The sequence below is a fragment of the Lutjanus erythropterus genome, chromosome 9 (assembly GCF_056507025.1).
Source record: "Lutjanus erythropterus isolate fLutEry1 chromosome 9, fLutEry1.hap2, whole genome shotgun sequence".
NCBI classification, from domain to species: Eukaryota; Metazoa; Chordata; class Actinopteri; order Lutjaniformes; family Lutjanidae; genus Lutjanus; species Lutjanus erythropterus.
The window spans coordinates 16960463-17248820 of NC_139325.1; the positions used below are offsets into that span (position 1 = coordinate 16960463).

Here is a 288358-nt window from a genome sequence, read left to right on the forward strand (position 1 = left end):
GAAAAGGAAGGTTCTTTTTCACTTACGCACCATTATGGTACAATGTTGCCTACAGGCAACGAACCCCAAAAACTTCCAAAAATAAAAATAAAAATAAAATTTCTTCAGATTATGTTTATTTAGTCTATTTTGAGACATAAAAACACATTTCCCTCACTGGCATCATAATGTGTACCATAGAGGGATATGACCATACATGCATACATGCATACATATGACCACACATACATACATACATACATACATACATACATACATACTTATGACCATACATGCATACATATGACCATACATACATACATACATACATATGACCATGCATACATTCATATGACCATACATACATACACACACACATACATACATACATATGGTCATACATATGACCATACATACATACATACATACATACATATGACCATACATACATATGACCATGCATACATTCATATGACCATACATACATACACACATACATACATATGGTCATACATATGACCATACATACATACATACATACATACATACATACATACATACATATGAGCATGCATACATTCATATGACCATACATACATACACACATACATGCATATGGTCATACATATGACCATACATACATACATACATACATACATACATACATATGAGCATGCATACATACATACATGTGACCATACATACATACGTACATACATACATACATATGAGCATACATACATTTGAGCATATATACATACATACATATGACCATACATACATACATACATACATACATATGACCATACATACATAGATATGACCATGCATACATACATATGACCATACATACATACATACATACATACATATGACCATACATACATGCATACATACATACATACATACATATATATGACCATACATACATACATACATACATACATACATACATACATATATGTATAAATTCTTTTTATAATTCTTTTTAATTAAAAATTTAAAATGAATTGTGACTTCTTGATGTTATTGAATATATTTGCATATGTTTATGAAATAAACAATGTTCAAATTGGAAAAGGAAGGTTCTTTTTCACTTATGCACCATTATGGTACAATGTTGCCTACAGGCAACGAACCCCAAAAACTTCCAAAAATAAAAATAAAAATAAAATTTGTACATACATATGAGCATATATACATACATACATATGACCATACATACATACGTACATACATACATACATACATACATACATATGAGAATATATACATACATATGACCATGCATACATACATATGACCATACATACATACATACATATGACCATGCATACATACATATGACCATACATACATACATATGACCATGCATACATACATATGAGCATACATACATACATATGACCATACATACATACATACATACATACATATATATATATAAATTATTTTAATAATTCTTTTTAATTTAAAATTTAAAATGAATTGTGACTTCTTGATGTTATTGAATATTTTTGCATATGTTTATGAAATAAACAATGTTCAAATTGGAAAAGGAACGTTCTTTTTCACTTACGCACCATTATGGTACAATGTTGCCTACAGGCAACGAACCCCAAAAACTTCCAAAAATAAAAATAAAAATAAAATTTCTTCAGATTATGTTTATTTAGTCTATTTTGAGACATAAAAACACATTTCCTTCACTGGCATCATAATGTGTACCATAGAGGGATATGACCATACATACATACATACATACATACATATGACCGTACATACATACATACATACACATACATACATACATACATACATACATACATACGAGCATACATACATACATACATATGACCATACATACATACATACATACATACATATGAGCATACATACATACATATGAGCATAAATACATATGACCATGCATACATACATATGACCATACATACATATATATGACCATACATACATACATACATACGTACATACATACATATGAGAATACATACATACATATGACCATGCATACATACATATGAGCATACATACATATGACCATGCATACATACATATGACCATACATACATATATATGACCATACATACATACATACATACATATGACCATACATACATACATACATACATACATACATACATACATATTACCATACATGCATACATACATACATACATGTGACCATGCATACATACATACATATGTGCATACATACATACATACATACATACATACATACATATGACCATGAATACATACATACATACATACATACATACATACATACATACTTATGACCATACATGCATACATATGCCCATACATACATACATACATACACACATACATACATACATACATATGGTCATACATATAACCATACATACATACATACATACATACATACATATGAGCATTCATGCATACATACATACATACATACATACATACATACATATGAGCATGCATACATACATACATGTGACCATACATACATACATACATACATACATATATATGAGCATACATACATTTGAGCATATACACATACATACATATGACCATACATACATACATACATATGACCATACATACATACATATGACCATACATACATACATATGACCATAAATACATACATACATATGACCATACATACATACATACATACATACATACATATATATGACCATACATACATACATACATACATACATACATACATATATATATAAATTCTTTTTATAATTCTTTTTAATTAAAAATTTAAAATGAATTGTGACTTCTTGATGTTATTGAATATTTTTGCATATGTTTATGAAATAAACAATGTTCAAATTGGAAAAGGAACGTTCTTTTTCACTTATGTACCATTATGGTACAATGTTGCCTACAGGCAACGAACCCCAAAAACTTCCAAAAATAAAAATAAAAATAAAATTTCTACATACATATGAGCATATATACATACATACATATGACCATACATACATACATACATACATACATACATATGAGAATACATATATACATATGACCATGCATACATACATATGAGCATACATACATACATACATATGACCATGCATACATACATATGAGCATACATACATACATATATATATAAATTATTTTAATAATTCCTTTTAATTAAAAATTTAAAATGAATTGTGACTTCTTGATGTTATTGAATATTTTTGCATATGTTTATGAAATAAACAATGTTCAAATTGGAAAAGGAACGTTCTTTTTCACTTATGCACCATTATGGTACAATGTTGCCTACAGGCAACGAACCCCAAAAACTTCCCAAAATAAAAATAAAATTTCTTCAGATTATGTTTATTTAGTCTATTTTGAGACATAAAAACACATTTCCTTCACTGGCATCATAATGTGTACCATAGAGGGATATGACCATACATACATACATACATACATACATACATATGACCGTACATACATACATACACATACATACATACATACATACATACATACGAGCATACATACATACATACATATGACCATACATACATACATACATACATACATATGAGCATAAATACATACATACTTATGACCATACATACATACATGCATATGTACATACATACATACATATGTGAATACATACATACATATGACCATGCATACATATATATGAGCATACATACATACATATGACCATGCATACATACATATGAGCATACATACATACATATATATGACCATACATACATACATACATATATATGACCATACATACATACATACATACATACATACATACATATGACTATACATGCATACATACATATATACATGTGACCATGCATACATACATACATACATATGACCATACATACATACATACATACATATGAGCATACATACATACATACATACATACATACATACATACATATGACCATACATACATATGACCATGCATACATACATACATATGACCATACATACATACATACATACATACATACATACATACATACTTATGACCATACATGTATACATATGACCATACATACATACATACATACATACATACATACATACATACATATGACCATACATACATATGAACATGCATATATTCATATGACCATACATACATACACACATACATACATACATATGGTCATACATATGACCATGCATACATACATACATATATATGAGCATACATGCATACATACATACATACATACATACATACATATGACCATGCATACATACATACATGTGACCATACATACATACATACATACATACATACATACATATGAGCATACATACATATGAGCATATATACATACATATATATGACCATGCATACATACATATGAGCATACATACATAAATGTTGCCTGTAGGCAACATTGTACCATTTAGGAACAACCCATTGAAATAAATGTGTAAAGTATAAAACTTTAAACTACTTAAATCAACAAAGATAACCATTACCATAACCATTTGAAAAACAAAAACAACAAATTCCAGTGTTTGATCATCACTGCTTCATTTCAGTGCATGTTTTGTGTCAGTCCCCTGTGTCTTTCCTGACATGTGTTGCCATCACTTGTGGTGTTGCTGCTCAGTGCTTATGGAACTCCATGAAGCAGTTTTTTTCAGGAGTGAAGCACAGGCAGGTGACACATTTTGTGCACTGTGATTTCACTATACCCTTACATCCAGGGTATCTGCATCTGCCCTTTTTCTCCACCCAAATAGGCCAGTGGTCAGTGTTGTGTTTGCTATAGTGATTCCATAATGGTTCACTGTTGCAGGCAACATTGCAACTTTCCATGATGGCATGTTGTTGCCTCAGGGCAACAGCTGCATTTTAACAAGTATCCACTATTAAATTAGTAAATACGTTGCATGAAACTATCAAAACTTAAAGTTTACTCACCTATTAGTGTGAAGACATTTTTTTCCAGGTGGAAAAGGGACAAAAAATAACTTTTTGAGAGTCTTTTTTTTGCAGCAAGATAGCAGAGCTGTCTCCTTAGAAAAAGCCCGCCAAGAAGGGTTTCAAAATCGCTTCCTGGAGGTCATGTGACAACTTAAAGCATTGTTAATGGTTCCCTATGGTTTTACCTCTTTTTTAAAGTATCGCATCATTTAAAGGGATGCCTTGTGGAGATGTGACAGGGCAAAAATGGGTTTGTTGCCTGAGGGCAACATGGTACCATAGAGGGTTAAAGAGAAATTATATTAGCATTAGCAGATCCAATACCAGTATGTTAAAAAATATATGTTATTTTTTAACAGCTGTATACTACTAACCCTGTATGGAAGTCATAAAATTGCTATCATTGTTCTTTGACCTGGCTCAGATTAAAGTCTTTGTAAAACATGAACAATGAGAATGAATGCCATCCTGCAAGAAAGGGGAAATAGGATGGGTCCCGTAAGACTTGTGTACTTGCTGATACAAATATTAGCATTTTAGGCTGTATCTGAGGCATTTTCCAATACTGGCATTGGTATCAGAACAACCCTATTTTCAATGATGAATGTTATTTTTTTTTAATTATTATTATTATTAAATGATTTCTCAGTCTATATTAATAAAAAACAGTACACTAGAGACCATAAAGGTATCTTAATAAAGTTTGCATTACATGACATTTATTTGGCAGATTCTTTTCTCCAATAAGTGCAAGTGCTCTCAAGTGATTTTTGTAGTATTGATCAGGTACAAATTATGCACATGTGTTTATCCTTTTACCTACGCTATGTGACAGCTTTTCATGTTTTCAACTCTGTTCCATTAGGAAGTAGAGCAGATGAATATAGCGAGACACCCAGATGGGCATTTCAACAGTGCTGATAAAATTGCCATTTCATTCACTATTCTGGTTAGTGTGCACAGTGGACAAATCACTCTCCTGGAAACAGAGAGGTGATTTTGGTGCCAATCTTCTTGTCACACACTGGGTGACCAATGGGCCAAAATCCCCCAAAAGCAGTGCAATCATCTAATAGCAGTGGAGCTTTTCACTTAGAAACAGTGAAAACTGAGCCACAGCAGTGACACTAAACTACACAGGCTGATTATGGGCTTGACTTTGAATTACATGACTTCAGCTAAGTGGGGTGATTTACAGGAACTCTCCAAGCCAAAAAAATCAGCATTATAGCAGGAATGGGCAACAATAGATACCTGCAACAACACAGAGGTAGTGATGAAAATTGCCTTCAGGCTGCGCTGTAGGAGTGAATAACAGAGGAAGCATCTATTTCTTGTGTACATCAGTGGTAGGTAGACACACAGACACCCATGCATGTACTGTACACAAAAATACTGACATTGATTTGTGCACATGCACAAACACTCAGACACACACACACAACTCAATAGGTGGTCTGACAGAAGTGGTTTATTGTGCATGAATGCTCCTCAAATTTCACTGTGTTGCATCAGCCAGCCAACTGTGTTTTTGCTAAATTAGTTTGCCCTTGTTTCCTAGAACAAATGAAACAGCAGAGTATGCAGTGTAAATGACACTTAGATCTTGCATTTTAATTGAAACATAGCTGTGCAAAATGTATGTACATTATGTTTGAGGCAGTTTGATCCATTGTCATTTTACACTCACCTTTTTCTGTCTTGATCATTTCTCTTATATATTTGTAATAACATCAAAGGAGGGGATATTTTTTATACAAAACAAGTGCCCTCCAGGGCACCCTTCCAGTGGAGAAAATGTAATGCAGTGCCATATTTCTTTTTCTTTCTGGCACTGTCCCAGGCGGCGGCCCATCAAGAGCAGCACACTTCTGAGCTTCAACTTTTGTTTATTATTGTAATTTATTTTAGTTCTAGGTCCTCTGTTTAGTTCAGCTATTAGCTATAACCACCATAATTCATACTGAAATGTTTCTGAAAATTCTTCTTATTTCATTTGGGAGCTATGTGAGAGCCCACCATGGAGAGATGAGCTCCTCAGTTACAGCCAAGCTCCAGACACAACACCCCAGTGTCTTAATGGTGACCTCTGGAGACTTCAATCACATGTCCTCTTCCAACACCCTGACAAACTTCCCACAGTTTGTGTAGAATGCCCCACCAGGGACAATAAAACACTGGATTTACCGTATGCTAATGTAAAATAAGTATAAAGCACCATCTGTCTCCCACTTAGTAGGTCAGGTCACAGCCTGGTTCTCCTGCCACAATATGAGCACCTTGTCCAGCAACAACCTGCAACCAACAGGACAGCTGGGGGATGGATGCCAGCGGCACACACAGCATCACAAGATACACCAACTTTTGTGTGGAGAATATGATCAGCTCAGACTGTAACTTGTTCCCCAACAGTGATCCCTGGATCACCAGGGACATCGAGGCCCCACAGAATAAAAAAAGTGAGCCTTCAGGGCACAGGATAGAGAGAGCTTAGAGCTTAGATCAAGGAGGGCAAGGACATTTATAGGAGAAAGATGGAAGCCAGACTGCAGCAGAACATCAGGAAAGTGTGGAAAAGCATGAAGAGCATCTCTGGCTATGGGCCAGGGGTGTAAGTTAGCAGTAGATGGGCTGATGACACCCCACCAACACCACCAAACACACATCACCCACTTACACCATCTACCATACCCAACCATTCAACCATTATGACAGCTGATCTACAAAGACTCCACTCAGGAGAGGCTAGCCTTTAAAGCACAAGCACAGAAATGCTCAAGGTATTTGCTGTGTAGCTTTAGTCTTGCAGCACACATTCAACCTGAGTCTGAGACTGGAAAAGGTCCCTTCATTGTAAAAGACATCATTCCTGGTCCCTGTACCCAAGAAGGGGTACCCTGAAATCACCCCAAATAAATACAGACCCTTGAGAGTCTGATACTCACCCACCTCAGGTCCCTGATCAGACCAGCAGAACATCAAAGTGGAAAATGCTGTCATTTATCTGCTACATCAGGCTAAATCCCACCTGGACAAGTCTGTGAGCACAATGAGCATCATGATCTTTTATTACTCCAGTGCTTAACACCATATAACAGAGCACAAGGGCTAGAGACGCTAACTCACTGATAAAGAGGCCAGCTCAGTAATTGGAGGGAATGACAGAAAAGAAGATGCTGGCCAAGTTGATTAGAATCCCGTGCATCTCCTATCTCCTCAAAGATATGCTGGTTTAGAAGACGAGCATCCTCAGAAGAACAGTTCTACCCTCAGTGTGTTCCACTGAGCTTCACACAAGATCATTCCTGCCAGTGTCCACTCCAATCAATCTATCTTTGGGCAGCCCAACATGAGAGAAAATTGTTTGGAACTGTTTTATCGTAAATGCATCACAGCTTTCTGCATGCCTGTGCCCCATCACATGCAGCTGGTGCCCTTTTTATTTTTTTTTGCCCCTGCCCCTTAGACAGCTTCCATCCACCACTGTTGCTTATCACTGCTGGACAGACTGTGAGTTTACTGCAGTGGATTAAAACATCTGCTTTACACCTGCTTTGTAATCAAAAATAAGGACAATGCCAATTGCCACCAAAAAGTTGAAAAAAAAGCTCTAAATACTGACCATCATATAGCAGGTTACAGACGTACCGCTCTTGTATGTGATGGGATACGTGCAATGGATTTTTATATATTCCTTGAAGCAAATATCTTCCATCTGAAACAATTTTCTTATTCATTCAGTCACACTTTGTTCAATAAGTTCTGCATGACCTGCATGACAGGAGATCTGCATGACCGCAACGTATGAAAAATGTAATTCCTCTATGCCTGAAAATACACATAGCCTATGACATAAATATGTGTAGTTATGTGGTTAGAATTGTCAAAAAACACTTTCTGTAAAAGTCTGATTATGCAAATAAGGTGATGAGGCTTCCAAGCATTGTCAGTCTCTGACACGCACTTGGTTTGTTTAACTAATTAAATGATTAATCATTTCATTACTTATTCATTTATTTGCTCATATTTACCCATTTCATCAGTCATTCATTGAATCACATAATGTGATACAAAGACTTTAACAACATCATACATTAATTATATTTTTGAGGCATGATAAGTCAACAGTTCACGGTTATGACAAATGATTTTTTGTTGTATTATTAGTCTTCATATCTCACCATGGATTTGGCCATTTTTCAGTCTTATGCCCACAATTCAGGGGATAAAGTCTGTCTTCCTATTTTCGTGTTGACACAGAATCATATCTGCAGAAGACAGAGAGAAACATTAATACATTTGGCTGTGTTTTTAATGGTGCTGAAGCATAAAACAAGCCTCATTATGTTTTGCATAAGTAAACACAAGGGAAGTTCACACATTACATGTCTGTCATCTTTTATTCATATTCAGGTGTGTAAAAGCATTGAAAATGCTGCAACTGCATAAGAAAGGTATATATATACTTGTGTCACTAACATGTCAAGCAGCCAGATCACAAGTGAGCACTTCAAATCACCAAGCAGGAGAGCCAAGGCAGACAAATAAATTAAAATGTGATTGGCAACTGCAATATTCAAGATATATTTACTTTGTGGAGCAGTGTCAGTGGACCTGAGCAGCCTAAAGTCATTTGTTCTGAGGTCTTAAAACATTGGGCAAAAATCTATTCAAGAGTTTAAACCAGTACAAACCAGTCATATCAAATAAAACATAAACCCAAAATAACAAGCAAGTTTTCTGTGTATTGTGCCTCAAAAACAAGTGTTGTGTTTGTATCTATGTATTATATCAAAAAACCCTTGTTCTTGGGTGTAGGTGATAGCTGGCACTGTAAATGTTTCATCATTCATCCTGCCTTCTATCCCGATAAATAAAAAAATAAAGCATGTTTTCTTTTTCAATCTGAAAGAAAGCAAAAAAATTCGGCTGCTTGTGTGTGCATGCTGAGATACACGTATGCACAACATCCACACATGTGTGAATACTGCTGTCAGGCCTGGTTTTCTTCAGTGAAGTTACAGACTGTGTCTTTCATCATGGTAAAGAGAATGTGTGCAGGGCATAGTGACAGTTTCACATACACCAGCCACTGAATTAGGCCCAACCCTGCTGGTATTTTTAGCTATTGAAAACAGTTTTTTCAAACAGAATTTGTCTGATAGTTTGGGTGGTGCTGTTCTTGTATTGTCTTTAATCTTAACGTTCTTTCTTCTGCACATCGCTGGCTTGTTTTGTTCTAGTCTGGTCTTGTCTCCAATGCTTTGGTCTAGGTTGTTTATTTCTGTCACTTTCTATTCTATTCTATTCTATTCTATTCTATTCTATTCTATTCTATTCTGTTCTATTCTATTCTATTCTATTCTATAAAAGCACAAAGGAAAATATGTACTACATACTGTTACAGTTACATATACAGTGTCAGAATTCCACCTCAACCCCTTCACAGATATGTTTAACTCTTTGACAGTTTGTTTTCCGACAGAGTGGTGAATTTTCTGCTCTCTTGTATCACTTTTCTCCGTTCTGCTCTGCTGTGTTTGATTTCTTTGTGTTGTATGTTCTAATTTAAGATGTTATGCTCCTTTTCTTAATTTCATTGTTTTTGTTCCACCAGGCTTTCCTGTTACATGCTCTTAATATGACTCTTTAGTGCTTCTGCTGTATGAAATTTGTCTATTCTATTCTACTCTATTCTGTTCTGACCTTCCTGTTATTTGCTGCATTTTTAGTATCTTGGTATCAGGTGCAGTGAGTGACAGTTATTGGTCTGGTGTCAGTGGCTCAGGCGTTACCTCTCTTTAAGGCTGATCTCATTTCCTGCACACTTCCTCTGTGGGGTTAACGGCTGGCAGGCTCAAACACATCCTGGCTGAGGTACATATAGGAGGGAAAACAAAATAGGAGCCATTGCTGTCATGGGAGCAAACAAGTGGAAAATAATATGTGCACATATTAGTGACATTTCACAGCGTAATGTCCAATTAAGTAAAGTCAAATTAATTAAAGACATAACAGGTAGCATGCATTACAATGCACCTACGATGATAATATATTTTTTTTTAATACAATTTTCTTCAACAGTCTCACAGTTTAACAGTGATTTTTATTCTTGTTTCCCCCTTCTTTTTTTCTGTATGGAAGTGTATTGCTGCCACTCCGGAAAAACAAAATAGGACCAGTATGATCTTATAACATGAAACGTATCTTGTTATAACAAGGTATTTTTCATGTTATATCAAGGTATTTTCATGGAATAACAAGACACATACAATCATTATATGTTATAATAAGAAACTTTTCTTCTTATAACAACATACTATTTACCCTGTTATAACATGAAACATTTCATAGTACAATCTGATAACCTTTTGTTAGATCATAAAATGTTCTAACAAAAACATATATTTTTATGTTAAGAAACATTTCTTGTTAATTATATTATTATTTATATTGTTATAACATTATCACTTTTACACTGTAAATCATCATGTTATAACATTATTATCACATTATAACATGAAATGTTCTATGTTATAACAATAAATTGTACATTACATTATAATATTACATTTTTCATGGTATAACAACATAAAATATTTCTATAATAATTATATAAAAGTTTCCAGTTATAATGTGATAAGGCTGTATGTCATAATGATATGAAAATATCTTGTTAGAACATGAAAATATCATGTTACATACAAATAAATAATGTGAGAAACATTTTGTTATAAACAAACCTTTCATGTTATAACATGAATACTGATCTGTTTCTGTTTTTTTGGCGGTGGCAGCAAACCACTGCCATATTTCTGAGACCTAGTTAAGCAAAGTGCAGTGTTTTTTTTGTTTTGTTTGTTTGTTTTTGAAATTTTATTAAACCCTGCCTTTTACGCATCTCAGCAAAACCTGAGGCACAGACTCTGAAACTTGAAAAAAAAAGTGCATTTTGAGTCCTAGTTATTTGTAGAGTGCTAAAATTGATGTCATTAATTGAATGGCTTCCTCCAAAAAGTTGAAAAATAGGAACCAGAAAGCCTTATTTTGCAGGCACTGTCTAATGGCTTGAGAGACCCCATCTTAACTTTTCAGCCTGTGTCAAATTAGCCTGTTGGTGTGTGATATTTTGCACAACAAAGAGCCTGTGGCTGAAGTTAAAGCACCGAGGGAAATGGACAGTGAGGTGCAGAAAGTGGTGATGTTTTTCATAGCTACTTTTGAAAAGACAATCAACCATCACAAGCTGAAAAATAGAACTGTATCTTAAAATGACTATGTATGTCTCAGAGGACATGGTGATCTTTTTTTCTTTTACTAGAACATAAGTTAGAGGAAACACATTGTGGTAGTTGTGTGTGGTATTATTCTATAAGTTATAGTTTGCCCTACTTTAAGTTAGTTTATTATTAAGTACCATATGTCAGGGCCATGTTTACTACCTCAGTGCAACTGAGGAATCTACTTCACATTTACTACTTCACCAAATATCATTAATAAGTCAGAAACAATGAAACAAGGACAAGTTCTTTATAAGAACGCCCATATGGTGTGTTCACATTATAGGCTACATGCTGTTCAGCATGTCAGCTCTAGATGTTCCTATATTTTTCTCAAACCTGAATCTACATTTCAAACACAATTCATGATCCAAATAGCACTTTGCAGGAATATAGCCAGATGTTGGACAGAAGTGAAAGCAGAGGTGGTTGTGTTTTATGTTTGTTCCCTCTGAGGATATCTGTTGTCAGTGTTTGATAGAATGACTGTGAAGCCAGGCTTGACTGACAGAAAATGTGACAAACAGCTCTAGAAAATAATGAAATGAGTCTACCTGACATTTAGATCCATACCTTTTAATGCCAGTGAAATCAACTGAATCATAAATGATTTATTTAATACTTTATTTAAAAAAACAACTCCATATTCTTTGAATGAAATAGCATTCACAGGCATTGAAGTAAAAATCATTTCACCTGCCATTCAATTCTATGCAATTCAATATGTATAGGATCATTTTGACAAACTTTCAATCAACCCAATGTGTAATTCAAACATTTATGGTCACTTGTGAGGGCTATTAATGGAAAAATCAGCTCAAACCTCCTTCCTGTTTTGTAGACTTAAAGGTTATATATCATCAGCATGCTGCACACTGCAATATACCATTTGCACTGTAATGGTATGTCTCAGTGTCTTTGATTTTCCTGTCTGGCAGACTGACGGGGGGCCCAGTGCAGAGAGAAAGGAAGTGTGATAAACTGTCCATGGAAAACATAGGAGGCCCATGTCTGACCACTGTGGCTGGGGTTAGCAACCACAGACAAAGATGGAGGGAGGCAGATAGAGAGGCCTCAAAACTGTTCCCTGCAGGGGTAACTGGACTAAACAGCTCTGGTATCTGGTAGATTTCTACCTTTGCTGAAAATATGATTTCTGGTGTAAATAAAATGGAAATCCATGAATAAGTCCTTTTAGCAAAATGTTTGGCAACCATCTGATTGATGTATGTAATCTACATTTTGATTTTGACTTCATTGATACAAAATTTAGTATATAGTATCGTGGGACTAAGATGCACATTTCTATTACATTAGCATAAATTGGCCATAACTCAATAACCATTTTTTTTTCATTCATCATATCTTTAGGCCATGATTGGGAATAAGTCTACCATGGCATTTTGAGACCCTCTATTGGGGCTGCCACAAACACCTGAATCTTAAAAACCAGCGGGCAAAATTTCTCCAATTTTGGTTTGCATGTTCTAGGTTCAAGTATTAACTAAAATCTTAAGTGATTTGTGAAAGTGGACTATCACATATTCACTCCTGTAAATCCATCCTGCATTACCGAGTTCTGTCGAAAGTGGGAGCAAACGGCGGATGTGTGGAATTGGTCTCATTGCTTAATTAAACTAACTGAAGTGACTTTGCTCAGCTTTTTGAAGTCTGAAATCCACTTGTTGCTGCTTGCAGCTTTAGTTTTAGCCACATGATTTGCTTCCTTCTGTTGAGCACAAAAGGGCTTCAAACTGCAACACATACTAACATATTTGAGAATTTGTTAGCATGCTGATGTTCATAGTTATTTCAAAAGCTTGCCAGAGCTGCCGATGTCGCTGTAGACACATAGTCTTGTTTTTATTAACTTACTGTATATTCATACACCAAAACAATGACCATACCTGGAATTAAAAAAATTACAAAAGTGTTTTTAAAAAATGGAATTACTACACTATAGAAGGACAAATACACCTGGTAAGATGCTGAAAATGGTGAGTTCTGACATAAAATGTTATGTTTGATAAAATAATCAAATAAATAAGGTCTCTGTTGACTGTAATATCAAAAAAGGAAACCACATAATTGTAGACAACTTACTAGATGGTAAGTAAGATTCATCTATTATTACTGTTGATGGGTGGTTTCTATCATTACAGGTCAAACTGGACTTTTGAGGAAGAAGAAGAAGGCTATGAGTGAACCACATATATTGTAAAAGGAGGCCTAAGAATCCATTCATTTTATAATTTCAAACACCATTGTATCTACAATGCCACGCTTTTTCAAGAGCCAAATAGTCAGACATGGTTGGCAGAAGTAAGACACTTTAGATCTCAAGTCACCGCCATCATTATCACAGCACCCTGCAGCAAGCCACTCAACTCCAAGCTACTTACAGGGTTTTAAAGCACAGGTGTGGAAGAAAAAATAATTCTCTCCTTTTCTTGATGTTGCAAAAGAAGCAGTATTCTTTACACAACACCATTCCTACACTGCTGCTAGAGACTCATATAACAAGTGAAGTCCCATGCTTTCACCAGTCTGTTGAGTAACCATTAAAATTCTTTATTCAACATTATATTACCTAGATTTTTCACAGAACAATACAATATTCATTAATAATCTATGGTATGATGATAAAAGTGAGACGCTGTACATACAGTATATTGTCACATGAGAGCACTACAGTCTGAGAATATTTCTCCACAGAGCTTTGCATATTGTATGAGTACATGTCCTTAATGTTGTCTTTGTTCCCCTGTGACCAAATTGGGATCTTTACTTCTTAACGGATACAGTGCACATACATGAATATGTTATTGTACCAGACACTAGCGCTGTCAAAGCTGTGTAGTCCTTAGACGCATACATTGTTCTGACCACATGTTCTCTCACATCTGCATACATGAAACGCACTGGGAAACAAAAAGCATGTCCCAAATAAAGAAGATCACGTACAGTATTGCAGAACAAAATGTGAGCGACAAATAAACAGCACTTTCTCGTGCATCACTGAACATCATATATTGTTTTGAAAATAAGCAAAACTTTCCAGCAAGACTTGTCAGCGCATAATGATTTCCTAACTTCTTTACAGTCAGCGATACTCTGTGAAAAGTAACACTTGAAATTGCACATCCTAAACTTCTAAATTAGACTCCACAGGCACCAGGTGTTGCTAATATATTGACAGTTTAATACTTGAGCTGCAGTTAAAAAGATGACAGAGAAGATGAACAAACTTATATGTGACAAATATTTTAACTGTTAATTGTTCTCATAAGAACGTTCTCCCTTCTCTGTTCCAATGTTTTTTCTTCATCCAGCTGTTTTCCTCTTTATCTTCATTTTTCTTCATTTCCACACAGTTCTCTTTGCAGATCTGTATTATACACACACAAGAGAACATATACAAAGATGAATGAATGTTCATTACTGCAACATTTTTGAAAAATATCAAAGAATTAAAGTAGTACACACTTCAGGTGAAAACAACTGCAATTTCTCATTAAAATATTCAGAAAATTCATATATGTTACTATAGCTTCAGTGAGACAGTCACCAGTATTACATAAGATCATCATGTATTTGAGTATTCACTATGCATCACTGTTTCTCTGTAAACTTTCCCGGTGTCTTACTTTTTCTTACTTACAGTCAGCATTAAAATATGTATGCATGAGAACACTGTGATTGTTTGTCTCTATTGGTGCCTACAGACTACTAGATTTTATCAATCTTATAAGTTTATTGCAAGTCACACTGTGCAACACAGATCTAATAAATGTAATGTACAACATTAAGTTTGATGTTTGGATACTGTACAATGATCAGGCCTACTGACTCTACAGTCTGAGGCTACAATGCAAGTCACTATACAAGAAAACTTCATCAGAATGCATTAACCATCCATCCATCCATCAGTGGTAAACAATGAAGCTAAGCCTCCTAAAGAAGAGGATGTTGACCTGGTCCTGGTGAGAAAAAGAAAGAGAACAACTTGGGATGCCAAGACAACGTAACGTTAAATACTTTTTTAATGTGTGCTAAATATACTAAAGTAGCACACATAAATGTATGTCTACTGATACGTTTTTGTCCACCAAGACAAACTATGCTCCTATTGCTCAGTTAGCAAACGTAGCTCAAGGCAACAGTTACACTGTGAGATAGTTATCCAAAATTTCGTCTATCTTTGGTCACAAGGCCATGAGAATGTCTTTTGTACCGTTTTGGTGCCACAACCAAAGTTATCGCCACATTTCTTTCATGTCGGTCGTCTTTTGTCTGGGACAGCACAAACAATTAATCTGATGGAATACAACACAACCGTATTTACTGGAATTCAACCAAAAACTCTACAAGACTCTTGTGCTACTCTTTACACCCCATCTGAACAAGGTGGTTAAGCTGGCTGAACAACCAAACCTTAACTACCTGACTGTCATCTTTAACCCACTGCACTGTTGCTCAGGGACTGAAAGCCTTAGGCAGAGAACCAAGCTTTCCTGTAAGGGATCTGCAGATTAGTGAGTCAGTTTTAGGGTGACCAGATGAGAATGGGTGAACTTCAGGACATTGGAATTGGGGGTAAGACATGTCTTATCAGAAGGATTAAAATGTATAAAATATAGAGTAATATCAAATTACGACTGATAATTTGAGACTGATATGTAGCACAGTGTCCTGGCTGTGTTTACAAGACACATGATCTCTTACACACAGGTGACAGGTATGTTACAGTCATTTTAAACATCTTTTAGGTGGCTAAGATTGTCATTAAGCTGTAGCAGCCACATTTTTTAAATAGTTTTCATCACAGATTCTTCCTTAGTGGCGCCTGAATTATTTATGATAGCCTTGTCAGAACAATAGACAAGTGAAAACACAGCAATAATACTCTGATATATCTTGATATATAAATGTACATGGACATGATAGCCCACATATGTGATTGAATTTAGAGTCTTCTTTATTCTGCTGACAACTTGTTGCGGAAATCTCTCTCTGTTATTATTCGTGAAAAAATTGGCAGCATCGTAAAATACACAGTATATCAGTGCAGCAGTTTCAAGACTGTATCACCATCACAGGTTTTCTCAGCAGTTTTGCCCTCCGATGTCAAGTGGAGTCTCACAGCACACAGACAGCTCTCATTTTAGTCTGCTCATATGTTATGTTAACATTAATTTTAAAGACAGACAGGAAAGGAGTTTAGAATTTGGGAGAACGCTTTATAGTTCAGGACTGTCCTTAATTTTTCAGGTCATCTGTTTACCCCACTCAGTCTGAAGATCCCTCATGTTGTCTTCACTGTATAGGTGTGTATTACTAAAATTTAATTATTCTGCACATTTACTTGCAAAAGTGCACATTTGCTTGCAATGCATTTATGCTAAACAAAAGACTTTTACCATGATCTACTGACAGGAACTCTGAAAAAGATAATGACGCCTGCTATTCTAGGAAACTCAACATGGGACGATTATTCAGCATGTTGGAGAATGTAAGTTAAACCTAAGCTCTGAATATGAGTGTCTGTGTGAGATGAAAACGGCCTCATAAATCACTACTGTTTAATACTATATCATTAAACAGGAACTGACATATAAATCACTAGTAGACTATATTATCCTCAGGGGGTCTGCATGCTTTGCAGTGTCAGGCTGTCTGTCTCACAGTGTGTCAGTCTGGAAGACTTCACATCTGGATCACTGTTATTATGACAATCATAACATTTAACAGAGGATGGTATTTCAAGCACCATTATACAATATCCAAAACTGAAAGCCAGTGTCTTGTCACAGAGGCTGGATGTCCATATGTACAGTATATTTGTAGACCTGAGAATTAAGGAACAGCTATCACCAGTGGGTTACACATTTGTGTCTCACAAAATACTAATAATGAATAACTTAGAAACTTAATATAATCACAGACTAGCACCTTTCATTTCTCACTAGCATCTTTGACACATTTGCTATTTCTCTATGTCTGTATAAACAAAGTGTTTTTATATTAAATTACTTAAAGCTGGAACAAGGAATTTTGTTTATTTTAAAAGGATCTGTGGACAAAAGCATAGCATTTCCACTGCAATAATCACAAAGTATAACGCCAAAAATAAAACTACGTCCTGCTTCTTTTTAACTGGCTAATATAGTCTACTGATCACTGTTACTTCGCCGGGGGAAATGTAAACATACTGTTTCATCTGATTTCACCGAGAATCCAACCTGGTGGTGGGCATTGAGAATAAGAATAGCTTATAAAATAGATGGTCTTCTCGCTGATGATGTTGTTTGCTTTTGTATGTAATATAGAGGCATCAGCTTTAAATAGAGACAGTTTCATAACCAGTTCACCAAATTTGAAAAGACACTTTGAGGTAATTGTGTAATGATTCAAAACATATCAACATTACTCATCAAATAAACTTGATATTACATCAGTTGAACATGAGAAAAACATGAGGGAGGAAACAGGGGAGTTTTAAGTCTCACACAATGCATGCTGGGAAATCTGATAATATGTTAATCATGATTCCTTAGAAACTTACTGCAATGAGTTGAATTCTGTAGAGTGCATTGATTCAACTCAAGTCAAAGACTCAAAGTTGGAAGAACTTATATTTCTAAGTTATAAGGTTTTAATTTTAAGCTAATTAACTTGAATAAATAAAACATGTTTATGTATGTTAGGTTAATGAGAAAAACTTGATTCCACCAAATTCCTGTACAATTATATAAGCTACATAAAAACTACAGCCTCATCTGAAAAACACCCCAAACAGGCTCGTAAAAGAGGATGTGTTGTGGAAGTCAACAAACCAAAATAGAGACAGATATTATGAATTTATGCTTAGAACAGCAAATTAGACAAAATTACCCACCAGACTGTGTCTCTCATATGTCAGACAGTCAGACAGTCCAACTATATCAGTGTGTGTCATCTAACAGTGAACATTCCAGTCATGACTCACTGTGACACATCTGAACACTCACACACACACAAACGCACACACACAAACGCACACACACAGAGAGTAAACACACACAGCGACAAAGAACGATTGTTTAACTGCTAAAATTGATCAATAGCTTGTTTATTCTTGCCCAGATGAATATTTCATTGTAATTGTCTTATCAGATGTGTGATGTGATCCCCAGCTTTTAAGGAAATGTTCATGTGACACAACAATATGGCGGAGGGAATTTATTGTCCAGAATGAGCGTGCATGGTCATCTCAACAATACAGTCCTTGTCATCCTCCCTGTCCTCACGCGAGACCAACAATAGCCTTTGGTTTATATTGAAAACATGAACACATGGTTTCTTACTCACATGAGTCTAAACAAGCAAAAACAAAAGCACTCGCCAATCAACACAACAAACAAGTCAGCCCATACAATGCTGAAAAAAAAGAAGCATCGTGTTAGGAGAAAGAAGAGAAACTCTTAAACAAATTAAATTCCTTTCCCTCATTAGCTGTTGTCCTCAGCCTCCTAATTTCACTCCTTTATTCCACTCTTTCTTTTTCAGCTCATTTTGCTGCCTCACTTTCTTTCTCTCCCCCCCCTTCCTCCTCCTTCTCCTCCTCCCGCTTCCATTCTTTCTGTCAGTCTCTGTCTCTCCCTCCATGAGCAGACAGGCAGAGACAGGGAGACTGTTGTTGTGCTTGCAGTCTGACACTATCAGCTCATAAATCCCTGTCAACAGCTTGTATGTCTCCTCTCCTCTCTTCCCTCCCTCCTTCCCTCCCTCCCTCCCTCCTCTGCTGAAGGAGTGGAGGAACCCACTGACCTGCCAGGAAGAGGTTGACTGGCATAACCTCACAGACACACAAACACACACACACATACACACATTTAGGAAAAAGAAACGCACATAGAGGCATGCAAGATACATAGATACATAGATAGATAGATAGATAGATAGATAGATAGATAGATAGATAGATAGATAGATAGATAGATAGATAGATAGATACTCTCATTGGGCACTCTACAAAATTGAAATGCTGTGTTTGGATGGTCCCACCTCCCTCTGTCTCTTCCTCCCTCCCTGTCTTTCTTTCCCTCAGGCGATGTTTGCCAGCAGACAGTCGTCACTGACAAGTGCTTCCTGTGGTTGGGGGTAAACACCTGGGTAATGAGGCCACGCTGCACAACAGCCAAAAAAAAAAAAAAAAAACACCCCACCAAGGTTCACAGCCCTCACTCACTGCACTGCACGTGATCCGGGTATATACTGTAGACGCACAATCAGGTCATGCAGGCACATAGGGGCACATGCGTACACAGTCATGCACACAAATCCTGCAAACTCAAGCACAGACATGCATGCACATAAACACACACACACACAACCTCACATGCTTGGCTCAGACTGCTAAACAAGCAGTGAGCCAACCCAGCCATGTCAGCCAAAACTCAATACACAGACCGACTGCAGTGTTAAAGGCACGCTGTAGTGAGCTGAGGTGAGGGGGAACGAACCAGAGTCAAGCTCCTTCTATTCCTTCAGCGTCACTAATAGTTTATTCTCCAAACTTAGAAACAAACCCCGCTCCAAGTGTTGTCAGTGAGAAACTCGGTTTGAACAATTTGCAGTACGTCTAAAATCCTGACTGACTGCAGTGCAAAGTTGTGTTGCGGTGAAGTGGGAGAGCTACTGCAGTAGAGCTCAAGCTGTCAGTCTGACTGCACTGTCAGGAACGCTTTATGTCACTGGAGGAGTTTTTCTCTGTTGAATTGATAAGCCTTTAAAAGGGGGATCCACTGACCAGCCTCTTAGCCTTATGCACATGTCACATGAAGTTAAATGATGGCCCTAATGGTTCTGTCAAAAACGGCTAGTGTATCATAGCTGCAGTCTGAAGAGAAGTCGATGAGCAAGGTTGCAATTTATGCACATAATTAAACAAAACTCCTTATGCATGCATTGGCAGTATCAGTTCATTCTCTAGACTCAGGATATATTCACAATGAACTCAGTGTCCCCGGATATATTTTATAACTTATAAAAGTATTTTTATATGTTTGAAACAGCTAAGCTTACATTTTCTTTTCTTTGGTCTATGCTTGGCTAATACATTCCAGATCTATATGAACTTGACACACAAAGATGAAGCTGATATCAATCTTCTCATATGACTGTGGATTTGGCAGCATGCACACTTACTCTTCTTTTATTTTTTGTTTTCTTCTTCTTTTCTTCTTTCTCTCATTTTTATAGCATTTTTTAAAGATCTACTCCTCAAAGATTACAATTTAGGAGATTTATTTTGAGTCAAAATTGATTGTAATTTACCCAACAACTAAAACAATAGTACATTTTCATGCCTCTCGTGTTCTGTACAGTGTACGGTTATCCAAATAGACTTTGTCACAACAGAATTACATCTTTCTGCTCCACTGCCTCAAAATATTGTGTACATATCAAAGCCTCAAGAATGTTCTGTGTCAAAAGCACTAGAGTGCAAGTGATTCACTCAAGAATCATCTTATTGTGTTATCTCTGGACAATGCGGCGCAGCCTGCATCTCATGTGTCAGAGGAACAACAGGGAAGCCTGTGGTGAATCATCAGCCCTGCAAGAGAAGCGAAGCAACAAAGCCTTTGAGCACTTCTAGTTTTGGACAAGGACAAGGAAGCAAGGTTTTTGAGTTAAAGGGTTAGTTGGGATAATTTGAAGTGGTGTTTTTAAGTGTTAGCTTTGGCAAAAACAATGTATGTGTGTGTGTGTGTTCATGCACGCATATGGCAATATTTGACTCTAAATGTGTCTGTACCCATGTGTGTATGTGTGTGTGGCCCACACATGTCTTTATGTGCAAAGGAAATGGCTGACAGTGAAAAATGTGACCAATTCTAATTTTAATTGCCAATGAAAAAAGGGACTCAATATTTATGGGTTCTGTCCAGACGAACAGAGGAGGAGGGTTTTAGCATGAAAGCATATTCCTTATCACAATTAAAAAGTGCTTTAACATGACTGCAACCCTTTGAAGTTAGATTAGCAGTAATATTGGAGAGATCGGCTCTGGCTTCGAACAATGGAAACTGAATGGGAGGAAAAGAAATTATTTAACAGAGCCAAAGGTAATGCTTCCGTTTCGTTGTCTCTTTTTTCCTTGAATTAGCCTCATGCTATTTTTTGATAGATTTTCTTGTGTGGAACCACTAATTTTTTCTTTCATTTCAACATGAAATTACTTCACGTGTACATGAAAAAATATGCTTGGAGTCCAACCTAGGGACTTGATTGAAGGGACCAAAGAAGAAAAGAAAAAAAAAGTAATTTGACAACACAGTTTGAGATCCTTTTTAAAGCATTTGAAGCCTGGAGTGACAGAAAAAAGTCTTCACAGTTGTACATAAAGTGCAGCTGCTGAGGAACCATAATCTAAAAAAGTACTTGTGTACCAACACATACAAACACAGTGAAAGACATATACACACACACAAACAAACAGCTGTGGATCTGAGAGTCAAAATTCCCAGCATTACAGGAAAAAGTGTCATTCAGTCAGTCCTTACATAAGGACATACAAACCCATGGGAAGGCACAGGGCTGCAACTGAGAGCTGTGTAATTAGAGAGAAGAAGAGAATGAGAGAAGACTGAAAGAGAGAGAGAGCTTAACCCCAGGCACAGAAACAGGAAGACAGAGAGGGAAGGAGAGGTGACAAGGTTGAGAAAAATCCTCCCGTGTTAACCTGAGAGAGAAAAGAGAGAGGAACAAGGAGGGCAAAACAGCAAACAGCGAGCAGCTGCTGAGGATTTACATGCTGTAAATTATTCATGTAATCAGCTGTAGGAGCATGGAGACAGAGAGATGGAGACACAGACAATATGAGAAAATAAAAACCATCAGGGCTACAGAGAGAAGGAAAGATGGAAACAGTGAGATGTGCAAAGACAGACAGGTATTGTATACTGTAATAGACAACAAAGAGAGAATGTAACTCTCACCCTGACAGTCCTGTCTAGACCAGACGATCTTCCCCTCTGACTCTCTCTCTGCCACACCTGAAAGAAACAATAACTGTGTTGATTATTCTCTGGTTACATGCATGGCTTCAGATTACTGCCAACAGGTTATGAACAGCAGCTGAACGTGTACGACAGGATGAAGATTTATCTTCTTTCATCCGGTTGTCTGTTAGCTTTAGACATAATGCCAGGACTTTATTAGTCTTTTAAAGGTTCGTCTCCTTATATAACCCAGTACTATGATGCATAGTGTTTATCGGGCCTATGATGAAAAAAGGGTCACTGTGCCTTTAAAACAGTGTGTCTATTTGCACCTCGGTGAGAATAGGCCTATAGCAGTTGTTCCACCATAAATAGCAACCAATCCTCCATACTGTAGATTAGATGTTGTGGTGAATTATTGCATTAGGCACCAAAATTACTTCATTAGGTTTAGGAGACAAAACCATTTGGTTAGATTTAAGAAAATATCATGGCTTGTCTCCTCCATGGAGGTGTAAATAGCCGAGGTGGCTATTTATTTGTTGGCTATGGACACCTGGGTGCATGCCTTTGCCATAGTATGCTATATACACCAGGCTGTAAATAGCCACATTGGCTTTTCTACCCCAGGTACAGACAGACACATTGGCTATTCCATCTCAGGTGCAAACAGCCACTTTGCTCAGTTCACCCTATGGCAAGTAGCCACATTGGCTACTACACCCCAGGTGCAAATAGCTCTGACTTTTAAATGTTTCCTATTTTGGTCAAACACACATTGCGTGTCTTTGTGCTTCCTAATCTACTGTAGGTGCTCATGCAGTGGGTGGGGGAGTGTGAATGAGCAGACTGAGTGACAGCATTGACCTTAAAAACTTCAACCGTTGCCACCAAACTGCTGTGGTGTCACAGTGTTGCTGTTTTGGACCAAAATGTGTCACACTTTGACCAAACTGCAGTAAGAATATCAGTAAGCTATATGTGCACTAGCCTCCACAAACTGAAACAACAGAGTGAGCAATGAAATGCAGTGTCTGACTCCTCTATAAGGTATTTATACACTGTAGTTTTATATGCTGATTGCAAATACCCCTGCTGGCAATATTCTGAAAATTATCATGGGGGCTGAACTGTTACATAGTACAAACCCCAACAGCAAACATATATAATAGCAATACTATAAAGCTAGAGTGGACACTGTTTGGGTATTTGAGTTTTATTTTTAGTATTTAAGTTGATTAAATGCATGGCAAGAACATGGAGAGCCATATTAATATATTTTATCAAACCTTCTGCAGGATTAATCTTACAGCCTCGTTATAATATTTACTTTCCTGTTTAAACACAGTTATGTAAATTGAGCTGCTAGAGGTCTCTCTCACATTAAAACAGTAACAAAAGACACCTTGATTAAGTCATGAAGATGGGTGAGATCATGGGAGTTGTTGTCTTAATTGTTAAAAGACCATGAAAATCTATCTGATATGACTCACGCAGGAATCATGTTCATGGACAAGGTAATAATACAGTTTTATTTATGCTGTGTTTAAACATGTTCGCCAACTTCCTTCTACTTGCTTCCCCAGAAGTTATAGCAACTAGCACCTAGTGGGAAATCTATGCTTAATGTTAGGATATGGCTTCGGAGGCAGCCTTCTGACCATATTATGTGTTAATTTCATCCCTATTTATGCATAGTTTCCGAAAGCTTATGGGTATGGACGAAACAGACCAGTACCACTGGATGTCATGGGGGGCAGTGTAGCAGCGTACCCACTAGTTCAAGCAAGACATGACCACAGGACACAGCAAAGACATTTCAAAAATCCTGAAAGGGATGTTTTGTGTCACTTAGTCGGTGAAAAGAATTCTCCTTTAACATGTGGCAACGTATTCTCTGCCTGCTTTTACCTCTCTCTCAAGAGGTACATTACTTGACTGTCCAGAGTCCTCCAGTGTTGCTGTCTGTTTGTTGTCTGAAACTTTTGACTCATCCTCTTCTTCCGGGTAACTTTCAACCCTGAGAGGTGCCATCTAGTAGATGTATTTTAACATCCATGCCATCATGAAGGATGCATGATGGTATGTGAGAAGTGACAGGTATATCGCTTAAATGTATGTAATTTTGTATTTAAAGGGGTATAACTGAGTCTACACCTTGAATAATTTACATATTTCTCTGGGTTTGAACACTGCTGGACACATTTGGGATAATGTAAGTACATTATTCAACAAAATATATAACATAGGCCTGTTGTTTTTAGACATTTTAATGTGGAAATGCAACTTATTATTCATTTACAGTTGATAGAAAAATGAAAGGAGGCACTGATGATCATAAAATCCAACAATACCAGGCAATGAAACACACAGACACTGCTGAACAACAGCAGGTCTCAGGGTCGTCACAGAAGAACAGCACAATATAACACAATTTGCATGAATGTATAATCAGATAAAAAGCTGCATAGATATTTACACAATGCAATTCCAAGAAGCAAAATGTAGATTAATACATTCAGAAAATATTTTTTCATCCAGTATGATTGGATTATTTAGTGTCAGTCTGTCTCTTAAATTATGTCAGTACTTGTCTCACTCATAAACTATGGTGCACAGAATACATAAGAAATACCACGTAAAAATAACGACCCCGCTGCACTCATTGCACTCTTTCTGTGCTCAGTTATACACTCTGACGCCCAGGAGCTTTTTGAGAAGATGCTGATCCACAAATTCCCATGGGTTTGGTGGAGTGGACCAGAGCCAGTGGAAATTGCAAACAAACACTGGAGCTGCTGTGTCTGATGCGAGCAAAAAAACAACCTCAAAGCCCTCATTCTCACACATCACATCTGTGTGTGCGATTGTGCATGTGTTTGGGTGTACGTGGAGGAAAGTGAGAGAAAGTGAGAGAGATTGTGTGTGCGTGTGTGTGTTTGTGTGTGAGAGAGAGATTGCAAGGCGTAGAAGGCGTTTCAAAGGCATTACAGCATTAGATTTATGAGGGCATTCACAGAAACACTGGCAATTAAACAAAGATCCCAGCTCCTGTCAAAAGTTCATATTAGGTCTTATTGTGGTGACAGAGTGTGGGAGGGAGACAGAGAGAGTGTGTGAGAGGGGATGTAGGGTAAATACGGAGGTGAGACCCAAGGACAAGAGAAAAACAGAGAGATATACTGAGAAAAAGAGCAGGACAGCAGAGGATGCAAACAGAAAACGATTTCAAAATGGGGGGGTAAAGAAACCTCATGACAGGCCAAAGGCGAAAAAGGGCAACCAATCAACAATTCAAAGAGCAGCAGAGAGAAACAGCTACCAGCTCCCCCCTGCCCTCCCTCTGTCTCTCCACCCCATAGTTTCAGTGGCCAAGCCCACACCACATTATGGGTCCCTGGGTTTTTTATAATGGCTGGGTGTGTTCTGATCCCGCACTAAAGTCATCGGCAGTTAAATCCCATTCCTAATTAGTGGTGGGAACCAGAATGAAAAAGGGAACAAGAAGATTGGTTGAGGAACAATTAAACATCAGTGGGGGACGACAATATTTTCAAACAATATTTCACATCATGGTTTCTGATGGTGCCAGATAAGGGACATAACATGCAGTCATGACACTGCGGATTTCAACAAGTGACTGAGAATGTGTCACATTGCATCTCTCTCCTCTCCCACTCATGTATTGTACCATTCTCTACTTCATACCGCACAGCTGTAGCTAAAACTTCAGTAACACTTTAAATAAAACGCTGTGCACAAGTCATATCCAAGTAATGAGTCTTTATGAATCTTTATGTGTGCTGTCATTCAGTATCATTTGGTGAATTTTGTCATTTTTAATGCAAAGGTAACATCATTTGAGAGTCTTTGTCATTACAACTTGACATTAACCAAGACAACATAACTTGTTAATGTCTTTGTCATGACAATATGGCATTATGCACCTTAAAGAAACTGTTTAGCTTCATATTTTAACATTATATTATACTGTCATATGTGGTTGGTTTTGATACTGGTTGTCATGAGATCATTATAAGTGTCATAAATATTTTCCTTGACCTCAAGCAAAATGGTACATTTTAAACTTGTCATAAACATGTCATTAAGTTTTATTACACTGTCAAATGTTTTTGTAAAGGTGTCATAAATAATTTCCTGGACTTCAACAAATGTGGTACCATTTTGTCTTGTCATAAAAATGTCATTAAACATTATAGGGCCTGTTTGACAACAGAGTACAGTACCAAGGTGGAAAGATAGCGCTGAGCTAATTTACTTGTTGCTAAATAGGCTAATTGCTCTCTGCTGCCATCTGTAGCTGCGGTTAGCCAGTTATCTTGGTTATCTGTGGAGTTAACAACATACTTTGCTGACTTAGCCCCTGGGAGCCGGGAGCCGGGAGCCAAACCCAGCAAAAAATACTACCTTGGTACTGTACGCCCTCTCAAACTGGCCACAGGTGGTCTTGGAGGCTGTCTTTGCCATTAATAATAACAAGTTATATTGTGTTGGTTAACATTAAGTTTTTATAACAAAGATCATTTTGTCTTGGTCAATATCAAGTTGTTCTAACAAAGACATTTCAAACAATGTCAACTTTGCATTTAAACTAACATAACTGAACCAAGTGACAGACATAAAGACACATTCATGTTCATGACAGATCTCATTACATAGTTGTGAAAGTGTAATGGCAGTCTTATGCACACAGCTACAAACAAAGTGTTACCAAAACGTCATAAAATCTATCAAAGGAAATTCCACAATCTATTTTTTTATTGTTGATATTTTAGATACAATGAAGAATATTAATGGAAAGAATTAAACTGAATCTTAGCTTTATAACAGTGGTGAAGCTTGTTTTTCATAAGACTGTCTTGAGAAAGGTCTAAGGATACAAATGTTAACTATAAAATATGTGTGCAGAATTGTCTATTTTTAGCACTGACATTTTTGGTGAATTTTATTGCTTTGCTTGCACAGAACAGAATACTGTGGTGCGTGAGGCCACTTCAAACAGAATCTCCCATTCAAAACACATTGTTTCAATGACTAAATAAAGATTTTTTATCTGAATTACTGTAACAGACTGAGAGTGTTCAACTAACAGATGTATGTGGTGAACAAAACTTTAAAGTCTAAAAATAAAATGTGTTGAAAACATGATATACAATAGAACTATTATATGGTAACATTATGGGCTAAATGGCTTTTCTGTTGTTCAGACCACATTTCTGTAAAGTAAATCTACAGTTCTCTGCCGGTAAATGACACACACAGAACCATATGCACACACACCTGTCCCAGTGCTGATGTTAAGAATTTTAAGAATGACTGATTTGACTGTGTCAGTGATGATATATACAGTTATAATTGCACGTTTATCGTCTGGAATGCATGTGACTGAGACATCAGTCAGTGATGGGAATTTGACACAAAAAATCTTGAATTACAGCCTCGCGGCTATAGGCCTCTGCCAACCAGTCATTTACATCCATGTCTGTCCATGCTGACATAATAGTAATGACTTTGAAGGAATTTAATAAAAGGTATTAAGTGTATTCAGCACAATGGAAGTTATCACTATATATAGATTTGTATGAGAAACATGCTGTCTTCACAGATGAGTACAATGGACTGATAGAGAGCTTCAAGTTTTTTTCCAGAACATTATGATGTCACAATGAAGTTGACCTTTGACCTTTTGGATATTAATGGTCAATACCTGATCATTTTATCCTATTAGATATTTCCATGAAATTTTGTCATAATTAGCTCATAGATCATTAAATTATGGCCAAAACATGTGTATTGTAACATTACAGTTAATTTGACCGTTGATCACCAAAATCTGATCGGCTCATCCTTGAGTCCAAGTGGATGTTTGTGCCAGATGTGACAAAATTTCCTCCAGATGTTCCTAAGATGTTCCATTCCCAAGAATGGAACAGACACAAGATCACAATGACCTTGACCTCAGACCACAAAAATCTAATCAGTTCACATCTTTGAGTCCAAGTTGACGTATGGGCCGAGTTTGAACAAATCCTCAAGGTGTTCTTGAGATATCATGTTCATGGGAATGGGATGGATGGGCAACCCTGAAGCACTTCAGGAGTGGAGGAATACAAAAGTCAGAATTAAAGCTACAATGTCAATGGTGATCTCTAATGGTATTGATAAAGAAACAACATTTGTAATGATTATTTCCCGCGCATAAATGCCTTAGTATGTAGAAGGCTGAAATATAAATGCATACAGTTATTATCTTAAATGTGTTCAGAGAAAAAAAATGTTTTGGTGAGAGGAAAGCCAGACATGAACACTACATTACTGACTTACTGACTAACATTACTTGCGGTATCTGTACTGTATCTGTAAAACCCCGCTGTCCCTGAGTGCCGAGAGGCTTCTCCTTTTGTAAGATACAACCCAGACTCGCATATTCCTTTGCCAGTTATTTCTTCATGAACCACTCTCTAACTGTCTTCATACATTGGATTCTTAACAATTGTGGGCTGTGTCAACGATGACAAAAGAGGCTCACTAAACTCACTAAAAGGCAGCATATGTCTACTGTGGAAAATGTTGACCTTAAACATAATGAAAATGACTTCAAGATTCCCTGACTGTTGTTCGCAAGTCGCAACTGTAATGTTTTGTTGATTTAGAACTATGTTGTCTGACAGTACAGCCCTGTGCTTTACCATAAAGCATATGTTTCTCTGTACACGTGTGCAAGAGTTCATTGCCAGAAGCAGAAAGCTGCACATACTGTAAATCTCACATGACACATATCATAACATTTGAGCTTGTGAAATTATTAGTTCAAAGACTCTAAGATGTGGTGCAGTGACTCAGCAATCTATCATCAGTCTACTGCATACTGACTGTGAGAGTGAGCTAATGTTTTTCTTTGTGTTAATTGATCTAAGCTGCAAGCATGCGTTTAGATTTAAAATGACTGTGAGGCATCACAGTCTACTTATGGACCGCTGCTGATCCTGAGGTTGCTTGAAAAAGAAATAATATACAATATGTAACAATATATATATTAATAAAGTTTTGGTCACACTTTATTTTATGGTACCCAGACATAACAAGCCATACTTTGTATCAAATTAGAGGAAAATTACAAATAATATGTTGTTTATTAAATTCCTATTGGACTTTCTTAGAAGATAATTAAAGACAGATTACAACAGAACTGTACTGTAAACTAAAGTGTATTATTTCCCACTGTTAGAACCTTATTAGACTTTCTAAAAGATAATTAGGGACAAATTACTTCAGAACTATACTGTAAACCAAAGTGAAATCACATAATTGCTACTTCCCCATTTACAAAGAATATGTGAACCAGATAGCAAAGGCAAAAATTATAGAGGTAGAGGAATATTTTGTTTGGGTGACTGCACAGACTTACTGCAAAACTGTGGGCAATGTGATTTGACCAAAGAGGTAGGCATTGGCTTTAGCAACTCTGACATATGTATGGGACCAACCAAAAAGGGTGTGTCTCAAGTAGCAGATATGTGATTTCACTTTACAGTACTGTTCTGTTGTAATGTGTCCTGTACTGCCCACTAATTTTCTATCTATTTTCTATTTATTCCCCCAGCTCTTTCATTTCTCTCTCCTCTTGTCTTTTCCCAGTGCTCTCTCTGCCTAGGAGTTTTCTCTCCTTGAAAGTGATTTTTCTTGTCAACACAGTTTTTGCCAGTATTATATTAGAAGTCAGAGATGCTGACTCGCAGTATGATCGTGATGTCAACCCACTGGAATGCACCTCCGTCTCTGGAGGGGTGGAAGGGCGAGTTTGTATGTGATTGACAGCTGGTGAGTCAGGCCACTGAGAGTGGAATGTGTGCTGAAAGCCAGAAAGAAAAGAGCGAGGGGGAGATTATGACTGATTGACTGTACCTACTGAGCAATTAGAGTGAGATTAATTGGCTGGTTGTCACTTCATTGGACTGTTATTAGCCTAGGTTGCTCCTCTCTGGAAACCATTTAAATGTGAGCTAATTGACGTAATTGTTCTGAAGATGACAGAACTCCTGTGGTATTACAGAACACACTTCGCTTTTTCCTCTGTGGGTTAACAATGAACTAAATGGTAATTGACAAAATGTTGCAATTCAGAGAGAGGAGGCAGCAGCGAAAGAAAGACATGAAAGACAGCAGGGAGGGAGAAAGGCAAAAAGAAAAGTGAGTAAAAGCAAGAGAAAGAAACAATATCGTGTGTGTGGCTGCACATGTGTGTCAGTATGCGTGTGCATGTTCGAACAGCATGGAGTTGAGGTCATGGAAACTTAATCGCCTGTGTGTTTTGGCCTGTGGATTAGCCGGGACATGCCTCCACCACTCTGGCTGGAATGCTTCTTTATCTCACACACACACACACACACACACACGCACAAGGTCAGGCTTGGAAATTAGAGCCGTGTTTGAAATGACCTTGTGAGTGTACTTGTATAAACCAGCTAAAAAGTGTATAGGATTTATAAATGATCCATCCAAAGCACTAACACATTCACATCATCTTGTAGCTCAAGCTCATTGTGAATTTATGGTCTTACTAACTCATACACTTTAAATGTTGATACTGCTTCTAATATTTATCCGGATGGTACATATTTGATTATTTGTGTATAATTAATGCAATACTTACTATATTATTGTAAAAAAAAATACAAAAAAACCTTGAGCATATATTTTTAAAACTCCATATCTGTATATTTTTAACTTGCCTGATTGAACATTTACACTGTGCAACATGCATATCACTGTAGGAGATCAGCAGCCTCCAAAATGAGCTGTCACGGAGATTAGATGACATCAGTAGCATTCAGGATTTTGCCCGAGTTTATCATTCATTAAAAAGACATCAAATTATGTGACAAAGTCCTAGTGCACTATGTGTTTTTCAGAGATATGATATAAACCAATTAAGAATAGTGTCTTCTCTCACAAAATCTCAGAGATGATCAGCCCGATAAATGAACAGAAGAGCCATAGATGTATTCACTTACATCTACTGCTGAAAGAGGATTTTTCATAACTTCAAGTAAAGCAGCTTCTTTAGTCAGACTGTTTCCAGATTTTTGTTTAGATCCTAAGGATCAGAAGAAGAGGCTGGATGAGTGCACACGTTTCATATATTTTATCTTAGAGACTATAGGGATGCACCAATACCACTTTTTTCAACCAAGTACAAGCACTTACTTTACTGAGTACAGACACAAGTACCTAATAATTCCATTACAGTTCTTACTCTAAAAACATTTATTGTCATCAGCTGTCTTCACTTTCTTAATGTAACAAATTGTTGTTGCTATTTCCCACTGCTAGTTCCTTATTAAGCTTTGGAGTTTACTGTATACATTATATATCTCAGTGGGAAAAAATCCACAGCATTATTATGAATTCGCATAATTAAGTTTACTGTTACATATGATGTTACACACAATAATTATTTCATTATCATTTATAGCACTTTAACTGTTATTTTAATTATACATTTACATGTGTAGTAGTTAAGATGCTGTTTCATGTCTGCCTTGCCTAAGAGCTAATTACTACCTGCCATTGCTTAGGAGTGACAGGTATGAGTATGGTGCCATAGTGTTTACCTCGCTATGAACCCGACAGAGTGAAGTTGGGTGTACTGTACTGTTATGCTGTTTTGATGAAGATTAACAGGAGAACGTAGAAGACTATACCAAGTGAAGTTGTAGGCTGTGTGATACCTACAGCCAGGAGAACTGGAAAATACTAACAACCAAGAAAAGAGGGTTACAGACTGGTGACAGCTGTGTTTTTTCTCCTTCATCTTTGGATTAATTAGCCGAGGTACTCAACACCTTTGTGAGTTTGTTTCAGTTTTAGTTGGAAGGTTGGACAGTTTTATTTACACTTGCCAAAGAGAGACGCAGGCCAAAGCTTTTTTTTCCCCCAGCAGTTTAAGTTGGATCGTACTTTACAGCATGTCGCAGCAGTCATTAGTGGATGATGTTAAGAACAACAAGGCTCTCACTGATAACAACGGTGGAAACAGGAAAAAAAAGGTAAGCATCAGCACACTCCTTAAGTCTGAGTCATGTTGGTTCTTCAGATGTTTCATCAAATTGCTTGTGCTGAAGTGACTATTTTCGTAAAGTGGTATCAGTGTAGTTTTATGATTTATAATGTTGTTCTTGGTATCGATGCATCCCTTTTAGAAATCCAACAAATGTGCTAAAATATGGACTGATGCTATACTTCTACCAGTAGTTCCATTTTATATAAAAAAAATCTTCAAGATCAGTGGTTTTCAGCATTTTCAAGTCATGAACCCCCAGAAAAATCAGGTTAGTGTTCATGATGCACTATCACAAGACTGTACAGGACCTGCTGTATAATACATGATAGTAACCAAACTCACATTATATCACTGATACAGGCAGTGAAATGTAAAAACCACACTCCAGTCAAAAATACAGCCCTAATTTGTAAAGTTTGCTATTTTATGTTAGAACTGCAATTGCTGGTTTTTGTTAGTTTTTGTGTCTGTTCAGAACATGTTGGTTTGTGTTGGTAATTGTCATTTTTGTGAGTGGTTTATAATTTTAACCATTAGTGAGGTGGCTGTTAACATTTCTCGAGGCCAGCTGTATTGCATATGTTCGAGTACTAGTTCCTTCTGTTGAATGTGTTTAAGATGCTGATGTCACTGAGAACTGCTTCCTGACTCTCATTCCATGCTGTTTTCCACATTACCTTTAATTTTATTCTCCACTATCATGTGGTGACCCCCAGAACTTCTTGTGACCACCTTTGAGGTTGAGAACCGTTCTAGATCAGATCTGCATTCAGCACTGACAGTTACATATTTGCAAGACATGAAGTTTCCTAACTAACACAAAGAAAATAAAAATGTCTGAGTGGAGTTGAATATCACTTTAAGCTGAGTGTGTCATGTCTATAATTACATGACTCTAAATGTGCCACAAGATTACCAAATTAAATTATGTGCATAAATGTCATATGCGCAGTACCACAAACCCTACTTCATCTTTCCACATCTGGAAATATTTGAAAATTGAAATTATTGCAGCTAGTAGAATAAGCATACCCAGATGTTTTTAATTAAAGAGATGTAATGTTTTATCATGTAAAAAGTATACAGTTTGCATCTTTTAAAGAAATGAAAGAAGTGAAAACAAGTGTTTAGGGGACTTTAGATTACTGAACATGTTTCCTGTCAAGTACTGTACTGTACATTCTCTGAAAGGATCAGCTCCACCCACTGCCTGTAAAGAATTACAGTAGGTTACAGTTGAGCATATCTTTCCCTCAGTGAGCAGGAAATGGCTTATTTCTCCTGAGTAGACCCTGTCCCAGCTAGGGAAGTGGCTAACCACATGAAGCTAGTGCGATCCAGTCTGTTTGCACGCAGTAATTTGCACAGGTGAGAGAGGATGGGTTGCTGGGATGGAATACAGCAGAGCCTTGTTTAGTCCCACACCACTTGGGGAATGGAGGTCGTTTGGAAAAGTTATGAATTCATTTCATTCATCAATCCAAGATGAAGATTTGTTCAGGTTTTAAAGCACATATGTAAAACAAATACTAATATACAGTTTAAAAAATAGAGTTCAGCAGGGTTGTTTCAAGGTTGGAGCATTGCTGTAACATCAGCAAAGGATGGCAATTAAACAGTGTGGAATATGTATTTGATTCTAACTGAGCTGAATACATCTTATAACCACAGGACACAGTACGCTGCAGTCTAATGAAATGAGCTTTTGGAACCCATAGACTGTATAATAAATAGTGCCTAACTCAGGTAACTCCCGGCTAATCCAGAAATAGACAAAGAGGTGGAGTGTGGGTGGCCACATAAAGCAGCTACTGAGCAGCTAGCCATCTGTGAAAGCATCTCAAAGCTGGCACACCCTGAATTATGCATAACTTTAAGTATTACTATTATTTTCTACACAGCTTTAGTTATAGTTATATAAAAAATCAGTCCCCATGCAGTCACCATAAATGGAAAAATTAGCTGTATAGACTAACCAAAAACTTATTTAGTACCAGGCTGTAAATATGTTTATTTCTACTATGGGAATTAACTCACTTTCAAGGCCAGCCTCAAGTGGCCATTTAAAGAACTGCAGTTTTTGGCACTGGCTTCTTTTTTAGTCTTGAAGGTTGCTGCTTGTTGGAACCTCAGTTAAAGATTTAGGGTGATCTATTGGTAGAATATGGCAGAAACTGAATATAAAATTGGAGAGAGTGAGATGAGGTGTTTGCATTTTGCACACCCACTGCTAGATGCCACTGCATCCTACACACTGGTCCTTTAAACGTGACTTTTTATCAATACCTGAGAAAAAACACTGTTAAACCATTATCACATATTATCCTATGAGTGAAATAATAGAGGTGGCACAGTGGGTCGGTGATTAGCACGGTGTCTTCAAAGCAAAACTGTCATGGGTTTGATCCTGAGCAGGGTCAACTGGGGCTTTTTTGGAGTTTGCTTTTTTTTCATATGTTTGTGTAGCTTCAACCAGGCGTTCCAGTTTCCTGCAGTTCAAAGACATATCAGGTGAATTGGACTGGAAAGGAACTTCCCTATAGTATGCAGGGCTAGGCTCCAAATATATCTCAGCTGAATAAATCATAGTCACATTTTAGTGGAAAATAATCTGTTTTGCAAAGATTTGTCTGTTGGGCTATGGTTTAAAATGAAGGCTATTTCAGTCTAGTGTTAAACATTTTACTTTTGCACTGCTTTGCTTTCTTTTCTTGGCTTTGCTGTGGACAAGTGGTCAAGTGTGTTCATTAGGACTGCAAGTCTTGTGATAATGTCGTGGAGCTGTCGCTGGCAGGGCAAAGGAACACAAAAGTGCCAGCCTGACCTCGTCACATGGGCCTTGCAGCAACACAAAAAGACAAACAAACGCAGTTAAACACAGAAACACACACTTGTAAACACACTGACATCTCTGCTGCAGCTCCAAATGATTACCATATTTACTTTCAAGGAGCAACTTTTTCCAAAAGAAAGACACAAAGAGTTTCATGGTCTTGACATACACTCTTAGAAATAAAGGTGCTAGCTAGAACCATAAGGGGTTCTTCGGCTTGTCACCACAGGAGAACCATTTTTTGGTTCCTTGTAGGGGTTCTACCACAAGCCTTTTTTATATCCCAAGGGTTTCATCAATAACCCATCCAGGGGGTTTTACGGTCTTGAGTCCACTTGTGGGTTCTTCTGAGAACCCTTTAATATGAAGGATTTCATCTAGCAGCAACCTAGGAGGTTCTACCAGAGTTTTATCCTCAACCCAGTCAGATGCCACTTGCAAGAACCCTTTATATTATGCTGCAAAGATCCCTTGATGAAAGAGTTCTTCAAGAATTTAAAAAATCTGATCCTTCCAAAAAAGGTTCTTTGCATGAAAGGGGTTCTTAATGGAACCCTTAATCTTACAAAGAACCCTTGAGGAACCCTGTCTTCAACAAAGGGTTCTTCAGAAGCGAATGGTTCCAGGTAGAACCACAGCCCTTCAGGGCAATCCCTTGTGGAACCCTTACTTCTGAGAGTGTGTAGTAGCCTTTTTGAAAAGATTTTATTTTATCATATATATCTATGTATGACTTCTTTTTGCATTTTTGAAAAACGTGGTCAATCTACACTGATCTTTTTCGATTACATCCTTTATAGTGTCGTTGCAAACTCAGTTTCGTCATTATCACTTCTTTATTCTGCCTCCAATGACCTCCCTCCTACCATTCACTTTCCTGATTCCCATTATCCAAACTCACTGAGGGCTGTTACCTTATTTCTCTGTCAATCTTTCACTTTTCCTCTACCTTTCTCTCCCTCCTCAAGGTTGCACAAGAAGGTTACTTTATTCTGACTTTCTTTTATCTTCTGCATAACAACCTACCATCCATCCTTCCTCCTGTGGATTTGCCTCCGTTATGACGTTATTCAGACTTGTTTACAACTCTCCCTCCCTCTCTTCTCTTCCAATCTTTCATTCATCCATCATCATCGCTGATCGTCCATCACTGATACAGCCATTCCACCATCTTTATCATCCGTCTTTAGCAGCGCTTGTTGTTTATGTCTGCTTGACTCTCTGCCATGCTGTTTACTGACCGTCCTTGCTTTTTTGCAGTACTCTCCTTCAACTCTTTAGCCTGCCCTATTTATTATAACTTCTTCCATCCCCGTCTATCCATCCATCCATCTATCATTTCAGAGCAGACTTTCTGAAGTGCTCCATCTATAAAAATCACCACTTTTCTCTTTCTTTCCATCCCTCAATCCAGCCCTCTCACCTTTGCAGAAAGTTAGGCCCTATATTTACCACTACATCTTTCATCATCCCTCTCTTCCTCTGCATCACTCTCTCTGAGAGAAGTTATTTGAGGTTATTTGGGTTTATTTATACAAGATTTCTCATCTTATCCTCCCTCATTCCCTCCCGGTGCACTTCTCCATCTATTCCCTCCATCCATGACTCGACCCTATGGTGCACAAGTTGTTTCATTTGCAGACTGTATGCAGCTCCCTCTTTTTAAGATCACATACAGACAAACGATGTGGTCGATGCTTATTTCTCTCCTCAGATGAAAGGCTGACCACAACAAACCAGGCCAGACGTTCAGCACCACCCCACATGATGAGCGTACACACACAAACACACACACACACACACACTCGCAAAAACCCTGTCAGACGTCCATCTTGCACTTCAGAATTTATTTTTTTTCTGCTTGATTTATGCAGCAATCCCCTGTCAAATCCAGCTCGCACCCGTTCTTCTGACTGACCGGCTGCCCTCTTGTTTCTTTTCAAAGTGTAGAATTTCATAGACCTTGAGCAAAAATGGAAAAATGGGTGAGAGGGAGAGAGAAGAAACACAGCTGAGGTAATAACCTGATTTCGCCTCAGTTGGTTTTGATTTAAGAAAGGAAGAGTGTGTCAGAAAAAACAGCAGGCGCTCTCCTGTCTCGATTCCATGCCAGATTTTTTGAAGAGAGAAGAGCGCGAGAGAGGGACGGAGACATAGAATGAAAGGAGAGACAAACCAAACAAAGAGAGATAGAGATAGTGAATCATACCCCATGCCAGTAAAATGAAGTGAACTGACACAAAGAGACAGAGACAGAGATACCATTGAGAAAAAGAGCGGAGGGAGACAGGAGAAGGACGAGTGGGAGGGTATTACCAACAAATGAATTTTTAATAGCGTGGAGATCAGCCGTACCAGAAGCTCAAACAGAAATAAATATCTTGTCTCCATAATTTAAACCTCTTTTTTTTATCAAAATGTAGCAACAGTGTTTATTTTTTCCACCGGGATGATTCTTAACCAGTCAGCAAACATGACACCAGAGAGCAAGGGAGAGACCCTGACAACAAGACAGGCAGGGACAGAGAGGCTTATGGGTAAATACAGCGTTGCACGCCACTCACACCGTGCACACACAGCCAGTTGATTACCCCAGGTGTCTGTATTCACACATGAGGAGCAATTGAATATTAAACTCCTCCGAAAACATGTGTCAGCCCTCTCCCATCTGTCTGTCACCCCGCAACGGCCCGACAATAGCACGAGCACAATTAATGTAAAGCTGCGAGGATGTGCCAATTTACCCCCAATTTCCTGCTTACAGCGTCAGACTTTTCTTTCACATGTGTATTTTTTTAGCATAATATATGAGCCGTGCCATTTTCCTTGCCAAAAGCATCTCCATATCGTCGAGGATGTCCCAATTTGCCCATTTTGAGGCATGTCCCAATTTAGTGCTTAAAAAATTACAATTTTTAGCAGCCGCATTCAAATGTACATCTCAACATGAAAATGGGCTCTGTCAGCCCATTTTTCTGCTCACGTGACATTTTCTTGCAATTCATCTTTGTTTTAGGCTGCATGAAAAAAAATCTAAAAATAGTTCCAATTTGAGTAAAGACATTCCAGTTTACCAACAATGTTAAGGTTTATCGTTTCAACAAGGGGAAGGCTAGTGAGATGTCAGGGTGAGAAATATTTAATCTTCAACTTCATTCATTCATTTTCTTTCTGCATTCTGCCTAAAGATGAATTGGTCTATATGCGTTTTTTTTCTCACATAGACCCACATGTGTTTGGGTCAACTTTCCTATTTATGTAAGCTTGTCTATGTAGAAAACAAAACCAAATTTTAAAGATGGTTTAAAGATGTCGCTGGGGGACCTGTAATAACAACACATATATGGTCACATTTTAAAGTTGGGAAGAAATGAAAAGTCATATTGTCCAGCTAGGTCAGTAAAATACAAAAATCAATTTCTTTGTATTTTTATATCAAAATGATGCAAAATCCTTGTAGGCCAAAACACTCTAAAAGCTTGGATATATGGAGAGATACAGCATCTGGACAGTTCATCATGGTTTACAATAATTTAGCACAGTGACAGATCATGGAGGAGATGTGCATCTGTCTGACAGATACACAGACAGATATTCTAGTCTGCAGTGTATAAACCACAGAACTGTACAGAAACATTGGGATTTCTTATCAAAAGGTTTTATTTCAGTCAGCACTTCACACACATTTCCATCCTTCCCTCCTCTCTGCTGCCTCTCTCTTCTCCATCATAGTTATAATTAATGGCCGTGAGTAATTAAGTGTTTTAAACTACACAAACTGGACCACAAGTGGACATTACAAGTCCCTTCCTAGCTTCTATAGCTTACGCAGGATATACATAAATATGCAGAAGCAAACAGCACTCTGCTTGTCATTTCATTAGGCAATAAGTTAGCTAATGTTAGCAAAATGCAGTTAAGTAGCTTGTCAATCCTCATCAATTGTTGGCTATCCAGTCAGCTAGCATTCTGCTTGCATTGCATGCATGTAGCTTTTACAGGTCTCCCAGCAACATCTTTTAAGTATCTTCAAAACTTGGTTTTCTGCTCAACATAGAGAACCCTAGCAAATAGCATAGTCAGACATACAAGAAACATGAGAGGAGAAAGATATTCAAAATGCACACAAACCCTCAGGTGTGCAGCACAATTACAAACATCAATACTACATGAAGTACTAAATTATGAACACTGTTCTTCACTGCTATTCACTGGCATCATAACACATCACAGCACAAACCAACACAATAAATTCTTAACCTGTGGAATAAACTGTCATTATGCTTTCTATCAAAGTTGCTCAAATTATGCTGACTGCTTAAGAGTTATGTTCAGTGTGTTCATCTTTGTATAACCATATTATGCATCACTGACATGAAAACAAGGTCAGGAATTTCAAAGTGCAGCTTGAAAAATAACAATGTTGATTTCATTGCATTGTATCAGCAATCCTTCATTAATATGCAACAAATATTCACTAACTACAGTTATGTTATGTCAATCAAGTGCCAAATGTGCACTTATTTTTCCATTATAAGACATTCCTCATCACTGCCTCATAAATCTGTGTAGTATCCAGTATTTTGTATGATAATAATATTAGCATAGAATGATGCATACAGTGTATACAAAGAGACCAGAATAAAAAATGTAAATGGCTCTTTCAATGGGCTGATGGTAATTGCTTTCTGTGAGTCTGGTAGCTGTCAACAAGGCAACTACAAGCATAATTTAAAAAAAACAAAAAAAAACAAAAAACAAAACAGACATCAAATAAGTAATGATAGCCTTACAAGTCAGTGGAGTGTCAAGAAAAAAAAGTATTCAAAAGTCTAACATTTATAGTTTCCAAGAGTTCTATTTACCTAATTATTTTACCCGACGTTAAGTCTGTGTTATGCAATAATTACAGTGGTTGAAGTTGTTATTCACAAGTGTGCCTTTGGAAGCAGTAACTCAGTTTACAATCAAACTTCCTTTCCTTTGGAAATGGTGACATTGAATTGTGTAAAAATGTCATACAAGTGCACTAGTTGACAAATAGACAAACTTAAAGATAAGGCGAAGAAACCTTTTCACAGTTCCAAATATGCCTGCACAAGTTTTGGATATATTTTGTGAGCATCTGGTGAATTCATGTAACTTGCATTCAGCAGTGATTTTCTATTTGGGCAAAATGAGGTTGTAGTAGAGCCAAAAGCAGAATGATGCAGGTGTCATCTTTTTATGTCAGTGGTGGAATTCAAATAATCTCTGCATAAGACACATAGGGGTAAAAAGATCATTGCTCAGGTTTCTCTTTGTTAGTGTGACGTCTGTCAAGTTTCACATTTTAATTTTAAGGAAAGGGATTGATTTAAATTCCAATCAGCAGATTCAGAAAGCTTTTCCAGTTTGAAAGGCAAGTTCAATAGTGTGGTTTTAATAAGTAAAATGGATCAACAACCACTGAGGTTTAAGGGTTTGGTTGCTATACTCGCTTTCCCGGGGAGATGAAGTCATAATGCAGCACTCTGACCTTGTGCAAAACACTATTAATCCAACTTGATTTAATTAGCAGACATATTTATTTTTCTCTGTACTTACAACTTACTTACAATTTCTCCTATACTTTCCAACATAAAGAGGCAAAGTAATCAAAACAGCTGCAGGTTTCTGTTATGATACAGTAAGAGAAGAAAGAGACAAGAAGCAGAAAAGAATGACTCAAAGAAAAATACAATGTTGTTCTGTAAGACTGCCTTTGTTTACCCTTGTTTATACTTAAATCCATGATTTTATTGTTGCCTTCAGAAATGGTAAACAGCTCTCCTTTCCACTCCCTCTCTATATCCAATCATCTAACCATTTATCCAGCTTTCTTCACTCCTGCTCAAGGTCTTTGGGCCAGTTTTTTTTTTTTTTTTTTTTTCTGCCTGTCTGTTGGCTTTGTCTCTTCCCTGCTCTTTCTCTCTCCATCTTGGCCTTGTTAGGTAAGCATCAAATTATGTATGATTGGAGTTCCTTCATTTGTTTGTGTGTACATGTACAATATACAGTATAACTACATATTTGGTTTTGAAAGACCAATATCTAAGATTTAGTGACATCTAGCAGTGAGCTTGCAGATTGCAACCACCTCGTCTCACCCTCCACTGGTTGGTCTTAATGGAAAAACTTAATGGTGTTTCTTTTTTTTCTTTTTTTTTGGTTTGTTTTCTTGTTTAATGTCACAAATCTTTTACTAATGAATAATCTAATATATATAATATATAAATAAATATAAGTGGTTTGTCCACTCTGGGCTACTCTAGAAACATGGCGTGTCTGTGGTAAAATATATAAAGGTGACATAAAGGGCTAATTTTGCAGGTAACAAAACTCGTAATTTCAGGTGATTATGCTCTAATGAAAAATGAATATTATATTCTATTTCTGCTAAATTCTGTAAATAGATTCCTATAAATCTAACACAATTGACCTTTAAAGGAAAAGTGATGTGGAATGTTTGCCCAAATTGGAAATGTTTATGAGTTGTAGTGTCCATTAAACTTACTATTGATTAATTTTGCCTTTTTTATTCATTTATTTGATATCAGTTACTTAAAAATTCACATTTACTTGCAGGAGACATCAGACTCTAATCATGAACATTTTATCTTGGCATGTAATAAGGTAACTTTCCTTCTGCTCTTTTTGTTTGTTTTGTTTCAGTACAGATACATGGCAACACTTCCCAAGCCCTATAGCAACAACAGTAATAAAAGTAGTAAACGTAGTGGTAGTATCAGATGATGTAGTGGTGGCTATATTAGCAGCTGCAGTAGTTTTAATAGAAACAGAGGTAAGTTGCACAGTATTTTAAAACTTCTGTATAAATAGGAGCGGTATATACACATGCAAAGTGTGGGTGCCATTGCAGTAAATGCAGTAGATGAAATTTACAGTACAGTAGTAACACATTTAACAATATCATATAGGGGCAGTGGTATTCTTTCCTGCTCCTATTCTTATTGTATAGGGCACTTACAATGACTCAAATTAAAAGTCCCATTAATCCGACAGTGTAATCCCTCCATTGCAAGGAGTGGCCTATTCAGCCTGAGTGTGGATTAGAGAACACTGAGACCCTGTGTTGGTGGTCACTGGTGTATAACACCTCATAAAGATAATATGCAGTGTGTGTGTGGGTGCATGTGTGTTTCCTGCTGTGCTGGTGGTCAGCATTGTATAGCACCGAAAAGTGTGTGTGTGTGTGTGTGTGTGTGTGTGTGTGTGTGTGTGTGTGTGTGTGTGTGTGTGTGTGTTGGGGGGTATGTTGTACATGTGGATAATGTGCTTCTTTTCTTCCTTTGTGGTTACCTGGTGAAGGGGAAAATCCCTGTGAGGTGGTCTTCTTGCAATGTGGACTACAGAGAAGTAGGCCTGTAACAGAGGAAACAGTGAATTAATAAAATAAGCCCCCCCTGAGTCGAACACTATTTCAAGTCAGAGGGCTCAGAAATGTGATGGAGGGCAGGGTTTTAATGGATAAAGTAAAGGAGGGACCAAAGATAAGATGCCAACATTTGCAAGTGTTTTAACCCTAACCCATCCATCCAGAGTTTTTCTAGATTAAGTAAAGCTTGATGCATGCTGACCACTAGTGGACAAGGGATGTGACCTATGTTTGAAATATGCTGAAAAAAATGCCCTCTTGGATGCCCCTGTGGTAGATAAAACATGTCCTCTAGGGTGGCCCAGTGTCTAAGACATGATGGTAAAATGCCCTTTGGGGTGCCATTCCAGTGGACAAAACATAATAAAATGCTCTCTATGGTGCCCACATGGTAGATAATCATGATAAAGTTACTTCCAAGGTGACCCAGTGTCTAAAACAACATGGTAAGGTACCCTCTAGGGTGCACTTCCAGTAGCCAGAACATGATGGAGTGTCCTCTAAGTTATCTTTTCAGTGGACAAAACATGATAAAGTGCCCTTTAGGGTAGCCCAATGTCTAAGAAAAAATGATAAGGCGCCCTTGGGGGTGCCTTTCCAGTGGACAAAACATGATAATGTGCCCTTTAGAGTGGCCCAGTGTCCAAGACAACATGATAAGGTGCCCTTCCAGTAGAGAAGATGTGATGCAGTGCATTTGGGCTGTCCTACATTAAATGGCATTTATGTGCCTCTAAATGGTTAAATAAATAATAGTTCCCTGTGTGTTATTATCACATTGGTGTAGTAGTTGTTATACTTTTATTCACATAATAATTTGTTTTTATTATAACCAGGGATTAGTAATATTTCACCATGACTGATTCATGACTTTTGGCATGCTGGTGCCATTCTTATTTTTTTGCCTCTGCCCCTCAGATGGCCTGAGTCTGCTACTGATGCTGACCATATGTTATCTTTTACTGAATAAGACAATATATTTCACATTTTCATCAGGTTCATAAGATTCTTGTCAAAATGGTATTTTTCATTCTAAAAAACATCAGCCTGTTTCTTTTAAAAGAACTCAGTTTACAGGAGACTTTTTTGTGTATCACCCTCCGTCAATCTCTTTCCAGCATCTCATTATGTAGGCCACACTGTGTCCTTTATTTGTATGTACAGTATCTCTAAGTATCTATAAAATCCTAATTCCATGCCCCACAGTGAAAAAGAGAGCAAATGCACCTCTTGACCCCACCGCATCTCATTCCCTGAGATCATTCGTTAAACACAAATTGGAGCTGGTGGGCAAAAACGCAGATGGCAAACGGGAAACCGAAACAGTAATAATAATAAACATTTATATCCCTCTGCCGCTGAATGGGAAAATCTATATCGCGCAGCCTTCACACCATCACAGAAAGATATCGGTCAGAGATGCACGGCTGCACAGCTCTCACTGGAGTTTGGAATGAATGTATTCATCATGCACTGTTGTTGCATCTCAAATGGGGACAATCTTTAAAGGTGGTTCTAAACATAAAAACAGTTTCATTTGAAGCGATGATGCATGGTGTTTTGTCTGAGTGTGTGTGTGTGTATTTGTGTATTTGGGTGTGCATATAAGAGATATACAGTATGTATATATTCATGGGTAACTTTCATAGGCATGAAAATGAGGCCCACTTGTCTACCGTGGCAAACAAGCAGATATTACTCCATTTCAGATGCTTATAGCACAGTAAAGCTGAATGTTGATAGTTTATTATAAAACAGCCCCCAAGTCAAGTGTGTGTGTAACTGAACACTATGCATACTTATTAGTCTGTAGTGGTCTGATGATGAGAGGCTCTTTCTAAGCAGATAATAACAAGGACAACAATCTTATTATTCATCTCTTTGGTGAATGTAAAAATAAAAAAAAGTAAATTCTCATAAGGAGTTCTTCATGTTGATTTCATTTTATTAGATTATCATCATTTCATCAGACTAACATCTGTTTCAAACTTGAATTAAAGGGATAGTTCAGATTAATTGATGTAGGGTTGTATGAGGTTCTTATCAATAGTTATTACCTACAGTAAATGCCAGTTGGAACACCCCCAGTTTGTAAAGCTGACAGGAGTACCAGCACAGAAGCTAAGTAATAAAATAAGGTATTTTAGTGAGTTCAAAAAGATCCACCTAAAAAAATCAATATCAGTTTACATGTACGCTTTATTTAGAGTATTTTTACTGCTTTACCGTGCTGTGAGAAATTTTTTGTGTTGGGAAACAGTGTATATAGGCCAAACATTTCTCTCTCCAAAACAACCAAATTTCCATAGGCAAAATCAGTATTTTTACCTCCCAATGCACAGGAGTTGCTGGTGTACCACTGCCTTGGTCCATTTGTTTGTGTTATTGTGTGACTTTGGTGTTATGAAAGGATTGTTTGGGTTCACTGAAGTCACACATTAGCACAAGATATAAGATTGAGACAGTGGTAGAAAAGCAGTTCCTATGTTCTGCAAGGAAAAATTACTAACTTTGCTTATGGAGTTTGGTTGGTTTTGAGAAAGTGATATTTAGTTTATATAACAGCGTTTTTTTTTTATTAAAAAAGGCTGTCTAACTGCCAAGTAAAACAGTGAAACTATTCTAAATATAGAGTACACTTGAACTGATACTGATATTTTTAGGTGGACAATTCAAGTGCCTGAAATACACTTTGTTGCTGTCCCCTTCAACAGCAGTACATTGCTTAGCTTCCATGCTGATACTCCTCTCTGCTTCTCAAAACTGGAGGTTTGCTGACTAGCATCTACTGTAGGTAATACTCTGACTATTGATAAGTATCTCAGACAACCCTACATCAAATAATCAGAACTATCCCTTTCCCCTTGATAAGCAAAATGTCACAGTTTGCTGTTACCAAAGCCCCACTTGCTTGCTAAGTTGCTGCTGCATCCCAGAGATGCACTGCTCCAGGAATGGCATCAATATCTTCCCGTTAGGTCAGCACTTCTTGTGAATCTTGTGTCATTTTCTACTGTAGCCATTTATCCACTTATATGCAGGCCTGCTGGAATGTTTCCCCAGACCACCAAAGCAAACTATTTTCAGAAAAACCATTGCCTTATTAATGCAGGATAGATGTACCCTGGTCATGCTGTAAAAAGCACGGGTGGGCATGCACAAAGTGTCAGGTACAGTACAGAACAAAAATCTCCTTATCCAGTAACTCTTTGCTATTCATTATTATTTCACAGGGCAGCCGTCCCAAATACATAAGGCCCCTACCCTGCTCAGCCCAGTCTGCTAAGCTCCAACTCTGGGTTTGATGTTCCTCCAACATCCAACAGGCTATGATTATTTCATTCCTTTTTTAACATAACACATCAATTATTCAACCTTTGCTAGACCAGATTTGATTTTTTAGATTTAACAAAAATGACTCTGTGTGTGTGTGTGTGTGTGTGTGTGCGTGTGTGTGTGTGTGTGTGTGTGTGTGTGTGTGTGTGTGTGTGTGTGTGTGTGTGTGTGTGTGTGTGTGTGTGTGTGCGTCCGCCCATCCAAAGGGAGACTGAATATAAAATGTTCCACAAAGATAATACCTCATGCCTTAGATGATTGATGGATGGCGAAGGGGTGGAGTAGAAGAAGAAAAAAATGAAGTACTCTGGAATAAATGATGTCTTCATTAGCATAGGATGGCAAATACTCCTTTCACTTCACGATAAATTGCCTCCCATCCTCAAGGCAAACTGTCCACACAACAAGTGTAACAGTGACAGTGGTGTATTATCATACACTGACACAGATCCATTACCTCCAGATTTTGCAGTGATTTGCAGTAATTTCAAAAACCCATTGGATAGCAATAGTAAACTTTTACTCTATAAATCTGATGAAGTCCTAAAAGTTATAACTCAGTCCCTAAAGCATTTCATTGTTAAATTAATTAGCTCGCCATGCACAAGCCTCTCATTAATTCCTACCTTTACAAAAATGATTCCTTTATCCTTTGGCCTCATTTCGTCTCTCACTCCCCCTTTCTCCCTGTCTCTGCCTCCCCTGCCATTCCTCTCCTCTCCTCACATCCTCATCTCTGCTAATGAGCCCACTTAAATCTATGCCAAAACACAAACAGCAAGAGAAGGAGAAATAAGTACAGTGCTTACTGGAAGCTCTGTTTGTTAAAGGATTCATCATGTGAGCTGTTTTCAATAAATAATAAATGCAAACGCTGACTTTTGTCTGCAGACGAGACTTCGGGACATGAATTATGCATTGTTATTCCTGGATAGGGCGATGCAGGGACAGGGTGGCAGTGTGTGTGTGTGTGTGTGTGAGAGCGTGTGTGTACGTGAGGTGGATCCCTGGTACACACTGTGAACAGTTTCTGAGGCTTACAATCAAGGCGCTCATGTGGACACAACTCACTGTGATTACAACTCTTAAGACACTGTTTTGTGTGCAAATACATATGCCGTCCAACTGGAAGCTCATTTGGACTTTGTGCTCACACTTAACTAAGAAGGATCACAAACTGCCACCATTCAGTTTGTTTATCTGGTTGCACTTACAGCTAACTAACAAGATGCAACAACCTGCTCTTTGTATTGAATTAGACAAAAACTAGAAATAATGCGGTCTTTATTAGACAGAATCAGACCCATTATTGGACCCTTAATAGACTTTATTAGAGCATAATTAGGGACACATTACAGCAGAACACTGCTGTAAACTAACATTTTGCATTTTCCACTATTAGACTCTTATTAGAATTTATTAGAAGGTAATTAGAACTGTTCTGTAAACTAAACTGAAATCACATATCTGTGTCTTTGATCAAATCACATTAACTGCCTACAGTTTTGCAGTAAGTCTGTGCAGTCACCCCTTTAACTCTAGAATTTTGACGTTTTGTTAGTAGTTCTGGTTCACATATTGTTTTAAAAGTGTGTGAAATATGTGATTTCCCTTGAGTTTATAAAACAGCTCTGTTGTAATGTGTCCTTAATTGCAATTTAATAACTTTTAATAAGGGTCCAATGGTGGGAAACAATAGGCTTTAGTTTATAGTACAGCTCTGTTGTAATTTGTCTTCAAGTACCCTCTCATAAAGTGTAACAAGCATATAATTAATGGTGTAGTACTGATAAAGAACATATTATTTCTCAGTTTTGTTTATTTTGATACAAAGTACAGCTTGTTATGTCTTAGTAGTGTCCCATTAGGCATCTGATGTCTAAGTAGGGTATAACTACTGTGTAATAAAGAACATATTAACAATCTATTAAAAATAAAGTATGTCTCATGATTGGTCAGAATGCATGTGTGTGTTGTGACTCATTTGTCCTGTGAGCTGGAGGTGTGTGTGAGGTGGCCCTTATAGCACATTTGTGTTTACATTATTTTTCCATTTGATCTCTACTCTCTCCCTTCTCTCCTCTTTTTTCCTGCCGTTTCCTACTCTGTAATCATTACGACAACAAAGGAAGCTGTGTTCCCACTAGACAGTGGAAAGGTTCCACTAGCAATGCTAAAATGTATGTGGTTTTTGTGTGTGTCTGTGTGTGTGTGTGTGTGCATCTCATCTGTTGTCACCGGGGAACATGAGTGAAAAACTTGATTGAAAATCAGGAAAAAAGGGAATAATTACAAAGAGGAGAAAGGCACCCATCCACCCGCGACAGCAATCATCAGTGATCTCTGCTGTCATTTCACTCTGCAGTAAATAATTCATCAAAAGAAACAAAGGGGAAACAAATATGCAAATAAACCCCCGAAAAGGCCAGTAACATCGGCCTACCGCCACATGGGAAGAATAGTAGTGGATTATTATCATGGCAGGTTACGACTGTGATGAATCTGAATTCCTCTTGTTTCATCTACCTTGACAGTACTGAAGTCGCACATACACAGAGCAAAAAAAAAAAACCTGGAGGGATTTGAGGGTTTGATTGAGGAGGGAGGGATGGATTAAGGACAAGGGGAATGGAAGGATTGAGGGAGGGGGGAAGAAGAGGCGGGGAAGAGGGGTAGCCGACATTGGAGGGAAGAAGAAAGAGATTTGGGAGGGGAAGGGAGGAAAGGAGGGAGGGAAGCTTTTGAGGGTGTATTCGACAGTGCTGTGAAAGGTAGCCATCAAGGGCTTTGATGAAAAGTGCAGGCCTTCTAAAGCTTAGGAGTGACAGCATATGATTTGGTCAAAGCATGAAGCTTTTCAAAGGTAGACATTCTCACTCCCATTCATCTCTCTCGGGTTGAATATAACTTTTGGGCTGAGCTCTGGCAAAATTCCGAATTGGTTTGACAGATTGACTGCATGTGGTATTGTCCCCGCGACTTACGGACAGTAGGCTGGCTGGAAATGTAGACATCCTGAAATGAAGGGGAATTACATGTAATGTTTCAACGACCTGTCCCACATCAGCAGCTATGCAGAAAGCCACATTTTTTACTGAGGAAGTGACATAAGATGTGTAATTTTGTATGCCTAAAAGAAACCCCATTATCATTTCCTTGGTTCTTTAATAGTAGTGCTTAATAAAAGTTTAAGAGCTATGCATGGGATCATTTGAGTGTGTTTGATTGACACAGTCTAAAAACATGTCTGTTAAAACATTTAGCTGCCCTGACTTCTTCCAAAACCCCATCTTCTATTATGAGCAAGAAATACACTGAAATCTTAAGACATTTTACACATTACACTGTAAAAATAAACTATTGCTTTTAACTTGAAAAAGTTAGTCTCTGGGCTGCCTTAAAATTTTAAGCTGATTGTAGGTTGTGGTAATTATGTAATTCAAAACAAACAAACTTTTCTAGTCAAGTAAAGTTGATATTAAATCAAGTGTACTTCAGATTCATTCAATCAACATTCATCATGGTTCACAATGATTTCTGTATTGTGGAAACAAGCAACCATGACTTATCTCAAAGTATATTAAAGACACAGCAACTTTTTCTTTAAACTATAAAAAAGGAAGGGTCTCAGGAGAGTTTTAACTCACAAACCATGCATGCTGGCAAGTCTCCAAATATGTTGATCAAGTCCACAGACTTCCAAGTTAGAAACTCATGTTTATAAGTCCTGAGGAGTTCTGATATAAATACAAGAAAATACAAGTTCAAACTCTTTGACTAAATAAAAGCTGTAGATTAGCTGATTCCATTAAATTTTTGTATGATTCTTACAGTGTATGAAATCAGCTTTTTACATCCCTCATGCGACAAACCCGTATGGACATTATATGTATTTCCAACAATGGGTAACACCTTCACACATGGCCACCGCTGTGCCAACGGCCACATAGTTTTCTTGGAGTGGTGCTTGAGGCCTATTAGCAGTTTGGCTTGGTAACAGCAATATGGACAGGCTTTCCAAGCCAGCACTCGTTAAAACTGAGGGTTGAGGTTTACAGTCCCAGGTCAGCGGTAACAGGCAACTAGCCTGTCAGATGATACCACTGTGTCACTCTCGCACACACATACGCAAATACATTATGTCGGAAATAGCATGCAATTTAATACCTACGCACATAGATGGACAAACACACTCATGATGTTGCTCTTTACATGTAAAAGCATGCATGTGCACAAAATTGAACACGCATGCCTGTGAGGCTCTTGTCTGATAATGGTGTCTAGTTTGCTCTCTCTCACAGTTACACACACACACACACACACACACACACACACACACACACACACACACACAGATAATAGTGTCTAATTTAGGCCCTCATATCTGTAGAGTTCTCCAGAGGACTAGACCTCATCAGGAATATATTGGTGACCTACATACTACAGTAGGAACACACACACACCAGCACACACGCTTCTGTACTGGAGCACAGACATCTACAGTACTTAGAGGCATCTACAGCAGATGCATGCATGCAGACACAGGCACAGAAACATGCCTGCACACCCTTGGCAAAACTAAGCCCACACACTCAGACAAAGTACAGAGACTCAGACATGCAGGCATGTAAACATGTCTATATGCTGTATATGTGTCTGTGTCCACCCACTCTGCAAAACATATACAGACAAACTGTGCACAGAAAAAGATGCACTCCCACATCTTCTTTAAAGGTCAAAAGTGTCATTCTAAAGACTTCATGAAAACTGAACTGAAAGGAAAAAGATATTCTTAACTTATATTGAAAATCATAAAATGATGGACGGATGGAAAAGTTGTACTCATAATATTCAGCTCAGCTAGTGAAGCAGAGGTCAAAGGTCCATTATAGCCTGGTGCTTTATGTAAGACTGGTTGTGGGGGGTAAAACTAAAAAGTTTACAAGTCAACAAGATCAATTCAGAAATCTTCCATAAAATGAGATATCTGTCCATCATTTCTCAAAAAGAAATACACAGTATACTGTACTAAATCATACAATTACCATGATTTGTCACCCGTGATTAAGGAAGCATGCTAAATTGAAATACTGGTTTCTCTCTGAAGAAATCATTAATAGTCTTGTAGAAGGAGTAGATGTTTGTAAGAGTTAAATTGGCAGACAGTAAGACAGGCAGCCACTGAACTCCAACTCCAGAGTGTGTATTTTTTTACTTGACAGACAATTGACTGATGTCGCTTGTCATTGTCCAATTATAATGTTGCAGTACTAATTTCTGAATACCATGTTCTTATATATTTCACTTTAAATTAAAACAAAATACCCACTCCTAACATGATTACACTTAGAGTATTATCCAGAGTTCATCTCCTTTAGTTTCACAGTGTATTTGAGAGTTCAACAACAAACTTTTCCTAAAGCTGCTTCATTTAGGATTCCAAGTAGAGGCAACATACCTGAATGCTGTTTTTCGGTGGATATCCACTTTAAGCGGTCTCACTTTTCTGCTGTGGGCAGATCTGACAATAACATGATACAGTAACTGCAGCATGTGTCTGGTGTGGAGGACAGGAATCGCTGTATCTGTGCTGTATTATGCATTCTGTTGGCACCAGACAGACCTCCAGTCATCATTCATCATTCATGGGCATCGTCTGTCAGCTTCACAGTCTACTAAATGGCCGGGAGGACCTGACAGAGAGTGAGAGAGCGGAAGAGAAGATCTAAAATAAACATAGCAGAAGGCCTGACTCATATACAGTAACTATCACTGCTGCAAACACCTAGACAGAGTTAGTCAGAGACTCAAGTGAGAGATAAAGAGTCAGAGTAAGATGTGTTATGGCACAGAAGAGAATATAAAAGATGTGATTATAATTATTACTACAGCTTTCATATGGCTGCTAATATCTTTTATTGACCCTGTGTCATAATTAGAGCCAAACTATATTCAGTGACAGGTTAAAGGCAGTGGCGGCTGGTCAATAGAGGGCGCTAAGACACCACCCCACCTCTCCCTACATCCTAAAACTTCAGTGAAGAAGACTTCATTACTATAAAATATATACTATATATTTATTTAAATGAGCAACGACAATATTGTGTAGTCAGTCATTAAAATGTATCATTTGTACTAAAATGTGCTGTTGTACAAATGTTTTACGATGTCCAAAGTTATGGATAGGTCATGTGTTTCTGGCTTGGGGCGCAATGTTCTCATCCATTTACTGTCACTTTTAGTTGTACATGCGCAGTTCGATCCTCTCAATACAAGAGATAGGAGCTTGGTGGGCCGTACAGAATCTGCGCCCTCAGCATTCATCTAAACGCTGCTGGTTTGCATATCGTCAACCTCTGGGTGGCAGCGGTGAGCGACTGGCTTGATCTATCTCATAATTAATACAGCAGAGTGAGATGTGGAAGAGTTTAGCACATCAGCTTAAGTATGTAAACATAATCAGCTGTTATCAGTATGAAAAGTAAAAGTAACCACTGTGTAGTAAAATGCTCCCTGTCAGTAACTGGTAGCTGTACCTGTCAGGTAAATGTAGTGGAGTAAAAAAGTTAAGTACAACTATAAATTAATATAATATGAATGTAAATCGAAATTGGACTTAGTTAAAGTACTTGAGTAGATGTACTTAGTTACATTCCCCCACTGAAGATGAGAAGCTGAATGTGTGGTTTTGGTCTTTTACATACTTCTAAATAGTTGCTCTTTTATGCAGAAAAGTGTGTGACACACCTGAGAGTAGGTACTTTATATAAACCTGTCAAAGACATTTAACCACAGAGTCTCTGAGCCATTTACATCTCTCAGAGAGAATTTAGGGACAAAAAGTACATTTTAAGCCACGAGATAGCAATTTTAATTAATTAATTTATTCTTAAATGTTGTTATTTTCTAATAGGTTTTAGTGTGTCCATAATTTTCTTCCATTGTCTGAAGGTTTGTGGTATCAGATTTCTTTCATACTTATTGAGGTACTTTTTGCTTAGCTTGGTCTTTCAGCATAAATTGTAAAATAAAATTTGCACAATAGGATTGCACAAATAGGATTTGCACAAATTGAAGTACCTTAACTTACCTTAACTAAGCAAGCTCTGTTAGGTTATAAATCATGTTCATTCAAAAAACAAATACAGGCCCTTTTCGTATATCGAAATACACCGGTGCGATACCTTACAATGTTTGCCTGATTTTTGCCATTACCCTTTAAAGGGAAGTTTAGAGCCCCTGCTGTAATGTATCTGCCAACGGGTGGAGACATGACTGTCTGCTCAGCACCATGTTTGTATCTGGCTAAAAGAACCTGACTCATACACAGTAGTGGTGGCTGGCTACATTTAAAGCAGAAGGAACAGTGGCTGGACCACAAGTGGTGCAGAAATAGGCCTTTGAACCAGCATGGAAACACATTAAGTATTTTCACGTTTATGGGTGGTGAGAGGGACTTGGGCTCAATGGCAAAGAAGACCTGACTCACACATCATGGTGTCTTTACTTAGCACCACAGATAAAACATAATGGTAGCTTTTGGAGCTGGTGTTGGACCACAACTGTTGGAGTACTCATTCAGTGAAAATACGTTTAAAACAGACACACTTTCCCACCCATAATAAGTGGCATTAGGTTCTGTTTGGCTTAATGTCTGTCAATTGAGACCAACCAGGGACAGCATGACTGAGATAAAGAAATGATTTAATGTTTATGAACAGATATTATCCTCTTTATCCGACTTATCACACATAAAGCATCTTCCAGAAATGTTTCACAAAACTTCTGTTTCTCTGTTTATGTGAACTGGAGCTGGTTGATCCTCCATCAGTCACAGAATGCGCCTGGAAGGCAGCACCATTCTGATTGTGTAATTATCTACTGCCATAGTAAATCAGACTCTAATTACAGGCAGATTTGGAGCACAAATTGAATGAAATCTGAGCTGTGCTTTCATTTACGTAAATCTGGCCCTTAGAAGCAGGAGAGTTAAAAGTTTGAACTCAGGAAGTTAATTTAGATGTTTATTGAATGTCCCGATAAGACTGACACAGGGTAGCTACTTACTGCCCTCAAGCAGAACAAAATGAATCTACTTTAGTATATTGTAGGCTAAAACATAAAAGCTCATCTGCTAAAAGCAGCAAGGCTTCACCTCATACAGACACAGTGCAGGACTGCAGAAACTAAGTGCACAAGAGCAGGGGTAGAAAAGTTGACACAGCAGTCTGCAAGTTCTACTTATGCCACAACATCACAGGATGGGGAAAGAAAACACATGTACAGTATTTCCTATGCACATTCCAAAAACAATAAGAATAAAATATGACCAGAGTTGTGAAAAAGTTACTCAAGGCTTCACAACCTTGCTAGAAAATGAAAAGCATCCTTTTCTATTGGGGGAACACAGAAGCGTGGCAGGGCAGAAACTTAGTTTGTCTGCTGCTGCCTCTAGGCAATACAGAAAGAAGACAGATCATCTGTGAACCCGAACTTACTGTGGCTGCTGGAATATCTAAAGCCAAACAGATTTATATTAAAATCATTTCAAGTTAGGCCATGAATCATGGAAAAAGTGATTGTTTTTTTTAAAGGATCAGTACATTTTACCAATTAGTGGCAACATGACCTGACTTTTCCTCATACACCGCCATCAATGTCTTGACAAATAGGATAACTGGTCATGGAAACATCATCAAGTCACATTTTTAATTTGTTATATTTGATTGGTCTTTGGTTTGTGACTAAAGATCTGCAAAGCTAATATAGCCACATATATACTCGCTTTTAACTGTGCATTCACATACTCATCCATATGCATCATGGCTGCTGTGTGTATCCTGCATCTGATAGGAGCAATGGCTGTACAGAACCTCAGAAATCAACACACACATACACAAAGGCATGATTAAAAACAAGTCTATCTCCTGCCCAACAGTTCCACCATCCTCAGCTTCACTTTGTGTTTATTTGCCAATTACCTAATGTTTTCACAGTAACAGCCGAAATTAAGATGATAAACATTATCACCATTACCACTAAATATAAGCATGCTAGCATTGCCATTGTAAGCATGTTAGCATGCAGACATTAGCACTTGGCTTGTGTCTAGGTAGGCCTAGAGACCTAGAGATGCCTGACTGTAAATTCTTAGTCATGTTTCTGTTTCCATGTCCATTTCAAGCTAAACAATTTCTACCAATTTGAAATATAACATAACTCTTTATTCACTATTCTTCCTTCATATTTACTGTAATTTTATCCAGTTTGGTACATACATAAACTTGCCTGAATGCACATCAGTAAAGATGCCATTTTAGCCAAAAAAAAAAAATGTTTCTCTTCCTGTTTGTGAACTAGTTGCTACTTGCTACCAAACTACCAGTTTGCAGGGGACAAACATGGACTCATGATGAAGTGAGAAATGTCTGCATCATTAAACTATTTAATGTCTGCTGAGGTTCATATCCATGGTCTGCTGATATTTGCTCCAGATCAACACCAACATGAACAGAACCACTCCATGATGTACAATACCCAGACTGAAAAGCATTTATTGTTCTTTTACCCATCGACTGCAGTTAATTTTTTTTGTACCATCATTGTATTTTGTTATACCCACTGCCTTTCTCTTGCTTTATCTACTATTTCCTCCTGTGAATTGCTCAGCAGCACAAATGTTGCCTGTCACGCCAATGAGGCAAGTTTAAATTGAAAACAGTGAGAGTGGGGGAATGCACTAACACAGTGATATGTCTGGATTGCATGATGTTATTATCATGAAATGAGACAGAAAGCGAAGAAGGCAAATTTAAATGGACAGAGAAGGTATGAGAGACTGACAGACAGACACGGAGCAAAACGAGGCAGAGCGGAGAAGACAAGATTTTATAATCATACATTCAGTGTGCGCTACCAAAGAGCTGAGCCACTGTTATGTAAACCAGAATGAAACATTCATGAGCAAACCATCGTCTCACTCTCAACCTACTGGAATAGTGCATGAATGACCCATATGGTGGATTGGCTACTATCTGAAACTCATCTATAGCAAACGGGAACACTTTGAAAGGTTCAGTGCAGTAGGCAGTTATCAAACCCAGAGAGAGTGACAGATGTGTGGGAGGGCAGGAAAAAGGGACATCCTTTATTGGCTTGAATGGAAAGGATCATATGTTGCCAGAGCAACTAAGGTTATATTCAAACCTTAAGGAACAAGATAGAGATGGGGGGTGTTGGGGGTGAAGGGGGAGGATGAAGGACAGAAAGGAGGAGGAGGAGGAGGAGGAGGAGGAGGGTGAATAAGGAGAAAAGGAGGAACGGGAAGAGAGACAGGGATTAGGCAATAAAAAGACAGATGAGATCAAGAGACAGCTCTGACACGCTCAGGCAGCACATGCTTTCTGTGAGCCTGGGAGCAGCTGAGCTAACCACACACACACACACACACACACACTGAGACATACACACACACATATGCACAAGCGTTGTGATGTGGTTAGCTGTGACTTGGTGTATATATGAGATGTTTAGAACAGGGCTGTACTGTAGGAAGTTGTGCCAGATCCCCAACACCACACCCCACCATGATGAGGAGAAGGGGACTTAGTGGGCTTTGGACTTCTGTTGTGGTTTCTTGAATTCTCTGCCTTCTTTCTCTTTTTTTCTGCCTCTGACTCTCACTCTATCTCTGTCCTTGCTCTCTGTCTGTTTCTCGGTCCAACGCTCTGTTTCCCTTCGGCTGTTTCTCTGCATTTTCTCCTCTCTATATCCATCGATCTTTCTCTCATCCTTAACCCATCCATCTCTCACTTTCTCAGAGGTAATACACAGCCATGAATAACATTTGCAGTGATCCAGCAGCATGATATCTGCATGTAACCCAATAGGCAGTGCAAATATCTCCAGCCCAATAATACTGAAAAGGAGGAGGAGATACCAAGACCCTTTTTTTGGAACACAGAAAACCCACAGGCTAGCCAAATATTTATATGTCTCATCTATTTAAATTAGTTATATCATTATACTGAAACTTGCCACCTTTCTCAATGAATGGCTATCTCCTTTCTTGCTGTTACAGTAATGTTTACTTACTTCTTCATTACTTCATCTACAGTTTAACAGAAAGTTTGCATTGATTTTGTCAGTCAGGATACTTCTTAACACATCTTTTGCTTGTGCATATTTGTTATGGCTAGGTTCAATCTAGTGGATTATGTGTATGTACTTTCCATAATCCTTCTCATCTTCTGTCCATTTTTTTATCTTAGCAAACTTAAGGAGTTTTATGCAACTGGGCAGAGATCTGTGCCACAAATGGTTAAAGGACCCGATCTTTTGGGTATGAGTAGGCCTAAGTGTTGTAACATGAACACAGGAGGAGTTTAGATTATGACTGTAATAAGTATAGGAACCTCCTGCCAGATAAACCACGCTGCTCTGTGATCATAAGGTGGTGGGCTTCGTTGAGGTTTAGGCCTTCTGTTGTGGTCGCTTTGTACTTTGGTGCTATTCTTTTTTTTTCCGGGATTATCATGACAGTCACTCAGCATTTCTCCATCAGTCAACCTCTGTTTCTCTCTCTTACCCCAGTCCCTTTTTTTCTTTTTTTCTTTCTTCTACAGAGTGTGATTTCAATATCCCTTAATGACTTGAATATGATATGTACAATAACCAGAGCTACACATTGTCCTTTGATTTTCTCCAAAGAACAGCTGTTCTTATAGCTTCTTCCCTCCTCATCCTCTGTACTTATATAAACTTTACTTTGTCAGTGATCGAAAAAAAGAGCTGTGATTCTATAGTCTTCCAAAAGGGTTCTTCCTGAAGAGCTGAAGTTCTACCCAGAACCAGTCCTTTTTGTCAATGATTTTGTCAAGGGTTCTTTGTATCACAACCCCCTGGATGGGTTCAAGATGAAACCCTTGAAAATTTAAAAAGGTTCTCGGGGTGGGTTCTTGTTATCACCCATAAACAATGGGAAGGTTCTGGATACAGACCCCAGAGAGAGTTGTGGGTGGAACCATCACATCATAGAGGCCATCATAAAGGCCTTTTTGACCAACATGGAACCACCCTTTACCGGTTCAAGTACCTCATTTTGAACCATTCAGAGCATTTCTACCGAAAATGAATTGGTTTGGAATCTGAATACTTCCTCAGTTGGAACTAAAGAATAGAAGGTTTTCCTAGGGAACCAAAACTGGTGTGTCATATTCTACAGGTTGCTGGGCATTGTTCAGCGGTCTTTGTTGATGACATCCTTGATTTCAATAGTTCCACTTTGGTAGAAATGCCTGCTTGTTCATTAGATAGCACCAGTTCCAAGACTTTTTTAATGGAACTTTTTCAAGAACCAAAAGTAATTTGGTGGAAAAATGCCATATGGCAGTTGTAGTGAGACCTTTCACAGGTTCTTCTAGGGATAACCCTTTACATTGGGTGCCACTAGTAAAAGTGCAACCTTTATTAAAAAAAAAAAAAAAGGTTCTACCAAGAACCAAAAAGGGTTCTCCTATGGGGACAAGCTGAAGAATAGTTCTAGGATGGATTTTTATTTCTAATACTGTAATTTACAAGAAACTTTAACTTCTGTGTTACTAGCTACACACACTAGCTCAAGACTATGAGTGCATACACCCACATGTTCTATACAGTGACACACACATGCATGCCACCACACCACACACACAGATACAGAGAGAGCCCTGGTAGCACTTATACACACATGGAACCTGACAATCAGATTTTCTGTCTATATAAACACACACTCACACTCTTACCATCCACCCCTGCAGCCTTGCTTCCCCAGTTTCCTAAACCTCAAACACCCACACAGTGCCTCTTGATTCAATTAAACCACAGTCGATTCTAGATTGTGACATATACCCCATGGAGGAAAGTGGGAGATGTGTGTGTGTGTGTCTGAGTTTTTTGTGTGAATCAGAAAACTTCATGACCTCCTTCGCCATGGCCCTTGCTGCTCATTGCAGTAATGGATGGGGAATGTATTAGGATGGAACCCCTAATACATTCCATGCCAACCTGTCTTCCACCGCTGCTCTCTGCATGTCTTTCACCCCATCTTCTGCTTTTTTTTTTGTTCTTTCTCTCCCTCCCTGTCTGTCTGTCTACCCGTCTCACTCTCAATCTCTCTTCCCTAATGAGACAGGGACTGTCCTCCCTGTGGGGAAAGAGGTCACTGCCCCTGACACACACACACACACACACACAGAGACACACACACAGATAAACATACAGACAAAGACTGCACACATGCATACACATGCAGATAGGACACATGCAGACATGCAGACATCCATGCAGATAAAATGACAAACCCCCACCACTGCTGCCCCATACACACCACACACACAGACATGTACACACACTGACCCAGAAATCCCATCTCTATTATGCAGAACATCAGTTAGCTGATGGTGGAGCTGATTATGCAGCTACCCTCCGCTAGCCCACAACTCCCTGTTGGATATCTGCCTTTAGAACCCCAATCCCAAATGTCTTTTTAGCATTTCAATAGAGAATTATATATTCCTAAACAGTAGGACTTGCATACATATAGCTTTTCACAACTTTCTCATCTCATCATGTCACAGTCTGAGCCTCTTTCAAAAAACACAAATTTAGGGAAGCATTTCACACTAAAAACATCCAAAAGTAAAATTTTAGATGTCACAGTGATGTAAAGATTACAGAGGTTCCCTGTCATGTCTTGTATATTCTATAAACCATGTATAAGTGAGTGCAGACATATTATTTTCAGAATGATAATAAGTAATGATGAGTAATAATAGTGCTGTTTTTCAGCTCACTGATTAAAAGATTAAAATAGATCCTTAATCACCCACACTTAACAGCTCTAGTGCTCTATGCGAACACTTCACTATGTTCAGTAGCAGCAGGTGACTGGCATCTTAAAAGCGAGAAAACAGAGGTTGTAGCAGTTCAAAACACAAAGTAATGTTGATTTATCCCACAAAAAAATGTTACTGCAGTGATGATTTGAATCATACATACACCTTTTAGTAGGTCTGTCAGCTGCTGTGTGAGCTGTGTGCTCAAGAGCACCGCTGTAAGAAACATCAGATCACTGAATTTATATTTGAGTTCGTCTGTGCCGCATGTCAGAGTAGCTGTGGCTCAGCAGGGTTGTCCTATTGGACAAGACACTGAACTGATGGTCAGTAAATGATGGACTTTTAGTAAATAAGTATTATATAAATGTAATCAATTTACATGACAATAATGCTGCAAGTAAAGCTATAAGTTAGCCTTTGCAGTATAGGTGCGAGAATCTGAATCAGTTTAGTCCAGGATTTTGCATATTTTCTTGATCAATTTAGCAAATTTTGGTGGAGCATTTTGTTCCTTATTGCAGTGACAAAGCAACATTTACAACCAAATGGTCACATCCTTTAACAGGTGAGCAAGCTTGGAAGCCGGGCCAACCTTGATAAACTTCTTTCTTTCCTGTAGTTTGATATGCTATGTGCTAGGCTTGTGTATGTTGAAAAGATGTTGTGTATGTTGTTTTTTGTTTTTCAATTTTCACTATCCACTTGTAAACAAATAAAATATCAGTTAGCATGGCAAATCAGAGGGAAAAAATGCCTGATGTCATATGGATGAGTTTATAGTTTCAGAATGAAAAACCTGACAGCCAGTCTTCTCACACTGTGTACTGCATTTATCCTAAACCTTAAATCCCTGGTACAATGTGAACGAGTCAGCAGCAGCAACACAGAAACTAACTTCAGATCACTCTACAAATACCTTGGCTTGACTGGGTCCCAGAGGGCCAGCTTTATAGATTGGTGCAGTGTAGGGGTGAGGAGTGGTGGTGACCCCAACAAAGATTGCTTGCTAAGCAAATAAGCAAAGTAATCTGGCTGCGTGTGCAGGCATATGTGTGTCCATACGTGCATGCAAGTGTGTGTACATGTCCCATATGCTTGTGTATTTGTCTGCATATGTCTGCAAATGTGTGTGTGTTCGCCTGCTTGCTCATGAGGAGCTAAGAGTGTGGTCCCTCTTGCATGTTCATTGATAATGCCATGCATTGCCATTCTGCATGTTTTAGCTTGGTAATTGAAAGGCCATCTGTGGTCTACTGGGGAGGTTTAGTAAAGGGTAAACTACGAGGCTCATTATTTTAGGAGAAGGAAGCCCTCAGAGGCCAAAACATATTAGTTTGTGTCCAGTTTAACCTTCAGAAAACTCAATTACAGTGTGTAAGGTGTATGTATGTGCACTATTCATGCATGTTCTTTTAGGACTTTGTGCAGTCTTGAAAACATGTTCTCAAACTGCAGTAATAAAACACAGTCAGGCTGACCTGTAGTTCTGGGGAGACAAAACCAGCTGCTACTTTGTCAAACAGAAAAAGAGGCCAAAACTTTGTCCAACAGCACACAGAACAAAGCAAACTGATCACACATGGTGAGGGTGTATGTGCTTATTGGCCTTTGTATGTCTGCTGGGTCTATAAACATGGAAACAGACATGACCTGCATGTCTCAGCAGTTTCCTGTGTAAGGCGAGCTTCGTCTGTGTGTGTGTCCCTATGGTTCTCCTGTCACTCCTCAGGCCTGCAGAGCGACACTCTCCACTCTATTAGTGTGTCTCCACGTCTGTGCACCAGCACATGTATGTCTGTCTTTACATGTATGTGTGTTTCCATCTGTCTCCTGTCACTAGCAGTCCTCTCTGCACCATTAGGACCTGTTAAGATCAGGGGTCATTCCTCCAGAGGTCACAGTTCACCCTTCAAAAGGTGAAAAGTCACTAGGGTCAGGTCTGGTGTGAGGTGACATTGAACAAGCACACAGCTGAAGCCTTGACAATCAACACCTTTGGGAACATAGAAAACATCCCACATGGGCGGCCTACAGTATATTCAATATAAAGACATACCACAGTTCTCTTTTATAGGTAAAGTGACATGGGAAAGTGCCCTGAGGGATAAGTGGTTACAGAACAAAAGCCCTAAAGAGTGATATAAAAATGAATGAATGACTTACAGTTGCCATTATGTGATTAAATCCCCTTCTGTGAGTGATTTTAATGTTTCTGACCTTGGTAACTCCTGCTGGTAGGATCAAAAAAGACACTGTGGCAGACAGCAATGTCTGCACAACGCTCTCCACTCAAAGATCCAACCCAGGTACACTGACATGCAAGTAATAAAACCAACATATAACCAGGCGCTACTTTGCTACTTTGTCTGCAGATCTCCATCAGGCAATGGCGATGAAGCACCTGCTGCAATGTCACCAATACTGCCAGCAGAGATAGTGAACCTGAACACTCCAATATGGTGACCTCACGGACACATGCGACAACACACGGCAGCGGCCAATTCCATCAAGATGGCAGGAATTTACTCATCTCATATCATGCCTATCTTTGGTGGATCATAACATATCAGGTATGGACATTTACAGATGATCAGGTTTAAGAGGAAACAAAATCGTTCTATGGATATCAGTTTTTGAGCCACAATGAATCCCAAAATGTGGCCGGCAACAGACTAAGTAAGCCTTGTTTTAGCCTTGTTTTATAGAGGTTGTTCAAGGTTTTTAAAAATTGTAACAATGAAAGGTCCTTAAGAATACAGTCATAAATGTGCACAAAAAATTAGGTTGATGGGTCCCTGGGTATTTGAGATTAGACAAGCTCTAGTCTTGTTGGTGACTCACACACTTCTACAAACCAAAGCTCAGGCTAATCTGATTTTTTTTTTTTTTTTCACATACACGTTGGATTAGCCACCAAATAATGGTTAAAATATGTTGTAGCTGTGGAGTAAGTTGTATACTATAGAAGGATATTTTAAGAACAGTAAACTAAGTAAGGAGGAATAAGGGAGAAGAGCCTGAGAGATGACTCATATAGAAACATCTTATGTCAGTCTGCATTAAAAAGAAGACTTGAAAGGGGAGGAAGTCCAAGTTCACCCTGGAATTAAGGATAGGGTCTGTTTGGGTCACACGCAGACATCCGTTAACATCACACACAAACACACCCGCATCCTTGCACACAAACACACATGCATGCACAGACACACACACACACACACACACTGCCCAAACAAATGTCTCACCCAAGCACAAAGTCAAACCATTCACCCAGCCCCGGCAGTTAAAAACAAAGTTTCCCCCTCCAGCTAAACTCAAGTCTGACCATAATTGAGTCTGCGCTTTCAAGTGAGTTTATTGAATTCCACTTCACTGCTGTATTTTTTATTGTTTTTATTTTGTTTCCTATGCTGCTGCATTTGGTTTTATTGTGTGTGTTTTAATGTTTGATACCTTGGGAAGACTGGTGAAAAAAATGTCATTATTTTGAAGGATCTTGTGATGATATTTACTGCTATCACTGCTGGGACATCTGCAATGATAAGACATGGTCGTGGCAATGCAACCACAAGGCTTAGATATGTGTAATTACTGCATTCAAATCTGGTCAAAGCAAAAACATAATGTTAACCATTTTTAACTACCCATCCATAACCACAATATGGGAAGGCACCATGTGGTCTGTCCCACAACTAAATTTGTGTCTGCATTGTTGCTTCATCATCAGTGGCTATGGCTGCATAACTAGGGGTCACGGAGTTTGTGATCACACTGAAAAGAATGTGATGATGAACTGAGATAAGAATTAATTGACAGTCATTAATGTGCTATTAAAAAGACAATTATGTCTCCCTCCCTTACATATAAATTGCACATAAATATTTTACATAGCACAAATGGTATATAGGCATACAACATGACAAACCAGATAAGTGCCACTGCCCAGTATGCATGGACGCACAAATAAATACACAAAGCAGCCATAATGAGAGCTAATATAAGGCTCTGGGTAGATGTTATCACAAAAGAACAAAGTAATGTTATCCAGCAGGGAAAGAGTCCAGAGCTACTCCTGCTGCTTTTTCTTCTCCTTTATTGTATCAGCAAGAAAGGAACCTCTGTTGCCAAGGTGATACTTTGTATAATTCGGGGTCACATTATTGAATGAACAAAAGCCCAGTGCATGCAGTAATCAATAAACAGTAATGTTATTGGAAGTGATCGTCAAAAACATTTCAGTAACTCTTCATTCTTATTTTCCCAGATTGAGAATGGATGGATCACTATGAGTCACTCTCTCCTTCCCGTGCTTCTCTCTGTGTTCTTTGCCCAGGTAAACTTAACAACGTAAAGGAAAAATATGTAATATATTATCCTGTCATAAAACTATTCAAACTGCAGTACTAATTTTTAAACTCCATGGATTTATAATATCTCTCCTTTAATTGATAAAATGGACACGGACACAGACAGGTAGGGGATAACTGTGGAGATATAGACTGTATTAAAGCAGAATTTCAGCTGCTTGCACCTAGCTTGTGTGTTAATCTCTGAGACATGTTTGATCAATTTCTCAAACATTCCTTGACAGTCCAGTCATGTTTTTCTATCCTGAACTATTCACATTAGTGAATTCGCTAAACTCTGAATTTACTCCCAGCCCACACAAACAAAAACCCCTTAAACCCCAGGGTTTGTGTGGGTGTGGGTGTGCATATGTATGAGTGTGTGTCCAGCTTCTCTCCAGTTGAACAGGATGTGGGAGGTCAAAGAGGAGGGTCAAAGGTCAAAGCCTGACTAAATAATTACCAGATACTCTTTGGCTACAACACACACATACACACACACACACACACACACACACACACACACACACACACAAACACAATCAAAGACACAGCTTCAAGACTATATGGGTTGTTATTTTTGAAATGTCTGGACACTGTCTTCCTCTGTGACCCCCTCAGCTTGTGCTCACACCCTTACCTATACACAAACACACACTTGAATGTGCTCTCTTTCCCTCCCTGTCTCAGTCTCTCTCTCTCTCTCTCACACACACACACACATACACACACACACCCTCACACTCACACATACAATGTCCTAGCCTGAGAGCTTGTCCCACTGACAGGCTATCAGTCAGGAAACAGAGGGGAGAAAAGGAGACGAGAGCAAGAGAGAGAGGCACGGTGGCTAGATTTAGCCTGTCAGTCACAAAAGGTCAAGGGTCACGCTGAAAGCCCACTGACATGTATGCATGCACACGTGCACAAATGCACATGTGCACTCACACACACATACATTGTGTTCATCAAAACAAGGTCAACAGTGGAGGGCAGACAGCTGGCTAGGTTTACAGAGAGAAAGAGAGGGAGCAGACAGCTGGGTAGTTTTACTAGCGTCTGCCCTTTAAATAGAGACTGGAAGAAAGTTTAAAGAGGGCACAAGTGAATGTTTATAGTGGGGCAAAAAGGTGCAAGCACTTATTTCAATTGTTCTGAATGGACTTAATATCAATAACACGCCTTCAAGAATTCATGAGCATACTGTAATGTGATCAGCGAAAAAAGTGGGATGCAATAATGTAATTGGATCAGATTAAAAAAAAAAAATCTTGATATTTAGCCACAGGCATTGCACAGACTGTAAAAATAATGGAATTAGGAAAGAATTCAGTGCAATCAACTAACATTTTCTCATTAACTAACATAAATAAACAAGTTTTATTTAATCAAGTTAATAAAACTTAAAAAGTCTGGTATTTATTTTCAGAACAGTTCAAAACTTAGAAACATGAGCTCTTCTAACTTTCAGTCTTAACTTGATATTATGTGTTGTCTGAGCGTACTGTACAGATTTCAATCAACTTACTAATTTAAGTGTCTAAACACTTGCTGTGTTTCTCACAGGTTATTTATTAATTATGAAAAAACCTGTGAGCTATGATGAAAGTTATTTTTGAAGCCAGTCCCTGCCAGCTTGTACTTAACAATTTTAAGCTTTTAGTCTGAAAGAATATACCTTTCGAATGTAAAAGAAAATCAGAGTTGTGTAATATTCATCAGTGTGACTGATTGACTGTTGGTTCAACTTAAAATTTTGAGTCATTACAAAATTACCTGCACTTGTCTTCTCAAATTCAGTCAACTTAAAATTTAAAGCAGCCCAGACACTAAAGTTTTAAGTGAAAACAAATAGTTCATTTTTACAGTGTAGCTTGGCCCTTTTTGGGGGGCATCCTTTGTAAACTGTTAAAACAGAGGAAGGAAGCAGGTAAAACAAAAACACTCCCTGTGCCAAATCCTCTGTTTTTTCACTCTATGTCACTGTGGCACACCTTCTAATCATCCAGATCAGTCTAGACCGGGACACGCCAATTCACCTCCTGTCTCTGGACTAAAAAATCTCATGTCCTTTTTAAGTCCACACCCGGGTAATTAGTGCCATAATGAGAAGACATTGGCAAAGAGATGTGGGCAAAAAATACACACACAAACTCAGACTAATGGGTATATCTGCACACTTAATCACACAACCTGCAAAAGCACAAACAATGTCATGCAGTCAGACAGGTAAGGTTATACACACAGACATGCACTTCCCCGAGACTCTCGCTAACCATATGGCCTACCGGTCAGGCATTTTGTGCTCACAAGCTCTCGCCAAGACAAATTAGACCTTTATTGTCTCTGACTAGTGGGGAGTGTGAGTGAGAGGGCAGAGATGAAAGAGCAGAGATCAGATCAGGTTGAGAGAGAGGATGAAGGATTTTGTAGTAGTTTGTGATGGTAATTAAGGTATCAGTGGTTTATTCTCAAAATAGACTTCTGATATCATTAGGATCAAAATATTTTAACTGTTAAAGTGATTTTCACAACTTTGCCATCAGACATCCTTTTCTTAAAGGAAGCTGCTATTATATTAGCCTAATATCACTCTCTCTAAACCAACCAAACTCCAAATTCCAAAATGAGTTATTTCACATCACAGAACATGGGAGTTGCTGGTCCACCACCACTTTGATTGGTTAGTTTGTTTGTTTATTGTGTGACTTCAGTGTCTTAAAAGAATAATTTGGATTCAGTAAGTCACATAATAACAAAAACAAACCCAACAAATTGTGGCAGCCGTAGACCAGTAACCGTTCTGTGATGTAAAATTGCTCCTTTCTCCTATTGCTCCTATGGAGTTTCGTTGATTTAGAGAGAGCGATAATTTGGCTCGAAGAATGGCGGTTTCTCATCATAAAGGCTGTCTGATGGCAAAGATGAGTGTTCAAAATATTCTAAGCACACTTAAACTGATGCTGTTTTTTTAGGTGAATTTTTAAAGTGGCTAAAATATGTTTTGTTGCTGACCCTGTCCATAACAGTTCATTACTTAGCTTCTGTGCTGGTTCTTTTTTCTGTTTCTGCAAACAGCCAATCAGCTTTTTACTGCGGCTGATTATCGATAAGTACCTCATACAGCCCCACATCAAATGATCCAAACCATCCTTTAAACTCTTGACATGTGATTACTATGTTTAAGGTTTAGGAAATCTTTGAGACTGTGATAGGTCTGCACCGCTCTTTGTATGTGCACTGTGCAGCACTGTTGACATTGTTTCCTTTCATTTTCATTAAGTACCGTTTGAGTCTCTGTAGGTGGTGCTTATTGCATTATCTGTTCAGAGAAGTGCTGCGGTTCCCTGATCTTTATCTGCTGACACAGAGATGCCAGAAAGGACCTACTTGACACGAAATGATTTGGTTGAATCACTACTGTGGAATATAAATCTTCAACTGAGAGTAGCAAAATGTATTTGTATGAAAATGTTCTGTGTGCCACTTTTCAATTGTTTTGATATTTTTTCATGGAGCACCACCTTCACCTGCAGGGACCCCACGTGGGGCCCCATACCCCAAGGATGGAGGAGTCTGAATAATGTGACCATTCAGCACAACACAAGAAGCACAGGCCAGACAGGACAACATGGGTGGTCAAGGTAGAGCGGCCAGGTGGGGTGAAAAGGAGGACCGGAGGAAAGAAGAATGGAGTGGAGCATGTGGTCAACACAGCGAGAAACCCAGTGGTCATTTCACCCATGGACACACACATACACACACCAATTGATAGACTTACTGATAAAATGAAAGATGCATGGTTACCCAAACATGGAGACAAACAGCGAGACAGGCTAGAAGCCAGATGAACAGATAGGGATGCATGCAAGACTACAGTCGCACTCACACACACACACACACACACACACACACACATACACACAGACAAACTGGTCAACCTGGCCAGACAGGCTGAGTTTGCTTTGCCTCTGGGGATGATCAAGGGTAAGCTGAGATACACAGTGATTTGTCTTATTAATGTTGCCCTGTCTAGGTCATAAAATCTGCTTCTTTCTCGCAACTCATGTAAGAGTAATGCTTTCCTTGTGAATTTATATTATCATCTCATCTCCCAACCCACCATTGATCATTTGTTGAAAGGTGAATAATAAGTGAAGGTTTGTGTGTTTAAAAATTCAACAAAACATTAAGTCCACACGTTTGAGCAAATATAGGTGCAGCGTAGGTATGCAGTGAATACGGAGGTAATGCTAGGGTTAATATTTCATTTGCAAGATCACTTTTAGCTTTCATAAGGCTGTGTCGAGCACACCACAAAAACCATCCATCTAACAAGTAATTTCATCTCACATTCAGCCTTCTAGTCTGTGTGGGACTGTTTTCAATGCTGCACCTGTCCACAACACAGTTTCTAATAAAACTCGGCCCCATCCCACAGGACAAATGAGACACATACAGAGCCTTATGGATGTTTTTAATCAAAAGAAATGCAAATACAGTTTCTCGGATGTTTACTAAGCAACCTTTAGAGAACTTATTAGATGCCTTTTGGGTTAAAGAAAATGCATTTGGGACTAAATGTTGATGAAATCATTTTGTATCATGTTTTTGTTTTTAGCTCATGTTGTTTGCGAATGGCAATAAATACAAATCAGATGTCTGACCATCTGTGTCATTGTTGCTGTTATCAGATTTAAACCATCTATACACAACACCTAAAGTATTCAGCTAATCAGATTTGGATGCATACAGTTTATGTAAGGCAATGCGTGGTTAGGCTCATCACTAACATAACAGTAGCAATATGAATTTGTTAAGGACACATCCCTAGAAGGGTCTTAAAAAAACATGCAACATATTCAAAGACAACAACATAAAACTATGTAATACATTATGGTGACCTTACAAAACTGTAGTATGACATAAACATGTACATATAAATTTACATACAAATATACATAGCATACACATGTATTGTATATCCTCTTGCAGCCATCTAATTTCTACCAAAGGGCTGAAATAATAGCACATCATAGTTTGGAGTGCATTTTCCCCTTAAATTTTAAAGAATATACATTTAAAAAGTTAAACAAAATTTAGGTTTGGTTGTGTATGTTACTCTAGATGAATAGTTCTGGGGGCAAATAAACACAAGTGGTCCAGCATACAAATCATGTGAGGCGAAAATTGGCTTTGCTTTCTCTCTTGACACACCTTTAAACCCCATAATCATCAGCTAATTTTAATCTGTATGTACAACTTGTGAAGTGAAGAAGTATTCCATTAAAAACACTTCACTTAAAATGGCCTTGATTATGTGTATGGATTTTTTCATCCACTGTGTGTGTATTCATGGATCCATGTCTCCAAATGCAGACATCATCAAATACTGCTTCTTACATTCTTTCTGCCTTGACTGTTTACTAAATATCTACAATGACTGCTAGTGTACTTATAAGAGTTTATCCATCCTCAAAGTCTTTCTCATCCTGCAAATTCCAACCACACTCCAGTTATGAGATGTTTCCCACGTATCACATGCTTTCTGCACAGCTGCGCCACCTAAAATGAAACTAAAGCACCAGGAAATGGAGAGCTATACAGTGGCTACTAGGTAGAGCTCTGTTATCTGTTCATGTTCATCTGAGCCAGACTATAACAGCACATTATTACGATGTGGTGTGACAATCCAATCTGATGGCAGTAAAAAAATACTCCACCCAGCCACACTGGGAGTGGAAAGATTTCATGCAAACGCCTTCTCTCTTGCTAAATCAGGCGAGGGGGAAACGACGCGTTGCACAATGGCTCTGTTGTATTATTAGCCCCCTCAGAGGAAGCTACAATTGTCGGATCAGACTCCAAAAAAAAAGAGTAAAGTAAGTCTGGGAAAATATCAGCTTCCTGCTCAGGACTTCAGGGTTTAGCCTGAGTAAGTGTCCGCCTTTCTGCCTCTCTCACTGCTTCACACACTTCTGACCCTGTTTCCCTCTGCCTCTCTTTCACTCCACAGTTATTTGGCTGGCTCCTTGTTTACTCAGATCAAACTTGTCAGGGAAAGCCAAGTAAGTTTAAACAAACACACATGCACACACTCACGCACAGACAGACACACATAGGATCAAAATTAGCTGGCACTGAGGCACCACAAAACATTGCTGCTACAACACCAACTGCACCAGTATCTGACTCTCATATGGTACACCAGAGATTATTGCTGTAATTTATGCTGACATAAATAAATCATTCAAATCTGTGTGTGTGTGTGTGTGTGTGTGTGTGCACAGGGGAGATGAGAGAGGATGGCAGGGAGGCTGAGAATGAGTGATAGTGAAATGAGAGAGACACAATATTTCATTTATGATCATTATTACTTGCTCTAATGGTCAGATTTGGTTTTCCCAGGAGCTCTTCTCGGCCTCCAACGCTCAGTGGGAGCAACAAGCTCTCACAAATGAGAGAGAGATGGAGAGAAAGAGGGGGAGGAAATACCAGGACATCTCCCTCTAACTTATCTGGTCGGTAGCCAGTCTGTATCTCCCCGGGGCAGCGCACACTGTCTGTCTGACCTCGACTGAACTCAACTCGACTGCAACAGTAGTCTCACTGCTGATGATGTGGAGCTGAAAGAGACGGGTTTCAAGAGAGCTAAAAAGAGCAACAGAGAGGCAGAGATGTGGGGGAGCAGGAGAAATGAGCTCCCTTTACATGTTCTTGACGAAGAGGCAAAACACAAGTCACCGCCTTCATTAAACTGCTGCACATCCATTTGCTAGAATGTTGAAATAAGGCGCCACATGAAAAAAAAAATCTGTAATTTCTTGATGAAGAATACATTTTATCAGAATCACCATTAGATAGCTGTGAAACAGACACATTGCAACTAAGCGCATGCTCATTGACAAGCTGCTCATTGAAACATATGATTACATGACATTTTGGGAATATGATTATTCGCTTTCTTGCCGAGAGTTAGATGAGAAGATTGATACTGTTCTGGTACTTGTGAAGCTACAGCCAGCAGCATAGAGAGAGCTGCAGGGAGGACATATTTTTTTGCAGCCCAGTCCAGAATCTAGCATCACTCTGGTTTCCTCCACAAAAAGCCACTGGGATTTTTCCAGTGGATGTTGGATTATTGCAGGAAATAAACTCGGTAGCAAACAAAAGTTTGTGACATTTTGTTCAGCAAAATAATCAATATGATTTTTGAAGTTCAGGCATCTAAACTGATTTAAAAAACAACTTTGAAACAAGGCAACTAATATGCTCATTTCTGGGTTCTAAGAGTGCTGCAGGAAGGTCATTCCTGCAGCACTCTATTAGCTTAGCTTAGCGTAAAGACCGGAAGCAAAGGGGAATCATTAGCTAGTCTCTATTTAAAGTAACATAATCCATCTACCAGCACCTCTAAAGTTCACTAATTACATGCTGTATCTCATGTGTTCAACCTATACTGTTCCCCGTCTTTATGCTAAATTAAATAAACTAGCTGCTGCAGGGTTGCCAGGTCTGTGTGACCAAACCAACCAAATGTCAGGGAAAAACCAGCAAAAAAAAAGTGAGTGTTTCCAAAAATTTAGGCCATGTTTTGTATATTTATGATTGAGGTATAATGAAATAAATAGTGTTCCATCATTTCGTATCAATTTTTATTGTAGCAAACTGAGGTAATTATTATGCACAGACTAAGTTATGATTTACAGCTATCTACTTCTGATAGCTTTTTTCATCTGTAACTGAATTTATTTGTGAATGCTCACCCCTCCCATCACTACAAGTTGTATACCTTTGACAACAGATTTTTCCTAATAAAGCCAATAAGGATAATGTCACTTGAACCTGAATTTGGAAGAGACAGACGCAGGGGTGGAGAGGCAATGAGAGAGAAATGCATGAGGAAATTGAAGGAAACAGAAAGAGTTGATATCCACAGTCAGGGAATGAAAAAAACGAGGACGGAGTGATGGAAGGGCAGGGAGAGAGGGAGGGAAGAACAGGAGAGAAGACATGAAAGGCGAGGCAAGGAAAGGGAGAGTGGGTGTTAATACGAGGAAGACATAGTAAGGGAAATGATGGAGTTGGCACCAGGGAGCAAAGGTAGCGAACACGAGTGATGAGTTTGGAGGAAGAGTTCAGCAAAGGCCTTGGATCCAATCAAAAGACTGTTTTGATTCTGTTTTTCATTTCACCTAAAATAATGTTTGAATAGTCACGTGCTTATAGCTAAGCACCAACCTTGGTCTTTGAATGGCTACTCGTTTTGAGCAAAACACTTCTCTGTGGCCCCAGATGAACTGTGCAAGCTCAGTGCAGCTGTAGCTTGGGGAGCGAACCAACCATTGCGGGATTAGCTAACCTTGTTTCACTCTGGCAGCCCGTGAAGTTTCCAGGCTTCTGGAAATGTGGTTTAGAGACACCTGATTGTTTAACATTGCTTGAGATATTTGACCCCATGGGAAACTGAACAGAAGCAGTTTTGGTTGTGAGATTATTTAGTAAGTGAACCCTGCATCAGTGAGTTAATCACATTATTTATGAACTGACTGATTAATGTTATGTGTACATTGCTAGTTTAATATTAAATGCTGGTGGGTTAAAGGACCAGTGTGTAGGATTTAGTGGCATCTAGCAGTGAATTTGCAGATTGCAAACATTTTGTCTCTTCCTCCTGCTCTAGACATTTTGTTAAACTCCAGATGCCGTGAAAACACTAAAAGACATATGAAACACATCAGTGAAGAATGGCAACCTGCATGGAAAAGAACTTGTGTCCTCTTTAGATATAAAGCATTGGCATATATAAAGAATTTCACATCATGATTGACAGCTGATTCGCTGGAATTTTAATTTCAAGGTAATTACACACTAATGAAAACATACTTAGAAATATTATATCCCATATCCCATATAGCCATATTCTGCCAATAAATCCCCACAGATATTACACTCTGAACCCTTAAGCCATGACAAGTGAACTCAAAACCAAAGGTTATATATCTAATCATATATACTTTTATTGGTTAAAATCAATATTTCTTACCAACAGGGGTAACAGGGTACAGTGTTTTATTTTATTTGCATCATTTGGATCCTTTTGAGATACAAATTTTCTAAAAAAAAAAAATGTTTATAAAACTTTTAGATTTTTATTTTAAAAAGCTGACTTTGGCAGCTCATTGTTGATTTTGTGGTCTCCTTTAAAGCTTTAAAATAATGCCATGGGACACTGATGGAAGAGTACAGGCAACAACCATCATAAATATAGAATACACTACTGCAACAAATCATATCTTAAATTTCAGCTTGGTCCACAATAATTCTCATAAGATATAAAATATTGATTAGGATCGATATAGAGTGTGAGTAGTACAAAAAAAAAAAAAGAAACAGAAAAACAGTGAGTTCTACAAACTGTAAGAGGTCTCAGCGGTGGCAAGAACAGTGTTTACAAGAAGTGAGCAAGAAGCAAGCATGCAAAAACAACCTGCATGCACATACAGTACTGTATGGTCACGCTTCATTACAAGCATATACGGACAAGTGCACATGGTCACATCAAACGCACACACTGAAACAAGCATATGGGTTAAATTCCTCCGAGACAAACTTATTTTTCAGAGGCAAACCAGAAATACTCAACAGCAGCTAAGTGTGCACCTTTCCTGACAACACAGAAACACATAACTTTCAGAGACACAAAGTTTCTCAAAAAAAACACTAACTTGTAAATACACATCGAACGAATACATAACAAAACCTGCGTGTATCCTCTCTGCACAAGCTCATACATATATGCATAAAGGTTCTCACATGCACACATGTGCAGTGCGGCTGTCTGCCTCCCACATGCAGGGTTTGTGACGCATAGGAAAAGTCATTAGACCCATACTTCCTCTCCCAACAGAAGAGAAAGAAGAAAAGACCGTCTTACATGAAACACACCGGAAATGTGTGGGTGAGTGTCTGTATGTATGTGTGTCTGTGTCTGTGTATGTGACTGTTTTGTGTGTGTGTGTGTGTGTGTGTTGTGTGCACGTGTCCCCTGGTCTGACGTTCTGCCCTGAGGGCTGGTGACCAATGTCTTGTAATTGCCTGCCTCTGATTGCTTTCATTGAGTAGACTACAGCTACAATTAAAGCCAATTAAAACAGCTTTAACAGCTAAGGGGTTGGCTTGCTCAGCAGACAAAATTGATCTTGTGAGTTCAGCATTTGTCCAAAGTCTTTCCCCCTAATTTCCCAAATTTAGACTCAACCAAATTATATAAAACTGGAGAGCACCTGCTATAATGATGTAATGTCTGATTCTTTTTGGAATAATCATCATTTGAAAATGTGCAGCAGAGATGGATGAAAATTGTTCATATTATTTGGAATCTTATTTGCTTACTTTAATACACTGCAAAAAAAAAAAAAAATTAAAAAGACAACTCAAAATTTCAAGGTGACGTGCAATAGATTTTAGAGTTTTGAGCCTAACTCAAACCCTCAAGATTTGAAATAGACTAAATAAATATTTGTTAACCTGTAATCTTTAGTTGAGATAACTTACTTTTTTCCTTTGGGTAAACTCTTTGAGTTTAAGAGTCTTCCAAAAACAGTGTTTTAAAAATTGATCACAGTGAGCTGTGAACCTTGTTTTGTCATTTTCTGGGTGCCTGACAATGACATGGTTTTAATTGAAAACATTAAAATATTAATCATTATTCACTTTTACTTTAATTAGTTTACTCAACATTTTTTAAAATACTTTTTTGGGGGGTTCTAAAAAGATTTCAATTTATCTAAAGATGAAAAGTACATTTTCTCAATAAAAGGCTAATAGTTGGTAAAACTTTTTCAAAACTTAAGAATTTGAGTTGGGCTCAAAACTCAAAAAATCTTTGCAGTACATTCTGAGTTTTCTCAACTTTTCGTTTTTACAGTGTCAGCGTCTCTGATTCACCTTAAAATATTGACAGATGCTGATCTTTGAGAAAAAAAAAACACTACGTTACATAGCTGTGATATTTTTTGAGTGTATACTGGGTCTTGCTGGGTGTGTTTTTTGAACAAGAAAACAAAATGTAAAACATCTGAACCCTTATCTGTTTTCAACTGTAGATTTTTGAGTTTCACAAGTTTCATTTCTCCCTACACAAAGGTACAAACAGTTAGAGCTTCTGCTTTTTAATGGAACTCATGGTTCTAATTGTGTAACTAATCACTTGACACTGGTGTGTGTGTTTCTTATGTCTTCCCATACAGGAGTTAGAATTTTGCATAACACCCACACCAGAAATTACTTGTGTTTCTAACACTGCGTGGGTGCATGCTTATCTGCATCCTCAGTCAACATCATCAGTCTGTGGTTCTGTATGTTGAAATCAGCCCATTCTCTTCAATCTGCATACAAATTACACAACTTTAGAGTTTGAAATCGCATGCAGTGCATTGGCCCAAGTCCAGATTTGCTTCTTGGTGATTCACCAATCTTTCCAATTAAAACAATGTCAGGTGACATTAAGAGGGAGAATGTGTGCACATTGAGGAGATGGGAGATGGGTCTACTTTTCAGCTGTCATGTATTAGCTACAGTAGATGCTGATCAGCACACCCCGAGACTCCACAGGCAAAATCATTCATCTTTTTAAGACACCAAAGTCATACAATAATACTGTGCTGGTGCCCCTCTCTGCTTCTCCTACCTGGTGATATGGTGACTGACATCTACTGTAGCTAATACACAGACTGACAGACTGTAAGTACTGCATACAACTCCACATCAAATAATCCAAACTATCCCTGTACATAAAATAATGTAACGTAACGTAACATATTTATTTTAAACCCAACAATTTTGTTGCCTGACCCTAACCATACTGCGACCATTTCACAATGTGCATGTGTTTATTTTTATTTCCATGGTGACGAGGGTCACCTAATAATGATTCTCTCCACAGAAGTTAATGGGAAGCATTGGTCGCCTGCATGCAAAATTGGATTTGGGCGATCACTGCAAAACGCTGAAAGTGTAAAGTCATTATTTCTATGCAGATTTAAGAGATGGGGCTATTAAAGCAAATGGTTTACTATAACACTTTGTGAAAATATGCTTGACAAAGAGTCAAGAAGGACAGAGTGAATTTAAAGAGAAACAGGAGTTCATAGAAATCCAAAACAACAAAGACAGGAAGTGAGAAAAAGATAGAGAGAGCCAGAGGATGAATCCTGGGGTTTGGACATCTGCTGAAGCTTCAGGAAACTCAATCACTTCATGGCTGAAGGTTGAAGTCTTACCTGTTTGCACTAAATCATGCCAGCACACAGCACACACACGCACACACATGCACACACACACATATACACACACACATACACCGGTGAAGGACAGCTTTTCTGACTTCCATGGATAAAAATACCCCCCCCACGCCACCCCACTCACACACACACACACACACACACACACACACACACACACACACACAGATTAATTTGGACACTGCGTCTCATCTCTGCCTACCTCTGCCATGAACATCTGTCACCTCAGCAGGATCCAAACTGCTAATAAACATGCAAACGCATGCTCGCACGCATATACACACACACAATCTCTATTTCTCTCCCTCGTTCTACCACACACGCACACCTCCTTCAGTCAAAATAAAGGGCTAAATTTGGCCCAGTCTCCATGTGTTACTGGTTCAGTGTTTTATCACTGTCTGTCTGCATACACACCTGCACCCACAGCCAGCACAGCAGAGCTAGGATGTCCTCATCTCTGGTTTATTTACTTGTTTTTTCACCTTTGGGAGAGATATTTGTGTTCATAAATTCATATGAATCCTTATGCAATGATAAACTGTATTATGTTGTAAGAACACAGACACCTGTTTCCCTTAAGATTCCCTGGGGTAGAACTTTCTTCACTGTTAACGCAAACAGTCTCTCAGGTGCTGTTTATTGGCATGTGCAAAAGGAAAAAAGGTCTGCTCGTGCAGAGTTCACCTCTGAATATTCCACACAGAAGTGGAAATCCCCCCCCCCCACACACACACACAGCAGACATTAAAACATGCAGGTGTTACTACAGTAAGTGTAATCTTTAACTTTTGAGCTTCAGGGTGAACATTTAGAAATGCGCTGCGTGTTCAAACAGGTGGTTTTAGTGTTTTTAAGTTATAATCATTCAAATTAGTTTGAAGGAAATGTGTGCGTGTGCCTTTGCAGCTTGTTGCTTTTTTATTGGTCTTTATTATTCTTTGATAAATCCATGTATAGGCCTACAAAAATTATTTGTCAAAATTGCATGACAACCATGTGTTCCACATCCCTGTGAAATGATATTTTAAATAAGTGCTACATCCGGAAACTGATATACTTTCTGTTTGAAGAGGATACTGTGGTGGAACATAATGAGGTGAAAGGTCATTTCAAAGGTTAAACCAATGAAAAATGCCACCAAAGTTTGACATAAAATTCTAAGCGTAAACCTTTAAAAATGCCTAACACCTTCAACATTAACTTTTTATGAGAAAACAATCAATATTTGTAGAACATTTTTTCTTTTTTTTTTTAGGCTGCTCTCAAACTATGGTAAATGTTTAGCCCTTGTCACTTTCACAGTTAAACTTGGGTTTGTGGGTTTATGAAAGTAATAGGTCAACATTTCCTGTTTCTAACTGTAAACAACCTACACAAAATGGTCTGGCAGTATCATTTCGAACTTTTTGACAACAGTTCAAGCTAAAATGTCAGTGTCAGCTGTGGGAAAACTGCACACAGTTGTGCACATGGTGAAGTGGAGGGAGATAGAAGTAAAACTGCAACTGCAGTATAAGCTCTGTTGAAATCTTTCCTATGTCAGTTTGAATAGTTCCAGTTGGCTTATTGGCTTAAGTGTGGCTTATAAATTATATATCAATACTTCTAGGCTAATTTGCTATGTACAATATATATCACAATACAGATTTGCTCTAAAATTATACACCGTGAAGTCCCAAATAGTGCAAACATATGATGATCTTGTAGAATATGATGCATTGCTGTCAAATAAACTACGCAACAGATGGGATTGGGCGTTACGGACAAAATCAAATCAGAAATCAAATAATAGAACAGCTACAACAGTCTGGCGAGTTCAGAAAATTACATCACTTTACTTAAATGGATCCTCCCCCAATGTCTAGTCTCATATCACAATCATGATATAATATTGATATATTGTCCTGTTCTATCTTCCAGTTTAGTATATACAGTAGCTCTCTGGCTTGCAATGTATTTACACATGTACTTTACTCATTATTTCTCATGCTCAGGTCCGGCGAAAAAAAGTTCTTACATTTAATTAAACTCATGTTGTTTATTATCAGGCATTTCTCTAAAACTGCTAAATTACATGTATATTCATAATTTCTGCATGTTTTTATGCATTTAATATTACAATCTAATTACATCATAAATACAGGGAGCAGAGTAGCTCTAATTTAAAAGGTTATTAGTGTATATTGCCAGTAAAAAAAACACATTAGCTTAGTGCCTTACCTTGGCAATCCAATTTCCCCTGTACACTTCCATTGTAGAGGTCTGAAGCCGGTGAGGATTCCTCCAGTGTTAATTAAACCGTCTGTCTTGGAGAGAATTAAGGTCGTGATCTCCCAGACCTCACCACTCCCACACTCCCTGAGAAGAAAAGAGAGAAGAAAAGAGACTTAATGAAGGAATAAAAGGATGAAATGACTTAATGAACCGCCCAACGAGGCCTGCGGCCGTTTAATAAGGGCTTATTAAAGCTTAATTAGAGCAATAATCCAGCTTGTTTGGAGTCATTCAGTGTTGACTTGTGGCTGATTGTGTTTTTATGGCAACTGGATAAACAAGGAACATTGTCATTCCACAGGAAGGAAGACAAGTTCACCAGTGTGTGTGTGTGTGTGTGTGTGTGTGTGTGTGTGTGTGTGTGTGTGTGTGTGTGTGTGTGTGTGTGTGTGGTGCCAGAAATAGGGTTTTTCAAAAATGATGAGATCCTGCATTCATCATCTGGTCACATGTTAGAAGGTAGCAGATTTATTTATCATTATACAAGCAGTGTTGTATAGTGGAAGTAAAATAGTTCCTTTGTTCTAATTATAAATAACATAATTAAAGGTATATACAGTAGATTGTTTAATCAGTGTGAGACAAATTCTCACAATGTGAGGGAAGAAGCTGCTCTGTCTGATGGTACTGTATGTTATGTTATGGTATGTTGAAGTTTGATTTACTTTAACCATCCGATTTTAAACATTTTCCCATCTCCTCCTGAAGAATAAAACAACTAAACACAAAGAAGACCTCAGCTAAAAGACTTCACCCAGTAGACTGCCAGGCAACATGAAAAGAATATCAGGATGTTACTCCTTTATAATCACCATCATTTTGATTAGTAACTGTTACTGAATTACATAGTATTTGCCATAACTTACATTTATAATTTATAATTTAATTACATGTAACAAGTTATATGTAAGTAGTAATTCTACACAGCTTACAGTGTCCTATTGGACATTTGTGTGAAAAATTTGTCATAATTAGTGTTTGAATTCTTGAGTTATGGCCAAAAATGTTTTGTGATGTCACAGTGACCTTTGACCACCAAAATTCAATCAATTAATTCTTGAGTCAAAGTGGTCATTTGTGTCAAGTTTGAATGAACTCCCTAAAGGTGTTCTTGAGATATCACACTCACAAGAATAGGACGACCTGAAACCATAATGCCTCGGGCCTCATATGTTGCTGGCATGGAGCCATAAAAAGAAGGGTTTTTCAAAGTTTTTCAAGGTCCTTCAACTCACATCCAAAAATGTGCCCAAAAAAATAGGCTGATCGATCAAGTAGTATGCAAGATTAGCTGCGGACAAGCACAAGTGATCACATGATCCCCTCAAGGCTTAGCCCCGGTGAACATAATGTTGCGCTGTGGACATCAAGACAGCCCCGTTTGTCAGTACTTAATGGTCATATTTCCTGCTTAAAGGCAACCTCCAGCTTTGTCAAATATGAAACGTTCATATCCCTGTTTGAGAGCTGGAGCTCAAAGCACTAGACATGCTGCTTATAGTAACATAAGGTACATGCAGTAAGATAGAGCCTTTATGTTTCTACTTATTATGTAGGGACTCAATGATTTACTGACTAATTATATAACACTGTGACTATACTGTGAGATCATGTTTTTGGATCTGAAGCTTTTTTATGGGCCGTGGCAAATGAGTCACGTGGTTTGTATAACCCTAATGATTCAGCTGGCAGACTCTTTTCCTCATTGATTCAAGCACAATACACAATGTTTCCTCTACAGACATCCGAGTGACTCACGTGAGTCAAAGACTAAGCTTCATTGTGCCTAAGGACACATCCAGTGTGAGTGTAAGGTATACAGAGCATTTGAGGCTTGAGATTTTCATTATTCAGACAGTGATGCCTTCACCCCTCAGAGGACTGACTCAACCTTACAGCATGTTGTATCCTACCTGTGTGTGAATGCCAAACTGCTCTCATTACTACAGTTCTCTACTCTGTCTCTCTGAGTGATTCATTTTATATCAGTAATTCCAATTGGTGATGCCCACAGGCCCTTGTATGAGGTTAGCCATATCCAGTGGTCACAACAATGAAAAGAGTCACTCATCCTTTCTCCTGATCATGTGAGAACCCATCAGAAGATCTACCAAATAAGTCCTGAGCCAAACAGTTTGTTCAGGAAATGCTGATTTGAATTAATTTTATAAGAAATGTAGTCACCATGTGCTGTAAATGCCTGTCAAAGATGCACTCTATGTAAATGTAAAATCTAGATGGCTCTTTTCGAGTGGAGGGGATCTTTAACAACTATGGTAGCCTATACTATGGGCTGGTGTAGCCAATTAAATAGTAGGCCAGGAACACAATGAGTGCAATAAAGTTTATCATCTTCATCAGTAGACCTTGATGATCAGGCCTTGTAAATCAAGAAGCATGTATTTTCTTAAACATACACACATTCAGTCTGTGAATGCAATCAGCATTATCCAGAACTAAAGTGCTAGTAGTATTAACACCATAATTAAAGTCAATCATGCCTCTCATTAAACCCTAATATCTTTTTAAAATAACTGGTTTTGAAGAGGAAAAGAGAAGTAATAGCCACTTTGTTCTCTTGGTGTGAGTATCTAGTGGTCATTAATGGAACTGCAGAAAAATGACTCACATACATGAACAAAAATCACATGTTCAGTATATATACTGTACATATGACTCAGACTAGAGGTATGTTTTGTATGTTCTGTAAAAACCAATAAGAGTGACGGCATAGAGAGACACTGTGTTAGCAATATGCATGTGTGGCCTACACACTCACACACTCCACACTGACACATTAACTTATGCATATTGCAAAAGCTTGATTTAAGAAAGATGACATCACCTAGCTGGCAGCTCTCTGTGAAAACTCACCGCTTTGCTATAGTTATGTATGTGTGCATGCATGAGTGTGTCTCTGGCATTTTGGGCATGTGGCATTTTTTCTGTGGTACATCATCTCCCACAAATACACACATGCATGCTTTCTCTCTCTTTAGGAAACCGCTGACAGCTAACAAACACGCACCTTTCTCGCACTGTGGTCATCATTTCCCACCATGCTGTCACTTTCAGGGTGCTAATCCACCCAAGGAGTTTTACACACAACTATTTAAATCAGTTACCCCAGCCGGTACAATTTAATCCATTTTGCCTGTAGCACTTTTGGTTTTAGTTTAACATAGCTGAATGATTCCCTCAAGCACTTATGGTAGATGAATCCCTGCTTCCAAGTTTCACTAATTTGCTTCATAGAATCAAAACCATTTGGAGGGTGGAGGAGGCTTAGTACTCTGTGTCTAGATCCAAACATGATGGGTTTTAGGTTTTTAACACTCCAATGTGGTTATGCTTTCAGCCTTGTCATTTCAACTTTTTTAGATCAGCTTCAAGTCAGAATCTTGAGTTTACCCAGAATTTTGAGATTACAAAAACTCAGAATTCTGAGTTTAAAGTAAGAATTCTGAGAAAGAAGTCTAGATTCTGAGATTAAAGTCAGAATTTTCAGATTAAAGATCAGAATACCCAGAATTCTGTGTTTAAAGTTGAAATTCAGGGAATAAAATCAGAATCTGATCTTAATAAACTCTGAGGAGAATTCTGAGAAAAAAGACAGAGTTTTATGTTTAATGTCAAAACCATTTGGAGGGTGAAGGAGGCTCAGTACACTTTGTCTAGATCTAAACATGATTGATTGTAGGTTTTTAACCATCAATGTGGTTATTATTTTTCAAATTCCTTTAACCTTTTCATTTCCCCATTTTTATATCAGTTTCAAGTTTTACACTGTGCTCTCAATGTCTGGGAATTATGTCATTTAGCCAGAGGACAGACTGAAGTCACACTCCAGAGGGTTATTAACCGATTTTAGACATTACAGTGCAGATATGCTTGGAACATCGCACAAAGATGTGTGACAGCATTTCATGAGGAAGGTTTGAACCCTTACAGTCACAGTTCACGGACCATGTCTCTGGCAAGTCTGGAGCTCTGCTGAAACACTTCAATCCCCTCCATTTATTTCCAGAACGCCAAACAGCTGACGATCCCTGCAGAGCGGCCAACAATTTCCATTGTTGTCATATATTCCCCCCCCTCTTCCAGACATATGTCAATTTTATGTCAGAGGATTAGGGATGCCAGTTATCGTTCAGCAGCATGAGAATGATGTCAACTTTCCTACAAGGCCTTCTTCTGTGAGATGTAGACAGCAAAGCAGCTGACAATTCCTGCAAAGATGCCAACACATCACATCATTTACAAAACTACTTCCCTGCTCTTCAGCTCTGTCAGTTGAGCCCTGGAGAGTTACAGAGGGAGGAAAAAAAAGAATGATGTCATGTTTCCAGCAGGGTTTTAAATCTCTGAGTTAATATGCTAGTGCGCTGAGCTCTGGAAGATGATGATGATGATGGTGATGGTGGTTAGAGCGGTGGTGATGATGATGGTGCTGGTCAGTGCAGTGGTCACAGTGGTGATGACAATGATGATGTAATCTTCCTTAAAGCTTTTTTCCCTTTTAGTTTAACAGCATGAGCAGTTCACCACTTCTCTCTGCTGCAGAGAAAGAATCAGCGCTGATATCACTTCAGCTGATTTACCTCTTTTAATCAAAAAACCCTTGTTGAGTGGAGGAGGCACTACTACTCCTAATGTCCTCAGTAATGTCTCTATTAATATTAATATCATTAATGTACCATAAATTGGAGCGGAAATTAAGTTTACTTTGAATTATAACTTGATGTGTGAGTCTTACAATGAAAATCATATCCAGTTATCAAAACTCTAATATTTTTTTACGCCCACTCAAATTTTAAAACTATGGTAATATGAATGGGGAAACATTTAGTAAATTGATAATGCAATTAGGTCCCACATGATATACTGACATACAACATATTATTACAATATTGAGCTTTTTTTTCTAACAATTTTTAGCTCTGGGTAATCAACATAATATTAGCTAAGGGTCCATTCAGATAGCATCTAAAAATGAGTGGAAAATGTTAGCCATGTCACCTTAATCTTGTTATCCAAGGTGCTTGGAAGGTTTTGCTTCTGTTGCCCCTGCCATTACTAAGCAATCAGCTCTGCAGGACACGAAAGAGCAAGTGATTATACTTGTTCATGGATACCTGGGAATGCACACTGGTTAGCTGGCTAACTAGCTAGCTAACTAACTGCTAACTGTTGCAACTAGTAACCAGCATGTGTTTTGAAAAAAAATATGTATCGTATATAATATATGTATATTCTTCCTTCTTTTGGTGTCACAATAGCAATAACGTGACAAGACATAAAGTCCGGGTAAACTGGGTGTTGTGATGTCCTTGGATGGAAAGAGTGAAGCAAGTCCTGTGGAGGTGATTGATTAATTTTTGTCCCGTGACCTAGGGTGCACTTGCTGCATTAAAAAAGAGAGATTTTGCCCATCTCTAGCTGCCACGGTGATGTCTGAAAAAGCAGGTCTATCACGATAAATTCACGTCAAAACCACATTGCTATCGGTTTTGAGTATCCATTTAAAATAATGAATGTGCACATGCAAAAGACGCAACATCTGAACGGCCCCTAATATTGTACTAGGAATAAGTATGATTCCTCCTGCAAAATTACATCATGGGATAACACATAAAGAATAGACCCTTTTAGGGATATTAATCTACTTGCAGGTTATTGCATTGTCTGACAATCTTTACATCATCAGCTGAAACATGCCTCTTGTGACATTCCTTTCTGTCATGATTTACGATGTGGTATCAGTATATGCCACATTATGTCATCTATTCACTTTTTGATTTTTAGAAGGAATTACTAAAAGCTGAGCAAGGACATACATTACCATCCCAGAAACTTCAACAACTAAAATTATTAGGCTGAATAGTCATTACTGGTGTCTTATTTCTCTTTTTTTCCTAAAAAGAACATGCATCTTTCTGAGGTGTCTTAAGTGTAGGCTCCAGTTCTGAAGAGGCTGTCCATGCTCTAGTGCTCTACTCAGCACTGATGAGACACTGTGCTCATTGCTTGTACTCTCGTCAAAAGCAATTACTTCAACATGCTCAAGTTTCAAATGTGAGTGAATAACTGTGTATCATCATGAAGCCCTGCTTCAGACAAACTGCAGCCATCATTGTTTCCATTGCTTTCAGTCTTTCTTAACTTCCACTTATTTTCAAAGATTCCCTGCTATTTTCCAGTTCCACCCCTGTGTGTTAGTTCTAAATTGTAAATTATGTCACTCTGCCACTGGGCTTCATGCTCATTATGGTTAAACTGATAACATGTAGAGAAGCTTTAACTGTTAAAACATTTCAGCTCTAAACAGCTGACTAAGACAGAGCTTTTAAATGGCTAGCACATGCAAAAATCAATTTGAAGCAAAAAAAAAAAAAAAAAAAAAATCAATGTCTTTGGTCACGTCATACTAAAACACATCAATACAGGTCAGAATGTCAACATTACTTTCAGATTACAAAGGATGCCACTGTTGCAAGCCTGGGACATTCAAAGCTCCTACTGGATCTCAAATCTAAAACACAGTCTGATTCAGACATTGGAGTTATCACCCCTGTTTTGCCCTCTAACAGGTCAAACGACCAAATGCTGTTTAGTTTTGTACCTTTCAAAATGGTGCAAAGAAAAGCCAAAACTGAGGCTCAAACATTAACAGTTAACAGGCATCTTTATCTTTGTTTGTTTCCACTGCTTTCAGTTGTTTTCAGTCTCTCCCCATTTCCGACATTTTCCCAGTTACACCCTTGTGTGTTAAACTATATCTAGTTTTACACAGGGCATGATGTCATCCTGCCTGCGGGGCTTTCCCACATTCATGGCTCAGCTGATAACACATGTGGTGGAGACCTGTTAAAACACATGGGTGTGTAGCAGTTTTAAACTCCTAACCCGTATCAACCTATCCCTGAGAAACGGAGTGAGGAGGGGGGTTTGGCAACGAAAACAGGTCCATTTTTCCCCCACCAGCAACCATCAGCTTTAGAGCTCATCTAGGCTGTGATTACCTTGGCTGAATACAGTAACCCAGCCCATGTTGTTGCAGGCAGGCTACAGCTGTGCCTCACTCCATAAAACCTCCAAAAAATCATTTCATAGTTGTTCCTTTTACCTGACTGATTTACAGGCTTGAGTAAATCTGCAGGAGTGCAGCGCCTTTTAAATGGTCAAACAGAGTCAACAGAGCTGTCGAATTCCACATACTTTGGTGCCTGAGAGTTATTTGACATCAGTGTAGGTTGCGGTTGCACACTTGGTCCACACTGCTGTACAAACCAAACACCACTCAACCAACAGCCCAGTGAGAAATCAGATGCTTTCACTCAGTTAATCCCTGCTATGAGTCAGGGTAACTAAAGCAGACTCTACATACATACAGGGGATGATTGTGGGATAACATCTGACTCACCAAACTGGTCTTTTGTGGTTCTGCAGCACACTAGTAGCCTATTCTTATTCTGTGTCCAACACTGCACAACTAAACAGAGTTAACAGAAAATTTAGTTTCATGCAGCTGTTTAAAAAAAAACAAAAAACATAAAAGCTAATGCAGAGTATAGCTGTCTGTTGGGGGAGGGAAGAAATGAACTCAACTCCCACTGGGACACTCACAGGATAAGCTCAGCTGATATGGACCCTCGAGAGGAAGTTGGACTTGTTTATGAAGGAAATGACATCACTGGGCTTGGATCAGACAATGACCTCATGCTGACAAGATAATGGCTGAGAGAGAGTGAGAGGAAGAGACAGGGAGAGAGAGATGTTTACTTTGGTTGCAGGAGTCAAAGATGAGAGGTGAACAAGTGCACTGTGGTTATTTTAAACCTCAAAGTCAAGTACGTAAAATCCCAGTCCAGTGTATTTTTGTATTTTTTATATTTTACATTCATTTTCTGACAATATTGATTAACCACACTGTTCACCAAATATCTATTGACAATTAACTTAAAGGACAAATCTGTAATGTATTTACTGTAATAAATAATAAAATTGAAACACTCGCTACTCTAACATCATAACATAGCCCTTGTATCCCCATTTGAAATTTCTATTCTAGGCTGGCCAGCACATTCCACAGAGTTCAAATTAATGCTGAATATTGGCTGAATAAGTTACTGTCTCTGTATGAGTTGTAACAAATCATTGGTAATCTCTTAGAAGGAGTAGATGTTTATAACAGTTAAATTGAGTAATATGTTTTTTCTTGTTTTTTTAAGATTATTTTTTGGGCTTTTTGCCTTTATTGTTATAGGAAAGCTGAAGATATGACAGGAAAGGGAGTAGAGGGGGTGACACACAGCAAACAGACTGCAGGTGGGAATTGAACCAGCGGCTGCAGAGGACTAACAGCCTCAATACATGGGGTGCATACCCTACCAACTGAGCTATAGGGGTGAACCCAAATTGAGTAATATGTTGATGGAATCTAACAGGCAGTAAGGCAGACAGTCACTGAACTCCAACTCCAGAGAGTGCATTTTCAGTTCAGTTGGCTTTTGTTTTCAGGATAACGGGAATAGCTTTACATTTACAGGCACCTGAGAGTTATAAAGCGCTGATTCACTCACAGTGGATGACTCATTGTTTTATCTTATTGTCAACTTACGATTATGTGCACGTCCTGCACTCCTGCAGAGCTCCTGCAGAATTTCCCCAAATACAGGGAGGAGGGGGCAGGAAGAAAGAACTTTAATAGGATTTCAATCTATTTAATGTACAGTCTATGGCTCCAACTTGCTATCTGGACTGCTGTGCTAATTTTTGCCTGTTCAGTTGCTACATATTGGTCCTTTAATGTGATAATGTCAGATTAATGTTCTGCTTCCTATAATTTGGTTTTAAAGATATATTCAGTATAAAAATGTAGACCATATTTCCTGACACAGGAAGAATATGAGGTTGAAATGGTTGTACCAGGACAGAAAATGAGCTGTTTTCTCAACAAATATTCTACATTACAAGCATTACTGCGACAGGTGGTAAAGATTTATTAGCACAGTTGGATACTGTATGTGTGTCAAAGCCTTAGATCTCTGATTTTCCTTGTGAACTGAATCAAGATAATGAGCACCAGCAATCGGAAGACGAAAATATAGTCTATTCAAATTCCAGAGCTTGAATAAGATCTGGTGAGGAATTTCAATGAATCCTTATGCAGAACATTTAATTTTCTTGGACAACCTCGACTCCGGAGGGATTCGGATAAACAAGATTTTCTGGTAAGTAAGAATTATTAAAAGATAAGCAACCTATTTCTGTTTCTGTATTGTACAAGTCTTTTTTTTTTCTTTTAACTTCACTGTTCCAAGCCTATTGACTCACACAGGGGACCATTACAACTTTCCAAAACAACATTCTGTTGCTCTGCACTTTCTATAAACTGCTCTGTGACGACCTCTAATTGTCCTGGGGATTGGGACAGCGTGATTGAAAATAAAAATCCTTCACGCCAAAAAAATTACTGGAGGGGGTTTGGAGGAGCTGTTGGACCTCCCAAGAGCAGAGCTGGACTACAGCCCAAAAACAAAGCTCGCTGCTGGGTTGAGGATCTTAGAATATGCCCTGGATTATGGAGCCAGAGAGCCAGTACATGCCCGGGGACAGTGGTGGAAAACTAATACTGATTTTGGCTAAAAAAGGGATACTGGCTTGTGTGAGAGACAGTTTGTTCAGTGTTGTTAGGATAATGACAGTATTCAGGGGATAAAAATAATGGAATTTAACAGGGGGAGTTTGCTGTTGGCCAACAGTTAGTTTATAGTGCAGACAGCTGTTTTCCCTGCATTTATCCATGAGTGGTAGGCTATCATAATTAGAAATGATCACCACTGCTAAAAAAGAAAAAGAGTGCAACAGTTCATTTTCTGCCAGAATAGCCTCAGTGTTTGTAAATCAGAAATTTAAATGTGTGGCTCAGAAACTGGCATTGTGATCAGAAGTTACAATAAAGAACCAGTGATGTGCAAAAATAATGTGTAATGCACAACAACTTTAAGCAGGTTTAGAAAACACACTTGAAGTGAAATATGAGGATATGCATTCAAATAATCAGAAAAATCTGAATTTTCATCAAAAGAAGCAAAGAGCTAAACATAATTACACTGAATGGTCACAACTGCCGAGGATTCCACGACTCCTTCATTAATTATAGTTAGGATATACAAACTACATCACAGTCCTGACAGTCGTAGGAAAACAAAAGACATTACTCAACTGGACTGTTGGCAAGTAGCAAAAGAGACAAAAAATGTTCACTTACAGAAAAGCACATAAAGGCACATTCTGCTGCTCAAGTCAGAAGTTGGTACTTATGTGTATATGTATGTACAAACCTGTGTCCTAAAAGTAGGTTACATACAACTTATTTGTAACAGATAACACATTTTGGTGGGTAGCACCATACAGATTGCATTTTTTTTTAACATAATGAGGAAATGTTCTGTACTAATGACTCATATCTGGCTAGTTGCTAAATGACACTAAGCATACTGTATAATGCTTGCAGACAATGTATTGGCTAGCTTTTATATGGTTATCTTTCAGCACTCACAGATCTTGGTTAGGATTAAGATCATGGTTTTTGGTTAAATGGAAACAAACTTTGCAGTGACTCGAGGAGAGTATATATTTATATTTATTCTTGCACAAAGCAGTAAGTAATAATAAGAAATAAGAAATATTAATGAGAAGAAAATCCTACATGAAATTCATGAATTGTGCTACGTCTGTTCTAAGTCACTGAGTATGTTGATGAAGCGCATGAGATCTTAAATTGGATGCACATGCCAGGAAGTACCTCCATAATCTATATGTGGCTAGTGCACTTAGGCGCATGTGCAAACCACAAGCCAGCAAGCTAACAAGCCACTTACTCTCGGGGGTGCAGCAGGTGCAGCCAAGTTGCGTGCTTACGTGTGATCCAGTGCACCCATAAATTTTGGTTTTACCCAGAACAAACAGGAAGTAGAAAACTATTGGTGAATGCCAAAAGTTCTAAATTATTTGCACGCACAATAGAGATAAAGTCTGTGTTTACAAAGCAAAGATTCATGCATGTGTTTACTTTATTGGGATTCAATAAAACCACAAATTTTGAATTACCTTCACCAAAGTGCATTTGTTGCCCAAACCTAACCACTGTCATGATTCAGGAAGTAAACCCTCATCTCTGGTGTCAAAGTCTTGTACTTTGCATGCTGTCTACCTCAACAGCCACAACCGAATGTTCGACTATTTCTAATTAATATAATGTGGTTGGGAAAACACATTTGTTTAAATGCAGTTTCTACAAGACAGAGTTGGTGTGATCATATTTGAATAGGTTTGCAAATTCAACAACAAATGTGCACATTTACAAAAAGCTTTTTGCACAGCTGCTGGATTTACAGATTAGTGCAGTAAAAAGAAAAGTTACCACCACTGTCAGGTAGCTTTGTAGATAGTATTTTCTCTGATATTTTAAATCTTGATAATGAGGAAGGGTTCACAGAGCTATAGGTTTTACCAAACATTTAACACTTTTGATGCGGTATTTTTATGAGAGATGGTAGGAAATCGTGTGCACATACCTTTATATTTGGTTTATAGGATTTCATCACAGTGAAACAAACACTACAATCATATGCACAAGCAAATAACAGAAAGGCTGAGGCACGTCTGAAGTTGTGGATCCACCAAAAAAGTAAATTACAGAACTTAATCATATGCACTGCACATGACAGACAAATGATCATAATATGAGCCTGTCTAAGGGTGTGGTTTTTTTTTTCTTAGTTACATACACAAATGTTTCATCCAATATATTTCACACAAATATAATGTATTTGTAATGAAAACAATCTCAAAGGCCTGTCAAGGATTATCTCTCCAGGTCTTACGACAAAGAAGTAGAGAGAGTTCATTTACACAAACAGAATGGTCCCATCTGGCCTGATTAACATACTACATTGCTAATGCTAACTTTTAATGGTGTGATCATCTCGCACGCTCATTTTCACTGCATTCTTAATGCAAAATTAGCATATTAGAACAGCATATTGTCTCATTCTCTAGCCCAGGGGCCCAATGCAAGGTGGTGTCAGATTCCATTTTTGTCTTCAGCTGCAGCCTGAACAGTGAATAGTAGTGTTCATTTAGACAGAAAAAAGATCATGTAAAAGCATGTGTCCTTGGACAATAATGTAATTTGATTCTAACAGAAATGTCAAAGTCAATCAAACCATTGATGCATTGCAGAGATGTTTTCTCTTCACAGTGCATCCATGATAAACACAACAGCCGTCATTAGTCTCTATCCAGGTGAGGTAATTTAATTCCCTGTGTTCCCTTCTGTTAAACGTGTCCAGTCGTATCAACATGCATTTTGAGTAAATTAAAATTGCATCAATTTTGCTCTCCCAAGCATTTTTTAATTCAGCAGAACCATTTAATTTTTTTCCTCTTTCACTACCAGAGAACTTTCCAGGAAAAGTATGATGTGAGATTTGAAATCTAATCATTGAAATGCATGCAGCACAGACTGCAGTCACACTGATCCGCCCCCTACACACCCACCCGCCCCTCTGTACACACACACACACACACACACACACTGAAACACTGTCCTCTGCAGAATCTGTCGCACTAATAAGTCACAGCATCTCTTCATGCAAGGAAGAGGAAACATAAAATAAAAATGCAAACGCCGGCAACAGCCTTTTAATGTTGCTATAAATCAAGAAGGACCATCAAAGGTAGCTGGTAGCTGTAGCGGAATAACTCCCTCTGTTAGCACACACACTCTCTCATACACACACACACACAGATAGATAGATAGATAGATAGATAGATAGATAGATAGATAGATAGATAGATAGATAGATAGATAGATAGATATGGGTTCTTTTTTGATAGATATTTTAATATTTGCAGCTTCAGATAGATTTTTTTTTTCTTTTTATTAAGGTTGCTGACCCCGGGTATAACTGTATGTACTGTATATGTTGTTCTAGGTGGAACCCACTAAAAAGGTTCACACTATATATTATTTCCAACTGTTTATGTACGAGGAATATCCATAATGCATTTTACTTGTGTTCTGCCAAGGTGATATTTTTTGTGCCTCATCTGGAGCACTTTTTTGTGCTGTATCTGTTGAATATAATGTGGTTCTCTGTAGAACCATTAGAAGAGGGTTATTTCTGAAAACTAAAACAAAAAAGACCCCCTCAGGAGGTTCTCAGAAGAACGCCCTGGGTGGGTTCTTCTTAGCACCCTTAGAGGGCAGAAAGGTTCTGGTTAGAACCACCAAAAAGGGTTGTGGGTGGAACTGTTCCTCTCATTGGTGGTTCTGGGTGAAACCTTTCACAGATGGTTTTGTGTATAACCATTTACGTTGAATTCTAGGTAGAATCCAGGTGGGACATTTATCAAAGGTTTTATCGGGAACCAAAGTGGTTCTCCCATTGGGAAGAGCCAACAGGCCCTACAAGGTTCTAGTTAACACCTTTATTTTTATGCATGAGTGTATGCATAATATGTTCGACCTACACTCATATCAAATAATTACTAGTTAGTGGATACATTTTATATGTGCAGTATATACTATGTTACCTCAGCTATCGTTGCTCACAGTTCTTTGATAGTCGCTCTGTGCATGGATAAGAGCTTTAATGAGTGTTTATGACCCTCAGTCACACATGCACACAGGCCTCAGACCACCACTAGAGCTGATAATAACTCTGGCTATCTGAGGTAGGGAGAGGCTTTCTTTTCAGCCTAGAAAAAGAGTTGGGGAGAGAGTGGGGGAGAACAAGATAGGAGAGCAGAAGACAGGTGGGGATAAGGAGGGAGAAAGGAGGGGGGAGCCAGCATATTTCACCTCCATTCACCTGCTGACATGGCCTCTCAAAGAAACCTTTCATTAGACCTTCAGAACAGTCAGCTTAGTCTGTCCAATGCCGTCAATTTAGCTGTCATATTACACTGGCTCACTTTCTGTTCTTTCATCTGGGGGATTTTTCATCTCATGATTTTCATATGGGAGGATTGGCAAAAGAGGTGCATGTGCTGAAAGCCTCAGAAGTCGAATCATCTAATACATCAGTTAAGTGATTTAAGGTCTGCATGGTTAACCTGCGCACACCTGAATCCACCCGAGCAGAAAAAGTGCTTAAGGAAGTAACACCTTGAAAGAGAGTCTTTCAGTGATTCATCACTTTAAAAAGCTGTCTTTGCATTACTTAAGCTTTTATCATTCAGGCATATTTAATCTAATATAATCTGATACTCTTGGCACAACAGATTTAAACACATCTGCAGCTGACAGTGTTTCCTTAACTGTGTTCCAGGGCTTAAAATAGGCTGTGACCCATATTTTATTCACATATTCTTAGCACTTTTTTCAGGATTGAAAAAGAGCCAAACAGACATGGTTCATTACAGTTTTTCAGACTTTTTTTGGATTCGGGTGGGGCTAGGCACCATCTTTATTGGCTAAGTTGAGCTTTGCTGCAGATATGTGTGGTTCACATATGGGATCTCAATGGGTCCTTTCAGAAGGTGATAATTTAGTCTGCCAACACCTCTTCTAAATCATTAACTTAAGGGAAAGTAAGCCAAGCCAGCTTATTTTTTCACATAGTTGTGCAGTGGGAGGAATGCTCAAAGCACACACATACGCGCACACACACATAGGGAATACTCTCAAAGCTCTCACCTTAAAATAGAGCACATCAATAACATTCTAATGTTGATGTAAGACTTGAGAGGATTGGCTGGTTTCTCTTTCCACAGAACAAGCTCAAACTACCCTCCTGTCTCTCACAAAAAGTGTTTTAGGCCACCCACAGATCATATAGAGTCTCTCTATATACTCAACAGCTAATGAGTGGTGTCAGCAACTCCTCATACCATCCTGCTGTATCACTCATGCACTCTGTACTTCCCACTTGTACTCTGTCTGGTTATGCTGACCTTCAGAGATTATATAACAAAACTACCTATGTACACATCTACTCTCAGGGTTTGCGACACACCTAATAAAGGTCCAGTCTGCAAGATTTATGGACATTTATTGGCAGAGTATGGCAGAAATGGAATATAATATTCATTTGAATGTTTTCATTAGTGTATAATCACTTGAAAATAAGAATCATTGTGTTTTCCTGCATACTCCCTAAATCTACAGAGGGTGCAGGTGCTCTGCCATAGATGCTGCATGTTCAATGTTGCACCGCCATGTTTCTACAGTAGCCCAGAATGGCCAAATCAAACCCTGGTTCTAAATATGTCCTATCAAATGTTTCTTCACTAGCTTCTTCTACACTCTCGGAAGAGGAAAACAAAACATTTTGTATGCAAGTTCACCACTAGATGCCTCTAAATCCTATACTCGGATCCTTTAAAAATATTCATATTTAAGCTTTTTTTTCTTTATCTTAACCTTTTAGGCAATTTTCTAGGAGCTGTGACCAATTTCAAGCCAGAATTCCAGAACAAAGCAGGCACAACACACAAAGAAAATGTGAGTAAATAGTGATGGGGACACAGCACATTCACCATTTGCACTCACATAACCAACTCACACAACTGCACTGTTCAGGCCTGGTGCTACTTTCAATGTGTCAGTGCGTACTTGAACAAGATTTATTTCTTTACAGTATCAGTAGAGCCAGTAAAATACATGGGCTTGGCAAAAAATGTGGTATTCATAGCATAAAAAGATATTTTGGACCCATGAACAGTGATGTTAACCAGAAGGGCTATGGCTATGTACTGACACTCCCACACAGACAGACACACCAGGAAGCCTCTCGTAATAGAAATGTTAGCTGAGCTACATCAAACTCCAGCAGACTTCCTGTATTTCCAGCAGAGAAACGTAGATTCTGACAGTCACTGCTTGTGGCTGTTTAGCTCTGACTAACTTTACATCACAGCCATGCTACACTGAATGGTGAACGGTGACTCTTCTTTATCCCATGACCTCTCACGTGTAGATACCCTTTAAGCTCACTTGGGCAAGTTTATGTTACTGACCCTTAGTGCAACAGCAACATTTCAAGTTAGAGCAACTACAAACAGTTCCAGTATAAACATCAGGTCAAGAGTCTTACCTCAAGTGCATGCATGCATGTAAACAGCAGATTGAAGCTGATAAGTATGACTGTCAAATTAAGTTGATAACCCAGAGACATCATAAAACTTTTCAGCCCCACCCCCACTACACTTCTGAGATTTGGTCATGTTTTGTTCAAATGTCAAATCTTTTTAATCCAGCAACTGAGTGAATGGTGAATGCATTGTCATTCCAACAAACAGACAAAAGCATATGTAGCAAGACTGCTAGCAAAGGTTATTTATTGCAGAGTTACTGTACCTTGAAGGTCTGAACACAAGAAATCAACATTAAAAATAAGGTAGAAGGTCTATTTATTCATTACTGTACAACATACAGTTGTACGAAATTAAAAGATTAAGATTTAGTTCCCTTTTTGCTACTCAGAAAAAATGTTTTAACTCAATTTACAGAGTGGCTAACTTTAGCAGAGCTAGCAGCAGCTTGCTCTGCTGGCAGGTTAATGTCTGTGTCTGTGCCTAATATGGTCACGGTTGAGAGGCTGCATAACACCTTAGAGGCAACAGTTAACTTAGATTGTACATGAATAAAATATTGATAGTTTAACCGACTAGTATTTCTGGTGCTGACTAGCAAGGATGGCAACATGTAATCATCTAGTCGACTAAATGCATGTCATGAATGGTAGAACCAACTCAACAAATATTAAGAAACACAAATGTAAGATCAAGAGTGTATCAGTGATACTACAAGTCTTCTTAGTTGCTGATTGAAGTCAGCATTTGGTCCACTTTTGACTCTTCTGAGTGGACTTTCAACTCAGCATCGTTCTGTTGCATTATCATTAGGGCTGTCAAATTTAACACATTAATAGGGTGTTAACGCAAATTCCTTTTAACGCCACTAATTTATATAACATGCGATTAAGGCACGTTCTGTTATATTGGCCTGACCAATAATCTGAATCAGAAGCGAGCTTCCCCCATCACCTGACAACATAAACAGGCCTATCTGTTTAGGCAACTGGCTCAATGTAAAGAAATAGAAGTATATGAGGAGGGAGATGAGTGACCAATAAAAAACTTAATTGATCATAAATCCTGATGTTACTGTACACTTCTGTGGTTTAAACACTACAGATTAAAATATCTGTCTCTGTAAAAGCCGAACAGACAGACGTTCTTCTCCTCGACAAAAAGTTTGTCACTGTGCTGCATTATTATTGAAGACTCTTTCTCTCCTCTTCATCTCCTCAGTGTGTGTCAGTGTTCAGTTTGCTGTCTGCTGTGGTCTAAAACATCCTCACTGATGTAAATGACCCTGCTGCCTTAATACAAACACATGAATATCATGCACTCTTTCATCATTAGACTGAGCTGAATAAAGGTGAGGATTTTTCTCCTCAGAGGACAATGTTTTATTAAAGAAATAAACTATTATTAACAATAATAATACTAAATAAATAAATGCACATAAATAGCAACCTTTTCCTAAAATACTGCTGGTTCTGTGGTGTTGAAATTAGACTTGCACCGATTAATCGGCAATGCTCGGAATCGGGCCGGTTTTCACGTGACTGGCCTTGACCGGTGACCGGCCGGTCAGCGTCACAAATCCGGTTCTGAGCCCGTCATTGTCACACACATGTTCTGCACGATGGTCACGTCATGCGCGCAGCAGACAAACTGACCATGACGTCAACACAGTGCTGATAACAGCTACACACTCAGACACACGTCTACTTGAAGCTGGTGTCAGCGACAGATTCCAAGAACAGGATAAAGAGAAGACAGACAGTCTACAACGAGACAGAGCAGCTGACAATGTCGCAAAACAGTGGTAAACTCTCTCGCACTTCATGCTAATGCTAGCAAGCTAGCAGCAGACTGCTGTTCACAGAGGGACAGTTAAAATCTCACCTCCTGTTCTGGCTGAAGAATAAACAACCTGTGTTGATGCGTCTCCTCAAACATTTTCTCATCCAGACTCCTTTAACTTCTGTGTTTGTTTTTCTCACGGCAAAGTTTTACTTCAAACTGCTGCACCGCGTTAGTCTCCGGTTTGTTTACATCCGCTTCCACAAAAGATCACGTGAAATCGCGTCCCACGAAATCCCGCGAGATGATCTCGCGGGATTTCGTTCACCCAATTCATAATCTTAATATAAAATTATAATAAGGCCTGGTTGTAACCTGGATTATTTTGGAGAAAGTATTAAATGAATATTTAATAGTCAGTGTCTTATTATGAACATATTTACAAGAAAAGTTGCAAAAATGTTTGTGAATGCTGTCAATTACAGTTCTTAGAAAGACTGAAAATCGGAACCGGCCAAAATCGGAATCGGTAGGTCAGACCCCTCAAAAATCAGGCCGGAATCGGCCAAGAAAATTGAAATCGGTGCAAGTCTAGTTGCAGTGCCCCATAGAAGCTACAATTGACTTTTCTGTTGAAGCTTTTAGTGTGTTTTGGCCTTAATGTTAAATTGAGCAGGTCAATATGCTCATCTGTGCCTGATGGATTGATGGGTTGGTCATGTTATGATTTGAGCATATTTGTTTATGCCAAATGCAGTGCTTTTGAGGGTTTCTGGACAATGTTTGTCATTGTTTTTGGTTAATGTATTTTATTTAATAAAGTTACATTTGAAGAACACGTTAAACACTTGAAAAATATCCCTTTAAGGTACATTTTGAAAAAGTAAAAACAATGTCTGATTAATTTGCAATTAATCGCAATTAACTACAGACAGTCATGTGAGTAATCACAATTAAATATTTGAATCTATTGACAGCACTAATTATTATTATTAATTATCATTCAGTCATAAGCTTGAATAAATAACACCATACTTAAGGTCAGAGCAAGAGAGCAAAATCAAAAGTCAATCCCAGTAATTTATTAGCCATGCAAAGATAATGTTGTTGAGCAGCCAAAGGCAGTGAAGGATTATATTGTGCCATCCTGCTGTTCTGTAGCTAAGCGTGACCTCTCACCTCAATAAAAACAGGATATAACTACCAGGATCAATAATGCATCATATTATAACTCTTACAACACATTCAAACATGAGACTTCTTTGAAAGGAGCCTTACTAATGATCTTCATGTCCACACCACATTTACTAGACTTGCATTCATTTGAATTTGTATCAGCATTGTATTTTTCTGCCAAAGACACTTACAGTGAACTGCTTGGCACAATTCACAATAGATCGTCCACTTTTTGAACATCAGGTTCCAGAAGAGAGTTTCCCATTCACTCCATTTACATATCAGGAAAAAAACTTATATAAAGAATTTTAAGACTGCAACCAAATCAGTTAACTTACAATTACCAAGATGAATCATAACCATAAAATATTTAATTTAGAGAAAAAAAGATTGGAAAATAGGAAACAAAAGCAAAGATACAAGACTGTGTGTGTTATTATTTTAAGAGTGAAGGAACTACTCGACCACTGCTAATGATACTGCTTGTAATCTTAATCAGAATATTTTTTTTTCTATTATTATTATTGAAACATCAGTGTTTAACTCTATTACAAAAAATATTCAATCATGTCAATGTTTACTGATTAGACAAATCTGAATACTATGATCCTATCAAGTGAAATCAACCCCATCTGGGCCATTAAGGGTCACAGTGTGGCCAGAAACCTAAAGACGCTTATAGACTTCAGCCATAGAGATGCAGATAGACAAACAAAAAATGACGCACCGGCAAACACACACATGCAGACCCACACACACAAAAACACACAGTCTGGCCACCCAGGATGAGAGAGAGAGATGGAAACTTTAACTGTGTTTATAACCTAACTCTGGATTATAGGGTAGACTGAGAGCGAGAGAGGGGGGAGGTTCAGTCGCTCAGCTGTAAATAATTAAAACGCAGTCCTCCCCTATTTGCTGTCTTCCTCTCTCTCTCTCTTCCCCTCCTACACACACACACACACACACACACACACACACACACAACCTCTATTATCTTTATGATAACTTCCCTTCCTGATATATATTAGTTGTCGATTTTACACAGAACAAGCACAGCAGGCCCGTCTTGTTAAAACACAAGGTGTGTGTGCTTGTGTCTGCAAGGCGGTTACTAAGCTGTCAGTTAGAAAGGAATGTCTCCTACATTCTTGGAAATAAGTGTTCCAAAAAGGTTCTTCCTGAAGTACTGAGGTTCTACCCAGAACCATTTGCTTCTGAAGAACCCTTTTTTGAAGAAATTTTAGTCCAGGGCTCTTTGTAAGTCTAATGGTTGCATTAACCTTTTTCATCCAAAAAACACTTGGTAATTGTAATTGTTGAAATGATGGATGATGACCCTTTGCCTCATCTGTTTATTACAACAACTTCTTATTTGTCCAAGTGTGTATGGCACTTTGACACAGACAAAGCACTCATATAAATATCCTCCTCTCTAACAGTAACTCAAACTGTTTGCAAATACTTTGATTTTACAGTCGAATCACCAAATCAAACAAATTAAAGCTTTGACGTCCTGACGTGGTAATTTACAGCTCAGCCCTTTGAAAGTAAAGTAAGTCCATATGACTATTTTATTATTTGAAAATCTTTTTGATAGCTCGAACAGAATGAATTTTCACACACAGCTGTTGCCTTTAAAAAGTCCTTGTCTTTTCCCGGTCCAAAACTCCGGTATAAAGTTTGAATCACTCTGTCAGTTGTCAAAAGTGGCTTGGGAGGCTAAAAATGGAGAAATTTCCAACCAAAGTTACGTGCAACACAATACTAGTAAATCTTGCCCAAAGTTCCAAAGTCACAGACATGGGGCAGGGTGAGTGACACACACGCCCGGATTGGAGGTCAGTAACCTTACCCCACAAAATCTGTTTTGGCTGCAACAAAAATCATTTTGATGAAAAGTTTGGAAGCCACTGTGCGGAAAAGTCAGCTGCAAACCATTTACTGTGGAGGCTGCAGACTAGCTGCCAAGTCTTAAACGGCATGTCTTATTGGCAGAGCTGACACACAGCTGAAAGCCTTACAGATGAAAGACTTATACTGTACAAGGCCTGAGGCTCATAAAAGCATTTATAGTGTGAACAAGGCCAGGCAGAAAAGACTATTCTCAGAATGTAATCTATTACATATAACAGATTACTTGCTTTAGCCTATTGTCAGAGAAGGTGAACAGTGACTATTTTTCTAAACTATGGTGTTGGACCCCAAAAACCACTCAAATGATTCTCCACATGACAAATACTGACATGTTTTAATGAGCCCGAGGACCATGATGAGGGGAACAGAAGTGATGCAGATGTGGTGCAGTGATTCCACTTGAAAAGAAACAGATCAGATATTTTACTTATACTTCTAAAGGATTAGTTCAGATTATTTGATGGGAGGTTGTATAAGACGCCGTCAGATAGCCTTTTCTGACAGGAAATCACTGTTACATAATACAAATATCACTGTCTCCGAACCAACCAAACACCAAGTCATTTTACCTCACAGTGTTACTGTGTGACTTTGGTGAATCCAAACTATTCTACAGCACTGAAAATAGCTTTTCTTGCTGACCCCATCTGCAGTAGTACATTGCTTAGCTTCAGTGCAAGTACTCCTCTCTGCTTCTCCAAACTGGGGGCATGCTAATGAGCATCTACTGAAGGTCATACACTAACTATTGATAAGTAGCTCATACAACCCCACATCAAATAGTATTCCTTTAATGTTTCACACAGCAGCGATGTATCAGTTTATATGCATGTACGTGCATCATACGCACAGCATGTACAGTGTGAATTAAGACTATTAACCTGCTGATGAATGTTTTAATATTTTGAATGTAGTATCTCTTGGCTGTTTGTTTTAGAAGATTTTGTAATGTTTTTAGAGGCAGAAACCAAACTCCAACCAAACCAACATAAACCACACACACCTCTCCCAAACACCTAGCAATTACACACACACATACACACACACTCTCTCTCTCTCTCTCTCTCTCTCTCTCTCTCTCTCTCTCTCTCTCACACACACACACACACACACACACACACACACAAACACACTCACTTACAGACACATGTACACACCATTGCCGTTTCCTGAGCAGCCTGCCAAGCAACGCAGGTCCTGAGCCAAGGATTTGCACTGCTAGGGGTTAAGGGTTCAGTGCATGTCAGATGTGCAGTTGACTAGAAACATTAAAATACACTCACACACACAAATACACACAAAGTCCACAATAGATGTCCTTTTGACCCCAAAAGGGCCAAACTGTCATGAACTCTCAAAACTTTAAAGACTTCAGCATCGTGGACTCTGACATAGAAGAAAACTATCATTTATATCCATCTATCTTTTACAACTTTGTATTCATATTCTTTCTTCTTCTGATTTTTCCTCACCTGATGTTCAGATATGTCTTTTATGTATTCCTTGTTTCTCTCTTTTGTGAACTGTTGCTGGTTTCCTCACTCTCACTTTACACTCTCTTCTCTTTGTGTTTAAATCTGCTTCATTCACTTCCTGTCATTTCCTTTTCCCCCTATTCTTTTAATTACACCCTGTTCTTTTCCTCTCCTTTCTCCCATCTCTCTTTTTCGCACCTCATATTGATTTTCTGTTGCAGTTCTGTGTATAATCCAGCATTCTTGTGGCATCTGAAGTTCCCAACTGGGAAAATTCATGCAAATCCCCCCTCAAGTCAGAACAACAATTTACTATATTTGCAGAAACACAGCAGATGGAAGTAAACTTTTGAATAATCATTTTTTATTAATTCACATATTGCATTTTTTCCCTGACCAGTCATTTATAATATGATATTAAGTTGCAACCTTGGGTTGCTGCCCACATAGAGAAACCTAGATTAGTTAGATAACTAATTTATTAGCATGAACTCTGATAAGAAGTCAGGTAAACCATATTTTAGTGGTTTTAGGGAATGTACTGGTGCAGCAACAAGCAAGGCAAGGGAATGTACTGGTGCAGCAACAGCAAGGCAAGTCTTCACTGGGGCACTATTCTCAGACAACCCATCACTCAGATAGTACAATAAGTACGACAATGACAATCCTACTCTACCCTACCGAGCCCTTTGTAGTGTCCATGTTGTTTCCACATTATGACTTAAATGCTTATCAGTGAAGTTGGAAGAATGACTTCTCAAAATGGAACCATCCAGGGAGCATGTGAATGCAGCATTAAACATGATGTCTGTGTAGTGTAGTCCGGATAATGGGAGTGACATTGCTATCAAGAAGAAAAAAGGAAAACACAATGGGAACCTACATGACAACAGACATGGACACTGTCCCTTTCAGTGCTCAGGGTCAGGCCTCCGTCCTCTCTGTATCACCACTCCAACAGGTATGTTACATGCTTTCACTCCTAACAACAGTGAACACAGTAACATATGGCTGCAGGAAAAGCACTGCTATAACTAGCAACATCAACAGCAGCTCTGTTCCATTTAGGTGTGCCAGAAAACATTGATTACCCTGGAACACACCTAGATTTACAGCAGCAATTATTAATGGTATCGGATACACCTGTGATTGACAAGTTACACTGTCTGAGGTAAGAAAGGCAGTGTAAGAGAAACTTACAGCAGATAAATTAGTAAACCTCAAATAGATAGACTCCCAAATGCTCCAAATGTCCCATCAGACAACAAGAAGAATGAAGTCAATATCTGTAGACAGCTGAGTTTGAATGCAGAATCCATACACCACAGCTCCTGCTGGAGTCACTGTTACTCCCCCAGCCAAACATCTTCAGAGCAGCTAGTTCAAGGCGTGGATATATGGATTACTTACTTCAAAGCTCTATTTGCACTACCTGTAAACAAATTACACTGAGACCAGAGAAAACCAGCACAAATTAAAGGAGCTTCAAAACATACACATTAACAGACCTCGTGATAGATTTCCCTACCACACAACTAGAGCTGAGAGCTAAAAGTTTAAGACTTAGCTATTTTGAAATATTTGGGGGAAATAAAGCCTGAACAAATGCAGGCAAAATATACCTCACTAATATACATCATTTAAAAGGTGCAGTATGCAGTTCCAGAGAAAAACAATTGATTGTTGAGTCTCATTCTGAGGTTGTCAAATACCAATGCTCTCTTCTAGCTCCTAAACCAAATTATTTGATGACCTGTGAGACTCAACAATCAATTGAGGTTCTTCACAGCAGCCATTTTGACATGAAATAGTAGGGAAAATTTGTGTTAGCAACTATACTAGTTCTGTTCCATTCAGGTTAAACAGAGTCACAAACAATATTTCATGATTACCATAAAAAAGGTCTGTTGTCTTGGCCAAGGTCTCCCTTCATGAACTAGATTTTCTAAAGCCTTAAAACAGCGCCAAGAAGAGGTACAGACGTCTAGTTTTCTTTCAGACCACCTGAATACATTACGCTTAAAGGTTATTATGAAATTTTTGCCCAGTGGCACTAAAATAAATAATAAATATTCTTCAGTTGCTATTACCCAAGAAGGATCTGCTCAGTCACTTTTGGGGTCTCATTGTAATAAAATGCAAATAACAGAAATATGCATATAGTATCAAAGTATCAAGTCAAGTAAACAATAAGGAAACAGGCAGGAAAAAATGGAACAATACCTGATCATTGTGACTGACCATAAACTGAAGAAAAACTTGATATAGACTGATAGAAACCCAAATTATGATCTTTCAAAAAAAAAAAAAAGAACCAGATTTCTTGAAAACAAATACTATTTCACAAATACCCAAATTAAACACACAAAAAAATTATACTTAACTTGGCCTGACGATATCTGCATCAGGAAATTTCCATCTAGCAATAAAAGCACTCAAAGTAAAAGCATTCAGAAACAGGCAATAAAATTTTGGGAACATCTAAATTCAAGTCCAAAAGACACACTACCTCTTCAAAGCACTAAAAACACAAGAGTTAAACCCTGAAAAAAAGTCCCCTCAGTAAGCTAATGATGAAGTCAACAAACCAGGCTCCCATCAACATTGATTCAAAACAACACAACAGAATAAAACAAATTATGAATAAATTACAAGATTTTTATTTGGAACATTGGAGAACAAACCCCAAAGTAGACTAAATTGTTATTTAATTCTAAACAGGGAATATAAATTGGCTAAATATGTCCACACTGACAGAGGCAATAAAAAACAGAGACTGGTCCTCACCAAATACAGGCTGAGTGACCAGAAACAGGACAACACAGACAGACATGGCTGCCCAGAGAGGAGTGTGTATGTGGTCACTGCTCAAAAGGACAAATAGAAACAGAGGTGCACTTACTACTCCTCCTCTGTGAGAAATTCTCTTCACTAAGAGACTTCTACCATGGAGAAATAACCAAGATTAAACCTGACTTTGAAATATTAACCCCTGAAGAGAAACTGGCTGTTCTCCTGGGTGAAGGGACAACGGCTCCTCAGGCAGCTAAATATGTATCTGCCTGTCACAGCCTGAGGGACTCACAACCAGTATGAGTTTAAACTGTAATATACTGCAGTATATTGTCTGTATATAGAACTCGCATACATGATAATGGCACCTATGCGTTTGTATATTTGTATATGTATCTAATGGAATTTTGTATAAACTGCTTTGGTAACAACATATTTTTATTCATGTCCATGAAGCTATTTGATTTGAAGGTAGTGGTAGACCAGCAATTCATGTTCTCTAAATTAAAATTATTGTTTTTGCCATAGGAGTCTGGAGGCTTTGGAGTGAGCAATATGTGGCTTAATAACGGCGGTTTCACATCAGAAAAGGCTGTCTGGCAGTAAGGTAAAGCCATGAAAATATTCTAAACATTGCGTATGCCTAAACTAATATAAATCTTTTTAGGTAGGGCTTTTTAGGTGGTTAAATGTTGCAGATTCTGTTTTTTGCTGTCTACACCAGTACTTCCGCTGCTTCTCCAAACTGGGGGGACCGCCATCTACTGTAGGTACTACATGTCCCATACATAAATACCTCATACAACCCCAATTCAAATAATCAAAACCCATCCCTTTAACCGCTCACTCGTACTGTAGTTTACTTGTTCTTCAGGAACTACTTTACTTTAGTTTACACCCTTGCAAATGTATTGCTTACGTATTTATTCTTGCTCTCTTTCACTAAAGAGAAGAAGGAAGGATGAAGCCAGAGGAGGGAAAGATGACAGGGGACATGGAGGAAGAGAGTGTTAGAGGAAAGCATCTTGCCAAAGCATCATCTTGAGAGGGAAAGATGGACAGACAGAGAGAGAGAGAGAGAGAGAGAGAGAGAGCATAACCCAGTGGTCGAGGTTGGCATGGGGCAGCCAACTGTGTCAAATGAACGACCTTCCTGAGACCTCTCAAATCAACCTGGCCAGGTTTGTCTTGCTGCCAGCCAGCTCACTACTTCTCTATACCTCTCCCTCCCTCCCTCCCTCTAGTTTCCTTCTCCATCTCTCTATCATCTCCTCCCCCTCCACCTTCACTCATCCTATCCATCTATCTGTATCCACACCCCCTTTCCTTTCCTCCCTTCACTCTTCCCATAAGTCTAACCTTTGCAATGTCAAGTCCTTACTTTTTCATTAAGCTTACACAATAGAGCCCGTGCCCATTTTTAGTCTTTGTCAGCCACAACAGTAATGATTACAATCTCAATCTTCTAAATGTCCTCATGCAGGAAATACTCAATTTCATTTATAACCTTTAATTTCACTCTCAATTGCCATAACCTTTCATTTTGTCCACAACAAAAGGACTGTTATGTTCATACTGCCCTGACAAGGATTTATAAGAGGCCTTATCATCACAAATAATGGAAATGCTTCATTTTGCACTTTAACTGCATTTCATGTTCAAGTGATAATAATTATGATTAAAAGCACTTTTGATAACCAGGTTATTCACAGTGATGTTAAAAGAAAATACATAGACAACTGGTAGATTTAAGTTAAGTTTGAGGTGTAGAGTCCATTAATGTAACATTACCTCACAACCACCTACTGTACACAGTATTCACAACTGCTGTACTCTCTACCTATTTTTTAAATATAATGTCTTTTAATGGCAAAACAATTATTGTTTTCTTAAAAACTCCAATCAAAAATATATATTTCTTCTCTGGACTATTTTTTGGTGTAGATTGTGAGTTGCTGACTTTTGGAGATATTGGTCATAGAAATGTCTGCCTTCTCTCTAATATGATGGGAACATAATGGGCTTGTGGTGCTCCAGACATATTTTAAGTTTTTGAAAAAGAAAAACATTCCAAAAAAATTATCAAACAATAATTTGGGGGACCCCCTGCAGTAACTGGGGTCCTGAATCCCTGTTGAAGATCTAGATGGAGAAAATGGTCTACAGGCCAGGGAATACACTATCCCACTTTAAATGAACATTTCACTGGTATTTATTCAAAGCAACTTGACCCAACTCCCAATCTAATTTGTATATTATGATGCTGGGCAGCTCTGCATTTGCAGGGATGCAGGATGCTGTTTTAATAGTGATATTAAAATAAGATAAACTAAACTAAACTAGCCCTATAACTAAAGACCAAAGGTTCAAAACTGTCAAGAGCTGAGTGTCATTGAAGAAATCTCTGAATTTTATATTGTTAGCTGAGTCACTAAAGTGCAAATACAATTTGTCAAAGAAAAGAAAATTATATAAAAGATGCAATTCACTTCAGGTTTTATGTGATCAAAATAGAGTCTTGGTTCTCCTTTTTTTGTATTTTGGACAACTGCTCTCAGTCAACAGTGCTGAGTCTAGTACATACGCTCATTGTGCGACTATGTGAAGTGTGTTTCAGGTTGTTACTTTCTCAGTAAGAGGTGTTTAAAGTGTGACCAAATGAATCATTATAACTGTCTGCGACACCTCTCACCACGTCTGGCCAAAACAAAGCCTCTTTCTGCGCGCCCCTTATCTCTGCTATAGCTACCCTTATCTCACAAATGGGCCCCATACAGATACACAATCATCATATACGTCAATGGCACCGAGGTGGACAAACACACACAATGCACACATATCACACACATTAATAGAACTGGACTTGATCTTTTTCCATTTGCGGTGAAAGACACAACGCATTAAAAAAAAGGGGGGGTGCTTTTTCGACGATGAAATGAAAGCCTTGCGTTGCAGCGATCTGTCAAAGCAAGCAAAGGTTCAACGGTAGGTCAGACTAGTGGGGGATTTTTTCACTGTTACCTCTCAAATTACATAGAAGAGAGGAATATAAGGAGAGGAAGGGGGTGACAGCTGAGGCATAGAGAGAAAGATGGATATATTCAGAGAGACAAAGAGAATACAACTTCAAAAACTTCCATATTTTTGCACCCAGTGCACATTTTTGGCTGGGAAATATGTTGACCTTTGCCAAATTTTAAGGGAAATGGGCAAAAAACAAAAAAAAGTGCATGATATTGTAAAAAAATAAATGGTTGTCATTCTACAACCCCAACTCCATAAAGATGGGACATTGTGACTTGTATTCAACAGTACAAATAATGTATTTGATGTAATTAACTTTATTGATTTTGTAAATACATACTCATTCTGAATTTGAGGCCTGCAACCCATTTCAAAAAAGTTGGGACAAGGGCAACAAAAGATAGTGAAAGTTTTGGCATTTCCACGAGACGATGCCAAGACACATTCTGCACGTGTTACAACAGTGTGGCTTCATAGTAAAAGAGTGTGGGTATTAGACTGACCTGCCTGCAGTCCAGACCTGTCTCCCATTGAAAATGTCTGGGGCATTATGAAGAACAAAATAGAGCAACAGAAACTCTGCACTGTTGAGCACCCGAAGTCGAATATAAAGCAAGAACAAGCACTTTCAGAACTTCAACAATTAGTGTCCCCAGTTCCCACACATTGAGTGTTGTTTAAAAAAATGGTGATGTAACACAGTGATGAATATGCCCCTGTCCCAACTTTTTTTGAAAGGTGTTACCATTATCATTCAATTCAGAATGAGTACATGTACTGTGTTAAAGTGAATATAGGCTGAAAAGTTTTTGCAAATCATTGCATTTTGTTATATGTACATTTTACACAACTTTTATGGAATTGGGGTTGTAAGAGACTGATTGGTTGTGGTCATTCTAATACAGGGTTCGTGTAATAAGAAGTTCAGTCAGACTTAGAGGGAGGCAGAAATGAAGCAAAGAAGAGAGATATAGCAGGTGGATGGAAGGCCAGTAGGGCAGTACCAACATCAAGGCAATATCTAGCTGTACAATTCTGTCTCTCTTTCTCCATCGTATCTTTCCATGGCTCTCTCATTCCCCTCCCTCATCCTGTTACTCTCTAATGCCTTGTCCTCTTCAACTGGATCTTGCTTTCTTTCCCACTTCTCCTGTTTCAAACACACACGAGCTACAGAGTCAGTTCAATCACCAGCTGAAAATGACCGCAGGCACCGAGACAGAAGAGAAAGGCATTGTGCGAGTGTGTGTGCGTGAGGAAGGCGGGGGGGGTACAGAAAGGTAATGAGACAGAGAAAGAGAGGTGGGGAGGGTGGTGGCGTGTGTGACAGACGCAGAGGAGAGCGAATGAGGAAAGGTGACAGACGGAGAGGGGGACTCCTTCATCCAATGAAAGTTGGGGTTAAAAAGTCGAAGGCATCATAAGCATCAAAGGGAGACTACGGAGGCCATTCTTTCAGCTGTCTATTCTGTCTTCTCCTTTCAAATACAAGGCTATAGTGTGAGACTGAAATACGGCTCACACTTATACAATAAAGATATTTCTTTTGTATGTATTGAGCAATGCTGCCACAGAGCTGGAACATTTCTAATACTGTAATCTGAAAAATCCTTTCAATAATCATCCATGAAATTATGGGGCTTCAAATGGATTGTTACGATGTGCTGTAACCACCTCAAGAACTCTACACACCGCTACGGAAATAATTCCTGTTATAAAACTGCTTGCTGTGTGCACTTTTTTAATATTATATGATGCTTTTTAAGTAATCAACAAAAACACACCAGTAACGGGAAAATTCAGACATGCAGTAAAAATAAAATGACAGAGAAAAAAGAATGCAAATAGCTAAAGTAAAATGATAGTAAAAGGCTGGCAGCTGTACAGAGTGCTTTGCATTAGAGCTCAGACAAAGACCATGGGACAGAATGCACTCATTAGAATGCAGATCCCTGATAGGCACAGATGGTGAAGCACCTACTGCAACGCCACCACAACTGCTGCAACCAGCGGAGGTTTGCAAAGTTCCTCAAACATTAACATGACCTCCACATATGTTGTCCCAAGCTGAAACAAGATTTTAAACTGAAGCAGTTGTTGAACAATGGTCATACAAAAGAGTCAGAGCAGTCAAAAAATAGAATTGCTGCCACATAGTTGTATGCCTCTACCAATCAGTGTTGTAATTTACATAAATGTCTGTCCAGACTCATATAATGTATGTAGTGAAGACTTTGAAAGAATTTAATAAAACGTGCTAAGTGTATTTTTTGGCAAAATGTAAGTTCCCACTATACGTGTATCCAGTGGATAATTTCCAGTAAGAAACACGGTGTCTTCACTTACAGACTATTTTTACAGAGGAGCACAGAGATCTGATAAATATTTCTCAGAATTAGTGTATGACTTCTTGAGTTATGGCCAAAAAGGAGTTTATTGAGGTCACTGTGACCTTGACCTTTGACCTTTGACCACCAATCTCTAGTGAATTCATCTTTGAGTCCAAGTGGACATTTGTGTCAAGTTTAAAGAAAATCCTTCAAGGTTTCTTGAGATATTGTATTCACAAGAATGAAATGACCTGACCACACTCTTGCTGGTGCGGAACCATTAAAAACAAAATTTCAAGGTTTTTCAAAAATTGTGAATCATAGATGTCCTTCAGCATAAAGTCATGAAGGTGGACAAAACACTGAACTGTCCAGTAGTATTTGAGCTTAGCTGCAATTGCAATGATAGCTGGTCTAGGTAAGCAAGAAATGGGTCCCAAATAGCTGAAAATGTGTTAATTGAATTGTTTATACTGAACCTGAGATTTTTTCGATGTATATGACCGAAATCATATCAGGCAACCATCTCTGGAAGGTAGAAGGAGAGGATGATTTACAAAAATGAGTCTTTTGGCAACAGTCATCCAGTATCAGGGACTGCTGGGTGGCTGTAGTTGTCTGAACTTTGACTGACCGATGCAGGTTTAGAAACAAACAAACACACAGATATACACCACATTAGCCATGATTTTAAAATGAACGTGCCCACCCAAAAGTTACCACTTGCATGTTGCTTAGCAACCACCACCTGTTTAGCCACTGTTCAAGGACTTTGCTGAAAGGAAAAATAGCAGTCAAATTTTAAGAATTAAAAAGAATACTTTGTGTCTTGCACAGTTTTGTCCTTTGTTATTGCACCAATGTATTACAGCAATGAGCCATGTAGGGTTGTGCTTCATATTTTTTAGAGCAGCTAAGATCTATTGTTATGCTCCAATAACCAATAAAATGCTTATTATTTAATTTACTATTCAGAAAAATATGAAATCTAAGAACGCTTTCAGCATGGTGGTACAAGTCAAAGTAGGAGAAAACAGTAAAAGATATGTCACCACAGCTTTAAAACATTACCACAGGGAAAATACAGAGGAAACTGTTTCCCATTTTACCTTTCACTTCTCACCATATAACATCTGACAAAGCTGAACTGCCATAAAAAAATAATCTAGAGGGAAATAAAAGATAAGTGTGCCGGAGCACCATGAAAATGAATACATCTCTCTCTGCACTGTTACTCTGGGAGAATGAGTCAGTGTAGGGAAGTGGCACATTTAGGAGTTATAAACAACTTGCATAGAGATCACAGAGATTACACGGAGAAAACCAGAACAGCAGAGGGGAGAAATCACAGAGCAACAACTAGTAAAAAAAGATGAGAAAGAGAGAAAAACAAGAAGATCTGCCTCAAAACAGACAAGTGGAGAAGCAGAATAACAAGAGGAGCCAGGAGGAGAAGGTAACTCTGACTCTGAGAGAAGAAAGGAGATGCAAAAGACTCACAGAGGGGAGAGCCAAAGTGACTGAAACAGAAATGAATTATGATGAACTGAGAATGAGGACTGCTTGTTTGTGTATGTTTCCTCACGGCAATGAAATTACAGCTGTTTATTTCTCCCTGTACTTTTGGAAGATCTACAGAAAAAAAATGAAAGCACTGTCAAGTCCTGTTTATTACAGTATTTTACAAACCATCAAGATCACAAATCACATTTTTAGTCAGACTCAGACATAAAAAAAAAAAAAAAAAAAAAAACGTTCCTGTGGTGCCAAACATACTGAATTTTTCCTTTTACTATCATTGTAAGTCACAGGACATCCAAACAGCTGCACTTGGCTGTGACTACTAGTGTACCACTGGACCTGCCATTTCCCTCTGTTATTGCTAGATCATCCTCTGACTCATCTCCTGTTATCACAGGCTCAGAGCACACAGGGGGGAGGAGACAAAGCGGTCACATCGCATCAATAGAGATCTAGATCTACATTAAAAAGAGGGTGTTATGATTAGTGTGACTTGCATATTTAAGAAGAACAACCACTCTGGGGCCCTGTAAGAAAGACATATGAGAGATGTTGAGTGGGAAGGAGGAGGAGGAGGATGGGAAAGGATGTGTGACCCAGTGGGGAGAAGTCCATGAGGGGAGTCTCTGAGCGTAGGTTAGTCTTCGGGGAGGAAAACCAAAGAAAACATTTGGACCCAGAGGTACAAATCATGACTCATGTAGGCTCATCTGTTTGTGTGTTTTTCTACATATTATGTATCTTAATAAAGAATCCACCAGCCACTCATTTTAACTGACCCTAAGTATGTTGTGCAAAGCAATCATGTTTCTGTTCAATTTTTCCCACAAATCATGTTTCAGTCAAGTAATGGAATGTGTTCTTTTTTTGCATTTTCTGTCAAGCTTATTTAATTAATGTAGCACTTTAAAAAGCAAACAGGTTTTGTAGCAAAGCACTTCACTAAGACAGATGTACAATACCAGTCAAAAGCTTTTTCTTTTTTTTTTCATAAGAAGTGGTTTAGATATACAAACAGTGTGCAAAGTTGTCATCAAAGCAAAAGGTAGCTACATTGAAGAATCTAAAATATCAAAGCGAAACACTTTTGCATACTTGTAGGTTGACAGGTGCACCGGAGAAGACCATGGGTTGACAATAAAAAGCAAAAAGACTCACACAGTCTTCTGCTCTTGCAGTACAACATTTAATAACAACAATTTAATTAAATGTTTGATTGCAAGCACAGAAGACTGTGCAAGAGTCTTTTATATTTTAGATTCTTAAAAAGAAAAACACATTATGCCTTGTTTCCAGCATTAATCTACAGTGTAGACTAATAGAATAATAGCAGAATAATAAAAATAAAGATAAAACATTGAGTGAGAAGACATGTCCAAACATTTGACTGGGATTGTATATGTAGGTGAGGCTGCAAGGTTTCTCAAACCTTATTAATAATCAGGCAGTTATTAGCTATTAGTTTTGAGCTATTAGTAAGTGGAAAATGGTAGCCTGAAAGATGTTGAGATAATGGGAATTAGTAGTCCAGCCTGAACGATATTAGAGCATGAATGATCCTGTCCAGAACAGAGGGTGATTTTGAAGAATGCTCTGAGTTGGTAGAAGTTAGACCTAACAACACCATCAAATATAACACCCAGGTTTGTAGCATGTAATTTGATGTAAACGGAAATGTGACTGAGGTTGGCAGTAACAGTGGTATGATATGAGGGACCAAACAGAAGGATCTCTGTCTTATCCTTATTTAACTGAAGAAAATTGTGAACCAACCAGTCTTTAATACCCTGGACACAGTTTTGTCATTCTGATCATGGGAACTGAGGGTGAGGTAGCACTGGGTATCATCTGCGTCTATGCATCTGCATCTTCTGTTATGAGTTTGGATGATTCTTCCCAGTGGGAGAATGTAAAGGCAGAACAGAAGTGGACCTAAAACTGAACCCTGCAGAACCCCTCATGATATGTTTACAGGTGTGGAGGATGAGCAGCCAACTGAAGCAGTGAATTGTCTGTTTGAAAAGCAAGAGTGAAACCAATCAAGGGCGGATCCGAAAATGCCGACCCAGCATGTTAAGCAATCAAACACAATCATGTGTCTGCCAAGCCACGCTGGCTTTCACTCATGCTGTTTTCAAACATTGCCACTGCTGAAAATATAATGTGTTGCTTTCTGTACACAAACTTTTTTTTGTCTGGGAGGGACCTTTCTTCATGTGATCTGCCATAATCAACTGGTGAAGTAGCAAAACTAATGCAATTTATGTAGATTAAAATTGCTCTAATCTCATGAACATTATTATGATTATGCCTACAGTACCTCAGATTTAGAGTGGGTTCTATGATTAATTTCTTTGCTCTGTACTCGACTGTCTTTTTGCAAAATAAAGATTTCTAGAAACACAAGAACACAATCATACTGTAACACACATACAAACATGTGGAGCCTTTCTGTTAATTATAAAAAACACTTTCATTGTCACTTACAACAAGCACCTCCCTTGGAAAAAAAAAAAAACAAGTAAAAATCAGAAATGAGGAGAGGTGAGAGAGAATCTCCCTTGTGAGATTTGCAGACTGTTATTTTCACTGAGATTTGTTCTGTTGTGTTTCTCCAATAGGCTGTTGAGTGCTGTAGCAGGGGGATAGTCACGCTAGAGCTGCTTTGTATGAATAACATTTCATGTGCAATAATCTGTGTCTTTCTTGTCACAAAATTACACACACACACACACCAACACAGATGAGGAATGGTCTCAACCATGGCCACAATCACACATTCTGTCTTTGTGTATATCGCCTCTCACACACACACACACACACACACACACACACACACACACACACACACACACACACACACACAGACAGACACACATGACCCTGAAGTGCACACAAATTAAAGAACATTGGTTCACCATAGGAAGTTCCCAAGCCAAAACACATGTAATAATCTGTGGCAATTCCTATAAATAAATGTCTGTTTTTTAACTGTCTTTGCATTTATTGCTTTCTTCTTCTGCTGTCTTGCACAAGAGAGTTTTGCTCTGCCAGGAAATGTATTAAAGTGACATTCTCTGACATTCTAATTGAAATAAATTTGAGTTTTATAACTTTTGTCAGATGATATACCTCTTTCTGTCTCACCACGCTCTGCTGTCCCACTGTTTGTGTCATTCTGTCTGCGCTATGAAATGAATAGATGAACACTCATCCTCAAGTCTGTCAGAATCTATATTAAAGTAAGAACTTGTGACATTCTGATATAAATAAATCTCAGTTTAGTATCTCTGTATTGCTGAGAGATTGCAGGTGATAATCACTTCACATGCGTTTTACTTAATGGATGTTTTTCAAATTTAAGTGCTTCTTTAAACTGACAGAGGCACATGATGAGAGGAGGAAATAGTCACAGAGAGAGCAAGAGATGGAGGTGAGCTAAAGCAGAAAAGAGAGAAATGGAAACAGAATCAGAGAATAAGATCGCTTCACAGACAGAGAAAGGAAAGAAATAACTGAGTGATTTGACAGAAAGCCAGTTTCATTCAACCTATCTCATTGCCAGTGTGTTTCATTAAAGAGATAGTTCAGATTATATGGTGTGGGGTTGTATGAGGTACTTATAAGTGTATTACCTAAATGCCAGTCAGAACACACCTGGACAAGCAGAGAGGAATACCAGTATGGTAGCTGGCAAAGAACTGCTACAGGTAATGTCTGCAACAAAAAGAATTTTAGCCACTTCAAAAATGTCCACCTGAAAAAATGAATATCACTGTAAGTGCATGCTATATTTAGAATATTTTCACTGCTTCCTGACAGGAAACCCCCCTTGTTATACAAGCCAAATATTTCTCTCGCCAAACCAACCAAACTCCTTGGGCAAAATTAGTAATTTTACCCCCAGAACACAGGAGTTGCTGTGTTTTAAAACTATAGTTTGGATTTACCAGAGTCACACACAAACAAACTAACTGATCAAGGCAGCATTAGACCAGCAGTGCTAGTTTCGCCTATGGAGTTAAGTTGGTTCAGAAAGGGCAATGTTTCGCTTATGAAACAGTGGTTTCCCATCCAAAAAAAGCTGTCTGACAGGGAGATAAAATGAAAACATCCAAAATATAGTGTACACTTAAATGGCTTGAACACCTTTTTCTTGCTGACTCTGTACACAGCAGAACATTGCTTAGCTTCTGTGCTGGTGCTCCTCTCTGCTTCTCTAAACTGGGCGTGTGTTGACCACCATCTACTGTAGCTAATACACTGAGCATCGATAAGTACCTCATACAACCCCAACTAAAATAATCTGGACTATTCCACTTATATATTATATATAAAGCAAACCCAAGGCTATGATTGGACAAGTTTTTCTTTCTCACCTCATTGCATACATGCATACATTGCACAATAACAAAAGTGCTAAACTAAGCTGTAAGGTATGATATCTGAATTATGGTGCTTTGCTGGTCAAAGTTCTCACTGCACTTCTCATGCTTCAGTATGTCACTGTCAAGTCCTTAATTATAGTTTAACAATCAGTCACTTTTTCAAGCCGTAAAAGAAAAAGTTATTATGAATATCTAATTTGAGTCTTTTGGCCCAGTGAGAAATGTTGACAAGTTGCTTTCCACTTACCAAAAAATAAAAGATGTTAATATGAAAATGAATTACCATTTTCTACATTCAATTAAAAACTTGCTCATACTCATTTAGCGTTACCTCCTGTGTATCTGCATGAATAATGAGATTTCTCACTTGCTCTTTAATGTAGTGGCACATTTCGTCAACAACAGAACAACAGGCTGTCAAAGTGTCACTTCCCTTTCTTAGGGACTTATAATATGCACAAAGGATCAGTTTTAGCAAGTAATAAGTGAAAAATTAAAACAGATAAATACAAATAAATGTCACTGTAGAGCTCCAACTTAATTAAGAACACTTAAGAGTCCCGATGTCTCTCTGTGAGACAGTTCAACTGAGCATGTGTGTGAGTGTGCTGCAGTGATTTTCCTGTACTCCAATTAACCATCATAGCTGGAAAAAGGTAATTACAAAGCTAAGTGGGAGACTTTAAGTCATGCTGAGACACATAACGTAGACACACACAAATTTGTGCAAACAAACACACATACACTGCCTTGAACTCAAAATGATACATGAACACAAGGGCTTGTCAACCCATACGAAGGAGGATCAAAATAGCAATAGACACACTGTGACAATTAAATGTAATTTTCTTGAATTATGCACATAAATTCTATATTGGCATATATGGCAGGGTAGTCAGTTAATAGAGTGATATGATAATAATCAATCGTTGGCATGCTTAATAAAAAAGAGAACAGAGATGTTGAGAAGAATGACGTCTTTAATAAAAATTTAATTTCAGTGAGATAAAACACTGCTAGGAACTAAGTTTGTATGATGGATTTAAAGTTACAGTAAAAGAATCAGAATCCAGCAAAGCAGACGCTGTAAGTATATGAAGGACAGTGAATGAAAAGGGCTAAAAAGCAACACAAAATATCTGAGAGCATAGAAGTCAAAGGAGGAGAGAATGTAGTAAAAGTCTGCTTATACACCTGCTAATCCATTATAATGTGTAAATATGAGTAAAGGCATTATCACATGAGAACATTAAATTGATTGTGAAACATAGTCAAGTGATTTTTACTCTCAAACCAAGACTACACACGCACACCCTGTTGGTGCGTCAATACAGATCATGATCACAACATCAGCCGAGACATGCCTGTACCACAAACAACACACACACGCAAACACTAAATCACATTCACAATGATACCATCACTGTTTTGAAAGTGCTTCACACGTTGTCTACCTGATTAGCAGGTTGTTCAACCTCACAGTCTCGCCAGTTCATACAGCTGTGCTGTGACATACTTGTAACACCAGTTTTTCCTAACTTGTTAACACAAAATCCTGGTCAACTGGTGCCACGTGTGTGTGTTCCCGTGTGCGTGTGCGTGTGCGTGTGTGTGGGCATGAACCGAATCCCGGTACAAGATCAAGTGACAAGACGAACTGCATAACCCCTACATGTTCAGACTTGTCTGGAATGATACAGAAATGAGTGAGGTTGATCAGTAATCTATTTACTGGAATTACACACTTTAGAAACTACCGAGGAGCACAATTAAAGGATGAAACTAAATACTTAAAAACTTTATTTAAAAGTTAAGTATGTGGGCCAGCAGAATATGGCAGAAATTAAATATAATATTAATATAAATATGTTTTCATTAGTTTCTTATCCTTGAAAATAAGAATTGTGTTTCTGTTACCTTAGATTGAGCTGTTTATGTCTACAGAGTTGCATTGCACTACATTGTGTAGTGTTCTTTACATTATGTACCTTAAAACTTCATAATTTTTTTGTTTCTCACAGGAGACAAACCCGACCATCCAGGGTGAAAGTGCTGTGTTTGAGGCATCCATCCATCCAACTTCTTCTATACACACAGACTTCCTTGCTCTTTATACTACATTGAAAGCCCATTGCTTCTCATACAGTCATTAATGGGAACTTTGTGCATCTGAGTGAGACGCTGAGGGGGCGTGAAAAAACACCACTTGGAGGGGCGGTGTGATACAAGGTGTTTGCGATCTGCAAACTCACCGCTAGATGCCACAAAATCCTGCACACTGGTCCTTTAAGTCCTCCCTCTCTCTGTTAGAAGTAATGTCAGAATTTGTAACCAGGGCACTGATGACCAATGAGGTGATAAGGGTGTCCAGAATGTTTCCCAAGAGCCACATAAAACCTTTCATCCACACATATGGAGCTATTTACATGGAACAGGTGGTGGGGCAGTGAAGACGGAAGAGTCTGACACACAGACACACACACACACGTGCACGCTGTCTCGTTATCTCGGCTCTCAGTTAATTTATGGTCTTAGATCAAACATTAGACAATGATACACCTGACACTCAACCACATATCATAGAAGGAAAGAACAAAATGGATGAAGACTGACTAACAGCTGTCTTGTAATTTACAGTCCTGTCATCACGGCAGATTATACAAAACAATAAGGCACGAGGCCTCGTCTGACGACCACATACCGCATGATGTTACCACACAGCGCAGGTGCAGTCATGAAAAAAGGCAGAAGACGGAGTTTCTCACAGCTGTTGGTTTATGACTTATAATTATTGTCATAACCGTAACTGTCATGCAACACCACACAGCCTCATTGGTGTGCATGTGCTCACCACACTGTCAGTGAGCTGCATGTTCTGTTTTGTATTTTGTTTTGTTGAGTTAATTCGTGGCTCTCATTTGGTGAGTCATGATCCTCCTTTGTCACGTCAGCCCTGAAAAGAAATGAGCAGGCAGAAAAAATGATTGATAGCTGGATGGATGGATTGATGCATAGAGAGATAAATGCATGGATGGACATGTTTGTCTTCATATATTCAAGTTTCCTTCTTTTTCTTTCTTCCTTTCTTTCTTTCTTTCTTTCTCACTTCCTGCCTCTCGGTCAGCTTTTCATTTTAACACCTTTAAAATCAATACAAATCTAACCAAATGCAAAAACAACCACGCCATGAATGCATATTTCAACAATGTCATTTCCCTCTTATTTACGCCACTCTGAAGCTGCTGCCGCCACAGGAATGACAACCCTTGTTGGGATTCTGTCCCATCAAGCCAGCAGATTTGAATGCTAAACCCATTAGCCAAGCATCACTCACAGTCAGAGCTGGCGATGATAAATAACCCAACCAGAGAAATCTGATTAGGAGAGACGGAGGCAGGGGATCTGAGGGAATGAGTAACAGCAATGTCGCCGTTATCGGGCCTCAGTCAGATTGGAAATCACACACCGAGAAAACATGAAATGTTCATCTGCAATGGGTTGTGTCGGCTGTTTTCCTAAAACATGGGTTGAGACCCAAAATTGGGTCTTTGGTGGGTTGCAATTAAATGAAAGCTGAACTTTGCTTGCATGTTGTTCTGACATGCCAAAGTCACTGATCTACACAACAAACAGGCTGCTTAATTGGTATATTTTAAATTGCAAGAAACTGGGAGATTCTGGGTGGCACTGTTGCCTTAAGGGTGAGGCTGTGGTTGAGTGAATCATTCGCATTCACCTGGCAGTCAACCATGGACAGTCTGATACTCAAATACACTGTTTGTGTACTGCCTTTAACTCTGGCTCCGTTTACTGTTTCATCTTGCTCTGGATGATAAGCAGTAAAACTGGAGAAAAATGGTAAATAATGCATCATATTTTATTAATGTCTCCTTTATGGCAAATAGTTGGCTGACCTTTGAGGAAAAAAAGGCCTGTGTATTTATTTTTGGAATTACACAGTTGGTTTACAACAGATTTCTTTCTATCTATCTATCTATCTATCTATCTATCTATCTATCTATCTATCTATCTATCTATCTATCTATCTATCTATAACAGCCTACAACACTCACTCCAGTGACCAAATTTACTGCAACAAACACGGAAAGCACTCAGACTACCTTTGAATTATTTACTCATGCAGTTTTGCCTGATGCTTAAGATAACATAATTTGTTTTCATGTAACTAACTGTGCTCTTCATCGTACCTCCTCTGGTTTTCATAGCAGACAATCACGCTTCACTGGACATACGAGGACTGGCATCAGGTGTGGTTTGACTCCACACACCTCACTGACAAACTCTCACCAGGGATGACCTGGTGACCAAAAAAAAAAAAAACACATACAGTTTATGAGATGTTTTCCATTTTGCTTAATCTTAAGCAATAGCATAGGCTATCCTAAAACTATAATACTCAACAGCCCAAAGAGTTACTGGTCGCTGTAATTGTTCTTTTATACTGTTCCTGGCTATGATGATGTGATTCCTTCCCAACATAATGCCAACATATTGTTTTGAATAAAAAAGTTTGACATCTTGGGAAATACACTTACTCACTTTTTTACTAAGAGTAAGATAATAGAATAAATACTACTGTCATGTCTGTGTGTTCAGTATAGGGCCTAAAAGCGGGGAAACCGTTAATCTGTCTTTGCTTAAGGTTAAAAATACACCTACAGCACCTCTCCACCTCACTAAAGCATTATTTTGTGGTTTCACAGGGAATATGCTCAGCTTCTTTACCTTCTTGAGCTTGGCAAACTCACAGTGACAAAAAAACTCTACTAGAACTCTACCTAAAGAGTTACAGCATATAACTAGGCCACTAGTCTAATTAGGGTGCATACAAATTAATCAGCATGTTTGAATCCAGTTTGTAGCCATCATTTCAGATAAGTATTGTACACTGTCTTATTTTCTTGTATCTCTCTGCTGCACTTCAAAAAGCAGTTATATCTTGAGCATGACAAGTGCTATTGGTTTGTCTTTGGTCTGTTTTTTAGAACCATATTTCCAAGCACTTTCACACTAAAAAGGTCAATGTGGACTCAGCATGCAACATCTCAATGAGCCAATCGATCCAAACCCCTTAACCCGGTCTCTCAGGTCAGATATATACATTTACATTCATTGTAATAACCCTTAAGGTCAAACTGAATTCAATTACATAATTTATCACAACATGGCGATTAAATCCATAGATCCATGGTCAAGGTGATTCTGTGCAAATGAAGGTGTTGTAATCTTTTTAATATCATAACTGAATTTCAGGCCTATATAATGAATGGCCACTGGCTCAAAACACTGTTTTGTTTTATTCATTTAAAACCAAATGGCAGAGCAGGGGTGTTTTAATCAGCAGTGTCTTTGCAGTAAAGAGCAAGGCTAGACAATACATTTGATTGCATATCATCGTTAGCAAGATTTTTCCCCCGCAGCCCAGGGCACACAAGCACAACACAACATCAAACCATCAGTCCTGGTTAATTATTAAGAGCAAATTCAATTTACCCTCAACCAGTTCACTGAAAAGCCCATATACCTTCTAATAGCCAGTCACGTATAGGTTGCATAAGCATTCCCTGTGACAAACAATTATACAAACATACACACATGCACACTCACATCGATTGACCTTTCCCGCTGAGTGTTATTAATACATGCAGGACGTATTGGGAAAGGTTAACGAGCAGTAAGGCCAGCGCCACTTACATAGAATACAAACAAGAAAAGTAAGAAGCTTAACCGTACACAGGTGACAGAGAGGGTCCTGTGACTTTTATACCTTTGATAGATATTTATATTCATGTAAATGCAATCGGTGCATAGTACATGCACTGAAAAGATTGACCTTGATAGTTGTAATAAGTGATAACAAAAGGGGTTAATGGTTTGGAGAAGACATGACCAGCATTTATTCTAAGTTCACCATTAGTGTGAACGGGTGGCCACGGGGGTCATGGATCATACTGTTATCTTGCAGTAATAATATCTCCATGCAGTGTTGTTTACATAAACTGTTGTGATCATACACATGTCCAAGACAGCCCCCCCTACTGAAAATATGTGTTAAAACACTTCAACAGTTCAACCTTGTCATCATGTGACCATGTGTAGAACACTCATGAGTAAATAAGTGATGATATATTCAGTATATCTTCTGTACAGCAGTGGGTTTGGTGACAGATGTGAATGGCCTCTGTGATCTTTCTTTGGCCTTCCACTGACTGCTCAAAAAGTTAGTGAGTGAGTTAGCTGGTAACAGAGATAGAATTATTTGTTTCTGTATCTGTTCAATCAACAAAATTATCTGTCGCAGTCAGGGGTGGTTAATACTGGAAGTCATGTTAAATCGGGAAAATGTTGTATTTTTGAACCTGATATTCATTGTCAATGCAATTGTGCCTCCAAAGCATCAAGATGATTTCATAACATGCATGTAATTAATTATTGAACATATTTCCACATCTTCTAACTGTACTTTTCATCTCTCTCTTTTTTCTTTCTCTCTCTCTCTCTCTCTCTCGCTATTTTTGACTAAACTAAGTTTTATAAACTGAACGCCACCATCCACCCTTTAACTTGGGTACATTTAACAATCAGAAACAAAAAGAAAGCTTTATGCATTGGAATACTGCATTGTACACAGCAAATAAGAATTCTTTACAGTAAAGATATAAAAAATATCCGTCAGTTTGAAAGAAATAGTCTTAAAATGAAATTATGACGGTGTTAATGTTACCGTATTATTCCATCACATGTTTTTGCTTTACTGAATAAGGTATTTGTATTCGGGTGCATCCCTACTTTCCTTGTTCAGATCTATGATTATGTTTTTATAACAAGCGATTCCTTGTGGCCATTGCAAATAATGACTGTTCACTGCAAAGTAAAGGTAGAAGTACTGCAATGTTTTTAAAGAGTAACTTAATCCCTGGCTGAAAAAAAAGATGTTTTACTCTAGTTTAAAGTTTCAAGCCTGGTTCTTCTCTGACCACACCCAGCACTATGATGATGGCTGTGCTTGGGTGTGGTCAGAAATGTGCTGTAATGTCATGGGGTCCTGGAGTTCAACAACCAGAGGTCAGCAAAAGCAAGATTTTCAAGGGGTGTTAAGTTACTCTTAAAAACAGTTTGCGGTGGATGGCTTGACACACAATCTAACTTTTGCTTCTTTCCCTAAACTTAACCAAGGAGTTTCAGTTACCTGAACCAAACCTTAACCACAGAGGTGGCAGATCAGAAAACACCCATATGAACTGATTGTTCGCATAAGAGCAGTCATGTGGGTAGCCATTTGAGGACACAGTCAGTCACGGTGGACCCCCCATACACCTCAGAGACAGGATAATAAAAATCACAATAATCTCATAAACCCAACGGTTACTTTAATGTCAGCTGGCACAGAACTTGCGTGCATAGCTAACAGCTACAGCATGTGTCATCTAGGAAACATCACAGGGAAAAATCATGCACAGTTGCACAGAAAATACACAATATACATCAGAAATGATCTGAGGCTGCTCTCTCTTCCCTGTCCAGAAAAATGTCCAGTCACTCAGTACATACATCCCCAGTGACCTGAAATATATTATCTCGTCTTCCTTCCCACACCACAGAGCTCCCATACATGGCTCAAAGCTTTTAATAGTCTTGGAATGACTTAAAAACATGTGGAGTCACAAAAATAAATGTAAGTCGCAAATGACTTGGAACATCTCAACGCCCCCCTCACTTTCTCCCCCCTCCCTCCCTCCCTCTCTTTCTAACTGGGTCAGTGTGATGATGGTGTCAGTGTCTGGACTCAGCAGCAGCATATTTGCATCAGTCATCCCAACTAGACCGTGAAGAGAAGGATTTCCCTGTTCAGCTGTGCCAGTGAGTCAGTGAAATATACCCTCATAAAACCCCGCTGGACTGAAAAGAGGCCTGGGGAAAACTTGGATCCATTTAATGGGCTCAACTTCAGGCGCTTTGCTTTTGGCAATGCAGATACAATGTAAGTGGAAAGTAACATCCCAGAAGACCAATACTTCACAAAATGATGCTTATATAAAACATGCAGACATGATTCTTATATTTTATAGATGTGTTTTTGAAGGATGGCTCTAGACATTAAGCCTCTGCTGTCGTGAAAGATCACAGTAGTCATATTAATATCCTATATCTATATATACTGTATCATACTAAATCTGCACTGGTTCAAAAATCTGATCAGCTCATGAAGTCTTATCAAACCGACCTTTCCTAAGTCCCACCCCTGTGTGCTCAGTGCTCCAGTAGCAGCTGAGCAAGCCTGGTACCCAGCAAAATCTCTGTCAGCTTCTCCTTCTGTGTTTACTGTATGCATTTTTTTTTCTCAAGATAGCACCCTACTCTGCCTCTGATTGGATTAGCCTGATTTTCTTACCCTGATCTTACCCAATCTCACTCCTCATGCCTTCTATCTAGTCAAACGTAATGACGGTACATAAAAATGGACGATACATCTGAACTTTCTCCAATTATAGAGAAATGAAGCCAAAATATCCAAGATATGCGCGCTTCCATCTTGCGCTAGTGACGTCACTTGGAGCCAGAGTTTGCACAGTGGCATGTCTTGTAGTACGGTGCAGCCACAGATAGGCCTACCTGGAGAGGTGTAGATTAGCTAGCTAGCTTTCTGTAAATATTAGTTAACTTAAGATATGACTGTACTATTTGGTTTTCTTTTCAACATAGACAAGCCATATCTGTCAAGCATCTATTCTCAATTACTCCACTGTTATTTCCATATTCACAATTAATTTAAGAAAAGTCATTAAACACAATTTTTCGCTAAAAAGAGGAGACTACATACTACTGGTTTAATTTGTAATGTTTGCTTTCATTTTATTTTATGCCCAAAATCATGAGAGCAAGGTTGCTTTCCTCAAATGCATGATAAAAATTTTCCTAGCATGAAATGAAGAGCGGCAGGGAAAACCTTCAGGGCTGTGAGCTGCATCAACACTTATGATGGTATGCTCTTAATTCTGCTGAGACACCAAAGACAGCCCTCTGGTGTGCTTTAAGGTTGGAGAAAAACTCAGTGGTGCAGCCAAAGATATGCAACCAAATTCAACCTCTAATTAGGCCTGCTCATCCAAATTTAGAAGGCTGTGGTACAAAAAATTTCCATGATATAAGCAGCCTCGGGACATCCTTGAACATTTGGCTGCGATTGCAACTCTGGGGCTTAATTAATTGAACGGTCAGGTTTTTTCAGGTCATATCAAAATAGCTTGGGATAGTATTACAAAATTGTGATGAGGCTGAAAGGTGGTTAATTAAAGACACAGTGAGACCTGAACATAACTCATTTTCTGCATATCCAGTTACAGGCAGCCATCTTGGCTCCTTGTCTCACCTCTCTGACAGCGAGGTCATGCAACATCTTGAATAAAACACAAGTTTGTTCGTTCTTGTAGTGTGCTTGAGGGAAATTTTTATTTATTTATTCATTCATTTATTTATGATTTATTTGTTAAGGACAGATACAGTACACATAGACAAAAACAGCTGATGCATGTGTCATAGTGTTTATAGCAACAACTATCTCTTGAAGGGTTCTTATGAAAATAAGAGATTGAAACAGTGAGGTAAAAAGAAGGTAACCTGCATACAACAAGATATTATGATGCTAATTAAAAGCTGAGTACAGCAAGACACATTAAAGCACACAGTTGAAGTCATTACATTTACATTTGCAGTACATTTCAAATGATCAGGTAGTGGGCTCCAAGACTGCTTCTTTCACAGAGAAAGCTGTCTGAGCAAAAGATGTTTTACAGAGTGGAACTTCTGCAGTTGCCACTTGAGGCTTCTCTGGTGGATCTACTGCAGCTGTGTAACTTCTTGACGTACTGCAAGAAGCTGAGAGGCAAGTCCATTTAACAATTTAATGAAAAAATCAATGAAAATCAATGAAGTTTGTGAAGCTTAAAGGCACAATATGTAAATTTTGCTGCTGGGGGTCTCCCACAATAAGACAATAACAAAAGACATAGTTTGGTGACGTTGTGAAGTGGCATTGGATGATAGTATTTTTACCTTCACTTTTCAACAACCACCCTGACCAATGAAAATCTGTCTGACATCACTCAAAAATCATGTTCACTCTGCTTAGTTTTAATAAGGATTTACTGATTTTAAACCTAGTTTTGCTAAATCTGATTAGAATTAGTCTTAGATTAAATTAATCTTTGTTGATGCAACCCAGTCTTAGTTTTTAATGTCAAACAGGAGGCATGAAGCCAGGCTGATGCTTCTTGCATCACAGGTTTTGCCAGATACATAGATGGACTTGCGTCAGCGTTCATCTGCACACATACATGCTTTTGACAAAACACAGTGTTTCCACTGAAATTTTGTTTATTTTCATTTGTTATGATCCTTTTGTCATTTCTGCTTTTCTGGAATGTGAACAAAAGATAAGGGATGGGTGCAACCATTAAGACAGAGATAAAAGTTACTCTGACTCATCACCTCGACCGACACTACCTTCACACCCCCTTCTTTTTCACTGTACCAACCTCTCTCTCCCTCCCACTCACTCTGAGATCTTTGATTATAACTTCCTCAAGTTTGAAATTGATGTGTTTTCTATCTTTTTTTTTTTTTTTTTAGCTGGGCTTGGGTCAGCTGAGAGTCAGCCAACTGGGCCTTGATCCTAAGGCTCACTCTCAGGTAAACTTTCAACTATAAAAGACCCCTATTGCTACTTTCAACTTCATCTCCCTGCTCTCCACCTCCTCCTCCTCACTGACGCAATGTGCTTTGTTGATAAACCTACCTTAAGAGTTCACTGGTCTGTCAGATGATTTTTCTCACCTCCTTATGCTATTTGAGTAATAGGGATAAGTGTTATGGTGTGTATGAATTTGTGTGTTTTGGAGTGTATCCAAAGATGTCCACGTACCTCTGCAGCTGGCAGATGAGATACCAGATCTCAATGCAAACTCTCTCTAGGGTCTTTCTAATGTGGATGTGAATGCATTATTTTGCACACAGACAGTGTCGATAACGCACCAATTTAAGAAAACCACACCTATTCTGTCATAATCACATCCTCAGACTCAAGTTGGTGTTCAGAACAAACTGAGAAACACACAGTCGGAACTGCAGTGGTCTCACTCAAACACACACACACACACACAGAGAACCAGACACACGCACAGACGCAGACACACAAACACATTTGATCAGTGGTACCGCTCGCTGTGCAAAAAGGACAGTTCTTCTGCCAAGGCAACATGCTGTTGGCGAACGCTGTGAGAGGCTGTCGTAGAGTCTTCTGCTCACTTAGCACTTCACATACAGTCTGTCATACTCTGTGTTACTCACTCAGCAAAAGCATGAAGTGTGCGCAAGTGTTTGGTGTGACGGTCCAAAAAACACAGTCCTGGATAACCTGGAAAGAAAGTAAAAGAAACAGAAGAATTGATTGGAAGTTTTGAGGCCAAGTTGGTTTTTGAATGAGCTCAGACCGAAGCCAGCGGGAGAGAGAGTCACCTCAAGAGGATGCTTGATAACTAATGAAGGACCCCCGCAGGTAACACAACTTTTAAAGAGATAGTTTGGATTATTTGATGTAGGGTTGTATGAGGTACTAATCTATAGTCAGTGGATTACCTATAGTAGGTGCTGGTTGGTTTGCCCTCAGTTAGGAGAAGCAGAGATGAGTACCAGCACGGAAGCTAAGCAATAAACATCTTTTGAGGGGATTAAAAACAAAAGCTATTTTCACCACCTAAAAAAAATATCTATCAATATCTAAAAATATCTATCAGTTAAAGTGCATGCTATATTTAGAATATCTTCTCTGGTTTAATTTGCCATCAGACAGCCTTTTCTAACAGGAAACCAGCATTATACTGTATAAGTCAAATATCACTGTTTCCAAATCTATCAAATTCCATAGGTGAAATTGGTTCTTCATAACTCACAGAACACAGGAGTTTGCGGTTCTGCCACTTCCTTCATCTGTTAGTTTGTTTGTGTAGGTGTTCAGAAGAGTCAGACAATAATATGAGCAAATTAACAGATCGAGGCAGCAGGAAAGCAGCAACTCCTGTGTTCTGTGACATGAAACTACTCATTTCACCTTATATATAATATAATATAATATAGCTGACCCTGTCCACAGCAGTTCATTGCTTAGCTTCCATGATGGTACTCCTCTCTGCTTCTCCAAATGGGGCTATGCTGACCTCCATCTACTGCAGGTAATAACTGGCTATTGAAATGGACTTCAAATAATCTGAACTATCCCTTTAAGCTGCATGTATTTCATCCTGACTTGCCAAGTGGATGCATGTTGTATAGTGTTAACCACAAGGGGGCCACTAAAATAGTGTGAACACCCACCACATTTAACTGTAGCTCACACTTAGCATAGTGTTTAGATTAAAAAAAAAAACTACATGTAAAAGAAACACACAGAAAACTCACTCACATATGCTCAGACATCCTTCACTTCCTTTCTCCCCTGCTTCCATGTTGATTGTGCTGACACAAATACACCCCTCACCCACTGTCACCCTCACATATGCACACACACACACACATCAAACATCACTTCTCCTGGCATGCACACAAAGAGACAAATACTCTCTCCCTACCCCTCACTCTCTCTGTCAGCCACCTTCCATATGAGAGAAACGCCTGATGTTGGCTAACTAGAGCCAACTACTGAGAGTTGTTAGTTTGGTGCCTGCATTACAAATGACATGCGCTGAGTGTGTGTGAGCGTGAAAGTCAGAGAATTTGAGAGAAAGAGTGAGAGCATTTTGGCACTTACTAAGGCTAATCTTTAACTTTAGTCCAATTATCCCATCTCTCCTGCTCATACACACACAAACACACACCATCAAAGCCCCTGCCCATTTTCAAGCATGCAGGAGTGCCAAGAGTCAAGGGCAAAATACACAAACACAATACACACAGTGTGACATCAGTTTCACTGCAGGCACTGTGATAGCACCTCACACTGCTCAGCACTGCTCTGCCAAAGCCTCTCTCAGGTATCTCTCTCAGGCTTAAGGTGGGTGATGACAGCAGGTGTTTGTGTGTGCAGTCACTATTAACACGGTGTTAATGCTTTTACACATTCATATTTCACCTTTAATCAGATCGTAATTCACAAGCAGCACCCTGCCCATGAATGAACACAGCGCTGATTTAGGGATATTGATATCCATGTTATTGTGTTGCATACGTATCAATTATAGTTGTGATTCCCAGATAAGCAAGGTAGAATTGTGTTTTCGTTGCCTTTTTTCACTTATCACATGCTTAACAGATATTGAAATACACTGTAAAAAATCAGAAATGAATTTAGTGGAATCAACCAACCTTTTTCTCATTAACTTATAAATATGCAAGTCTTATTTATTCAAGTTAATTCGACTTAAAATTTCTGGTATTTATGTTCAGAACACTTTATAACTCATAAATATAACTTCTTCTAATGTGAAGTTTTTTGAGTTGAAATGATAAGTTGAATGGATGTACAGTACAGAGTTCAATCCACTCATTAAATTAAGAGTCTAAAAAGAAGAAAGATGATCAGCACATTAGCAGATGTCCCAGTTCTCCCAGTGTTTAAGAGTCTCTAAAACACTTTAAGATGAGTCATGGTTGCTTGTTTTCACAAAAATGAAAACACTCTGAACCATGGCGAAGGTTAGGACTGAATTCAGCCGCCTTTAAGCTTAAGATTTTACAAATTCACTAAGAGAAGTTGGACCAAAGTAGCTCCAAGAGGAGCAGCTGAAGCTTAAGTTCTTTTTGTGAAATGAAGAACACTCAAACTTAAAAACTGTGAAAGGAAAGCAAATTTGTTTGTAATGTTCATCAGACTGTTAATGTCTCCTCAACTTGTCTTTTTTAAGCAAGCCAACCTACAATTTTAAAGCAGGCCAAGCACAAACTTTTTTAAGTGAAAACAAATGTTTGGGGGTTTTTTTGTTTGTTTGTTTGTTTGATTTTTTTAAGGTGTAGTCTGAAATAATATGTTACACACATAAAATCATTTTCAACAAACACAATGAGAAGTGACAGAAAACACAAATCCCCCCGAGGGCAGCTTAGACTGGAGATTAAGTGCTTATGAGCTTTCATGGAAATTTGTTTGCAGAAAAGTCAAAATCTTTCCATAACACAGTGACTCAGTCAATCCTCTGTCCTGTTTTCTCCGGATGACCAATGGACGGGATTCCACACAAACAGACACACAGATCAACTGTCGTGAAACAATTAAAAAGAGTCCTGTCACTTCCTACCCCCCAGCACACTGTCAGTCAGGTTTACACACTAACATAAGCACACAAACAGAAACCTGTGACAAAAAGAAACACTGATCCTCATTATCATTATCACATCAACAACCAACTACAGTCTTTGTAATCTATCACTTTTAATTACTATATTTCTATTCCACATGGCCTGTGTGCAGGGCTATACCCTGGATTTAACCTGAGGTCAGGAGCCTTACTTCTTAACTAATTTAACTGCTATTAAATCCTGTTTTCTGTGAATCAAAAACTGAGATAATGGTCTAAATCATGTGTGTGTTGGCTATTTTCGTCTCCACTGCAAAAAATCTCAATGTTATTAAATAATGTATTTCTTAGTTGAGCTGTGCAACCAAATATTTCTTGAAAAAAGCAAAAACCTACCCATGCATAAATAAGCCTTCTTCCTCTTTCTTGTAGAAATCAACTTTTTGCTAGAATTTTCAAATTCCCTTTAACTCCTTTTTCATTATCTGCCTCTCAGACAAACCACACAAATCAGCTGATATAATGGATAGAGCATGTGGACCTCATATTTTACTCTCCATGGATGAATTGTGATTTAGTGTGTCTGTCCCTGTTGGTAAGTGCCAGCTTGTTTGTAACCCACAGTGTCCATGTGCTCATGTCCATGTGTGTAATGTATCTGCCTGTGCATCTGTGTCAGTGTATGTCTGTTTATTTATTTACATGTGCTCTGCTACCGTTTGAAAATCAAGACTATAGAAACAAGAGTGAAAGAAAGACAGACAAAACCAATTCAACAGAAAATCCTTGTAACAAATGTTTGTACATATGTACTATTCTCTCAATTACTTTAGTTTCTAAATGAAATTATATAATTAAAGGACAGCTTTAGGACCATACGTTACCCTCAAGTCAAAGTTGAATAAAGGGTAAATACATATGGAAACATGTACATAAAAAATCTGCTAGCATCCCAGATGTGATTAATGAAGTGAGAGTCTCAGTCGACTCCCCTGACCTGCACCAAGGCCGTATAGGACCAGAGCTGCCGAGCCCTCAGGCGGTGCGCATGTTTGTGTGTGTTAATGGCTGAGTGAGAGAAAGAGGTGTGTTTGTGCATGTGTGTTGCAGAGTCTGTTTTTTTATGTGTTTATGCATATGCATACATTCATACTGTGTGTGTGTGTGTGTGTGTGTGTGTGTGTGTGTGTGTGTGTGTGTGTGTGTGTGTGTAAACGTGTTTGTGTGTCTCAAAGTGTGTCTGTGTGTGCACTCAAAGCAACATGCCCTGAGGCTGTGACAGACGGACTCTAAACCACGTTACCCACACACCCCACTGCCTCGCTTAATAGTGCATGAGATAAGAACATTTGGACTTCAGAATGCCCTCACCACCACCACCACCAAGCCCTCCTCCATGGGAAATTGAGTTTTATGGCCCCCCAGTTTGTGACAATAGCTCCAATGGTTTGGATCGCTGAGGGGAAATTCCATGTCAACATTTGGAGATGTCCTGGATGGGTTGACTAGGAAACCTAATATAAACACAGACACACTCAGTAGCTCAACAGTACAGTGGGTGAAACTACACACTTTGAGCACTCAGAAGAAACCACATACTGTATGTGTACACACATGCTGCAAGCACAGACATGTAAATAAACAGACATACACTGACGCAGATGCACAGGCAGATACATTACACACATGGACATGAGAACATGGACACTGAGTGTTACAAACAAGCTGGCGCATATAAACAGGGACAGACACACTAAATCACAATTCATCCATGGAGAGCAAAATATGAGGTCCACCTGATCTATCCATTGTATCAGCTGATTTGTGTGATCTGTCTGACAGATAGATCATGGAAAAGGAGTTAAAGGGATAGTTCAGGTTGTCTGAAGTGGGACTGTATGAGGTATTTATCGATAGTCTGCGTATTACTTACAGTTGAAGCCGGTTGGCACAACCCCAGTTTGGAGAAGCAGCAGGAGTACCAACATGGAAGCGAAGCAATATACTGCTGGGGAAAGGGTTAGCAACTAAACTTATTTTAGCCACTTAAAAAAAAAGGTTCACCTAAAAAACCAATATCAGTTTAAGTGTACATTTTATTTAGAATATTTTCACTATGTTACTTTGCCTTTTCTGACAGTAAACCACCTTTATGCAAGCCAAATATCACTCGCTCCAAACTGGAGGAGGAGAGCTCAGTCATTTTTACCTCGTAGAATATGAGGGTTGCTGGTCTATCACTGCCTCCATCTTTTGGTTAGTTTGTGTTATTGTGTGACTTCAGTGAAGCTGAGCTATCCTGAACTATCCACTGAAGTCAACACACAGTGGCAAACCACCATCTCCTGTGTTGTGCAAGGTATTAATTTCGCCTATGGAGTCAGGTTTGTTTGGATATTCAGCTTGTGTAACAGGTTGTCTGATGGGGAAGTATGGTGAAAATGTCCTAAATATATTGTACACTTAAAATGATATTGATTTTTTTTTTTTAGTTCAACATTTTTTGATACCTTGTTGATGACCCTGCATTCCAGTAGTTAGCTTCCATGCTGGTGCCCCTCTCTGCTTCTCTTAAGTAGTGGTGTGCCAACTGGCATCTACTGTAGGTGATACACTGACTAGTGATAAGTATCTCATACAACAGCACATCAAAAAAAAAGCCAAATGTGAAAGTAGAAAAGCTGAGCAGTAAGAATATTTTACTGCAAACAGTGTTAATATCACAGCTGGACAATTTCTTGTGTACAGAGTCAGGTGAAAGTCAGCAAGCTGCAACTTTGCAAATTCTGTGCTTCAAATGACAATTGTACACCAGCTACACAACAATTATAGCTAAAGCCTTCCCATCTCTGGAATCCTGGTTTAATCTTCCTCTGGCACACTGGTGCACTGTGGTAACCCAAGGAATGAGCAAAGTAATCCAAAGCGCACTCAAAAAGTAATACATCATCATCCTGCCAATGCAAGTCAGAGGTAATCTGAGAAGTGAAACCTTCTGAAGCAGAAAACTCTCACAGAGATCAGATGAACACATGTGACTCTGCAAGACAGTGACTCAGTCAGTCAGGAGGAGACAGAAGCAGTGCACACCTGCAAGAAGAAGGCCTGATCAACGAACCATTGTTGACATTGAGGCGTCTAGCAAATAGAAACAGAAAGAGAGAGAAACAGGCATTTAAAAAAAATATATATCACTGGTTTGGAGACACTCAAACATACTTATGCTCAGATGCAGTAATGCAGACAGAGAGAGGTGGAGAGTGGGAGGAAGAGGCAGACAGAGCAATACAGCCAGAAACGTACCGAGGGAGAGAAATAGAAACAGACACGCAGCCAGCCAGAGAGGCAGCCAGAGATCAAGAGAAATAGTGAGGAAGAGAGAAAAAGACAGATAGGCATCCCAACTGTGACAGGCGGACTACATTGGCGCAAGGAAACTTAAAGTGCAAATACTGAAAGACAGTGATGCATACCAGCATGAAACAGAGAGACAGAGAGAGGCAGCGAGGAAGAAAGTCAAAGTGTAACTAGAGGGGGAGAGAAAAAGAGAAAAAGTGACAGAAGAAGAGTGTATGAGTGAGAGTTTGAGATGATGAGAGAGACGTACACACAGAGAGTGCATAACTCAGCAGGGATTCTTACATGCTCGTCTAAAAGGGCACAGTCCAACAGAAAGAAATACTCCACATGACAAGGACAACTTGTCTTCCCCCCCACACACACTCTCTTTAGTTTGTGTTCTGGGACTGTGAAACAGGCTGTAAACTGGCCTGTCAGCCGGCCAGATTAGCAGCCATCCACACTGTAAAAGATGACTGCAGCAAACCATCGACTTGGTGGGATTAAAAGAGTTTTTACAAGGACATTACGAACAGGGTTGGGTACCAAACACTGTGCCAACCAAATTACATTGGTATTAACAAGCAAATGTCAAATCAATCGGTGCCAAATTAAGGTACCTGGGAACAGGGTCTAAATTAACACCTACCAAGCGCAAAATATGGGTAGGTTTTTTATTTGGCATGTAAATTTCAGGAGCCACCCAACACTTTGGCGGGTAGAGTTAGGTACCGAACTGTATTTTTAATGGTACTGATCAAATCTCATCAGTACTACAGAGTACCAGCTAAAGATAAATCAATCTGTTCTAAATTTCAATACCTGGGAGTGTATCTGCATGACAGAGAATCACAGAACATAGAGGAAAAAGAGAAAGAGAGTGGTGTTCCAGTGAGCAAACCAAAAGTGACATTTGGGCTTATTTTTGACAACTGAAATTAAATATTTTTTATGACAGAGAGAGTCAACTACCAAGAAAGGAACTGCTGAGTACCTGTATCAGTATTGTATCTGTACCACATCAGTTTAACTTTGAACGGTCCTCAACCCTAATTATAAAGGGACTGATCTAACTTTAGCTGACAGAGTATGTCCCAGATTGTACTCTTTTTTTGAAAAAATAATAACGGTGTGGTATTTTCATCAAATGAGATGTTTTTTGCTTTCAGAGGGTCTGAAAATATTTTTAGATCCTTTGGAAGCTCCTGGGACAGATGAGTCAGCATGAAATGACAGCATATTATCAGTCGACCAGACTAAAGGTATCCGAGTTCCTCTGAGACAAGAATAATACAGACCCTTGTCTAAAAAGTCTGGAGTTACCCTTTCAAGTGAATGCAAATTGGTGCCTGAAGTTTTGAGGAGTAATGTTAACATTTGCGGCTGGCAAGGCTGCTGTCATTGTCAAATTTGCATTTTCTGTCTAGCATCATTTCTGTCAGTGTGGAGCCGAGTGAACTGGCGGTGAACTGAAGAGGAGGCTGGCTCGGTGCTCTCGCTGTCTATTGTGGCACAGCGGCGTCTCACTGTGCATGTGTGTGATAGAGAAAATCAGACGGAAAAATTAAGTCAGAGAAAGAGATAAAGAGGCAGAGAGGAGGGGAAGGCAAGGGGGAAAAGAAAGATGGAATAAATTAGAGGGGAGGGGGCAAATGGATAGTAAGAAAGGGAGGGAGAGAGTGTCGGAGAGAAAGTGTAAACACCTATTTGCGAGCGCCCTTGTGTCTGCTTGCTTTCATACTGAATATCTGTGTGTCTGAGTGGCCGCAGCTCACTGTGTCAGCATTACCGCACACAGCTGAGGACACCAGAGAGCTTACTAAGTAGCTGGTAAAGCAGCCTCTTTCTATCTGCATACAAACACGCACACACAAGCAGCAGGAAAAAGAGAGGCTCACAAATGAACCGAGAATCACTGATGCACATTAAACACTTGCACACTCACATACTATATGCATACTGTCGAGGCTGGAAGTGGATTATCTACCCAACCCAACTGAAAGGTAGCCTGACTGGTGCACAGGGATTAACTTTGCATGTGCAAGAATATTCAAATTAATCTGAATTTAATTTTAGCCAGAACGAGGCCAGCCAGGTTCTTCTAGGCTGCCTGAGGAGGTGATGTGAAGGCAGGTAATTTGGAATAAAAGTAAATGAGACATATTAATGGACAATTAAGTTGCATGTGAACATCCTTAATTCCCTCTAGGCCAATTAAGGTGTTTGCATAGAGCCACTTTAATTTGGGAAGAGAGCAAATTAGTCCTGTGAACTAGTTATTAGTCAGAATGTAAAATAGTTCTAGAAAACCAGCTACACAGTTACACAAGGAGTGTCCAAGTAAATTAGTTTGATTAGTTATAATAAGCTTGGGAAGTAATCAATTACATGTAATGGGATTACCTATTTAGGATACAAAAAAAGTCTAAAGTGAATTCATAGTTAATCTTACAGCTGCCAATCCATTATCATGAAAAAGTGCTTTAACTGGATGGACATTTAACAATTATTTTGTCTTTCAGTCAGAAAAGGGGTACAACATTATGCCTTCCAGCTACAAAAAATACTGTCATCATCTAAGGACTCAACATTTAATTAAAGAAATATTTACACATAAGACTAACCACTAACATTAGCTACACTGACCGACTGCTAATGACAGCTACACAGAAGCTGGTGACCAGGATGGTGTGTGGGTATAAACACAACCCCCAGATTATTTACTTTAAATTTGAGCATTAAGTATGAATAGCATCTTAACAAAGTACATATGAATGTGCATAATTACTGCTATTAATCTAAACATGCATTATGACATAATGAAGTACAGAAAAGCTGGACAACATATTAATAAGCCCTACAACAAACATCAAGTTACATTACTTTAATATTGTGATACTTGAGTTACGTTACTAAGTACCCTTTTTTAATTACTAATTGTATCAGAATACATTTTTTCTAAATCCTGGTTATGATTAAGACAACAGTACAGGGATTGTTTCATTTTTTGATGGTTAACTGACAGTTTTCTGGTTTCCATGTACGGACAGCATGCTGACAGATTACAGAGTCACTTGTAAGTCTAGCCTTTGACAGCTATCTGAAAGCTAACACTGCCTGTCCGTCAGAGGCTAATGCATAATTGAAAGCATGAATCATGCTTACTCAGCTCGTTTCTCGGCTGAAGATGAAGCCTTGACCTTGTCGGAAAAGAAATTTGTGTCCACTGTGATTCAGCACTGGATGGTTAGTCTTAATAAAAGCAGTGGCTTAATGTTGAGGTGTTGTGAACATCGCCTTAGGCTGTACCTAACACTGTGTGGGCTGTGTGTGTGTGTTTCAGTGCCTAAGACTGTCACGCACACATACACACACACACACACACAAGCACATACACAGTTTGAGTCAGATTCTAATTTTATTCAGCAAGGACATTTACAAGTACCATGAATCTGACCTTGTGAACTGGCGCTGGCAACACAGCATAGTACAGAATAGCTAACGGCTGACGCGTAGTAATTAGATGCATAATAATAAGAGCAGGGCATGACTTGGCCTTATTCAGCCACATTCCCACCAGAGATTACGCATTGACCTCATATGAAAAGACCTGAAAAGAAATATGTCAGCCTTTATTCTCCACCAGATCTTTTATATTGTCTATAAAACCTTAGCTTTAAACTGCAATCTGGATTTTTTTGACCTGGGACAAACTCACATTAACAGGGGATTACTGCAGGTGAAAATAATGATTTAGGTAGCTTTTCGCATGCTAAAGCTGATATATTTATTTAAATATATACACCCATTATTTTGAAGTGCTTTCAAATTAAATTCAACCTCCTACTTAACTGTTGTGTTCTGTGCCATGTTTTACGAGAAATTGGGCCTGTTTCCAGCAGTGTTCAGCATACAGCCTGTATCCAGCGTGGGACTACTACTACATTATTGAGAGCAGGGCATTTACTTGGGCTTATTCAGCCCATTTCCCGGCACTCAGATTATGCCTCGCACTGGACTGGAAAATCGTGTCAATTCAGATACTCTTGTGGGAAGGCTTTCATAGTCTGAGGCATAATCTGCCTCCAGGAAGCCCAACTTTTTACATTTACCATCACGGGGCTGTAAATGGCACATCATGCACAAAGATTCCCGGACATGACTGATCTCTGATTCAGAGTATATATATATTTTTTATTTTTTTTTTAAGTCAGGCGATCACTGATAAATTTTGAGTCATCTTACAATATGACATTACGCCATCATGCAGCTTCATAATTAATATTGTATCAGCAAAATATGCATCTGGGAGGAGAGTGACATTTGGAAATGAATGGATGAATAGATGAAGAGATAGAAAGACAGGAACAGACATGTCTGTGGGCACATGCATACATAAGTTTTTCTGTGATTTACTTGAGTCTTGGTTCATGTTCTCATATTTGAAGCCACTTTCACTAAACTTTCCAAACTTTTCATAACAACAGCATTGGCCTATTGTACTGAAGTATCTGTAAAAATCCACACAGAACATAAAACTTGTCTAAACAGCCGCTGCCTAGACACTGTCAGTGTGTATATCAAGAAAATTAATTTGACAGGAAAGACAAACAATTGCATTACTATAGTTACAGACTGGGATCTTTAAGCAGTGCAGCTGTCTACATGTCATGGGTGTCCCAATAACCACAATTTTGAAATGCCACAATATTGACAAGCCACCTGCAGGTGTCTTCAAACTTAGAAGCTGTAAGTTTTGTCATGTGTTTTACTGTTTATTTCATAGGTTGACGTGTTGAACTTGGCATTAGAATGCTAAGCAGCTGGGGCGATGTTGGACTAATGCTGTAATATTGAGGGACATTCAAGAGAAACTGTGTAGACGGTAAACCTCATTTGAATGCAACTAAATAACAAAAGTCACCTTTTGGTGGAAGTTTATAGCTTTGTTGTTGTACAGAAGCTGGTCCTGCTCTGTGATCCTCTCAGGTGTGTGTTTGTGTTGCTGCTGTAAGTAAATTTACTTGATAGACGTGCCTTGAAGGCAACAGTATAGCTGTGCATGAAAAGGAAATTGTCAAACTGCAGGAATTAATTTGCTTGGTGACATGGTGTAGCAATGACTAACATGCAGCACCTAGCCTACTCAGACTACAAAGCTGTCCGTGGGGCAGTGAGGTGAGATCCTCAGATGACGTTTCTACACCAAATTACTTCGTTTATTGTAAATGAAGTAAAGATTGGCGCTAATACTGCATACTTCTCTGTTGAGCCAACCTAAATAACCACAGGGGAAATTCTGTCACCGCAACAATCCTACTATATGTGATCTATTATTTCTCCAACAGATACAGATACAGGAAGGAGCCAGAGGATGGTTAAAAAAAAATCTAATCTTTCTGAATGCAGCGTTGTTTGTGTGCATACACAAAAGAAGAGAGGTGTGTGTTCTACCCACAAAGGCAGAGACTGGGACAGTTTAAAGTCTGATATCTCAGCTAGTGTTACAGAACATAATCTGATATATCAAATCATATCCAGCTAAGCTCAAAGATATCTCCATCAAAACAGATCTGATTCAGCACTAGTCAACCAAAGCACACTGTCCTGACAAGGTGTTACAAAGCAAAAAAAAAAAAAAAAAAAAAAAGACGATATGACACAAGATAATATTTTGGATTAGCCTGTTCAACTATCACTGCCCCAGTCATAGCTAGGATATAGCACACAGCATCACATAAATACGCACAACGATATTATTTTAGGTATTCAAGTCAAAAGCTTCCTGTTTAATACTGATATGTCAACTCACTATAATCTGACAGCTATATCTGAACAAGATTGCAGCTCATCGCAATACCTCCATGAAAATATCTTACAAATAGCCACATTATCATGGATTAACATTGTAGGACAGTATAATATCAGCTTTAAACACCTGTTTTATATTTAGTTTCATATCCAGATTTTCCAAGTAGAGCACAAGCTGTTTGAGGGAAAGGGAATTCACTATTCTTGATATCATTAAATAAGTAAGGATAAAAAATATGGGATTGTATCATCTAAAAGAGGGAGGGAAAACAGAAACAAACTCTAAAGTGACACTTTCAGGGCAGCAGGATTGGAGTCTGTGCTCATTTATTGCACTCCCCTATGGTTTTACATCACTGTAGATTCTCAGTCAATCTCCAGCGCTTTTATCCCTTTATGAAATATTTGCTATTTTGCTGTGATCTTTTTTTTTTGTTGTTTTGCAAAGCAAATATTTTTAAATAATTACTGTCAAAATATTACACATTCTCAGAGAATCAGAGGATGCCAGTTTCAGACAGAACTGGAGGCTTTCATTTTCCTTTCAGTTTACAGGCTACTATGGCAGAAGCTTTACTTTGTGCTCAACTGGGTTGTGACTGACAGTTAAGGCAGGTTACTATCTATAATATGGAGACGCATTACTTTCTGGATAACTCTGTAGGAGGAAATGTGGAAAGAAAACACATGTATTTGTTTACAAGTAGACAGAGAAGGTAGGCATCTCGCACTGAATTTTCTTATCACAGCTTTTTTCCCAAAATTAAGAACTTTGAATTTCAATATGAAATACTGCATAAACATAAAGTATAAAAGTCTGATTTTGAAAGTAAAATTTAACTACCTGCTATCAGATGTGAACTACAGTTGCTACCATGCAACTGCTACAACACTTCCTAAACTCATAGTAAAGGTCATCCATATCTGTCCCCACCCACTATAATGGTCCAAGAAACAAGTCACAACTATCAGTAACAACACAGTCCTAAGGGTGCCGTTTATGTATGTGGTGGGCATGCCACCACAGCATGGATTTCAGCCAGACACAGACCCTATGTGATACTAAGGTAAGATAACAGTCAAGGAGCTATCATCAACTACGCCACCTCCCACACACCTGCATCCTGTCCTGCTCCACTGGAGAAGAAATGGGTTGAGCTACAGATTTTAATATGAGCCAGGAGAGGGTCAACCAGACACAATAAACCAAGAGACACGGGCAGCGATCCTAATCCTCCCACTTTGGGAGGCTTAGCCATAGACTGTATATTAATTACTGGACGGAGCTTCTGGGTTTAAAAAGTGAAGCCAATGCTGAAGTGCCTGCATTCTCTTCTAATGGCCAGCAGGGGGTGACTCCACTGGTTGCAAAAAGAAGTCTGATTGTATGCACCCTTATGGCAAAATTACCTTGCTTCTCATGTGATTTATGCCCTCAGTAAACAGTTCCCTAATGAGTTTATAGTCTCCAATGTCAAGTCTTCTTCTATACAACATGATGTTAATTTTGTAAATTGTGGTCCCATTTAGAGCAACATAGACAATAAAGCAGGGTATGCCTTAGGGTGTTGTTATCATGTGACTGATAAGTCATTCTCACTGCAACTGCAACACACAGGGCTCACAAATCTCAGAACATATAACAATATTCTGTTACTGCATTGCATATTTCTTGCTTAAAATGTTTTCAGAAACATATTTTAGTGCACTGTTTAGTTCTAATACAAGAGAATTTGTGACTAGGCAGGCTGCCATTGCTGAACAGATAAGCCAAAACCAAGGACCACCTAAATTAAGGTATGTCACCCACCAGCCCCGCACTTTTGTTGATACTGCACATGCTCTGGTTGCAAAAAAAACCCCAAAAAAACAAGATGGCAACCCCCATAATGCCAAACTCAAGTCTTGACATCATGGTTGGTTCACACTCAGGCTTAGCATTATTGTAGTGTGTGCTCAAACATTTTGTTCTTGGTACAGAGGGATAAGTGTGTATGGAGAAAAGCAGTGACACAGCTAGGTGATGTACTCTCACATAAGACTGAGCATACAGCTCAGCGGACAGCTCTGCCATTCACTAATCATGGGCCTTCACCTCTAAATTGATGGTTAAGTCAGGTCTCCATCATCTGCAACTTTGCTCTCTATAGTACTGAAGGCTAGCTTCTGTTCACCCATTGTGATCTGACCCAGCTACGGATCACTTAGCTTGAGACAGATGTCATTTCAATTAGGCTGCACAATGCAGTACGTGACTGGGAGGCTTTTCCTTTGCTCAGACACAACATAAACCTTTTCCACAACTAACTGGATCAACGCACCACTCACTGGGTCTTGCTTCTTGTTTGCATACTGGTAAACACGGCAGATGACTAAACAAGACTAAACAAATAGAAACAGATGCAGCTGAAATATTCAGTGATTGGTCTTGTATATATCTGAGCTGGCTCAATCGATTATCAAACGGATACTTGTGGAATTATGGTAATATGTAAAAAATTGAGCTTGTGATGTGTCGTCTGCAAGGCCAGCAAAAAGCTGTCGGGGGTGCAGGAACAGGCATAACCATGCTCTAATTTGATGTTGTGGACCATTTGTCACACACTGACCAAACTGCTATTTGGCAAAGGATTTATGGAAATAATTTACAGAGACTGTTGAAAGTGATGGTAACTGGGGTGTGGCAGAAAGTTTAGTGCTTCTGCCATAAAAAGCTCAATTTTTTAAAACAACTGCTTAAACCTCTATTAAGAGTTTGCAAAAAGAATAAGCGTGGACAAAGATACCCAATACACATGAAGAAAACAAACTAAAAAATAAAAAATAAAGGACATCACAATAATCGACTGGCTGTGAATGGAAAAAAAATCCCAAAACAGAAATAAATGCATACAACAAAATCTGTCACCAAAATGATTTGCTGAGTGTTTATCAGTATTAAACCACAGTAAATCACAGTATTAAAGCTTCAATACTGATATCACTTAACTGCACTGTGCCATCAGTATGCAAGCTAGTGTTCATCCTCTAATGACACATGGGCGTGTGTGTGTTTGTGTCTATAAAATCACTGCCTCTTAATCTCCTAACTACCAGACAATAACAGATTTGTCTGTGATAAAATCCTGGTCTTTACACGTGTGTCTGTCTGTCTACCAGGCAAGACTATCTTCATGTGTGTGTTTGTGTGTAATGGCTCTGTGTGATTGTGAGTTCCCATGTGGGTATTCCTGATGCATGGATATTCATATGTGTGTGTGTGTGTGTGTGTGTGTGTGTGTGTGTGTGTGTGTGTGTGTGTGTGTGTGTGTGTGTGTGTGTGTGTGTGTGTGTGTGTGTGTGAGGAACAGATTTAGCTTTGATAAAACCCCAGTCTTTAGAAGGATTATCAGTCCGTCCCCAGACAGCAACATGCTGTGCATTTATGGAGGTAATAAGTTGACCTGTAATAGACAGACAGACAACTGGCTAAAGCTGTTATTGGAAATTGTGTCCCTATATCTATACCTGGGCTTGGACGAAGGAGGAGCAGAAAGCAATATCTGCAAGGGCAGTTAGACCTGCTGTGCAGCACACCATGTGAGCTCTCATCCAGTGAATTTTGATTTGGCGCTCACCTTTATGTGTTTTCCGACTGATTTGTCATACTATTGTCTGCACTTCAGTTCTGACTTCTCTAGGGTCCCACAGGGCGAATGTGCAGCAGGCGGAAAAGTATAAGCACACAATACGGCACAAAACAAGACATTAACATTTAAACCCAAATGTAAAATAACTAAATACCAATCTACATCACAAAGCCCAGCCCTCACTTTCTCTCAGAGATATAAATGATTGCTTTTCTGCACTAAAAGCAGTAAAGCAATACAATGTTTTTAGTTTGATTTCAGTCATCGCACCATTATTTAACATTACCCACCAGCTATTTCACATTGCATGATTTGGGTATTTCAAACTAGGACAAAATCCCTCAAAAAGGTCATTTGATGGTGGATGCAGGCTGAATGTTTTTCAGGTCAAAGCAGTAAAATAAATGTGTACAGCTATTATTTGCCAAAGCAAACCTTGTGTTGCCCATGAGCTCATAGCTTATTCAGATGTTACCTGTCTGGGAAAAGCCTCTCAGTTACCAGTCTTATTGACTGTATAGAATAAAGTGCTGCATTAGTTCTAAACTAATAAGTTAGCACAACTGTCCCCAAACTTAAAAAGGCCGCAGCCCATGAAATCTGAAAATCTTCTGTTGCCAACCGAAATCTTTAATCCCAACAACACATCAACACATGAAACTTAGACCCTACATTTCCTTATATGTTTCTCATGTCATAAACAGAACAATTCTTTGTGATTGTGGGAATATGACAATGCAGTGAAAATTGATTATCCATCCACATACACATAGCGATTTCTACACTTGCATATCTTTCCATTTTAACTTTTGTCCCAGCAATGATGAGCTATTCCATAAGCTATAATTCCATGTCACCAAATATAAAATAGGTTAGATAAATGAAGAATATGTCATTTTATTCCATTGGCTTTGTTTTATTAGATCTGATTACCTTTTTTAACTGCACGTTTAATTATAATTATTTTATGGTCACTCTTTGTTACAAAACAGAAAATTAAAAATGTTTTAATTTCCTCACACAGCTCACCTGCCATACTTTAACTGCCACCAGGGGGCCACGGCCCACACTTTAGGAATCTCGGAGTTAGCATGATGGCACTTCTGGTTCCCTCATCTCAAAGTCAGTGGGTTTCTTGAATAGGTTTTTAATCATTTGCTTGAAAAGCTTAAAAGAATTTTTACATTTTCTTCTCCAACATTAATAATGTCAGTGCATACCCCACTCATGAATTTTGAAGCTTTCACGTGTCTTAAAAAAAGATGGTTGCAAACAAGTGGCTAAATGACACTATAGTGGTCGCTGCAGACATTAAAGGTCATCACTCCAAACAATAGTGGTTGTCTTTGTGATGCTCAGTCATGCAACCATGGTGCGGTCCATTTATAGCTAGCTTAATGTTAGCTTTTCACTTCTGGTGACTGCATTTACGCCCCAAAAATCAAAAAAGTTGTGTCCAGTGTTGTGAAGATAATCTTGCTGTACAAAACGTGCAAGTATCATACACTTTTACTCCCCATCAAGTTTATTTTCTGTACTAAAATCCAATTGGCTTTTTGTGAAGGGAACCAGGGTGATGCTAACTTTCAGACTGGCCTGCAAAAATACATAATCCCTGCAGCTCTCTGTCAGGAAGCTCTGGAGGGCTACGTTTCCCATCATGTTTCAGTCATAGTCAAAAGACAAAAGATACACATATATCGATATATATAGAGAGAGAGCATATAGAGAGCTTGCCATCGGTCTAATTCTTGGCCCTCTCATCTCTCTCTGTCTTGTTTGCCTCCTTCCCTCTCATTCAGTCTAACTTCCCCTCTCTTGCTTTCTCTCCCTCCTCTCCTTCTAGCCCATCATTTACCCCCATGTCTGTTTTCCTTGCTTCATCTCCCTATGTTCTCTCTCTATCTCCCCCTCCCCTCCTTCAAAACGCTCTGCCTTGTGCGCAGTCATAAAGAAATAATTTATTCCTGTCCCCCAGTGCGGGTATGTATTAGCGTGCCAGCAGAGCACGTTAACTTATCTTGCGGCTACAGGCACTGAGTGGTAAAACTAAGCTCTGATAGTTTGCAACAGGATGACCACAGAATGCCTGTAGCTCTGAGAATTAGGACTGTCGTCACAATTAGTAATGGTGGGCCTAATGTTTTACTGCACTGTAATTTACCATACTTTACGCACAGTGTAGTGGCCTGTATGACTCATTGATATGCACAAAGGGAACATCAACCCAAATTCAGCTAGTAGAGGGAAATTAAACAACATTTTTATTACAGCCACTTTTGAGTACTTGCTCATATTATCAATTTAGTCTCTTTTTTGTCGAGGCACATAGTACATAACACATACAAAATCTGTTTGAACGGCTGTTCCACTTTGAAGATCCAGCTCGAAATTTATTTGTCCATCTGTCAGCGTTTGTATCGGAGCATCAAACATTACATTTCAGAGTGCAAAAATAGTATGAATTCAATAAAGCGCAGTATAAACATGCACAAGAGAGGGTCAACAGTCTTTCATGTGCAAGTATCAAATGCTGCAAAAACAGATTGGACCTAAACTGGTATTTGTTGTAATTTATTGTTTGATGAACCAGAAAATGTACCTAATGTATGCATACATGTATTATAATGATTTGTATGAGGGACTACAAGCTGTAATGCCCCAAGTCTACATGCAATGAATAGTAAAACTAGACCTGATAGCTTTCCTGAGGCTGACAACAGGGTGTCTGAGAGAATTAGGCTTATAGTAGTGATTAGTTACTCCAGGCCTGATGTTGTATTCTAGTCTGCATGACATCAGACCAGCTCATGGACATGCCAAGCATAACAGAAATACATATACATAACTTGAAAAGAATAATGCAGACTAAAATATGTTGACATCTGCTTCAGTGCAGATCCAACAAATCCCCCTAAACTTTTGAAAAACATGAAATTTTCCATCCAAATAAAGTAGTTTGAAATAAATTATGTAGTTAAAAATATATATTTAACAGAAGCTGACTCCACTTTTATAAATGCAACACACACAACACTCTGTGTAGTGCTGTAAAACTGTATGCACAGTCAATACGTGTATGTCACATACACTTCACCACAGGTTAGTTACTGATGTTACTGAGTAAATGACGTGTGCCAATTGTGCCTTTAGATGGAAGTGAATAAGAAAAGAGTGAAGGTCTAAAGTTTTTAAAAAATACAGCCCTACATTTAGTTAAACAGTCTGTCCATGTGAAAGACCACCAGCAGCAGAGGGTATTTAATGTTAAAGTTGTAAACAGCATAAAGAATATGGAAGTGAGGCCAAAACCAACTTTTTTTTTCTAGTCCTCTCATTTCACAGTAAAAGGTCACGTTTAACCACCAACAGCTATCAAAATGGAGACCATTTCACTCTCCATGGCAAAATTTCACCACTGCCTTCTCTCTAAGTTGTTGGGGGATCTGCTCCTTTGGACATGTGTAGGACTGCTCCAACACACGACCGTCCTTTGTGGTCCTAATCAGACTTCACCAAAAACAGAATGAAGCAGTTTATATTAGTCTAATAGCAAATACAGATGGGTGAGAGATTATGGTGACACAGATTTACTTGCATATGCTGCAGAGGAGGAGATGGTGTGAAACCAGTGCCCATTTTAATGAGCATTCCAGCTTAGAGGGATATTGAGACTCGAGAGCTGGAAGATGCCACAGATTGCTGGGCTAATGTTGTCCCATGTAACTCAGTGGATTAGTTTTAGAAGCTCCAACTCCCACTGGGACGCCTACACAAAAAAATGCATTCTCTAATAATGCGTCCACCAAATGCCAAATGTTATGAAAACTGCACTGTACTTGATAATAGCCTTACAGATAAGCAATGTAATTAAGCTACACACAGCGGAGCATACTGCATTGTAGCAGAAACCATGCCTGTGCAATGCCTGTTAAGAGCTCAGAGCACAGCCTGACACAATGATTAGTTATGCTAAACCTGATGTTTCTGTTTTACTCACAAGTTCATTAACTGAGTACTGGACTGAATCTGCACACTTGTAATCCACTGTATCATAGGTACATGGTAGGGCATACACATTTACATGTATAACAGTAGAGTAAAAAGGGTGAAATTCAGTGAGATGCTTAAGTAGAAATTAAACTTCCAATGAAACAACTAGCAGTGTGCATATTGCTTAAATGTTTCCTTAAAGACAAGCAGCTTGAGAGGGACTTGTAGGCCAGTTTGATGACAGGGAAGACAGTACTGAGGTGGTTTCCTTGCTGGGTTTGGCTCCTGGCACCCTGGAGCCAAGCTAACAGCTAGCATTTAGCTAAGCTACTTTAGCAACAAGTAAATCTATCTTTCCATCAGGAAACTCCATAAAGGACCTCGGTACTATATTATCCATCGGTCTCTGAGGCTGTTTGTGTCAGTGACTGGCTGCATTCACTGGGATGCTGATGAGCCCAGTTACTTTGCCATCTAATGGCAGCCAACAGTCACGATTACCTAGTTTAGCAACAAGTAAGCTGCTAAAGCAAGCTGTTATCTGTCTATCACAAAACTCTTTGGGTTGGGTAGAAAGAGGACATCAGAGGGAAAACCATCAAATAGTTTCTTCATAAAATATGATCCAGTTTCATTAAAGTCAGTGAATAAAGTTATAAAGTTGTGCTTTTGTACAGTGAGGCCAGGCCCCCAGAAACACTGTAGTTTGCTCCAGTGAACAGATGTATTTGTCTTCTATCCTCTGCTGCATCATAAGCAAGAAAGTGTTTGACTGGATGCAAATTTAGTGTATGCCCCAGAGTGCAGGATAAGTTATTAACAGTTTCAAATTGTTTTCTAGAAAAAGACAAACACATTAAAAATACAAGACAATATCTACAAAATGACTTTTTCTGTTATCGTTGCCAGATACTGGCTTATATGTAACATATAGATCAATACATGTGTGATAAAAAAAAAAACTTAAACATCAACTTTGACTTCATGGGAACTTTAAGCTACACATAGTGGAGCATGTTGTACAGACATCACATACTAGACTGAATCTGCACACTTGTAATTCATAGTATCATAGATAAATAGTAGGGCGTACACAATTAAATGTACAACAATGGTGCCAAAGGGGTGAAATTCAAGAGTTGCCCAAGCAGGAATTAAGGTAAGGATCTGGTCTGTCTGGTGAATGGTCAACAGATCCACTCCATACAATCTCCTTCCACATTTCAACAACTGAGCAGCCCCTCTCCCTGTCTTGCGGCCCCTGTGCCTACTTACTGTAGATAGATGCATGACTCATCAGCACCCATATTCTAACACTGACCTATATCTGTCCCACCTGCGTGTCACAGTGTCGACTGACCCACATTCCCACTGATCCAGTCACTTACAGGCTGTGACGTGAGCCTGTTTCACAAGAGCAGTAGGAGGTGGCTAAATGCCCTTTTCTCTGCATGGGTCTTACAGCTCAACTGGTAACAAGCAGGGCTGCAACTAACAGCTATCTTCATTATTGATTAATCTGTCGATCATTTTCTCAATTAATTGATTAGTTGTCCATAAAATGTCAGAAAATTGTGAGAAATGTTGATCACTGTTTCCCAAAGCCCAAGGTGACATCCTAAAATCTTTTGTTTTGTCCACAACCCAAAGATATTCAGTTTACAGAAAAAGAAGACAAAATAAACTAAAATGACTGAAATGATTGATTGATTATTAAAATAGTTGTGCCAGCTTTATAACAAGTGCAGGTAAATTTCACTGAAGCTGACATAGATATGTTTTGGAGCTGAATTAAGGTAATCATTAAGGTAATCTTAATAATTTATTTATCTCATTTAGCTTATAAAAACTATCAATTAATTTACTGTCACATTATAAAAAGACCATCTCTATCAGTTGGTGGAGTTTTCCGTTTCAATCATTTATCTTCATTAATCTGGATGCTGTTTCCTCACATTCTTATTTAAAACAAATTTTCCAAGGGCTTCTGTATTTTTGGCTAATCATTAATGTAAACAGAAAATGTTGCTTGCATATGCTTACAAGCTCTTTCTGAGCGGACATGGTAGATTAACATCAGAGCACACAGCCAAGAGCAACAGCTCTGTATTTCAGCCTCTCTCTCTCCCGCTCTCTCCTGCTCTCTCTCTCTGCAGCAGAGAAGCGCGTGGTGAAAATGTGATGCTGCAGGACCATGTGGGCTGCCATGCACACAGGCTGGAGGTGGAGCTTGGATGCTGTAAAGTACCACCGCACTCTCTCATTGGCTCTCAATGACATCACTGATAAGGAGTCTTGTGCTCTCTCCCTCCCTCACACTCACATATAGGATAAGCACAGGTTAAGAGTATGCATGCATCTGTCATGACTTTTTTTTCAGATTTAAACAGGCTCGCATAAATTAACTGCTGTATAAAAACAGGCAAAATAAACATGCAGTTTTTTTCATTTTTATAGCTCCCTCTCTCCTGTTCTGTCCCCTCTGTGAACTCAAAGATTTGAGGAAACATTCTGGCTGGGGTCCACTAAACAAGCAGCGACCGGATCAGATGGCAATTCATGCAACCGCTGTAAAACTGTACATCAAACAACAACATCACAGAACATTTAAAAAGCAAATGTAACACACAGGAACTGATTGTGAACAAATGAAGTGGGCAAACAGACTGCAGTGGATAAGCCAAGTCTGCAGAAACAGAAACTTTGCATATGACACAGTGAAGCTGCATATAATGTCTGATCAGTCTAGAAAATTAATGCAAACTTGTCATTAAATAAAAGATAATGGTTTATGAACTAGGTCTTCAACAGGGGTTCTGCAACCTGTCGGGGGGCCTAAGAGTTACTGCAGGGGGTCTGCCAGATTATTGTTTGATAATATTTTGAGAATCTTTCATGTTTTGTTGTTGTTGTTGTTTTGTTTGTTGCTGTTAAATTAAATGTCTAAAATTACACATCAATATGACTTCAACATATTTTAGGCAAAAATAATCTGGCGTGTTCAGAAAAAAAGGGGGAAAAAAACACTGACTAAAGGCAATCCATGATTCCTTGTGCAGTCATGTGAGTCCCCTAACCTGCTAAATAATTATGCAGCACCTATCCCAGTATATATTATATATATATACTGAAACATATTGGCTAATTAGCTGTATTATTATTCCAAGTGTACAGACATTCTTGTGAGCCACAATGTAACTTCTCAAGCAAGACACTCTGAAATACCCGGCACCTCAAAAACTGCCAGTGAAAGTGCAGAGGGTGAGGCTAACACCCATATCATTTACCAACCTACAACTGCTGCTGATTTACTGTAGCAGCTACGAGTCAGCATGAACAAGAAGACCCCAAAATATTTGATGCAATATATGTAGTCAGAGGTCCCTGCTCCGTCACTATCAGCTAAGGGGCGCATGGCCTAAAAAACTATGAAGATCCCTGGTTTGTGACACTGAGGTGTACACCAGTTTAGCTTATCAATGAAATTAGATCAATCATTAATTGTCAATATTCAGTTATTTATCATTTAATTATTATAGTGGACATGCGCAGTGAATACACTGGTGGTCATGAAGTGCCAAAACCTTCGAAAACTGTGCAAGCTCACGAGGCGCTTTTGGCACTTTATTGGCCGAGTATGTCTCTAGCTGTGTTTTCAAGTTCATGGCAAGTGAGAAAAGTCGACCCTGTGAGTCCTGCGTCAAGGAGCACAATTAAAACAAAAAAACAGGCTGTAAATCCCACTTTCTGAATCTATCTTTCTGAATTTAACATTAAAAAAAACACCTGTCATCCAAACTGCTTATGCATACTGTGACTGATATGATAAACTCAAAATAATTTGAGAATGTTCCAGAGTAGAGATGTCACAATATACCGGAATTAACGATAAGAGTAATATTGTAAAAATGAAATACTGATATTATGTTAATAATACACAAATTATAATATTGTGTAAATGATCCATTGCCTCTTAAACATATTGTATGCTCTTAAACTCTTTCTGTTTCTTTTGTTTACCAGTTTACTGGTTGCCTTTTCACTATCCATTAAGTGTAACTGCTCTTTTTGTATGATTTTGTACAGTTCTGGTTACAGACTCTTTCTCCACTTCTGTACATTTACCAAAAGACTGACAAAACATACAATAAACAAAGTTAAAGATGAATTTGAGTGATAGTATTTTTTTTTTCTCAAATTTTCTATAGATATATGAAAATATTGTTATTGTGAAAATCTGATGCCTACTACAGAACACTGATTTTTTTTTTTAAGTTGTGGCTAAAATAAACTTCTATCAAGTTTATCTTGATTTTTGCATGTACTTGTCCCACATAATGTTTGGCAAGTGGGCCATAAATAACCACATTAAAGTTTTACAGAATAAGGGCAACACATCATCTGCCAAAATTCAACTGATACTGAGAAATAAATGGGGTGTTGTTTGTGTGTGCTGAGGGATGGGGGTTGTGGTGGGGTGTCAGCTGGACAAGGGGTTGGACAAGTGTCACATCCCAGCGCAAAGCAATATCACCTACCCATGAGGCGGAGGGCCGAGGAGGATCATAGCTGCAGAATCCTGCTCTCCCAGTGACTCTAGGCTGGGACGTGCCTTATGAAGAGATCACACTACATATTTTTATAATCCTCCAAGTGTCTCCAGGAGTTTTAGATTTCCAAGTGTGCCTGAAACGCATCCCGCCTGGCACTGCTGCTGCTGCTGCTGCTGAAGTTTAAATCCTTCTGAGATGAGTCTTCACCTTCTCCAAGAGAAAACTGCAGTCTCTTAATCCTCCTCTGTGTCTCAAAAGCCGCTTGATAGGTGACTCAGTACATCTTCCGTGTGATTTCCACATATTTTTATTTCCTTCACCTCCCACAGGAGAAAACGCTTTGCTGGTTAATCTGGTGTTAAAATCCACCTAAGGACAGATCCCACAGGAATCAAGAAAAAAAAGATTGAAAGGATATGTTATATCAGTGCAACAAATTTATTATCGCTTCGAAATTGTTAAATAAAAGAAGAAAAAATATAACATTATATGGTAAATTAGATCTAACTAACTAACAATTTAGGCGTTAATATGTTAGGCTGTGAAAAAGTTGGTTTAAGTTGTAAATTAGTTGGAAAAGTTGGAAAAATTAACTTATCCAAAACCAAATGTTTTACAGAAACCAAATCCCATTTTGTTTCATATAACAAGTCAATCTGAGAGTAAAATTCTCGTCTATGTTGCCTAATAAAAAGTTTCAGGGTAGGGCCACTGTACGATGGAATGCAGCAAATTCAAACAAGTTGTTTGGCCACACCTTTACATCATGAAGAAAGTTTGTAAAAATCCTGTAAACTACATTTGTTATATTTTAGACACCTAATATAAATCAAAGTGAAACTCTCTCATAAATCTCAAGTTATTAACTATTTGTCTACACATGATTCGGTGGCTTTTCTATATTTAAAATAAAAAGGGAAATAAAGCTTATTAAAGACTTGGAGATCAAACAACTATATTGAAAATATTTTTAATTCCGTCAAAATCATTTTACGCGCTAAGAAAAGTTGTTTCCTTGTGGATTTGCGCTCCTTTCTGCTGCTTTTCTTTGTATGGACTGAGAACAAAGGAGCCTTTACTGTAACAAAGAAGCTGCAGCGACTTATACCTGTTGCTCTGTTTCCAATAAACTATCACAAGTTTCTTAGGAATTTTCGAGACTTAACTCTTTTGTGCGCATCTTTTTGCCTCCAAACACGATTCCTTATTCGTGCAACAAGTTGAATTCAGCGTCACTATTTTGTTTCTTAGAGACTTTACACCTGATTGCATTGTTCTGAATTCCCACAGTGCACTGGCAACTTCGCAACACCACGAACACCATCATCAAACTACTGCAGGAGGAAAAAACTATTAACAAAGTCTTTATCAACTAAAACATGTCACTTTGTCTGTTTTCCAGCGTGCGTAAAAAGCTCCTTTCCTCCGCAAACTTCTGACAGGCAGTTGCTTTGTCTTGTGCGTCGCAACATCCCCAAGAGACAAAAAAATCGGCAGCAGCACAAACTCCATCTCACCTCCACTAAGGCTCATTGACAATTAATTCTAAAGTCTCACATGTGGAGCATTATTACGCGTTATGAAGATGCGTGCCTGAGCATCCCCGCAAGTTGTCTCCTCAAAGCGCCCCGCATCAGACAAAGGAAAAGGGGACCGCTCCTCTCGCTCTCTCTCCCCTCGCTGCCTGTGTTTCTCTATGTCTCTCTGCCTCTCTCTCCTGCTTTGTGCTCAAGTTTGAGCGCTGACGCACCAACTATACAGCAGCAACTTTTCACTGGAAATAAATTCCAAAATCGCTCCGGGGGTGCAGGCAAAGGCAGCAGACAAACTCACCTGTGTGCGCTGTGCTCTGTGCGCGTCGCCGTGCGTCGCGGAAAAAGTTTGAGAGGGCACATCCAGCTTTGTGTTGTGGAGTCCCCCTTTGTCTACACGTGTGATAGATGGATGGGGCTCCTTTTGGCCGCGCCTAGTTCATTTCGCTCTCGAAAGAGTCCCGCCCTCTCAAAGTCAAACAACTATGCTCACAAAACAGTATATAGACGGACTGGAGATGTGTCTGATTACTGACAGGGAGCAGAGCGCGGTGGTTAATTGTTTGGTTTAAGACTGGTTTCATTTATTTATTTATTTAAGCTCACAAACTTCACTTAATCAGCTGATTTAGTTTTCCTTAATCAATTAATGCATTGTCTGTAGTGAAATATTAATTTATCTTATTCTAATTCATTTTATTTTATTAATTATTTGAACATTTTATCCTTGTTTACTCACTCAAGCTTCTTTGTTTGCCCGCACTGGCACCTTGCAGGATTTCCCCTTTCAGAAACTGTTCCTTCTTCTCCTTCTCTTTTATTCTATTGGCCAGTGAAAGTAACACTGACAAACGGAACACTTTATCCCGTCATTCTTTCTCTTCCCTTTCTTTTCTTTTCTTGTCTTTTTCTCAGTGTTTGTGTGCACATCATGGACTGGCTGATTTAAAAAAAAAAAAAAAAAAAAAAAAAAAAACTTTCCTGGACGCAGCGCCTGGAGACTACCATTGTGTCTGGACAGCAGCAGCAGGGGAACAAAGGAGGAGACAAAAGAAAAAAGGTCTCATTGTTTTGTAATGCACAGAGTAGCAGTAAATATAAATAATGACAAAGAGCAGCACGGCTGCTGCAACAAGGTGAAACCTCTGAAACTGGAAAGCAACATTTGGACTTTATAGGCCTGAGAGGTTTAGAAAAAAAAATCATCTTCCTGAACCTCAGCTTAGACCCTTTTATGTTTTTACATGTAACAGGAATATTTTGGTAATGAACACAGTATCATTATTTAATTACATAATTGTATTCCCTTAATTTGATTATATATATAAAGTCACTATTTTCATGCATGCAGATTTAGCCATTTTATAAACTAGACCTACACAGTTTTAATTATCTGTCCAATCAGATTATTATTAACACCTGATGCTAATTGCACACACCTGCTGCTAATTAACATAAATTTGATCACATCCTAAAATTTGGTTAAACTGAGGACAACAGGTAAGGATCTTTGAGTTTTATATGAAAAGGTAAGACAGAATGTCGGTCGGATTTTTGTACACAGGTGATCAAACTACATTCATATGCATCAGTGGTTTTTAAAGGGACAGTTCACCCCAAAATTAAAAAATAAGGTTGTTAAGTGTAGTTCAGTAAAATAGTTCCTACATGAAAATGCTCACAACAAGCTCTGTGATGAGCCTAATGTATAAAACAGATGTGCAAACAATTTTGATCTTAAGTTTGACTTATGCAGAAAACCAAGTATAATTAGTTAAAAGGATTAGGGTATAAAAGTTTACTTTGACATGAAAATGATCTTATCTATAAGCAAAGTCTTGACTTCACTTCAGTGATTTTCCTTCTGGTTTTGTAGAGGTATTGCAGTTTGGGATGTGGTGAACCACCAAATAATACATTGTCATGCTTCAGCCTCCTCTACCATCACCATAATCTTATCTTCAAAAAAGTTGTTCCATGGCCTTTCCTGACTAATGAAAAAACAACAATTGTAAGGCAGGTGCCATCAATTTTAAGTTATTTTTAGATTTATAGATCACATGTACATAAATTATAAATGGGCATATTGGATTTGCTTAAAGGTAGAATCTATAGGGTTTGTCCAGGCTGTTTGTAAATGCAACAGAGAGACAGTTGATTGCTGAGTCTCATTCCAAGGGCGTCAAATACTGACATTTTGGGTTGCTAAAGCATCCCAGCCACAGAAAAATAATGAGAAATACAGGCAGCAGCAGGATCTCTACAGATACAGCCACCAGCACACACTCCAGGTGGGTCTAAAGTCATAATTGAAAGGGTTTCTGAGTCTATACATTGTTGTTTCTTTAGGAAAATGTTGCATATTATGCCTTTAAGCAAGTTTTTTTATGCTCATTATATTTTATGATTTACATAAGTCAGAAATGATATAACTAAGTTCAAGTATAAAGCTAAGAATATTTTTATATAAATGTGGTACTCATGATTTTGGCAAAGAGACATTGCTGAGTTTTTGAGTCTGTCAAATGTATTTTTTGGCAGTCTGAGCAACAAGCCAAGTAGTATCTAGTTCCATTACAGAAGAAGGCAGATATCTCCATGACCGATATCTCCAGAACTCAGTGACTCATATCAAATCAATATAGATGGATGAATAACACTAAGGTAAAAGGGAAAATTACTTTTTTATATATATATAATGTTTTTTGGCTGAACTGTCCCTTTAAGCAAAAGCACTATGCATGACCTTTTAGTGAGATCATTTCTAGCCTTAGTAACACATGATGATATTTTGTGTGCATGTGTGTTTTGGGAGGGGAGGCAGTAACAGGAGGGATTAAAGTAGAGTAGACAAGAGAGACAAGCTGAAGTAGAGAAGGAGTCATAACTGTGTCTCCCCACTGCCAGTTGTCCATCTACCTTGTTGTCCTGACTGTTATATTTTCATGCCCCAGAGAAATAAATTAATCAGACATCCAGTAGACATGCATAATATGCAAATCCCTGCAGTGACAGTCATTAGACAACACAAAAATGCAGTCTATGTGGCCCTGCCTGTTATACTGCACTTGGCTCCAACAGACAGACAGGTAGTTCTTTCATCTGTTGGCAGACAGGACAGGACATACCTCTCTCACCCACAAGTACCTGTGTCCCGGAAAAAAAAAAAAAAAGACAAACAATCAGAATCTGTGAGCTTATGGGAACATCTCAGATGCACAGAGACAAGAAAACTAAAGTCAGCAGATACCACAACCATTGTATCCCCCATTCACATGCCAGGCCGGTGGAAATAAATCATAAAAAATGCTACTGCTCACAGGGAAACCTGTGCAAATTGAAAACACAGAAACTCATGGTGTTAGTACAAATGGAAAGAAAGTTTTTTTTAATGAATACAAGAGAATAGAGCAGAGAAATAGTCAAATCCCAAACACCACCACTGACTGCACCATCCACCCCCTGTGGGCTGAGTTACACACACAGACAGGCAGACATGGAGATACAGTCATACCTCTCTCACCCCCCTCCGGCAGAGCTCTTATCCTCCCTGCTGTGGTTTTACTGGGCCACTGACTCCAGCAGTCAGCCTGTTCTGCTCCGCTCTGCTCTGCCCTGGCTGCTGCCTGCGTATCTCCCACTGAGGAGTCAGCTGAGCTCAGGCATGAGACTGCACACTGAACAGGCTACATACAGCTTAGAGGAGCTTAACGCACACACAGAGAAGTGCCAGAGCTGTTGGGGAAATTTGCAAGATTATGCCACACACTGACGATATTATCTCCTCACATGATATGTGTTTATCATCAGGGTGTTAAGACAGAAAGTAATATATACTGTTGGTGTTATAAAATGCAGCTGAAAAGAGAACAGTGTAGAAATTCAGTGTAAAGTCAGTAGTTACACACAGCCAATTAAGCTCTGATAAAATGGATATGCCATGGAGTAATGATGCAAAGGCTTAGTTATAGCAGCTTCATAAAATCAGTTATGGATTACTGCACTGGTGCACAGCCACTGTATTCCCTCTGCAGCTGCAAACATGGTAGCACTGCTCTTTATTGCGTGTAGCTACTTAAAGGGATAGTTTGGATTTTTTAAGTGTGCTTGTATGAGGCACTTATCCATAGTCAATGTAACACCTACAGCAGATGTCAGTCAGAATGCTCCTACTTTAGAGAAGCAGCAGGAGAACCAGTAGGGGAAGTTAAGCAAAGTACTGCAGTGGACCAAGTCAGCATGAAACCACATTTTAGCCACTTAAAATAATCAATAGCAGTTTACGTGTATATATTTTAATTATTTTCACTGCTTTACCTTGCCATCAGACAGCCTTTTTCAATGGGAAACCTCCATTATATAAGCCAAATATCACTCTTTCTTCAAACCAACCAAACTCCACTGGAAAAACAGTAACTTTACCACTCAGAACAACTGCCTTGATCTGTTAGGTTGGTGGCATTATTGAGTAACTTTGATGAATCCGAAGTAAACCTTTGAAACACCGGAATAAAAACAAAACAACAACAACAACAACAACAACAACAACAACAACAACAAAACAATCAAAATAACTAATCAAGGCAGTGGGAAACAAGCAGTTTAAAATTACTGTTATTGCCAAAGGAGTCTGGTGTCTTTGGAGAGACTGATATTTGTCTTATATAATGGCGGTTTCCCATCTGAAAAGACTGTCGGACAGCAAGGTAAAACAGTGCAAATATCCTAAGGATAACATACATTTAAACTTATATGGATTTTTTTAAAATGCATTTTGTAGCATTCCATTCCTCCACTTCTTACACCAATACTCCTGCTGCTTCTCTAAATTGAGGGCATGTCATCATCTGCTGTAGATAAGACACTGACTATGGATACGCACCTCATTCAATCCCACTGTAAAAGATCCAAACTACCCCTTAATGTTGAAAGTATTGTATAAAATACAGACAGCTACATGTCTTGTCTATTTTGTGTCTTGCATCTTTATCTCCTCTCTTGTCATCTTATTACTGTGAATCAGAACTCCTGACATCACAGCTAATTCCCATACACAATGATGAATAAAGTCAACCTGATTTTGACATTACAGTTTTTGAAATATATACTAAACGTCTTGCTACTTACCTACTCATTACACACAGACAATTAAACTAATTTGACATGCACAAGAGCGCTCATTTAAATGATAGTGAAGAGGCATAACTGTTAACAAAATAATGCACAGTCTGAAATGACTTGCTACATACATTACACAGTAAAGTAGAAATAATTAAAAAATCATAAAAGTACATGCTATCTTACAGTAATTGTGCATCCAATTATAACATTAAAAAATGCATAGCACTGTGAGCTGAAACAAGCACTGGTGTTTGTTTATAGCCTAGCATACATAATGGCTCCACATAGTCATAGTAATTTCATACAACATATTAAGCTATTATGCAACAGAAGAGAATAGTGCTTAAGTATTGCTTCAAGGAAGCAGCACACAACACATACAAGGTTCATACTGCATGCTGACGATTCCTCGAAAGTATCAAAACTAAGGATGTGACATTGTTAAATTTGGAAGACAACTAAGGAACAATGATTTTTAAAGGAGATATTTGTTGATGTGTGAGGCAGACATTCAGTGTCTGGTCTTCCTGCAGGGATGCCCATGTCATGTGCTTTAATTTTATGCATAGCATTTCAGCCACACGCACCCACACACATACGCACACAGACGTGCACATGCCGTAGACAGACAGACATGCTTGTCAGCGATGCTGGAGGGCCCTTGGCTGACTGCTGCTAAACCAGCCCTTCCCCCCACAATAAGGGTCTGTCTGGGAGAGGGGGAAGGGAAATCATGACTGTCTGAACACCAGACAGCCAGCATACAGCAGCACACACAACAGGCTAGAAGAGAACAGAATAAAAATAAAACAGAACATCAGCTCGCCCAAGAAGATTTAGCTTTTGAACTGATAATTGTGTATTCTCCAAGAAACATTATTACAGCTATCTCTTATCATTCAGCCAATTAAGGTGACCCCAGTATGTGCGCAGCTTTTATTAACGATGTAGATGAACAACATTTTATTCTTCAGCAGGAATAAATTTTAGGCAATTAGACAAACCTAAGCAGGCTTCTTAATTGGCTACTCAAGAAACACATTAGTAATGAAACAGTGTAGTTAGTCATGGGATGGTAGTAATAAAACTGCTCACCTCCATCACTTCATAGCCAATGTGATAATAAGACTTCTAGGTGAATGGATACACTACCTGCACAATATGTTAATAGCAGCCCCCTGCTGTGAGCTTCATCTGGTCAGCATAGGTTTTCTTTTCATGTTTTTGGCTTTAGATGAGTATATGAGGATTATACAGGGGGTGATGTTACAAAGGATGCAGGCAGTATATATTTATTTCATCAGCAGACATTCTCTCCTGCACCATCTTTGTAATAGGGATTGTTTTGTAAAATATCAAAGGGGAAAAATCTATCAGCCCATGCATCCATGGTTATTCATAATGATGTTATATGCTTGTAAAGATTCGTGTGAACTTAAAAATGAATAATTTGGTGATTTGTTGGGACTTCTGAATATACACATATCCAAAACAAAAGTGCTTCAGGGCTGTTGGGATAACAATCTGTAAATAAATTTTAAGCAGGTTTAACTTGAAAACAACAAGTGCTCCCACTGCAATAAAAGAGTGAATCAACTGAACTTATTTTATATAATTAGTCTAAATTTGTCTAATGATCATGTTTTTTTAAAATTAATTTTTCATGAGTTGAATCAACTCACAGCAGTGCATTTATTCCAATACTTCCAAGTCAGAACAACTCATAAATTCTGAAGTCATCTGAAGATAAAAGCTAGAAAATTTGAGTTGAATTACCTTGAGAATAAAAGAAAATACATATTTAATTTAAGTTGGTAAGTTGATTCCACTAAATTTCTGTATAGTGATTTACAATTTATTTGCTTTTTCATATGGTAACACAAAGGTTTTACCTTATGCATAATTCATTTGATTCTTAACCCTTTAAGCCACAAATCAATATTGCATAGCTGTTTAAACAGATATGTTTAGCTTTTCATGTGGATTCTTCCTGATGTGAAACACTGTGACACACAGGTTAAAGAATCACATCAGAATCACATCATTGCAGCTGTGCAGACCCAGTTATTTATAAGCTATGTTATGTCATATGGCCATATAATCATCCGCGTGGGACGAGCAGGTCTCAGACACTCCCCTGCTAAGATACAGTTTGAATGCATGATGTAGACTTAAGCCTTATGGAGGCTTAACATAAAAAAACATATCAAATATGTGTCACTATAGGGTTAGAATAATCTTATTGATTTGCTCTGTCTGAGTCTATATAAATGCATCTATCTCTTGGCTCCACAGTGGCGATGTAAGCTTCCAAAAGGCTTTACAGATTCAAGTCCATCCCAAGTGCATTGACAGGAGGGAGTGTGCTAAGACTCTTTTAAAGTCAGTCCTGTCTATTGTAGGGTAACTGGGAATTTTTCATAGCTCAGTGAAGAGCTTTTCTAAAAGCTTGGTATACCATCTGTGGGCCATTTACACTGAACTTAGAAGACTTGTGGTGCACTAAAGTCTTATGTGCAGACACGGGCAATACTCTCTTACTGTGACACTTTGACAAACAAGTCTCTTTCCCATACTGTAGATGAAAATGTTAACTTATTATAAACTGAACAAATCTACTTTAGAAAACATGACCTTTTCATTTCCGTTTCCCTCTAAAGAAGTAGGTGGTTATTTGAGTGGATTTACCAAAAGCAAGTCATTTCTCTGCCCATTTTTGTAGTTAATCACTTTTGGGAACCTATCCATATGATGTTTGCTATCAACTGTCATTTTGTTTGTACCCAGCTGTGTTGTCATAAAAAAAAAGGGGACAGCTACAAAAAAAAGCAGGTGCAGTCATGAGCTGAGTAAATAGTTTTGATGGGCCTCTGTGTTCTTGCTTTGAATTCTTACTTTCCTTTCATATCATTTTGGAAAGCAGTGTCAAAAGATCAATAACATGCTAATCAATGCATAAAGTTGGTAATGATAATTAGGAGTAGATATTAGCCATTTTGTTCTAAAACAGTGCACACAAACCACAGGTATGAAAGGGAGATAAAAAGTTAAAGAATCATGAAAAGAGTTGTAGTTTCAGTTCCAGCTGATATTTATTTCCTTCCTTGAAAAAGTTCTGTACACAAGTTTATATCAACAATCTGACAGGCAGTGAATGGACACAATTTAGCTGGCATGAGTTTCACCCCCCTTTCTCTGAGTCCCAAAAAAAGGGTGGTTCCTTTGTTTATGGCATGATTAGAGACAATAAATGATAATTCTACACAGCATATTGCACAGGATGGATGAAAAATAAAGTCAATATATTTAAAAATGCTTTCATATATATATAAAAAAAAGTCCTGAACTGACCACCTTAAATGTAAGTAAGGATGTGTAAAAGATAGCAGTTCTAGACAGTGCCTGTCCTCGATAGCAACAACGTACATAAACACACAATCTTTTTGCTTTATGATACAGTCAAATATACAAAGATCGAGTTCACGTTTCATCGTTTTTCCTCATTTTTTCATTTTTTCTGAAAAACACAACAGCTAATAACCTGAATCTGAAATACAAATGCTATTCACCATGCCATAAAGATACTAAAACAATTATTAGCTAATAGTTAGCCGACAAGTAGAAAAGATTATATATTCAAATACAATGAGAAACGCAGTACAAGTAGGTGTTGCGGAACTCAAGTCGGAAATTTGAATATGCTTGATGTTATCATCCTGTTTGTTTGCTTGTTGTATTAATAGCCTGTTCAATCCAGTGGTTGATTGGCAAATTTGACATCAATTAATGAAAACATCAAGAAATAAGTCAAATTTAAAGCTACAATCTCCTCATGTGTTGTCATAGGCAAGATGTCTGACTGACGGGAAATGCAAAAAGCAAGTGGCTGCTGAAGCTAGTGAAGCTGTTAAACCCACATGGTCCACAGGAGTAGCCTCCAGAAATAATGCATTGTTGTGTCTTTAAGGAGCCTGCAGACTGGCACTGTAAACGTAGAAGGTAGGCTGATACAAAGGCTGGTGCTGCTTTCAAGTGCTGTCGGAAAAATCGTAATTGCATCCTTTTAACTGCATGTTAGGTATCTCATGCCTGTACTGACAATATGAGACGTTCACGGATTGGACATCAAAGAAGTCTTGTCAGTATTTGCTGGTAAAAGGCAAAGAAAGTTTGCCAGATTAGTAAGTTAAAACATCAATTACACACCTGATTCACATTATCTCCTCTGCTCCGTCATTTACGTAAAAAGTAGCTTGGTGCCTTTAATGTCTAACATTAAACAAGAGGCACCACAGTGATAGAAGGTCTGTTTTGCTGGCTGTCCTTACAAAAGCTTTTGAACAGGCAATAAAAAAAAACATTGTACGAGCTTACCATGAGCACTTGAAGGCAGCATAAAAGCCAGCCTGCCGGGGTACTAAAAATTAGGAAATCCAATACAGCTGTATTAGTAGGCTACACACACCGATTGTTGACTTCCCCCATTTTCTATATAGATTTGTACAAAAATACACTGAGAAAATAATCAAACTGTTTCCTCTCTTTTAAGTGTCCAAAAAGTGTGTACATTTAAATATAAAATGAAATCAAAAGTTGTGTGTTTTTAAAACTCTAGCCCTTCGCCTGAGAAGGAAATGTGACAGACACAGACATACTGACAAACAACCGTGTAAGAAAAAAACAAAAACAGGACTAGATCATGTATACAAGAAATAAAAAAATGATCAAGTCAAAAATGCTTGGCCCAGTATATAAATACAACATCCCATATAAAATGGCATCTGAATAAATGTACAAAACAAAGCTCAGAGGATGAAAAAAATCGGTGAGGATTTCTCTATAGCTATCATCTGAAATTAAAGAATTTTGGTCCTGAATAGAAGAAGAACACGTGTATAAAGTTCAGCACAGATTTGAAGTTGCGTTTGAATCCTGAAGTTTGAAAAATTACAACAGCTGGTGATTATTTCAAAATGTCCTTTTTTTTCTTTAAAGAGAAGAACCGAAAGCGAGCGCCACCTATCCATTTAAATAACCCTAATACTAGTTTTAAACTGCTCGACAGTCTCACAGAAAAATCTCAGCACAAGATAGGAACAAAGTAGGCTATCATGCTTAACATGTTTTTTGCTTTTGAGAAAAATATTCGACTTTTAAAAAAACATCAACCCACCTCGGTTTCATTTAAAAATCCCTCTCGGTGACACACCACAATAAAAATGTCGCACGACAGTCCTATTTCTGTACCTTTTTAGTGGTGAAGTTCACTTGGCGATTGGTAAAAAGTTGTGAAATGTCCCTTTTTTTAAAATCGGCGACAACATTGATTAAGTGAACGGCGGACCGCGTAACGTGCAAATCAATCACAGTTAAGTTGTTCAGTTCAAAAACAGTTCAGGACTGAGGAAACTCAGTCAGTCTCTCCTTCTTCTCTGGTTTGCACTCCACCTCTCCACCTCTGTGGGTGAACCAGTCCCTAGTCCAAGCATCCGAAGAAAAGTACAAAAAGCAAAGTTATTCGCTTTAAAGTTTAGCTTTCCAAGGATTTGCTCTTGCCTATATGGACGAGAAGGGACTGGGAATACTTTCAGTGGGGTTTTAGCCTACTAGTCTCAAACTATTACGCCCACTGCCTGCACCAGGAACTCCTGATTCTGTTTGTGGTCATATTTTTGCTCGCAGGACAATACCTGTCGTGTTTATGTTGCTGCATTTGTCTCTTGCCTCTCGTTCACTCAGTACGTGAACACCAGGTTGGAGATGGTGGACTCCAGCCAGTCCCCGGAGATCATCTCGCTGACTTCGGGCGTGCAGTAGTCGGGGAACTCGAAGTGGGAGCCCCCGGAGCCTGACTCAAAGTTCAAATCCAAGTCCCTGTCCAGCACCGAGGAGCCGAAGCTGCCCAAGGACATGCTATCGAAGCTGGGGCTCGGGTTAATGTCGAGCAAGTCGTCTTCGAACTCTTCATCCTCCGAGGAGGAAGAAGAGGAGGACGAGTGAGATGAGGCGGAGGAGTGCGAGCCGGAGGGGGTCGGCGAGGAAGCCCGCCGACTGCTGTATGTGTGGCCGCCGTGGCGCTCCGAGGAGCCGCCCAAGCTGCCGCTGCTACCCGGGGAGTCAGCTCCCTCTTCCCTACCGCTAGCCGCGTCCTCGTACAGGCTGAGCGGGTCGCTGGAGTCCGCCGAGCTGCTCAGCGTCGGGCTGGCTGGGACTACCACGGAGGAGGTCGGGCTGACGCTCAAGCTGGCCCCGAAGACGTACACCCGCTTGGGCTTCTTGCCATCCGGTATGTGCTTGGCTGCTGAGGAGACGGATTTGGACTTGTAGAGGGAGTTGTGGTGGTGCTCTGATGGGTGCTCAGAGGCAAACGGTGATGCTTTGGTGCTACTGCTGCTGCTCCCGAAAAGTGATTTGTGGGGTTTGCTGCTGCTGGGTGATTTGGATCCATTCTTCCTCGAAGATGAAGATGTCTTAGTGCTGGTGTTGTTCGAGCTACTGTTGAGTTTTTCCGCCTTTTCTCCGCTTCCCGGCTTGGAGGCGCTTGATTTTACCTTCTTCCTCGGCCGGTACTTGTAGTCGGGATAGTCCGCCATGTGCTTGAGCCTGAGCCGCTCCGCCTCTCTGATGAACGGGATCTTGTCGCTGTCTCTGAGCAGCTTCCATCGCTTGCCCAGCCGCTTGGAGATCTCCGCGTTGTGCATGTCCGGAGACTGCTCCATGATCTTCCTCCTCTCGATCTGCGACCACACCATGAATGCGTTCATGGGTCTCTTGATGTGGCCGCTGGGAGTTTTACACCACGCCGGGTTGTCTCCCAGCTTGTCCCCGGCGGTGGAGGAAGCCGTGGAGCCCGGGGACAACGGTGAGGCGGCCGGGTCCAGGTCCATGCACGCCCCGGAGTCGGAGCTCGAATCCCCGGCGAAGAAGGACAGCGCCTCGGCGGTGCTCTCTGTGTGGCTCATTTTCTGCACCATGCTGCCCGCTTGTACACACAGAGGGAGAGCTGGTGTGCTGGCTCTGTCTCTCCCCCTCTCTGCTGAGTCCTCCGGTTCACTTTGAAGCAAACTTAGCTCTTTTCTCCACCTCTTCGCAGTTGAAGCAGAGTAAAAAATCGCAAGAAATAGTTCACTCCTGAGATGTGCAGTAACAGTTCAGTCCAGTGTAGCCTTTAAAAGGCTGGGTGCGTAGAAAAAAAAGTTTAATTTCCAGTTTCTGTGTGTGTTGAAACAGCACAGATAGCACAGCCCACTCTCCACTCTGTTATCTGTCTCTCTCAGTCTCTTCCTTCTGTGTTATAAAATCAATTCAGCCGTGTGCTGCTGACTGAACATGCAGCTGCAGAGCGCAGACTGAGTGCCACACTGTGCACCCGGGCTCTTACAAAGGGCTCCCAAGTACAGTGTGTAAGGTAAGTGCTTTTCTCTGTATCAGCTCTGTCCCCTCTCGTAGAAACAAAAGCCATGCATGCAGACAAGCAGGGGAAGAAGGGAAAAAAAGCAAAACTAGTAAAGCGAGTTACACTGTCCGCCTTCCATCTGCAGACCTGCAGTCGAGTTTCAAGCAGCCCTCCAGTCCCGGCCCCCCTTGCTCGCATTTATCCCTTCTCGCAGATACAACGGCGATAAAAATCCACCAATCGCGCGCTGTCGCTACCCTGCCTCTGCGCCAAACTCACGCCCCCCTGTGCGCTGATTGGCCAAAAATGGAATCTAATAATAATCAGCGCGTGCAATGAGGAGCCTCGTGTCTGACCTCATTCCAGAATACAACAAGAAACTTGAATTTTTTTAAAGAGACACTGGCTTATGTTATGGGACCCTTTTTCTCCTCTCTCACCACCAGCCCATGTGTGTACCATTAACATATAGCTATTTAGACTTTACCATATGGAAACTTTAACCCTACGTACAGTTTGTACCACTCAGTTGCCTGGGTAATAGTGAATAAAAGAAACACGCTCTGTAATATTAACCCAATTCTCTGCCTCTCGTAAGATCTGAGCTGCTGTTATGAATGGTGCGCACCTACGACACTGAAGATGGAGAATCTAAAGCCAGAACGCAATGCAGCTGATTACCTAATGTTTACAAGGTACAGAAGATGTTGTGGAGAGCAAATCTAGGCTGAAGCAAAATGTTGTGTCTGCTGTTTATGTTAAAAAGTAATCACTAACAGAAAACAGGAGACTTTGTACGGCTTTATACAACTGATAACTGTGTTTAATTGTTGTTTGCCTACAGGTGGTGGCTGACCGATGTCTTCCTTGTTAAACAAGACCATGTTTAACAGTTGAACCTCTTTTCCCGAGCGCTTCACAAACAGGGAAATGTCTCTTGGACACATCATGATCGTTAAGCTGGTGTGAGAAAAGACTCCCAGCCAACCAAGCTGTACATGCTCTCTCTCTCTCTCTCTCTCTCTCTCTCTCTTTCTCTCTCTCTCTCTCTCTCTGAGGCGGGGTTGGGCGGTCTTTTGTCACACAACACACACTCACACACACACATCTCCGGCGCACCAGACAGAGAAAAGCGAGGGAGGAAAAGAATCAGGCGGAGGTGTGTGCAAACTGCCAGCGCGAGCACACATCACATATCTGCACACCTCTAAACCCTTATACTGACATGGAGTGCAGTTTTCAGTGGAGTGACACAAACAAGACCGGATGACAAAAAAAACACTGCGCTTTTACGCACACGGCATCCCTTTTACGCATGGAAGAAATCATACATAATTATATAAGTTTGATACAAAACAAGAAAAAGTCTGATGGCCAGAATTAACAATACGATCATATGTATGACGCATTGCTTCATTTTTGGGCACATCATATAAAAAACAAAACAAAAGAAACAAAACTGCAATCATGTTAAAATGAAAAGTCGACTTGAAACTGAGTTATCATTATCATTGCCAATACAAATCTTACGTTATTTTCACCTTTTTGCTTTTGGTAATAATGAGGCACATATAAATAATAAATGCCAGTCGTTACCGTGTTCTTTTCCTCCGAAAACAAAATAATGAGTGGTTTATTTCACTTTTAAATCAGTAACGAGTCAGGAATATGAAAGGTGGACTGAGGAGGGATTCAAGCCGACACACAGAGGAGGTACAGTCTGCAGGCCGGTGATGGATGGTCGCTAGATGGCGTCGCAGAGCCGGAGAGAGGACTCAGCTCGGCTCTCAGTTGTTGAGAATTTAGGGAGGGTAACAGAGATCAGACCGAGCATTCAGAGCAGTTACCAGGGGTGAATTACATAATGTCTCTGTGCGATAGGGAGGCATCCGAGCGATGCTGCTGTGCAGTGTGTGTGTGTGTGTGTGTGTGTGTGCGTGTGTGTTAGAGTATGAATGCCATGGCTGTGTAGCAGTCAGTGAAATAAAGGAAAATTAGAGCACATTGGAGTTGGTCAAATCAGTTCAGTTTGAGATCAGTCACAACTATAATGATTTCAGCTTCCAACAGAGCACATTCACAGGAAAATGCCATCAAAATATGAAATGAATCAGAAATGAAAATTAAAGTAGGGCTCTGTGTACTGTATGTGTAATACAGAGAAAGAGAGAGAGATGGTCAGATTTATTGTATTTAAATGAAAGGAGAGTCAGAGGTGACTTGGATCACCACAGGGAAATTAGTATGAAAGTATCGTCACCAACGTTACTGGATGCATTTCACTGGGTACAATTATATTCAATATGGCCTCATATCTGCCGTGCATCCAAGTAAAGCAATGGGTAATTGGGCTCCAATTTGTGTGTTCATGGAGCAGAACTGCAATGGAAATAAGAATGTTAACTCATAAACTCACACCACTCCTCAATGCCATTTTAATAAGGAAGTGCAGGAAAACGTTATAGCATATAAGTAGATACTATAGAAGTGGCTATGCCTCGATGGAACAGGGCTTAACCCCCCAGGCAAGAGTCCTTAAAATTGTAGCTTCAAATGCTTGGTTAGACGGGGACATTGCAAGACCTTTTGCATTTTTCTCAGTAGCAAAAAGACTATTTGGACCAGACAAACCAAATCTTTATATATTACTCTTATAACAGATTGTTCATGATATCTGTTTAAAAAGAAGAAATCAGATGTTGCAACTGACCCTAATCCTGGGGACAACTGAACACAATCAGGGGACAGTTGCAACATATTAAAAATACATAAAATTTGAGTCAGTGTGTTGACAGATGTTGCAGTTGCTATTCAGTCTCTATTTTTCAGTGTGAGACAAAATACCGTTGTGTGCTCTGTTTTGATATGGCAGCTTAGCTTGGGTTTGGTGGCAACTGCAATGACAGAACATCATATGCTAACTAGACACATTGACCTTGACACATGCTAAACATGTCACTTAGAAGTAAACAAAACTATGATTCAAACCACTTAAGTTTTTATCGAATCATAAAAAAGGTCAGGCCAGTGTGACAAAAATGCAACTCATGGCAAAAAACCTTCAGAATTGAAAAAAAATATTTCAGTCGGCAAAGATCAATTTGTTCATTATGTATAAACCTACAAATACATACATACTGGTATGCTCCGATACCCGATTCTGGTATCGTAGCATACTTGTATTGGGTATCGGTCCAATACTGTCCTGTCACTGTAAGAAGTGTAATGGCATTATTAAGTTCTCGTATCAGTACTCGTTATCAGCAGTTACCCAAATGCAAGTACTCACCTGAAAAAAGTGGTGTTGGAGTTTTTTAACAAGACATCATATTTAACGAGGTAAGATCAAACAACGAAACACAAAACACAGAAACAAGATTGTTTTTTCAGATGCTGCAGCAGGAGGATCATCACTCTGTCACTATGACCACACACACACACACACACACACACACTCAGTCCCTGTTCATTTAAATCACTCTAAAATGTTCAAATATGGTACATCTTTTTCTTGTCTCCCCCTCTAACAAACTCTTGGGAACTCAGTGCACCTGGAGTGACAGCTGGCGGCCCTTTTAAGCCAACACCTTATTCAATACCTTGAGCAGGTGTCCTCTATTCTATTCTGTTCCATTCTACCTATTCTACTCTATTCTTTTCTACAACCCAAAGATAAATAAGACCTTTCCCCTAGTTTTGGCGTCATAGTTAACTTGAATACACACGTCTTTTTCTTGGCTGCCCACACTTCTCTGTCTCTCACTCTCTTTCTCTCTCCCTCTCCCTCAGTGTGTACACATTAGTATGCCACACACACACGCACAGGCGCACACACACATGACCTGAAAGGATAAGTAGTGCATTCAAACTTTCCTCTCGCTTTCTCTGTGTCTCTCTTTTACTGCCATTGTTCCAGTGAGGTGCAGCTGCCACGCGAGTTGGAGTGGGTCGCGTGCCAACCCTAATCTCAACAGGTGTTCTTTTGGGTGTCTCTTGCTCTGCCCCCCTCCTCCCCTTCTCCCTGTCTTTGTCTGTCCTCACTCTCTCTTTCTCACTCTCTCTGTCTCTGCTCTTTCCCCTCCCCCCCTGCACTTCACTTAGCTAAGTACTTTTCTTGCACTCTCTTGCTTTATAAGAATGACCGTAATTAAGTTAATTTCTGCCAAAGCATTTTGCACAAAGTTTAAATGTATCAAAATGTAAGAAAAGTCAAAACATTTTGTACATTCACTGACTGTAACACATACAAATAGTTAGTTCAAATAAATCATTTAAGAATATAAATGATAAGCGACATACATGGATGGATTATAAGACGTTGGACCCAAAGGCACAGATATGTAAAAAGCCCCATCATGTCTCAAAGGATCAAGACACACAGACTGGTGCTTTGCCTCTTTTTGTAGTCGCCTTACATCTCTTAGTTCTTTCGTGCCTTTTTGTGGTCATTTAGTGTTTACTTAGCCGTTAACACATCTTTCTGTAGTTTTATGTCTCTTTGTGGTCATTTTGTGTTGTTATTTAATTCTCTTTGTGGTTGTTTTTTTTTTCTCTTGTAGTTTTTTTTCTTTTTGTGGCTATATTTTGTCTTTTTGTCATCATTTTGCCCCTCTACGTGGTCGTTTTGTGGTTCTTTGTAGTCATTCCGTGTCTTTCTGTGGGTATATAGTGTCTTTATGGTGATTTTTGTCTTTTATGGACATTCTGCATCTCACTGTGGTTGCTTTGTATCTCTCTGAAGTTATGTTGTCTCTTTGTATCATTATGTGTCTCTGTAGTTATTTTGTGTATATATGCAGTTACTTTGTGTCTCTCCTTAGTTACTTTGTGTCTCTGTAGATATTTTGTGTCTATCTGTAGTTATTTTTTGTCTATTTGTGGTCCTTTTGTGTCTCTCTGTAGTTATTTTGTGTCTCTGTAGTTATTTTGTGTCTCTTTGTAGTTTATTTTTTGTCCATTTGTGGTCCTTTTGTGTCTCTCTGTAGTTATTTTGTGTCTCTTTGTAGTTATCTTGTGTCTCTGTAGTTATTTTGTGTCTCTTTGTAGTTATCTTGTGTCTCTGTAGTTATTTTGTGTCTCTTTGTAGTTATCTTGTGTCTCTGTAGTTATTTTGTGTCTCTCTGTAGTTATTTTGTGTCTCTCTGTAATTATCTTGTGTCTCTCTGTAGTTATTTTCTGTCTCTCTGTAGTTATCTTGTGTCTCTTTTTAGTTATTTTGTGTCTTATTTGTCTTTTGTGGACATTCTGTGTCTACTCATGGTTCTTTTGTGTCTCTCTGTAGCTGTTCCACATTTTGCAAGTTAAGCCTCAAGTGGCTCTTGACTCTTCAGGCCCCTGGGCTTGTGCCCAGCAGGTCTGTTCAGTGAATGAATGTAACAATAACAGTGAAGACTAACAGGAAAAGGACAGGCAAATTTTGAAGGAGCGTAGTACAGTTTCATGTGTTGTTCCACTGGTTCTCCCTCAGGCTGTGTCATGCTCCGACATCCTTTTCTGCTTCCAAGGCAAAGCCAGTTTTCCTTCTTGTAAATATTGGATTTTGTTTTGGTCTGAGACTTTGTCAAACTCTTAGTATGTGAGTTGCATTTTGGTAAAGAACTTGGTCTCTCTGTCTTTGTCCAGGCTGCAGTGTAGCAAGATATCTCGATCCCTCTCAGTATCTTCGCTACTCTCTCTGCCTGTACTTTTCTTCTCTCTTCTCCCTCTTCTCTCCATCTCTCAGCTCTCTCTCCCTCTCTCTGCAGTTTAGCTCAGTTTGTTTTATTGGCATGAATGTTAGATGAAGAGTGTTGCCCAAGCGCCCCCATCTCTCTTTCTTTTCTCTACCCATCTCCCTCTCAAGATAAATCCAATCTGAGGTCATCTGTTATTCAGAACACTGACACCATATGGTCAGCCACCCACTCAGAGTACATCCAGTCAGTTTCATGAAAACTTAAAATCTTCCCATATTATATATTGATGAAGCTGTATATTCACCGGCTGTCACAAACCATGCTTAGAGCTTAGCCTGCTAGAACTTTGAACCATAACTTGCTCATCCATTACATACATAAAGATTTTTTAAATATGCAAGATTTAAGAAGTTCATTGAACAAAAATGCTTTTAAAGTATAATGATATATTAAATGGGAGATGTTTGGCAAAGTAATCGACAACCTTAACAAAAGCCAACAGTTATTTTAACAATTACAATTCTGCTCTACCACCTCATGCTGCTCATCAAAGCCACAGGTTGCAATTAAAATGTGATGCTTCAGGCACTACCTTGGTCAGCCCCATTAGAAAGAAATAGACACACGCAGCAGTTGCCCCTGCTAACCCAGTGCTGTGGTGCTGAGAATACAAAGAGGACACTGGTGGGAATGGACTGTCAGGTGTCAGTGATCTAAAGAAGTGAGAAAAGTTCCACTTGTTTCAGGATTTCTCATAAAATTGAATGAACTCTGCATCTCCATGTCACCGTCTCCTGATTATTTTCACTGCATGAACGGCAGCCAGTTTAAAAAGCAAGACATACAGTAACTGATGAGCACATACAGTACATGCAGAAATCTGCACGCTTATTTTCCAGCAGCTTGATGATGGTTGCTGGAGAGTTAATCAAGATAACCAGTAGATCTGGTTTGTATAACCACACTTGATGGGCCACATGCCTGCCTCCTTCAGTGGATGTGAAGGGATTTAATCAGCAGAAAGGGAGAGCTTTCATATATGAAGGTTGTGGTGGATTAGAGATGCTGGTGAGAATCAAAAGTCTTTACTCCGACTGACTGCCATAATTGGAATTTTACATGAATAAATGGGGCTCATGTACAGTGGTGGCTATATGACTATAGTCAATAGTCAATATAGTCATTCCTTTAAAAAAAAGACTTTTTACTCATGCACACTACTTGTAACTCCACCCTGCTCGTGTGATTTTGGAGAGGTGTATGTGGATGCACCTCCACCAATGAAAAAAAAGCCACAAGTATATTGTACACAGTACAGTATTTACCAAGTGGAAGCAAAACTGACACCAAAATTGAATAACCCCATACTGCACCTCTTCCTCCACTGTGGTGAACAGCAAATCACCAAAACACTCTAATTCATAAAAACATTGTGGCCCCTCATGACAATAGAGCCATCAGTAAACTATTGTACAAACAATGAAGCTCTTTGATTTATTATATTTTTACTGTCATCAAAGTCAATGTTCACAACACAGTCTTTTACAACCCTATAACAGGCAGATGGCTGGTTACTGTATATATGAAATGTATTTATTCAGTCGTATTTCTAAAGCTTTGTTTGAACAGGTGTTTTCAAGCACAGATACAGACAAAGATGTAGACATAAATACACACACAAGAACACACACACACACTCTCAGTAGTCAAAGTCTTATCTTATCCAGAAAGAGCAGCTGCAAAGTATGACCCTAGCTTAGCTGTTAATGATTGGTGGTGGTGGTGGTGGTGGTGGTGGTGTGTGTGTGTGTGTGTGTGTGTGTGTGTGTGTGTGTGTGTGTGTGTGTGTGTGTGTGTGTGTGTGTGTACTTATTTTACCCCTGCAATCTCTCTCCTTTCTCAACTGACAGGAGCTCATTATTAGTGGTCTAGCTTTGATTTGTGAAGTTCAGCAAGGTGAATTTGAACATCTGTCGCATTTCAAGGTTGCTTCTGTAGGGGAGAGCAAATAGAGGCAGGGCCAAACTACCAAGTTAGTGATTAAGCAGAATACACACACACATACACACACATTCAGCCCGTAAATGTGTGAAAAACCAACATGTAAGATCACTGCATCTAAAATATATTTCTTATGAGGTCATATGACATGAGTTGAACTTTTGAGAGAATATGTGCAAGGGCACTGCAGAATATATAATGATTATATTCTTCTCAAAGTCTGTAAGAAGTTTTAGCATCACTGTGCCTGTACATTATTAAATTGTTAATTAGTTTGTATTTCTTACAGCATCATTTTATTGCCAAAAAATGTATTTGTTGCATAGCAACAATGTCACATCACTTCAGAGCCACATGTAACTTTGTAAATATATTATATTTCTGTCTCTATATAAAGAGATTCATTTTCCCCTGTAAAAAATCCTACAGGAATTTAGTGGACTCAACTAATCTTTTCTCATTAACTTGCTCTAAATATACAAGCTTTATTTAGTCAAGTTAATTAAACTTAATAATTTCTAGGATTTATTTTCAGAACACTGCAGAACCCACAAACCTGAGTACTAGTCTTTTGATTTGAAATGTTTTTTTTGTTTTTATAGTTTGAAGAAAACATATATCATGAAAACTTGCTGTTTGTCTTTAAGACAAGTCATATTTTGTCTGTTTTCACAATAATGAAAACATTGCCACCCATGATGAATGTTAGTATTGAATTAGTTGATTACAATTAATAAAAATGTGATAAATGTTAAAGATTATAAATGTTTCTCAGTATGAACAAAGAGTTGTTGGTTCAACTTAATATCTTCAACTTACAGGACATGTTTTCTCATCTACAACTGAATTAATATCAAGGTTCTTTGACTGGAAAAGTGCATTTCTTTTGACTCATTACAACATTACTTCAACTTCTACCTCAGATTCAGTCAACTTTAAATTTTAAGGCATCTGAGCACTAACTTTTTAAAGTTAAAACAAATCTCTTTTTATTTTATTTTTACAGGTTAGTTTCATTAAAATTGCTAAACATTATCAGCTTTATTATAATGTATTTGTCATTTATTACAGCAATAAACCCTGATTCTGATTCTGATTCTAATTCTGATTCTGATCCCAGTACTGATTCTGATTCAAATACTGTCTCTAATTACAATTCTGATTCCAATTTTGATTCTCATTCTCATTCTGACTCTGATTCTGATTCTAAATCCAATTCTTCTGGTATTCTATTGGATGGAGAGGTTTTCAGCACAATTACCTCTAATTATTTTAGGTTTTCTCAATTACAGTATCATGTAATTTAATGTATGAATAACTAAGAATTCTGTTATTAAAGGTTTGATCCTAAAAGAATGACACAAGGACATAATGAGCAGGCTGTTACAGGGTGTAAAAGGCTCAGGCTGCTTACACAGGTATAACACTCTTGCTGTCATTCTGAGAGTTAACAGCACTATTCGCTTCATGTGGCACATGCATATTAAAGTACTTATGACATTTGGCATCTGACCTTCATGTGGAAAGTGACACAGTGTGAGACACCATGCTCTCTGTCATTGCAGGAGGTGACTGGTCACCGAAGAGACTACTTCAATCTGCCATGCAAGTTGGGAGAGTGGCTTCAGTCAGAGATGAATGTGTGAGCAGTGGGGTTTGTGTTTCTGTGCCTGGATGTGTGTGTGTGTGTGCATACTGCTGCATTTATGTATTTGCATTATTATACCTGAGTTCATCTGCACATTTTTGTGTTTGTATGTGTGTGCGTGGGCAGATGTGTCAAGTCTGCATGTTTGTGCATGCTCATCTGCGTATTTACATATATATGTGTGTGAGTGTAGGTGTGTGGTGTGTGTGTGTGCGTGCATGTGTGTGTGCATGTGTGTGTGTGTGTGTGTGTGTGTGTGTCCAGTCAGAGGTGACCAGTTGTCACCAAGCACTGACAGAAACCAGGTATCAGAGAGACGTGGTGTCACCTTGTCTCCTCCAACCTTTACTCCTGGGTGCCTGTGTGTGGCTGACAGTGTGTGTGTGTGTGTGTGTGTGTGTGTGTGTGTGTGTGTGTGTGTGTGTGTGTGTGTGTGTGTGTGTGTGTGTGTCATACCTCTCTTGAGACACCTCCTCAACCACCTCAGGCAGACTGCATGGATGACACACATGGAAAGTCCCAGGAGTGAACCTTGGGTGATGAGGCGGCAGCATGTGTGTGTGGTTCACATCTCTTGAGATTCACTACACACACACACACACACACACACACACACACACACACACACACACACACACACACACACACACACACACACACACACACAGAGAGATGGTTTTGACATAACGAAAGTTGAGCTCTGCTCTTTCAGGGGCTTGATGGTGCAGTCAGTCAATATCAGGGTCAGGGTCAAAGGAAAAGATGTGGGGGGAAGAAAGAAAGAAAGAACACAGAAGACACAAGGAAAGAAAGGATATAAAAGATTGTAAGTTGAAAACAACTTTTTGGATTTTTGGATGAAACCTTTGATCCTCAGTCGCTGTTATGACCACTAAGTGCAGTTTAGATTGCTCAGGATCAGACAAATACAGAACAGCACAAACATATTTTCATTTTGGTGAGACAGAAAAGCACTCAAAACTCCATGAACACAGTTTGTCCAGTTAGCACCATCCAACAAACTGAATAACGCTGTAAATGTTAGTGTGTTAGTGTTGCAAAGCTCAACCATCATTATACTATAGTTGACATTTTAGCAACACTGTTCATTGTACTATACACACTGTCAAAGATACAAAGTAGATTTGGGACCAAGCTTATTGCTGGATGCCAATAATCTTGGAAAATGGTCCTTTAATTTCATTTTTTTTTTCATTTAAATTCATTTCATTAATAATATGATTTAATTATTAAAGGACCATTGTGTAGGATTTAGTGCAAATATTTGATCTCACCCTGCCCTTATGAACCTATGATGGCAGCAAAACTCAAAACACGAAAGGATATATCTCGATCCAGTGGGCCTCATGCATGAATGTTTTCTTATTTTTCTCTTATACTTGTTCTTACACAAAGCATTCAGAGGAAAATAAGAAAATTCTATGTGAGATTCATGAAACATGCTGACAAACAAAATCTATTCTTACCCATCCCAGTACATTGATGAATCATGATCTTAAACTGGATGTGCGTGCCAGGGAATTTGCTATTAGCTGAAAAATCTTCAAGCAGACTTAAGTGCCACTTGCAAAATCAATACAAATCAACAAGCCACTGACATTAAACAGGTAATGTTAAACTCCGAAAAAAAGAAGCAAACAAAGGAAAAGAAAAGGAAATTCCTTCGAGTGGCAGCAAAAAGTAAAAGTAACTTTTCAGCAGACATAGATGAGCATGGTTTGTCTCTTTAATTTGATTTGAAAATTAAATTTTATCTTTAATTTAGCTTTGGAGTTATTTCTCAGTGAAAGTCACTGTCAGAAGCATTGCTCGGAACTTTTAGCACCATTTAGGACGATGGTAAGAAAAGATACTTTGTGAACACAGCCCCTTGGCTGAATGCATGTACAAGATAAGAAAGTGTTTCCTGTTGTTGTGATTTACTAATTAGAGCTGTGTATCTCTTGTAAATACTGTGCAATAAATCTAAAAAGAAGTCTGGCAGATTTCAGATGATTTTAATTGAATATAAAAGTTAATATTATTCCTAACTTGTAGGCAGGGTTTGCAAAAGTTTTTATGTTATTTCCCATAGTCTAAATGAACAGTTTTGAGAAATTAGACCACATTATATTAAAAATGGTCAATGCATTTCATCTTTCACTTTTGGAGTTCGCCTTTGGATGTCTGTAACAAGGATGGATATTATTTCTATTCTCTGTCTTCCAACATATTAGAAACATATTGGATGTAATCTATCCTCCATCCAGCAAAGTGACAAAGTGCTTTCTCACCAATTACTAACTGCCATCTCCCTCTTCACACCTGGCAGGCAGAGGATGCGGCTGACAGTGTGTGTGTGTGTGTGTGTGTGTGTGTGTGTGTGTGTGTGTGTGTGTGTGTGTGTGCGCGCGCGCATGTGTGTGCGTGTGTGTGATGGAGAGAGAAAGGGAGAGGGGGGGAAAGAGAGCCATACAGACAGATGAAGTCAGAGCAAGAGAGGTTTTAAAGAGGTTGTCAATTGTGTTTACGTTTCCTCAGTCTTCATCAGGTGAGTGACATATCTGTGTTGTAGTTAACCCTCAATGTCCAGGTTGTTCTCTTTTTCATTCTCCAGAACCATTATGCTCCACCTTGGACATGATATTATTTACTCATATAGCTGCAATCTATACATATCTCATTTGCTTCTCCATAGAACTGTGGGGATTAGATACAAAGCCACGAAGCACTTCTGTACACGTGTAATTTATGATCACAACCTGAATTTTTCTTGGGATACAAACATGATCATAAAAGTTCCAGTCATAAAAATGAATAGGCACTGTATGTCTAAAAGCCTGGAGTGCTTGAAAACCCATGGAGAATCATATCCTCTGTGTATTTTCACTATATTAGTCTGAAAGCTGAAGGCCATGTGTTACCAGTGGGTGGACCGAGCCTTATAGTGTGTTGGCAATACAAGCTCAACAATCACCAGCTGTTTAGACCAGTGAAGCATCATCCATCTGTCTGCTTATTTTTTGAAAAAACACTTGAACACACACAGATGTATACTCTACATGTGCTTACATTGTCAGTACATTTGACACACATATTATCTCATAAATCCTTACATATGCTAATACAATATAAATCACTTGTAATCACAACACAATTTGTAACAGCCTTTATATGACATTCCACTTTAGAAGATCCTCTCCCATATTACCTATGTTTCTTTTGATGAAAACATTACTCTCAGTACAAAAGATGGCAGATGCTCTTGTGCCAGTGTGTTTAAGTTTTCTATGTGTGGGGTAAAGGGTGTTTGGACAGGGTTGTATTTTAAGTGCATGTGCATATTTGAGGGAGTGCAGTTGGGCAATGTTGTCCCACAAATAAACCTTAACGTCTTCTGAGCCTCCCAGCTCAGCCAGGCTTCTCTTTCACTGAAGAAAACCCTGAGGCTGGTCACAGCAAACGCAAGCCTTAAGGCACAGAGCGCCACCTTTATCAGACAGGATCTCAGCAGACTGGTTTATGAAAACAAGTTTACAGAGAAACAAGGAAATTAGTGAGAAAAATTTGACAGAGTGCAGAAGGAAAGTCAAAGAACTAGAGACATCTTGTGATGGGATCACACCAGCCGTGACACCCATCAACATGATGGCATTCGTGAGTGCGCAGTAGTCATTCTACTATTACATGAGTGCTCAATACTCATGGGTCGGACAACACACACTCTCTGACTTCATTTTGATGTCAACTACACAACTGCTAAGTTTTGTGACTGCATCTTGTATGGTTGTGACCCTATCGCACTGACAAAATCTGACAGACAGACAACCTGCCAAAGTACTGAAAATCACCTCAGTGGCAGTCGTTGAATATGATCCAGGTGTGAATGTTTGTAACTGTCCTTTCATACCCCACTACTTCCGGCGTCCGTTCATTTGACAACAATTCAGTATCAATTCAGAAAAATTCAGCCTAAAAGCTGCTTTAAAAGATTCTGACACTGAACAAGAGGACAGAATAAGACTTAAAAAGCAGATCACCTGCCTGGAGAGAGGACAATGATAGGGAGACAGCAGCCTTTGGCAAAGACCTTAAAGAGGTCAAGGTCAAGTGCGCCACCAAAGGTAAAGGAAGAGGAAGACAGGTGGTAAAAAAAGATGAGCCAACTTGAGCAGATAGCGAAAGAATTGGAGACAGAGATCAGCAAGGTCTCGCACAAAGGTGCATCTGTGGACCTTGTCCATGCCGACCGTGAAGCAGGAAGAGCTTAATCATAGCAAGAAGCAGTGGAGCGATTCTGGAGAAACATAGTTGAGTCTCATTCCCGGGTCATAAAATACTGACACTTTGCTTTAAAGGCCTAATTGTTAAGTCTCATTGTTCTGTTGAGGGGCTTTGTCCAAGTTAACAACCTATAGTGCGTCTGTCTGCTACCGGGGAAGAGACTCAAATGTCACCTATCTCCAGAATCTCTTTCTTCACCTTTAAGATTGCTTTAGAACTAGCATTTGGACGTGGAATAAAAATAGATTCAGGAGGTTGCTATAAAAAAAAAAAAAAAAAAAGACAAGGAAGGGCTTCTGGCTTTGGAGCAGATGTAGGAATAAAAAATGTGACATTAAGATAGAGGATAAAGCTATACACTGCTATACACAAATAAATTGCACAACAGTACAACAAATATAAAGATGATAAATAATTGTATTATTAAAAAATTAGGTTATCTCAAAAATATAAAACATTGTTCTAGAGTAAAATTGTATATATTTGATATTATATATTATTTTCTCTTTCATTACTGTACACAAACATCAGTGGACATTACGTGAGGAAAGGAAAAAACTAATATCTTCCCTGCTCCTCGATTATTGTTATGGACAGTAATTGAGCCAAATTACTAAAGGGTGTTACAGTTGCACTAAACAAGGACCTTTGGAAAAATCATACAACTTTTATCATCAAATGAGGTCATGTTTTCAGTGCCATTTGTTGGTCCGTTTGTCAGCAAGATTACAGAAAAACTACGGGCCTGATTTTCATGAGAGTTTGCATGGCTTTTACCAAGAAAGAACTCATTACATTTTGGAGTGGATCCGAATCATAGAGGGAATACACAATTTTTATTTTCACTTTTGTTAACATCGTGCAGTAGGGCATTTGGCCTTGGTGGAGGTCTGCACTCTCTAAATACACTTCTACTTTAATATTGAATTATTCAAACAGTTGCAAATGGCTCAAATGAACTCATGTTGGTGCCAATGAGTGAGCATCTATCAAGTTAGCAAAATCCTTTATTCTTCTTCCATTGCCAACACATGGTGAAAATGGAATCCAACTGGAAATACAACTCATTGTGCTAAAAACTCAAATTCAGCCATTCCCAAACTTAGGAATGCCAAGGCCCAATTTGAAATCTGAAAATCTTTTGGGCCCACCTGAACCTTTAATCACAACTGTGATCAACACGAAAGACTAATTGTACTAATGACAAGATATTAGATACATTCTGGTGTTAATGTAATAGGTCACCAGTGGTTTAACACCTGTTAACTAGGTCAGATAAATGAAAAATAAGACATAATTTAAAGTCCATGGCTTTGTTTTATTAGTTCTGATTACCTTTTCAAATGAATTATAAATATTTTATAATATTTTAAGACATTTCAAATTTATAAAATTTAAATATTCTATTTGCCTTCAATCAAGGTGCTCTGAGAACGGGACTTCAATTATCAGAGGACCCAATGAATGCCCTGAAAAAGTAGATAATTGGGGCTGTAACTAAATCACATCCAAATGGGCTAGAGTCTTGTTCTGTTACAGCTTAAACCAGTCCTACCACCTAGAGCTGTTGGAAAGGCATATGTTAGCATTCTCAACTCAGAAAAGTTGAGGAACAGAGTGGCAGAGGAGGAGAGAGGAAGGGGATGATAACAGGCTTTTCCTCTACGATAGGCGTGTGGCTTCATCCTCTGTGTCTTTCTTTCTGGCCACCTCTCCATGCTGGACACTTCAGGATCCTGTCACTTCACGCACAGACAGACATTGTTGTGTTCCTTCCAGAAAGTTTTTCAGAGGCACTATGTACTTCAATACACTGAGATACAGAACATGACCATTATGTGCCTTCAACCTTTTAAAACAAGGTTTTTGAAAAATCACATAATCACACCAATATGATGCAGTATCAAATGTTCCTCTTGGTTCTCTGATGGAAACTCTGATCTGTTGTCTTTTCCTATTTCACAACCACAGTCGACAAAAGAAACACAGTGAGCACGACCAGGATTTCATCATTGATTTCTAGTTGAAAACGAGGTGATATTTGGTTTTAACATCTAAGAGCTTTTTCATCTTTTAGTCAACCAGTGAAAATTTAGTTACAACATCAACATGTCACAACACAAATTTATTTAATCTTTCTGATAATTAGACCAGCTGCAGATTGAAAGAGAGACCATATTAATTAGTAAGGTGGTACTTCTCCAAAGTCATATTTCAGTTGTAGGTGAGATGTGGGCTTAAAGAAAACATAATTTCTTCTCCTTTAATGATTCATATGAATGAATAAATATTAAGTATATAGGCTATGCACTGCCAACAAGAAGTTTCCAGGACAATGTAATGTGAGAAGTTCTTATGGTAAAATAAAGAAATTTCTCTTCTCTTCATGCTGAAATGTGCAAGTACTTAGCCATATTAGTTACAACTTTGACTATTACAGGATATATGCATCAGGATGTAATACAAAGAGCGACAAAGCCATTCAAGTGTTCAGGGAGATGAGGTGGATGAGAGGACTTTCAGCCAGACATTTAGCTTTGAGTCCTGTGTGTGACAATTTTTGCCCCTGGCTTTCAACTGAGAAATTTGGATGTGGTTTCTTAGTGATGATCCAAAGTGACAAGAAGGGTATTATTTGCACATTGTAGATGATGAAAGATTGCTGTGGCAGATCTGAGAAATATCTGAATGTGAACGTTCAATCAGCATCTTTAAATATTCTGTGAAAAAACTTCTCGATGGAAAAAGGCTCACTGGGAAATTACAATGTGCTGTGCTGAGTTATACATGCATACGCTTGCCCTCAGTAAGTCAGTTTCAAATGCTTCCATTACTCACGCTATATGTTTATGTGTTCACCTATAGAATAATTAAGTGGTTATGAGTGAACAAGAATAAGGAAACATCTGCTGAAATAGAGCAACATCTGTTTCTGAGATAAGCTACTGTCAAAGCAGGTAAACACGGGTCTATAGGATGAGATGCACTATGAACACGTGGTCTTCTCTATAGAATAAACACTTCAGGTTGTCGTACAATCACTTCAGTCATGAATTTGAACATTTAAGACACAGGAAGTTCATGTGGGCTTAAATATCTCAGGACAGTGCAGAGATTTTACATTTGGAAGACACTCAAAAGACATGATCCTTAATGGCTGAGATTAGTATTTGTGTCTATATTTGCACGTGTGTGTGTGTGTGTGTGTGTGTGTGGTGCATGTCTGTATGGTCTTTGAGTTGACTGTCATGTGCACACCCACTCATACACCCACCCACCATGTAGCAAACACATACAGCTATTTGTTACGACAAAAGACTGCGGGTGACAGTGAGTAATAGTTGATTGATGGCCTCAGCTGATTGTGCTGTACTACAACACTGCAGCCAGCCAACACACACACACACACACATACACACACACACACACACACACACACACACTTTCTGCCAGTCTGCCACCACAGAGTTAGCAACAGTCTGCGTTTTGCCTCCCTCACTTCTCCAAACCAGTCGCTCTGCACTGCGGCAGGCAGGGGAAGCAGACACACACTCACATACACACACTCTTCCTCTGCTCCACTCCCATATTTTTTGGAAGGGAAGAGACGAGGAGCGAGCAAAAGCAAGACAGCACGGCGTTTTTCGTATTATTCATATTTTTGAACGGAGAGCCGCTGTAAAAATCCTGCAGTCGTTTCAGGGATTTCTTTCTTGCCTTGCGCTGAAAGTTGTTTCAAAGCGATTCGGAGTATCGTCATCACAAAAGGAATATGCACAACTGCCAGCCAATAAAGAGACACACAAAAAGTGGCAAGAAGAAGAAGGAATTTGGACCTATGTGGTGGATTTTTGGAAGCGGGCGAACATGCAACGTTCCAGGGGTCTTTTTTTGGATGGGAGTGATGCCAAAGGTTCTGCTCTTCTTTGAAAACACTCTTGCAGCAGCTGACCCTTTGAGCTCTGGCTATGCTCAGTCCCCACCTTCATGCTACTGCTGATAAAACGATGGAAATCTCCCACTCTCATTCCAGGATATAGATGCAGCCGGGCCTTGTGATTGTGCAGATTCTGCAACTCTCCATATGCAATATAAATCATATCCAGTCCAGCGGAATCCAACCAGGCGAGCTGTCCAGCAACCGGCACCCAGCCCAGAGAAATCGCAAGCCCCAGTGGAGGAGAAAGAGAGGAGAGGCAGAGAACGATGAAATGAATGAATGACTGGTGAGGGAGAGACAGAGAGAGGAGAGCTTCCAGACAGGGTGACCTACATTCAACACTGTCTGGAGTCAGAGACGGAGTGGGAGAAAGGGAGGGAGAGAAAGAGAGGATGCAGACAGAGCGCCAGCAGAAACAGAAAGCGAGAGGATGAGATAGCAGGAAAGAAAGAGGAAAAGGAGAGAGGGAGGCACAGAAACAAAGAGAAAGCTGATCCTCAGCAGAGATCATCTATTTCTGACTCTGTCCATCCTGCCTTTTCCCTTTTGTACAGTCACTCATGCACCTTTCCTCTTCCCATATCCCCTTTCTCCTTCTACCTGCTGTTCTGCTGCTTTCTCTCCATCTCTCACCATAAATCAACCATTGTCTGAGGTGTCTGGGGGAATGAAGCCGCCTGTGGTGCAACCCTAGTCTGCATGTGGCACACAAACAGGCAGACAAACAATCGTTTAGGACAGTCACTTTTCACACTTTTGTTGTTTTGGCTCTTGTTCCTCATCCTCTTCTGCAAGCTCCTCCTTTGTCTCTTAATCTCTCATCCTCCTCCCTTTCTGTCTCTCTGCATCCCCTCTTCTCCTCCTCTGTTAGCGTTTATCTATTTCGGGGTAGCTCTAACAGTATTTTTATGGTGGATTACTTTGTCTAGCTCCATGCTGTTATCTAGCATCACTGGAGGGGAAGAACAGCACCAAAGCAGGAGCAGAAGCAGCAGCTCTATCTGTTTATCTGACTGCCTGTGACCATGACTGGTGAGCTATAGGCGTCATATCTATCTGATTGCCTTTTGGAAGGAAAGCTGTCTGTCTGAAAGCTGCTGGCTTATTAGCTGCTTCTCACAGCTTTCTGTAGCTAAATGTAAAATTGTCCATCTGGTTGTATTGGTTTTATGTCCTACTGCAAGGTTAAAACTATTTTTGCAGATGCAAACTAGCCCAAATATTAGGATTATAATTGCCCACAGTGTTCATTCTTTCTCTTCCATCTTGTTTTTTCACTCCTCTTTCTCACGATTGCCTTCTCCCCACTCCACCCATTCCCTCCACTTGCATGTCATTCCTCAGGGATCAGTGTTAAGGACATGAGAGGGGATTGCAGTTGAAGGAGAGGAAATGACATGGGTAATGGAAGAGGACACACAGGCACCTGTCAGGGAAAATCAAGGGTGAACAGGGGGAGGACGTGAATTATTCATGACACAGAATTACACTGCTTTCACCTTCCTGATCACAATCCCATGTTTCCTTCAAATCTTAAAGAAGGACCATTTCTGTGTTTGTAACAACCCTTATTTCTGACTTTAAGCAGGATTCACAGTAAGAAATGTTATTTTCAATCTGAGCTGTTACTACCAGTTTAATAATTAAACTTGCTTCCTCAAAAAAATAATTGTTTTCCGAGGGTGACATGGTGCTAGTAATTTGATAGATATTCTTACCACTACCTCCTGAAAACTCCTTCTGTCCCAATCTTATACAACCTAGCAGAGGTGTGGACTCAAGTCATATGATTTTGACTCAAGTTTACCCAGCTGACCCGACTTGACAAAATCAAAAAAGACTTACAACTCAACTTTAACACCAGTGACCTGTAGCTTCAATTGGACTTGAGCATTTCGACTTGAAAATTCTTAATATCGTCCCCGAAGACCAAAGATTAAAAAGTAGGCCTAGGTTATTTAAAAAATGTGGGTCATGTCTAAAGGGCAACTCTAGATTTGGAAACTCTCATGGGATTTATAAGCATTGTTTTTTCATTGCGCACATTGTACAAACTAATTATGTTTTATAATGTGACGTTGCTGTGGTTAAGATCTTGACAGAAAACACTTGGTTATGATAAGGGAAAGATCATGTTTTGAGTTAAAATGATCACCCTATCAAGATTTTTCGTGGGTCTCAGGTTCCATTCTAGAGACGACCAGAAATGTGCCATGAATCAATTCATTTCCTGAATCAACTAAGGTTAACTCTTTTCACTCTCAAGTTGACAGTTAACTCTCCAGATCCACTTTGTTTGCATCCAATCAAGTTACAAGAAACTGAGTTCCAGCTGTACAAAAATTATGAGGTAGTCAACAAAAAATGAATTTCAGTATGCAAAATTTGTTAGTCAAAAATTACAGATGGAGACGCAACAGCTTTCAACTCCGTACACCAGTTGAAGTTGCACAAAGAACGGTATTTTAAAGGTCTGTTGTTAAAATGGCAATACAGTCGTTGAAGAAGGCATTATGATTTGTTTAGGATTCAAAACCGTGAAGTTTAGAACTTGGGACTTGACTTTGGACATGTCAGTCTAAAACTGTGACTTGACTCTGCCTCTTGCCTGACCTTCGGCTTAAGGACAAGGATTTCACTTACTTGTGAAATGGAAAACAATGACTTGGTCCCACCCATGCCGCACAGTCTCACAGCAGTTTGTGAAAAGTCACATTTATCAATTAGATTTGTGTTCATGCACAAGAATTTCCCTTTTTTTTGTGATACTCAGCACAACTTTCAAACTAATCTATTATCTTTTGTCATTCTCATTTCATAATAATAAATATTATGTAATAATATGTATATGTATATATAATTATATTATATATATAATATGTAATATGTAATAATAATATGTTTTAATATTTACTTACTTACAACAGCAATGTAAACTGTTGTTGATAAAGTTGTAATTTTCTTCCAATTTAAGGCAAAAAGTTCTGTCAACACTCGCAAATTATTCTGTGGTACTGACACAATTTGAATACATTTAAATTTGTTATACATGATGTCGTCTCTACACCATACAGACTTAAAAAAAACTGAATGTGTTCAGGGGACAGTGGAAGAACAATATGACGTGATGAAGGCTGGAGTACCAGTAAGAACTTTAATCTACTTTCACCCCTCTTTATACTATGTTTGTCTTTTTTACTTTGAAATTCATATTGACAATTTGTGTCCATGTCCACAAATCTACAGATTACACTTTGAGACTATTTTATAAACTGCAGTGATACTGGTCTGTGTTATAACTGGTTTATTATAAATAGAATGATTTAATACACGTCTGCAAAAAAGTTTTATATCCATCAGCACAGGTAAGTATTCCCTTCTGCACTTTGTGGTCAGGACACTGTGCCCTGCCTCCACATCTCTGATGTAACATCTACAACATGTACAAAAATAATGTGATTTTTTTTTTTTTTAATAGAGTGCTATTTCCTTTTTCTGTAGCACTGTGGTCGCCTAAACCATCACTAACTTTTCTTCCGCTAACTGTAACCATGACAGATACTCACTCGCCTCGGTTGACAAGCTTGTTTAGGCCACTGTGCTCTTTCTATATCAACATAATAAGGTTGACCTTTACTTTAACATGCACCCAGTGAACAAGTAGCATCCCCCACTTTCCATACAGCCGTCTTCCACCATCAGATGGCAGGTCCATTATTTGTAAATGGCAACTACACAGCACATCACTACACCCTTGCCACTTACAGTGAATCTCATCTGTTAGTGTGTATGGTGTTTGCTGTCTTTCTGTGTCAAAATTCTCCACTATTGTACGTACTTACATCTCCCTCTGTTCTTCTCACTTTTATCTTGTGTCCTGGCTCGTAAATGTCTCTAAAATCATGGGTAAATTGAAGAAAACCTTCATGACTGCTACATTATATAGTGCATTATCTGTGGTTGGGCTTCTTCTCATTGTAAAGACTACATGGCTGACAATGCCAGCTGTCGATTACAGTCTAAAACTCCCAAATTGGAGATTCTCTGCAGGACTTTGTAGAAGATGGCGAATGCACTCTGCTTTGCCCCTCTTGAGTAAATGGCATCTATTTGTGCAATAGTGTGAGTGAGGTGCTGTAGCGCTGTTTTGTTGCCTTTTTTTTAGTATACTCAGCTTATAGCTCTACATGGTTCCAAATCACTTTCTATATGACATTTTCTCAGTGAATAGCGGTTGCCATTTTTACCTACCCCCTTTTCAAAATGTGGTTTTAATTTAAAAGAGATGTATGGTTGTTGATCTTAACGCTTTATTTCTATTTTCATATTCCATATTCCATATTTTGAAAAGCTGACATTTTCAAATGATAAGGTGTTCATGCTCCATACAGTATGTTGGAATTTTTTTTGTATTTTCACTTACTGTATCTTTGGAGGGAATAATTTAAGCCTCAAAAGATAGTAAACAATCTTCCAAAACAAATAGACGGTAATGGTCAAGGCATTCAAAGTGGAATCTCTTGTAGCTGTTGTGTCGTATCTTACTAATCAAACTGTCTGTTGCCCTTTTCTTTTTAGTGTGGCTCCTTGTTGGATCCATCAAGCACATTCAAAGATGGATGCATAACAACGCCTCCAAGATGAAAGGTGACTGAAACTTAAATGCATGAATGTTATGTGGCTTAACACATGCCATTTACCCGTTTTAACAGTATCAGAGTATGTTAGATGTGTGTAAGGTCAATACACCACATTTCTATTCACTTGAGCCTTAAAGAGGCTATATACATGCAGTAAAAAAAATCATACAGGAAATTGGTTGAATAAACTAATCTTTTCTCATTAACTTAACATAAATATACACGTTTTATTGATTTATTGATGACAAGTTAATTAAACTTAAAATGTCTAATATTCAATCGATTTAGATTTGACTTAAAATAATAAGTTGAATGAACATACCCTACATAGTTCAATCAACAGATTAAATTAACTTTCTAAAGATACCTGGGCATATTAGCAGACTTCCCAGCATGCCTTGTGTGAGAGCCTGACCCTTCTTTTTTATAGTTTGAAGAAAACATGTGAGTATTATATAATATATATATAATATATGTTTTCTGAGTTATGATTTTTTGAAGTTTTTTTGTTTGATTGTTTGTTTGTTTGAACCATTACAAAATAACTTGTTTTTTTCCTGTTCAGTCAAATTAAAATTCTAAGGCACCCTCCTCACATTTTTTTTAAGTTAAAACAACAAACGCAGCACATCGTAAAATATTCAAAGCTAAAGTCCAGAGAGTCATAAATTTAATCTCTGTTTTGTTGTCAGTGAAAAAACTGACATAAGGAGTCTTGTCGTCTTTGTGTGTGATAAAGTCACACTTTTTCTGGGTTTTTGGGACTAACTGGCACCCTGGGGATATAACTTCGGCACAATGATGTTCATGACTCAAAACAGCAGCGAACTGACTGTTGAACATTATACCAATAAAGCAACAGTTTTCTTCTCTTTCATAAGTCACGTCTTTCACATTAGGCTGCATTTCCACACTGTGTTTGATACGGCTCTATTCTCAGTAGGTGGTCAAGTGCTGTATTAAATCCTCATCATATTCTTTTCCGTCTCAGTCATCTGCTCGTAATATACCAAACTTCCCTCTTAATTCATTCTTCCTACTCAGACGTGTGAGAGGAGATTGTTTTATTATGTGAGACGTTAGACAGTGACAAGGCTCTTCACACTAAATTAGAGGAGTTATTCTTAAACAATTTAGAATAACGAGAAAGTGGGATTTTTTTCATCAGTTGTTCACAGATCTCCTTCTGCTGTCTTCTGATTCTTAATCATATTTGTGAAAGGCCTACATCTGTTGTGTGATGGGGGAATGCTGTGATGGATTATTACCACAATGCAGTCACTTTGGTCCTCAGCTATGAAGTAACATCATATTAAACTGGGGAATAGAAATAATATTCACTTAAGTTTGGTGCTGAGGTCTTGTCACTTCATTTCCTCCTTTGTTCAGTGACTTGAGAGCACATGAAAGAAATCTCCCATCTTATGTATGAGGCAGTTTAGATTTTAATGCAATTTATCTTCAATTAAAAACCAATACATTCAATGAGACAAGCGCTGAATCACAATGCACCAGGTAAGTGTTTGTTTGCACTATTTTACAGATAACCAAGTGTATCTGGTTGTAATCTTCTCTTTGCCATTTAATTTGATCAATTTGTAACATTTTGTGATGGATCAATGAGAGGAACTGTACCAAGTATCTGTCTCCAGAATCAATTAAAAATGATTTGACGACGTGCTGATTTTGTTGGTGATGTTTTTGTCTCTGCTGCACATAAAGAATAAAAGTATGATAGTGAAACATTTAGCATGTTCTGACAAAATTAAAAATCTTTACAAGTATGTATCATGAATGCTGTAATTATGAAATTTCTGAAAGCATCACTTTTTTTGATTTATTCTTTTTTATGTCAGTGTTGATTTTCAAAATAAAACATCTTTTTTAATTAAATATATTTGAAAGTAAGATAATGCAAAAGCAGATTTGTATCAAACTATTTGGACATGATACAGACATATTAGAGTAAAATTGTCACTTGAAAGTTTTATATTATACAGACATGAAGCGCTCTTTGTTATTGTTTCTGCAGCCGTCTCTCTATTCCACAAGGTGAGAGACAGGTTTCATGTGACAGACAGGTCAAACCAGCTTCAAACCACTGACTCAACTCAGTGACTCACACACATTATGTTGTGTCAACAGATCAAGAGATAGCACATTTGGACTCAAATGGAAAAATATGCACGCAGACACATACACACACAGTGGAGTGTAAACAATGTCAACCGTGTGAGACACATAACAGATCCGTTTGTTCACTGAAGTTCAGTTTAACTGATCTAACGGCTGCATTCATTTGTACAGGAACATTTAAACTGCTTTCTGCTTTGAAACGTGAACGTTCAGGTGAGAATGTATAAGTAGGACAATGACCTTATAATCTCACCATTCATTGTTTTATTTAAGCATTTTGGCCAAATACAGACAAATACTAGAATAGGAATAAATATTTGCAGTAACCTGATCTATTAACATAAACATAAACAGTTTAAAGGGATAGTTCTGATTATTTGATGTAGGCTGTATGAGGTACTTACTGATAGTGTTACCTAGTAGATGCCAGTCGGCACGAACCCAATTAGGAGAAGCAGAGAGGAGTACCAGCTCGGAAGCTGAGCGTTGTGCTGCTACCTAAGAAAATCTATATCAGTTAAGTGTACGCTATATTTAGAATATTTTCATTGCCATTTTACAGGGGAAATATCGCTCTCTCCAAACCAAGCAAAGTTTATAGTAGAAATCAGTAATTGTGCTGCACAGAACACAGGAGTTGCTGGTCTATCGCTGCCTCGCTCTTTTAATTTGTGTTATTGTGTGACTTTGGTAAATCCCATTTTAAACACTAAATTCACACAATAACACAAACAAATTAACAGATCGAGGCAGTGGTAGTCCATCAGCTCCCATATTCTGCGCCATAAAACTACAGATTTCTCCTGTGGAGTTTGGTTGGTGAAATGAACGCTGTAATTCGACAGCACTGGGTTAAGATTCATATTTTGATCCTTTTGCAGTTGCCAAGTTTGTTAGTGTATATGCTTATCTGTGTATGGGTGTGAATGCATGAGTGGTACGTGAACATGCAGGTAGGTAAGAGGCTGATGAAACTATTCATTTTTCTCTCCGGGGATGTGTGTCTGTGTTTGCCTGTAAACATGCCAAGTCTGAGTCTGTGTTCTTTTAATGCTTCTTATTAGCAGAATGAGTGTGGATATAGCTGCACACTGACACATTGTGCACTGGGGCCACTGGCAAAGAATCAACAAGCAAACAGCACGCAGACACTCAGGATAACATGCCTTAATGATATGGAATCTGACTTAAAGACAGATATGCACACGAAGGGAGCATACAGTCAGGTTACCATGCCCATGGCATATTCCTGTGAGGAGGCTGTGTAGTATGTCTGTTGACAGATGAGATGGGATACAAATCTGCATGCTTGTGAGTACTTTGCAGCACAGCACAAACAGATTAAAACCACACAAACAGCCTGAAAAACAACACGATCATGTACGCGAGCATTTGGCAGGTTCACCGAGTTCAGCCTCTGTGGCAAGTTTCATCTTAACTACACTCACAAGGTGCGGAGGGTTGTTCTTTCTCACATACAGCAGGGTTTTACCTCATGAACACACATGCACACAATGAGAACGTCAATATATACAGTACACACTGACTTTCATGGGAAAACACACATTTACACACACACACACACACACATATGCACACGAGCACACACCTCTCCCAGACAGTCCCATATGGACTCATTAGGGGCCAGTCTATCGCCACCTGTGCACTGAAAGGCCCAACGGACCGGCTTTGACACTGACAACGGACAGGAGCTGCGCAGGGAATTCGCGCGCACACGCACACACACATACACACACAAAGAAACACACGCAGGTGTAGACTATCATGCACCCAAGTGGACACATACAAGACAGATACACACCCATTCTTGGAGGCAGGCAGGGACAGCTAAGGGATACTATGTGCAGTAGCTTGAGACTAACAATAGAGAGAGTAACTTGACCATACTGACTTTGTACTTGTGTGTTTTAATTTCTATGAAGACACACACCAGCTATTGACAGAGAAATCTGCATATATCATTTTTGTAACACAATGAATTCAGAGAAACAATAGAGTGAAAAGAAATAAATTGATTAATATTTGAAATATGCCTAATATCAAAATATGAAAACTAACTTTTGCACCTGTGTCCCACTTACTTACATTTATATGGAGGGACATTCAAATTTTCAAAATCTGATTTGCAAAATGAAGACACAGGCTGTGTGTGGAAAACAATTTAAGACTCTCAAATTCAGCCAAACAGGGCTGAAGGGGACATCTGAAGGAGTATGAGCCTGTACAAAGTTTGGCAAACACTACCAAACACACACACACACTCACTGTTTTCATTCAAACACTAAGGTTGTAGTTTATCATACGCACAGCTAACATCCTACAGCACATACTGTAGGAAAACAAAAACAGACACTAGCAAATTACCTCACATGATTTATTATGACTGCACCTAAATATCCACTGACTCATCAAAAAACATTATCAAGTACAAATACAACACATGATAATGCAAAATCACTGATGAATAAAATTTCAGCCTAAGCTAAGTTCAACTCAACTACTAGCCTCCTCATACAGTCTGCATTGCTAACATGCTTCTTGGCTAAATGGTTAATCTCAGCCCTAAAACTCAACTCAACTCACTCAACTCAAACCACCAGAACACTTCATGCCTGTCACAAAATAAGCTTGTTCAATCTAAACACTTGGCAATAACAGTAATGATAACAAATCTCACTCAGAAAGCATACACTGTCACTCTTATCATACTTAAAAATACTAACAACAGGGAGCATTACATTCTATAACATATAGGGTTATAGAATAATAGTATCTTTTCACTTTAATTTATTTTAATTATTTTTATTGTAATTTTTTAATAGCTTTGCTAAAGTTGAAGCAAAAAATAATTTATGAAATTGCAATATAAAATAATCACCATAAAAACACACACACAAAAAAAACAACAACAACGCTGTACTGTAGTGCAAGGGTTCTAGTCCTCCGTCTTTCCAACCCTGACACTCCTGGGTAAGCTTTCCACTGAAATGACATACAATCACCTGTATTTGAAATGATTGTTATTTTATTTTCAAAAATTCTGCTAGCATTATGCTTCAATAGTTTGTGAGTGTGAATGAGAAAGGAGTTCATGGATTTTGGAAAATGTGGTTATGAATGCATTTTGTGTGGAAAGCAATGGAGAATGGTTCACAGTGAGGTCCATGTAGACTTCTGTTTCACTGACTGTGTGGAGAGTTTTGACAAGGTGGCTTCAATTTAGACAGATGCATGTTAGCAACTGAAAAAACTGTAATGCCTCAAGTCAAGTTAATGGCTGGAAGGAACTTGAAAACCCTTATGTTCACCTTTGTGCATCCTTTGTTAGTCTTTGGTTACTTGAATATATATTTTTAAACCTTTTTCTACTTTTTTAAAAATGCAAATTAGACATTTAGACAATTAAACAAAACTGCATTATGCTTAAAATTCTATCTGTGACTGCTCCAAGTCATGTAAGTAAAGATACAAGAGAGATGACAGTTGGGAAGATAATGATAGGAGAGTAAGATAAGAAGGAAGAGAATAGAACAAAAGCATCGTATGATGATAAAATGATAAAGAACAGCAGGGTGGATACATACAGAATTTTAACAAAGGAGAAAAAGAGAACATTCTGTTTCAGTCCTTTTTCTTTGGTTCACTGCTGTTCTTGTCATTACAGGAGGGGTAGCAGGCAATCAGTTGTGTCAGTGATCCCCCAGGATTCCTAGCTCTGGGAAAACCGTAATCCTGACTATCATATATGTGAAACAAGTGGCTGACTCTGTGTGTGTATGTGCGTAAGCCTTGACAGTCACAGTCTTAAGACTTCGTTCCAGGGTACATGATTGACCTGCACAGAGGGTAAAGGTTTGTGTGTGTGTGTGTGTGTGCACACTCCAGAAGTTCTACACAATCACACCTCTTGAAGGCAGAGGAGGCTGTGCATGTGTGTGACTAGTCCCATCGGCACGCTATCTAGCGTCAAAGGAATTCCCAGGGTGCCTCTTGATCTACCTGCATTAAGGTGTGTGTGTGTGTGTGTGTGTGTGTGTGTGTGTGTGTGTGTGTGTGCGTGTGTGTGTGTGTGTGTGTGTGGAAGAGAGAGAGAGAGAATTAAGGTGTGTGAGGGTAAATGTGTGTGTGTATTGCATATCAGAAGAGACAGGCCCTCTGTGGAAACAGATGGTCTTGTTACCTCAGTGTGCTGCTTATTAAGCTGATTGCTGAATTATAGCTGAGAGGACACAAATCCTAAATTGTATTTGGAATTAGGATTTGTTCTATTTTCATCATAATACTTTTTGTTTGTAGAGTATTTAGTACTCCAGTAGCCATGTTTTAGTAGCTACCACATGTACATGTTGTAGAGTGGAAACTTTATAGTGATCATGTATGTCCAGGTAAAATTTATCACTAAGTGGGTGCTTATCATACATACGTAGTCCAGATAGTATGGTAATTGGAAGTGTAGGCAGGATTTGTGCTATTTTTGAATGTATAGCCAGTTTACATATGCTGTTTTCATTCACAGAATACGCAAAACCAGATTCATGTCAAAGATGTTTGGTTAGCATACTAACCAGCTGGCCCAGGCCCACTTTGTACATCAAAAGGTGATAGTGAGTCACTGTCCTGAGACCAACAGTACCGAGGTGGTTTTCTTTCCAGGCTTGGCTCCTGCTGGGGCTGACCCTGCCGTAACCCCTGCTCAAGCCTCCGGAGGTGGTCGCTGACTGATGCCTGACCTCCCTCTCGTTCCTCTCCTGCCTCACGCTTCTCCTGAACCCACCGTGTCTCTGTCACCCCCAGAGTCAGAGCTCTGGTCAGAGCTGTTTGTTGACTCACAACTTTGACACATATCACTGTGCTCTGGATTTAAAAAATGTTGTTTCCATATTCGTACAATCTACCCAGTGGGAAGGAGGCGTTGGTGGGTGTCCAGAGAAAGATCTCTTGACTGAGGCAGGGATTCTCATCTTCTTTAAATATAAGAAGTGTGTAACTTTTATAATACTTAAACCAGCTTCATACAGTATAGTAGAAGGCTGCAAATGTGGTTGAAAGCATTAAAAAAAAGCTAGTATTGTTTTTTACCATTTTACCATCACTTTTTTTTACCTCTAAAATATTTTGTCACACAGAAAATAGCTGTTTACTCTGTGATACAAAAAATGTCAAAGCTGCTGGTATCTGGTTGGATTTTAAACACTCCTTTTTTCTGTTCTAATTGACTTTTATGTCTTGTGAACAATACTTCTGCCCGGTAACAGCAACATGGAAGAGACACTGATTGTGACTATTTTCAGCTTCCCAGGTCTATTAAACCCCTTGGAAAGACTAAAGGTTATGCAGACAAATGATTACATCCATTAGTTGATGGTAAGCTTAGAAATACATTTTTTTTTGTTTCAGATTTTATTTCCAGTTTGGTTTCAATTAAGGCTTCCTGATTATCACGTGTCAGGTGGCTCATTAAAATACTGCAGCAGTGAAATACATATGGTTTGTCAGACCTCCACCTCTCTGGGTCTGCACATCACCAATCAGAATGGAGTGACCCTTCAACCAAGTCGCTCACAGCGTGAACACAAGAGTTACGTGTTGTTAATGACCTGTCAAGGTCATGTTCTACTTTGAGCCATTTCTCCATATTTCCAGCCTTCTCAGGGGGGTCATAACATTCATACTTCATCACAGTAGGTCACAGTCACACTGCTCCCCTCTGTATTACACAGGGTTACACCTTCCTATCACTGTCAAGGTAAAAACTTTAACCATTCACATATGCATATGGATGTGTGTTCACACACACACACATAACCTAATAATAGGCTAACCTTTATGCTGGATCAGTTACTGATGTCTCGGGATATTTCATCATGTTGAAGCAAGGTGAAAGATCTCGTTCTCTCATCTCCAACTTTTCTCCCTCTTTTTTTTGCTTCAGCTCTGTCTATGTCTTTCTACCCCTTCTGCCCCCCCCCCAAACTGGCCTTTATCTGTGAACTTTGCTTGACCCTCTGCCGCTAATCTGCCATGCTCTAGGGATAGCTGGCGTCAAAATGAAGGGCTTTAATAGAGTCTGGGAGCTGAGGGCTAAAGTAACACAGAGAGTAAAGGGAATAAGAGATGGCTTCTCGTAGCATGGCTAATGCCAGGCTCCGTGAAATACTCTGAAAGGGCTCTGCCATGTTTCATCGACTTGTCTCAAGGTGACAGAGACCTCGTCATTTTCATCACAAGGGCATAATTAACTCGATTTCACTCGTACAGCTGTTCTCATTCATTGTCTTTTCTAATGCTGCTCATCACTTTGTTCTGGTTGTAAAAAAGTCAAGTGTATTAGAACTATAATTTAAGAATACAAAATGTACTAAAATAGATAATTGCAGATAATTCTGCAATACTTAGAGTGGTATTTCAGTGTACCTACAAGCATACTTTATTGTAAATGTATTGCAAATTGTACATTTGTGTACTAAGTATACTAAGTTGCAAATATTTGTAGTGGTAGTTTACTTTTGAAAAGTATTGTTTTTAAGCTGTTTGTATGGTTTATTAAAGTCTACTTTGATTTCAGTTCAATAGAAATGGAGTTAAGTATTGTTACAAAAGCACACTTTAATATAAGTTTACTTAAAGCTGTACTTCAGTGTACTGCACAAACAAGGTATTCTTTAATTTTATTAATCAAGCACGTATTTTAGTATATATACAGTAGAAGTACACTAAATACACTTAAAATTGTGTTGTTGTTGTTGTTGTTTTACAATTTCTAACTAAAATACACATGGTGAAAAAAACAGTTATTCCAAAATAGCAAACTTCATGTTAGCTCATTGTTAACATACAATAAGTACATTGATGATTAGTCTGAGTGCAAATACACTCAAATATGCCAAAACTTAATATACTTAGCATATTTATTTTTCATCATGGTTGTTACTTGTAGTGGACTCCTTTCTTCTGTTCCTCTCCTTGTGTCTCTCTATCCTTAATGCAGAGCCATGTAGAATTTATTAAAATAGTATTGGAAAATGCAAAAATCAACACATTTACGATGGTTGGCGTCTTGTCCGTACTCATGGGATTTTGGGTGGCACCTGAGCCAATAAAGTCCATACTAAACGGAGCCAGCGGACTGGAAGCAACGCACTTCACACCATGTTTGTATTTTCACGCATCAAAATCAATTTAAACCCAGTACTTTCACACTTGGCTATCTGGCGCATTTTCCTGGTTGTGCAGCGGCTGTTTTCAATAATCAGCGGGGTTCCACTCAAACTTCCGCAACTTTGCCACAGACATCTTTCCACCTCAGGGGGAAAAACACATTCGGAAGGTAAGACTTTTCAGCAGAAAAGGCTGTGATCTCTCCTCTTCCTTACACACTGTATGCCACCTCCTTCCCTCTGCTCCTTTGATTACACCCCTACTATGAGAGGGAGCAGGAGAGATGGGTTGGAGAAAGAGAGAATAGGGACAAAGAGAAGAGATGGAAATTAAAGCAGACATTCACTGAGGGACTCAGGGGGTGGGTAGCGGGGGTGATTGACTCTTAGTTAACCCTAAGGCAGGATACCCACATTTTGTCCAGTGCCATTCCAATGGACAAAATGTGATAAAGTGCCCTCTAGAGTTCCCTTCAGTGGACAAAATATGGTACAATTCCCTTCTAAGATGCCTTTCCTGTGGTACAAGCACCGCCCTCTCTTCTCTTCAGCCCTCCGTTCCACTGGACAAAACGTGATAAAGGGCCAATTAAAGTGTCCTTCCAGCGGGAAGAACGTGGTTAAGTGCCCTCTAGGCTTCCCTTCCAGGAGACAAAATGTGATAAAGTGCTCTCTAAGGTGTCCCTACAGTGGACAAAATGTGAGAAAGTGCCATCTAGAGTGCCCTTCCAGTGGATACAATGTTAATAGTTTCCTGTTTTTCATTACCAGTGTGTAGTAGTTGTTGTACTTTAAGTCACATAATAAAACAGTTTTAGGGATTGAGCCCATCACAAACACCTGGTGTCCTTTTTAATTTTTTCGCCCTTGCCCCTCAGACAGCCTGAGTCTGCCTCTGCAGACATAGACAGGGAGAGAAGTTCTCAAAGAAAGAATCTATTACTGCCTCAAATTATTTGTTGGATCAAAGTACACTATAATGATATGAAAACTCACTTCAATCACAGGCCTTTCAAAACCCCTCTCTTTTCCAATTGAAAATCATGTTTAGTGATAAATATGTAATCATAAAGTTGGTTAAATTGGATATATTATTTCAGAGGTTTTTCTCCCACATCTATTGGCATGCTACCTTGGACTTCTAAATCATTATATTCATCACAAATACTATTAACTGCACTTCTGAGTGTCACAGGGTCTGGAAATTTGCCCTCTATTGAGTTAAATTTTCATTTCAGAATATTATAAGGAAGCATAAATCAGTCAATAGACAAGACCTGGAACAAATTAAATCAGCTTCCTTTTCACAGATGATTAAAGTATTACTTATTCTAACTCAACAAAAAATTTTTTATCTGATTTAGCATACTTTCACCTTTTGAACTGCAGAATATTTACACCAAAAAAAAACAGATATCTGTTTCTTTGAAAGGTGTAGATGTTTGAAAAACCCTGGTGAAACTCTTCTTCCCTTTCAGCTCTGTTTGATAGATGCTAAGCTTTTCATTTTTCCTTCCATTTTCATCCAGCACTGCCTTCCACTTTAACACATTATATTGTGTTTGTTTTGTGTTACTTGTATGTGACCCCTAACATCATATTGTTGCTATCCTTGAACTCAAAGTCTGCCTTCAATGGGTCCAGTTAAAAAGATCCATTTGTAACATGCTGTTGGTTATCAATGTTTATGTTTTGTTACTGACCTTTTGCTTTTACTGTATGTTTCTGTGCTTCAGTGTTATTATGCTTATATTGTACAAGTTCTCAGCAGCAATAACTTGTACTGTATACTGTGTGTCAAGGAGAGAGCAGTGAAATAGAGACAAGTCTAAACACACAAACTATGCACCTCAAAGATATTTTTTCAGTGGCAGAATACATTGAGAAGCCACCATTCATTAACCTCAGTATATTTTTGTTTATATCTATTTTGAATTGATTTTCAATTATCTACCCTATTTCATTTGACCATCTGTATGCATGAGTTGATCTGAATATTAAAGAGTATGACAGACACACAAACATCAATCGACAGCATCATCTCATTTATGCAAAATGTTAGATACAGATACGGTATCTGTGTAGGGAGCAGTACCACTGGGAGTCATGGGGGGCAGTAGCAGTGTAGCCAATGGCTCAAACAAAACACGACCACAGCAAATGACATTAGTCATCGTGTGGTTAATGAAAAGAATTCTCTGTCCACACGTCGTGATGGCCACACAGACTGCTACCATCCAGAACACTCCCTCTGTTTTTGCCTCTTTTTCAGGAGGTAAATTGGCTGACTTTTGACTTTTCTTCTTTGGGCTAACTTCATTAGTCGTGCCCTCTAGTGCAGCGGTTATCAACTGTTTCACATTGTATAACATATGAAAAGCTACCAAACTCATGCCATATCACTGGTACAGGTAAAAACAATTCAGCTGTCAAACCCCTCATTTCCCATCATGCTTGGTGCACTGTGTAGTTTGTTAGGTTTGATATTTTATGTTACAAAGTTCAAATCTTAGATTTTGTGAGTGTGTTGGTCTGTTTAAGACGTGGTGGTTGATGCAGATAATGTCTACATTTTGCATATTTTTAAATGTTTGTCCCTTATGTTTAATGCTTGCCACAATATGCTCTTTTATTTAAGTCTTCACAATCACAATCATCTCTCAACCCCCAGAAATTATATAGTGACCCCCTTGGGGCTCCCAACCCCCTGCTTTAGAACCAGTGTCTAGGGATGTATTGTTTAACATCCATGCCAACATAAAGTACACATGGAAGTATGTGGGCATTGACAGTTACATCATTAGAAAAGGATGTATCATTTTTTTGCATGTAATGGGGGCATTAATGAGCCTTTATGAGACTAACAACTCTAAGTTCTTTATTAAAAGCAACAAAATATGTTTTCTCAAAAATACTGTACCACTAATTCTAATTTTGTAAGAGGTGTGGCCATCTTTGGCGAGTCCTGATTTCATTGCAATTCCTGCTTGCATTGCTGCTTAGTGCGTGAGGCAGGTTTCACATCAGTAATTTCAATTAATCTGGGCAAAAAGGGCAAATTAATGCTGCTTAAATCTGTGATGATGGGATGCTACTCAGGCCCTCCAATTTAGGGTTGCACGGTCATGTAGACATTTGTTATTTTTCATGAAAATAATCTTTCTTTGCAAGATTATTTATCAAAAGGAGGTTTGAAGGGGAAAGGGCCTGCCTTAATAAAAAAAAAGACATGATGATAAATATGTACACAGAAGCACAGACCCTAGATATGACTCCAAGTGGTCATAAATCATTGGTTTACATGTGTTTTTAAAGTGCTGGTTGTAACGTCATGGAAAGTCTAAATGTTAGTGTAAAGCTGGTGCACTCCTTTAAACATTCATGCAAATACAATCTGGAAAGCTTTGTACAGTCTAATTTGCAGCTGAAAAGCTTTTAATTGCACATATCAACAAGGTGCTTGTGTGCCCCTGTGTACGTGTGTACGTACATGTGTGTAATGTCCTGGTGCACTGCCAGTGACTCAGTCATTAGCATCCTGCCTACGCACACACACCAGCAGCCAATACCAAACACACATCCAAATGCACACACACACACACACATGCACCAGCAGCCAACACCCCAACACACACCCCTCATGCCCCCTCCACTGAACACACACATTGTTACTCCCGTTTACACACATCGTGCAAACACACACACACACATAACATCCCATTCAATTTCACACATGTCAGGGGAGACTCCCAACCAGGCAGTCATATTAAACCAGCTCATTATTTATGCAAGGAGAGAGATTGCCAGTCCCCGATTCACCTCATAAAATGTTAATATATTCATCGGGAAATTGTAGTCTTTTAATCTGCCCCACCAGAAAAACACTTATCTGCCACTACAGCACCGTGTTTTACAGTAGCTCCCTCTCTTCTCAGACTCATTTTCCCTCTATATCTCTCTGTTTTTTCCCTCTACACTTCTTTTTCTTATTCCCTATCTCCATCCAAGAAGAAGCTGGTGGAGATCATGTTTGACATTTGGGATGCTAATTCCTATTGTCTTCTTCTTGGGTTTTAATCACCAAAATGTTAAATGCAGTGCAAGATCTGCTTAGCTAGACTTAGGTTATCACAGCTCCAGACTACAATTTTCTCAAAAATGTTTAGCAACTAAGGTATGTTTATGAGACACCAGTATTTCAGGAATATTTTTTGTTTCAGCCAGGGGGAAAAGTGGTCTGTCTTTATTATGAGAATTGTAGGGCTGGGAATATTGTGTCACTCTTTTTCTCTTTATGAGTCTTGAGAGAAAATAAAGGATACATGTTTAAATAAAATTTGATTTTTTTTAACCAACTAATATTATTACATAAATGCAAACATTGGACCTATGGCAAGTGATATATTTTCCGCTGTATATACTGTACTGTATTACTTACAGTAATATTGTCTTTTGTTTATTTATCTTAAAAAGGTAAGTTAATTATTCTAGATAATTTAAGTTCAAGCCAAACCATTGTATATCTTGATAAAATCAACATATTATTGTTAAATTATCCTCCATGTTCTTTCTTTTCCCTCCCCATTTCTTTCTTTCCATGGCTGGCAGACAAAAATATCTCCACTCCTCCAGTTTTATTAAAAAAAAAACATTTCTATCACCTAAAATGAAGCAGTGCTAGCTAGCTGAAAATTACCTCGGTTGCTATGCGACGGCAGCATCCGTGCAAAGCCCTGTCATTTCCCAAGCCAAACTAATATCCCATAATAACCTCAAATAAGCCCTCTGCTTGTGTGTGTGTGTGTGTGTGTGTGCATCTGAGTCTGTGTGTGAGAGAGAGAAAATGAAAGATAGTGTCTGTCTGTCTGTCCGCATGAATGTTGCCCTTGTGTGTAGTTGTGAATGCACATGTGTGCATTATGCATGTCTGTGGACTGAGCTGTGGACTGTCTGTCTGTCTGTGTCTGTTTTGAGGAGGCAGTCATTCCAAAGAAAAGCAAAAGGAAGGACCATTTTCACATAAATTTATAAATTTAATTGGTCACAAGCATTAACAATAAGTCTCTTATGATGATATACAATCAATCAATTAAAATTTTGGACCAGATGCCAATAAGACCTTGACATTTCCATGTTCTTAAGAAATTAAGTATGATGAAGGTATAGTAAGAAGGATTTTTCCAAGCTGTTCATAAACGCATTAGAATGTCAAATAGCAAAGTTTTTGGTTGGTGAAACATTCAAAACAGCAAAACAATGAGAAAAAAAATCAGGAAATACAGGCAGAGAGCAGCATCACAGTAGATACAGACACCACCACACACTTTAGTAGGTCATAAATGATGACTGAAAGGGATATGTTATGAGACCACACATTTTTTAAGGACAATGTTGCAGATTACAGCTGGATAGTTTCTGTCTTGTATTGTTATGCCTCTATTTTCTTAGTGTACATATCAATTGTGAGTGTGTAGTTGGTATTTCTTATGGGTTTTATGTATTTTAAAGGCCTATCTAAGGGCAGGTATTACAAGCCTAGGCTATAAATGAAACTTCTCATTATAAAAATAATCATGAAATAAATACATTTATGTGAAAATGGTCAATACTCAATATGATTAATCCATAAAGTTTTTTACACAATAACTTCAATGTGAAAATAGAGTACATGAAGTTATTTGCTTCTCAAAGTGAATATGAATGTGTGCACAATTTTAAAGTCATTATTAGTGGGAAAAGTGTCTCAGTCTCAGTAATTGAACTGAAACCTTGCTTTTGTCCAAGTGCAGCATGATGTCTTGCTTTGAGGAAAAGAGCAATACAGGACAGACAGAAACTAATACACCAATCAACAATAAATATAACAGTTTGACTTTTGTGTCAACTAATCTGGGAGATGCTAATGTCACAGAGCATGGAGACATCTTGACACCAGTGTGGGCAGGCCATCAGTAGCTGCAGCCCTGTAGCCTCACTGAGATTTATCACAAAGTGTTGAGTGTGATGACAAGTTGTTGCATGTGTGCCATTTGCAGGATGATAGCTGATGCTAGTGCCATCCACACTACAGAATGAAGCGGTGAAATGAACTTAGGATGAAGGTCATTTCAAACTCCCCAGAGATATTAGAAAACTTAACAGGGGAATGAAAGACAGCTTCACCTTTCCCCTTAAAGCCACTACCTCAGTGCCTTTAAACAAACCATCTGATTGTCCGTTTAAAGAAGAAATATGCAATATATTCACTGAAGTAAGTCATAAAAATTGCCATGATATGTCAACAGAGATTAAGGAATCATCAACAATGAGTTGAAATACCAGTTTTTCAGCCAACAACACTAAAACCATTATGTTTTCATTTCAGTGTGGAATGTCAGGGTTTTTTTTTCACATGTTTATAATGGTTAAATCGAGGAACATGTTAATGGAGTCTGGCAGTCATTAAGGCAGGCAGTCTCTAAACTCCAGAGGGTGTATTTTTGGCATTTCTTAGTGCAGAAGGGGTTTTATTATTGGGATAATGGGCTTAGATTTATATTGACAGACAGCTGACAGTTCAGTCAGACAACCCATGTTTAAGAATGTTTATTGCAGCAGCAGAACATAGTTAGAGTTTGGCGTCCAGGCCCCGACCTCATTACTCCTCACAGATTATGTTTACAGAGAGGTACTGAGGAGTGATGAACAAATATCTTGGACCCCCTGACGGAGGCTGCAGGTGGATGCTGGGGTGGTGGCGGGGTTCAGTGAACAGGCAGTGACGCTGAGGCAAGGCAGGCAGAGGGAGAGATGGGAGGTTTTAGTGGTTTGAATAGACCACCACATTGGAAGGGTGCGTTTGGTATGCTCTGCAGCGTGTGATGTGTCACTTGTGACTGCAGTGCAGCTCGGGTTGTACATTTATTAACAGCTGATCAACTTACAGTAGGATTCATCGTCTCTTGCCACTGCACCGCGCTCATCTTGCACTTAAGCAGCCAACATGATGTCCAAATTTACCGAGACTGTTTTGAGAGGTGTTGCTTAAATGTGTGCATGTTTTGTCATGATGTTTTGTTATTTTGCATTATATTGAATGGCTTCTCTGTCATGAAACCTCCCTTTAAACATACACACAATGCTTGCGCACATTTTTTACTTCATCAGTCACTTTAAGGAATTTATGTGGAAGCAAGGCATTCAAAAGCAGAAGTATTTTGAAAAGCGTTTGCACCATAATGTGCATTTTTCTTGTTCCACATGTTATGTCCTGCCCGGGCCAAACATATTGACTTTTATGTGTGAAATCACATTTAAACACATGGCCATGACAGATAGGCATATAAACCTGTTCCATCTTCCCTGCAGAAATAAATGAACCCAAAGAACAGGTCAAAGACATGTTCGGGTTTACAAAAACCTTTATTTCTTCATCCTGCATGCACAGAGTTAGTTAATACTATATTTGTCCACTGCATATTTGAATCCTATATTTCTCCTTAAGTGAGAAAAGAGGGGAAAGGGTGCACTGCAATGTTTCTGGTGTAGCTTCTTTCAAAGACATTGTTTGACCCTAAAACTGTTACACAGAACATTTTCAAATGGAAAGGATGCCTTTTGATATTCTCTTTTATCTGCAATATGATTAAAACATGTAAAATTACTTCATACTGGGAGAAATGCATTCAAAGACTGCTTTGGCAACACTACTTCCAAGGGCAGAGTTCACTTTCACATAAAGAAAAGAAGGAGAAGGTACAGCTGAGAAAGAAAATGCATTATCATTTAAGGATTTGATCTTAACCTAGTCATATCTATACTTAAAATAACAAGTGGCCTCAGTAACATATCAAAGTTTCTTTTTCTCCTTACATTCTGTGTGCCACAGGAGTTTTTTCTATCCAGAGTTTATTAGTATTTTAACATTCCCTGTTTTTACAGATTTAGTAAAAGCTTACCCCCATAAATAACATTGTGTTTTTTTCCCCTCTCCAGGAGGTCAACCATAACTGTATTCTGATGATGGTACAATTAAAATAAAGATCCAACTATGATTGTAACACAGTGCAAATCTGGACAAATGTTTCAGCTCACTTTTTTCACCAGTGACGATTTTGAGCTAGATGCTTCAAATTATCTCAACATCATAGTGCCAAGGAGTCACTGATATTTGCCTTCACCCACACTACTGCCTGCTGGAAAATTTGTGACTTTAACTATCAGAAACCTCCCTGTAAATTCTAGTCCCCATGCTGTTGAACTTGAAGCTGCAATAGGCGACGTGAATGTACAAAATGCAGAGACATGTCTGCATTGGCCACCCCTGAAATCTGATTGGCCACCCTAACTGCCACCCCATGATCATAAAATATGATTGGCTACCTGAGAGAGTCAGGTAGACTTCTTTTAATTTTTTATAAGGTTCATTTAATTTTCTTTTTTTGCAACATAGGGTTGAATAATGAGATGTTGGTTATAGTTTCCTTTATGCTACTCACAAAAACAAAAAACATACAAAAACAAACAAAAAAGCTAACAAGCAAATAAATAACAAATCATAAAACTAAAATTATTTTTCATGGCAGAATTTATGAGTCTCATAACCTGAGGAGAGACATGCAATGAAGATGCAATTTCTATCATTTTGAGGACTCAAAGAATAAAGTATGGAAGTTTTATATTATATTTGGATTGTGCTACTCTGTTGTGATTGGTAGGACCTTCCATCTTACTCTGTTCGAGCAAACCCCACCCACCAAATGACTCAGTAAACATGCACACACTTTGCTGGGCTTGAGGCAGACCACCAGTTTTTTTCAACCATTGTAACTAACTAGAAAACTAACTGTTCTAACCTAGTTATGTCTGATTCAGAGGTAGGAAAGACACCAAGACATAGAACCCTTATGTCCCTTGTATGTGTGCTGATACATAAGTTAATTCTCGCAGAGCTCTGACCTGAAAAATTATTAGAAAATGCACTTGTTCAACGACGTCTGATGTATCTGAAATAAGTACACAAGACTCAAAACTTTCAAACACAAGGTTGTGATCGCAGCTGTTGGAACATGAACTTTCTTCAGGGAAGAAAATATTTGACTTAACATAACATTATGTTGCAGTTAAAGAGCCATTTCCTTTCCACAATATATTTGTCAAGGTCATTTTATTCTCATGACATGCAGTGGAGGACACATTTCACATTCAACTACTGACAATTCAAGACATCAAACAGTGAATATAGCAATTCAATAAGACTCTACTTTGATTGTAACAAGGTCACTGCATATCAGAACTAAATCTGTAAATATTATCACCATTTAAGCTACAAGTTTCAAGTTTAATTCAAATTAAATTACATATAACAGTGAATGTTTTCAAAGTCTGCCCACCCTAATGTTTGTTTTCTATAGTTAAAGACTGCAACATTGATTAAACTGGTATAATAACTCAAAAATAAGTGGGAAATGTCCTTGAAGAAAGTCAATATTTTAACAAATCGTAAGTGAGTACCTTGCCATTGAAGGTCTTACAAGACATTTAAAAAATGCACAAAACCATACTGGAATATGTTAGCCTGCCTTTGCCAAGATGTTCGATCCAAGTGTTTTCAGAGGCAACAATAACATCAAGCCAACAAGAATGACTGGATTGTACAGGTAAGGGTCTTTTCCTGCCTTTTTCTGTTTGAATCAAACCATGCACAATTCACATCAAAATAAACCTAAAAAAAAAAATGCACTGGCTTTCAAAGCTCCCAGTGATTTCTGTCCAAATTGCACTTTGAGTACAAACTTCAGTCTAAACTTTCTTCAAAGAAACAACGTTGGCCCTGACAGCATGTAACAGCCTGACCTTCTGTACTTTCCAAATATCAAAAGACTCATTTCAACACCCATTCATTCACTTTCACACATTAATATAACACATTCCCTGGTACAATAGGCCAACATACAAACACACGCAGATGGCAGGCGCTGGGACTAATCCAATGTGTGTGTGTGTGTGCGTGTGTGTGGCTGTGAGTGTGTGTGTGACTGTGGCTGTAGGAGGTTGACAGGCAGTGTGTCTGTGATTGTATGTCCAGTCCAATTCTGTCTCTGCCTGCCTGTGGAAGGAGACTTAATAGGCAAGCAGTTACATAAAAAGTATATGTGTGGGGGTGTATGTTTTAAACAGGGCAACACATGCAAACATGTGTATTTATGTGTTTAAGTGTAAGAACGTCTGTGTGCAAAGGCAGAGACAGATACAGAAACAGGCTTGACTCAGTTACTCAGTATTTCTGGCACGCTGATAAAGCTCTTGAAGCCATCAGAGTGAATAATATCCAACAGACCGGGGAGGCCTGCTTAGATTCTCCAGCCAGCCCTCTCTGGTTTGATAAGATTGTGTTAGCCACCACCTCACACCGCCTCAGACTTCAAACAGTTACATATTGCCCTGGAAATTGTCGCGGGGAGCGCGTCAGGCAGATAAATTCATTTCTGATCATACATCTAGCTCAATTTATTTATAGCATGGCCAGCCAGGCGGGCAGGAAGCGAGGATGAAGGAGGGTAGGAGGGACAGCTGGAGTGAAATAAGAGAGATGGAGAGATGGAAAGTGAGATGTATGATGGAAAGAAGAGTAGTTTTACACATGAAAGCTCTCCACTCTCCTTTCCAATCCCAGTTTTCCTCCTGGTCGTTCCACACTCTCTCACTCACCCCCCTTCATCATCTCAAGTTATAGCTGAGCACCATGTGCACTCACAGACATTATGGTCACAGCAACATGTTAAATAATGGGTTATTCAATGGTCTTTTTGTTTCTTTGAGTTTGCATGTGAGGTGACAAATCCAAGTGCTAACACTTAAAATAAAAAGCTATAGTTTACTTTATGGTACCATTTGCCACACGTGTGTTTTTGCTGCTCTTTGTGTTGTTTCAGCGTTATCAGCCAGATGAGTCTAACAGGTTGATCACACTGCTCAACACATCTGGCCTCTCTCCCCCAGTGGAGGCCCTTTTCTAGGAGAAGATTATGTTGCTCTTTCTCCTTTCAGACTCTGTTAGAGGTGGGAAAAAAAAGATTGAGCGAGAACATAATACCCTCTTTCCACTGTATAACATGGCTCAACTCGACTCTCCTTGTTCTTTTTCAGTTTTCTATTGTCAAAAGTTGTGGATAGAACCCAGTGCTCAGTCGAGGTTCCAAGTGAGTTGAGCTGACGCTAAAGATCACTGACTGTTCAGAGAACTGTTATGACCCAGCCAAGGGGCACATGAAAAATGAGACTCCACTCATCCCAACTCCTATAAGGACCACCAGCAACAAAGAATTAGCAGCCACTTTTAAGGGTCTGTCTAAATTTTTTAGCTTCAGGGTGAGCTAACATAAGAGCTAAAGTGAAGGAATCTGAATTAACCTAAGTTAACCTCTAACCTAACTCCTAATCAAAAAGGGTTAAACACAATGCAATATTTCCCGCTCCTATCAAACCTGGGCTATAACATCAGTGAGTCTTTCGATTACATTTCACCTGAAAACATACTGGCCAGCCGTCTGGCTGGAAATGGAAAGAGGCAAGTCCATGGGAGCTGGGAGAAGCCAGCCTTTTAAACCACAAGCTTGGAGGCTGGAACCAATCAGCTCCCTGAACAACCTTCACACTGTCACAGTCAGTGGCTCAATCCCAACTTCCCCCCTAAAGCCTGAAGCCCTGAACCGTCACAGACTTAGCTGACGTCACATGGTAGTGCCTGACTGGGAAAGGCTGAACAGGAAAGGAAAAAAATCTACACACCCAAAGAACTCCTGTTCAATCTGTTCCTGTTCAGATACTTTTTGTGATCCAGCACCCAACCTGGGTTCAGGGATGTGTGTGTCTTTTTCACATTGTTTTTCATGACTGGAAAGGCTGCAAGGGCCCTGAATTGTATTAAGAGGAATGGGACAGCCCTTTTAAAGTGACAAAAATGACAAAAATACATATGGAGAAGATAAAATAAAATTAATAAATGACAATAACATGCAAATAAAAAGGGGGCACACATACAGAAATCTGAAGATATTCCATCAGAGGTTTTAGGAAAAATGTTCTATGATGTTTCAAGAGCTTCTTTCTTTTGTTAAGGTATAATAAATTAAGTGATTTAAGTATAGAATTAAGTTCGAAGAGAAAAGGTGAGATCTGGGGTAGTGAGTTAGAAAATTGCTGTGTATGAATCAAAAACCTAGCAGATAGATTAATTAAATTGATCAGATATTCAAGAGCACTGTCATCTACAAACCCGGGAATGCGCTTCAAAGTCTGTGAGTCCCTGAAGGTGGACACTGGGATTGGGCCAATCAGCCAAACTCACCTGCAATCCACACAGGTACCACAACAGAGAGATATATCCACAGCACATGCACAGGAGAATAAACCGCATTCACAAATCCACAGAAAATGTTCATATGACCTTGGACCACTAGAATTGACAACAACCACAATTTTTTTTAATTCACTCAGTACAGATTTGTTTTAAATGGCAGCCTTCAAAACCATGCTGTAGCCAACTGATGAAGTACAGATGTTCTCTGCTTGGTTGCCAAAAAAGGGTGTCCTCAAATGGCAAATAAACCTCTTAGTATTTTTAGTCTCACTGTCTCAATCTAATACACAGTCATCAAAATATCTTACACTTAGACAAACAGCAGCTCCTGTGCCTCTCCAAGCCTCTCAGGCCACTCAATTCCATGTACTTACATTACTTTCATGGATTCATCGACTCTGTCTTTCATATTCTTGATATGACCATTGAAAAAGCCTTTTACAAATGGAAAGCCCTGTACTCCCTCCTTCTGTTTCTCAGCAGTGAATGCATGATGACATTTTTATGATCATTATTCTTCCACCTCCAGGCTGACTTCAGAGGTAATCAGCAAGGGGACAGTAGTTGAGCTGGAGATTGCATGCGCAGCGTGTGAGTGTATGTACTGTAAGTGAGAGGAGGAAGATAACATATCATGCCTTCATCCTGAGTTAAAAAACAGCTTGTTGAGCTGTGTGTTGCTTTAAACTTTATAGTGGTCCTTTATGTGCAGAGAAAGGTTTATTAAACTGGGACTTTGGGACTGAGAATGTGAAATGCAGATGTTTTCCTGGATTCCTGAATATCAGACAAGTCTGTCTTTAAGATGTGCAGCTTTTGTCTCACAGTGGTGATTGTATTTGCACAGGAATCAAGATTAGACAATTAGAAACTTAATTAAAAATGTGACACTGTACTACTGTAGTCCCTTGTAGGACACTGTCACTGAGAGACTTTGCTTTAAAGGTCAAGCTTCAGAGCGAAGAGTCAAGCACAGAAAAATATCTAAGATAATAAAAAGACATTAATTCTTGTTAACCAATGTTTTCTGTCAGCAATCACTATAATAAATAAAGATGTTCCAGTCCAAAGTCCATTGAGTCCAAAGTGATGACATTTCTTATCATAAGCATTATTTATATAGGGCTTATATCATAATCATAAGCACTATTTTTACACTGCCATGTCCTCAAATCTAAATGACAGGTCAATGTCTCAAAATGACATGACTGGTGTACAGGCCCCCCAGCAACAGGCTTACAGACCTTAGGTACATTACACAAGTCACGTGACGAAAGTTTGTCATGTGGTTAATACTGTGAAATAGTCACAGTTTGGCTTAACTGAGGCACCAAAGCTGCTTGGGAAAAGGAAATGCTCTGGGTTAAGATAAGTACGTCACGTTATGTTACGTTACGTTATGTTACGTTACGTTACGGTAATGCAAGTCACATGGCATAAGTGAAGTCACAACCACGATATATAACGTAGATCACTTAAGACGTAGGTCATGTGCGTTGTGTTACTTTAATTATTGCCCCCAGAGGTGAGCTTGCTGCTTAACAATAACTGTAAATATGGGTCATAATAAGCTGCTTGGACAGATGAAATATACAGCCATTTATTTGAAGAAGACGGGCTGTTTTTAAACTGGATTGGTGAAGAGCAAAATGCGCAGGAACCACACTCAATTTCTTGAAATGCTGTTTAAAAAAAGCACTTACAACATCTTATCTTAAAAATCTTTCATCAACAGTCAAGTTTATACAGACCAAAGGCAATGATAGGAGCACCAAAGAATCACTGATTTGCATGTGCAGTGTCTGTCAGGTGGAGCAATCAGTGACATTATGAATCATTTGTCTGGCATCTACTAAAGAGAATGGCCTAATCATTTATCAGCTCGTGTGATGAACCTTTGTCACTACAAGATCTGCAGCGAAGACAGCACTTGCGGCTGCAGAGTCACAGAGAGAGGATGAGTAGAGAGTGTGTGTCACAGTGACAGCTTCCACAACAGACACTGACAGTTACGTCTGTGCATTACAGCTACAAACTCTCCCTTCTTCAGTAGTGGTGGCACCTTGACCTTTTCAACGCTGGATGTTCTCACAGCAGTGCAGGTGACAGCACAAGTCAGGAGACAAGTCAGGCAAGCAGCACACTACACATTTAATGAAGGAATTAATGAACACTTTATTAAGGTGAGCTGTAGTACTGTAGTGCTGACAGCACATGAAACAATGACAAGGAGCACATTCTGACAAAAACGTAGCCATGTTTCTCATAGATATATACATGTAGATACTTCATTGGCCACTGTTGTTCATTGGAGCGATGCATCAATGTGGCTGCCATATTGTGCCTTTTAATGTATTGAACTCTCTGAGGAAGGAGATCTATCCTTAATTAACTCAATGAATCGTATCTCAATGAATTTTCAACCAATTCTCAAGCGGTTTTAGTTTGTTACAAATGTTAGACATGTATCTATGATACAAGATACTTGGTTAAATCAAAAAATGTGGGTCTTCCTACCAAAATATCTTGTAGCTCGTGTTAACACTTAATACTAACATTATTATGTGTTAATGAGACTATGTAAGTGTTAATAATGGCATCTTAAAAATATTTACTGTTTGCTTATAAGACATTTATAAGTACTTATAAGAAACTTGTTGACAGCTGACCGGTTAAGTAGGTTAATAAAAGCCTCATAAACATTGTTCACACTGTAGATCAGATTAGCCCCAAAAAGCTCAAATCTCATTTAAATGTATAAAAAGATACTGATATATAACTTTAATAGAAAACATATCTAGTTAGACACAGCATCTATTGATTACTATATATTAAATGTATGTTGTATGATAAACTCTTTTGACTTTGTTTTTGAACTTGTGTACACTATTAATAGCTAAATACAGTTAAAGGCCTAGTGTGTAAGATTTGGAATGAAGTATAACATTTAGAATTATGTTTTCAGCTGAAAATAAGAATCATTTTGTTTTCATTACCTTAGAATGAGGCCAAAGCTGTCATGTTGCACCACTATGTTTCTACAGTAGCCCAGAACAAACAAACCCAAACACTGCTTTCTAGATCACACGCTGATAGATGCCACTAAATCTTCCAAACTGGTCCTTTAATGCAGTGGTTTTCATACTTTTTGTTCCCAAAGCAAACCAAACGGCAAGCCAAAATCTTAAGGCAGACCTGTATTCATATCTGCACAAAATAGATTCTATAACCAACCAAACGAACAGAGGCAATGGATACTAGCCAATCAGGAGCAGAGTTGCTGGAGTGCAGGGGGGGGAAGTAAGGCTTCAATCAGTCAGGGCCTTTGATGTGCCACACTTTAATAATTCCCACCATCCAGTAACTGCATGAACAGCAAAAAACTGTGTGCAATTTGATGAAAGGTTTTTAGTGGATTTTTATTTATGGTGTAATCTGCCTCTGTATTTGGAAATGAGTGTGTGCAAAGTAGTGATATAGTAGGTTAAAAGTTCATTCATAACTTTATGTATCATTATATATTGCAATAATAATATGATTGTCACAAAATCCCAGGGCACACATGGACTTGCCTCACAGCACACCAGTGTGCCTTGGCACACCGTTTGGGAACTACTGCTTTAACCTATGCAGTAATAAACACAGGTTTAATATTACTGCCTTGTTAGTGTGGTAGTGTAGTTTATAAGATAATGAAAGACATATGAATGAATACATAACTGGAGTAGTGGAATAGATAAACTATCCAGAATGCACTCAGAGGGAACCTCCTCTAAGACTGCATTGGTTGTAGCACCAATTATAGGCTAAACAGCATCATATTTTGTAGGACATAAGTTGATATGAGCACATCATGTTAATTTAGTAACACTGGCACAGGTATAGTGATGAAGAATCCACAAGACATTCACATCCACATTCAAGAATTCAGATCCACACAGAAAAATGCCTCCAGGCCTCCCAATTTACTAGTTACAAGCAAAAGTGTATAGCTGGCTGGCACATACCAAAAAGCAACCCGTACTTTTATGACTTTATTGATACTGCTAATGAAGTTTTTGAGCAATCCTGCTAACTAACAGACAAATAAACAGGATTAGAGATGAAATAGTCTGTATCACATCTGGAATGGAACATATTTTCATTCAGTTTGCTGGTGGCTCACAGACTCCAAAATAAACCTGTGAATGAAACTCTTTTCTTGTCTGACTTTGTTTTTGATTTTTCTCTCTGTCACTGAGCTCAGTTTGATAGTTGCAATTCTTATTTTAGCTTTGTGTAAATGGCCATTTGATTCATAACATTTAGTCTTGTCTAAATCTAGTTTGTCAGCCAAGAGATTTGAGTCCTTAACCCTCACATAGTGTAAGTTAATCTGTTCTGGTCTCTCAGTGTACATATTTAAACAGCTGATTTAAACTTCACCATCAGACTGATGGTCATGTGGTTTGTCCTCAGCATTAAGGTGTCTCCCATACAGACAATACATGCACAGTGCCATGAGTTTGTCTAACGTGCTCTTGTGTCCTCTCTCTGGTGTTGTCCCTGTCACCATCCAGTATATGTGGTCCATTTAAGTGGGATGTCACAGATGAGTAACATAAGTATTGTGTAAATACTTAAAAAATGGACAGAGGTGGAGGGTGGAGGAGGAGGTAAAAGGGGGTGAAGAAGGCCTGCAGAGATTGTTAATCATTGTGTGTCAGTGGGAGATATGGGGGTGGGGAAGCAGGAAATGTGAGGCATAGCCTTTGTGATGTGGTTGTGGATGAGTAGGAAAGGCAGATGCCAAAAGACACTTTCTCCTGATTTGCCTTCTGTAGCCTCTGATGGGCTGAAATTGACTTTCATAAATGCCTATAATGCTAAGACATATAGATATCACATCATCTAACTGCACAATACTGCACTTGCCTCTCTCACTTAAAGAGAATAGTCATAAAAATTCAGACTACCAAGGATAATTAACCAAACCTCAATCTGTAAAAAAAAAAAAAACAAGTTCAGATGACCAAATATAAACCCCAGAATGTGTGAAAAGAAATCTAGTTTTTAAAATTCCAAAACTTGAAATTGCCTAAACTTTCAAAGAGGGGAATAAAACCACATAAATAAAGATTGATGGATTTCAGTGTTCAACATGAAATATGCAAAAGTGATTAAATTTTGCAATTTAGTTTTTGGTTAGCTAAAAAATTATGAGGCCAGTGTGACAACAAAACAGTAAAATGGTAACTTAGCTAATATAGTTACCTAATGGACAGATAGCGGTTGACATTATTTGAAAATTTGTCATGACAACTTGACACGATCAAGCTTAAAGAAACTGTCTACCTTTATGTTTGTCACTTATGTCATTGTCGGTGCATCTCTAACCTCAATTAAAAACCATTTGGATTAGTCATAAAGGTGGTATTAAATGTTATAAGGCCAGTCTGATGACAGAGTACAATACAAATGGGTATTTAGCTTACAGAGTTACCTAATCAACAGATAGCAGTTAGCTAGTTTACTTGTTGCTTCAGGAGATTTTGGCCACCTTTCTTCAGCGAGACCTTTGGGCTTTCACTTTTTTGTTTTGTCTGAGATTCCAAATATCACAGTAACCTAAGTCCAGTGCATTTTATCCCTCCTTAGAGCACAGCACACACTTAACGTATTCCTTGTTCAATCTTTTAAAGTATTTCCACACAAAGCTGGTGGTGGACATCATATTGTATTTGTCTAATTTAGATGGTAGAGGCACAAGTTACTGTATTAACTGCATTAACAGTCAGAAATGTCTGAATTCATACCACCTTAATTAATTAAAGTGCTCAGTGTGCTCAGCTGGTAACACAGAAGAACAACAAAAACTCTGGGGGGGGTCATAAAACCCAGTTCCCCCCTATAAATGACCCCTATGCATATAATCTGCCATCCTCCCTTTTTAAAAGGGGGAAAAGAAAACCAAATGTTGATAAATCTGAATTCAGTCATTTATTTCTTTCCTCCCTCTATATGATCCTTTCCACCTAATTTTCATCTTACGCCCATTTTATTCAGGAGAGATCCGATAAAAGAGCTACTGGATCACGGATCCTATGGGTATGAGATGCAGCCTTTAATCATACTCATGTTAAAGAGATTATCTACAGTAAGCAGTGTATATCTATCTCTCTGTTATCTAACATTAGCCCACTTAGCATGCTGATTCACACAAAAGGATCTGATTAATATGGAAAGTGACATCCATAATGCTGCACTGCGTTGCAAGCAGTGGAAATTTGCACTAAAACTAGCTCTCGGTACCTTCCTCATAAACCATATGGTAATAGGAGTTGATTGGGATTGATATGCTGGTGCAGCTTGTATACAGCCTAAAACCTGTCTAGTCTTATGTGATTCCATTTTTTAAAAAGGCCACGGAAATGGCACCAAAAGAAAACTTTACACCTGGATGTGGGCACGGCTGTGTCACATTTCGGCTGCCTTGTGGCCCTTGGAGCTGATTGCTCTCTAGTTAAGGTATGTGATTCCACCAGAAGCACTGCAGCACTTCTGGTGGATCTCTGCTCTGCTCCGAGAAAAGATTTTCAAAGTGAGGAGACAGATCTCCTGGCTCGAGATGTGAAAGCGCGGAAGTGCGCAATATATGGAGACAGCAGCATGTCTCCAAAACAGTTTCATGTGGACATGTGGTTTATTTTACATTAACGCCTGCAAAAACCAATACAATAAATGTGTGATGAAAAATATCACACTGTACTTAGAAAAATTTTTAAAAAATAGGACATACTGCCATTACATTGTTAATCACTCTACAGTATAATTTACGCCATCTTGCCAGCTTGTACCTGAATGTCCACATTGTAACAAAATTCATATTTTATCATTGTCACTCATAACATTGCACTAAGGAGTTACCATAGACAGTACAATAAGTGTACAAAGCTTCTGGGTCTGAAAAGTAAAGTCCTCCAGCTCCACTGGCTGCAAAAGGAAATACAATAGTTTGGAGAAAATGACTCTACTTCTCACTTGATTTATGACCTCAATAAACTGTTTATGTACTCAATCACTAGTTTCGAGTCTTCCTCTATACTGTATGATGTTAATTTTGTAAATGATGATCCCATGTAGAGTAAAATAGACAATAAATCAGGGTATGCTTTTGGGCGGTGCTACTGTGTGATTGACAGGTTATTCACAATAAATGCAGTGTAGCAAACAGGTCTCACGAAATTCAGATCAGCTCTTCAAGCTGAACGGTATTGGTCAAATATAAATCAAGATTCTGTTACTTTCCATTTCTCACTTAAAATGTTATCAGAAAAAATTCAGTGTACTGTTCAGCTATAATACAAGGACGATGGTGAAATGATTGCACTCATGCCTCTTCGTTACTGGTTTCCAGTGGAACCTCCCAAAACTCACATCAAACTGTAAATCAAAGCAATATTGTTACTATAGTGCCTATTTCTCGCTGAAAATGTTTTCAGAAATCAAACTGTAGTCTACCATTTAGTTGTAATATGGGAAAAATTGCATCCAGGCAGGCCACCCTTATTTTCTGCTGAACGGACGAGCCAAAAACAAGCACACCCAAACTGCAGAACGTACCCCACCAGCTCCATGCTTTTGTTAGTAATATGCATTGCATGGTTTAAAAAAAAAAAGACCCCTATAATACCAAACTCAAGGCTTCACTTGGTGGTGCTACCAATTATTCTATTCTGTATAAGAATTAAAAACCCCATCTAAACCTGAGTGTGTCTAACATCAGGGCCTAACATCAGTTACATGAGACTAAGATGCAGAGATGAAGATGGAGGTTCAGCATCTCATTTACTGTAATATACAAAGTTTCTTTACATGAGGCCTGAAGTCAAAAGTGGGAATGTCAGTGAAAGACAAGCATTTGCTCTGTACGAGGCATTACGGTGTAAAGGAAGAGAAAATATGAGCGGAAAAAGAGAGAAAAATGGAACCTTAATCACTCACTCATTTCTCTCTCGTATTCCCCCCTCTCTCCTTCTCTTTCTGTATGCCTTCGGAGATGCTTTAGTCACTATAATCCGCTGAGCGTTGCTTTAATCACATCTTCGTGGGTCTCCACTTTTTAATTAAGGCCCGTGTTTCAGCTCATTTCACTGCGCATATTTAGCGAGCCGGTGGGATGCCGAGGCATTCATCAGAAGGATAGTCTGACAGAACAGCATCAGGCCGCTCCTGAGCACGGATTTTAAAGACACTGATTGGGTTTTGAACCAGGGGAAGATGAAGGCGCACACACACACACACACATGATTACAGACACAAAAAGATCACTGCATATCCTCTTATTGAAACATATTCCACAGGATGCATATCGTTTTCTTACCCATTCTTACATACACAATGCATTGAGTGCAGAAGTAAAGGGCACCTCTGACTCCTGGCTCTTTTAAACAAGCCAATTAAATATTTTCTCCCAAAAACAATCTCTCTGGATAACATAACCTTGCCATAATTGCTTTTTGTGCCTAATTTGAAATTGTTTTTTAAATAAAATGTTATTACTTTAATTACTGCCTGCCTCTCTATGTACCTTGCGTATCTAAATTTCAAATGAAATATGCATCTCTTTCTGCCGCACACAGAGCTGTGGCATCAAATGTTTTTATAGCAAAGGTTAGATTGACACACACACAAAAACACATAGACGTGACTCTGCAAGCATATGCATCTGCACAAACATGATCTAAGCCTTACATTACTTCCCTAACTTATTCCCAGAATTCCATATTGCTCTCTTATTCCCTTATACTCACAGTTCCCTTTTAGTCTCTTTATCTTTCTGTCTCTCTCTCTCTCTCACACACACACACACACATCTCCACCCATTGCTCCATCAGTGATCATCACACAGTCTTCCATTAACTTCGCAGCAAGCGGTTTTCCATCTCCCTCAGATTGCTCTTGTTTGTCATCCTAAGCTCTGCCTTCAATCATGTTTGCCCACGCCTTTACAGCACATTGCCCATTTAATTGGATTGAGAACCCCGTTTTGAATATGTAAGAGCAGGAGCTGCATAATAATCAGAAATATTCAAATGAAGGACAGTGCTATTAATTGACATTTCCCGATGTGTTGGTAAGGACAGAGTCGTTTTTTACGGAGGGTTAACAATGATGTTGGCTTTGTAAGAGGTTTGTTACAGAGTAAAATCACATGAAAAAAAATCAGAATTTTCTCTTAATCTTAATTGGAATCTACCAGAGGACTTGTGTAGTCACATCTCTTATCACTGTATCATATCAAATTATAAACATTATTATATGGCTAAATGAAAATCTCCTTTGATACACAGTTTTAAAAGGGCAAAATTTTTATGAGTGTATTCTAATACATTTAACGCTCCCTTTGAGCACATGCAGTCAGGAACAAACCTCATAATAAAGTGACATGTGTTCCTATTAACACATCTTCAACACTTTAAAATGCAACATGAGATGAGATCAAGCATTATTGATCGATGTGAGCACACCAGGTCATTGCTGCAGAAATAGAAAATGAACACAAGAGGGAGAAAATAGATATATGAATACAGACAGACTATAAAAATAAATAGAAAAGAGCAATATATTAGAAAAACAGAACAATACTTACAATTGTAGAGTTATAGCGAGTATATAACTGTTAGTAATAAAGACTATGCTGACTATGTGGCTGAAAAATATGAGAAGAGTGTGGTTACTTGCAGATATAGATTAACAGTTGCGGCTAACATATCACTTCCAGCACTGACTGAAAACTTAAACCAAGAATTACTACACATAAATAAAAACATATGTTGCTTTTCACCCTCACACAACAACCCACTAAAAGTGAAAAGTGTATTGATCTGAATAAAATTATTCACCAGCCTATCCCATTTTTCTCAATCTTGGTTTAAATTGCTCTGTTAATAGCTGAATGTTGATTATTGACTGTTAGTGAAGACTCAGTATTGATGTCTGTTACATCAGTGACATGTTAGAGTTGCTGGGTTTAAGGTCAGGTCCATGGAGTCAGAGTTCACACCTTAGCGGCATGAGAGCACGCTTTGCTGAATAATGAAAGAGAACTGTCACTGTATTCACTGGAGGAGAACTAAACAGTTTCCACTAAATGACCAAAGGGTAATGGGCTGTAGCAAGGAAAAGGGTCCCATTATTTGATAAGTAAGTAGAACAGATGGATGGGTTGTAGGGTTGGCCGATTGGACAATTATACCAAGTCCATCGCCTGTTTCTTTTGGTGGGTGATCTTTTGGAGAGATTTTTGTCAGAGTGAGAGCTGCTGCTCAGGGACACATTCTCACTCAGAAGCACTGTACACACCCACTGAGCCAAAGGACAAGTCTCAGGAAAATCGCCTGTAAAGCCAGAATGTTTTCACATCTAATGCAGTGAATTAAGGATTTATTTCAACCAAACCAACGTTGGTGATTGTTGGGACAGTGGAAAGACTAACCATGATGTATTTGGTGAGCTCCACTTTGTTTTTTGTCAAGTTGAATGAAGTATGTTCTACCTGCTCCTGCTAAAGGGTAACTTAGGAGCGTGACAAAGTGGCCTTGAAAATGAGAATGGCCTGATCCATCCATCCATCCATTGGTCGGTATTTTATGAGCTGGGGTGACAATGAAATGGATGGATGAATAGGATGACAGATAGATAGCTTTTTCTGAATAGAATGCATGGATACAATCTTTTTCCATATTCTTTTGAACTGTCAATTGACTGGCGGCATCGAAGGCTGTACGTTTGTTTCAACCCTACCCAGTCAGCATCACAAGGAGCTGATGTCTGAGAAGGAAGAAGCTGCAATGCTTGGATCTTTCCCATGTGTTTTGAGATCAAACACCTTTTAATGGTGATTAGAGCTTCAGGTTGTAACGAGACCACACGCATAGACCTTGAGGGGGATATGTATGTCTGTATGAACACCTGCTGTCTATTGCTGTAAATAAAGAATATTAAATGCGCCTTTTTGTCAAGCAGTCTTCTGCATGAGGAGAACCTTGGAATGTATTGATACAGAGGGAAGACAGTTGGAGTGAGGAAACCAGAGAAACAGATAAAGGGAACGCTGCTGTGAGAAGCAGGGATGGCAAGAGCTCAAACGGAAAGAGAATACAGACAGCATAAAGCAGTGACTTATAACAAAGTGACAGAGTTCAAAGCAAGGCCGAGTCCTCTTGTCTCCTCATTGCTTTTACTATGCGCACACACACACACACACACACACACACAATGGCTGACAGAGAAAAGGGTGATTCCATTTCTTTGAGCTGACATAAAGATCAGTGTTCTGTGGCCCAGGGGGCCTACTGAGCGCGCTCACTGTCGACTCCGACACTTCTCGACACTGCTGCCTCGGGGACAAGAAGACCTCGTCTATTGTGCTCACATGCACACACAAACACACGCGCGCGCACACAGACACACACAGGCGTGAAAAACCAACGATTTCTGTATGCATGTGTGCTTCGATCTACTTTGTAGAGTGTGTGCACCTGTGCATGAGACTTGCAAACTCAAGCTTAAGAATGTGCGTGTCCGTCTATGCTCGGGTGTGTGTGACACTGCCCTTCTGCCTCATCAGTAAATGCCAGCGAGGACCAATGTGTCAGTATTATGTGCAAATGCCAGTCATGATAAGGGTGGAAGGGCAATTACCACTACAGGGCTCTGGACTTAGACAGCTTGTGGCTTTTGTAAAATAAAAATGACTTGAATACATTAAAAGAAACATTTAGTTTTTTATTAATCCCAGATCCTCTTCAGTACTCTAAGTGCTTTTAAGTGCTTTGCATCCTCATTCCTATATGAGCTTCAGAGTCACCAAATCAAAATTATTTCATAAGCAGACTGTGAAGGACTACTTGACTGTTTGAATACTATTCATTAATTGTTTGATGTGATTTGCTGTTTGATTTAAATAAGTTGCTTGTTTTTTATATGAAGTCAGTTGTTTCCTCATTTATGTAAAACTTTTTATGCCACTGTCTTGGTCGGGAGTCCTGTGAAAACGGGATTCTGAATTTCAATGAAAATATTCCTGATGATTAAAAAAAAAGTTAAATAAAACAAAATAAAATGGAAATGTACAGAAAAACTGACTTCATTTACTACAAGGTAAGGCTGATTTGACTATTGTGACCTTGTGAGTGAAACAGACACCTCCTGTTAGGCGGAGAAGCAGCATTCAGGCCCTATAATTGCAAGCTTTCACCTTACTGAGTGCCCTTGAGAAGACACCAGATCTCTACTAGTGTCAGGGTCTGTAGGTAAGTTTGATATATGAATGTCCTGAGAGGATTTTTCAACATTACTATGATTCTTCTATATTTGCAAAAGCTGCTGCACTGAGGCAGAATGGGAAATCAGGTTTGTTGGAGCTGCGATTGAAAATGTAAGTTTGAAAAAAATGTACACCCCATGTATAAAAGCTTAAAAAGATTTTCACTGATTCCAATCTGCTACCAATTTGAATCCAGCTTTGTGAGAGATTTGCTTTTATCTGCAAATATTTAAGATCAGATTTCCCCGGTGAGTAATGTGACAGGACCTTTGATTTCATATTACCACAGGGGCACAGGGCAACACAAATCTGTTTCCAGTGGGAGTTTTCTGTAAAGTTTGATCTCATTATAAAAAGCCATACATCCAGTCAAAGGTCACTGCTTGTCATGAAAAATGTAAAATGCTTTAAGTGTGTAAGATTCAGAATGATTTATTGGCGGAAAATGGCTGAAATTGAATATAATATTTATAAGTATGTTTTCATTAGTGTATAATCACCTGAAAAGACGAGTCATTGTTACTAATAAGAATGAGGGTTCATATCTAAAGAGGCACAGCCATGTTTCTGCAGTAAGCCAAGAATGGATAAATCAAACACTGGCTCTACATACGTCCTGTTGCATTTGCACAAGGGGAGGGTGAGGCAAGTTGCTTGCAATCTGCAAGCTCAGATAGCTAGATGCCACAACACTCTGGTCAAATTTTCTACAAAAAGAACAACATTTTTGTCCTATTTGCTGAAACTGTAACTATATCGTGACAGTAATGAGACAGATGTCATATGTGGAAAAATTCAGGTTCTTCTGACTCCTCCCTGTGCTCCTACGGGCATTTTCAAGAATCCACATCACCTGAACGAAAAACAACCAATCAGAAAAGGCTTCCAGCAAAACATCTGGTCAAAACAATAGCTGTAGCACTGGGCCACTCAATACATGTACATCTGTAGCAAACACGATGGCGTTACTCAGTAATTAATAATTAATAATGTACCCTGTAAACAGCATTTAGTAAAGTAGGGAGCGGAGCTAAAACCGACCTGTTTTCTATTTCTCTTGTTCACATAAACTGCAATCAAAATACAGACAGTGCCTCCACTGGGCTGAGTTTCACCACTGTCCTCCTCTAAGTTGGAGAAACTGCTTTAAGGAATTCCTGTAATGAAAAAGATAAAACTGTCCTGTTGTAAATACAAGTTGTGCACTCTTGCTTTGTGTTTCACCACATCTAAAAGAATCATTCATAAAATCTTGTAAAGACCCATACATACGAGAAGCACTTGTATAATGGTCACAAAAGTAGCTCATTTACAAAGTTGAAACTAGATGTTTACCTTTGAAAAGCACCGTTTGTAGGTAGTTTATTCATGAGCACGTTCATCACTCCTAGGCAATAGGCAGGGATATATAGCATTCTGTTTGAAATGTCTCAGGTCAAATAACGCACATGAGTATATGAGATGCTTTTAGGCTTGTTATGGTATGTGATATTTTGTTTATTAATGTTTCTTCTCAGCATGAACAAAATAGCATAATGCATAGCTTTTGAAGCTATTCATATTCAGTCTAACCTTTCTTTGAATGCACAGTTCATACAGCAAATATATGCACATCTGCACAATACTACAGCATCTGTGGTCATGTTGGTGTATCGACCAACATGCAGGTGTATCACATGCAGGTGTATGCAGATTTGCATCCACCTGCATGTGTGTAAAAAATGTCTCTATGCTTATGTATTTATCTATCTGTGTGTGTGTGTGTGTGTGTGTGTGTGTGTGTGTGTGTGTGCGTGTATGCATGCCCATAAAATGTGGATACAAATATCAAATGGGATTGGGGTCACCAGTGTAATAAGCTTTGTTGTTGTCCCCACATGGTCACTGGGTATCCTATCGGTAAAGGGCTGAACAGACGGGGACACACATGCGCGCGTACACACACACACACACACACACACACAGGTCCCCCTGGAGCAGTGTACATATAGGCGACATGTTGGCACTGATGAGGGCAGACAGCTCACCCCTTACACATAGACAGGCCCAGACAGGATGGCATGGTGCCAGCAGCAGCTACGAGGTCTGTGTGTGTGTGTGTGTGTGTGTGTGTGTGTGTGGGTGTGTGGGTGTGCATGTGTGTGTCAGCTCTGCCTGCCTCAAGTGTCCTGCTGGGAGTTAGGCTCCATGTTATAAACAAACAGGCAAGAGCAAATAGGAGATAGGAGAAATGGAAAGAGAGTGGGATAGAGACAGAAGTGAGTGCACTCAGTAGAAAGTAGATCTCCACCAGGCAACCTGAAAAGAATATCTGTATGTCACTCCTTTGTAATCACCAACAGATTACAATTACATTTATTTGATCATTTATTTACATATATGTAGTTACATATAAGCAGTTACTCTCCAGTGCTGATTGTGTCCTACTGGACATTTGTGTGAAATGTTGTCACAACTGGCACATGAATTATTGAGTTGTGGCCAAAAATGTCTTTTGTGAGGTCACAGTGACCTTTGCAAACCAAAATCTAAGGAGTTCATCTTCGAGTCCAAATGGTCACTTTTACCAAGTTTGAAGAAATTCCCTCAAGGTGTTCTTGAGATGTTGCATTCACAAGAATGGGATGGCCCAAAAAAACATGCTGCTTCTGGTAACAGCTATTAAAAGGAAGTTTTCAAGGCTTTTCAAAAAAAATGTAAATCACAGAGGTTTTACAGCCCAAAGTCATAAATGTGCACAAAAAATTAAGCTGATCGGTCCAGTAGTGTGCAAGATTAAGTGCAGACAAGCTTCACGTCTGTTTGCCACTCACACACACACACAAGCATACTCGCGCGCACACACACACACACACACAAGCAATAAAAAAGTGAGAAATTACTATCCTCTGGATACATCTGGTTTCAGTTGATCTTTCAATCAATCTATCTGTCTCTCTTTCAACTTCATCTTTTTTATAACACAAAGGACAGAAGAGAGATAAAGGATGAACCTTCTGATGTGACTTGTTGTCAGTTCAAGTCACAAGTTAAGCACCTTCTCTCAGCCATATGCTTTATGGATGAGAAAAGGTCTCTTGTGTATGTATGTGTGTGTGTGGCAGTCTCCCATATCCCACACCTCTGTAGGTGTAAATGAGACTCAGGCAGCAGGCAGAGGCCTACTTCTAACTAAGAGACAGTACGAAAGAGCAAACGAGGTAGAAGACTGACATTCTGTCTCCTTAAAGCTCTTTTCTCTCACATACACACCTCAAACAGAACAACACACACACACCTACGTACTGTATGTGAACCACACAGACCCCCTGTTGTTCACAGCACTAGCTAGTTATGCTAATGTCTCCCCACACTAAGACTGTCAAGGCGTGGAACAGGATTAGCATAAAGTTGATTTCAAAGCATGTACACACACACGTACATGCACAGACACAGGCATCTAGGCTATTTAAAATAATCACTCCCAAGACTGAGTATGAGTAATCAGCGTAGGGTGTCAGGCATTAAAAGAAAAGAACATATATATGATGTGGATGTAAAAGCACTGTCTGCAATCATGACATTATGAGCCTAACTTAATCTGCATAACAGCAATCTTTAAGTAATTTGCAATTTTCCTGAAATAGGGCTCTGAAGCTGGAAGTGATAAAAAAACAAAAAAAAACATGTACAGTAAACCATTAATATTGGATTAGGACAAAAACTTGTACATTGCACCTGAAGGTCACATAGGCAAAAGTTAATCACAAAATCAGGAGCAGGTAACCAGATTTTGAATGAAATCTTATTCTCCAAAGAAATCATCTCTGGATAGAGAAGCTTTACTAAAAGTAAAGCTCTATGGATTTATAGAGCTTTACTTTTTATGCAGCATATGATTGTTTTGGCCATCATAAAACATCCAATCATAGTATCACTAGAATCACAATGATGAAGTCAACAGACTATAAATGTACGTGCATGTGAGGCATTTTGAGTTTGATACTGAAATACAACATGAATTTGATGAATCTTGCTTAATGTCTTGTTTGTTCAAATCTAATGCTGCTTTAACATATATTTGATTTATTATAGCAAATGTTGATTGTTGGACATTGTATCAGAACCACATAAGTTAATTTCCTAAATTCATATCCAAAAGCAGCTACTTCATTAAAGGTCCAGAGTGTAAGATTTACAGGAGTTTACTGGCAGAATATAGCAGTACGGAATATAATATTTGTTTTTTATATATATGTATGGGCTTTTGTGCCTTTAATTGGCATAGAACAGCTGAAACACACACTGCCCTCAACATAAAAAACTTCAAATTTGTGAAAATGTCAGTAAGGATTCCCTCAGCCTTCCACGTTGTCAACTTTTACACTGTGCAGTGCAGTGCACTATGAAGGGCCACAAGTTTAATTTCCCCATGAAGAACAGTTATTTTACCTCAGTGAAAATCTACATTGTGCCACTTCTCATTAAAACCTCAACACAAAAGTCTGCGGTGGAGAATGATGAATCGCACATTATGTTAAAAGCTGGAAGAAATGTCATTACAGCTTCTCCTATACCTAAATCACAAGTCCATTAATTATATCCCTTCTCATACATGTGTGCGTATACACAAAGTACAACCAGACCCACATCAACAGAAGTGTGCGCACATGCACATGGTCACACTCACACACACACGCAAAGCGGCCACACTGCGGGGCTATCAGCTCCAGCACACCATCAGATGTTTCACTTTTTTTTCTCTCCCTCTGTTTTCACGTTCCCAGCATCGACGGGAAACGACAGATGGATGGAGAGGAGGGGAGAGCAGGAGATGGAGAAGAGGAGGGGGGGTGTTTTCTTCTTTCTGTTTTTTTTTTTTCTATTTCTTTTTTGAATCTAAACTAAATCTAAATTCTGTGCTGCCATATGCTGACCTGCAGAGGAATGTGCCATATGCTCAGAATTTATCAAGCAATACCGGAGGCAAACATTGAATGAGACTAAATATTAAGTAAATTCAGAGAGCACTGCCAGAGACCTTCGTGCTATATAGCACTGCTGGTGAGCGTGGCTGTGGAGCTGTGAAATACAGTTTTGTAAAGTGCTGCAGCAGGCAGAAGTGGATTAATGGGTGAGATTAAACTTTGAATACGGCCTTGTACATAACTGTCAAGGTGAATACCAGAAATATAAAAGAGCAAGGCCTTTAGATGCACCAAATAAATGACTAGATGCTTTCAGTGGCTCCAATAGAGAGATGTTGATGGACAGCAGCCATATTTTCTTCCTTCATACCCTGGTTTGTTTTTTGTTGTCTTGTTTGTTTGTTTGTTTGTTTTTTGCTCTCACATTTGTGTCAACTTCCTTGGAGAGACCGAGGAGTGTTTTAACATCAGGTTTGTTATAACACTGTCAGCTTTACCATCAGAAAAGTAGTGTTGCGATACTCCATTTCCTTTTTTGAGCTCACAAGTCTCTGTGAGCAGTACTTTGGATTTTACAACCAAAAAACAGGTTTTCGTGTTTAAAAAGAAGTATATATTATTTTAATCAAAATTACAGTTTCATTCATTCATTGCATTTTAGGTAGAATGGTTTGACTTACATAAGCTAAAGTACCCATTTCTCTCATTTATTTAATTGCTACCTTTAAGCCCACATGGCTGCTTAGGGTGGGAAAGGTTGTAACAGTTCATTAAAAGGATATCTAGTCTCAGTAAGGTAAAACTCACCCCAGTAGCGGGGTAGGTTGTAACAACAGAACTCTTTGGATGTGACATTAACCACATAATCTGTCACTGTGTTCTAGACATCCAAGCAAGTTTTATTTGTAGTAGACAAATGTGGGTATTGTCTCTCAAAGTTTGAGACATCTAGCACAAATAATTGAGCTACTGATTCAAACAAAAAGCGTTACTGTCATCTTTGATCTCCCCGCTCCTTTTCTTGCCTTTTTCACTTTCAGGCCTGTATCCAAACTGGGGTATCGTTTAGCTCTAAAGCACACAAGTGTTATTCAGTTCAGTGTTAGTAAGTTAGTTCAGTGCACAAGTAATTGATATAAAAGTTAACAACTCAGAACACTACATTAAAAATCCAAGATGAAAGACCATCCCAATTCTGTTTTCATCAGAAATCAAACGTATGTTTTACTTAAAATAGGCCAGCATGCATCTGAAACATTATATTGAACAAGATTAAAGTGCTATTCTACACTTAACTGCTCAGAGCCTAAGATTTTTTCCTTCATAGTAATTTACTTTATTGCTGTATCATCAATAGAGAGATATTAAACTCACCTCAAGCACTGAAGGGACACCGGATTTGCATATACAATATTAATATAATCTGAAAACCACAAGTGTATATTTAGGAACTTCAAGAAATAAAATGGTCATTGAAATAGATTTTGTTCCAATATTACTAATTCTTTTGAGCCATCTCTGACTTCGCTCTGTTGCCCAAGCCTGAAGCCAAACACTGCACTAAGAAAAACATTTTAAATAGACCCTCATATATTCAATGATATGTGCCTCCTTCAAACAAATATAAATGCAAGAGTTTTCAAAGCTGTTTCCACATTTGTGGAAATGCAGAAATGGTATGAAATGCATATACTTTGAAAAAATGTGAGGAGGTTTTTCAAATCAACTGGAGTGAGTAGGGGGATGCCCCAAAGGCCTCGCCTTGATCGAGGATGGAGGTATATGCAGAGAGCTGGCATTCTGGTCCTCTCTCTCGCACACACACACACACACACACACACAGTGATATGGGGGGTTCTTCCCACAGATGTGATGGGGGATCATTTGTGTGCATGGGGTGAAAGAGCGCCCCCCCACCCCCACCAAACCCACACACACACACACACACACAAACACACTGCCTGTCTGCCACGGGTGTCAGTACATCTAAAAGGTCTCAACATAAATGGGATTAATGCAGTCTCTCTCCCATCGGCAATCATTAAGCATTCTGTTTAAAGCGCAAACACACTCAAAATAAACGCACTTCCACTCTCCCCTGCTGCAGTAAATTATTCAAAGAAGAAAAAAAATTAAAGGAAAGAGAAAAAGAGAGAGAAACTGAGATGGGGGGATACAAGTGACTCCTCTAAGGGGGGAGGAGGTGCATCGGATAGGAGAGACAGATAAATAAGAACGCAAGGGGAAGAGGGAGAACATGAAAGAATTGTTTTAAGGCTGAGAATCCTAAAATGCAAGCGGCTTTGTCACTCAGGAGTGATGCCCGCTTTCTCTCGCTCACGCCATTCCTCTCTGTTGTTCTCCCGTTCTCGTCTCTGCTTTCTTTCACCCTTCATCTCTCTCATTCTCTCCTGACGTGTTCCTCCCTCTTTCTCCAACTTTCCCCTCCCACCTCCCTCCCAGTTTGAAATCCCTGCTTGCTGCTTGCCATACGTTAATAACTATTTACTTCCCACTGAGAGCAATTACGCTAAGAGGGCTTATTTTTTTTCTCCTTTCATACTCTTGAACTTTTGAAACCAGGCGTATAGTTTGAAGTCCATGTTTGGAGGCCTTAACTGGATAGAATATGTGCAGTATGGCTCTCTGTTGTAAATGTAAAGACCAGAAAAAGCTTTGTGATATTCTGAATTAGATTTCTTCCAAAAAATTGTCTCAGTTTATCAAAGGAGGTTTTAATTGGTGTAAGTGGAATGAGATTTGTTTTGCCAATGTTTCTCCTTTCCTCTTGTCTTAAAGTAAACAAAACCAGGGTACATTTGATTTGCTCACTGAATAAAAGCCATTTTTCTCTCAATCTCTTTGCATGGTGAGAATGCTAAAAAGCCTCTGCCTTGAAACTGACATCCATAGAAATAATAAGAGAAAAAGATTATATACTTCCGACTATTCACTCAGCACTTGCTTCATGGGGGTGATATTGACATGGTCTTTCAATCAGACTAAGTGACTATACATGATTAGAGAAGAAATAGTCTCAGACAGAGTTACTTACATTACTTGAATGTCAAAAGGAATAAGAATCTAATGTTTTAGGAAAATGTAATGACGGGAAAGCAACAGTAAATTACTTCCTTGCTGCTGTTCAAAAATACATCCACTACTATACAACATAAAGCCACTTCAAAAAAGATTTCATTTTTTTTAAACCAGCATTTTAGATTTGAACCTGACAGATATATACATCACATCCTCATACCTACATGACAGAATAGGTTGATTATATATTACTACTGGAGACACGTGGCATTACACACGTGGTTATGTTGTAAAATGGTCAGTTTTGTTAGGTTTACGCAATAAAACTACTTAGTTAGATTTAAACTTTAAAAAGGGTTAAAATAACTATGTTACATATTTTGCGTGACAGAGGTCACATCGTTCATGTGATGACACAACTCACATGACAACAGCTGTATTTTGACTAGGTTTATGTACAGAAACTACATGGTACATACGTCACATGATGGAAGTGATGATGGAAGTGACATGTAAAAGGACACAAAATTTTCAGTTACTCAAAACTTTAAATACCTCTACGCTTATTTTTCATTTTGCACTGGACTCGAACCCCCAATTCCTGTCTGAAAATCCTGTGCTAGTTGCAGCACATGCAGTCTTTCTTTCTACTTATACTTCTCCTGTCATACTTACTACATTATATCAGTTGGAATAAGCTGCTTGGATGCACAGTATGACTGGCATGCACGTTTTTCTGGTGAGAATGGGCTGGATTTATCAGCTGACCAATGATATCAGTTTGATATTGGCATATCTCAGCCATATCGGTTTATATATTGGTATCAGCATATATGTTGTCCAGCATGCATCTACATGAAAACTACTTTTATTTAACAGAACATAAAGCAGATTGTTTTTTATTATTATAGTATTGTAAGTTTTGTTAGCTTTATGCATATTTGATTCTTTTTTATTAATTTAGGTAGGCTCTATTTGCATTTTTTGTTTAGAGCTATTTATAATTATTAAAAATACTGGTCAAAGTGTAATGCTTCAATGCCTTGATATAATTTTGGACAACAGCATTTAAGCAACTGTAAAATATCCAGCCTACATTACATATCTTTGTCACAAGAGTTAACTACTTTTGAGCGATCATTGAAAAAAGTGTATTTATTCAATATTCTGTACATTATATTCTGTATATCTGCCGATCTATCAAAATCAGAATATTTTTTACGTTTGTGACTTTTGTTGAACCTACTTGTGTTTGTTTTTAATTACAATACTTGAAAAATGTAAATGTAGATATTATTGCATCTGGTATATTTAATAAAAGGAAGGTTGAGATTTATGTGTGAATACAGAAGCTTCAATAACACTTTTTCTCACCTTTCAGAAACAGAAGTTGATTCATGCCTGTCTGATTTTGTTCTGTCAGCTCTGTGCTTCACATATTCATGTGTAAAATTGTTTTTCTCACTTATTCGAGGTGTTTCACCTGTTCAGCACAGCCTTGTTATTCCTATCACAAGCATGAGGCTGAGGTTAGATTTAACATGTCCTCACTTGAATGCTGCCCCTTTCATTTTGTATTCTACTCATTTATTTGGGAATGTTAGAATTAGCAATAATTAGGGCTCACTATTATTTTTCATCTTGAACGGGTTATTTTCATACCAAATCAAAATCAACAACACATAAATCTGACTAAAAATAATATCTTAGTAATACCATTGGCAGTGCAAACACATCAGTTTGACAGTTTATTTTCTATTTTTCTATGTTTTGACTTGGTAGCGAGACGCTGGTGCATAATCAACGGCTCATTTGCATTTTGTTTCCATTTTCCTTTTCACTTTCTATTACCAAAAGCATACTCTGAGCTGTCATCATTGCACGACAGCCTCATTTACAGTAAACTGCTGGGATCAGTGACTTCTTGCAGCAGGAAACTTTTGGATGCGTGGGAACATAAAATCTAGCTGAAAATCACTTTGAAACCAGTCTGCTGCAGTCCTGTGCTCACCATTTATTTTAGAGCACAATGTTTGAGCATATTTACAATACAAGGCTGAACTTATCATAAAGACTGTGCATTGATTATGATGTTTTATTGTTTCTGTAGCCGCTATTCATTTGATTTTAAAATACATTTTTAAAAATTACAATTCATGCAAGAGTATCTGACTCATTTGTGAATTAAAATAATATCCCCAAGCTTTAATGAGTTTCCACCAATCAAAGAGGGTGCTGCCATCATGAAAGTATGTGACAAATATGCTTGGTAGGCAGACCAATAATGAAGTAATCTTTTCTGCTACAAATCAATTTTACAGAGAAATTACCGTCATTGGTTAAAAAGGCAGCATGATATGTGTAAAAAAAATATATATTAATTGTTGTTCACATACTGTATATGCTCTGGTCTTTCCTCTTTTTTGCCTCCTGCCTCTGGTCCATTATTATTTTTCTCCCTCCTTTTTTGGACTATCTTGTCCATATACTGTACTCTATCTCTCCCCCTCCTCCTTTCATCAAAGTGAATTAACAAGTAGTCGTTCTGATTAACTTCACATGTAATATGCAGCCGCACTGACATGAAATACATAAAAATAATTCACACTTTTTTTTCCAATTAGCTGTGACTTTGCTGTGGTTAATTACATTTCTCTTGGTTCAAAAGATAGCTAGAACAAGACTTCTAAGTGTAGATATATATTCCACTTATCTATCCAGCAGTGATTTATGAAGCCTCTAGATGAAACAGCAGAACTGTTAAGCAATTTCTCTGCTAATACATGGTTTTTATTCAGATTTTAAATGTATGCATCTCGTTAACAATTGCAAGAGGGCCACCACTTGGGAATCCCAACAGGTGAGTAGACTTTTTACGTTTGTCATTCAATCAGATGAAAAAGCCTGAAAACGCGTAAGCGTTGATCCAGTAAAAAAAAAAAAAAAAGTTTTGTCACATGCCAGTTCCTTCTTCTCTCATCTTTGGCCTTTCTTGTCTCTCAACAATATAGACTACCAAATCAAACACAAACCTCAAGAAAGTAACCCTGCAGCTAAAAAAAGAAGTATACATCTGGTTAAGGAAGCCCTTTGAGCCATGTCTATGACAACCAGAGTCTCCAGCCAGGAGCTTTGATGAAATATAGTTCAAGGGATGAGGCTATAACATCCATACCTTCCTATCATCTCCATCTCTCTACTCTCTTTCGCCTTCTTTTCATTCATAAGTAATGGTACACAGTGAGACTCATCAATAACCTACAGCACTCCTGTGAAAAAGCATCATGCTCATAAATGTTATCATTACCCCCAATATATAGTACTAGACGGTACCATATATCAGAGGTATCTGTGTGCAGGCCTGCATGTTTGTGCTGCTTGTGTGTGAAAGAGCCGCGGGAAGAAAGAGGCAGAGAGGAAGCGAGTCAATGAGCCATGAGTGAAGTTATTCTCATGTATATTTTACTGTAAATGTATACATTCCCAAGGGTAAATCTGGTGAGTGTGTAGATTTCTTTGTTAATCTGAGTGGAAAATTGTACTCAGAGTGGCCCAGGGCTTTCTCACCCTCTTGACCACATATTTGTTACAACAGTGTGTGTATATGTGACAGTTTGCTCCTGAACGTCTTTTTGGATTCATTAAATCGTATTAATATGTGGACTGTTTTAAAACGTAAGCTCACGGGGCGGCCCTATAGCTCAGTCGGAAGAGTGTCAGCCCCGTGTATGGAGGCTGTTAGTCTTCTGCAGCGGCTGCTGGTTTGACTCCTGCCTGCGGCCCTTTGCTGCGTGTCATCCCCCCTCTCTTCACCCTGTTCCCTGTCTGCTCTTCAGCTGTCCTATGTAATAAAGGCAGAAAAAAAACATAAGCTCACAGGTTTGGTTCAACCTTACATATTAGTAATGTTTTGTTACTGTGAATGATCGCTATATTACATGTTTTCTTAACAAATGTAATGGTGTAATTATTCAGAAAATGAGCAGCATTGATTTTGTCCGTTTGTTAAAACACTCAAACATACAATAACAATATGATATACAATATTTTTGGCCACTTGAGGGCCATATACATCCAAGCAGTTACAGAACAACATTATAATCAGTTTGGAGTTTTGTTTCGTGTCACCTGGTCAGTGTATGTCCACTATTCACTCTCTTTTACCTTTGTTTTGGGTCTCTACCAACTTCACCATCTCTGTAGGTTCATCACTTCAAGCAACTGCTTCAAAATTATAGCCACTCAAAATGACCTACAGGTTACGTGCTTCTGAACAGTGCTCTGTAGAAGTAGAAGTTGCATGATATTGTTATGCCATCACTTGACGTTGACATGGGAGACCACATGCATCCTGCAGGTCAATGTTGTTCTTTAACCATGAAAGAGAATGTAGTCCCAAGCAAAATTACAGCACTTGTTTGTTCAAATGCCTACTACTACCTGCATTTACATTTGCAAGACAAGGACCACTGACTGGGCTCTGAAAATAGTGATTGATGGAAATAGTATAATGTTGGAATAAAACCCAGAAGACCTTGTGGGGAGGTGGGCAGTGTGGATGGATGGCTCAACAAAGTGCTTGGACTCCAGAGACTTCTGTTTCCTGTTTCCTAAAAAACAATCAACCTTGTTTTCTTCCTTTCCTATATTAACGAGTGGTTTTTATGCCTATTCATAGAGGAGCTATGTGAGAAAGATAATTGATTAGATCAGGAATGTTTCCTGATACCAAATAGTTTTATCTGCCTTCTCTTCACCTGGTCTTAACAATGTCAGAGCACAGAAAGCAATCACTCATGGAAAATTAGAGATGAAAAACTGCCATTTGACCCACAAACATTTTCACAGGATACTGATGTGAACCTAAGATGCTACTGTGCTATTTTGTTGTCATGGGTCCCTCTTGTAATCTTTCAAAGCAGAAATTCATAGAGTCTTCTTGATTTCTGTGCACAAACGTAGCATTCAGGATCCTTGTCAACTCACTAACGGGCAACAAAAACCTTGAACCCTGATTCTTGTTGATGTGTCCTTGAGCAAGACACTGAATGTCCTACCTCTCTGATGGCACCATTAACTTAATTAAATTTCCATCACCCTCTTAAAGCATGTACATGTAAGCACATCTCAGAAACATACTTCTAATTACATGGCCACTTAACACGGCCAGTGAGTACTCTATATTCTTTTTTTTTTTAAAAAAAGAAACTTATAAATATCATTATTCCCCTTTTATCACCCGCTGCCTTTTGTGAACATTAGAGAATAGAAGTTCACGGGGTTCACATTAGCCGTGGTGGTGGTCGGAGGGTAAGAATCAGAGAGAGTACTTTGAACATATTAATTAATAATCCATGGCTGGGTTGTTAGTGTACGAGGGATTTCAGACCCCTATTACTGTAGATGAGGAGATCCAGAGGGCATCATGGGTAGAAATGAAGCACGAGGACACACTGTTTCTTAACTCTAAACACATTAAAACAAAATGACTACATTTGTTTAATTCAGTAAGACTGTGGTCAGACTTTTTCATATGAGCTCATGGACTTCTGGCTGAAACTATTCACTGAGTTTGCTGGCTGAGTTTGTTCTGCTATTTGAAGCAGATGGTGATCATTTAAATGCAATTAAGTTATTTTATTCAGCTTCACCCTGTGCACCAAAGTGTATTTTATGCCTAGTCAAAAAGTAAAACTGATTTCCAAGCTCTTCATTAGGTGAAATTCTAACATTTCTATCCTGTTAATCAATTGCTATGACCATAGCTTGCATTTGAATTATACTGAATGTTATTCAGTGTGAATATATTGAGTATTGCAATATCGCAATAAAAAAAATGTCTCAACTGAACTGTGATGCTATCTACTGTGATATTAAATTGTTAATTTATTTTAAGAATTATGAATTTTATTTTTCTCATTTTTATTTAAAGTAGAGTGGATATTTATAACAGCTATATTGAGCAATATGTTAATAGAGTCTGGCAGGCAGTAAGGCAGGCAGCCACTGAACTCCAACTCCAGTGTGTATTTTTGGAGCAGCGAGCTTTTGTTTTCAGGATGACAGGGGTAGCTCTACACTGACAGACAACTGAAAGTTAAAAACAGTACATCAGCTAACAGTGTAGGACTTGTTGTTGCTTGTTATTGTCAAAATATAATTTTTCACTCGTCTTGCGCTCGCCTTCAGTGTCCCTGCAGTGTGCAGGCAACCTGCTTGGGTTTTGAGTCTAGGTAGTCCTAAAAGTGGATTTTCTTGATGCAACCAACCAACATTCAAGTGCTTAGCTAGCATTTTTGTGTGGCTGAAAAATCTGTGAATTTTGTCAAAAATGCTGGCACTGACTGGCAACTTTATTAAGAAACGCTGGCAGGGAAAGAGTTAAATAGGGATTCAACCAATTTAATTTACCATTTATGGCTCCAACTCACTCTATGGATTGTGAATGCTAGGGTCTTTTACATATTTCTCCTTTAAAGAGGGAAAGCAGAGGCACTTTAAGTTAAAAGAAAAAAGTTATTTATACAAAGAAAAAATGTTGTACACATCAGTATTCAATATAGGACATTTTTTCAAGTTGTCAATTTTCTTTATTTTTGTACTATAAATATCATATTGTGAACTTTTTATTGTTATTATTGTACCACAAGTTTTTAGTATTGTTACATCCCTACTTTTAATAATGTTTCTTTCAGATTGACAAGCACATTTAATCTAGAAACACCTCAGTCTTTCAATACAATACACAAAATGAACAGAAATCTTGTATGAAATCATCAAATGTAGCCCATTACCCACACATCACATGGAAAAACACCTTGAAGCCACCACACCACTATAGCCAATTTAATTTCCATACGCTTATGCTAATTACCCTGAAATAATCAAGCTAATTTAGAAAGATGCAAATGTGTTTGAGGTTGGGTTCATTAGTAAAAGGGGCCAGTGCATTTGTGTGTGTGTGTGTGTGTGTGTGTGTGTGTGTGAGGGAGAGAGAGGTGGGTTTCATTAGTGAGGGGCCCTAATGTGTGTGGAAAGAAGGGCTGTGCAGTAAAGGAGAGACGAATAGTGGATATGGCAGGTACAGTCCCTTTATTAAGTTAAAAATGCATAATGTACATTCTTTATGGTCTTCTCACTAAAAATGACCTTTAATAATAAACAAAATTTAAACTTAAATGTTTTCTAAACTTCCTCAAGTCAATCTAAAATATATTTTATAAGGTTATAGACAGATCCTTTGACTTTTCACGGTATATACGGTTTGAGATGAGACTTATCTGTAGCTATTAATTAAACATCATAATATCCCTTTACCTTGCTTCACTGAGAAGTCGGAGGCTCATATTACATGCAGACACCTCCTCTGCAATTATCCTGATTGCAGTGGAGCCACTGTGCGTTCAAACACATACATGCATGCACACATTCAGTACATATCCTCGCATACACACACATATGCAGACATACTCTGCCTGGTCCCTCAAGGCCAGGCTTCAGTGCCACTGAAGGTTGTAGCAATTAAAAACATCATCCTCCAGTTGTCACAAACATGATGAATTTGTACCAGCAGAGCAGTAAGGCATAACTCTGACACCCAACAATATGTCACTTTTTTTTCTCCTCTTCTGATGCTTTTCTGTGACATGATATCATCACAGAAATTACAAACTTATTTGTATCTTGACAAGGTTGTTTTTCCTCTTCTTGTTAGCAAAGATAAAGATATGAAGTTGTGATGGAACCAAGTGTCCTGCAGTTATTAAATTATAAAATTACAGAAATACAGCAACATGACATGTCAGAAAATTTAGATTTTTCCAAACATTCTCTCCCCAGCAGTGCAGAAGACAGACATGATTGTCATTTCAGTGACAGTTACATGTGCAAATGAGCAGATTTAACAGGAAAGGACATTTTGAAGACAGGAGAAACACTTGAGTTGTCTTATTATGACAGTTACTGGCAAGTGGCACAATAAATCAAGTAACCACTCAATCAACTACTTGTCACTCAAACCCAAACCCAATTGCATGTCCAGATAGAGAGTTGGATCCTTAGACTGTATATTAGATAGGTTGGAATCTTATCTAATATACAGTCTATGGTTGAATGAGCTGTTTCCCTCAGCCTCTTCCTCCTCAAACTCGAGGAAGCTCAGGCAGGCTGCAAGAACACTGCTGAAGTGCAGTGAAGCAAGACATTGTAATTTGACAATAACAGGCAATGACAAGTCCTACACTTGTCCTACTGACTTGTCTGTCAATGTAAAGCTAAGCCCCATATTCTGAAAACAAAAACCCACTGTTCTAAAACTACACACTCCAGAGTTGGAGGTCAGTGACTGTCTGACATTTTATGATTTATTACGGTAAATATATTACAGATTGCTCCTTTAAATAAGGTCAATGGTCAAAAATGGTCAAGTTTTTTTTTTTATTCAGAAAATATATCTTTTAGTTTGAAATGTATTTTGCCGCACCAAGAGTTGTTTTAATGGAGACCTCTAAACTCAAAGCACCATTTAAAGACGTATTCCACTTACAGTTAATTGTCATAATGTAGTTGGACGGTGGCTAAACAAACGCCTGGGTCGTCTCCAGGTTCTCAGAGCTCTTTGAATCATCACATATAGCTGTTTGTCTTGGCTATCTCAAAATGACTGACATTCACGGAGGAGATGAGAGTGGCTGAGATGCCTGAAGGCATCTCTTTCTGCCTCTCTCTCATCCCAGTGGTCTCCTATATGGTCACTGGTGTGTTTGATGGTAAACACAGAACAAAGGAAGAAAAGAACACAGAGGAGCTTCAGAAGCTACACTTCAGTACAAGCTTCTCCAATGACTGTTGTCTTTATTCTTGATTTATGGACAGAGCTCACTTTATGATGATCAGAGAGTGTGTGTGTGTGTATGCATAGGAATGTGTGGGTGCTATTCTACTACTTTAACTTTACTACTAGTGGTCAACTGAAATTGGCTTTTTGATCGCAGATACAGATACCAAATTGAAAAAAGCTTAAGAAAACAGGGTAGACGATGACCATGACCTTATAATCCAGATATCAAGACGAAGAAAAGTCATGTATACTTCTGTTATTTCATGTACATTTCATACATATACAGGGTTATCTTAGCCAGTAATATGTTGTTTTCCAAAAAAGCTGTGTTGGTCTAAAAACATAAAGAAAAACAAAATGCAATAATTTGAAAATACTTTTCAATCTATATTCTACTGAATACAGTACAAAGACAAGATATTTCATGTTCAACCTGATTAACTTTGTTTTTTGTAAATATATAGGCTTTCTAAACTTGTAACTTATAAATGTAGAGTTTCATTCACTCAAAAATGTCGTCTCCGAGCATAATCCAGGCAGCCATTATGCTTGTCACCACAATGTAGTTATGAAAACAATTTAGTAATGTACAAACATAATTTCTGGAAGACAGGGTTGAGATGACAAATGTAAACAAATCTTAGCTCTGTTTTAAAACACTAACAACTTTGCTGTTGTGTTTGTCCCTGAATTAAAGGTGCAGAAAGTGATTCTAGAAAAAGATTCATTGTTGAGTCTCATTCCCAGGATGTAAATACTTATGTTTAAGGAATAAGACTCACATATCAACTATCTTACCAACCTGTGATTGGCCAAAGTCTAGTCTAGTTTTCACTCAAACCACTTAAATTATAGTGTGCTTTTTCTAGAATTTTTGCCCAAGAACGCCAAAAAATAAACTATCCCAGCTTAAAAAGATCGATCATAATTTTCAGAGTAACATATTCCACTATTGAATATTGAATTTTGGTTAAAGGGGTCCCCATCTGTTAACATTTAGATCCCATTTGGGTTCATAATCAGTATTTCTGATTTCCAGAATAACATCATCAAAAATACACCTGTTAGAAGTCTCATTACAGCAAATTTAACGGTGATCCGTTGATGGCATCCAGATCGTCCCCTTCAGTTTGGAATAAATCATCAGTCGAAAAATCATCCCCCTAATGCAACCCATCGTTAAACAATCAGAGCTTGTTAAGCCCCTTGTTTGTTAATCAAGCACTTGCTTGTTAACTGGGAGATGAGATAATAGACCTCTAGTGTGTGTGTCTAATTTTGGGGGCTGTCTATCTGCCTGATTGTTTATTGCTTTTAAATTTCCGTCTCTGCCGCAAAGGCTCCTCTAATTGGTTTGTTTGCATTGCCTTGCAGCACTGATGGAGTTTGACTCAGTCAGGAGTTGGTTGTGTTTTCCAATCAGTTTTTTTTTCCAGTGTTGTTGTTTTGTCTGTTTCCTAGAAATCCTCAACAAATGTTTGCTGTGATATCACAGTACTTGGCTGTGTTCAGGATAAAAATTGACATTTAAACCTGCCGCAAGGTGCTTAGACAATTCCAGTATTGACTTTTATGATCGCTCTCTTCTGTTCTTTTTTCCTTAATCTCTTGTTTATTCCCCTCATGTTTCCATCAACACTTACATTTTAATCTGACTGCCTGTATTTTATGATGAAGTGGCTTTAAACATGAAGTCCAAATGGCATTGATGGGTCTATCACATCATTCAGCTTTGATGTAAAACACTAGGCAACCTCTTGTATTTGTTAAGGGGATTGACTGTGCTGCGTGTACACTATTACCAAAGTGCAATGCAATCCTCATAGATTATCAGCCTCCACAACACTGACATCAAAGGTTGAGAAAGCCTCCACTTTATGCTTCAGCATATATCAACCATAAATCCTAAAACAAGGGAGGGTTTAGAGGGAGAGGTGTTTCTCATCTATTATGAATTTTTAAGTCCCTTTTAGAGAGCAAACAGCGCTGACAAATCCTTGTCAATGAATGCATCATACCTGATCAGCCAGGATTTGATGAGCATTATCTCATATGCCATTAAACACACAGAGAGGGAAACCGAATACTTTGAATCGAGTCTGGGCTTTTGAAATCATTTCATAACAAGCCAATGGACAAATATGCCGTCTCTGTTAAGATGCTTTGAGGCCTCGATAGGCTGAATGGTTACATGAGAACATTTTGATGTTGCAGCAGGTAATTCATGGTGTATTGGCCGAAAGCCGGCCACAGAGCTATGCCAGATGATAAATAACACGGATTTAGTCAATGATGTCTGTTCTTGTCAGTAAAGCCTTTTTCTCTCTCTCAGGATTTTATTTTTCTGAGAGGCTCTTAGAGGGAAATTGTCATGTTTTCATGTCAAAGGCGTGCTTTTATCTGTTTGTTTTCCAGGGTGCTTAAAGTTGTTTACTGTGCCAGGGGGGCTTTCAGTCTCTGTGTGTGTGTGTATTAGTGTGTATTTGTGAGAGTGTGTGTGAGAGAAACACCTAACCATGGATGATGCAAGAAGGAGGCAGAAATTTGACATCTAAGCCTGAATGTATCACTGTATCAAGTAGAGAAGTACTCTGCGCCAAGCGCCAGACAAAATTTAGCAGTGGCCTACTTATCTTTGATCACGAAAAGCTGCCATTGATCCTCAGCCAAATGTTGACATAAAATGAGTCAAACGTGTGGATGACCTTTCTGAATCTCCCAGAGCAGAGCAGGGGCAAGGCACAAAAGCTGGCAGCATATGTGGTAGAAATTATTCCTCCTTGACATTTCAGGGACCTTGGCCCATCGGTTTTTAGCATTCCTGTCCAGACACCATGAGAAAATGTCACCTTTTTTATTTACTTGGGGGAATACACCAATTAAATGTGACTTTAAGGCCAGGCCATGATAGTTCTTCTCTACCACTGCCATGTTTGCTCACGAACCAACACACACTCACACGCAGACACTCTAGGAGTGTGTCCTCATCGCATCAGTGACATTTTAAATAATGCTGATGCTTGACCCTGTTGAGGTAACCTTTCTTACACAGGCAATTTAGGATTAGTCTCTGTAGCTTTCTGAATTAACTGCGCAGACCTGTGGAACCGAGGTTGGAACTTTGTATGTTAAAGGAATGGTCAGTCAGTCCTGGTCGCAGCTTTCAGTGCAAACTTAGCGGGGAAAGTTACTACAAGATACTACAAGGAACTCTAATATTTTGTTGATTTACGAGGCCCCTGTGAGCAAAAGCAGCAACACGTCCCACAATCTAAAGAAAAATCTCTGCTTCTTTTTTTAAGTTGCTAACACACTACTCACTGTAACTTTGTCTGGAAAAATGTAAACAAAGCTTCATTTCAGCTGATTTCACTGAGAATCTGACTCAGTGGCAAACAGTAAGATAACTATTTAGAAATAGGCAAACTTCTCATTGATGGTTTCATTTGCTTATGTGGGTCATATAGAGGCATCAGTATTAAATAGAGACTGTTTCATAACCAGTTAAGAACTCCTTCTAGTAGCTTTAAACTGGCTTACATGACATAATGAACTCCTCCTTATAATCACTGTTAATATTTCTTGGATTTTTAGAGCATTATTTTCTAAAGCCATTGTTCCTTAAAACTCCCTAATAATCACAACAATAGCATTAACTGCAGTTGTTTAAACATTGTTGATTGTTAGCATTCACATTTACAGAATGTAAACGGCACAGAGACATTGACCACTATCAATTTGTTGAAATTAACTTGATAGACCACAAAAAAATATTTAGTGTCATATAAGTTGGCACAAGGTATCCTCTAGTGGAGCACACTAAACCACAAACTTAATTTACTGAGAGTTCAAAGAGATTTAATCTTTCTCTCATTTTCAAACCACAACAAATAATCCACTCTTCCGAGTACACAACACGCTGGTAGCCATGGGCCCTATTTGCACAAGCACGAAAATGTAGTTTTTAGCACAGATTGAAAGGATTTCTTGATGTTTAGACAACAAAATGTCAACTTTACCCAATTTCCAGGGTACAAACAGTGTACCAACCAAAAATGCAGATGAGCGGGAGAAAAAAACAGGATCAGGGGTTTGAGATGCCACATCCTGTCGCACCACAGAACATGAGACATGGCTACCATAAATAGCAGAAACATCAAATTACTTTTATGTAGCTTTGTAATAAATACAAAAGTCACATATCTGTGTCATATTAAATCACTGTTGGTCCATTTGCCTTTAAACCATAAAGATGCCATCACAAAGTCTGCTTGGCAGCATAAACCCAACTTTTCAGGCAGCTGCAGTGCAGTTATTTGTGGTCTTACCATCTGAAACAAACCAAACTAAAAGGGGAAATCACATCATAGTTTGTCTTAACAGCACCAGAAATATTCCCCATTATAAAATGAGTCTTGTGCTTCCTGTGATATTCAACTCAGTCTCTCTTTTCTCAAACAAGAAAGGATCAGTTGAAGCCACCTAAAATTATCAATTAGTATTTTCTCTACGGAAAGAAATTCAATGACTAAAAATAATTAGACATTGGCTCAGAGAAGACACAGCACCCATTAACATTATCTCAGAGACAATGAGGCGTTTTGAGAACATCCTACACAGTCGTATCCTTGCCAAGTTTACTGTTTCAGTGCAGTTTACTTGACTTGGATCAGGTTCAATCAGCGAACCCTGTGGTATCATGACTTGATGTAAAAATGTACAATTTTATGCAAGAAACAACAGATCAAAAATAACTGATGCAACATATTAAATTGGACAGGAAATGTCTCTGAAGCACAGGGGATCTTCCTCTCTTTTCCCTCCTTCCCTCCCCCTCTGTAATTAGTGCTTTTTCAGTATTTCCAGCAATGTTTTCATCAGTGTATAGCTTTGCTAGCCTTGGCTGCGAGAGAGAGAAAGAGTGAAACGGGGGGAGAGAAGGTCCTCTGTGGCTGTTAATAGTTCTCATCTCTCCCCTGGACTCTTCTTTAATTGCTCTGCTCTGCCTGCAGGGTCATCATTACTCTGATCAAGTGCAACCCTGTTTTTTACTGCTTTTCATGAATATCATTTTGCAAAACAACTGCTTTGAGGTTTCTCAGGCAGGAGATCAAATTTGATCACCTTCCCCTATGTAAATGCAGCGTTCTTGGCATTAGCGAGACACAATATCTTTCATATGCAGGGCTTTCAAGTCTTCAACAAATTTGACATCCAGAACACTTTGAAGTAATTTTTTTCTCGTTTACTTGCTTTAATCAAGCAAAATGGCTTTCGAGGTTTTGACAGTCAGTGGTCAGAGAGCATAGATTAGCTCTGCAACCAAGCTAGATTGTGGATGTCCCAAAATCCTCATGTTTGTATCTTTCTGGTAAAATGAAACTCAGCTCCCCTGGTCCTTTTTTTCTAATTGCTCAGCTCTGTCTCTTGGGTTATTATTGCTCTGATCAAGTGCAACTATGTTTTTAGAGCTTTTTTTGAATGTCATTTAGCACATATAATAGTCCTGGGTTCCCCTGCAAAAAAAGAGATAATGAAGTCCACAGTACTTTAACAATACAAATTGTATTTGGAGAATAAAAGCTTAGTGCAAAAAGAGAAAGGAAACATCTCATTCACTCAGTGACAATAAAAGGGTTGAATCTCACTGTTTGAAAAGGATACAGCTACAGCGTACACTGATTTTGGCAAATAAAATGGAAATAGACATCGTACAGTAAGAGGTACAACTTGTGTAAATTTTTCATTTTTTGTGTTGATGAAAGCTGGTTTTTAAAAGAAACTGAAAACGTTTTTCTTTTAACACACATGTGAATTATACAGTAAAGGGCTAAAGTGTAGCTCACAGAGTACACTTGCTCTTGTCATTCACAGTTTAGTGCATTTAGACTAACATCACCTATTGATTCCTTTCAGCTGAATAATGTCAACTCTTGACATTTAAGATCACATCAAGATTTTATATATCAGCAGAAAGGTTGTTATGGTTAAAGGTGGAGGTGCCAGATTTGAAGCACCTAGGAGATGGTATTTGACATTTTTTTCAAATATGCTAACATGATAAAGATCTTTGAATGCACTGAAGAGGGAGCACACTGTATTATCTGTACAGCAGATATGGTAAGACCACATGAAAAATGCCACCATGTAAAGAAAAAGAGAGGTAAAATAATAGAAAAATAATGATTATACCTTAAAATTATATCTTAGCCATTTGAGACAGGCTGGATTATTTGAAGTAAGACTGTATGAGGTACTTTACCCTTAGCAGAGTGGAGTACCAGCACGCAAATTATAATTGTAATGAAAAGGATCAGCAATAAAAAGGCATTTTAGACCCTTAAAAAAGTTCCATGTCAAAAATATATATATATTTAGAACATTTTCACTGCTTTATATATGTTACAGACAGCCTTTTCTGACAGAAAACTGCCATTATATAAGGCAAATATTGCTCTTTCCAAACCAAACAAATACAGACAAAATCAGTAATTTTACCTCACAGAATAAAAGTATTGCTGGTCTACCGCTGCATTGATCTGTTATTTAGTTTGTGTTATTATGTGAACCAAAACTATTCTTTTAAACCAAGGAAGTCACACATTAACACAGACAAACTCACAGATCAAGGCAGTGTGTCCCATGTTCTGAAAGGTAAAATTGCTGGTTTTGTCTCTGGAGTTTGGTTGGTTTGGAGCGTGCAATATTTGGCTTATATAATGGCAGTTTCCCATCTGTAAAGGTTGTCTGACAGGAAGGTAAGGCAATGAAAATATTCTAAATCCACAGTTTGTTTATTGGTGGACCTTTTCTGAAGTGAATGAAATACTGTTGTCCCTGACTCAGTCCACAGCTGCCTAACACTCTATATCAAATAATCCTAACTATCCCTTTAATACACAACTACGTATATAAGCAAAGTTCTCTCCATCACTCCTGCTATAAATTACGTGACAAAGACTGCAGTGTTGTTTGGTAGTCAATCACGCAAATTCTGTGTAGTGTTCAATCCACCGTGCAGGAGCCGTCAAACAAACAAGTGGATCTTCAAATATGGAGAGGCTTATCTCTCACTTGCATTCCCTTGATGTTTTCTAATTCAAATGGTTTTACCAGTGTGGCTCTGAATGCAGATTTTAGTGAATAAACACTCAACTTCATACCATCTCCAGAACCTAACATCTTCCTGGCCAGCATTTGCCTTTGGATTAAGAGTCATCTGATGCACATTACGCCAAATAAACAATGAAAAAATTGTTTGGCAGGTTCATTCGGTTTCAACAGTTCCACTCTCAAAATGCTTCCTTAAAAGGAGCACCAGGTGGAGCAGATTTTGTTTATGAAATCAGTTCAGCCTTTGCCATAATATCCACCAAAGCAAAAAGATCGTATTTTCTTTAAAGGCCTTCAGAGTTTCAGTCTTCAGCTAAACAAAACAGGACATGAAGCAAGATGAGCAGTGATATTTAAAAGAGCATCTTTCTGTGATTAATTGGATTAAATATTCATAGTTTGTCATATTTCCAGTGATGGTGTCACTTACGACTGTCCTTGTTGTTTGTCCAGGTAATATTGTATCTCTATTGCATCTCTTTTGGCATGTAATGTAATGTGTGTATCACGAAATCAAAAGAAAGCATTCATGTCTGAGGTACAACTGGCAGCCAGTGGTGCAATAATGAATACCTTCCTCTGCCAAAGACCAAACTGCTTTAGTTTTCAAATGACAGTGTACCCAAAAGCAGCTCTATTATTCGCTTGGATGAATGAATAATAAGCCTTGTAACAATATTGTCAAATATACTTCTTGTGGATATCAGAGGCAGTCTCTGTCTCGCCCATGATTCAACTCAGTAATGTGGTTAGAGGGCCCAAAAGCACATTTTACATCCAATTTTCTTGGACTGTGCAGTCTGGCAGCCTGCGGGCAGGACACTCAAAGCGGAGGATTCTGTAATGGTTGCATAGCTGTTGAAAAAATTTGTTATGCAACCTCTGAAATACAGAGAAAAATGTAAGGCACGGTTGATTTTTTACTGTCAAAATAACAGAAAGAAACATCACATTTAGATTTGTACATATGCTTCAATTATCTAGATACAGCCATGTCTGTGTATCTATTTTTTCACATACTCATTGTTCTTTACTTCCATTCTTTTTTACGCAATTTGTAAAAGTCTAATTTTCATACCTTAAATGCAGCTGTCTGTGTAATTTACTCTCCATGTGTGTCCTTCATGTGTTTTTCTGTCATGTGTTTAGAGATGAACTGCAGGCCATATCAGAGGTTTTATGCTCATAATCATTACAAATGCTGCTGAATTCATAAATGTATAATGTGAAATTTGAACAGTGAGGGTTAAATAGCACTCACTGATACAAAGAATTAACTCACATGCAGGGCGCAATATATTAACCCGCATTATTTTCTCTTAATGAGACACAAGCATAAATACTTACCCTAAACAATAAACATCATCACCCACTCCTTATAACATTATGTGAATCTAATTGGCTTTCTGATAGTATGTGGATGTTGGTGTGTGTGTGTGTGTGTATGTGTGTGTGTGTGTGTGTGTGTGTGTGTGTGTGTGTGTGTGTGTGTGTGTGTGTGTGTGTGTGTGTGTGTGTAGATGGATAGAAGGTTATCTAAAATAGCTATTTCTTCCAGCTACTTTACTAAATCCTGTTAGGATTGCAATTATTTATCAAAGGTATCGTGCTGTGAGTTAGGCCGTGCCTCCTGCCCTCTAATAAATACAGCAAACAGATAATACAAACTGGATTTAACAAGGAGCCTCACAATGCAAAGGGAGGATTTGGTAGATGACCATGATACACAAACATACATGTAGGAATGCAATTTCTTACATTTAATTTGGTGCTACATACTGTACATTGGCAACACATGCAAGCACAAATGTCTGTACACAGGATATTACAATGTCAATGTCATAGCAACTAGCAGTTCATTGGAAATGCACTGTTACTGTAAAATACATTACAGAGTACTCTGGGTTTGAACATTGTTGGAAGCATTTGGGATCATGCAAGAACACAACTCCACTAAATAGGTATAGCATTTTATTAATTTTAATGTGGAAATGATACATACTAGAGGTTTGAGTTAAACCCAAAAAATTAAAAATCCATACTGAATGAAGAGAGTGAGGATGATAAACAACTGTTCAGCCTAGTCAGCCTTGATAATGCATAAGAAAAGAATTTGCCATATGGGATAAACACATAAGCCCACATAAGACCTCATGTTTGTGTCAAAGGACAACTCTAAATGGCTGTAAAAATCAGACCAGAATATTTTCTATTTACAGCTGTCTGATATGTCTAATCTCGAAGGAATATTTCAGATTTTTTGAAGTTTGAAGTGTCTTACCTACAATAAACGGTGGTCACCTCGCCTTCAGTTTGTAGAACAGTAGGATTACTGGTAAAGAAGGCTAAGCAATGTACTGTTGTGGGTAAGTATAACAGCAAACTGTATTTTAGCCACCTAAAAACCCACAGAAAAGAATGTTCTTTAAATGTGGAATGTTTTTACCACTTAGCCTTGCTGTCAGACAGCCTTTTTCAGATGGTAAACTGTTGTTATGTACACCAAATATTGCTCTATCTAAAGCAAAAGCAGTTATTTTTCCTAGCAGAACATGGGAGTCGCTTGTTTTCTGCTGCTTTGATCACTTAGTTTGTTGTTTGTGTGACTTCAGTGTTTTAAAAGTTTAGTCCAGATTCATTAAAGTCACCATAACAAATACAAAGTCACCAATTGAGGCAGCAATAAACTAGTAACTCCTGTGTTCTTTGAGGTAAAATGATGTTTCTGTCAGTGCATTTCACCTACATATCACTGATTTCCCATCAGAAAAGGCTGTCTCACAACAAGGTAAAGCACTGCAAACATCCTAAATATAGCGTACACATGAACTGATATTGAATATTTTGGTGGGTTGGCTGTTCACAGCAGTACATTGCATAGCTTCTTACGCTGCTTCTCCAAATTGGGGGCATGTTGACCACCACCTACTGTGGGTAATAAACTGACAATGAATAAGTACCTTCTATAACCCCATATCAAAAAACACTATTCCTTTCACATAAATTGTATGTTATTTTAATTATTTTTTTTATTTGTTTTTTTGTTTTGTTTTTTTTTGGTGGTTGGGGGGTGGGGTGGTGTGCAGGGTTGGTTTTTGCAGCCCTACTTTAGTATTTAGATATTATTGTTTTACATAGGTAAGAAGTCATTATTTTTTTTTAATTGTATTAAAAGAAAGTCTAAACCTATATTTAGTCTGGGAGACGAGACATACCCCTGCCAGGAGGATGAAAGAAATCCTCAAAAACAGGGACTCTCCTCTTTTAATGAGGACATTTTGTTATCCAAATGCTGCCTCATTAGCCCATGAATGAAAAATGAAGGAGCTGTGTTTATTTGTGTATGCAGTAGTGTGTGGACAGACGAAGAGCGTAGTCCTTACTGTGCAGGCACTTTTTCTACAACAGACGAAAGTGTACACTCAAACACACAATACTGACCAATGTCAACCAACAGGTGGAAGAGACATTTACAATTTAGGAGTATAAATGAAAATTAAGCTTTGTTATATGTATCTGTATATGTATGTCATGTTATGTTGCGTATTATAACCAAGTTTCATCACATCACAGCTCATGAAGTCATTCAGAAAAAACGCAAATAAATCTTCCGTCTTAATCTGAGAGAAGCAACGGGTTAATTATCTGACTTTCTCTGAACAGACATACACTTGGTATATACTGTTCTGATAACATTATACACGCAGAGGGATCACAAAGAAAGGATGTCAATAAATCAAACTTCAAATTGAATCTGCCAATCAGATCACTTCCCCCCAGGTCAATCTGCCAGTCATATTGGTTTTCAGGAGGTCAGGGTTCATTCAGCAGAATCCTAGCCTGTCAATATATCACAGAGGAGTTTCCAGTCAGCATCTGGTGTGTCTGTGAGCATATATATGTGTGCGTGTTCCTGGCAGACCTGCCACTGGCCCTGTTTCGACAACAGATCTGTGTACAATCCAACAGGGAAGAAAGTCAGTCTATTGATCCAAAGCATCAAAAGATCCATAGGAGAAAGAGCTGAAAGGAGCAGAGAGGGTAGCTACGTACATCTGAGTGTATGAGTGTGTGTGTGCACACTGAGAGAGAGATCACAGTTTTCATTAAATTTCTAAGTAATACTTCTGTTGGGCATTTAATTTTCTTTACATTGGCGCACATAAAAGAATGAAATAAAGTATTTTCCCCATTTAATGATTTAATGATTTTATATGTTGGGCTGCTGCAAATAAAGATTTCCCTAGTTGACTAGTAGTCGTTCAATACATTAGTCAACTAGTCATTTGTTTATGTTATTAATTTAATTACTTAAATATATATTTTGGGGTCATGAAGCAAGCAGTGCGTAAAATGCTAACATAAAAAAGATAATAACTCTGAATGTGTCAAAACAACCAGCAAAGAGAGACTGAACATTTTGTTAATTTATTTATATTATTACTCAAGTCTCATTGTTTAAAGTAACCTCACAAAAACACAATACTGACGACTTATTACCACAATGGATGATGCACTTAAAAAATAATTTGTTACAAACTCACTACTAAACTTCTTCATGCCTCCTGTCCCTGCCTGAAACAGCTGTGTCTTCAATGTCCCCGGAGTCAGAGTCCTGGTCAGAGCCGCTGTAAAACACCTCAGTACTGTATTTCCTGTTGTCAAACTGGCCTCTGTCAGTCTCAGAGGCTGGTTCCCAGTCTATTAGGACTGCTAACTGAGTTAACTAGCTAACTGCAGCTACAGCACAGTTGGCAATAGTCATAGATATACAGTATTATATGCAAAGATGCCGCCCATTCAGTTCAATGTGAATTGCTCGCCTGGTGTTTTTTTTTTTATGTGACTAACAAATAAATGAAATCTTGGTAGATTAATTTTCTCACAGATTAACGCCTTTGTGTACTATTAGGGGGCAGCCAAACAAAAATCATGATTTCCTTTTCTATATGTTATATCCTCTGTGCGTTAAAAGCTACTGGAAAAACAAGTAGAGCAACATTCATTATTATGATCTGGATGGCTGAGGGAATTAGAGATGTTGTAATGCCCTGGCAACACACACACATACACGTAGATCCAGAGTAGAGTGACTTGCCAAATATCTGGGTAGCAACACGGGCCCTGTGCCTAAAAGTCTGTGTATGTGTGTGTGTGTTTGTGTGTGTGTGTGAAAAAGAGAGGAGATATAGAGAGAGGCTGTAGGCATAATACAACACATTTGGAAAAGGGCTTTATGTACCAAAACAACATTTCAATTACCATTCTGTTACATCAACCAGTAAGGTTTCAATCTCCCCCTCAACACACACACATACTACATACATACACACACACACACACACACCACTTATGCTATTCATCCTGTTTGTGACACAAGGCACAAAAAGAAAATGTTCGTCATTATGTTCATGGCAAGAGATAAATGACACACTGAAAGACAGGGTGAATAAAGGCAGGCCAGAAGAGAGAACCTTGACTTAATGTGCTCACAGCGAGCTGTTACACCTTGAGCTTTCCTAAAAAAGTTATTCTGTTGGACAAATTAAGAGCATTTGAAAGGCAACGTATTATTGTTGTCATCACTGTGACATCAATGTCACACTGTCACAAAATACAGCATATCTTGTTTGTTAAGAACAATAAAAGAATTTATCTCATGTCAGAATTTGACAAAATAACAGAAGCGACAAGATCTTACAATTGAGAACAGAAGAAAATGAAGGTTGCGCAGCATACCACTCGGTCTATGGCGAAGTCTCATCCAGGGCTAAAGAGCAAGTTAGAGTGTGAATCCTAATAAATAGACCAGAACTGGACAAAATGCAGCCCCTGAAAGGCTTCATGTGGCCCGCAAGGTCATCGTGGAGATACCAAATATGTATTGCCAATGAAAGATTAGCCCACAATTCCTCACATGCCGATTCAGAAAGGCTGGCCAACAGTAGAAGTGCCCTTATACACAACACTTCTGACCACTCCATTATTAAAGCTTTGGCCATTATTAGGACCCAGTGAGACCCCAAACTTACAAAAATACATCATGTATTTATAAATGTACAAAGAACACAACAAGTAATAATACATCAGTACATCCAAGTAATAATCAAATTTGCTGAGTGTAATATTAAGTTTGGTCTGTCAGTATTTATTTCATGTTGGTAGACTGTCACTCTTGTTCAAGTCTATAGTTTTAACCATTAGTGACAAGATGCTCCATCAGTGTTGGGCATGTTTCTCAGTTAGTATAACAACTTATTTTTTACTTACTGCCCCTTTGAAAAGTAATAACATTACTTTACTTATTACTTGGTATCAAAAGTAATTACTCATAGTACTCATAACAGTACTTTTGTATTTTTATGGTGGCCTGCTTCAGGTCCAAAGTTGAACTGCTGATCCAGTGAACTGTTAACAATCAGAAAGCTTTTATCGCCCTCATCCTCCATCCTGTGTTTAGACCTGCCCTGACCTTTCACATATAAACATTATAAGAGAAACTCAGTTACTGAGATTAGTAAGTGTAAAATTGTAATCCCTTACACTACATATTACTGGGTAATATATTACTGCCCAACACCATGCTTTATATCCATGCATACTATTTATTCCACACTGCCTGTCATTATTTTAGAAAATATGGTATACATTCTACCTTGCCAACTGGCAACCCAACACAAACAGACCATAAGTCTGTGAAATGCTGTTCTAAGACTCTCATGAGATCAGAATTTTCCTTTCATCAAAATGACAATGTATTTTTAAAAAATATGGCTAGTAAAACATGATGTATTACAGCAGTAATACATGACATAAAGGGATGGATGTGGATGGATGAATATAAATTCCCTCAAAACTTTTTTTAGCTCCTTGTTTTGTGTGTTTGTGTCCAGTTTCTAACACATTCATCACCAAAGTTTTTAGTTGGTCTTTAGCTGACTCCATCTGTTGACTGTCAACTGATGCAATAGCAGGCAACTGCTAAGAATTACTGTAGCTCTCACACTGTCTATATTTATACACAGCCTGGTCTCCCACACACACACACACACACACACACACACACACACACACACACACACACACACACACAGATTTAGTTTTAGCCCGCAGGAATTCATTTGTGTGCTCTGAGTGAACAAATTAAAGCTTTCCCTTAAGAACTTGTTATGGTGATAATAAACAACTTCAGCTGTATTCTAGGTCAGCATCATGCAGGTATTTTTTTTAATATGTGTCCTGATACAAACATGCTTTATAACTTGCTGTTTGTGTGTGTTTGTGCGATTTCTCCTCTTACAAACAACTTTAAAAAATGATTAACCAGACCACTCATGACAATTTAACCTATTTGAAAAACTGGCCATGTAGACATCTTCCTTTTCTCTCTCCCGTCTACCGATTCATCTTCTGCACTGGTGACACTAAAAGTCCTGGTACAATATGGCCTAAAAGTGGCACATGGCGAGGGCACGCTGGGTGCAAACAAGACAAACACAGACACGCACACACACACATACAAAAGGGGATGGCAGACGGGACAGGGGTAGTGCATCTGCGCTTTAATTAAAATGAGAGGGGGGCCCACTGACAAGGCCTGAATCAGGATGGGGCCCATGTGCACACACACACTCTCTCTCTCTCTCTCTCTCTCACACACACACACACACACACAGACACACACACACACACACACACACACACACAGACCTCTGTTGTTGGTCTAGGAGGTAGACAACTGCCCCCTACCGCAAACTTGAGAGACAGATAGGTGGGAAGATGGGAAATAAGGACAGAAATATAGAAACAAAAGTACTTAAAAAAAAGAAAAAAGAAGGGCAGAGTGAAAGAAAAATAAATCAGTAGTACAAGTAGGAATATATTCAACATGAAAATGTAAATGAAGAAAAGAGACATACATATGAGATGTGACTTCTCTTATTAACACCAATGGACTGAAGTCAGAGGTTAGCATCATCTACCAAACATTATCTTCAGAACTGGTCATCTTTCACAGGCATGTCTTAATAGTTTAGGTGTTACGACAACCTTAAAGGTCTGCTGGCTGAAAGTCGAGCTGCCTTCTTCATCCCTTCACTTGTAATGATAGGAACTGTGAAGGGACATACTGTACATCCTCATAATAAATACATATCTCATGGCAGAATACTAACACACTGGAGAAATCTGGGTTTAATGATCTGGTACGGTACAGTAATCTCAGGGAATAAGGGGGTAAACTTAACATTTCAGCGAGCTGACATGAAAACTGCAATCTACTGTTGGATCTCTTCAGCTGTTTGAGTGTAAAAACTCTCTTTTGGTCTCTGTCTTCCTCTTGATCCAATCTGTTTTAGACAAAAAGAACAGTACATACTTAAAATACTGTGTAATATCACTACACTTAAAGAATCACACAGAAGAGGATGAAAGAGTAACATCAGTAATTTCAACCTGGACTCTTTTGTCCCCATGTTTTTGTGTCTAAGTGACAAATGGGAACAACAATATTTGACATTGGTCCAGTACTGAGGGAGAGAGCTGCAGTTACAGGCTGCATTTACAGGCTGCATTAGATGAAAGAATAGGATGACAGGAGCGAGAGAGGACAGAGGTCAGACATCAGAATAAGATGTTTATTTCAGCCAAACAAAAAAAGCATAAAAGCCCAATAAAACATTTCACTTTGGTAAAGGGGGTCTGGTGAGTTTGGTGAGAGCAATAAAACAGACGTTTCTGGTTAAATAAAACAAATATTACTCTTTAAACAAAGGTCTCTCTCTTTAGCAGTATTTCCACAGCATTTTCAGACTCTTATAAGAACAGTCTGAGCCTGTCAGTGACAAAAACAACCACTTTTATTGGATTCACTTTGATGGTGGAGGGATTACACTGTAGCTTAATATCGCTCCTGCCAGCTGCAGTGCTCTCTTTCAATACTGGACAGTTGGTGCTGGTGCAAACACTAACAAAAATTAACTTGTGCATTTTGTAACATTATTCAGCTAATTTAACAAAGTACTCCAGATATGATGGGAAATGTGGGCCCTCACTACAATATTTTAGTATAAAGCTTTATTTTGATCCATTTGCCTCATTAAAGTTCACACTTCCTATGTCCATTTCAAAAATTGTTGTCCCTAAAAGTCACTTAGACACAATACTGGTGGATACTACATAGTGGGCAAATTTTCTGAGAATTTTCTGAAGAACTTTAAGCGACCTTTATGTGAGCAGAGAATATTTCAAACGAAAGGATTGAAAGGAAATAGAGATGGAAATGGATATGCTTAAAATGATTTCACAATTGTGTGAAACTGTGCTCGTATTGATGGTCACTGTGTAAGTTTTCCATTTCATGCATCAAAGATATCGTCCAAAGTATGGATATGTTGTTTAAAAGCAGCGTATACACTGCATAATGTACTGTATAATGTGTTTTAAATGGAGCCTCCAGTTTCTTCAGTAGTTCATAAAATCCTCATTTTAAAACTTATTTTGATCCCAACATTCACAGCAGTGAAAGTGGGTAAATCCAATGTATGCATATGTGTATTTGTGTAAACGCATGTTTCCCTGCAGAAGTGTGTGCTCATGTGCCCTGTGTGTGTCTGTGTGTGTGTGTGTGTGTGTGTGTAACTGAATCCATAGGGTCTCTCTGGGGAATGTCTCTCTGGAAGAGAGTCAAACAGAGTGAGCAGGACCCCATATATCTACCGTGACTAACAGGATTAAACCTGACTGGGTAGGGAGACAGATAAAAAACGGGGTGAGAGGAGGGGGGCAATAAGAGAGAGTGAGTGGGAGAAATCGAGTTCTCTTTTTTATACCAATGAGAGGAAGAGAGGAGAAGAATGAAGTTATGAGTATGAAAAAGAGGTGGGGAAGAGGAGGAGGAAGAGGAGAGCAAAGAGGGGAAGATGATCAGAGGACGATGATCAGTCTGGCAGAGACGATGGGGAGAGCATTGCGTGTGTGTTTACCTTTTCATTTGTGCAGATGTATGTATACAGGATGTGTGTATGTATGACTGCAGTTTCTTCTTCTACATGGAAGAGTGATGTTCCTTCCATTAGCCCTGCAGGGCATATATCCACCTAACCCCTCCCTAGAGCAATTTAAGAGCAATTTAGAAACGCTTTCACACTTTAATGCCCTCAACACTACTGAGCACACACAGACACACACAGACATAGACACGTATGAACTGCAGGGAGCATAAAAGCACAGGTCAGCAAGATGTGCTGTTACTAATCGTACAGCATCTAATATTAGATTAATATTTAACAATATTACTCAGCTATGGAGAGAGACGGAGCCAGAGAGAGATAAAGTGTGTTTTTTACACCATCCCACGCTGGGTAAAATATGTTTTCCATAAGCCTGTCCTCTGCAAAGTGTGAGCCCCGCTCAGCTGGGTTTATACATTAACACCCTGCAAAAACTCATTTACCACAAGCACTGCAATCTCACTTAACACAACATTTGGAGATGTTATATTACTTGATACGGTCTGGGTGCACTCTGGAAGCCACCAAATCTTCTGGGAGTGTTTAGATTATTTTTCTGCGGGGACTGTAGGCTCTAAAAAACTGTTGCAAAGTGTGAGATTTTGCACTAAGAAGTGCAAAAAATAATCATATTTGCTTACCAATGCATTTAGTTGTAATTGCTACATTACAAGTCCCATGGGGGAGACTGGCGTAGCAGATGGTGAAAAATCAAAATAAATGACCAGACAGGAGAGCGTGATTTCCCAGAGTGCTGCTCACTTAGTCAGTACATCAGGACTGTGAGTGAAACCTTACACTGAAGGTTGTACACCACACCGTGACTGTCAGTCAACAGGAGGCATGAGTTTATCTAAATGACAACAATTGACCATCCCTAAGTCCAGCTCCTTTTTGTGATCCAATAGCGGTTGAGCAAGCTTGCTTGATTTTTTTTTCACAGAAGAGTGCAGTCATAATCTGGCTTTGGTTTGGGTCATTTGGGTTGGGAGGGTTCTGATTAGGTTAAGGCCTAAAAAGCATTTTCCTCTATAAGCTACCATTATAAAACATCTTTTAAAACAAGTCATTTATATCTTCCATAATGAACTTTTGATCCATGAAGGCTTTAGATTTGTAAAACATACCTAGAGCAGAGAAAAGCTATTTAAACAACTGTGACATCATCACAATGTGAAGTATATGGTTTGAGCAGGAACGCGGGGTTGTGGGAAGGGGGGAAACACTACCACGCATACTCAGAGGGCCACATATCCAAGAAGTAAAACCAGAAGCTTGAAAACTTTTTTGGTATATGCACCAGGTGAGCAATTCTTGTTGGGCTGAATGGGTACCATCTTTGCACGCTGTATCTAGTTTATTATAACATATCTATGAGATTTAGCTAACTAGTTAGGTCACATTTGGCTATTACAGATCCCCCAGCTACCACTTTTAAAATTTGGTTTTCTTTTCAACATGGCTGAGCCTAACACATAAAGGATGAAGTTGTCCAAGGCTCCAGAAAGGACAGGGCCTGAGAAGGGTCAATTGGAAGACTGACAAAAGATGCCAGTTTTCCAAAATATAAACATATTCCCTACACATTCAATGGCTGCAAAGGACTCTATAGAAAAGTGGCTTTTGAAAATAATCATCTATCCATGTTGTAGCACAATAGGTCAGCCAGAGAGAGAGAGAGAGAGAGAGAGAGATAGAGGATGTCCTTCAACAGGGCATTACTGACTCCAGCGGTGTGACATCCACTCTGCTAAAGAGCCCTACAGGTTAGAGAAGAGGGCTTAAACTGCTTCCCAAGGACAGCTTTAAAAAATGTAGATGAAAGTGAATGAGCAGAGCCCCACCAGAGGTGTGACCTAATCAACCTTGCTCAAGTCCCAAGTCAGTGTAAAGCAGACAGAGTGAGTGAGTGGAGGGGAGTGGCAGTAATTTCCACTCCCTGCCCAAAGCATTCTGTAATCACTCTGCTCCCAGGTGCTGTAGGATTTCTATCTGCTGTTCCCCACTCTGGCTTTTTTTTTTTTTTTTCTTTTCTCTGCCTGTGCAGAGAAAAAAGCTGTTTGCTCTGAAGCAGGGCTTGAAACAGGTTCAGTTTGTCTTATCACCATAACGGTAACAACGTGTGAATGCTGCCTCACAGTTGCACCATGGGCTGTTTGGATGTGTTCTTTGCATACAGATGCAATGAGACATGAAACTTACAGGCATGAACGTATACAAAGTCAAGTGGAAATGTAGAGTCACCTTAAACAGCAAAGACACACCAGCTCAAGCTGATAATGTTTCAACTTAGACAGTGAAAAATGTGCTGTTAGCCCAAGTTGCAAACCTCCACTCCCTTAATATACAGAGACAGCAGCAAAAAGAGGAAATGTTACACATATGCACAGATGCCCCACAAACATGGAGGAGGACATAATGTTGCAGTACAAAATAGTGGGTTGACAAACAAAGCCAAACACATCTCTTGGGGGTGTGTCACAATTAATTCCTCAAAGTTTAACTGATAATTCCTATCACATTGTTCATAAACCTCATGTAAAGCTCCCCACAGGCTGCACTACCCCCACATAACCAGCAGGAAAGTCAAGTCTAGACTTATGACCAAGTCTAGACTTGATTTTAGAAAGTTTAGAAAATGTGACATTTGCTAATTAGATCCAAGCCACATTTGAAGGTGGTTTGAATTGCGATTCCCATCATACAGATGCATCTTAGTCCAGATGCTCCGGCTGCTCAAATTAGAAGTGTCTTTTTGTCACTCCCAACACGACACACAATGGCAATGTCAACTCCGGGTGACAGAAGTGCATTAGAGTGGCTGAGCAGCTGCTACTAGCAGAGTGCTTTGGAGGACAACACAGAGGACAACAGTCAATGGACAGACACTGAAAGAAGACAGATGCTGAAATAAATTGTCTGCTTGCAGTTTGGGGGGAAACTTCTGTAAAGCGACTTGACCGCACGATTGTTTGGAGGGTGTCACTAGCGTACATGGTTTCTGATGCCTAGGTCGTCACCACAGTAACCCATGCAGATTGTGCACGTTGGTGATGTCTGAACACACAAATCCAATCTGATCACTTGCAAATAACAGTGCAGACAGTCTGTCTTAAAAATCTGATTTGAGAAACAAATCTGATTTGCCTGCAGTCTGGGCAAAGCCTTAGAGAACACATCCATGAGCTGTTTGTGGGTGTGTAAGATGTGTTTAAGATACAGACTGCAAAAACAAACTGAGGGTCCAAAGGGTCCAATTTACACAAATAAAGCAAGACCAAACAATAATGTCAGTAATGCAGCTGTATCCCTCAGACTCTTTGCTCCAGGCAAAATCAAGCTGAACTCAGGTTGACCCAAGTTCAATGCCAGAATACAGAAATCCAAGTCAGGTTCATGTCATCAGTGTCTCATCGTAATTCAGGCCTTTACTATGAATACTGCAATCCAAGTGAAGTCAGAACAAAGGTGCCCATTTCTAATATTATCTAAAATTATTCAGATCACATCGATATCGAGATATGTTTAGATACAAACACACAGTGCGTCCACCAGCAGCAGAGTGGTCAGTCTCTCTGAAGCCACCACAAGTAGTCAGTCCATCAGTTCTCTTAATACATCAAGTGATGTCTCAAATAAATCAAACTGTTCAGCAAAATATGAGTTTGTCTCATCTCTGTGTTTGTCCCTCCAGTCACAGTTTAAAATTCCCATGAATGTTTTTGTACAGTGAGGCCCGTTTCCCAGAAACACTCCAGATGTATTCTCCTTCCATGCTCCACTGCGTTAAAAATGAGAAAGTATTTCATTGAATGCAAATTTAGTGCAGGCCTCTGAGTGCAGAATGAGCCAACAACAATTTTTAATCATTTTCCAGGAAAAGACAACCTCTGAAGCCTCATTAAAAGTATCTGAAAATATCTACAAAATGACTGTATTGTCACTGTTGGGCCAGCTACAGGCGTATAGATCATATAGGACATATAGAGCAATTCATATGTGATAAACCACTTACTTCATGGGAAATTAAAGGGCCCTTCAGCAAGGTGTTTGGCCTTCAGCTGATGCACAGCTCAGTGGACAGCTGCAGCGTAGTCACACTGCAGCTGTCCAGTATAGCTGTGTGAACCAAGTATGTTACTAATTTAAACAAGTGTGTTTTCTGCTGATGACTGATACAAACACTTAGACAGATTATATAGCACTCGTAGCCTACACAACATATCATAAGGAATGTGAGAGAGGAACTTGAAAGTGGAGATACCATTATAGTGGGGGAAAAAAATCAACACTCTGGGGCCTGAAAGTAAAACCTGACGTGGGCCATAAATCTTCAGAGATGTAAATAAAGCAGGACCAGAAACTAGATATCAAAACTTTGATATCAGATGACACAGCTACAGCAACTGAAAGATGCTCCTCTTTGTACCTTTTAAGAAAAAAACACTACAAATTACTAGAGGAAGATGAAGATAGAAAAAAAAGATTTATAGAAAGCAAAGGAAAGAAAAAGAGAGATTAATGCAGACAGTAGACAGCATGAGAGAGAAAGAGACAGGGATTATGGGTACTTTTCTTTTGCAGCCTCATCACAAACAAATAAGCCGATCGTCAAGCCAGGCAATTAATATTCAAGGAATTAGTTTTCTTTTTTAAAAAAAGAGAAGGGAGGGTGAGGAGATTTAGATTCTTTCCCCCCTTTTGCTGCACGAGGATCCATTTTGTGAGCTTAGGCTATAAACAGCTTGAAATCACTTTGACAGCCTGCTCTATCTCATGGAGTACACACACGTGTGCGCACACACAAATACATACACACACATACCACGGGGGATTTTAATTTCAACCTGTGAAATTGTAATTGCCTGTTCTGTAAGAGGCAAAGGATTGTGGGAAAGCTGAGTGCAAAGTCTTGTGTTTCAGTTCTGCCAGTCTGAGGTGTTTTTTTTTTTTTTACCTTTGTTATCCATTTATTGATTTTACTTGTTTTTCATTCGTACCTCTCTGTTTCTTTTCTGCTTTCTGTCTGTGCCGATCCTCTCCTCTTCCTGCACTCTCACACTCTCCTGTGCTCTGATCTGTTTGTCTCACAGTGATGAGGCGAGCCGGCAGAGCTGACATTAAATTAACTGGAGCTGTCAAGACAGAAGAAGGGCGGCCAGAAGAGGACGGGAAAAAAAAAAGAGAGCGCAGAGGAAAGAGGAAGAAAGTAAAGAGGAAATGAGCAAGGTAGAGAAAGAGAGAGAGAGTGATAAAAGAGAGAAAAAACATACCACAAGGGTGAAAAACCCCCTGACACAGAAATGTAATGAAAATGTCTTAAGGGCATTTGGATGCTATTATTATTTTTTCTTTTGTTCATTTTTTTTTTATTTCTGACTCCTCTTGCTGCGAGGCTGCCCTGTGAATGACTTCTCAACTCTGTATGTGTGATTGTTGTTTTGTGATGTGTCGGAGAGACCGCCTGCCACGCAAACTGTCAGCAAAACGCTATATTCAAGAAACAGAAACAAAATTCTTAGAAAACAAACAAAAAAATCCTTCAAGGCAGATGCAAAAAAGGTATGAAAGGCTTGTGTGTGTGTGTGTGTGTGTGTGTGTGTGTGTGTGTGTATGTAATTAGTTGTGATATTAAGTCATTTCTAACCTGTCAGAGCTCTGCTCTTACTCTCACACACTATGAGGTGAAGAGGCGCCTATTAAATAACAGCTCCCTCTTATCAGGCCTCTAGAGTGGAATAACTTCAGGTATATAAATGTGTGTGTGTGTGTGTGTGTGTGTGTGTGTGTGTGTGTGTGTGTGTGTGTGTGTGTGTGTGTGTGTGTGAAAACTGTGCTGTAAGTGTGCTGGCTGCCTCTCCACGGGGAACAAGTGGGGCAGGTAAGCTCCCCCTTTTCTTATAGCAGTGGTTCTCAAACTTCTTAACAGTTAAATCCCATTAAAACACATTCTTCCTAATACTGATGGTATTTTGTTGGCTCTGATTTTATTTTCTGTTTCACTTGTGTGTGTGTTTTCAAATAAATTACTGTTACATTTCAAACACAACTGCATTTTTTTATTGATTTTTCATTTGTTATACAATACACACACTTGTTTCACAGTGAATGTGATTGAGTTTATTGCTTTCTTCTTCTATGAGGTTTTACAGCAGTTGACAGTTTTCGGCAGTTAGTGATTGAAGTGGAAATATTAACGTGGTTTAAACAAACTAAGCCAGTCCACTGGTAGCTATGTGCCACAGTGTCAGTTAAGATAAGAAGATGAACTTTAGTCACATCTAACTTCATCAGCTGTTTAAGTTGTTTAACTGAGGACAGATGGCTCAACAAAAACAACGCTGATGTGGACGCAAATCGTTTTCACCAGCTGCATCTTAAAATTTGTCCTCCTGCAGACATAGTCTCAAAGCATGAACTGACAATAAAAGAGCGATGAAGACATGACAAGAGGAAGAAAAAAAACAGGAAGGGAAAGATGGATTATGTAGTAGCAGAGGAAGAGGGGGAATGATAGAAATGATGGCCTGCTGCTGGAGAGCAGTTATGCAACATGCAATAATTTACAGACACCCAAATGCATCAGTCAACTTTTTTGCAATGATGTCACGGTACAAAACTAGCGAGCTCTGCTTCTCTCACACATGATGAACAAGGCACAGATGATCAGCAGGGTGGACTGGAAAGTGTGAGTGAGTGTGGTGTTCTGCAGGGTAGAAACAGTCATGTTTTACACACAGATGTAGGGCTATAAATTTGTCAAGTTGATGAGATACAGTGAGGGGATATTGAGTTCATCTGACCTGCCAGTACTAGTGAAAACTCACTGCTACACAGCAGTCTGGTGGAAATGTTAAAAGATGGATGGAGACACCAGCTCAGTCCAGGGACTGCACTTTGTGAGGCCTCTGAACCTGACGTGAATTGCATGCATTCAATACTTTCAGTCAGGAATGCACCGACACCGATACTATCCTCACGTACTCGTACTCATAGAACTACTCGGATACTCCACACCCGAACCGCCATGATGCAGAGTTCAACAAGTTTGCTGATGCTTACCTTCTTTCTTTGGACGCGCCGTCATCATCATCATCAGCCAGAAACTCCTTGTCCTCAACATAATCCATTAATGACCGCAGCGACTTTGGAAACTGTCCGTAAAATTCAATGTAAGAGTCCACCTGTAGACCACAGCCAGCTGCTGTCCAATAAGTCCTGGTGGAGTAAACTAGTTGATGCCTCCGCAAATTAATCCGAAAACGAATAAAAAACACCGCCGCCCGTCTCTTCATAATAAACTGCTACAACTTATCTTTGTGTACTTATTCTTCACCAAAACATCCTGACAGCACAGGACACGCAACTTCACTCCTCGAGGTTCACAGCGGGGTCAATAAAACTGTTGCACACATGGCCCCACACTCATACCTGTCCCCCCTAAACAATGACAGGTAGGAACTAGAGTGACATGAAGAAGAAACTTAAATACTACACATGTTAATGTTAACTTAAAATACTAGGTAAATGCTGTAAATGATAATGAAACAATTATCATATATAATACCAATTATAATAGTAAACTTAATTCTGCAAGTCCATAATAATGTTGTGAAATTATTATACTGAAATATACACAGTAAACTGCACAGCTTAATAAGGAACACAAAATCAGTAAAGTAACTTACTACAAATAACCTAAAGATGTAATGTGTATAGTTAACTATGGTTACATTTGTAGCATGAAATAGCAACAGTGATTTGTTACATTTAGAAACTGACCATCTAATGAAAATAAAGCATGTTTTAAAAGTTATTGTAAGAATTTTAATTGCATTATTAAGTACTTGTATCAGTACCCAAATGTAAGTACTCGGTCTGAAAAAAAAGCAGTATTGGTGCATCCCTATTTTCAGTAGTATACATCTACATAATACGCTCCTGGATCAACTGTGCCCCCTCACAAGCATCTGTCAGGTTAGCAATGACAGCTTGTTGAACGCTACTGTTACAAGGCAGCATTTCAGAAAAAAAATTCTTACTTCTTTAGACCTTGGGAGACCAATAAAGTGATCTGCCTTATCTGCAAACAGGTGTAAACAGTGCACAAGTACTTTACTGTAATGCTAAATGCCACCATGAGACCAATCACAAATCTTATGCCAATTTCATGGGTTTTGCTGGTCAGCCTTTGAGAACCTCTGGTCTACAGGCCTCTACAGTGTGATGCTTTGCTATTGGTTTATCCCAGCAAAAGCAAATCAACTGGTATTGCATATACAGTATGGTGATAGGTTGCGTGCTGTATTGTTTTTTGACGTTAGCATCTATTTTTTTAATTGGTTCACGATTGTTTCAGTCTAATCTTTTAATCATATAGTAAAGTTTATTATGTGTATGCTCTGTTCTTTTCAGTGGACGGACTGAGCCAAGTCATGTCTACAGTGCTTTGTCTGACACTTTGTAAAAATGTAATCATGCTAGTGGAAAATAATAGTTTGGAAAAGAGCTTAAAAAGTTATTTCATATTTACACTTAGTCTGGCAAAGCCAGCTCACAATTTAATTTCACTCGTTGTGGTTTGGCAGGATCACAGCTGAATTAGCTTGAGGGAGACCTCATTTCAAGTAGGCTGCACAAGAAATGATTCACAAGTCTCTCTCTCCTTCAGACATAAATATGAATTTTTCCACACCTGGCTGGACAAACACACAACACACTGGGAAAGATGTGGTTAGTGTTACGGACATGTCAAGCCTTCCTGTAACTAATAGCTAGTTTTTGTATAAATCTGAAGCAAAAACTTCAACAAAATTTGGTCCCCAAATGATTCGGGGAATGTTTCTTTTTGGTTCTGGGAATGCTGATTGAGCGTTTTTGCATAGTATTTCCTGGATGTTAAAATGACAGGCTCTTCTGACACAAAATCAACGTTATTGTTACATTCCTAGAATATTCTGTGAAGGTTAACTGAATATTTCCCTGACGACATTTCCCAGGTGTTAAAATGTTGAGTTTTTCCTACTTTAAAACATCACTGATATGTTAAGAGTTATCATAGGCAACTGGACTTGCTTAGGTTCTTGAAGGTGTTTCGCCTTTTGTCCAAGAGGCTTCTTCAGTTCAGTATTATTGATACATTTACAGAGCATTCTGGGAATTTTGGTTGATTGTTCCTGGAAGATTAATTGATTACTTTCCCCTTAGCATTCCCTGAAAGTTATAATCATTTGTTTGTGTTACGTACAATTAATGTTATGTATGTTAACATTCCTTACACAAAGCTAATAGGTTACAGTCCTATAACATTCTGTATCTACATTGTGGAAGGGTTACCAACAAGGAACCTCAGGAGAATGTCATTAAAATTACCCCCAAAAGGACCATACTTCATGTGGATATGGAACATTTTGGGAATGTTTTGTTACACACAAAAACATTGCATGAGGGTTTCCAAAACTGGGAATGTTATGGGAACATTATGTGTTAGCTAGGTTGCAGAATAATGCTCCTCCTCAACACTGATTAGTCGAGCCTGTACTGACCTCATAAGATCAAGTCTGTCTCAGGCCTCTCAGAAGAACAGGAACAATCTTAAGCCAAGGTCTTATTAGTACATACTGTTCATACAGTGTGTACAGTTTAGAATTTAAAGTGGGTCTTCAGAGGGAAATAATGCATTCACTGTATGTTGGCCAGAGGTTCATGTGAACACAATCATCAAATAAGTTTTACTGTAACATTTTCACATGATGCTTTTGAAGTCCAAATGTGAGACACGATGCAAATTATCAACACTTGACTGATCTTGTCCTGAAAAAGCCCATTCACTCCATGATGTTGGACTGTGATGTGGCTCGAGCAGTGTGACATGTCTTCAATTAGTGCTGGTGTCACTTGTCGGTCTTGGCAGGAAGCTGGCACAAGTCACAGTCCTTGTGACTCTTGTTCTCTCGCTTGCATGTACTTTTATGGCTCCTTTATGTCTCCTCCTCACATAGTTATTCCCTCCCCCCTCACTAGTCATCCCCTGCTCTTCCTTCCCTATCGCTAATTTCCAATTAGCAGCAATAGATTAGTTCCACCATCATTTACAGGATCTGCTTTCCCTGAGTGTGTCTGTCTTTATAATTCCATCAAACATCAGTTGACAGCCTTCTTACGAAGTCCAAACATGACTTTCCATTGATTTCTTCCTTCATTCTAAAGATTTTATGACAGGGTCATATCACAATATCAGAAGGCGGGGGGAGCAATCGACTATCAGGCAGCAGAGTTAATGACTGGTGCCTGTAATTATAAGCAGCTTGTGTCAAAGTATTAGGACACATTTAGACATGAGGGGAAAATATGGACCACTTACACAGAGCAGGAATGACAGTTTTAAATATATGTGAGGTTTATTGCTATGACTGTTTTAGGATGTTAGCCATGCTCACGATTGCTAATTAGCATTAAACACAAAAAACTTAGGCTGATGGGAATTTAGCAATGCCTGCAACCTAGCTGAGACAATCACCTCAAGTTGCACCACTATACACACATGACATGCCTCATTTTCAATATACTAAGCACACCCTCCAAATCTGGCTGCAAAAAAATGCTAAAATTTCCCATCTTCCCCTCTGTCTGTCAGCACCAGCTGCATCAGTATCACTGCACATGCTTTCAGCATCATCCCCACCCCAGCATCCACCTGCAGGCCCTGTGGTGGGATTAGATATGTGGTCATCATTCCATAGTATCTCTATGTAAACATACTCTACACAGGATGATGAAGTCAGAGCCTGGACACAAAACTTTGTTCTGCAGCAGTAATAAATACTTTTTCTGACTTAAATATCATTTCATATTAAGTCATCATGAATCGTAGTGGACAAATCAAAATTTTGACCTAATGATGGCACTAGGTGAGAAATCACATTATATCGCTTCATTACTGCTAAAAGTAATAGGTTACTGTAATGCATATTTCTTTTGTAATGTGTTACTTCCAACACCAGTGGTGGCACTACAAAAAAACATCATGGAACACACAAGTAAGTAACCTGCACTGTCTGAGAAACATGAATATCTTATGCCAATCCATCCAGTAGGTGTTGAGATATTTCAGCGGATTAAAATCCAGCCAGTCCATCCAATAACTGCCAAGGTATTTGACAAATAAACAAAAATGTCAACCTCCTGGTGACACTTATGGGAAAAGTCAGGAAACCACCACAGACAGTAGACAGTTCATCTTCTAAGGATTATGAATATTTGTACAAAATTTTATGGCAACCCATCCCACAGATATTTCAGTCTGGCCCAAAAGTGGTGGGCCAACTGACCAACAGACGGACATTGCCATCCTGCCGTCCCTCCGCTAGCATGGCTAAAAATTTTGTCTGTGTGTGTGAAACAGTTGGCTCTTTACAAAGAGAGAGAAATAATGTAATAATTATAATCAGTTTACTACTTGGTTACTTAATCGTAATGGACAGGCTGTTTGGCTGAAAAACTTCACCAGGCCTGACAGGAGGCCAAAAAATCACGGCTGTGGACACAAGCAAGCAACTCTGGTCCAAGATGGGAAAGAAGGATACTGGTTACCTCTAGCTCCACACATACATGCTGTTCTTACTGTTACAGATATCAGCGCACAGTGCTTGTACATTATTTCAGTCCAAAGGGAAAAAAAAGATCAGTTAAGAGTCCTCTTGAAACACAAGAACCTGACCCAGCCTTGGATAATAACACTCTCCTTTTCCTTTCATATGTCTCAGAAGGTTGCCATTAAACATTAACAATGTTGTTATGTAAATGAGCATTGTTTCATGTGTGGACAACACCACAGGAACAATTCACCATGGCAACAAACCAGCCCTCTGGAGTCTCATGAAATGTACAGTTATTTCCATGACAACATCATTAAAAGTTTCAGAGCTGCAATCTGAAGTACTCTAATCAAACATTAGCAGGAGGAAAAAAAAAAACATGAGACCTCAAGGTGACTTCTAACTTTTTTGTAATTCTCATTTAAATAGACGCAATGCACATTCCTGCTGTCTGATGAAAAACACTGAGATAGAACTACTCAGATGGCTCATTAAGCTACAACCTGATAAACGTCTTTCAGTGCGGCAATGACCAAAGTTCCTTTTCACTTTTTTAACCCTTGTTAAATGTGACTTGTATGCCCGCCAACATCTGCATCTGCTGTGTGAGTGAACTCCTCTCTGAAAAGGAAAAAGGAACTTGAATTAGTTTCATGAAAAGCTTTTCATTAAGTGACCGTGAATCCTGACAGTTCCTGAATGAACTTTTAAGATATGGTATTTTAGTACACCATTCAGGAGTGTTTTGTTCTGTAGTGTTAAAGTGCTTTTTGGTTGGATTTTGGAAGAAAAATCAGTGAGCCAAGATTTTTCACTGAATAACATTTTTCAAAATGATTAAACAAATGCAGCATATTATTATTTTTCAGGCAAATGAATTGAAGGTCATAGCTTGGTTTATTTGAAGTGGGGTGATATGAGGTATTGGACAGTCAGTTTATTACCTACAGTAGATGCCGACTGACCCACCTGCAGTTTGGAGAAGCAGAGAGGAGCAGCTGCATGGAAGCTAAACAATGTATATAAGCCAAATGTCTCTCTCTTCAAACCAACCAAACTCCATTGGCAGAATCAGTAAATTTACCTTGTACGACACAGGAGTTGCTGGTCTACCGCTCCCTTGATCTGTTAGCTTGCTTGTGTTATTGTGTGACTTTGGTGTTTTAAAAGGACAGTTCACATTCACCAAAGTCAAACAATAACACAAACAAACTAACAGATTGAGATGGCAGGAGACCAGCACCTCCAGTGTTCTGAGACCTAAAAGATTTCACCTATGGAGTTTGGTTGGTTTAGAAAGAGTGACATATTTCTTATATAACAGCAGTTTTCTGTCAGAAAAGGCTCTCTGATGGCAAGGTAAAGCTGATAATATTCTCAATATAGTGTGCACTTGATATGTTTTTTAGGTGGTCCTTAGTTAAGTGGCTAAAATACCTTTTGTTGCAGACCCTGTCCACAGTGGTACATTTGTTAGCTTAGGGTTAGCCGTGTCAACTGGCCTGTCGACCAGCATCTACTCGAGGTAATACACTGACTATCAATAAGTACCTCATACAACCCTACTTCATAGAATTCAAACTATCCCTTTAACGATTTAATTCACTTTTTGTTATGCAAACAATACACAGCAGATATAAATGGCATGTCAGGAGACATTAAAGTGAGCATTTTTTCAAAGCCAAACAGACAGTAATGTCTTTAAAACTAAACTGTCCTCAAACTAATAACAACTTTTAACACCAAGTAATAATGCAGTGCTGCCATGTCTCTGAGTGATTATTAAAGAGCTTTCAAGAACAATGCTGCTGTAGAGCTAAAATATTGACTTTGGTCCCCCTGTCCCACTGGTGAATACAAACACCCTTAACCGCTCAAAGTCAAAGATGTATAAGCCCATCAAACACACACACACACACACACAAACATAGACACACAAAACAGAAAACCACAGACACACAAAGACATACACACTAAAACTGAACTGGCAAGCCACCAAGACACTCAATAGAGCCAATCTCTCCCTCACACGGCAGGCTGTGAATTCCCAGTTTGCTTTGCAGCGACAACGGGGTGTATGTGCGTCTGCGTTTGTGTGTGCAGATAAAACACAGCAATCACTGAATGCAGGCACAAGGGCCACCAAACTAAATGCTTGGACGAAGCTGGCATGACGACTCATGTATACACACACGCGCGCGCACACACACACACACACAGACACACGCACATATGATTAGGAATGGATATGCTTGCCAAGTCATTTTCCCCTCTGTTCCAGAAGGCACTGAAGTGCTTAGCACACAGTGAACAGACCTCAGCCTATAGAAATGGAAAGGCAGAGGGAGACAGAAAAAAAATGAGGAAAAGGTGGGAGGTGGAGACAGAAAGCAACAAAGCATGTTGGTGACCAAAATTGCAAAAATTAATTGGTCACGCCCATGTAGGCTTCAATTTACATCCACCAATTGTACTTGAGCCCAGCTGCAGGAAATTAGAAACTGCTGTTTTTCACAGATTTTACATAAAGAGCAAATATTTCAAATAATCATAATCACAATCAGAGCTTGATTTACTGTATGATTACAATGACTGGCAGTTTCACTGCCATTACATAAAATCCTTTTAACTGCCACAGTAAAAAAAAATGTATTTAATATACATCGATAATAAATGGTTGACTGTTAACAACCATTCAAATAAATATATATAATATCAACCATTTATTAAGCAAATGTAAAGTTTTGTACACATCCACAACCCATCTGTTTAAACTGGCTTACTCCCTCTGATCACAATTGCATTGTCTAATTTTAAACTGTATTTTTGTATTTTATTGTCTTTTTAATATTGTGTCTGCTTTTATGTTGATGATGTAAGGTGACCTTGAGTGTCAAGAAAGGCGCCTATAAATAAAATGCATTATTATTATTATTACATCACTCACTACTTTGTAGTGTATCTATAAACATCAGTTGCAACTTTACAATAACCGTTCACATAATGTTTATAGACATGACGTTCTCACTCCCAACTCATCAAACACAGCAGCTTGGTCAGCGGCCTTATGCTTCAAACTATGACACTGTCAGTACCACTCCAGTATCAGTGTATCAATAATAAATATGCAACATGAAGTGCAGATACATAAGGACATAAGGTGTTATAGTTGTCAGCTGCAAATGTATAATATCTATCCAAATAATGTTTATAGAGGGTTTACAAACTAATTATTAACCATGAACAAAGTGTTACAAATATCTGGTCCATTTAGTATGTAATGGTTTCTTTAAGGTTTACAAATCACTTTATAATAATTAAAAAATACTTAATGTAGTATTTGAAATGTTTAAATGTGTGCAACAATAACCTGTTTAATGTATAATTTGTTTAATCAACTATCAACTACTTATTCTATGTTACACAAACTAATCATAACAAACAAATTATAGGATTACTAATAATTAGTAAACATAATCAATTATTATTTCATTTTTGTTAACAGAAAAATTGATATTAACTTGAATTAAATTAACAATCAATTCACCATTTATTAATGTTGGTTATTCTGAAGTGTTAACAGGGACTGTCATACCAGTTAACAAAACAATGTTAGAGGTTTGTCAGTATGCCAACAGATAAGAAGTTTAAATAAGAATGGAACAGAAAATAGGTGAGGAAAGCAAAAATGTAGTTGATATGGAGGACAGAGTGTCATTGACCAATATTATAATCACTCAAACGTTCTTCATTTCACCGTGTGTTCACTGTGTAAGATCGAAGCAGCATGTGGAGAATAGTGTATACAAACTGAGCTGTATACAGACAAAAATAACCTGTGCACATGCTCAATAGATTGTAGAATCATGCCACAGTCAAGGGCAAACGGTAACTGTTAATGGAAGATGAGGAAAAGAAGAAGAATTTCTGTCCTTGTTTCTCTGTTTCGTCAAATGAAAGCAGGGTCAGGGTGGTAGCTGCTAATTGGGGCAGTGACACACACACACACACACACACACACACACACACACACACACACACATTATTAACAGACATTGTTTCAGCCGGGCTTCAGTAGTAAGGTAGTGTCAATCACTGCTGTTCCTGTGTGTCTGCCCTGGGGCTAAGTAGACCTCGTCCCCTCCAGCCATGCACACACACACACACATACGCACACACGCACACACACACACACACACACACACACACACACACACACACACACACGGCGCAGTTTTTTTCCATTTCATGTCAGTGACTGTCAGTGAGTCCATCCTATGTCAATTAACGTCAGTGCTAAAATAATGTTGTGAATGCTTTGATCCTGTAAATATTTTAATTGCACCTTCAACATTATTGTCTCGCAAGAAGCTGCCGCTGCTTTGACTGACACGTAGATAGAAGTTGGTAAAATTTTGAGCTATAAATGAGAAAAAGAGTGAAATAAATGCTGGTATTTTTTTAATGGAACAGTTTTGAAGCATGTTGAATGACAGCATGGTAAATTGACTGAGCTAAATTGGGCTTAACCTGACAAACATCAACATTGTAATTATGTCAGTTTCTCTCTCCACACTTTACTGATTGCTCGCCTGAAAAAAAAAAAAAACAACTTACACCCAGATAACAAACCTGGACAAGAGAGCTTGGGAAAAATCTGCTGTCTACATTTCTCTGCATTTCATTTGTTTCTTCCTTTTTTTTTCTCTCTTCTACACATCAAAAATACAAGAACCACCTGCTATAAAAGAACATGACTATATAGTGTAAGTAAAAAATTGGGGACTGAATGCCATTTACTAACTACAACATTCAGTTTATTCAAATTAATGATTTATGTGATGTGTTTTCCAATATAAAGCTGAACACACAAGCAGCAGCAGAGGCTTCAGCAAAATAATCTAAGTGGTGGATGCAGAAGTTAGTGAGGAATTTACTTCGTTAGGCAGAAATGAAAAGGTCACAGCCTGAGATGGTGGCTAATGAGAAGCTCTGTCTGCCTGCAGCGACAGGCAGACTCTCTGTATTAGATAAACTCAGGCCAGTTGTTGGCATTTATTCAATGCTCTACCAATAAAGGTATATTTTAATGTGGAACTACTGCAGCAACATGGAGATAAAACATGATGGCTTTTGTGGAAGATAACTAACAAAAACAAAACAATTCTTGTTTTCAGGTGATTATACAGCACTGAAAATATACTTTTACATTTCTGCCATATTCTGTCAAGAAATCTCTGCACATCTGACACATTTGGATCTTCAAGGATCTTTTATGTGGATTCTAATGAGTTTTGAAGTCACTCTACATTTGTGCCACATATTACAGCAGCTGACATTGACTTTTGTAAAGAAAAATCAACATTGCTATGTGTATCTTTCTACTAGCTATTTTTTATATATGCTTCCCAAATACATACTCCAAATCAACTGATTAGTGAAGATGTCACTGTTTACAGCTACTATGTTGCATCACTGGGTTCACCTCCTCAGTCTTCACCTCAGCAGGCAGAGGTGTTTGGCTCAAAAAGTTTTTCCTTGACCCAGTCGCCTCAGTGCTTGCTCTTAGTGGGGAAAACTGGATTTATAAATAATATGGTCCAGACCTGCTCTATTTGAAAGGTGCCCTGAGATAACTCTGTTATGATTTGCCTCAGGACAAATAACATTTAATTAAATAAATATATATATAAATAAATAAAATTAAAAAAGCATTGTGACAATTCACTTTTCACAATTATGTGGTTTTATACATCAGCATTTGGGTTACTATTAATATTTTAATAGCTCATGGCTCACAGCAGAATATTGTTTTTCTTTTTTTTATAAATAATTTCTACTACATCAGTACAGGCAGGGATTGTGGTCTCCTGCTGTCCTGTCAGCAGAAGAATGCAGTGCCAAAGAGAAACCAGACAGCCTCGGTCCTCGACACTGCAGGCTCAAATATCACAAGTAAAAAAAAAATTGTTTTATGGGTTCATCCCTCCCCTCCCTCACAGTCAGAGAGAACAATTTGGACTGTACAGGGATGACATATAGCAGCATGAAAACAGTCCTCCCACACATTTTGACACTATATTTGAAAATGGTGGTTATTTTTATTTATTTTTCTGTCTCCTATAAACCATATACTGATGGATGGATGAACTACTGTCATAATGAGACCGCTTTAAGGCACATGCTGTCTCGCTCCACAACTGGCTCACTGTCAACTTTTCTTCAGCTTTAAATTGTAATGGTATATTCATTTTTAAATAGAAAAAAATTTGCGTCAGTAGGTTTTGATTTGATCTGCCTCTGACATCAGTTCAAAGATCAGCTGACAACATATAATTTTCACAAACAAAATCATAATTTATCCAGAGGTATTTTACTATGTTGCACTTGCAGCAACGCAGCATCTCAGCCTATTAAAAGTACATCATCTCAAAACATAAACGCCCTTCTATGAGTAACAACACTGCCCGCGTTCTTATGCAAACTAAACCACTTGGAATTTAAAACACTTAAATCTATGAAATTAAATGACATGATAGATGAAAGATGATACAGGCAGGCGCATTAATGTTCAACCTTCCTTGCATTGTCTTGTGTCCAAAGTCGCTCCGTTTCACATCAAAAGGACGTCACTGTGTAGATGACAAATTGACAACAGCTGCAACTAAGACAAGAATTCAGAAACTCTTGCTTTTATTAGAAACAAGTGAAGTGAATGATGCAAAGTGAATAATGATCTCCTCTCCACAGTTCCCGCCTCAATATTTCATAGTAAGTGATGATCTCGCAAACATAACGGGTGTCGCTGCATCCATATTTCATTGGAGAACAATGCAGTGTAACTGACATACACAGTGAGGAAATGTGCTTACAAAGCATCAAAAGAACTGTCACACAGTATGGATGGCTGCAGAATAATATAGGGCACTGCTGGATGGATGTAACAAGCTTCATAGCTACACGCATCATTTGATCACATAATACAAAGCTAGTGTGTGTGTCTATGTGTGAGACACGCATCATTTGATCGGGTAATATAAAGCTTTTTTGTGCCTGTGTTTGTGTGCAAGTTTGCTTGACGTGCATCATTTGCCCATATACTACAAAATTGCAGCATGTGTGTGTTTGTGTGTGACATGCACCAGCTAGGTTAGAAAAAGGGTACATGCATGTATCTGTGTGTCAACAACAATGTGTGACACGCATCATATACTTAGATAATACAAAGCTAGTGTGTGTGTAGGCTACAAACAGTGGTATATCTAATAACAGGCCTTTCTGAATGAGAGAGTGATGAGCCCTGTCACTCCTGAACCACACACACAAACACACACAGATACATGCATGCTGGCTTTCTGCTAAATTAAGCATTGGAGGAATCTACAGACACTACATCAGACAGCACAGGCATGTACAGACACACAAACACACACACACCTTCTGACACAGAAACAAGCTCACAAACAAGCTGGAAGAGACACTTGTGACTCAGAATATGTGCAGGGCATGTACACACACACACACGCACACACACACACACACACACACACACACACACACACACACACACACACACACACACACACACACACACACACACACACACACAGAGAGAGAGATAAAAATGCAGACATACTGACAGAGACACATGTGCCAGTGCAACACGACACATAAATTGGGGCATGCATTATTAACTGTCGGAAATTTCAGAGCACATGTTGGGACTGTTGTAGCTCAAAACAGAAAGACATTAGAGAGAAACACAGGCAGGCAGCTCTATACATGACAACAACTGAGCAGTACAGAGCGCTGTAAAGAGACATGGGACTCTGTGTAGTAATTCTATAAGACTTATTTAACAGCACAAACTTCAGCAGTTAATAATTTAATGGCCCAGTGATTTCACACATAACGAATCGATTTTGTCCTTTATTAAACTGTTTTGGATGGTTGGTACAACGCAAATCAAGAAAAACAAAAAACAGCATATAGTCAATGACATAGACAAAATAAACCACATATCAAGAGAGCAGGGTCAGTTGACTTGAATTACAGGAAAAGAAAAACATTTCTCCATTATCTCTACTAACGCTAATAAATTGCCCAGGGTTTTGAAATATATGTGACTCTGAGATTTCTGCTACCACCTGAATACAAGGCTTGTGAATTTCATTTGTGGTGGTTTGAATAATCCACAGATCTCTATATGAACAGTATTCACATTTCTATTGAAGTCATAGTCCATATGAAAATGGATGACAGCATGCTGTATGGATTATGCAGAGTATCAGGTGTATTGCTGTTCCAATGCTGTGAGCTGCACAAATAGAACTCCGTTCACCTTTATTGTGTTGAGTGTCAGCAGAAATCTCTGAGGTGGATATTAGCGAAACATGACTACAGGAAAGTGAGAAAAATATGAAACAACTCTTTCAGTTGGCACAAGAGCAAGTCATCACAAACAAAGAGGACGAAGTGGTGGGTCAATAATGAACAACCAGCAGTCAGCATTGTCCCTCTGTCCAAACCTCAAATATGTTGTAACTAATCAGGTAAAATGTACATTACAAAAGAATTCCACTTGACTGTGATGTGAAAAGAACAAAGGTGTTTCTGAACAACCACTTTAATGAAAGAATATTGTAAAATAAGTTCAAAGATGTTTGCAAGATGTATGAAGATCTGAAAATATACTGTCCTTGTCTCTTCTCTGAAAATAAATACTTTTAAATGAAGGTTACAAATCAGAGTATTATACACATTTCTCCTTTCCACAAAATAAAATAACATTCTGTAAAGTAAGCACAATTCAATCCATTCAAAGGAGGATGAGCATTTATAACATATGTGGACATCTACTTGCTCAGTACCTCTAAAAAAAAATGTTGGATAGTTTTCATTAACACCAGTGAATCACTCTGCACCTCTGCAAGCTGAAAAGTGACGGACAGTTTCATCACTCTCAGACTTTGTTCTGGTACAGATGACCGCAAAGTGTTCAACTAGTTGATTTATGTGTTATTTAACTCTGAAACAGCAACACAGACCCCAAAAACATTATTCACAACACTTGTTTACCTGTTTATGAACAATGTCAGGCTGCAGTCACCTGTGAACATTACACACAGAGGCATTCACCCGAAACAGCACTTCAGACATTTTCAACTCTCATAATGAAACAAAAATATGAAACAGAATCTGTTCTTGAAATAGATTCTAATTAAAATCTAGTAGTTGGTTACAAAAACGCTGGTATAGTTTCCTAAGATTTGCGAGAACTCCTGACCTGTCATTGCCCATGTGGTTAATCCTACTTCACTTCAAAAAGACAGTGACGGGTTGTTTGGAGCAAACATAGTGAAATGACTGCTAGGTGCTATGGCCTTCAATTAAAAGGTAAAAATGTAACTGTAGTAAAAACAGGAGAAATCTCACAGAACATTCAAATAATCCTTGACTTGTGGGTATCACTGACTTCATCTTATTTTCTTTGGGTTCATTTAAAACTAGTGGAGAGCACACGAAGTATGTTACAGGAGATCAGGGAAGGAAACAGTTTCATCGCTGTGTTCACCTGCTTTCTGTTAAGGCTCCTAAGATTTCGCCGTCACCTTGCTTCTTCTAGTTTGCAGTTGCTTCACAAATACAGTTTCTCTATGATGAAGGCCAAGATAGCTGCTGCCAGAGCAAGACCGATTCCCATCTTCTTCAGTCCTTCCCTGTCCAGAGTGTAAGAACCAATCAACGATACAGATGAGGAGGGCATAGAAGGAAGACCATGAACACCATTGGTCATCTGTTCCTGTGGGGGGAAAAATACAGAAAGACAGCTAAATCAGACCAAGATCAAGAAAGGTACAGATTTCTGATTTGTCCTGTATTATTATCATCCTGATGCTGTAATAACAACTCAACATTTCAACAGGGGGAGTTTTCTGATTGCTCTGCAGAGAAATAAAGACTGCTGGACCTGCTACAGATTTGTTGTCATTCCTGACTTGACTGATGCTGAGGGGTGTGCAGTTTTATGTAGTAACTGAGTAGTGTCTTAAATGTAAACTATCGTGGCGTGAAAGTATTGAAATGATCAAGATGCTGGAGCAACAGCACAATGTTTCTGAGGGCTACCATTTGCCCACCAGCCGCACTTTTAGAACCTCTGAAGAAGAGGACCTTTGCGCCCACTAACCCAACCTGCCAGACCCCTCTCTCAAGGGTCCACAGTGTGTTTTAAAAATGAGAACTTCAATGTCTATTGTGATATTATATGAACATCTCTCTGATGCGCTCTGTCTTGCTTTCTCTTGCACACTAGTGGACACAGAGACGGTTGCGGCTCGCAGCATCACAATTCATAATTAGAGCATCATCTTTAGATTAAATCAGCTAGCCACAATCACAAATCAAAAAGCAATGCTCGACAGCACAGCGGCCAGTGATCCAACGTATCAAATGTCTGTAATGTGAGAGTTCTGTTTAGTTTTAATGTGCTGGACCATTAAAAAGACATCCGCCACTGAAAGGATGTGACAGTGAAAGATGGGAAAGAGCAATATTGAGAACAGCTGAGCAGGAGAAAAACGAAAATTTGTCAAGAGAGCAGGAAGAGAAAACTAGTAGTATGTTTGTTTGTTTGTTTTTTAAACAAAATGTCTTAAGTTTGTTTTGCTACATCGATCAGCCAAATCGAAATTTTCTCGGTTCTTCATAAAATAGCCATTTATGTGAGAAGGTATTTTACTACCACCTTCATGGATCACTGCTGCTGATCATTATGTACACTTAGAAATACATCTATTGATGCCGCCTGATATTAGGATCCATAGATATTTTCATTTAGGAGAGCAAAAGGGAATTACAGGGCTCTGTCATTTCCTCCACGTCTCTGTCTCTCTCTGGTCCTCTCACCTTCTGTCTCTCTCCTCAGTTTCATTTGGAAATTAGAGACACAATAATAAACAGAATTTTAAATCCGCTGATTATTTCGATATTTTGTGGATGAAAGCATTCATAAAACCAGCCATTTGCTTATGCAAATGAGTGCATTTCAATTATGATGCCATTATCTCTGTGCAAAGCAGTTAATGCAGTTTTGTAGTGATCCAATTACTACAGAGTGCTGTCTATTAAATCAAGCTGATGTTGATGAAGGTGCACTGTGATGTAGTTATGTAGGGAGGCTTGGAGTCACATGAGAACATAGGAGTTAGTCAAAGCAATACTGTGACTATGATAGTAAATGTGTTCAATTTAATCTCTCATTTTAAAGTTGGTATGGTATAATTTTTCTACATCACATTTACCCTCACACCCAACTTCCCTCCTCCAGTCAGATTTTAAGTGTGCAACTAAAGCAGTGACTGCTTTAAGCTGAATTTGAGGGGTTGGTGTGTTTGGCATGTCACCAATAGTCAAACATGCAAATTTTATGCACATGAGCACATGATGCTGCTTACTGAAACAAGACTAAAAGCAGCTGTGATGAGAGCAACATCAAAAATAAGCTGGCATTTTTCAGTGGTGATGGTGTTAATAGAATTCATGTTGGTAACGCTGAATACTGATAACCAGCCCTATTTCTCCCTGACCTCCACCCTCCCTCATCGATCATCATTCCTTTTGATTCCACATTAATTTACTTTCATTATAATGTCAGAGTGGAGACCTAAGGTGTGATTTCAGCAAACTGCACCTCAAGATGAGGCTCTTTTAATTTGAACATTGGATGGGAGCATCAACACTTGTCAACATCTCTTGGTGGAGTGTAAATCGATCACATGACCTTGTGGTAGTTCCTATACGTCTTATCCTGCATGACAGTTGGTAAAATGCCTTATCACAAGACGGTAGATTATACAGGCTGATATTGAGTGATTGATCAGAATAACCTTTAATCAGTTCACTAGGGATAACTGTAAGAGGTTTGGCTTTGATATTTACCATAGGTGGATTGACTCCTCTGTCTTCCTCTGCCTTCCTTCATTCTCCATCTCTCTCTCTCAAGTATCTCCATCAAGTCCTGTTTGACGATCTCACCTGCCTTCATTCCTTCTCTCTATGGATTCCCAGTGAGAGGTCTTTCCACTTTTCTTTCATCCTCCATCATATTTATGCTTGTCCAACTTAAAGGGTAACTTGGACCGCAGTGACTAATGAGGACACCTGTTTTTTTTTTTAAATTGGACAGGTATTGAGCTAGAGAGCTGCAGCCAACAGAAGCTACTAACCGACAACGCTAACCCTAACCCGCTGGGCGACACCATCAAAGTAAGTCCACCGAAAGTACTTGTTTTTGTGACTGACAGGCTCAGACTGTTATTTAAGTGACAACATTACAGACATAGACCTCTGTTTAAGGAGTAAGATGGGTTTTGTTGAACTAGAAACAGCTGTTTTATTGTTCTGATCAAACTAACCAACTAACTAACTTTGCAAAATTTAATTTTAACATCGCAATCTTCATTCAAACTTGACAGAAACAAAATAAAACTCACCAAAAACATGCAGGCGTTTCACTGTTCCAACAATCACCAACTCTGTTTCCTTCTTAAATAAACCCTTAACTTACTGCTTAAGATGTGAAAATATTGGGAGAGGAGCAAGTGTCAGAGAAGCAGTGAGATAAAATGTCTTGTACAGCCAGAATATTTTCACATCTGTCATGGTAAATTAAGGCTTTATTTCCACCAAACAAGCAGAGTTGGTAATCATGAGAACAGAAGAAAAATGAGTTTGAATGAACAGGGAGATGATGGTGTTAAAATTACAGTTTTGGAAATGGGTCTGGTTACTTAGGGAGAGCAATAAAACAGCTGATTCTGGAAAACGTATCTTAGTCTTTAAAAAAGGGGTCTCTTTACACCAATCCTTTACATAATGTCAAACATTTATATGAGCCTGTCAGTGGCAAACATAAGAAGTTTAAGTGGGCACTGCAGTTTATAATTGCTTCTACTGGCTGCAGAAGCGCTCCCTCAACATTTCTCAAATTCTGGATTTGCATGTTATCTATTAGTTTGCGCTCCGATTTTCTTAAATAGTTTGTCCTGTATGAGTTAAAAAAATCAGAAAAACTGGGAAATATAGTTGCAAAAGTAGTTTTTATGCATACATACTTCACTTTTGACCCATGACCTTTGAGTAAAAGAATGACAGGTTTTGTGAAATACAAACACCTGCGTGTGTGTACTGTATGTATTCATACGTAACTGAGAGAGTCAGTACACGCCTACACGTGTTGCATGCACATGGCAGCGTGTACGAGCAGCTGCATAGTGTCTGTCCTTTGCCTCTCTATCCTCCACATTACTCCTGCTCCCCTGTCCTCTGTGATGGTTGTGAACACTACCTTACCACCCACTCTTTTCCTCACCGGTGTCGCTGAATAGTTTCCTCTGTTACCGCACACAATGGAAGATGGATACTATGACCGACAACGCCTACGTGACACATCCATAAGACACTTACAGTAACTTCAGACAGCAGGTGAAGGGTGAGGTCTGGCTGACGAATCCACATTTGCTTAATGTTAGGATCATCGTTGGACTCCCTGATGGCGAACCTGATACTCTGTTTTGTTGCTTTGTTGTTGTAATACTTGAAAATACGAGCGCTTTAGCTCAGGTGTACTCTGGTAGCCATGTCAAGTCCCTGTCATAGTGCATGTGCCACTTGTCACTGAGCCTCTTAACTGTAAAAATGTGATCATAACGAATACAGCTACTGCTGCTTAGGTTCAAATCACTAATCCAATCTCATCAGCAATAACAGATTTGAAAAGTACTCTTCAGTGAAGTTACACTGCACACATTTTATCAGATTTGAAATACTAACTCATTCATTAAAGGATGAATGAACAGACAGCGAAAAGTAAGTTAATCAGTGGGAGATATCATCAGTTCTATCTACCAAAAAACAATCGGAAAGTGAGAAAATTCTTCCGTGGTAAAGGCAACTGTGTGCTTACAGGTATTTAATGTGGTGTTCCTGGGGTATTTCATTGCTTTTAACTGCTTTTTGGTTTTAACTGTTGCCTCCACTCAGTAGACAGCAGGACTGGTGTCCAAGTCAAACAGTTATGTGACACAATTTGGAACAAAATCCAATCTTATCAGCAATAATATATTTGAAAAGTACTCTTTAGTGAGGTTACACACAGTTTTAGCAGATTTTAAATGCTGGCTCAATCATTAAAGGAAAAATGAACAGACAGTGAGAAAAAGAAGTCCAAAGTTGGTTTTCTCCCATTCATAACTTTTTCCAAACATGAATGACTGAATGGGAAAAGCTGCCTGTAAACAGAAAGACTTCAATAAAATTGTCTTAATTGCACATTTCATTCCCCGCGTACTTGAGGAAGAAAAAGGACCAAGATGAATATTTAATAGAAACTGAGACAAAAGGAGAAGCAGACTAAGAGCAAAGGACTGATGAAACCAAAACCATTATCTTTCTCTTCGCTGACAGGCCAAGTATACTGCCTTCTTCTCTATCCATCTATTTATCTGTCTCCCTGCAGGTGTCTTTTAACAACAGGGTGCCAGGAGAGAGGCTGAATAGTGCAGTCTAAAATCTATTACTAGTAGGGAGGATAAGTGAAAATCCAAGTGCCAGTAGGTGCATGTCAGCGCAGTGGGAGACAAGGGAGGAGGAGAGGAGTGGAAAAACTGAGAAGAAATGAGGAAAGGAAGGAGAGGAAGAAAGGGGGCAGGAAAAGATGAGAGATGTGACTTTCAGTGATAGCTCACCACCTGCTAGCTGGCATGCTGAGTTCGTGCATATGTCTGTGAGACAGAGAGAGTGAGAGCATTGGCATTTGTGTGTGTGTGTTTGTGTGTGTGTGTGTATATGTGTAGGCCTGTGGTGGATAATGTCAGTCTCTCTGCTCACAGCGGTGGAACAGAGCAAAATAATCCTACTTTAAAATCATCTAACACTACACCAGGGGTACCAGACTGGCTAGAACGGCGAGATTCCCTCAAGGTTTTCAAGGTTTTCCCTAGGACTCTCAAATCTCTCGGAGTCTTAAAAACTCTTCCTTCAATTCCACATATGCACCTTTTTTAAAAAATAAATAAATAAATAAATAAATCTGCCTGGGTGTGTGGTGTAGCCTCGGTCAACACACCAACATATACACACAAAGACGCACATGGTGACACTCACACCACATCACGAGAGCCAGAAAGCACAATACGCAGTAGTCACATTTCTCACATGATCCTCGCCAGCTGTCAGTGTCACTCTAGACACACAAAGACCATGGACGCGGTGTGTGTGAGTGTGAGGAAACAGATACTGTAACAGGCTCCTTAGTCACGGGTGATTTGACAAAGCCGCAGTGACAATCACAATGAGCTGCAGCTGTATTTACAACTGGACAGAGGGGATGGGGAGGAATTAAGAGTGACTGCAAAGAATATTTCTGATATAAATAAACGTCTTTGTTGGAACTCTATCACTGACTGAGTCACAGTGTAAACATTTGTTTGGTTGGTTAGTAGAAAAATGACAAAAAACAAAAAACGGAGTAGAGGTTCAGTGGGAAACTTCTGTCTTCCTCTTTCTCATCTGTCATCTGAAATCTCTTCTATCATTCCAGCTGTGAAACCCTCAGACACGGCAGTGTATAGCCAAATCCAAACATATTGTCAGGATATAGTTTCACACAACTTGTCTTTTTATGCCACGTGTGTATACATAAATGTTGACTATATATACATGTATAAGTTGGCACATGGAGTCACAATCAAAATGCACGCTTATACAGGCATACATTTGTATATATCACAGCAAATAACAGATGAAAACATTATCATTAAACATCATCATTTTTGTCTTGTATTTATTTCTTCCAGATGAAAGGATGACCCGAGTATTCAATAAACTGAGAATGTACCAGTAGATAAGTGTCTATTTTCTCTACTATACAAGTGCAAAGTGCAAAATTACAGCTAAGTCAACAGATGGAATAAACATAACAGTGTACTGGTGTCTGCAGGCCAGGGGAATGGAAATCAATATCGTCAGTTCTACCATAAAACAATCAGAAAGTGAGAAATATCTATTAATGTGGTGTTACTGTGGTATTTCATTACTTTCAACTGTTTTTTGGTTTGGACTGTTACCTCCAGTCAGTAGTCACTAGGGCCGGTGTCAAAGCAGTTATTGACATAATTTGGAGAATAATTTATAACCACAGTGATTACCCACCCCTGCCCCCCCTTTTTTTTTTTTTTAGTATTCTGTCTCTATTCAACAGGTTTAATTGGCATTTAACACAATCATCACCTGCATTCTGTAAAGCCCACCTAAAATTGTAATTCCTGATCCATCTATCCGGGATCACAAAAAAAAAAGTCCACAAAAGGTGGCATCCAAAATCAGTGGGACAGACCCACCTTTTAAACAACTGAACAATGCCTATTGTTTGTTAGGTTATATTACCTGCTGCATAGGAAAAAAACTCACTCCTTCCTCTGCTGCCATCTGGGTAACGCAGCAGAGCATCACCAAACCACCAGCACCACCCAGCTGATAGACAGATGCTTCCTATATGCATCAGCTTGATAAGCAACTCTCTCCCAATCTACCTAACACACACACACACACACACACACACACACACACACACACACACACACACACACACACACACACACACACACACACACACACTCACAATCTAGCTCTTGAACTCATTGTGTAAAGTACAATGTAAACTGAACTTATCTAGACACCTAACTAATGGACATAAACAAGCACCCTTTATAACCATTAACACAAAGGTGTATCAAGTTGTTTCCATACAATTAGGTTTACTGTTACAGTAACTAACTACAGAACAACACTGCATGTTTGTACACAGAGGTGTTAGGTGTTGTACGTATGTGTCGAACACATGACAGATGACACAAGTCCTGTTATCTCAATCATATTGTATCTCTGCCTGCAAGCAAAGAAAGGAAAAGGCTGGAGGTGGATGTTAGACAGCCAAGAACATCTTTCAGAGTTAATTTGACACAATACATTAAGTCATTACATTAAGCGACTTGCTGTTTAAAGCACCTGACTAACAATCTATGTGTTGTGAGTCATTCTAGATAATGTGTCCCTGGTGGCAAAGAAAAACGGTGTTGCAAATAGCAGATTACATTTCTCAGGTGGGTCCCAACACTGAAACAAAATTAAGTGAGCAACGGCAGTTATCCTTGTTGCCTATTGTAAATACCATCTGCAAGATGGTGAAAAAATGTTGAAAAAATGCGAGTAAATGAGAAACCTAAGAAAAAAATCTAAGTTTATACACAGCAAAGTCTGTTCCAGCAAATTTGTACATAGTTGCTTACACAAATGGCAGAAGGAACAGGACACTAAACCCCTCAGCTTCATGCAACTCAAACTTATAGGGTATGTCTGAGGGTTCAGCAGGGGTTTAATATACTTTTAACATGACTGTAGTCAAGGGGTGAATGCTTATAGAAGTAGTCACCTTTGACCAACACAGGTTACTTGAAAAAGGCCACCTCAAGGTTTTTTTAAACTCACTCTGAAGGAAGAGCTCTGTTTTGTGGGGAATAGTATGTAAATAAAGGCCATCTTCCTTCTCAATCAAATAACAAGAATTAACTGCTGAGACATACTTCAACAAAAGCACAGCTGTAATTCTGTTGAGACAGCATGTTGGGCTTAAGAGGATGGTAAAAAAATTGGAATAAAATGCAAAGCCATGGGGTGACTCATCTGCTGAAGAACTTTGCTCAGGGAAGTTTGTTTACAAGGCCCATACTGGGGAAGGTCTATTTTTACGATAACATGGAAGAGGAAGACAAAAAACATCATTACTCAAAAACTAAACTTTTCCCTCTAACAGTTGTTAGCTAAGTGCTTTGTTATTTACATCTTCCATCTGTGGTTCAAAAGCAAACTGAGAGCAAGGGGCATTAAAAACCCTCTGACATTTTAAATAAACAAAACAGAATGAGGCTGCGTAATGCCATTTGACATATTAGGTAAGAATACTGAAAATAGACATTGCTTCTATTCTGATGGCTTAACATTTATGCCTTTGTTACTGTGACTTTGGTTCTTCCAGTATACACAAAGCGCAGGCCATGTAATACAATTTGACATGCTAAATGAAATGCTTAAAATAGCTACGCCTGCTGTTCTGAAGGAAAAACAAATTATTTGCTACTAGAGTAAACAAAGTCATGCAAAGGCCAAGCCAAACCTTTTGACATTTTAAATAAAAAGTTTAAAAATAGATTTGAGAGGATTAACTGTATCCCTACCAGAAAAGACAGCCTAATCTCTGATTTTTATTATTTTCCTGACAATGCAGATGACAACATGTGTGCATAACGCAACATCAAAGCAACAATCCATAACAGTTGCATGTCACATGGATCAGTTCAATTGTTTGGGGTAAAATACAGATTTTTGTTAAGAGTGTTAAGCATGTGTGTGTGTATATTTGTGTTGGGCAAGTGTGTGTTTTGTCTGCATGAAGATTATGTGTGTACAGTCAGTGTCTCATATAGCCTGCGGCTAGTAGGAGTCTGCCAGTCACACACCGGGGGTGCATCCATGTATATAGATGTGTGTACAAGGATTTGTGTGTACGTGTATGAGCTTTGTTTTACCACTGAACGTGTGGTGTATATTAGCATGTATCTGTGATCATGTACTATAAGCATCATGATGCAAAGTACCAGCAATCCCACCCACTCAGCCTGTACTACGAAATATAAAAATACAATTACAAATTGACCACATCCCCACAGTGTGTGTTTGATATTTCTCTTCTGATACCATTTCACACCAAGTACAAGTAAAATACACACACACGGGATGGAAAAACTGATTTAAACAGAACTGGGTAAGACAGATGAGAAAGAGGTAATGGAAGAAAATTACTGAGAGAAATAATGAAACAGGACACAAATAGATAGAAAAACACAGTGAAAGACAAAACAAAAATAAAGATGTAATGAAAAAGAAAGAGAGACACAAGGAAGGCTGGGGAAACCAAGAATACAAGCCCCAGAGAAAAGAAAAGAGAAAGGCCAGCAAATTTAATACTCCTGCAGAGATTTGTCCATTCACCTCCATTTTTTGTTATTCTGTCAGGCTGTGGTCATGGGGGGACATTGTTCACTACTAGTATCCCTCCATTTCTGTATCTCTCCCAGCTCTCTCCTTTCTCTATTCTGTCTTTCATACGAACTGTCAATTTGCTATCTTGTGGAAGGAGCAGAGCCGTTTTCTTTTCTCCCTCCTATTCTCTCGGTCTCCTTGAGAAAGTATGCTGTGAAAAGAGCTGATTATTGGATGGCACTCAAGCTGCTTTTCTGTCTCCTGATCTCTCAGTCTACCTTGCTCCTTCTCTTTCATTCTTCCTTCATTTTTTGGCCTCTCTCTAACACCCCCCCCTCCTCCTCTATCATTTAATTTCATCTGAGGATGAGGACTGGTGAAGATACTTTCTCTTTTTCTTTCCTTCACCATGCTGTTGAGTGCTTTCTCGGCTATTGTGTCCCACTAAAAGACTCATTACTGTCCTTCCCTTACTGCGGAAAGTGCTGTTTCTGTGAATGAAGGGCTGACAGACTGAGAGAAAGAGAGGGAGAGAGAACAGAGGAAGAGATGTCATCCATGTCAATAAAAGCAAATTTCTCTCTCTAAAACCTTGGTCTTGTTTTCTAGAATGAAACGGCAAAAACACCAAGGCCTTTTGATGAATGTGTCACATCGCACAAAGGAATGAGGGACAATGAAGGAAAAAATGAGAGAACAGATGGGAGGTAAAAGATGAGAGAAACTGAGAAAGAAACAAGAGAAATAAAAAACACAAACAGTACGCTGGTAAGGATGCATCATCCATACCTCCTAACTCCTATTCAGAGTCACCAGGAAGTGGCAAGGATCACAGTGCAGCAGAGAGGCAGGAAAACATCATGGACAGGTGAACAGTTGATCACAGGGGGACACAGAAACAAACACATCCAAACCACAGTCCTGCATCGGCTCTGGTAGCCATGGGTACCTCCTGGGTAACCCACAAGAAAAAACAGATTTATATAAATTCACTGGTACAGCCACAGGTAAAAATGCACTTATCTCAAGCAAGCAGTGCAAAATGTTTTTTTTCTGTCGGAGAACTCAAAAATACACTGATTGTACAGTTTGTTTTTTTTGGTTTTTTTTTTACATTTAATGAATAATATTAAGTGTAATCAAACCGATTGTGAAAGTCTACAACACAACCTGGATGACAGAAAAGCTAAAATAGTGTGGAGAATACCAAATTGTGGACAACACATTGTTGGAACTCAGACGTTTGGGAGAAACTTGGCGTGATCAGAGACTGTGAGAATAATAAAGCTAGGCCCATCGTCACTGAGGAAACACATTAACAGATTGACTTTTATAAGAGGATACGCTTGCATAATATCGTTCCAATTTGACTGAAATCATTTGGATTAGAATTTTCAACTTAACCGTCTACATGGATGCGACATGAAAACTAAGAAAACGTGTGTTTACATGATCTTTTAAGGTTTCTAACATAAAAGTCACTACTGACCAGTTTTATTTTGCTATGGCCATGTTTCTGTCCCTCACAGAAACTCGTTTGTTACATGTCACCCCTACGTGAAGCAGACACATAAAGAAAGAATATATTTATTCCAACAAGAGAGAAATGGTCAGAATGAGGGTTTACATGGTTATTATTTTCTATTGAAAGAAATTACATCACCGCCTCAACCCAATTGGAAAAAAATTGCATTCTGGCAGGATTAGACCTTCATGAGGCACTTATATTCA

At 38.7% G+C, this 288358-nt stretch overlaps 2 protein-coding genes and 1 long non-coding RNA gene across 9 annotated transcripts in view; all 3 read right to left on the reverse strand.

Moving 5' to 3' along the window:
• Positions 1-14774: 14774 nt before the first annotated feature.
• LOC146321224 (uncharacterized) lies at positions 14775-153768 on the reverse strand. 7 transcript variants are annotated; one of them, XR_014771389.1, is made up of 8 exons: positions 153657-153768; positions 151809-152192; positions 127560-127626; positions 79626-79763; positions 52333-52567; positions 43463-43525; positions 23202-23258; positions 14775-15607 (listed from the first exon to the last, which is right to left on the reverse strand). It is a non-coding gene; the product is annotated as an uncharacterized LOC146321224 (long non-coding RNA). The 7 variants fall into 7 exon arrangements; XR_014771387.1 differs by lacking the exon at positions 52333-52567 and adding an exon at positions 87306-87416; XR_014771388.1 differs by lacking the exons at positions 52333-52567; positions 127560-127626 and adding an exon at positions 87306-87416.
• A 7781-nt stretch (positions 153769-161549) lies between these two features.
• Positions 161550-166059, reverse strand: sox4b (SRY-box transcription factor 4b). The gene has a single exon (XM_084726283.1). It carries the CDS (start codon positions 165448-165450, stop codon positions 164212-164214), a length of 1239 nt encoding a protein of 412 aa, XP_084582409.1. The 5' UTR covers positions 165451-166059; the 3' UTR covers positions 161550-164211.
• A 109388-nt stretch (positions 166060-275447) lies between these two features.
• cdkal1 (CDK5 regulatory subunit associated protein 1-like 1) overlaps positions 275448-288358 on the reverse strand; it is a 274804-nt gene continuing 261893 nt past the window's right edge. Inside the window, exon 15 of the mRNA XM_084726284.1 lies at positions 275448-277331. Within this exon, the coding sequence (XP_084582410.1) occupies positions 277167-277331 (165 nt within the window). The 3' untranslated portion in view covers positions 275448-277166. The remainder of the gene's footprint in view (positions 277332-288358) is intronic.

Excerpts from the sequence above, each read along its gene's own strand:
- sox4b (XM_084726283.1), bottom strand. The coding sequence starts at position 165,450 with ATGGTGCAGAAAATGAGCCACACAGAGAGCACCGCCGAGGCGCTGTCC.